We start from the raw sequence: 267,311 nt of genomic DNA, 5'->3' as shown, positions 1-267,311 counted from the left end.
CCTTGGTTCCTGTCTTTATTCCAGTTTTGGTTCTCTAACATCCTATTGATTCTATGAGTCTCCAAAACCCTTCTAATAAATTACTTAAGGACAATCAAGATTGGGTTCTGTTATTTAACCCAACTGACTAATATAGGAGTTGGCTAGACAGGGGGCAGAAGGTAGATGGAAGACTTACCACAAATGCAAAGGCAGGTGTACTAGTTTCCTACGGCTGCTGTAACAAATTGCCACAGACTCAGTGGATTAAAAAATATAAATTAATTTTCTTACTGTTGTAGACATCGGAAGTCCAGAATGGGTCTTTTGGGGCTAAAATCAAGATATCAAAAGAGCTGTGTTATTTCTGGAGGTTCTAGGGGAGAATCTGATCCTGCCTTTTCCAGCTTCTAGAGGTTACCCCCATTCTTGGTCTCATGGTCCCATCACTCCGACCTTGGCTTCCATCATCACATCTTCTTCTCTGACTCTGACCCTCCTGCCTCCCTTTTAAAAGGACCCTTATGACTACCTGGGTCCCACCTTGTTAATCTTCCCATCTCAAGATCTTTAATTTAATCACATTGACAAAGTCCCTTTTTCCGTATAAGGTAACATATTCACAACTTCCAGGAATAAAGATGTGAACATCTTTGGGGAGTCATAATTCTGCCTACAACAACAGGGAAGCTAGAAAGAGTGAAGCACATTGGGAAATTACATATAGTCCTCTCTAGAAGGAGAGTTAGACATACTCAAATACATATATGGCAGGAAAAAAGTAAATGCTATTGTGGCCACAAGCCAAGGAAAGCCTCCAGCTACCAGAATCTGGAAGAGGCAAGGAATGGATTCTGCCCCAGAGCCTCTGGAGAGAATGTAGCCTTGCCTTCTCCTTGGTTTCAGACTTCTTATCTCCAGAACTGTGAGTGAAAGCACTCCTGTTTTAAGCCACACAGTTTGTGGTAATTTGTTACAGCAGCCACAGGAGATCAATACAATAATCCTCTCTGGGGGGTGGGGTGGGGGAGTATATGCTTTGTATTTTGGGTGTGCAAAGGAAGTGTGATCACTTCCACCTGGATTTATCAACAAAGATGCCATGGAAGAAGTGGAATTAGGATGATAATTGAAGAAGAGGAGGAAAAAAGGTAGGTATTCTAGTCAGGAAGAAAAAGATATACTGACTTTTAAAGATCCATGTGTATTTAGGAATCTGGTAGTAAAATAGTTCAACTTGGCTGAAGCCTGGAGGAGGAGTAAAGGAGCTCAGAAGATTGGTGGGAACTAAATTCTAATAACCTTGAATGCTGGGACCTAGAATTTGAGCTTTACTTGGTAGGTTACAAGGAAATATAGAAGGTTTGTGAGCAAGAGTGTCACCATGCAAGTGATGCTTTAAGAAGCTAAAGCTGTTGGCCAGGGAGAATGGCCAGTTAGGAGGTCTCAGGAGTAATTTAGGATGAGTTGATGAAGTCCTGAATTAGGCTGATGGCAGTAGGAATGGAAAGGACCAATATGCAAAAACATAAATAAGGATTTATTTATAGACTGCTAATTCCTCTGTTTAAAAAAAAAAACACTAATTTTAAACAAATTCACACAATCACTGGGTTTATAATGGCCTATATTTTTATATTTACATACATACAGGCTGTAACATACCACATATGCTGACTGTAATGCTCTTCAGCTAACAGAGCGGTGAATTCATTCCATACATTATGCAAAACAAATGGAATAAAGAGAGCCAAGCAAAAATGCTCTACATCATCCTATGAAAGTGCTTTTGTGTGTGTGTGTGTGTATGTGTGTGTGTGTGTACTGGGAATGCAGTGTGCAGCAAACAGCTTAGACTATAGATGGAATTCTCAAATTCCTCTAAAGAATCAGATTGTTTCCTATAACAGCTCTTATTGCAGCTGGAATTGGTGATGAATACAGGGGACTGTTGCTGAAGTAGGTGAGAATTCACTGGGTTTATCTACAGAGAAAGTCCTGATAGTTCCAAGGACACTGACATTTAAGAGGCTCCTTAACAAAAAGGATTAGCTAAGGCAATCCTGTAACAGCCTGAGATTCAATTTACAAATCTCCTGTCATCATCTGATCAAGTTCTACTGATTCTACCTCCTGTCTTTGAAATCTACACCCTATTTTAGTTTAACCCCTCAATGATGCCTGAAAACTCAGCTCACAACCACCTTCCTAATCATTGCATCCCTAGTCAGAGTCAGGTCCTTTGTCTTCCCAGAAAGGGAGTATGTCTGTCAATCTGCCTGCTTTCAAGATGCCCCCTTCTCAGTTCTCCTGTTCCCATCGCCTTGATGAGCAGGCAGAAGGTTTTGTGATACCCACATCCTCATTTGGACATGACCCAAGATTGACCTCACAGATTCTCATTCTTAGGAATTTGAAACTGGGACCCAGCAGTTAATTAGCTGTAGCTGTTTGATCTGATGATCATGTAGACTCCAGAGTTTCATGTCATTTGGGGACAGCCAAAGTGAGCCATGTGTGATCAGAGCAATGGGATCGGTCTGCAGAGAGAGAAGGATAGATGTGCCAGGGGAAGTGAAGACAAGAGAGCAATGACCCCAGAAAGAGTGGTAGGAAAGACATGGAGAGGGAGAGAGAAACAGACATGGTGAGGCTAGCTACCCTTGTTGCTAACGTATTTCAGTTCCCAGTTTCTGGATCTTGTGAGGCCAAGATATACTTCCTGCCTTGGTTTCCATGACATTTCCCTACATCCTTATAATAATCCCTCCTTGATTCCAGCCAATTTGAAGTAATTCTTAGTCTTTGCACCAAACATACCTTAATTAACCATCCTACAGCTCCTATTCTGTGCTCTGTCCTAGCACTTCCCATATTACACTGTAGCTGTTGGTTTGCTGCCTACTTTCCCTGGGGGCTTTGAACTCCCTCGAGAGCCAGACCCTTGCTCTGTTCAACTTTCGTCTCCTCAGCACTTGGAAGAGTGACTGGCATATAGTAGATATTCAGTAAATGCTTAGAAGTGCTTTTAGAGTTAGGGTCAACCCTTTGTATTGATTCTGCCTTAGCGTAACTATATTTTTTCATTGGGTTTTGACAATATAGACGTTAGGCAAAAGCAGTTGCTTCTGAGATTCTCTGTGAGCTTCAGGGTGCTATACTTGGAAACAGTTTCTTCCAAGCCGTGGTGCTGGTGAATGCAAGACTCTTCAGCTAGAAGGGACCTTGAGAGGTCATTGTTCTATGAAAACCCAAGATAGTTCCCAGCTGTAAGATTTGGCCACTTGCTTTTATTTAAAAACATTACTCAACTTCACACACCAGAAATGCTGTAGCAATACTAATGGAAAGCAAATTTTGAAAAAATTCATCCACAATGTCATCACTGCAATAAAATATCCTGTCTCTGTATGTTCATATCCCCTGTTAGTCCTTGTCTTACACATATACATAATTTTTACAGTTGTAGTCATCATGTAGGAAATTGTTTTTCTCTTTTTTCATTTAGCAATTCATCACAATTATTTCTCCATGTTGCTACATAGACTTACTAAGTTTTAATGGCCCATAATTGATTGGATATGCATTAATTTAATTCTGCTATGGTCATTCACATTTTTCCTTTTCCTTCTTTCCTTCCTTTTTTGCTGCTATAAATAAGTTTGCATTGGACATCTTTGTGTAAATGCTTCTCTTCTTTTAGTGTGATTCTTTTAGAACAAGTCCACCCAAAGCCCAGAAATTGGTATAAGGCTCTGGATGCTTTCATTCAACATTGAGTAAGCACCTACTGCTTTAGGTGTTACATTTTGGAGACACAATGATGAAAATGATGTCCTGGCCCCCAAGAAGTTCTCTGCCTGATGATGGAGAGAGATATATTGACAGATAAATTAGAATATACCATGGTAAGGTGCTATAACATAGAAAAGAACAAATTGCTGTGGAAGCCCAGACTAACTTTGTCTGGGGATGCTTGATTTGCCACATTCCTTTTCAAAGGATGAATATGTTCCCTGCCCCCAGCAACATATTTCTTGCCATCATTGGGACTTTGTTGCAATCTCTCCAGCCCCAATGTCATTACTAAAGACATTTAGAGAGAGAAGTTTGCAGCTCACCTAAAACTAATAACTCTCCTTTATTGAATTCTTATCATGTGCCAGCACTGTGCTAAGTGGTTTGTGCATCTAATTTAGTTTATTCCTATCAACAATGAAATGAGGTAGTTGTTATTGTCCCATTTTACAGAACAGGAAACAGAGTCCCAAAGATGTAAAGTAGCTTGCCTAGGGCCACACAGTTTGAAAGTCACAGAGCCAGGCTATGAATTCAACTAGTTCAGAATCAGGACCATGAACATAACTACTATACTCTCCTGCCTCTGCTGTAATATGGCATCATGATTAGGAGAAATGTTTACAAACTAAAATCTCCTTCTCATTGAGAATGGGGCACAGCTGAACTCTATTCTCTGTGAGTGCAATGCCTTCTTTCCAGCAAGGGGCTTACTGGAAAGCATTTCTTATTCTTGAAACTTTGAGGACCCTGGTTTCAGGTCGATTCAAATGTATTCTCCCTTTCCTCTTCAAACCATACTATCAGTTCCTCTTCCCAGCACCCCCCATCTTTATAGGTTAAAACAGTATTAGTTGAAAGTCAGTATTTTGATCATCATTTGGAAGCCATTCTGATAAGACTCTGCTTGAGTGGATGCTGGGGCAGGAAAGAGCACATTCTTCAGCTTCTTCTTATGTAATCTTAGTAGAAGGTAATATTTGTCCTTGCTTGTCATGGCCCAAGAGGGTTTTTGCAGCCGAAGGACTAAAGAAAGCACCAGACACGTCCTGAAACATAAGCTTTTATTTTGGGGCTTACCTACAGGGTGGGAAGTTAGTCACATTGCCCTGAATTCAGGGACTGCTCTGAATGGCGGTGGGTTCAGAGCTCAATGTGAAGATACTCTGCAAAGGCAGGGGGTGCTGGGGAGTGGTTAGGGTTAGGACAAAGACATCCCAGTGGGTATGACCTCAGGGAGTTTCAGGGAAGAGGGAGTTTCGGGAGGGAGGTAGCTATAGATTACATTTAGCACTGGAGGCCTGAGTTCACAAGGAGAGGAAGTCAAACTTTAACTGACCTCGGTCACACAAGCTGCTGGGTGCATAGACTTCAAGGCACATGGGGAAGGCCCTGGGCCCTGGGCTCCCACACTGCTGCTTTGACATTTCTATTCCTAGTTGCTATAGCAATTGCATATGTAACTGTATAAGCATATGTGAATGTACATATATACAAAGATATAAACATTCCCATAAATATTTTCTAGGTAAGGGTAAGGAATTATCAGCAAGAAACCGGCATCTAAACAGGAAAAGGAAGTTGTTTGGTTGGGCTTCCTAAAAACAGCCCCTGATGCAGAAAGCAAGTGATTCGTTAAGGATATACTCCTGGGAGAAACTGGTTAGGGAGTCGGGGAATGAGGACAGAGAAGTGTGAAAGCCCCACCAATTGCAGCAAAAAAGAGCCCCACGGTGTTCATGTCACAACCAGCTCTGTCTCTCTGCCAAAAAGGATGGGGGCTGATTGACTGGAAACAAGGATCCTCCTTCCCCTCCCAGTATTAGAAGCTTTAATTAATCCACCAAGGCTGCCCTTGCTGTTATTTTTAGTCAGGTTTCATCCATGAAAACTTACTAGTGGAGAAGGACAAAGGATCGCACAGTGACTTGCTTCTGTCGCATACTGCATGGGGGACCCCAAATTTAGAATCATAGGCTTGGACAGCTAGAAGATAATCTAGGGTCCACAACATTAATTTTACAGCTGAGGTCCAGAGAATTTTGCTGGCCCAAGATGACATATCCAGTTAACGGCACAAGAACACCCTTTGACTAACTCAGTTCCCCGACAGGAGGTTGTTGTGTGGCGTTTGGTTGAATTGCTGTGACTTGATTCCCACAGGGACCTACTTCTCATCCAGTACTTGAAGGCAAGTCCTGCCTACGTATAATGCAAAATGGCATTGTACCTTGCGAGGTTGTACTTGTGGAGTCTTGAATTTAAGTTTAGGTGCTTCAGGTCTCACAGACTCTCAGTTAGGGGGAAAGCAGACTGAACCAGTGGAAAGGGTTATAGAATGCTTTGAAACAAGGTCAGTTCTGTTATTTTCAAATTACTGTATCTATAGCACAAAAACTACCTACTAACGAAAAGGCAGCTAAGTAGACATCGAGCCAGAACCCCTTAGGGAAGGGATCAAGTTAGCCTGCCTCTTTAAAGCTCAGATCTCTGCTAATTTGATAGGGGTTGCCTGCAGGGTGATTTGATGGCTACTTGCTGGAGAGAGAACTTGAGGAGGACGGGGTAAGATTGCCTGATGGTAGTGTTGGATAGATACTTTTCAATTAGTGCATTTCAAGGGGCAAAAGTTGAGGGACATAATTAAGTATGCATATGCAGTGCTGAGCTGCTTATAAAATTTTGACAGACTTGGGTAGTGGTGGCAGTGGAGACTGCAGGGCCTGTTCTCAGGGACTTGTTCTTCAGAAATGAGCAGCTCAGGGTTTATTATTAACTTTGTTCTAAGAAACAAGGTAAGCTTGAAATCTAGGTTGGATCACACCCTGTGCTGACCCACCCTGCCCACCATTATCTTATTCCACAGACCACCAGGGCTCAAAGTGGGGGCAGCACCGAAAGAGAAAACGGGGAGGAAGAGATACAGAAAAGGGAACAAATAGCCTGAGAGTAGGGATGTCGGAAAAGGGAACAAATAGCCTGAGAGTAGGGATGTCGGTGAGATTGGAGACAAAGTACAGCTTTGTTAGCCAGGAGGTGGCTCCAGCTTTTTGAGGGGGAGGATAGAAGTGCTTTCCAACTAAGTGCCTACCAACTCAGTGCCTACTATGTGTGTCAAAAACTGTGCTAAGATAGCTAGGGCTACTAAGGTAAACAAAGCAGAGTCGTCATCTTCATAAGATCCACAATCTGCACTGATTCTGTGCATCTGAGGCTCATTTTCCTTTAACTAAAGAATTTGTAGGTTTACAGAAAAGTCATGCAGAAAATACAAAGGTCTTATATCCTACTCTATTATTAACACCTTGCATTAGTGTGATACATTTGTTACAATTCATGAAAGAACATTGTTTACAATAGGGTTCTTATTTGTGTTGTACAGTCCTATTTTTTTTTCAAGTTTTTATTCTAGTAACATATATACAACCTAAAATTTCACATTTTAACAATACTCCTATATATAATTCAATGCTGTTAATTACATTCACAATGTTGCACTACCATCACCACCATCCATTACCAAAACTTTACAGGCAACTCAAATAGAAGCTCTACATTTTAGGCTTTAACACCCCATTCCTCGAGATAACCCAAGATGGCGGCTAGGTAAGACAGGGCAAAAAAACACTTCCATGAAAAATACTAGATAAAAGCCAGAAAGTGACCCAGAACACCAGTTCCAGCGATGCACCAGTCAGACAAGTTCTGCTAAATCCACAGGGACCGTGCATTTGGTGAAACCGGGAGTCTGTATTCTGAAATGAGTGAGTAAGCTGGCTGAAAGTCCAGCAGCCACGCTGTGGTGTGGGGAAACCATGGGTTGGCGTTTGGAGACAGACTAGTTCTTTTTTAAAAAAAAAACCTGGGACCGACTGTGGATACAATGGTTAGAACCGCACAGTGAAGCATGGCAGGAGTGGGCTGTCCCAACCGCTTGGTGTCTGGCATGGAGGATAGCCCTTCCCACATCCGCTGCTGATTGTCTCAGGGCCAGAGGGGCAGAGGGGAGCCAAAAGGAGAAAGAAACCGCGCCCCTTGCTGTGGAGACACAGAAAGTTCCCTGGCTAGATAACTCATACAGGGAGGCCGCTCCCAAGCTCCAGATGCCTGAAGGCAGGCACCAAGCTGGGAAAAGGCCAAAAGCATTGCGTGCCTGAAGGGAGGCAGCGATTTAGATAAGGGCTCCTTGCCAGGCTCCTTCTGTGCTCCTGTCTACTGCTCCTGCTGTTCCCTGTCTAGCCCCAAAGACATTGTCCCTTGAGATTAAAGACATGTAAACACACCTTATGGCTTTAGAAAAAACGTACCCTCCCTAAAATACCTGAAAACAGTCACGTAGAAGACTACCTTGTATGCTATAAAAACCTGTAGAAATGAGTAGAATAAAACTTTCTTTTGCAGGAACACAGAGATGGAGTAGGCTCCTTTCTTTCGCACCTTTTAACCATCTCCCCGGTGGGCTTGGGACGCTGCCGCCTGGGGCTGGACCCATAGCCCAGAGCTGCGCCAAGGGTCCCAGTGTGATGGGGAGTGGTTCCTGCAGCACCATGCACACGCCACAATATCGACCATGGACAGTGGCCTTTAGGGCACCCACAGCTAATTCTCCTGGAGCTGGGAAGGCAGAGCTGTGTGAAAAGGGGGACATTAACATGCCCCATTCAACTATATTTACAGCAGCCTGGGAACGCCCCTGCACGGCCCGGTGGCCTAGGGCTTTCCTGGAGGGCTGGTGCACACTTGTGACATGGCACAGCCTTCCCTCTGCAGGGGTCCTGGAAGAGCACGGATGAGAAGGGGGACCCACTCGGAAAACCCAGGGACCCTATGCCAGCGCCAGGGACTTGTGGGTCAGCAGCAGAGATGATCTGTGGCAGGACTGAGGTAAAAGCTTGGACTCTTGCAACAGCCTTAAATCTCTGGGAACACCTAGGAGGTTTGATTATTAAAGCTGCCCTGCTTCCCTAACTGCTCAGTCACACACCCCACATTCAGGGCAGACACCAACAACACACCCAATTGAACCCCATAAGAATCAGACCCCCACACACCACAAAGACAAAGTTGGTGAGAACTGACTTGAGGGGAATAGGTGACTCACAGACGCCATCTGCTGGTTAGTTAGAGAAAGTGTATGCCACCAAGCTGTAGACCTGACAAATTAGCAATTGGTATTTTATAGACCCTGAAAGAACCCTATCTAGTAAAGCAAATGCCAAGAGGCCAAAAACAACAGAAAATCTTAAAGCTTATGATAAAACCAGACGATATGGAGAACCCAAACCCAAATACCCAAATCTAAAGATCAGAAGAGACACAGTACTTGGCACAATTAATCAAAGAACTAAAATCAAACAAGGAGATCATGGCACAGGATATAAAGGACATAAAGAAGACCCTAGAAGAGCATAAAGAAGAAATTGCAAGAGTAAATAAAAAAGTAGAAGATCTTATGGAAAGAAAAGAAACTGTTGGCCAAATTAAAAAGGCACTGGATATTCATAATACAAGATTAGAGGAAGTTGATTAATGACTCAGTGTCCTTGAGGACCACAGAACAGAAAATGAAAGAACAAAAGAAAGAATGGGGGAATAAATCAAAAAAATTGAAATGGATCTCAGGGATACAATAGATAAAATAAAACATCCAAATTTAAGACTCATTGGTGTCCCAGAAGGGGAAGAGAAGGGTAAAGGTCTAGAAAGAGTATTCAAAGAAATTGTCGCGGAAAACTTCCCAAACCTTCTACACAATATAAATACACAAATCATAAATGCCCAGCGAACTCCAAATAGAATAAATCCAAATAAACCCACTCCAAGACATATTCTAATCAGACTGTCAAATACTGAAGAGAAGGAGCAAGTTCTGAAAGCAGCAAGAGAAAAGCAATTCACCACATACAAAGGAAACAACGTAAGACTAAGTAGTGATTACTCAGAGGCCACCATGGAGGTGAGAAGGCAGTGGCATGACATATTTAAAATTCTGAGAGAGAAAAATTTCCAGCCAAGAATACTTTATCCAGCAAAACTCTCCTTCAAATTTGAGGGAGAGCTTAAATTTTTCACAGACAAACAAATGCTGAGAGATTTTGCCAATAAAAGACCTGCCCTACTTCTGATACTAATGGGAGCCCTACTGACAGAGAAACAAAGAAAGGAGAGAGAGACAGAGATTTAACAGACATATATAGAACATTACATCCCAAATCACCAGGACACACATTCTTCTCTGGTTATCACAGATCTTTCTCCAGAATAGACCATATGCTGGGACATAAAAGAAGCCTCAATAAATTAAAAAAAAAATTGAATATATTCAAAGCACATTCTCTGACCACAATGGAATACAAACAGAAGTCAATAACCATCAGAGACAGAAAATTCACAAACAACTGGAGGGTAAAAATGAGGGGGAGATGAAAACATTCCTGGATAATCAAAAGCTGAGGGACTTCATCACCAGTAGATCAGTCCTATAAGAAATGCTAAAGGGAATTGAGCAGGCTGAAAGGAAGGGACACTAAACAACTGACTGAAACCACATGAAGAAATAAATATTTCCAGTAAAGATCACATGGTAAATATAAATACCAATTCTACTCTATTTTTGATTTGTAACTCCACTATTTACTTTCTACAGGATCTAAAATACATAAACTATAATGGTAAAAACAAAAACAAAAACAAAAACACCCCATTCTCTATTCCCACCCCGACCCTGGTAACCTATATTCTAGATTCTGATTCTGAGTTTTCTTATTTTATTGATTTCATATTAGCAAGATCATAACAATATTTGTCCATTTAACTCAACATGATGTCTTCAAGGTTCATCCATGTTGTCCCATGTTTCAGAACTTCATTCCTTTTAAGGGATGAATAATATACCATTGTATGTATATACCACATTTTATTTATCCATTAACTGGTTGGTGTATTCTTGGTTCCTTTCATCTTTTGGCAAATGTGAATAATGCTCCCTATGAACATCGGTGTGTATAGATCTATTTCAATTCTTTGGGGTATATATCCAGAAGTGGGATTTCTAGGTATATGGTAATTCTTTGTTTAATTTTTTGAGGATTCCCAAACTGTTTTGCACAGTGGTTACACCATTTTACATTCCCACCAACAATGAATATATGTTTCTATTTCTCCACATTCTTTTCAACATTTGGAATTTTCCATTTTATTTTTAGCACTGTGGTGGATTGAATCATGTCCCCCACAAAGACATGTTCACATCTTAATCTACTTTCCTGTGGGTGTGAACCCATTTGCAAACAGGACCTTTGAAGATGCTATTATTAGTTAAGTTGTGGCCAAAATGAATACAGTCTTGTATTAATCCAATATGACTAAAGTCATTATAAGCAAAGGAAATTGGAAATGAAGGTGGAAACCAGAAGTCAGAAGTCCGTGGAAATCACAGGAGCAGACACAGGGAAGGAGAGATCACCATGTGATGGAGGATTGCTGGAAAGCTACCGATGCCGGGGGTGCAGGGGGATGCCCTGCCAATACCTGATGTTGGACTTCTAGCCTCCAAAACCATGAGACAAGAAGTTCCTGTTGTTTAAGCCAACCTGTTGTGTGCTGTTTGTCATAGCAACCCTGGGAAGTAAAACAAGCACCCATTGACTTCTACTCATCCCACTTCAGTCTTCAGCAGCCTGGGGCATGCCACCGTCCCAAAATGTGGGGCTGGCACAAAAGCTATAAATTACTCTACTCTGTTAAAAGGTCCTATTTATTTCATAGGTTTACTTAATTTTACTTGCAGTAGTTTATTTTTGCATAAAACTTTAAAGATCTAGAATCCATGTTTGTATTAACACCACCTTAAATTCCACTTTGTTTAAAATTATTCTTTAACATATTATCATTTACTATATACAAAGCATTATTCATGTCTGTATTAGAGCACTTGTCACATTGAAATGATCAGTTTATGAATTCAACACCTCAACTAGATGGTAGTTCCCTTAAAGCATCATCCCAGTCTTATCCCCGTTTGTGTCCCCCGCACCTGGCCCAGGCCATTCCCATAGTAGGCTATTTGAGGAATTGTATGTTGAAATGTGCATACAACTTTAATATAAGGCTGTTTACATAAGAGTTACAAGACATGAGTGGGGATTGGGAGATGAATTGGGGGTGAATTTAGATGAAGAGAACAATGGCATTGGGAAATAAGGCTGGGAATTGTGATGGTACCAGATTTCAGGGAGCTTTAAAGGTCATGCCAAAGAACTGGAATATCATTTTGTAGCCATCAGGAAGAATGAAGGGTTTGGGGACAATGAAAGATCATTTTCATATTAGTTTTTAGAAAGGAAATTCTTGTAAAACCCATATGCATATCAGTTGGGGGACTTTCCATTGCAAGTAACAGAAAACCTGACTCCAACAAGCTTAAACAAGGAAGGGAATTTCTGGCTTGTAAAACTGAAAAGTTCAGATGTAGGGTGCACTTCAGGCACAATTTAACTAAGACCCTGGCTTCATTTTTCTGTAATTATCTCAGCTTTTGTCCATGTGTTGGCATTATCCTCAGACTGGCATCTCTCAAGGCTGCAAGTTGGCTGCCAGCAACAACCATGGCTATTTGCTTATTTCCAGAGCCATTAATGACAAGTTACGTTTCACTCTGATTAGACAAATTTAGGTGTCATTATCCCCATGAGTAAATCAATGTGGCCAGAGAAAAAGGACTAAACTCATTGGCTTAGGCAATCAAGGTCATCTCTATAGCCAAAGTGGATCCATCCACCCCAACTGCCTGGCAGCTACACAGAAGAAGGGTAGATGGAAAGCTGAGAAGGCATTCGACAACATTCACTATATAGTAGAATAAATATCTAAGGATAGGGAAGGAATTTTGAGAACAGCAAGGGGGAATTTGCCATATTGGATATTTAAACTTTATTATAATTATCGAAACAGACTGGTATTGGCACAGAGAACCCAGAAATAGATCCAAGTTTATATTAAAATTAACACATGACAAAGGTGGCAATTTGATGGTAAAGAAGTGGCTTACTTAGTAAAAAGTGCTGATATACTATCAATCAAACTGGAAGGAAATCAAGCTAGGTCCTGTTCTAGTTTGCTAATGCTGCCTTTTCGCAAAACACCAGAAATGAATCAGCTTTTATAAAGGGGATTTATTTGGTTAAACAGTTACAGTCTTATTGCCATAAAGTGTCCAAGGTAATGCATCAACAATTGGGCACCTTCACTGAAGGATGGCCAATGGCATCTGGAAAACCTCTGTTAGCTGGGAAGGTACATGGCTGGTGTCTGCTCCAAGTTCTGGTTTCAAAATGGCTTTCCCCCATGACGTTCCTCTCTAGGCTGCAGTTCCTCAAAAATGTCACTCTTAGTTGCTCTTGGGGCATTTTTCCTCTCTTAGCTTCTCCAGAGCAAAAGTCTATTTTCAATGGCCATCTTCAAGCTGTCTCTCACCTGCAGCTCCTCTTTCAGCTCCTGTGCATTCTTCAAAGCGTCCCTCTTGGCTGCAGCAAGCTTGCTCCTTCTGTCTGAGCTTATATAGTGCTCTAGTAAACTAATCAAGGTCCATGCTGAATGGGCAGGGCCACATGTCCATGGAAATTATCCAATGAAAGATCTTGCCCACAGTTGAGTGATTACATCTCCACAGAAATATCCAATTAAAAGTCTCCAACAAAATCAACACCAATACGTTTCCTGCCCACACAAGACTGCATCAAAGATAATGGCATTTTGAGGGACATAATACATCCAAACCAGCACAGATCCTTACCTCACAATGTAAATAAAATGAAATTCCAAGTATATCAGATAATTAAAAGTTAAAAAACACAATAAAAATAGTAAAAGAAAGTTTAGACTAGTATCTATATAACCTTAGGTTAAAAGAGACATTTCCAGTAAGACAAGAAACCCAGAAGCCATTTGAAAAAAAGAAACATGTGAACAACAAAAAATTTTTAATATTCTTATGTCAAAAACACCAAAAGCAAGTCAAAAGACAATTGATGAATGAAATAAAAATTGTTAGCTATAACAAAGGATGACTATTCTTAGTGTATGAAAAGCTCCTAAAAAGTATCCAGTAGAAAAAAATAGTAGTCAAGGAAATGAAAAGAAAGGATCAGATCAGCAAATTTTTAAAATATATAAACAATTTTGACATTCAGTCTTGGTAGGATTTAGAGAAATCAATATTCTCATATATTGCTGGCTATGCTGGTTTTGATAAATGTCTTTAACAGTTTAGCAAATACTTGGATTGTGAGTTCAGCTAGTATGGCCTGTAACTCAAATAAAAACAAATAAAATGGGTGTCTTTTGATTTGTTTCTTCCAGGGCAAATGGTTCTTTCTCAGGTAGCCTCTTTCCTGTTGTGGTTTTCCTCAGGTCTGGTCCTCACTTGTCCACAGTGCCTGAGCAGGATGGGCAGGTACTGCTGTGTGTGCAATGTGTTAGTCCCCATGGGCTCAGCTCTTGGGAGGAAGCCTGGCCTTGGGGATGTCAGGGAACTGGGCTTTCTGCTGGAGAGCAGTGGACAAGCCAGCCAGCAGGCCGGGGTCCCCTTCAGTGCCAGATGGGAGCGTTCATTCCAGATGCCAAAACCTGTACCTGCCACAGCCCTGCTTCTCCCTGCAGCCATGTCTGCTAGAGTGCAAAGCCTTGGCCTGCTCTGCACAGGGGAGAGGGAGGCCGATGTGCCCCTTCTTGGTTCGGCTTGCCACACCTGCAGACGCCAGAGTGTAGAGACTGGTCGAGCTCCCCACTGCAGGGCAGTCTGTTGTATGCGTATCCTGAGCCCTCACTCTTCTTTGTGCTTCCAGCAGACTCCCAAGGCATGTGTGTGTTGAAACTGTCCTTGCCTGGTGACAACTACTGCCTTCCTCAGTTGTGGGTATGCACGAGTCCAAATTCCATAGGGCAGGCAGCAGACTGGCAACTCCAATGATGATGTTCAATGAACTCCTCAGGCAGCAAACTGGCAACTCCGATGAACATGTTCAATGAACTCCTCAGGCAACGAACTGACAACTTTGATGAACTCCTCAGGAAATGCTTTGCTGGTCAGCCAAAGATGAAGTGAAAGTCCTCTATCTCTCTCACTTAAAAGTCTTCAACTGACTGGATTAAATCCAGCTGATTGCATTCTCTCATTGTGGAAGACACACCCTTTGTTGATGTGAGCAGTCACAGCTGCAGCCAGTTAACTGATGATTTAATAAACCAGCCTGTTGGTTTATTAACCAGCCACAGACGTCCTCACAGCAATGGTTAGGCCAGTGCTTGCTTACCAGACACCTGGGTACCATTCCCTGGCCAAGTTGACACATGAACCTAACCATCACAGTCCACCCCTTGTCAAGTTGGCAGTTATACACATCAGCTTAAACCACACTTTATCTCTAAGTAGAGAACAATAACAGGCATATAGTTCACCTAACAATGTTCCGCTGTCCTGTGTACAACCAGAAATGCACTAAATCTCTCCAGAATAGGGTGCAAGTCCTTGGGTGACATTAACTCTTAAATTGATTTCCTTTAACTTAAATACTGCAAAATGAACGATACAGCTTATGTCATAGATAAGGGGATAAGACAGAGAAGAAAGCAAAGATATTTGCTTTACAGACAAATACAAATATATTCATAACAAAACAAGGAGGAAATATTCATGCCATCATAGTCCTCGATTCTGTAACTTGTCATGTGGTCATAGTTCATATTTATCACTACCTTCTTCCACTACTCATTCCATGTTCCCTTTACCCTCAGCAAGCACTTCAGCTGGCTGTGGTTCTTTGCCTGGTGGGGTGACCTAAACCTTCATTCCTGAAGTTTCTTGGCCATTGGTAGTCCAACTCCTGGGTTGTTGCAGTTTTCCATTGACTTTAATCACAGGGCATGGTAGTACTAAGAGACACCCTAGGGGATCTCCTGTATTCCAGGAAAACTCTTCTTTACTTCCATTGTGTAGTTGCAGTGCTATTTCCCATTGATGGTCAGGATCAGTCACCTCAGCCAGTACAGTATTCCCCTTCCTTGCCTGTTGATTCAGAGGCATAAGAAGCCCAAAGTGGCCAGCTGGCAGTCTTAATTTCCAGTTCAATGGGATTATTGTGTGTCTCCTGGTGGAAGCACTCCTCCTTTTGGAACAACAACTTGTAGTCCAGCAGAGCTTAAGCTTACAGAGACAGGAAGCAAAAATTTTCCTAGTGGATCACTGGGGGTGATAGTGAGTGGTGCCACTCCTGTTTCTACCCCTTGATTCCTGGACCCATGAATCCTGGCTATGGGAGAAACCCAAATATTTATCAATAGGACAATAATTAAATAAATTGTAATACATCCAAGTTTTGTACTATTTAAAGCTGCTAAAAAATGAGTTATTCCAACTTATTCTATGATGCCAGTATTACTTCAAAAGCAAAGACATCACAAGAAATCTTCCATGAATATAGATGCATAAATCCTCAACAAAAATACTAACAAATCCAGAAATAAAAGAAACAGGTTGTTTACCATGAACAAGTGGGATTTATCCTAGGCACGCATTGTTGATTTAACACCTAAAAAATCAATTAAAATAATATACTATATCAATAGAATAAGGAATAAAATCCACATAATCTTCTCAATAGAGAAAAAAACATTTGTCAAAATCCAACACCCTTTCAAGATAAAAACAGTCAACAACCCAAGAATAAAAGGGAACTTCCTCAACCTAATAAAGGACATACAAAAACTCACAACTAACATCATATTTAATGGTGAAAGACTGATTGCTTTCCTTTTAATATCAGGAACAAGACAAAGATGTCTGCTCTTGGCACTTCTATTTAACTTGGTACTGGAGGTTCTAGCTGGGGCAAATAAGTAAGAAAAAGAAGTAAAAGCCATTCAGATTGGACAGGAAAAAGTGAAATTGTCTCCATTTACATTTGACATGATCTTACATACAGTAAACCTAAAGAATCCACGCACACAAAAAAACCTAGAGCTAATAAACGAGTTCAGCAAAGCTGCAGGATACAAGATCAATGTACAAAAATCATCTGTATTTCTATACACCAACAAAGAACAATCCAAAAATGAAATTAAGAAAATGATTCATTTATAGCATGAAAAATAATAAAATACTTACGAATGAAATTAACCAAGGATGCGTAGGACTTGTACATTGAAAACTATAAAACATTGTTAAAATAAATCAGAGAAGTCCTAACTAAATTGAAAGACATTCCATTTTCATTTATCAGAAGACTAAATATTGTTAAGATGGCAGTACTCCTCAAATCATCTACAGAGTCAGTGTAATCTCTATCAAAATTCCACCTGACTTCTTTGCAGAAATTGACAAGCTGATCTTAAAATTCATATGGAAATTCAAGGGTCACAGAAGAGTCAAAATAACCTTGAAAAAGAACAAAGTTGGAGGACTGATGCTTCCCGATTTCAAAATTTAATACAAAGATATAGTAATCAAGATAGCATGGTACTGACACAAAGGTACACATAGAGATCAATAGAATAGAATGGAGAGTCCAGAAATAAATCCTCATGTATATGGACAATTGATTTTTGACAAGGTTACCAAGGCAATGAAATGGAGTTAAAAAAATGTCTTCTCAGAAATGGGGCTGAGACAACTGAGTATCCAAATGCAAAAGAATAAAGTAGGACTCCTACCTAATTCCCTACACAAAAATTAACTGTATATGGTAGGAACATGTCAGAAGCAATGCAGTTATTCTAGATTATTTGTTTTTTCTTATTCTTTTGTTTGGATATGGTTTATTAATTGTCTTGGGGTATGGTAGCAACATGTTGGAAGCAAAGTAGTTATTTTAGGTTATTTGTTTTTCTTAATCCTTTGTTTTGTTTTGTTTGAAATGTGTTTTTTTGTTTAATTTTTTGATAAAATTAAAAAAATAAATTAAAAAATTAACCGCAAGTGGATGAAAGAGCTAAATGCAAGTGTTAAAACTATACAACTCTTAGAAAAAACCAAAGAAGGATAAGAGCAAATCTTCAAGATCTTGAATTAGGCAATGGTTTCTTAAGCATAACACCAAAAGCACAAGCTACAGAAGAAAAAACAGATGAACTGGACTTCATAAAAATAAAAAAAACTTTTGTTCTTCAACAAATATCATCAAGAAAGAGAAAAGACAACTCACATAATGGAAGAAAGCATTTGCAAATCATATATCTGATAAGGGACTGGTATCTAGAATATATATATTCAAAAAAAAAAAATAGTGAGCAATAAAAAGACAAATAACCCAATTTAAAAATGGGCAAAAAAATCTTAACAGACATTTTTCCAAAGATATACAAATAATCAATAAGCACATGAAAAGATACTCAACACTGTTCACCACAGAGAAATGCAAATCAAAACCACAAGAAAACACTCTGCACCCACTAGAATGGCTACATTCAAAAAGACAGATATTAATGATCAGAAAGGATGTGGGGAAATTGGAATACTCATACACTGGTGGGAATGTAAAATAATATAGCTGCTTTAGAAAATAGGTAGTTTTTCAAAAAGTAAAACATAGAGTTACTACAAGACTTTGTAATTCCACTCCTAGGCACATACATAAGGGAAATGAAAACTTACGTTCATACAAAAACTTGTACATTAATGTTCATAGAAGCATTATTTGTAATAGTCAAAAAGTGGAAAAAATCCAAATGTCTACCAACTGATGAATGGATAAATAAAATGAGGCATATCCATACCATGGGATGTTATTTGGCAATAAAAATGATGTACTGATGCATGCTAAAACATGGACGAACCTTGAAAACATTACACTAAGTGAAAGAAGCCAGACACAAAGGCCACATATTATATGATTCTATTTCTATGAAAAATTAAAACAAACAAACAATTCATGGAGACAGAAAGTAGATTAGTGGTTGCCAAGAGCTAGGGTAGTGGGGACGGGGCGGAGGGGTGAAGGGTGTGAGGGGAAATGGGGAATAATTGCTACAGGGTACAGTTTCTCTTTTGGGGGATGAAAATGTTCTCAAATTAACAGTGGTGATGGTTGCACGACTCTGTGAAAATACTAAAAGTCATTGAATTGTATACTTTAAAAGGTTGAATTTTATGGTATGTGAATTATATCTCATTAAAGCTGTTATATTTTTAAAAATCAGATAGGTCTGTATCTCTTGACCTGGAGGGATATCTATGATATGCTGTTAAGTGAGAAAAGGGAGTTCTGAAGTAATATATACACTGTGATCCCATTTTTATGTAAAAAACCATATTATGTGAATATATGTTTGTATGAGCATGAAAAAGAAATTTAAAAAAGGCTGTTACCATTGGGAAGAATGAAGGAAGGGACTGGAGACAGTGGGAGATTATTAACTTCTTCTTTATACATATTTGGAATTTTTTTCAGTTTTTAATTGAGCATGTAGTACCATGTATCTAAATAAAAAGTGAAGTAACAAAAGAAAATAAAATAATTTAAGGAGAGACTGGCAAGTGGGGACATGACAGTGAGAAAGAGATATTGGAGTGGGGGAAGAATGGAGGCAGAGAAGGAAGTAAGGCAACTGGGCCTGCTAAATAAAGGTAATAAGGGCTTGTCTTAAACCCATAGAAGTGAAAAGGAGACAGTTTTCAAGACCTTGTAAAAGTCCGATCAGGAACTAGGACTTAGTTACTGAGTGAAGATGAGATCACTTGAAATACAGTTGTTGCCAACTCCAAGATTTCAGGCTGACCTACAAATAATGAGACATTCCTAGAGTTTGGTTTTGAGTTGGAGGTACTGGCTGGTTCATCTGATAGAGACTCAAGACGGATGAGAGGTTTGGGGAGTCATCTCACACACGCACACACACAGAACAGAGAGAGAGAGGGGGAGAGAGAGAGAAAGAGAAAGGAGAGAAAGAGGCACTATTTACTACTTACTTTACTGTTAGAAAAGAGAGGTATAAAGGCAAGATATTGAGGATGTTGAGGAGATTGCAACATCCCAGAGACTAAAAGACCAGTGAGTTTGAAGAAGGGCTGGGAGGTGGAACAGGAGTCTGCTGGCTTGAATCTATTAATTACCTTAGAAAAGGCCATGGTCATTTAATCCTATCTTGTGGGGGCAGACCTATTGTGGGTGGGAACTTTTGATTAGGTTGTTTCCATGGAGATGTGACCCCACCCATTCACGGTGGGTCTTAATCCCCTTGCTGGAGTCCTCTATGACAGGATAAAGAGACAGTTTGTAGAAAGCTTAGAGAAGCTAAGAGAGAAAGAAAACTCCCTGGGAGAAGCAAGAAGGAGAATATGAAACAGGCCCCAGAGACATTTTGGAGAAAACCACTGAAACCAGAAGCTAAACCCGGGAGAGAAGGGTCAGCAGAGACAGCCATGTGCCTTCCCATGTGACAGAGGAACCCTGGATGCCATTGGCCTTTCTTCAGAGAAGGTAGCATCCTGTTGATGATTTAATTTGGACATTTTCATGGCCTTGGAACTGTACATTTGTGAACTAATAAACCCCCATTGTAAAAGCCAATCCATTTCTGGTATATTACATTCTGGCAGCTTTAGCAAACCGAAACAGACCATGCAGCAGTCAGTGGAACTTGGAGTCTGGAAGGTCATTTACTGTAGACATACAAGGGAGCATTTTTGAGAGAGTAGGTATGGAATCCAAGTTGCTGGGAACTGAGGGTAAACCAAAGACGAGGAAAGGAAGGGATTAGATACCCATAAAAGAGTGTGCTGGGAGAAGAAATAAATTGGAGATCTTCATCCTCTGAAAGAGGAGAGAGAGTGAGCAAGAAATAGCCAGAGAAAGAGCATTACAGAAGATAAAAAAATTTTTTTTGATGAAGATAAGCTGAGAAAGTTGTCAAAGAGCCTTCATTTGGGGGTGACATTTGAAATATTTAACAACTAGTGGAGAATGGACACCAGCTTATCTGTCAGACACTGCCCCGCCCCGTGCGCTGAATCAGAGTCCCAGGGAGGCCCCTGCACTGCTCACTGTTGACTCTTTAGTTGCTGGATCATGGTGAGGTCTCAAGATAGTGGGAGGGAGCAGAAGAGGGCAACAAACCTAGAGGGCCAAAGCAACAGCTCTTAGCTATCACTTTAAAAAGCCGAATAAGAATTATCTAAATTCCTCAAAAACAGTCATTTGTGACAAAAAGAATATCATAATAGAGAATGATGACTCTTCATCTCTCTGATATAGAAAGTATTTTTTTCGATCAAATAAATAAATTATGATGCCTTCCATAAACTTAGCGCGTGTTGGCAAAAGGGCCAAAACGGGGATTGATTGAAATCAAAACTGTTTGCACTCTTTTAGCTTATCCTCTTGCAGCAAACGACTGTCTCGTAGTTCGAATAAGGAAAGTGGGGTTACAGAGAATTTCAGAGCATGGTATCTGGTTTTTCATTTGAGGTTCTCCTTCTGAGCACCAGTCACAGATCTCTCTGAACTTAGCTCTTGCACTGGAGAAGAGTGAGAGTGGTAATACTGAGCACTCCAGAGAATACATGGAAGTGCCTGGGGATTCCCAGATCACAACTGCCAAGTACATGAATATGGGAACTGTCACCAAGGTGATCATACCAGCCTCAGCCACGTCTGTCTCCAAAGGAAGGCACCACTGTACTTGTCAGGACCATATTTTGAAACCTCTCTCCTTTATCATACTAGAGTACCACAGTACTCTAGCATCAGATATACCGGTCTAAGGGCTGCTTGCAATTAAGCTTTGACCTATGACATGCTGCATGTGGCCAGAACCTTTCAAAACAGTGTTTTTTAATTGAAAGAGACCTAGGTGATCATCAAATCCCGGCTTTTTAGAGATGGGGAAGTCTAGGCCCAGCTATTTAATTGGAGACTAGACCAACATTTAGCTCTTCAGTTCTTTTAATTCAGTATTCTTACTTATTTCTTTTTGGAAAGGTTAAGTTACGTAATTTATATGCACACAAAGGGGATTTCTTGATACATCTCACTTATTTGTGATTCAGGCAAGACACCAGAATGAGACATCCTCAGAGGCCTTAAGATATATTATGGAATACATTATATTTGAATGTATAGCTGATATATTGACCCATGGGACGCATGGGTGTAATTAGAAAACAGCTTTATTCTCTTTACTAGCTGCCTGTTCAAACCTGCAATGTGGGGCTACTTGTTTTCCAGTCCCTTGGATGAATTAAAGTGAACTATGGTGTTTTAGTTCACTTTCAAATAATAAAATGGTGTCTGATTACTTTTAGCCAAAAATACAGTCTTAAATCAGTAATCAATACGTCTGTTAGTGTATAATAATAACAAACTTCAAACTTCATTTGGAAGGAGGGTAATGGTAGGCTTCCTCTGTATTTCTTCCAGAATCACACTTCTTCCTTCCTCCTACCTCACTGGGCTGCCTCCAGAGTGCTAAGGAGGCAGAAAGGCCTTGCCTGGCTCTGGCTGGTGTGGTTTCCTCTGGCCATGGCTAATGTTTCCAGCTGACACTTTCTCTCACGGGTGCTTTATGGGTTTGTCAGAACCACCCTCACCACCACCACCCTTAGGGGAAACTCTCACTATCCATCCCCTTGGCTCCAGCGAGTCCATTTTGCCTCTGATGCTGTAGATTCTTCCCCCTGGGCCCTGGGCACCTGCAGGCAAACTTCTGGCTCTTCTGCTGAGGACTCTTCACCTGTCTAAGCAGTGCTCTGGAGTAGGCTCAGAATGAATCCTACACTGCCTCTCTCTCTTTCCTGATCCACAGGAAGCATGTTCCTTTGGCCTGTCTTCCCTGGGAGTAAATTACTTTCCAAACCACAGCCCCTATCTTCAGGACACTTTTGCCATTCTGGCCCTTGAGCTTTCCTCGGCATGAGCCAGACACCAGTCCATGGTGTTCCCCAGACTGCAGGAGACACATATCAAGCTCTTTGAGAGATCCACTTGAAGCCCCCTCACCAGACTCAAGGTGAGAGGAAAGTCCCCTGCATTCTCCATTGGTTGGGTGCAGAGGAAGGACTTGTCTACAGAAACTCTCCTCCAATCCACAGCAATCTGTCCATCTCAACTTCAACCCTTAATATGCATTTGAGTTAAGTGAAAAGGCTAAGGGTCACAAAGTATTCTTTCACTACCTCCTGTGCAAGTTCTACATGGAAATAAAATAGTGGCTCCCATTTAAAATCTTGCTATCAAATATATTATCATTCTCCTTCCAGTTGCCCCTACAAAGTTTTCTCTAATAGGTAGATGTTGGCAAAGATCAACTGCAATTTCAACAGACTTTGTATAATTTTTTTGTTTATCAAAGAGTGCTTGAATTACTGGTTGTTGGATAAGCATTGGCAATAATTTTGCTATATAGAGATTTTTATTATAATGGTATTTATTGCAATTTGACCAGCAGCAGTTTTAGAATCCCTGGGAATGTTATTTATGAGCTGGGCTTCTCAAATCTGCTCTTGCAACTGAATAAGGGAAGTGATTTGAATCATTAACAGCCACAACAACAAATTGGCCTCCCAAGAGAACGGAAATGAGCAGGAATAAAGAGTTTCTTTGTAATTCTGAATGTTCTGTAGTGGTTTCCATTAAACAACAAATTCACTTATATCAGAAATGACCTTCACACCTACTCAGATGGGTGGACTCCCCGGCCATTCACCAAGTAGGTCAGCAGACTGGGTATAGCAACATGGGTCAAAATCAGGATGGTTCACCATGGTCCTGAAGGGTGACAATGGCTCTGAGTATTGATCTCCATCATATCACAAAGTTGGTGACTGGCATCCATCTCCAGGCCTTAATCCCCGTTTGTCCTGCACTCAGTCTCTGACTCTGTGCTGGACCTCTTCCTCAAAACCTGAAGCATTTTGGAACCCTGTCAACAGATCATTTATGGATACAGGATGGATCTTCATACACATTTTTTTTTAAAACAAGCAGTTACGGGAGAATGTTTTGATCTTACACCTACGTATGATTTAAAATATCTAAAGTCATATTGAGTACATGGTGAACAAATTTAAATGTGTAGGATACCAAGACAAATAAAACAAAGACAAAAGCATAGATAAGTTTATTTGTGTTCAGTTCTCTTGAAGTTTCATAGAACTCTCCTGACACTAATGGAATATGCTTATAGCCACCAACTCTCCTTCATGGCCAGCATTTTAACATAATATTTCATTTGTCAATATCACTGTCAGGAATGTAATATATTTCACTCTTTGCATTTATTTGGATGGACATTTTGGAGATGAAGGTGGCAGTGATGTAGTGCCACTGACAAATGGCACTGAGCCTGCTATCCTCACAGAACTCAAGTTGGTTTCTAAAGCAAAAGTGGGTCTGGCTCTAAGTGAAAATGAAAATCTTCAAATAACTTAAACATGATGCAAGGGTTCTCAACCTTTCCATTAGAGAAAAAGAAAAGGGTGCTTTAGAACAATCTGGAGACCCCATTCCCAAGAAAGGCAGTGCCTCAGTCATAGGCATGTCAAAATCACCTGTGGCTTTTGTATTATTACCCATTTCCTGGCTCCACCCCTCCACTCTCACCCCTGCCCTCTGACTTAGTGGATCTGTGGTGGACCTAGGTATTTGTGTTTTTTAAAGCCATCACTGTGATTCTGATGCACGAAAAGAGTTGAGAGGGACCATTAATTCTTGGAATGGATCTAGAATTTTTATATGAATGGATTGGAAGGAGGTCTAGCTAAAGGGCTCCGTCAGTCATAGCAGAGAGAAATGAATGGCAAAAGGGAGAGGGAGTTGGGGGTTACATCAGGTCTGGGGTCCACAGATGGGCCTCAAGCAATTCTTGACTTTGAGGGTGCCAAAGACCATTTTGAGATCTGATTATATAAGAAACATGCACATAGGCTAACCCCCACAAAATCTGGCATATAATTTCTGGGGATTTTAGACTAGAATTAAATTTTTGTTTTTGCTCTTTTAACTGGATGGATAACAGTCTCATTCATTAAGGTAGGGAAAACAGGAGAAGGCCACGTTCCTGGCCTCAAGAAGCTTCCAAGAGAAAATAGTAAGAAGAAATCAATACACACGTATATAGATGAAAGTAATAATCATGAGTTGTTGGGAAAGGGAGAGTTCTGGAAGCTTATGTTGAATTGGAGAAGTTGAATAGGCTTAATTGCAACGGTTTAAAGGAGGAGACAGGTGTTGCATGGAAGCTTAAAAAGAAGGGGGAGGAGGAGGAGGAGAAAAAGGAGAAGGAGAAGGAGGATAGATGGATGGAAGTCAGACTGACACAAACAGGTGGAGTCAAGAAAGACCTACTTTGTGAGTCCAGTAAGGTTATGTTTGGAAAAAATCAATGAGGAGCGTGTGATAAAAATGGCATTTATGCACAGCTGCTGCCAGAGGTCATTGATATGGTGCCACTGGTAGGTTGGAGTCTCGAGTGGGGGAAGCTATTAAAACGCTTATGAATACAGTTTTACAAACGGACTCATAAAAGACACTGAAAGGGAGGGAGCAAGCTGGCGCTGGGAGGCAAAAGGTTCGCTCTTCATTGCCAGGGTCAGAAGTTGGCCCTGTGTTTGTTCAATACCATGAAAGAAAACAGCGGGAGAGCGCTGAGTGGCGGAGAACTACATTCAGCCAGTAGGCATGAAAATGAATTTTAGCTGCTATGTGCAAAAAGCTAGGTGTGTGGACAGAAGGGAGCCAGCCAGAAGGTTACAACAGGTCAGGAATAAATAACCACCAGGAGGAGGATCCTAGATTCTGTCCTTCCTTTTGTTGGGCGAGGAACGCCAGGCTAACGCGTCCACAGAGGCTCTGGAAGGAAGCGGTTCGAACGTCCACACCCGGCTCCACCCCAGGTAACTATCAGGAGTCCCGGGGGGTGCTATAAGCCCGAGACCCAGAGCCTGCGCTCTACCTGCGAGGCCTCGCAGTCGGGACCCCAGAATAAGTCGGGGGCGGGCCGCGGCGAGGCGTGATGGGGCCGAGCGGGCGGGCGAGCAGATCCCACCCCTTTCTGAAGGAAGCGCCCTCCCCGCCACGACGACTGCTGCCGCCGCCGCCGCCGCCGCCGCAGGTCCGGGCCCCGCGAGGCGACCGCGGCCCCGCCGCACCCGAGCAGGTAGGCGCGGCACTCCCGGCGCCCCTCCCCCGCCTGGCCCCGGCCCCGGCCCCGGCCCGGCCCGCGAGACCGCCGGGCAGCCAGGGGGCGTCCGGCCCCGGCTCTGTGCCCAGTCCGAAGGCGGAGACCCGGGTGGCGGGCGCTGCAGCGGGGCTCCGGCGGCGGGGTCCGCCCGGCCTCGGGGCCCTGCTTGGCTCCGGGATCCTCCCCAGGGCGCCCCGAGTGCAGGGCTGCCCGCGCGAGTTCCCCTCGGGCGCACAGCTGGAGTGAGGCGCGGGTGCCCGGCGGCGTCCTGGAGTCGGTGTCTGCTGTTCCCCTGCGGGTCCGGAGTGCCCCCAGCCCGCGCGCCTCGGTCCCCGCCGCCGCCGCAGTGCTGTGCACGGATCGATCCCCTGCGCCGCCCGCCAGCTGCGGTCCCAGCCCGGGTCCTTTGACAGGTGTCCGCATCTTCGCCCCATCTGGATACCTGGTCCTTTTGTTATCGGGTGGACTCCGGTCGGAAGCGACCTCTAAGTTTGGCCTCCCAGTCCCTCTGCCATTCGCCGTTCACTTTACCGTTAGCCAAGACAGGCTGGCTCGGCAAGCAGGGGATCCCGGAACGAGACGCTAACTTGCCTTGCCCTGTGCACCGCCCTCCGCTCTAAATGCACACAGTCTCGCTTTCCTTTCCTGGTGTGCACACTTGGGAAGAAATGTGATTTTCGATTTCTCGGGCGAGACGGCAGTGGTGGGTTACCGAACCCGTTTGGTCATTCGTTGCAATAAAAAAAAAAAAAAAAATTAGCCTTGGGTTATGAGAGATTCCTTGTTTAGTGTTTTGCATTCTTAAATGAATCAAATAGAGAATGAGAGTTTTCCTATTTTTAAATTCATATTTCTTTTCCTTCTACTCATCCCTCTCCTCTTTCCACCCCTCCCCCCATTGCGTTTTATCATATCCCAAACACTCCACTCATTTTTTGGCCAGGTTTATTCTGGCCAGACCGCTTTTCAGGGGTGAGCCAGGATTGGGACTGCGAATGTGACGGAACATGGACCGGTTGAAATGGAAACACATCTCCTTGAGGGAGCCCGTTCTGATGTCCTACTTGCGTGGTCCTCTTAGGGAACCAAATATATTAATGATATGTTTATTTTTGTTTTAAAGAAAAAAAAACAGTTTTTGGATCTATTATAATAACAAAGCCCAAAGGGTAATACAGTTTTTACTTCATTTCTCCGCTTGAATCAAAGGCAGATTTTAATAATGCAGGGCTCTAACTCCATTATGGGCTGAAGTTCATCAAAAGGAAAGGCGAATGTGGATGTATACACTCCATGGTAGCAGTTAATAAGTTGACCTACTTGAAGTTTTCTACTTCAAGGAAAAATTGTTAGACTCATGTATGTGTTATTTGCAGATCAAAGAATTTTAGTCTTATCTTTCATTCATTAAATTCCAAACTTTTTCTTGTGTGTATGTTAGAGACACAGTGATTCCAGAATTAACTAGGGCTGTCACTTGTTAATGAAATAGAAATTTGAGTTTAATCAACAAGGCATAGCATAGGAATTTTAATGGCATGTTCTTTATTTATAAATTATTTAGTAAACGTTTTGCAAGCTCCCTAAGTTGGAATCTCAAAAACTGGGCATGATAAATAAAAGGACAAAGAACTTTTACCACCAATAATGACTAGGTGATAGATGTTATGACATTAAACAAACATATTAAAGTGTTTGGAGACTACATGTTATTATAATAATCCTGCCATTAGCTGAAGGCAGTCTGGATTTTTAAAATCAACATTAAAAAGTCTTTATAGCTCTGGGGGGAGATGGTTCACTCTATAGAATAATTAAAAATTTTTGCATGTACATAATAGTGCCTTATATTTAGGCTTTGTTATAGAACTACCACAATTATATTCACAACAACCTTGCCTTAAAAAAAAAAAAAAAGGACTCACTTCACCTGCTTTGTGGTTGTCAAGAGGGGAGGCACTTTATGTTGTTTTTCAAACCACAAAGATGGATTTACATTCTTGTCTGTGCTTATGCTTTCTTTTCCCTGTGACCCAGGCACACCTCTACAGTAAGTACAGTGGCCAGATTAGTGGTGCAGCCTGGAGTCATGAAAGAGAAAAAACTAGCTGGCCCATGCAGACTTAGCTGTTTGGTTTCACTATAGTCTGGCCACTTGGGAAAAGATTAATAACCTATTAAGAAAGACAGACACTGACAAGATAATGCATTACTTCTCAGTCTGCCCTTTCCTGAGAAGAATCTGTAGCATTCAGAATCAGTGCAACAGTGGTGATTAGTGTAAGGCTAAAATGAGATACGTGTTAAAGTTCCCAATACGTGACACAAACTGTTCGTGAATCAGGGTCGAAGTTGATGGAAAGGCTAGGACCAGTCCCAGGAGTGTAATAAATTATTTTCTTTACCTAACAGGAATGTGAAATGTATTCCTATTTATTTTAAGTATAAACTTTTATTCCTGGAGCTGATGAGGATATGTATCTTTATGTTTTTCATAAGTTACCATAAGCACTTTCAAACTAGCTCATAAGTTATTGTAATTTTCATAATTTATTGTTGCTGCCAAATATCATTTCCTGGCATGTTTGGATTTTGAAAGATAATTTGTGGCAATGGAAAGTCTTAATGCGAAGAGATTGTAGACAGGCCAGTTTGGATGATATTTCAAGATAATAATGGGATCATTGCTGGTGGCTTTCAAATTAAACCCCACAGAAATCTGAGTCAAGCCAACTCTGCTAGGGAGAGCTTGGAACTCTTACAGCTTTCTTCCTTTTTTTTAAAAAAAAGTTTGTATTAGAGAAGTTGTGGGTTTACATGCATAATGTACAAGATACTCATATACCACCCCACCACTAACATGTTGCATTTGTCTGGGACATTTGTTACAATTGATGATAGCACATTTTTATAATTGTACTATTTTTTAAACAGTGGTACCCAGCATTGTTTGAGAGATTCTATGTTCTAGGCATTGTGTGAAGCAATTTACATGGATTACCTCAGTTAAAACACACAATACCCAGACCTGTAAAATATTTCCTATTATTCTTATCATTATTATTATTAATTAGAGAAATTGTAGGTTTACAGAAAAATCATGTAAAAAAATACAGCATTCCCATATACCCCCAATATTATTGACACTTTATATTAGTATGGCACCTTAGTTACAACTGACAAAAGAGTATTAAAATAGCACTGTTAACTATAGTCCATAGTTTACATTCAGTGTATTTCCCCCATATACCACCCTATTATTAACACCTTGTATTAGTGCCATGTTTGTTATAATTCATGAAAAAAAATTCTTAAATTATTAACCCCAGTCCATCGTCCACAAAAGTTTCACTGTGTTATACAGTCCCATGTTTTATCTTCCAACTTTCATTCTGGTAACGTATATGACCCAAAACTTCCCCCTTCAACCACATTCAACTATATCACATTCACATACATAATTCAGCGCTGTTAATTATACTCACAATGATGTGCTACTGTCACCACCATTCATTTTGAAACCTTATAATCAACCTAAATAGAAATTCTGTACAAATTAAATATCAATTCCCCATTCAGTACCCCAGTCTGTCCCCTGGTAGCCTATATTCTAGATTCAAACTCTCTGAGTTTGCTTATTACAATTCATATTAGTGAGATCATACAATATTTGTTCTTTTGTCAATGGCTTATTTCACTTCAGCATAACGTCCTCTAGGTTCATCCTTGTTGTCAAATGCATCAGGACCTCATTCCTTTTTACATCTGAATAGTGCACCATTGTATGTGTATACCACATTTTGGTTATCCATTCTTCAGTTGATGGACACTTGGGTTGCTTACATCTTTTGGCAATTGTCAATAATGCCACTATGAACATTGGTGTGCAAATACCTGTTTGAACACCTGCTTTTAACTCTTTGTGGTATATACCTAGAAGTGGAATTGCAGGGTGAAAAGGTAATTCTATTCTTAACTGCCAAACTGACTTTCACAGTGGCTGTACCAATTTACATTGCCACCAGCAATGAATGAGTGTTTCTATTTCTCCATGTCTCTCCAACACTTGTAATTTTCTGGTATTTTAATAGTAGCTATTCTAGTGGGTGTGAAATGATATCTCATTGGGTTTTGATTTTCATTTCCCTAATAGCTAGTGATGTTGAACATCTTTTCATGTGCTTTTTAGACATTTGTATATCCTCTTTGGAGAAATGTCTTTTCAAGTCTTTTACTCATTTGTAATTGGGTTGTCTTTTTGTTGTTCAGTTGTAGGATTTCTTTATATATTCTAGATATTAATCCCTTATGGGATCTGTGGTTTCCAAATATATTCCCCCATTAAGGAGGTTATCTTTTCACTTTCATGGCAAATTCCTTTGATGCAAAAAAGTTTAATTTTGATGAGGTCCCATTTATCTATTTTTTCTTTTGTCACTCGTACTTTGGGTGTAAAGTCTAAGAAACCATTGCCTAACACAACATCCTGAAGATGCTTTCCCACATGTTCTTCTAGGAGTTTTATGGTCCTGGCTCTTATGTTTAGGTCTTTGATACATTAGTATTTGATAATAATTAGAGTTAGTTTTTGCATATAGTATGAGGTAAGGTTCCTTGTGCCATTTGAAACTGTTATGGACCCCAGAAGAGCCATGATCTTTTAACCCAATCCCGTTGGGTGGCCCTTTTGATTGAGTGTTTCCATGGAAATGTGACTCATCCAACTGTGAATGAAACCTTTGGTTCAGTCATTTTCGTGGAGGTGTGGACCCTGCCCATTCTGGGTGGGTCTTGATTAGTTCACTGGAATATTTAAGAGAGCTAAGAGTTGACAGAGACACTGATGCTTAGAGATGGTTGGAGATGTGGACAGAAGGATGTTTGGAGATGCTAAGCTAAGAGATGGAACCCAGATTTTGCCCCAGAGAAGCTAAGAGAGGACCACCAGATGCTTAGAGAGAAAAGTCCTGGGAGAAAGAAGCAAGGACCCACAGGAGCTGAGACAGAGGAGTGAAGACAGAAGCCCAGAGACATTTTGGAGAAAGTCATTTTGAAACAAGCCAGGAGCAAAGGACGAGCAAGTGCCAGCCACATGCCTTCCCAGCTGACAGAGGTGTTCTGGGTGCCATTGGCCTTACTTTGGTGAAGGTATCCTCTTGTTGCTGCCTTAGTCTGGACACTTTTATGGCCTTAGAACTATAAATTTGTAACCAAATAAACCCCCTTTATAAAAGCCAATCTATTTCTGGTATTTGCATAATGGAAGCATTATGAAACAGTCCTCTTTCATTCTTTTGCATATGTGTATCCAATTCTCCTAGCATCATCTGTTGAAGAGACTATTCTTTTCCAATTGAGTGGACTTGGCAGCCTTGTACCAAATCAGTTGGCCATAAATGTGAAGGTCTAATTCTGTGCTTTCAATTCAATTCCATTGGTTGATACATCTGTCCTTGTGCCAGTATCATGCTGTTTTGACACTGCAGCTTTGTAATATGCTTTAAAGTGTGAGTTCTCCAACTTCATTCTTCTTTTTCAAGCTGTTTTTGGCTATTTGGGGCCCCTTACCCTTCCAAAAAAATTTGCCAATTGGTTTTTCCATTTCTGCAAAGTAGGCTGTTGGAATTTTGATTGGGATTGCATTGAATCTGTAAATCATTTTGGGTAGAGTTGACATCTTAACAATATTTTGTCTTCTAATCCATGGACACAGACTGTCTTTCCATTTTTAGGTCTTCTTTGATTTAGCAATGTTTTGTAGTTTTCTGTGTACAAGTCCTTGGTTAAATTTATTCTTAGATATTTGATTCTTTTAGTTGCTATTGTAAATAGGGTTTTTTTTTCTTGGTTTTCACCTCAGGTTGCTCATTACTGGCATATATAAAAACTACTGATTTTTGTGTGTTGATCTTGTACCCCACCACTTTGCTGAATTTATTTGTTACCTCTAGTAGCTTTGTTGTTTATCTTTTGGTACTTTCTGTATATAGGGTCGTGTCATCTGAAAATAGTCAAAGTTTTACTTCTTTTCCAATTTGGATGCCTCTTATTTCTTTTATTTGTCTAACTACTCTAGCTAGAACTTCCAGTACAGTGTTGAATAACTGGTGACAGTGGGCATCCTTGCCTTGTTTCAGATCTTAGAGGGAAAGCTTTCAGTCTTTTACTCTTGAGTATGATATTAGCTGTAGATTTTTCATACATGCTCTGTATCACGTTGAGGAAGATTTCCTCTTTTCCTATTATTCTAAGTGTTTTTATTGAGAAAGGATGCTTAATTATGTCAAATGCCTTTTCTGCATCAATTCAGATAATCATGTGTTTTTTTCCATAGGTTTTGTTAACATGGTATAGTACGTTAATTGATTTTCTTACGTTGAACCACCTTGCATACCTGGGATAAAACCCACTTGATTATGGTGTATAATTTTTTTGATGTACTGTTGGATTTGATTTGCAAGTATTTCGTTGAAGATTTTTGCATCTATGTTCATAAGAGAAGTTGGTCTGTAATTTTTTTTTCTTGTAGTATCTTTATCTGGCTTTGATATTAGAATGATGTTGGCCTCATAGAATGAGGTAGGTAGTGTTTTCTCCTCTTCAATTTTTTGGAAGAGTTTGAGCAGGTTTGTATTAATTCTTGTTGGAATCCTTGGTAGAATTGCCTTGTGAAGCCATCTGGTCCTGGGTTTTCCTTGGTTGAGAAGTTTGTGATTTCTGTTTACTGATAATTGGTTTGTTGAGGTTTTCTATTTCTTCTAATCAGTGTAGGTTGTTTTTGTGTTTTTAAGGATTTGTCCATTTCATCTTGATTGTCTAATTTCTTGGCATACAAATGTTCATAGCACCTCCAATGGTCGTTTTTATTTCTAGTAGCAATGTCCCCCCTCTTATTTCTGATTTTATTTATTTGCATCTTCTCTCTGTTTTAATTTGTCAGTATAGCTAAGGGTTTGTCAATTTTATTGGTCTTTTCAAAGAACCAACTTTTGGTTTTATTAATGATCTCTATTGTTTTTTTATTCTCAATTTCATTTATTTCTGCTCTGATCTTTGTTGTTTCTTTCCTTCTGTTTGCCTTGGGGTTAATTTGCTAGTTTCTCTAGGTATGCAGTTAGGTCTTTTATTTTTTCTCTTTCTTCTTTTTTAATGTAAACATTTAGGGCTATACATTTCCCTCTCTGCTCTGCATTCACTGCATCCCATAAGTATTGATGTGTTCTTGTTTTCATTCATCTCGAGATAATTACTGATTTGTCTTTCAGTTTCTTCTTTGACCCGCTGATTGTTTACGTGAGTGTTATTTAACTTCCATATATTTGTGGATTTTCCAGTTCTTTGCCTGTTATTTATTTCCAGCTTCATTCCATTATGGTCAGAGAAGGTGCTGTGTATAATTTCAATCTTTCTGAATTTATTGAGACTTGTTTTGTGACCCAACATGTGGTCTATCCTGCAGAATGATTCACGTGCACTTGAGAAGAATGTATATCCTGTTATTTGGGGGCAAAATGTTCTGTTATGTTTGTTAGGTCTATTCATTTATCATATTATTCAAGTTCTCTGTTTTCCTATTGATGTTCTGTCTAGATGTTCTTTCTGTTGATGAGAATGGTATATTGAAGTCTCCAACTGTTATTGTAGAGGTGTCTGTTTCTCCCTTCAGTTTTGCCAGTGGTTGCCTAATGTATTTTGGCACACCATGCTTAGGTGCATAAATATTTATGCTTGTCATTTCTTCTTGATGGATTACCCCTTTTATTAATAAATAGTGTCCTTTTTGTCTCTTTTAACAGCATTTGGCTTAAAGTCTATTTTGTCTGACATTAGTATGGCTACCCCACTCTTTTTTGGTTACTATTTGCATGGAATATGTTTTTCCATCCTTTCACTTCCAACCTATTGTGTCTTTTTGAGTCTAAGGTGAGTCTTCTATAAACAGCAAATGATTGGATCATGTTTTTTCATCCATCCTCCAATCTGTGTCTTTTGGTTGGGGAGTTTAATCTATTAGCATTCATTGTTATTGCTGTAAAGGCAGTACTTACTTCAGTCATTTTGCCTTTGGTTTTTATATTGCATGTCTTTTTTGTCTCTCTGTTCCTTTATTGCAACCTCCTTTTCTGTATAGTTGATCTTTTGTGATGTATCTGACTGATCCCTTTCTCATTTCTGTATATTTTTAAAATACTTTCTTTATGATTATCTGGGGTTTGTAGTACATAACCTACATCTGTAACCTACTGTTCCAGTTTGCTAAAGCTTCTGTTATGCAAAATACCAGAAATGGATTGGCTTTTATAAAGGGGACTTATTAGGTTACAACTTTGTGGTTCAAAGGCCATAAAAGTGTCCAAACTAAAGCATTAATAATAGGGTACTTTCACTGAAGAATGGCTGATGGCATTGGAACACCTCTGTCAGCTGGGAAGGCACTTGGCTGGCATCTCTCGGGCTCTGGTTTCAAAATCGCTTTCTCCAAAACTTCTCTGGGTTTCTGTCTCTCTTAGTGTCTCTCTCTCAGCTCCTGTGCATCCTTGCTTGTTCTCTCAGGGTGTTTCTCTCTAAGCATTTGGGGGTCCTCTCTTACCTACTCTGGGGCAAACTCTGGATTTCTTAGCTTAGCATCTCCAAACATCTTTCTGCATCTCCAAGCATCTGGGTCTATGTCAGCCCCTAAACTAATTAAGACCTGCCTCAAACAGGTGGGTCACACCTCCATGGAAATAATCTAATCAAAGGTCCTACCCTCAATTGGGTGGGTCACATCTACATGGAAACAGCCCAGTCAAAAGGTCCCACCCACAATAAATCTATACCCACAAGATTGGGTTAAAAAAAACAGTCTTTTCTTGGGTACATAATAGATTCAAACTGGAATACCTACTAATCTGAGAAGATACCAACTTAGCTTCAATAGCATATACATCTTCTGCTTCCATATCCCTCTGTTTCTTCTCTTTATGTTGGTTTTTGTCCCACATTACCTCTTTATAATTTGCATGTCCATTATCTGGAAATATGCCTTTCTCTTGTTCAATTGTATCCTGACTCTTATAGGAATTAAAGAGTAGAGTTGTATATTAAGGATACAGTACTATTGGGTTTTGCATTTACCCTTTTAGTTACCCTTACTGACATTCTTCATTTCTTCACACTACTCCAAGCCACTCTCTCCTGTCTTTTCTGTTCAACCTGCAGAACTCTCTTTAGTAATTCTTGTAAGGTAGGACTTTATTCACTAACTCTTAGTTTCTGTTTATTTGTGAATATTTTAAACTCTCCCTCATTTTTTAAAAAGTTTTAATTCACTTTTATTGAGATGATATACTCACATACCATACAATCATCCTCTCCCTCATTTTTGAAGGCCAGCTTTCCAGATAAAGAATTTTTGACCAGCAGTTTTTCTCTTTTAGTACCTTAAATATATCGTACTGCTGCCCCCATGGTTTCTGAAGAGAAAACCCCTCCATGGTTTCTGAAGGAAATTGGAAATTATTCTCATTAAGGATCCCTTGTATGTAATGAATCACGCTTCTCTTGCTGCCTTCAGAATTCTCTCTTTATCTTGGCATTTGACATGCTGATTAGTATGTGTCTCAGAGTAGGCCTATTCAGATTTATTTTGTTTGGAGTACATTGCGCTTCTTGGGCATGTTTATTTAGGTCTTTCTTAAGAGTTGGGAAATTTTAAGCCATTATTTCCTCAAATATTCTTTCTGCCTCTTTTCCCTTCTCTTCTCCTTCTGGGACACCCATGATGCATATGTTTGTGTGCTTTGTGTTGTCACTCGAATCCCTGAGTCACTGCTCAATTTTTCTATTCTTTTCACTGGCTGTTCTTTTGACTGTAAAATTTTAATTTGTCCTGTCTTCTAGTTCACTAATTCTTCCTTCTACCTGTTCAAATCTGCTGTTGTATGACTCTAGTGTATTTTTAATCTCTACTATTGTGCCTTTCATCCCCATAATTTCTATGTTTCTTTTTATACTTTCAAATTCTTATTTATGCTCACACACTGTCTTCTTAATATCCTTTAGCTCTTTATGCATATTTTCACTAAATCTCTGGAGAGGCATTTTCAGGGGATTGTCTTACACTGCAATACTGATGATGTCACTCTCCTTAACAACTTTCTTCTTAGCATCTGTTAATGGCCTTTCTTTATATCAGTGCTGTCCAATACAGCTTCCTGCAGAGATGGAAGTATTCTATAATCTGTGCTGTCCAATACAGTGGCCACTAGCCTCATGTGGGTATTGGGCATCTGAAATATGGCTAGTGCAACAGAGGAACTGAATTTTAAATTTTATTTAATTTTAGTTAATTTCAATTTAAATAGTCAAATTTGGGTAGTTGCTACCATATTAGATAGTGCAGCTCTAAATTCTCTTCATCCACTTCCTACTGAGATAACACCTGATAATTAGAAGAAAGTAGAAATTGGTGTTGATAGAACTGGGAATTAAGATTTGAGTCCATAAACCTCTTGCTATGAAAAAGTATGTGCATTTTCTCTGAAGAAAGTGGTTTGTGCCAAAGTTCAGCTCTACCCTAAAAATAAAAGCCACCCTTTCTGATTTCCATATGTCTGCTAGATACAAAAATAAGCATCACCCAGCGTTGTTTAGATGCTTGGCCCTGTGTGTTTGCGTTCTTGAATTTGAGCATTTTTTTGTTCTTTTGCACGTTATAGTATAATTTATTCTTAAGAGTAATAGTATAATTATTCTTAAGAGTCAGTTTGTGCATTTTTCAAGGGGAAGGGAAGAGGGATCAAGGTATGAAGGAGGTGCTGATGCACAACTGTTCCCTTCTCTCTTTCCTCCAATCACAGAGACTCTCTAAAAGGTCTGACAAATGGGTACCCCCTGCATCAAGGAGTGGCTGAGGCCTTTGCCTCTACTGTGCTCTTATTGTTTGGTTTCTTTCACCTGCGCCTCAAACCCAGATCCTCCCTCTCACCCTAACCCTATGGATTAACAAATGCACTTAAAAAAATAACCCATTGTTATATTTAGTGAGACCATTAAAGTGGCATCTGCCATTTTATTTCTATTTTTAAACAAATTTGCATTGATTAAAGCCATTATTTCAAGCATTGAGAGGGCCACATCTGTTCTGTTTCATCTGTTCTCTCTTATCTTTCTTGGGTGAATGACCCTCCCAACCCCCACATGATCCCACTCTAGCCTAGGATATCACCCCCATCCTGGGAATTCCCCTCTTCTGGGAGGGATTCTCCCTCAATTAGTTGCTTAGAAATTCAGTAAATGTGTGTTTATGCATAATAACTAAAGTATAGATTTATGCATAATAACTAAAGTATAGATTAAATAACCCCCAAAATTGTCTCTGCCCTTAAGGTGTTAACACCCTCGGGTGACATTTCCAAAATTAGGGTCCATCCCACAATGTGGTAGGGATGCTCAAATAAATTTTGGAAATGCTTCATATGATTCCTTTTTTTTTTTTTTTTTTGAGATTTACAATGCACAATATAGTTGAGATAAATATACTTATTTGACTTTTCTGTTATTAGTGGTCTCTCAAAAATTTTTCACAGACTTACCTTAATATTTTTCAAACTGTTGTTAACCACCCAAAGTGGGCGCATTGCCTGATGCACACTGAAGTCAATGCCATGACACCAGGATTTTGAGAAAAGTAAGTTTATTGCGAGCAGCTCAGCAAGGAGACAGTCAGATCTTTCTCCCTGAGCAGAAGGGGTCTAGGGGTTTTGCTTGTGGGGAAGGTGGACTTGAGGGACTGGCTAAGGAGAGGATGAGATGACATAGATTAGGGGTGGGCTAAAGTGGAGCATGCGCATTTCCAAGTCACGCTACTTCATGCGTCACATGCTCAAAAATGGTGGCTTGGCATCATCAATGGGTGTGATTTTTACTAATATAATTAGGCACAAGTGACTTTAGGTCAGGGCTTTTCCCAGCTGCACTTGCTCCAGTGGCTAGAACAGGCTAGAACCGGCTAGAACCAGCATTGGCAGATGCTACAAAGAGAGAATAACAGTAACTTTTTTTGGTGAAATGAGGGTCTTCTGAATAAACATGAGGAGGTGGGAGCTTAAAGGAGATGGAAACTTCTGCAAACCAGTAAGGGAGGAACTATTTCAGTGGAAAAGTGTGTGAGTAGGTGGGGGTTTCACTGAGTCCTGGGCCATGAAATCAATTGAACAGGTTGGGATCAGTGTTTTATTTTCATGAAATAGAATATAGAATAGAATAAAAATTATCACTGTGCCTCCCTCTTAGTGAGGGTTAGTAGTGTTTGATGAAACTTTTGGTTCCTCCATGTGCAACAAGCAGAAGGCAATGAGGCAGGGTCGAGGGGTGGTTCCGAGCAGTACAGAAGTAGGACCCCTCTGCTCATACACGGCCTCTACACTGCCCAGTCCCTGGTAATTGTAAGTATGGCTGTTACTTGTATTTTTACTATATAAGAGTGTGTGTATATACTGGACCATGACATGCAATGCTTCCTGTGAAAGTAGGCTTGGGAGCCACAGTCAAGGACATTTACATAATAGCAAATAATAATGAATAATTTATTGAGTGCCTACCAAGAGCTGGGCTCCATGTTGAATGCTTTACATACATTATTGTGTTTTGTTTTTCACAGCAGTCCTTTGATGTGTGGGTACAATCATTTTCCCAAAGTGCCTACATTGCAGTAGGTAGTGGAGCCAGGATCTGAACCAGGGCAGCCTGGTGGCAGAGCCCCCGTGTGCAAATGTTCAGCCACCTCACTGCCTTCCCCTAGTGCAATGCTGATAGCAGTACATAGACATTGCACACCTGTGAGACCCAGACACCGTGCAGCACTGCACAAGTGCAGAAACAAGCTGGCAACAGTTATTTTTGTTTGTAAGACAAGGTCTGGCAGGGCTAGAGGGGAGTCATTGCACATTTAGGCTTGAAGAGATCTCACTGCTGCCAGCCTGTGGTTTCTTGGTGATAATGCTCTCAGAAAGGCAGCCTGGTGCCCGAAGAAGCGGGAATGTCCTAGAAATTAACCCAAATTGCATCTGTGGAGCTCAGTCTTCCTTCCCTCCTAAGCACTTTCTAACTTCTGCATACTGGTTTGTAGCAAATAGTGAAAAATGGTCTAAATAGAAATGTCTATCCCATAAATTCCTTGCTTTTTACTATATCCTAATGTATTTGTGTTTTCAAAAATCATGTCCCGTCTAAGACTGCCTCATGACGTATTTTAAGACTTTCATTTAAAAAGAAATGTCTCAAAATTGAGGCTGAAAATTGCTCATCCCCACCCCCAACCCCATCCCCATGCAATCTAGAAAGTAAAACAAATTTCATTATAGAAGTAAATTTCAGCTTTCCTTAAAGGAAGTAAATAAATATAATGATGCACACTGAAGTCAATGCCATGACACCAGGATTTTGAGAAAAGTAAGTTTAGACTTCGTAAGGTGGAGGTAACAGCTTGCCATCATGGTTACTTTTCTTCTTTAAAAAGTACAGAAGTTGTGTCTAACATACTAAAAATTAAGACATTCAAATTCGTTGAAGGCTGCAGAATTGTCCATCTCCAAGGACAGTGAGGCAGACTATCTTTGGAATACAAAGGGGAGAGACGAATTGTCTTTGAAAAAGCACTGAAAGTCATGTAATACTTTTTGGCAAGTGTAGACAAAGCTTAAGAAGAAGTAATTATGCTTAAATATAGCAGTAGAGGAAATTAGCCTATAGCTTAAATGGCGTTATTTAACTCTGAGGCAATTATAATGAATTAAAATGTTTTTAACTGAATGTAAACATAAATGTCCCCCAAAATAGCACAGCCTTACTATTCATCAAAGATTTCATTTATTTGTGAAATAAATTACACTTATGATGACTTAGCCACCAAAGAAATATTTTAAATGCTAATAAGTTTTAAAGCAGAAATTACTACTGACTATACATAGCTAAAATGGATGTTGTAAATTTTTAACTGGGTTAGTTAATAAAATAGTTTTCAAATTATTTTTCATTCTATTGTTTCATGAATGAAAGGGCGTTTATTAAGAAATTTTGATGCCACTGTAAAACAATTCAAATCGAACTATTTATTTTATACTGAAGTTGGAGAGTTTGTAAATTATAATTAGAAGAATTCTGTAATGTAATTATCCTGGAGTTTCTAATGGAAATATATGTCCCGGAGTTTCTAAATCCTACTTTTCACTAAGACATGAAGTGTATTATATCAAAACACTGATAACTAAAATATACCTACATGCAGGGCCAGGAATATTGACTTTTGGGTAACAGGGTTTCGTCCTTTGTGGTATCATGTTCCCACATACCCTAAGATTCAAAATTATGGCATTTTGAAAAATTTGCCAATCTCATTAGTGACGGCACAGTGTTCACAAGAACCATATTTATCTCCCTGTAATTTTAGCAGCTTTTAGAATTGTTCTTGGGAAAGCTGATTTTCTTTTCTATGACATTTTCATTGGTATTTTCCCACTTTAATTTCAGCTTCTGGGTGGCATAAGATTGATTTTTATGAAAAGGAGTGGGTTGTTATTTGTAATACCAAAATTTTGGCTGGATGTGTATTCTTGTAAAAATAAAGACAAAAATTTTCCATTAACTGATTTGGGGAAGGGATACGGTTATGATCAGATAATGGCACATAGTGATCTTTTAAGATCAGACCACTTAACCAAGTGAATGTCCGTTTACAGAGACATAAACACAGATAGTCAGAGACACTGTTCTTTATTAGTTATGGGACAAATATATTTGAAGTCTGTAGCATGGTCCTTGGCTCAGAGTAACATTTCTTTTTTGGCGGTTACTTCCTTCTTATTTATTTCTGTCTTGGCATGACCACAGCCATCACAGAAAGAAGAGACACCATTCTACTTTTAGGCTCTGATTATTTTGTATTAATTCTCAACATACTATTTGCTCAGGCAGACTTAACATGACTCTGATGTTGTACCTTCAGGTTCACTTTAGTTTCACATATGTCTTGGTTTACTTGCTTGGTTGCATATTTCCCTTGTCTTTCCAATTAAATCATTACCTCTTTGTATAGAAATTATATTGGGTAATATTTTTTTAGTGCTCCACTTGGTTGTCTTAAGGCAGGAGTAGACAAACTATGGTCTGTAGCCAGATTTGGCCCTGTTTTTGTAAATAAAGCTTTATTTAAACACAGCCATGCCCATTGTGTATCACCTGTGACTGCCTCCACACTACCTCTGCAGAGTTGAGTGGTCCGAACAGAAACTGCCTGGCTCATGACTCCAAAAATATCTACCATCTGGCCCTTTATAGAAAAGGTTTGTCAACTCCTGTTCATATGATTCTCTTGGGGTCTTTGAAAAAGATGTCCTATTACAAATTATATACAGCTAATTGCTTTCTGTAGGAACAGAATTCACATCTGAATGACTAAATGATTGACCAGTATCTTCTCTCTTCCTGTTGCGTTGTCCATTGGCCATGAAAGAAGGTGCACCAGTGTAGGCTTAGGTGTCAGGTAGACCTGGGTCACTAGCTGTGTAACTCTGAATAAGTTAACCCCTTTTAAACCACTGCTTCCTTATGTACAACATGAGGGTAAGTGTAGTGCCTGCTCTTGGTAGACAGTTGTCCGTGGGTCCCTTGCATTTCAGCACATGTTAAAAAGAGAGGCACTGATTGCCCTTTTGTTCTGAACTGTCTTTTCAAATATGCTTATATAGTCTTGGAAAATAGAGATAATGTCTCCTTCTAGAGCAGAGGCCAAGTTTGCTTACAGCTCTGGAAGATAGAGATAGTGTGTCTCCCTCAAAAGTAAAGCGCAGGCAGGCATGCTTACTATCCAGTATAATAGATTTGAGTATCCTTCCCCTCCCCCAGGGTTCCTCTCCACTGTTACGTGTGCAGGTGCCACATGGCCCTCTTCGTGATACTTTATGGGGATTGGAGCTTGGGGAATCAGCACAAGAAAATGCTGATATTCTGACTACTGCTGTTTCCGTGAGTAATAAAATCCTTTGTCTCTGTCCTGGAGTCTTGTGCCTTCTTCCAGCATCCAAGAAATTAGCTTGCAAATATGGTAAAATCTCAGACCTTTTGCAGTTCTTGACATCTCCTCTATGAGGTTGTGTAAAGATTCAATGAAAAAATGAATATAAAACACAGTACTTGGCATACAGGAAGTGCCCAATAAAAGTTAGCTATTAATTATTATCTAGTTGACTGTTAACCTAAAGAGTGTAATTCCCTGCAGTGGAAAGTTTGATACCAGCTTTGTTGTAGACAACTTATATCTTAAGGCAATGGTTTTTTTTAAAAAAATTGTAGTTTACACGGGCTGTAAAACCAGTTAAGTAGGCTTAATGTTATTAATGAAGTAAAAAAATATATAATATAGTATAGAAAATACATGCAAAACATGTTATCAGCTTAAGTATTGATTTGTAAAATTTTTAGTTTCTATTATATACGTGTGTGTGTGTGTGTGTGTGTGTGTGTGTGTGTGTGTGTGTGTACTGGTTGCATATAAAGTGTAGTTTTTACTACTGGACATATTCCAAAAAGGCAGTCATTGCTGCCCTGAAATATCTATGGAGCTGTTCAGAAAAACTTTTGTTCATAAAAGTACAGCACTCCTTTCTCAGTTCTCATTCCCTAAAAGAGGATATAAAGGGCCTCCCTCCCCCACCTGCATATGACTGCTGAGAAAAAAATGATTTGGCCCTGAGATTGTTTGTTCACCCTTGGCATACCATGTGGCTCATTTACCCATTATTTGCAGAAAATGAAAATAACCACCCCAGGTTATTTTCTGAAGAGATTCTTTTTTATATTAGCACTGTCCAATAAAACTTTTTGTGATGATGAAAATAATCTATTTCTGTGCTGCCCCATACAATAGCCACTAGCTATTGAGCACTTGAATATGCAACCGAGGAACTGAATTTTTAATTAAAAATTTAAATTTTTGATTAATTTAAATTTAAATAGACAGGTGTGGCTATCGGACAGTGAGGTTTTTAGATTGAACACAAGATGTGGTTTCTTCCAGTCCAGTTAACTTTTGTGGTTTGGCTTCTGGTGTCCTTAAGGTGCAACACTCTTCCACTGCATTGTTCAAACAGACCACTGACCCTTGCTCACGGCAGGCTTGTGCAGACCCTGGGGTAAAGACGTTCTTGACAAGTTGCAACCTTGGATGGTAACACAAGCAGGAGAGGATGGCAAGAGAGCCAGGAGGCAGAGGTCCTTAGCCCTAGCTGCACATTGGAATCATCTGAAGAACTGCAAAATTCCAGGCTGTACAACCAATTAGATCAGTCTCTCTGGGGGCAGAGCCCAGGCATACTTTAAAAGTGCTGCAGGTGATTCCATTGTACTCTATTGGCTGAGCAACATCACAGGAGGGGAAGGCAGCCCATCTATTTTGATGCTGGTCATGGCATCACAAGCATACCTGCGGTGGGGGAATGGGCCCTTGAAGATCAGTGGACTCCTATAGCATCTTACGCAGCAAGACTCCAGCTTATCTTTAGTATTAGAGGCTGAGCCTGGCTAACAACAGTTGGCCCTTTGGGGAACCACATGTCCTTCAGAGGGGCTGAAGCACAGGATGTTCAGAAATGAGGCTGGAAAAGTAGGTGGAAGTATGCCCTGAGGCTCTTCTTTCCACTGTACCTTGCTGCCCCCTTGCAAGAACAATATAATGATTTTAAAATATTTTACATTTTATTAAAAATAAATTAGATGTTATTGAAAATAAATAAGATGTTAAAATTATCGAGAAAACACTACATTTCAATCTTAGTGATACTAGTGACTCTGGCCCCTGTTCTTGGTCAGGTGGGTCATACCTGATCTCCCGGTATGTTGGGCTCGTAAAGCATTGTTTTAGTTTCCAGGGCTGCTCAAGCAAGTACCATGAAATGGTTTGGCTTAAGCAATGGAAATTTATTTGCTCACAGTTTTGAGGCCAGAAAATTGTCCAAATCAAGGCATCATCAAGGCGATGCTTTGTTCCTGAAGACTGGCTGCCAGTGATCCTTGGCTCCTCTGTCACATGGCAAGGCACATGGTGGCAGCTGCTGGTCTCTCTCCCTTCTGGAATTTCATTTCAGCTTCTTGCTCCGGTGGCTTTCCATCTCTCACTTCTGAAATCATTCTGCTCATAAAGGACTCCAATAATAGAATTAAGACCTATACTGATTGGGCCAGGCCTCACATACCTTAACTGAAGTAGCCTCATCAAAAGATCCTACTTACAGAGGATGCCCTGAGGCTCTTCATTCCACTAAACCTTGCTGCCCCCTTGCCCACAGGAATGGGTGAGATTTAAGAACATGTTTTTCTGGGGTACACACAGCTTCAAACCACCACATGCACGTTCAATAAACACCTGTTAACCTCCTTAAAAACCGTCATAGTGCCCTGCGATCGACCATCACTTCCTTATATTCAGCCATGTTGACAAGCTGAGACAGGAATTACATGAGGTTAAGGGAGACCTTAATTACCGCCCTCCAAGTCACATGGTGGTGACTAGCTACTCACACTAAATGAATGATTGATCCCAATCAGGACCTTTTTGAGGAAATAAAAAAGAAGCAAAAACAGCTGCTACTGACCTAGGTACAGGTCACTTCATGGGTGAAAGCTTAACTAATGAATCTTGCTGTACTTGATGTTCCAGCTATACCTGGAGTCTGACATGCAGGTAACATCTTAATGTGATTAATAGAGGTTCGTGCTGAAAAGCTGTAATGGGCAGTTCAAATTTGGCAAGACAGTCTCTCAGACTGGTATAGATGGTAGTAGGGGACAGTTCTCTAACATATTACAGGAGGATCTGCAGGCCTCCTTTGGGGGGCACTAAAAGGGAAGAAGGAAAAATGAGAAAGTAGTGCTAATTACTGTAGGGAAGAATTGTTTAGAGCCGTCATCAGCTTTTCAGCCCTCAAGGGTTTCTCTTGGTTTTCCTTGAGACAAGTGGCCCAGTGTGAGTGATTCACCCAGTTATTCACCTGAAATAACTTTAGTAGAAATATTTGTTGATGACAGGACATTTAATGTTTGAAATACTGCCCTTTTCAGCTGTTGAACCAATATGTGGTTGATTGGCATAGGTAGCTTGCACTGTTTGCATGAAAGCCACAACCTCTTAATTTTATCTTCTTACCAAGATCAGGCTCTTTTTGTAGACATTTGGCCGGACTAGATAGTCCTGTTTTTGTTATTGTTGCATGTCTTCCTTTTGTCCAGTAGTCCAGAAAAGGAAGTAAAAGCATGACATGAAATAAACATTTGGCTCGGAGATGTAATACTGGCATTTAAATCTTAACTTAACCACCCTACATACTGGCTGTGTGCTTGAATAATTTATGTAAGCTGAGTTACTGGGTTTTTTCCAGCAGTAAAATGTGGATCTACTTGTCTGTCTTGTTTACTATACTATAAGCTTCTTGAGAGAAGGGAATGTAGTTCACCCACCATGAGAAACTCAATCCGTAGTATGGGATGTGGCAGATAAGAACCCTGAATATTTGTTTAACCAATAATGTTCCTCTCTCCTACTTCATGGGTTGTTTTGAAGGGTCTGCCAGTTTGGATGTATTATGACCCTCGAAATGCCATGTTCTTTGATGCAGTCTTGTGGGGGCAGATGTATTAGGGTTGATTAGGTTGGAATCCTTTGATTGAGTGTTTCCATGGAGATGTGACTCAATCAACTGTGAGTGAAACATTTGATTGGATTATTTCCAGGGAGATGCGGGCCCCGTCCATTCATCATGGGTATTCGATTTAATCACTGGAGTCCTATATAAGAACTCAGACAGAAGAAGCTGAGTGCTGCAGCTTAAAGAGACATTTTGAAGACAGCCATTGGAAGCTGATGCTGACATTTTAGAATGCCATTTTGAAATGCAACCAGGAGCAAGCAGATACCAACCACTTACCTTCCCAACTAACAGAGGTTTTCCAGATGCCATCGGTGTTCTTCAATGAAGGCACCCTACTGCTGATGCCTTTGTTTGGACTTTTGTATGGCCATAAGATTGTAACTTCGTAGCCAAATAAACCCCCTTTATAAAAGCCAATCTGTTTCTGGTATTTTGCATAATGGCAGCATCAGCAAACCCAAACAAAGGGTGAGTAAGATGAGCAGCAGTGGAGTGTAGTATTAAGAGCACAGATGCTGGAGTTAACCTCTGGATCCCAATCCCAGCTCCAACCTTCCCAGCAGCATGGCATTGGGCAGGTTACTCTGCATCTGTAAAAGTGAATAATAGTCCCTACTTCCTAGGCTTGTGAGCATTAAATGTACCAATATGCATAAAGCTCTTGCAGCAGCCCTGGCACATAGCAAGTGGTACATAAACACCAGTCATTAAGACAACATGTGAAAAGGCTTTCCAAAGGTCTGCTCACAGAGAGGTAATGTTTATCCGATGAGGTCTTGTTGTATATTGGACACACTGTGCAGTACTTTCATTACTGCGTCTTTCCCATCTTAACTAGTGGTAATTTCTTTCTTTCATATTTTCTATACTCACCTAGGGTGTCTTTCACCTGGATACTCTTACTGATACCCATATCACCTTGATGCAAAAGTATAAAGGTTCAAAGAAGGCCGGACCTTGGGCTGACCTGGCCTGGAACTGCTGTCTGCTCTTCCTTTCCATACCCTGCACCATTTGCTATTCAGAAATGACTGGCCAATTCCAACACATTACAGATTTTTAAGATCATGTTAAATAATGATTTAACATCTGGAATCACTGCAGTAGTTTCCATACTGGTTTCCTCTTGGCCACTTTAGTCTGTCATGGGTAGTGTCACCCCCCTTATCTTCCCAGCATCTCACTTTCATCAGCTCTCTCCCCTTCCCCGGAACTCTCCAGAGCACCTTATTTATAGGACCACGTTCAAGGCGATGCATAATATGATCCCATTTTATCTATCCGTGTTTTTCTTCTCATTCCTTTCTAACCTTTTATTGCCCACTCACCTGGACCCAGTCTTGGCTTCCTACTTTCCTTTTTGTGGTTCCCACACTGGAATGCCCTCACTGGCTCATTCTTTTTATTTTCATTTGCCCACACTTTTAATGCCTATGTTTTTCTTAAACCCTACCACTTCTGGAACATTGATTGACTTCTTCCTCTAGTTTTGCATTTGATTCTATATAATTTGGAGCTTTGTTAGATGCCATTTTAAAATTAGTATCTTTTCATTAAAGACTCAGACAGTTAATTTGATAAGATTAAAATTATTGTAAGCTTCCCACTTAGGCGTTGAGGAAAATTGTACTTGTTTTATAGGTAGGAGTAAAAAAATATTTGAAGTTTTCTGTTGGCAACTGTAATTCTACCCCACTGCACGTAATATAAAGCCCTGGATTCCAGGCCATAGGTGGTAAAATAAAATAATACTGTAGAGCAAGGCTGGGCCACTATTGCTATTAAAGGGACCATAAATCTGTATTTCTTGATTTTTAGAATACATGAACTTTGGCTATTTCAGTTTACCAACATTTCTTCAATATTAAACCATTGATAGACTATAGAGTTAAGAGCCAGAACCCTGATATCATTTAGTACATCGTGGGAATTCAATAAATGTGGATACATTGATTTGTGGTTTGTTTTTGGCTCCTCACTGATTTAGTCTTGTTTGTCCATGTCAGTTTACCCTGTACTAATTTAGTATATCTTTTAAAATAACTAAAATTTTATTAAACTTAGATATAAGGTAATAAAATTTTAGTGCTAGAGTACAGACATATTAAATGTGTTTTTATAATCAACATCATCTTTCTTCCTTTCCTTTCTCCTTCCCACTTTTCTTTTTCTTTTCTTTCACGATGATGGGCATCTAAAATGAGGAAAGCTTTGGACTAGAAGCTGAGTGGATGTGTAGATGAAAAAAACATTGCCTCTTCTCTCACAGCCTAGCATAGGAAATCACAGCCTAGCAAAGGAGACACACATGTAAACAACTATGATCTAACCAGCTATTTTACACATGTAAACATTTTACACATGGAAACAACTATGATCTAACCAACTATGATCTAACAGCCTAGCATAGGAAATCATAGCCTAGCATAGGAGAGACACATGTAAACAACTATGATCTAACCATAAAGCAAAATTGAATTAAATGAGGGTTAAATAGTTACAAAAGCAAATGTTTGGGGAAAGAAAGAAAAAATAGAAGCTTGGAAAGTATATAATTTCTAATAAATCATACTTACTAAGTTTCTAGTATGTGCCAAGCTCTGTGCTAGATAATAGTGATGTGACTATCCTTACAACAAATATTTGAGGTGAGTATATTAATCTTTTTCTCAGAAACAAATACATTGGAATGCACTGCCTAAGGCCACATAACTAGTATAGTGACAGAGCTTGGATTCAAACCCAAACTCTTTTATTACACTAACCTGTATTTTTTTGCCAGTATAAAAATATAGCTCAATATGTAAATAAAAAGTTTTCAGTGGTACTTCATTTAAATAACTACAAAGCTTTGCAGGGGTTCACATGCCCCTAGAGAAAATTAGCTGGGGTAAAAAGGAATAGAGTGAAAAATAAATAAGGCTCAGGGGAAAAAGTACTTTTTTGAGAAAACAACCTTTAGTTTTGAAGTTTTCCAAGTAATACAATGTCCATCTTCTTTATTAATTTTGTAGATAAAAGACCAGGTGGAGACTATTGAATAACTTATTTTGTGAATCTGCAAATAAAATTAACTTCCTGCAAGACTACTAGGTAGAGTTTAAAAAGGGACTTAGACACACATTGTGATACATAGGTTTATAGGTGTGTGTTTCAACAATTATTCCAGATGAACTTTAGAAACATTGTCAGATTCCAAATAAATCCCCTTGAGTTCTTTATTGAATTCTCTGTTATCTCTAAATTAATTTGGCAAGAGTGGTTTACTTCACCATATTCTACTTTACCTCCAAGAATATTTATTAAAGTTTTTGTGTTTCTCCGTAGAGTTTTGTGGTTTTTTCAGGTACATTTCTTACTACAGACAATCCTAAATATTTTATGGTTACTGATGTTATTGTAAAGCTGTTATGTTTCCATTTTTTTCCATATAATTAAAAACTGAGTTTTCATCTTTTATCCATCTCTTTATCTGCACACTCATTAATTCTAATATTTTATTCAATTCTCTGATCTTGTTACAGATAATGATGATTCTATTTCTGTACTTCTTATAACTATACCACTTATTTCTGTTTATCTTGTTGAATTGGTAAAAACTGCCATACAATGTTAATAATCATGGTAATAATATTCCTTAATCCTAATTTTGTTTAATAGGAAAACTCTCTTTTCACACCAAAGAATGATAGTGGCTGATGGTTTGAGAGATTCATTATAGAATTTTTTATTTGTAGTTTTCCTAGATATTTTATAAGGGATGAGCACTGAATCTTATCAAATGTCTTTTCAGCATCCACTGAGATGATCTTTAAGCTTTCTCTCATTTGACTTGTTTTTGTATTGCTTAATATTATGCATAATAATTATTATATGTTTCCTGGGGTAAATGCTCCTTGGTCATGGTTTATTTTTCTTTTAGTATTCTATTGAATATTAGATGTTATTTTCTGTTTGAGGTTTTTCTTAATCCATGTTATTTATCAGGATAATTAGTATGCATATTAAATATAGTTGCATTTGGGATCACAGTGTACATACACTTCCATATTCTGAATTTTCCACTTACATATCATAAGCACTTTTCTATAGCATGAAAAAAATGTTCAAAACATATTTTAATGACTGCATAATATAATATGAGCACATTATCCCTTCTATTTTTCATTGCTTTAAGTTTTTCTTAATTTTTTGTGATTAGAAATGATGTAGAGATGAACATCTTTACATGTAAATCTTTGTTCACATCTCTGATCATTTCTTTAGTATAAATTTCTGTGCGTGGAGATACAAAGTCAAAATATAGGAGCAATTCCAAGCCTCTTAATATGTGTTACCAAATTGCTTTCCCCAAAGTTCATTTACTATCAGTGGTGTATAAAGTAACCATGCATTAAGTATTATTATTTTTAACAAATCTTTGCCTATTGGGTACGTTGAAAGTTGGAACTCATTATTTTCAGAGTTTCATTTCTTTAACTGCTGTTGAAATTGAACAAAATTCTGTGTACTTACAAACATTTGTATTTCTTCTACTGTGGAATCTTAGTTCATAATTTTTGCCCATTTTTCTTTTGAAGTATTAGACTTTTTCTTATTGATACTGCCATTTTATATTAAGTATATTAGCCCTTTGCTAGTTGCTTGTAAATACTTTTCTAGTTTGTCATTTGCCTTTTAATTTTACTGCCTTTTGTGGTCAAAGCTGTCAATATTTGTCTTGTGATTTATTTTTAAACTTCAGAAACACTTCTCTATCCAGACATTAGCTAAATATTTACCTAAGTTTACTAGCTATTTTATAGTTTCAAGTTTTACATTTTACTCTTTATTTCACGTAGAATTTATTTGTATGTATGGGATAAGGATCTAAATAGATGTGGGTTTCTCCCCCCAACTTTAACATCTTAAATAATTCCTCTACTCTTCTTTGATTGTTTCTTTTAAAGCAGTAGTTCTCAACTGGAGCCATTATGATTTTGCTGCACACGTGTGCACAAACACACACACACACACACCTGTGATATTAGGCAATGCCTGGAGACATTTTTGATTGTCACAACTGGGGAGTGCTAGAGGCCAGGGATGCTGCCATCTCCCCACTCCCCCAACAAAGAATTATCCAGCCCCAAATGTCAGTAGTGTCTGTCACTGTTGAGAAACCTTGTTGTGAAGTTTATCGTAGACTGGCTGACCTTGCCCATGGTGGACTATATAAGTCCCTGCTACCTACTCCCTCCAGACCCTACTATACAGAGTTGCCCGTGGGAGAAACAGCTCAGTCCCAGGTCAGTGACTACATTTCCTTGGATCTTCCTTTTTATATTCAGTTTGGAAGCCCTTTTGAAACCACCGTTTTCTGTGTCTTATTACATCTCTTTGCACATGGGGCGCATCTCCTCACCAGCAACGCATGGTCCTCTCCTTGTCCTGGTTTCTACAGCATCTCTGAGGTGTGCTGCAGCCTTCCTAGGTTAATTGCATCTATGCCATATAGCATCAGGTCATTCCAAACATTTCCTCCAAACTAAACAAAAAAGGATTCTGTGGTTTTCTGGATGCTGACACATAACCCATTTTAATTCTGTAATGATGTAGGAGTTTCTTCAGGTGCTATGTATTCTGTTCATTTGATTTTTTTGTTGGTTTTGTTTTTATTGCTGAAGTCTATGGTATACACTATGTATATACTTTATGTTAAGTTTATGATAATACTTTAACACGTTAGGGCAGCCCCCTCCAATTACTCTTATTTTATAAATTTTCTTGGCTCTCATTCCAGATGAAGTTGGAATCCTATTGAATTTTATGAAACCTTCATAAAGCAGGGATTGCCATACTTTGAAATGTGTTAGAATCACTTGGGGAGCTTATTAAGAAGACAGGTTTCTTGAAAGCCCACCCTCACTCCTCCCGTCTGATTCTAAGTCTGGGTTTGAGCCCAGGAAACTGCATTTTGATAAGAAATGAGGTCATTTTGAGGCAGTAATTCCTGGACCTTGTTCACAGATACACTGCTGTGAAGTGATTTGCACAGAATTGGCAACTTTGTATATCTCTCCATTTATTTGGATCTTCTTTTTCTCTTTTAGACAATTTTCCCTCCATGTGTTACGTCTTGCACACATTATGAATGGCCTCTTTTTTCTATTATATCTTGTAATAGTTACTGTTGGTACACAGGAAAGCTATTGATTTTTAGATGTTTATTTTGTATCTAGCTACTCTGCTCAGTTCTCTTGTTAAATCTAATAGTTTTTCAGTTAAACCTTTTGCAGGAGCAAGGTGCTTGGCAAACAAGCCCATCATCTGGGAACAAATGATTTTGGCTTCATTTTTTACAATATTATTCCTATTATTTCTAGTTTATGTGACACTGCATTGACCAGAAAATTGTTAAATAAAACACTGGTATGCTGCTAATTTTAAAAGGAATGTCTCTATTATGGGCTTCCTGATTAAGAAGTGTGCTGGCTATTGACCTTTTAAAAAATTATGTTTACAAAGTAGCCTTCTATTCCAAGTCTTTTTAAAGCTGTTTTTTTTTTCAAATAAGGAATGGGTATAGTCTTATTAAATGCCTTTTCTGTATCTATTTAAGTGATAATATTGTTTTCTTTATTTAAAAAAATTATGCCTTAATAAAATTCCTAATTTTAAAACATCCTCATCCTTCTGAAATAACTCATACTTAATTGTAGTGGCTTATTCTTTTCATGTACTCTGAATTATATTCCCTGGGATAGCCAGTTTTCACCAATTGTGAGAGTTTTAGTTCTAAAAAGTAACTTGCCTGGCCAAACTACAGGTGTCAAAACCAAGGTTTTAAAGGAGATTAAGGGTAAAAAAACTGTTGGGGATTGAATCATGCCTCCTACAAAAGACATATTCAAGCCCTTTTCCCCTGTCCTGTGAGTGGGAACCCATTTGTAAATAGGACCTTCGAAGAGGCTATTATTAGTAAAGTTGTGGACCCATTGTGAATAGGATCTTTGAAGATCCTATTTAGATGAGCCAAATTGAATCTGGGTGGGCCTTTATCCATATGGCTGGAGTACTTACAAGCAAAAGAAATTGGCAAAGAGGTAGAAGCCAGAAGTCAGTGGAAACCAGAGAGAAGACACGAGGAGAGAGAAAGATCAGATCATCATGTAATGGAGGATGGCCAGAATGCTACAGATGCCAGGAGAAAGCAAGCCCTGCCTATACCTGGATGTTGGACTTATCCTCCAAAACTGTAAGACAATAAATTTCTGTTGTTTAATTCAGCCAGTGTGTGGTGTTTGTCATAGCTCTGGTAAATCAAGACAGTTTTTGGTACCAGAAAGTGGGGTGCTGCTATTACAAATACCTACAAACTTGGAAGTGGTTGTCGAATGGTGAAATGGGTAGAGGCTGGAGGAATTTAGAGGTGCTTGATAGAAAAGGCCTAGATTGCTTTGGAAAGACTGTCAGTGTTGATACGGATATTGAGGGTGATTCTGTGAGGGCTCAGAAATAAGTGAGATAAGTGAGAGCTGTAGAGAAAGTTTCTGTCATATATTGTCATGAACAGAATGTTGGTAGAAATGTGGACATTAAAGGTACTTCTGGTGAGGACTTAGAAGGAAATGATGGATTTGTTATTGGAAACTGGAGAAAAGGTGATCCTTGTTATAAGGTGGCAGAGAACTTGGCTGAATCATGTCCTAGTATTGGATTGAAAGTAGAACTTGTGAGCGATAAACTTGGAAATTTAGCCGAGGAGATTTCCAAGCAAAGTGTGGAAGGCACAGCCTGGTTTCTCCTTGCTGCTTATAGTGAAATGAGGAAAGAAAGAGATACATTGGGACTGAACTGTTAAGCATAAAGGGACCAGCAATTGATGATTTGGAAAATTCTCAGCCTACCTAGAAGCATGCTCTGAGATTAGGGCCAGAAATGGCTCTCTGGAACCCTCCCTGAGTTCCCAGAGAACAGGGCTCTGCACAAGTTCATGGCTGAACCATCCTTTGCTAAGGAGATTATGCATGACTCAGGGATCCAGCCAGTCATCTCCGAGGATGTCAGGACTGGAGATGCAGTTATCCAGAAAGGATCTGTAGAAGATCCTTTTGTCTGGTGGCTTGGACCCCCTTGAATTGCATTGAAAGCTGACATATTTTTTAGAACTTTTATGAGCAAAAACACTGCCATCCTGGACTAAAAGAGTCAGAGATGGGACAAAATGAAAGAAAAATGACTTCAAGGGCAGAACCATGGAAATAGAGGTCTAGACCAAAGAGATCCCCTTGGGCCAATAAAGAGGGCCTTCTGCCTTGGTACTTGGAGGGGTGGGCCTTCTACCCAGATGTGAGGAGAGTGGGGCTGTCACACGCACACTCCAGCGCTCAAAGAGGGTAAGTTCTATGTCTCAGCTTTCTAGGAGAGTCTGGCCAACACCACAGTTCTTAGAGGATGGAGCCTATGCTCTTGTGTTTGGGGAGATCAGTCCCAGAGGACAGAGCATTGATCCACAGATAACTTTCAAACCTTGGACGCTAATGGAGTTTGCCCTGCTGGGTTTCAGGCTTCCTTGGGACCTGTGATCCATGTTTTCCTTCCAGTTTTTTCCTTCTGGAATGGGGAAGTCTATCCTATGCCTGTTCCACAATTGTATTTTGGAAGTGTGAAACTTGTTGTCTAGGTTTTGCAGGTCCACAGATAAAGAGGAATTAAAGAGGAATTTTGCCCCAGGATGGACTACACCCATAACTGACTTTGATGAGATTTGGGATTTAGAGTTGCTACTGAAATGGCTTAAGGCTTTTGGGATATTGTGATGGGGTGAATTTATTTTGTGTGTAGGTAGAACAATTCTTTTTTGGGATCCAGTGGGCAGACTGTTGGGGATTGAATCATGTTTCCCGAAAAAGACATGTTCAAGTCCGAATCCCTGGTCCTGTGGATATGAACCCATTTGTGAATAGAATATTTGGAAATACTCTTTGGATGAACCAGATTGAATCCGGGTGGGCCTTAATTCATATGGCTGGGGTTATTACAAGCAAAAGAAATTGGCAAGGAGGTAGAAGCCAGAAGTCAGCAGAAACCAGAGGAGTAGACACAAGGAGAGAGAAAGATCGGATCGTCGTGTGATGGAGGATGGCCAGAATGCAACAGACTCTGGGAGCAAGCAAGCCCTGCCCATACCTGGATGTTGGATTTTATCCTCCAAAACACGAGACGATAAATTTCTGTTGTTTAATCCAGCCAGTGTGTGGTATTTGTCATAGCGGACCTGGCAAACTAAGACAAACACTGACTATGGTTTTGAGTATATATAGTCCATTTCATTGAGATTTTAAAATGTATTAGCATCCAATTGCTCATAACAGTCTCATGAGTCTTAAAAACCTATTTTCTAGAACTTTCTTTTCAAATTATTTTTGAATAGGCAATACATTCTCTGATTATATAGTGAAAAATATGTCTCCTTGAAAAATATCTCCTTGTCCTCCATCTGCCCAATTCCTACTGCTATTTGTTATATATACATGTATATACCCATCAGCATAAATATATATTATAGATATTTTCTAACACTATTTTTACATATTTTTATTTTTAAGACATTCGATTTGCCAGATTTTTTTTTTTTTTTTTTTTTTTTGTGGTGAAGGTGGTAGTGGTTTAAGAACTGGTTCATGGTTATCTTTATATTTGTGTTAATTTATGTTAATGTATATTTATGTTCTTTGTATTCTTTTTTATGTTCGTTTCTTTAAAATTCACTTATTGTTGCTTTTCATTTTATTTCCTCCCCCATAAGTTTCTTATATTTGTTTTATTGTTTTTTGTTTCTAATTTCATGAAGATAATCCTTAAGTCTTCCTTCCTCCCTCCCGCCCTCCCTCCCTTTTTCCTTCCTTTCCTCCTTCCTTCCTTCTTTCCTTCCCTCCCTCCTTCTTTCCCTTTTTTTAATTATAATGACAATATTTAAGACCATTAATTTATCCCTAATTATAGCTTGGGCTGCATCTTCCTACACATTTGACAAATCCAGAAAGATGATACCAGTATGTATTCTCATCAGCACTGATTATTGTCATTTTTATAAATGTTATAAAATATTATCTCAATTATGTTATTTATGTTATCCATTGTTTTATTCACACCCTTTTATACGATCTGGACTGACTTCTTACTATCCATCTGTACAAATAAATGTGCTCAAGTTTGCTTTAGATCCCCTCCCCTCCCCAAAAATCTTTCTTTGATCCTAGCTTCTTCAAACTGTTGCTGCATCTGTCTGTTTATAACCAAAGATCCAGTTTGCTAAATCTTCACTGAAGAAAGGCAGATGGCATCTGGAATATCTCTGTCAACTGGGAAGACACGTGGCTGGTGTCTGCTGGTCCTTTGCTCTCGGGGTCTGGTTTCAAAATGGCTTTCTCCAAAATGTCTCTGGGCTTCTGTCTCTCTTAGCTTTTCTCTCTCAGCTCTTGTGTATCCTTGCTTGTTCTCCCAGGACATTTCTCTCTAAACATCTGGGGGTCCTCTTTTAGCTTCTCTGGGACAAACTCTAGGCTTCCTCTCTTAGCTTAGCATCTCCAAATGTCTGAGTCTGTGTTGGCCACTGAGCTCTCTTAAGGACTTCAGTAAACTAATCAAGACCCACCTTGAATGGCCAGTGTCACACCTCCATGGAAATTATCTAATTAAAAGGTCTCACCCATAATAAGTCTGCATCCACAAGATTGAATTAAAAGATGGATTGTATGAGTGACATAATAGATTCAAACCAGCACAAAGGGTATCTTCCAGTCCTTTCTCAACCCATTGTAATCTGGCTTTTGACCCAGTGCTTTCATCCTTTCTCTCATCCTTCCTAGTCTACCTGGGTTATTGCAGTGACTGTCTTGGCTTGAATTAGCATATCTGTCTTACATAGCTGACTCCCAGTCCTCAGTCCTTAACCACTCCTCTCTTTGGAACTACAAGCTTATATTTCTATCTGTGTACTTCTCTGCTGAATGTCCCAAAAGCAGCTCAGATGCAGCTTGTCCAAACTATCAAACTTGTTTGTTTCCTTGGGCATCTTGTTCTTCTTCCTGCTCTTCATATCTTAGTTAATAGAGCCTTAATAAAGGTTGCTAAATCTGTCTTTGCTTCTTTATGCTCAGCTGCATGTGCCCTCCCTTGGATCCATCCATCCACCTTTTATGCAACCAAGCCTTGGATATGGATGGTTTTGGAGCCCAGGGAGCAACAGCTGGGGCCACAGCCACCTGCCCTTTCACCAGGTGGTGGCTATGTGTGCATTGCCAAGGTCACCTGACCCCCTTTTAGGACCCAGCAGGGAAGAGTAAGATGACATTAAAGTGCTTGTGTGGCCTCCCTTTAGCATAGTTTAGAGATGTATGTAATGTGGACACTACAGCCTTGAGTGTCATTTGGAACCATAATTGACACTGTTAAGCCTTTTTCTGCCTGAGAGAAGGGACTGGGTATCTCTTTATCTTTGTTAAACAATGGGAATTAAAAAATTGAAAATTATCCTTTAAATAAATACTGAGTCTAACCACTTTCTTTATCCTGATTATTTTGTTTTTATAAATCCTTGTCTCCTGCAAATCTTTATTCTGCGCCTCCACCCTCATCTTTAATTAGGTTTTCTGGATTGTGGCCACCTAACTGGTGCAAAATCACCGAACTAGCATTTGTAAACATTACAGTCTCTTTGGGTTTTATTATCCAATTTCAGTATTGATTGGATCCCCAGAATGTATTTCCATTAACCTGCCTTTCTTTTAAAACAATATCTATGTATCCTATCAGTGTAATAGTTTATTTCTCTTTTATCAAGTTACCTTAAATCCAAACTGACTTTACTCCAAACACATAAATTCCCTCAGTGGAAAAAATTAAAGGATATCTACTCATCGAAAGATGTGTATTTGTAGGCCCTATCTTGGCTATGTTTTCAGAATGACATGCCTTGAATTCATCCATTTCCTGATGTCTCGACAGCTACTGCTTTGATTCAGAATCTCTACCTTTCTTTCCAGGAACATTGCAGTAGCTTCCTGCTACCACCATACCATAGCCATACTGAAATCCTGTTCATTGTTAAAACGGGTTCATAATCAAATCATATTTCCATGACTTTGTTTGTGTTATTCCTCTCCCCAGAATGCCCTTTTAGCTCTGTCTGCTCTGAGAATTCCTTCAAGATCCATCTTAAATGTCACCTCCTCTTTGATCTCTTCCTAGCTTCCTCAGGTGGAATTATACATGCCTTACTTTGGGCTTTGTAGAGATTGTTTATATTATGAAATTATTACATTTGCATTTGTAATTATTTAATTGTGTCTGCCTCCTCCTCTAGACACTTTGAGGGCAGAATTCTTGCCTTATTTGTACTTGTGTCTTCCCTACTACCCAACATAATACCTAACCCATGGTAAATATTTGGTAAATGCAAGTTAAACAAATGTTTGTTGACTGAAAATACAACCTCCTTTTTAGGTGAACATATAGATAAGAAGGAAGCATGTATAATAAAGAAGGAAATCACTTAGAAATTTTTCTGAAGAAACTAGAGGAAACTGCAAGCAACTTGTTTTGTGATTTAAAAGAAATGGGCCAGTGATCACAGCTAGAGATTGAAATGCAGGGTTCCCAAGGCTTTCACACTTCTCTTAGAAATGTATAGCATCTGCCTAATTGTACAATGAATGCCTTTGGAAAAAGCAAAACCTAGTTGTTGTTTTTTTTTTTTTTTTTTTTTTTTTGGCTACATTAGAATCAAAGAATAAAATGATACTTCTGAGATAATCTTAGGTACTGTAACCTGATTTTGAATTATGGTCATGTTTTTAGTTGTTGTGTTTTAATAAAGCAGGTTTTTTTGACCTTGCCCTTTCTTTCCTTTTATTCTTTTATCATTACATAGAATGCTCAAGGACCATACAGTTTGTTACCTGATACCTCCCAAGACAGAATACATTTTGATTTTATGTGTTAAGATGCCAAACTCTCTTCATGTCCCCAAACAAATGTAGAAGCACCAGTTTATCTTTGTAAATCTTTGTAAAAAGTTAAATCTGTTTATCTTTGTAAATTCAACAGGAAATGAAATTGTGGATGCTACTGTCCCCCTAACTGATTTCCAGAAAATGCTCTGTGATGTTCACCTATTGGAGCTCACTCCCATCGTGACAAAAGCCATTTCAAGAATATCCAACATCATTTCACCTTGGCCAATTATAGATCTCGGTGAGATTGAAAAGGACAGGGTGCAGCCGCGTGACTCCCTATTCCCAACCAGAGAAGTCCAAGGGTGGATAAATGTGATTAGAATACGGGCTTCTTCCTGTAGCCTCCTGACCTATTTATCTCCCTGCCATGTCATCGTGTTTCCAGAGGATACTGTAAACAGATAGCAGGTTTAATCCTCCGCAGTCACCGTTTTCACTTTATAACTAATAAAGGAAACTTCAGTGCTCCCCCATTATCCAAGAACAGAGTTTCCTTCCTGAGCCATCCAAATGCCCCTCCAGCTCCGCCTCCTGTCTCAACCTCCTGGACAAAATACCCTTTGCCTTTTTACCCCACTGCATTACTTAATGTTTTCCATTAAAATTTGGTATTTCCTTTTCTGGTTTCTAGCAGTCTCTACTGCTTGATAGACTTTCTTTCCCTTTCAGTATCTTGCAATTCTATTTATTATCCAAGGCCCACCTCAAATGCTACCCACTCATGGACCTGGTCCTTATCCCTGTGGTCAGAATTGGCCCCTCTTATTATAGCAGGGACATGGGTCTTTGCTTTCAGCTTATGTATAGCAATGCTCATGTTACTCCTTATACTGTAGTTGTTTGTGCTCACATTTATGATCCCTTGAGCCAAGGCTTCTGGGATTGTTTGGTTTGGTTTGGTTTGGTTTGGTCTTTTATTTCTCCCCTTTCCCACTTCTTAGCCTAGTGCCTTTCATTCTTTCTTTACCACCTATTTATTGAGCACCCTGTATGCTAGGTCTCATTCTAGACTCTGTGGATAAAGCAGAAACAAATGATTAAAAATCCCTACTCTCATGGAGCTTATATTTAGTGAAAGAAGAAAGTCTGTTAAAATAAATTGATAAAATATAGTAAAAGGTGCAATTATGGATTGGATTGGGTCCCTCCCCACCCCCCAAAAAGGCATGTTCAAGTCCTAACCCTCAGTCCTGTGACTGGGAAGGTATTTGTAAATAAGATCTTTGAAGATGTTATTAGTTAGGATGAGGCTGAACTGGATTAGGGTGGGCCTTAATCCAATATGAGTGGTGTCCTTAGAAGGAGAGGAAATGTCAACACGGAACCTTACAGACTTCAGAGGGAGCACGGCCTGCTGGCACCCTGATTTTGGACTTGTAGCTTCCAGAACTGTGACATAATAAATTTCTGTTATTTTAAGCCACCTAGTTGGTGGTACTTTGTTACAGCAGCCCTGGCAAACTAAGATAGTGGCTATGGAGAAAAATATAGTAAGGAGGGCTGGGAATTCTGGAGGTGAGGGTGATTATAAATAGGATTGAGGGAAGGCCTCCCCAAGAAGGTACCCTTGTGGTGAAGATTTGCCGGGATGCAGGAGCAGCTGTGCGCTTACATGGGGGAAGAAATGCTAAGGGCAGACAGCAGCTCACCTGCATAGCCCTTCTGGGAACCAAGGAGTAGGAGCGGCTGGAACCAGGGAGAGCAGTGGGTGCTCTGAGGAAGGGGCTTGGGCTTTTACTCTTATCTGGGTTTTGAGCTAATGAATAGCAAGGTCTGATCTGTGTTTTAAAGGAATCTCTCTGGCTGCTGTGGTGAGAAGTGGTTAGGTTCCAGGTGTGTTTTGGCTGAGGAGTTCCTGAAAAATCAAATATGGGATGTGCAAGAAAGAGAGGAGTCTGAGATGACCGAGAAACTGGAAGGATGGAGTCTCCTCTAAATAGAGAAGTGGAGACTGCAAGCAGGGTGGGCTTGGAGGAGTAAGATTGAGAGGACGTCTGTGTGTTCTGACATAGAAAGGTGCCCACAATATATTTTTAAGCAAAAAATTTTACCTATATATATGGGGAAAAGTGCTGGGACAATATATATTTAACCATTAGCAGTTAATTGTTTAGGGGGTGGCATTACTTGCGACTTTCCACATTCTGATTTTTAATTCTCTCTATATACAATGAGAATTAAAAATCAGAATGATTTTTAAATCAGGTGATATGAGGGGAACAGAATATACAAGACTTGGTCCCTGACCTCCATGTGTGTAAGAAGGGAAAGAGCAGAGCCGGTTTAACCAGGGCAGTTGCACCCAGTGAGTCTACAAGGTGCAAGGTCTAGCCCTCGGCTTTGCAGGTGTATTTCATCATTCACGGGAAGGTGCTCACACGCTGTAGACCCACTCATGATAACAGATCCCTGAGACAGATTTCTAAACCAGAGTAGAAATGTATTAATTCCTAATGGGGGATTAAAAAAAAAAAAGCATTAGTGATTCGCTTAGGAAAATCCTTTCTTGTTAAGTCCCTTTGGAAAACTGTATTAAAGGCCAAAAGGTGTCTTGGAAAATATAGATTTAGAACAGAAGTGAGGATATTTCTATCAAGCAAGACTAGTTTGGTGATTTGCTGTTCTTTACTGTAGGGGCGATTTTTTCTAGAAAACTAGCATTCATCCTAGAATCAAAGCAACTTTTCTCCTGTATAGTATAGCACTGTCCAGATACACTAAGAATTCTAATGGTTCAACTTCCTCAGTCAGTGAATCTGCTCTTAATTCACACCAGGCAAGGAGAAGTTCAAGATATTAGGGGAAGGATCACTGATTTGAGAATCCAAATAAGGTGCGATAAATTGGTTGTCTGCAGAGAACAGGTTATATATTTAATGATGAACTATTTCTAAAGGAAATATATTATCTCTTTAAAAGGGGACCGTGTGCTGTAGAGCTGTTTTAAAGGTGAACTGTGTAGATACCATAGCCGGAAGGGGGAAGTGGTACAGGCAGGTGACAAGTCCTGAAAGGTAAAATGGTGCAACCTAGAAACCAGGCAACCAGACCACAGAGGGAAGAGACTGCAGTCTGAGTATCGTAAAGAGAACAAAATGGGGGAACTTGGGAGAGACCACATATGTGTCAAAGAAGGGATGATTCTAGATGATTCTACCCCACCTGTACCATGCCCCACTCCTAGGAGAGGAAGAGCATCAGTGTGTAATCCACCTTCACAGGGAAATAGAGGCAAGTAAGGGAACTGGAAAGGGACAGTTGGGAGAGCACTGTCCAAGCAAGGTAAACTGGGATGAAACCAAGCCCACCCTTGGTCTGGTGAAAGTCCATTCCAATGTCTGGAGAGCCCCTGAGGGGCACAGCCTGGGGGAGGGGAGACAGCTGAGCTGAGTAGTTTAGAGTTCCAGGTTCATGCCAGTTACTCCTCTCTGAGAATATTTTCTCGTCTCTTCAAGGATGGTTGGGAAACATGCCAGTCTTCTTAGCACATTTGTAAATCATTCTTTGGATGTGTTACAGATGCTCCTGCTTAATTTCATTGATTATGGATTTTTACTGGAGCCACTTTGGTGATTTTTCTAATTTTGCTCTTAATTCTGCAAATACACCCTAATTTATGTTATGTAGCCTTCTAAATGCTTAAAATTAATAGGACGTGAAACCTTCCAAGGAAAGGTAGGGAGGGCATTGAGGAAGATGGAGAAGGCTGATAATTTATGAAGGCTGTTCCAGGTTGTTTTTGTACAACGTTCTGTATGAAATGAGAAACTACGTTGCGTCCCTTTCACAAGATGCGTGGGGCGCTGACTGGCTTTGGAAGAACGAGAATCAGGCAGCTTGCTACATTTCGCTACATTTTACAGGTCCCTGGTTTCATTGCTTTTCATTCTGGTGATGCTGTACTTTTGAGCATTCAGGGAGCCTGGGTTCTGAGTTGTTGATTAGTTCTTCTGGCCCTGGGAAGGGTGCAGGATGATGTACAGCCTTCTTCAGCATCAGTCTTGTTCCGCTTTACAAAGTAACCTCTGGTCTGTTTTATTTCATATGTGGCTTTTTTTCTGCCCTTCCAAAGATGTCATCAGTTTAAAGTAATTTCTAAGGGACCATTTGAAGGATCTTTGAACAAGGTCATACATACCCTACTTCACCAAGAGAACACTGAAAGCATATCCTACATTCTCTTTCAGGTATCCTCACTGAATTCCTAAGCACGCACCATTTAGCTGGAATAAATCTGCACTTCTACTTTCTTTTCCTGGACCACAAATGGGGTTGGCATCATTGATATTAAGACAACCTTTTATAATAATAATAGCTTTCAATGACTGAATGTTTGCCATGTGCTTACTTTTAAAGTGCCTTCTACATGTTAATTCCATTAATCCTCACGGCAGCCCTGAGAGACAGGAGCTATGTGTCCCTATTTTATAGCTGAGAAAATTGAGGCTTAGAGAGTAAAAAGTAATTTGCACAAAGTCACCCAACTAGGAAGTGGCAGAGCTTGGATTTGAAACCAGACAGTTGAATCCAGGACACGTGCTCACAGTTCCTGCCCTATTCTGCCTTCCCCCTATAATGGTAAGTGGAAGAATTGTCACTTTGACCATTACCTTGGTATAACACCTCCACTGGGCAATTGTCATTCTGTTTGTTAAGGAGATCAAAGTTCAGCATTTGGGGTTTGATGGGCATGTGCATTAGCCTAGCCAGCATTTCTCAGTCTTAGCGTTTTGACCTCAGATCCCCAGCTCTTGAGCTTACTTGACATATCTGTCATCAGGCGATTTGGAGGGAACATATTTCTTATTTTGCTCTGGTTTGTTTCATGTTTGTTTTTCCTCTTCACTGAACCAGGCCTGAGGTAATGGGTGTCGGAGCCCAGCAAGAGGGAGATCAACATTGTTTGTTTTGGCATTAGAGCCGTGACTGTGGGCCAGAAAGTCTTGTTGTGATGCTGTTTCATAGCTGTGGACCAGGGGCTAATGGGAGCAAGGATTTCATTTCCAGTTAGCTTGTGGCTGGACTGCTCTTTAGGTTTCTGTTTGCATTTTACCTTAGGGATACGATGGCACATGGAATAATTGAATATGGCAAAGGGTATAGAAAAGACTCTCTAGAACTGCTGAATTAGGCATGGCAGGAGTAAGCACCTAATTGTCGTCTATAAAATAAAATTAGTAATACTACCGAGACTTTTCATGCCTCCCAGGGGATATTGCTAAGCAAGGAAGCCCTTCCCTGGCTTTTATTCTGCCATGTACTTGGGGAAACTACCTCGTCACTTGAAACTCTTGGATATCAACTGATTCATCAGGACAGGATTCTTTTAAATTAGTGTCACCTAAGAATCAATGTACCTCTCAAGTAGCTTATAGATACTCAGTCTTAATAAGGAATGGTGTGGGGTATCAGATAATACGTTTGAGCCTGCAATTAACAGAATATCTGAATGTATCAGTTAGAATAAAAGGTTCAGCTGCTGTAACAAGAAACCCAATGATAATGTGGCTTAAAAAATGAAGTGTTTTTTTGTTTGTTTGTTTGTTTTGTTGGTTTTTTGTCATGTCACAGTCCCAGGTGGATGCTTCATTTGAGTGGGGGAGGGGAGGTTGATGACAGCCAAGCCATTTTCAACATTGCTTCTGTCTTCTGATCATCGCCATCTCAGCCTATAGGAAATGGATGTTTGAGAGGTGTATGTGCCAGACCAGGAGGTGGCACAGGTCCCCTGTGCTCACATTCCATTGGCAAGAATTTAATCACATGGCTATTCACAGTACAGGGGAAATTGGGAAGTAAATAGTGTAGCCGAGCAGCCATATGCCTAGTTATTATTCCAACACAACAGAATAGAGGGAATGGATTTTCTTAGACAGCTAGCAGTCTTTGCCACAGCCAGCACTTCTGGCCACTGAATATCAGTGAATGCCATATTTTCTACACATAGAACACACTTGGTTCATCCCAAGGGAGATAAACTAAAGCCCCATGGAGTAAATGTACTACTTCAAAGTCCACAGCCTCATGGGTATGCACAGTCTTTTCCTTCAGGTCTGGATGTAGTTCCTTGTGGTCTGGCAACCTATGAACTAAAAGATGCATTATTTCCCCTTCTACACTTGTTCGCACAGTCAGTATTCACTACTGGAACAGAGGGTTGAAACACCATGATTAAAACTCCCATTCAGAAAGGGGAGAAGGAAGTGCACACGGCAACCACTGGTCTGCAGGAAGGCTGGAGTTCCAGGACAGGCAATGGGAAGGCCCCTTGCACCGGCAGAGGAGGAATTTCCCTCATTTAACCCTGGTTCTTCTCTTCAGGAAGAACAACCTTGTCCACCATTTTTTGTGTCCTCTAACCTTGCCCTCAGGAGACTTGTCCTTTTCAACTGTCTTCCTTGCCAACTCTGAAGTGGATGTCAGGGATATGCCCTCCTTGGTGGATGTGCAGCTTTTGAAGCCCACACCCTGCTGGTACAAATTCAGGGGTCTGAGGGTACAGCACTCAAAAGGTTTTGTTGTCCTGGCTGCAGTTCCTTTGCTGATGCAATTCCCTCCCTTAGCTGACTATTCTAGTTTACTAATGCTGCCGGAATGCAAAGCACCAGAAATGGATCGGCTTTTATAAAAGGGGATTTATTTGGTTACACAGTTACAGTCTTAAGGCCATAAAATGTCCAAGGTAACACATCAGCAGTTGGGTACCTTCACTGGAGGATGGCCAATGGTGTCTGGAAAACCTCTGTTAGCTGGGAAGGCACGTGGCTGGCGTCTGGTTCTAGTTTCAAAATGTCTTTCTCCCAGGACGTTCCTCTCTGGGCTGCAGTTCCTCAAAAATGTCACTCTTAGTTGCACTTGGGGTATTTGTCCTCCCTTAGCTTCTCCAGAGCAAGAGTCTGCTTTCAACGGCCATCTTCAAACTGTCTCTTATCTGCAGCTACTCTCTCAGCTCTTGTGTGTTCTTCAAAGTGTCCCTCTTGGCTGTAGCAGCTTGCTCCTTCTGTCTGATCTTATATAGTGCTCCAGTAGTTTAATTCAGACCCACCCAATGGGCGGGCCAACACCTCCATGGAAATTATCCAATCAGAGTCATCACCCACAGTTGGGTGGGGCACATCTCCATGGAGTCACTCAAAGAATAACAATCTAATTAACACTGATAGGTCTACCCACACAAGATTACATCATAGATAATGGGATTTGGGGGGACACAATACATTCAAACTGGCACACTGACTTTTGATCTGTTAACTTTCAGCCAGGTTATATACCAATAATCACACCCAAAATTCTTTCCAGGCTTAGATCTTAAGCCTGCATTATTTCTTTGCTTTTTGCCCCCCTCCCCCCATGCTCCCCTCTCTCATTTCAATGTCATTGGTTGCACAATACCCCAAGTACAACTAAGAGGCCTCTGAAATGACAGACTTGGGAGGGAAGGCAACATCCTTATTTTCATTGCTCATCTCTTGGCTATTCAAGGTACAGAGGCCATTGCTTTTGTAACCCTGAAACACCCTAAATTTCTAAACTCTTCCTCTTTCTTTGCATTTCTGTTTGCATATCAGTCTGTTCTGCCCTTGGATAGTCTGTCTCTTTTAATACCTTGGCAAAAACATCAAGGAGCAGACAATGCATGTTAATATCCAGGCACTTTTCAATCATTTTTTCCTAAAGTAATAAGCTTAATTACGTCAGGTGATGGTTTTAACAAAAGCTTGGGCACAGCAGAGTCTTCAGCTTTCCAGCCTGGTTTACCTGTTTTCTAGCTGTGTACTGTCTAAGTGTTAGACCAATACAATGTGTTTTAGATTTTTTGTTTAGTTTGGTTTTGCTTTTACTTTTTGTTATTAAAAATTTCAAAAATACAAGAAAGCAGAAATAAGAATGTAATGAACACCCATATGCCCTTCACCAGATTTAACAATTAAAATATTGCCATATTTACTTCATCTTTTTTTTAATTTTTTTAAAGAAAATTTTAAGCATTGTGGCAATTGATCCCTTAATATTTCAGTAGACATCTGTAGAAAATAGAGACCTTTTTCCATATAACACAAATCCATTATCTTATGACCCTCCACTTACTTGCCCCCTTGCCACAGTTACTTGCAAGGGAGGCTGGTAAATATAGTGAAACTGAGCAGCCATTTTCCCAGTTATGCTGGAAGAAGGGAGAATGGATTTTGGTGCCATGCCAACCTACAGTAATAAAGCAATAGAATCTTTTGTTTTACATTACCAGAAGTGTGTTAGTTTTAGGGGTTTGGTGCAGTGACTCAGTAATGTTATCAAGGACTCGGTTCTTTCCCTCTTTTACTCTGCCATCCCCAGTCTATTGGCTTTGACTTTGGGCTCTTGTGTTTGTTTTCCATTAGCAGGGAAGCAAGCCCTTCCCATCTGCTACACAGTAGACTTCCCTGTGCATCAACTTGGTCAGATGCAAGGGAGTCTGGAAAGGTACTTGTCACAGGAAAACTGGATCGCTGTGATTGGCTTAGACCAATCGTGATGCATACTCTTGGGCTGAACAATTGCTGTCCTGATAAAATTAGAGTTCGATTAGCTAAGCAATAGGGGAGAACTGTCGAGTTGGCAATTATATCTGCCACATGTGGGCAACATTTTTTTTTATTATTAAAGATATAAATGTACTCAATGGAGGATCTTGTCACAGAATCTCTAAGAAGATATTGTTGAAGTACTGGTAGAAGGAGTTTCTTTTTGGGATTATTTTGTGAGTGGTGTGGAGACAGCGTGTTCCCTCTATTTCTGAGAAAAAAGATCCTTTGGGCCACTAGCATGAAAGATCCCTCTAGTCATCTGTCAATTGAACAAAGGTAAATCGCTTTTAGAAATCAAGAGAGCGTTGGAGAAAAACCAGTCACCACTGGTTCTATTTAGAAATCATCATATTATTTTGGGGGTTGGTAATATTTTACAGAAATCCTTTACTAATTAATATACTATTTCTTTGAAAATTGGAAAATTTCAAATTTTCTTGAAATTTATTTTTTTGAGGAAATTGATCTTAAAGATTAAATAATATTATTTCTATCTGTCTGATTAGGGAAAGTCATATATTCCAAAGGTGACAGCAGGTCACCCAGAGTATTTTGCTTTCCCAAACTTAAGATTCAGTGAAAACAAAATTTTAACTGTCTGCATAAAGAGTATTACTTATTTGTTGGTTTTATTGCACATCTCCCCATGCTGATTTATATCTGAGAGCCGTAAATGTTTTAGGAAAACAAAACAAACAAACAAACGAAACCCCAAATAGATCTTGTCATTACCTCTTAAAATTGCAGATAAATTGCAACATAATTCAAGCTCTTCACATTTGACACACATGGAAAATAACTTAAATTTCCAGAAGGTTAAAAAAATCAAAGATATTCTTGCTTCACAGACACTGTGACAGTCCTGGTCATTAGTGGGGTGACTTGTTAATCTTTCCTGCTCCCTTCCAGCTGGCCCTGAGAACAGAATGAAAAATTACTTTGGCAAGGAGTTCATCTCCTGATAAATCACGAAACTAACAGATGATAACTGAAGACCCCAAATAGCACTTGCAAAGGAATATAGTTAATATCTATTGAAGATTTGCTATGTGCATAGCAGCTGAGTGCTTTAAACGTATTTCCAGTCCTCATAAAAACCCTGTGAGGTGAGGCACAGAGAGGACTTACCCATGGTCACACAACTAATAAGTGGCAGAGCTGGAATTCTCAGGCTGGTTGTCTGGTTCCAGAAACCATGAACTAGAACTGCCTCTCTCCATTACTTCAGGTAGTACAAAATCCTTCTAATTCATAACAAGTAAATCCCTCTTGCCCCAGAGAGCATTATCAAACTTTTGTGGCACTTCACAATCATTTTTATTAGTAATTTCTCACTAATAAAATTCTAAAAGCTATAAACAAAGATGTTCCAATGGACTCCAGTTTCCATTTATAGATTGGAGGAGTTTGACCATTGCTTGATAAAATAGAAAGTTTGTCTTCAGGGATGATCATTGGTAACAGTAGGCTATATTGTTTGATTTTTGTAGTTCTGTTAGCTTGTACTGTTAAGAGCCATCAGTTTGGGATTTGATGATAAAAGGATGAATAATCATACCACCACAGCTTTATGAAGATCCCTTTTTAGAACCAATTAAAGTAGTTGGAGTCTTAGGAGCCAAGCTAATATGGACTTAAACTAACACTTTGATTCCATGAGACTCTAAATTTCAAAAGACTAGATATCTTCTTGGGCATTTGCAAGACTTCCAGCGTCACAAAAATGTCAACAGTGGGAATCACTGCAAAGTTTTTGATATAGTTCCTTTTCTCTCAGAAGAAAAATGAGAGCTTCAGGGATGCCAAATCTCAGCGTGAGCAAGTAGAAGATCGAGATATCACCATCTGCCTGAAAATGTTGACGAATACACACTAGGCAGACTCACTCATGCCACAGATTGGGAAAAGAGAGTAAAGATCACTCAAACATTGGGAATGATATTTGTTGGAAGAAGAGAACATGAGATAGAAATGTACAGAGAGTTAGCAATATTGGCTCTCTAGGAAGATTTGACCATCTGGATAACAGCTTTGCAAATCATTTTGATAAATGATACCAACAGCTTTGCAAATCATTTTGATAAATGATACCATTTGGAGGAGAATCTTCCAAACCAAATCTAAATGCCAGAACCCTTTCAAGAAGGTATATGCAGTTCTGACTCGTTTCCTCCTTTTGTCAGAAACTCGTTAGGTGACATTGTTCCAGATAATAGTTTTTCATTTGGATATGTGAACCATGAATTATCTTACAGTTTTTACTGTGAGATATTATTTGAAGATTAACTAATATCCATAGAGTAAATATTATACTGAATAAAAAAGCATAATTCAGAATGCAAATATAAAACTATCTCAGGAGTGTGAAATATTCCTCTCCTCCTCTTTCCTTAAAGAGGCAAGGAAAAAAAAGTACTCTCCTAGCTGGTAGGTATCTTGTTGATTTAGTTCAGGGGAACCTTCTTGATCCAGAGAGTGGAACTTGCCCTTGCTAGGACATAGAAGTAAAGTTTGGATGAAACTTCCCGATGCTCCTGGAAGCAATGGGCTGGTTTATTTTAATGGTATCCAGAAGGATGGAAGAAAGCGAACCACCTCCCAATTTTAACTTGTAATTCTCAGACAACAATGAAGCAAAGTAAAGAGAGTTAATATAATAGATATTCATTTATTCTTCGCAAAGATGCTTCTGGTCAAGTATCTGAACTTGTCAAGCCAGAGCAGCTCAGAGTGAGTCCTGTGTAACCAAACTAAACCAAACCTTCATCTCCTGTCACCTCCAGGAATCCTCCTCCAGCACAGAAAGCAGAGAGCACAGCAGTGATGATTCTCTACTGCAGGTTCTTGGGTCACATTGTAGGCTGATTATGGTTTATTGAAGGACAAATAGATTCTTTGGGGGCAAGAAAGCAGAGTTCCCTTCTTTAGTTAGCACAGTTCTGCAAAGAGGGCAGAAAGAAGAAAAGGCACAAGATGTGTCAGATAAGGCATTGGTGGGTTAACAAAACCAGAAACTGGTCCTGAAAGAAATTTTTACTTTGATCTTCTGGCCTCCATGATTAACTCAAAAGTGAAGAGGGAGATGGAGTAGATAAGGGTGCTTTCCCCCATGTATACCCACACACCTGAAGGAGGAACCAGTGTGAATATTTCTCCTTTTGTTAGTTGTATTTCTCACTATACATTCATAAGTTGGCATTCTTATTTATTCACCAATCTAGTTTAGAAGTGGTTAACAGGTATGGGTTCCTCTGGGCCTAAAACTGGGTACCTTGAGCATTCTGTTACTGTAACACTCAACCAAGATACTGGATTTGGGTGATATCTCCTCCCCACCCCACTTCCAAGGTACTATCACCCTGTGAGGTCTCAGTCTTTGACATCCTTCTACTTCTCTTTGAATTTGACAGTCTTTAGGTAGCAACATGGGGAAAATGGTGTTACAGATTTGAGTAACTGTCCCAGGCCCATAGAGTTAGTTATTGGCAAAGTTAAGGCGGGAAACAAGGTCTCCTAATATTTTCCAGGGTAGCTATCTCATTCTATTGGAACAACTTAATCCAATGAAAATAATTAGTTTGACATGCTAAATCATATTTTCTGTACTCCCCCTACATCTTAGCTACTTACAGAATTATTTTGTTAGCATAATTTATAGCTTTTACTAGGAGCCCATAATTTTCCAAACTTAAATACTGTAAATGAATTGACACTGACTGGCCATGTTGGGTATGCTTAAAATGTTCATCATTCTTCCACATTTTATAAACAGGATAGCCATGCACCACTGCTTTGTACAATAGCTTTTATATATTGCATAGATTAGTACATATAGTTGTATTCATTAGCTCTCACCTTAGTATTTCCACCGCCATAGTACCTGGCACAGGCAGGATGTCAATAATTGTGAATTAGATTGGATTGGATTATATTAATTGAAAGTGGCTCTAATGTCTTTCCACTCTAAGATTTTGTAATTTATTTAACATCCTTACCCAGATAGGTGTTTACACTAACATACAACTGTTCAAAGACAAACTGTTAGGCCCAGCTGTCTCCTGGTCTGAAAGAGGTACTTAATCAGGTAGATCAGTTCCGAGAACTAAAACCTTCCTGTGACTTTGCAGAAGAGATTGACCCATCACCCTAAAGGGACTGTCATGCTTTCTCTCTGGTCTCAACTTTTGGACCATCCAGAGAGTTCCAGCAGTGAAAGCAGATGTCATACTCATAAATGAAGGTACTCATAAATGTAGCAGTGCTGGTTCAAACTGTGTAAGCAAACTCGTTGCAGTAAGTGCTAAAACCCAAAATAATGAGCAGTAACATCTCCCTAAGGTGCCATTTAATAACATTTTCCTTCTGTTTGACAGGTCACCAGTGGAGGCCACTAGGGCACTTTATTTTTCTCAGAATAGGTGTTTTGTTTTGTTTTGTTTTGTTTTGTTTTCCTGAATGATAATTTTGGCATCCAGTGTCTCAAATAGATTTTGTTTGATGGTTTGTGGCAAAGATAAGAAGTAAAGCAATGATCAGTTATTTCTTTCTGTTCAATACCGATAATTTTTCAAAGACATTTCTGATGCTTTTGGTTTTCACTTCATTTTTGTGACGAGTTTTTTATTCATGTATTTTTGCTTTAAAATATAATATCCCTGTATAGTTATTTCGTATAAGTGAAATCACACAATGTTCGTCCTTTTTGTGTTTGGCTAGTTTCACTTTGCATGATCTCTTCAAAGCTCATCCTTGTTACAGCATGTGTCAGAACTTCGTTCCTTTTTATGGCTGAATAGTATTACATTGTGTATATACACTGTATTGTGTTTTTGCATTCTTCTCTTGATGGACACCTGGGTTGCTTCCATTTTTTTTACTGTTGTGTGTGGTCTGCTGTGAACATCAGTGTGTACATGTGTATTCATTTCCCTGCTTTCAATTTTTTGGACATATACCTAAAATTAGGATCACTGGGTGATATGGTAATTCTATACTTAATGTAGCAAGGAACTTCTAGGCTGATTTCTGTGGTGCCTGTGCTGCTTTACATTCCCACCAACAGAGTAAGAAGGGTACTGTTTCTCACATCCTTGCCAGCACTTGTTTTCCAGTTTTGTGTGTGTGTGTGTGTGTGTGCGTGTGTGTGTGTGTTTAATAATAGCCATTTGGCATGTGTCAGGTGGTATATCACTGTGGTTTTGATTTGTACTTCCCTAGTGGCCGGTGATGTTGACCATCTATTCATGTGGTTGTTGAACATTCGTGTATCTTCTTTGGAGAAATGTCATTTAAGTATTTTGTCCATTTTTAAATTGGATTGTTTACCTTTTTGTTGTTGAGTTGTATGAATTTTTATGTATTCTGGATATTAAAACCTTGTCAGGGAGGATCCAAGATGGCGGCATAGAGAGGAGTGGAAGCTAAGTAGTCCCCCTGGAACAACTAAAAAAAAATGAGAAACAACTAGTAAATAATCCAGAATAACTGCAGGGGGACAAACCTGACTGTCCACTCATCATACACTAACCTGAATTGGGAGGATTGCCTGAGATCACAGCATAAAATCTGTAAGTAAGAACTGCGGATCCAAATCGGGAGACCCCCTCCCCCATAGCCCAAGCTACAAAGCCTCATGGTGCCAGAGAGAAGCTTTCTCCCAGCAAGAGAATATAGCTCAGCTGAGCTCCAACTGGGGTTTTAATTAGGGAGTGTGAACTGCTCACTACGAGGTACGAATCCCCAACAAGTAGACAGAGGCTTTGGGTGACAACTGACTTGGAGAGCCAGAGGGTCACCTCGGTCTAGCTCTGTTCCTTTTTCGACTCAGTGGAGAAAGCCTTGGCCATTTTCAGTTCCCAGTTCTGTGACCCAGACAGGGCTGTGGCACAGGCAGAGAGAGACCATTGAAATGCTAATGACCTCCCCCTAAGGCGTCTATCTTCTCTAAGAGGAAAGGGGTGGGGCCCAGCTCTCCTACCTGCCTTTCATTCAGAACTTACACCAGTCAAGAATTATAGGCTAATCTTTGCATCAGGCAGAGAGCGCCCCTGCACGGCCCGGCAGCCCTGGGCTTCCCTTGAGGGACGATGCACACTAGTGATGTAGCACAACCTTCCCTCAGCAGAGGTCCTGGAAGATCACAGCTGAGAAGGGGGGCCTGCTCGGAAAACCCAGGGATGCTACATCAATGCCGATGGTTTGTTGGTCAGCGACAGAGAAAATCTGGGGCAAAACTGACACTCTTGCAACAGCCTTGAAAATCCAGGAACACCTGGGAGGTTTGAATATTAAAGCTGCCCTGCCTCCCTGACCACCCAGACACACACACCACATTGAGGGCGGACAGCTCCAACAACAAACCCAAACTGAGTTCACCAACTGAACCCCACAAAAATCATTTCCCCACACACCACAGAGACAGAGTTGGGGACAACTGACTTGAGGGGTATAGGTGACTCGCAGACGCCATCTGCTGGTTAGAGAAAGTGTATGCCACCAACTTGTATTTCTGAAAAATTAGATTGGTATTTTTTTTTTTACAACTTGAAAGAACCCTATCAAGCAAAGCAAATGCCAAGAGGCCAAAAACAACAGAAAATCTTAATGCATATGATAAACCAGATGATATGGAGAACCTGATCCCAAACACCCAAATCAAAATATCAGAAGAGACACAGTACTTGGCACAATTAATCAAACAATTACAATCGAGGAACGAAAACATGGCACAGGATATAAAAGACATGATGAAGACCATGGAGCAGGATAAAAGCTACATAAAAAAGACCCTAGAAGAGCATAAAGAAGACATTGCAAGAGTAAATAAAAAATAGAAGATCTTATAGAAATAGAAGAAATAATTGTTGGCCAAATTAAAAAGACTCTGGATACTCATAATACAAGATTAGAGGAAACTGAACAACGACTCAGTGTCCTAGAGGTCCACAGAACAGAAAGTGAAAGAACAAAAGAAAGAATGGAGAAAAAAATAAAAAAAAATCGAAAAGGATCTCAGGGATACGATAGATAAAATAAAACATCCAAATTTAAGACTCATTGGTGTCCCAGAAGGGGAAGAGAAGGGTAAAGATTTAGAAAGAGTATTCAAAGAAATTGTTGGGGAAAACTTCCCAAACCTTCTACACAATATAAATACACAAAGCATAAATGCCCAGCGAGCTCCAAATAGAATAAATCCAAATAAACCCACTCCAAGACATAGTCTGATCAGACTGTCAAATCCTGAAGAGAAGGAGCAAGTTCTGAAAGCAGCAAGAGAAAAGCAGTTCACCACATAGAAAGGAAACAACATAAGACTAAGTTGTGACTACTCAGTGACCACCATGGAGGCAAGAAGGCAGTGGCATGACTTATTTAAAACTCTGAGAGAGAAAAATTTCCAACCAAGATTGCTTTATCCAGCAAAACTTGCCTTCAAATTTGAGGGAGAGCTTAAATTTTTCACAGACAAACAAATGCTGAGAGACTTTGCCAATAAAAGACCTGCCCTACTTCAGATACTAAAGGGAGCCCTACCGACAGAGAAACAAAGAAAGGAGAAAGAGATATAGAGAATTTTAACAGACATATATAGAACCTTACATCCCAAATCACCAGTACACTCATTTTTCTCTAGTGATCACGGATCTTTTTCCAGAATGGACCATATGCTGGGACATAAAACAAGCCTCAATAAATTATAAAAAAAAAAAATTGAACATTTTCAAAGCACATTCTCTGACCACAATGGAATACAAATAGAAGTCAATAATTTTTGAATTGTAACTCCACTGTTTACTTTCTACATGATATAAAATACACAAACTCTAATGACAAATCAGTGGTTTTGAACTCAATGTAAAATATATGTTTTTGACAAGAACTATATAAAGGTGGGGGAATGGAGGAGTATAGGTACATAGTTTATGTGTCCTATTGAAATTAAGTTGGTATCAAAGAAAAACAAGATTGTTATGGATTTAAGAGTTTAATTTTAAGCCCCAAAGTAAACACAAAGAAATTATCAGAGAATATGACCGTAGAGATGAAAAGTAGAGTATGGGTTAAGAGAAATGGGGGAAGGGGCAATGGGGAGTTAAGAAATGAGTGTAGGGTTGCTGTTTGAGGTGAAGGGAAATTTCTAGTAATGGATAGTGGGAAGGTGACAGCATTACAACATTCTAAATGTGATTAATCCCACTAATGGAATGCTAGGGAGGGGGTGGAATGAGAAGATTTAGGCTGTAGACAGTCTAAATAGATGACAATTGAATGCCAAGGATGACCCTGGATGGGATCTGAGGATGGAGGACAGGAGGTTTAAAGGGACACAGTTGAGACATAAGGAAAAGGAAATATAGAATGTAAGCTTTGTATCATTGTTGAATCTCTTGTACTTCTTAGCTGCACTTAATGGGATTGCATAAAAGAATGCTCTTGTTCATGGGAATTGTGTATGTGAATTATAGTGTTTGTTCAAGGATGTGTGCAGCTAGCTCTCATATGTTCAGAAGACAGAGCAATAGATGATGAATGATAGGTAGGGAGAGAGGGAGGGAAAGAAATAGCGGTGTGACAACATGTTAAAGTTAGTAGATCGGGGTATCGATGGGGGTCAGGGAATGCTGCAGTTCTGTGTATGGGGTTTGTATTGTTTTTGCAACTATTCCTATAACTTTGAATTTATTTCAAAATAAAATGTAAAAAAAAAAAAAAAACAGAAAAAGAAAAAACCTTGTCAGATACCTGTTTTCCAAAATAAATAAATAAATAACATCCCAAATACCCAAAATCAGTATTTTTTTCCGGTGTTTTGTTGGAGCTAATTTAAAGTTCTACGCAGTATATTGGTTCTCAAAGCATTCCTCTTTAGAGTCTTATGAGATAGTTGCTGTTCTAGCTTGTGAATGCTGCTGGAATGCAAAACGCCAGAGACGGATTGACTTTTATAAAACGGGGTTTATTTGGTTACACAACTGCAGTCTTAAGGCCATAAAGTGTCCAAGGTAGCACAGCAGCAATCAGGTACCTTCACTGGAGGATGGCCAATGGTGTCCGGAAAACCTCTGTTAGCTGGGAAGTCATGAGGCTGGCATCTGATCCAAAGTTCTGGTTTCAAAATGGCTTTCTCCTAGGACGTTCCTCTCTAGGCTGCAGTTCCTCAAAAATGTCACTCTTAGTTGCACTTGGTATTTGTCCTTTTTTAGCTTCTCCGGAGCAAGAGTCTGCTTTCAATGGCCATCTTCAAAATGTCTCTCATCTGCAGCTCCTGTGCTTTCTTCAAAGTGTCCCTCTTGGCTGTAGCTCCTCTTAAAAACGTCACTCACAGCTGCACTGAGTTCCCTCTGCCCGTCAGCTCATTTATATGGCTCCACTGATCAAGGCCCACCCTGAATGGGTGGGGCCACGCCTCCGTGGAAATATCTCATCAGAGTTATCACCTACAGTTGGGTGGGGCGCATTTCCATGCAAACAACCTAATCCAAACATTCCAACTTAATCCCCACTAATATGTCTGCCCCACAAGATTGCATCAAAGAATATGGCTTTTTCTGGGGGACATAATACATTCAAACCAGCACAGTTGCTCAATAACATATCACAAGAAAATTTCCAATTTCCAAAGCATTTGTCATTTCCTCCTGCATTGGCCAATACAATCTATTTAGTAACCATTTGTTTCTAACACTCTTGTCTGCCAGACTATGGACATATGCATATGCCAGATCCAAAAATCCATAGTGTTTTAGTTTGCTAAAGCTGATGAAATGTAATATACCAGAAATGGGTTGGCTTTTACAATGGGGATTTATTAACCTGTACAAGCATGCAGTTCTTAGGCCATAAAAACATCCAAATCAAGGCATCAATAGGCAATGCTTTCTCCCCAAAGAAAAGATACCGGAGATCCTCAGCTCCTCCGTTATGTGGCCAGGCACATGGCGTCATCTGCTGGTGTCTCCCTTCTCATTCTGGTTTCTTTTCTTCCAGCTTGGGCTTTAGTGGCTTCCCTCTCTCGGCTTCTCTGGGGCTTTCTTCTGTGTCTTCTCTCTGTCTTTTATCCTCTTATAAAGGACTCCAGTAAGAGGATTAAGACCCACCTGGCGCAGGCCTCAACTGAAATAACCTAATCAAAAGGTTCCCACCCACAATAGGTCTACACCCACAGGAATGGATTAAAAAGCATGCTCTTTTCTGGGGTACACAGAGTTTCAAACCATCATACATAGATGTTAATAATAGCACTAAAAGTACATTGGAGTATGCATTGGTACCTAGCTAGCTCTTTGCCTGAAAGTTCCTAACCCAAATTCTTTTGTCCTTGCTCTATACTGACAATTTAGTACAAGCATAAATGTCTTTATGAGGAATTCTCCGTCAGTTCTCAACTAAAACTCTGGAATATTTAAGAAAACATCAGCCATGTTAACTGCTCAAGGGATTTTCCACATTTGAATCATGGTTTCATAAAATACCCTATTTTCAGTTAAATTAAACTTCCTTTCTGTCTTGAAAGAGTGAGGTAAATGTTTGCCTTAGTTATTAAAACCTATTCCTTTTATTTCAGTGTTCTAGGCATGGATGGGAAGAAATGCAGCATATGGATGTTTTTACCTCTTGTATTCACCTTGTTTACTTCGGCTGGATTGTGGATAGTGTAAGTATTCTCTTAATTATTTAAGGATTCAGGTGAAATGTAGATAAAAATGTAGTTTTCATAGGATATGGCACATCTGTATTTATGGATTGATAAATACTTTAATATATTTACTAATTCAACCTTACTCAAGTCCCCATTTGTCTTCCTTTCTTCTGTTACCCAAAATAAATAACAAGGGTGAGTGATAAATGATGCAAAGCATGTAGAGAACAATACTGTTTTTATTTTGTGTTTGGCTGTTCTTCCAGTAATGAACATTCTATAAACTGTTTATATGAACTCATTATTTGCAAGTATTTGCTAATTTGACACTAACATGCTATGGAGTCCATTCAAAGTTCAGTTCATGGTCCAGTTATTATTTTTTTTTGTCCCAAGTGTGGCCCCTCCAAGGCCCTCTCCTCCCTGTCCCTGCCTTGGTGGCCTCTTCTCACTTCTTCTCCCTCCATCCCCTTTGGTTCCCCAGGCTCCTGACCTGTACTGGATCCAGTACTACTCCCTTCCCTCTCCACAGTCCTCCCGCCCCTCCCTCTGCAGACTGCCCTTGATGTGCCTGGTTTGGCCCAGTTCCTGTGCCAAATTTGGTCCAGCTTCTCTGTCAGTGCCCACCTCCTTCCACCAGCCCACCCAGACCCTCCCATACACACCCTACACACCATACACACACATGTATTATCGTAGGTGATCCATGGGCAAAGGCTTGTGGTAAAAGAGCATTTCCTCAATTAGAAAAAAAATTAATGGGATTTTTTTGGGGGTTAAAACAAATTAGTCTTACATTTTAAAGATTTTCATTGTTTTAAAACTTTTATTTTCCTTTCTTGATAGATACTTTATAGCTGTGGAAGATGACAAAATTTTCCCATTAAATTCAGCTGAAAGGTAAAGTTTCTCTAAGTGATTCATTGTTCATCGGTAAACTTAGCAAAAACTTTGCCACTGGAGAGGTTAAACTGTTCATAAATCTTTAATCTGAGCTTCTGTGCTTTTTGTTATCCAGGAAACCTGTTGTGAAGCATGCACCATATATAAGGTAACTTGATAATTCTCTTCTGAGCTTACTGAAAGAGTCTTAATAAAAATTGGGAGGGTTATAGATTTTAATATAGTAACAATAAAATTTTTCATATTTTTCAAGTATTGCAGGTGATGAACCTCCTGCAAGCTGTGTGTTTAGTCAGGTTATGAACATGGCAGCATTCCTAGGTAAGAACAGCATGAAGAATGCTTTATGTACTTTGTTATATTTCTTATTTATTTTAGATTCTCTCAAACCCATATCAAAATCAAAACAAAGCTTTTTGTTTTGAGTCTTTTTTCTCATAAGCCTTTTCAATCACCCTATTTACCTTACATTTTCTTTTCCCTTTATCATCTTTTATCATTTCAATTTATTCTTGATGATTTTTCTTTTGCTGCATGAAATAATATATTTCATGTGCCACAAAATCCTGCATGAGACTGTAATATAATGAAATAATTTGCTTTGAAAAGGATGCCTGATTTATTTCTTCACTAGCAAAGATGAAAAATGCATACTCTGTGATAAATATTTATGTGCAAAGATATCATCCTTAAATCTAAAGGTCAGCATTGGCATTAGGTGACACTCTCCCCTATGCCTATATGAAAGTGGAGAGCTAGTTTTAAAAGAAGAAATCTTTGGTACTCATATTCAGCCCCAATTCCCTACTATTTCCTCAGGACCCAAGACCTTCATTTTAGCATCCTACCTCCATTGTCCTGTGAGTCATTTGGGGATCATGGGAACTGATCCTTTTTTGAAATATGCCTCGTATACCATCTCCTCAAGGCCAGGCTTTCTCACAGTGTCTTTTAAAGGTTCAGCTTGCTAACCTTATTGGTGTGCTGTTAGGAAAGGGCCAGTGACAACTAAATCTTTCAACAATGGTTTCCTGGAATTAGTTCATTTGAATGGTGAGACTTTTACTCAAAGTAAAGTATAAAGATGATATTATTACTTGGGAGTATTTAACCTTTGTGGCATCTGTCCCCCAAAGAAATGACCTGTTATTTCATCTTTGTATACACCCCCTCACCCTCAAAATTCCTACTCACTCTTACCATTTTCTTTTTTAATGTTTGCCATAGGCAAAGGAAAGACCTATAGAACCTACTGGAAAATCAAGGGAGATGGTTGATCAAGGATGCTCAACACAGGCAGAATCTTAGTTAGTTCAGAAGGCTCAAAGCATGAGAGACATGGAGAACTTTCCTGATCAGGCCAAAGAGGCCTGTCTTGAACCTGTAACATTCAAAAAGAAGCATATCAGGGACTTCTTGGCAGTTAACGGGATTTCTCCCTGGTTGGAGCTAGCCTTATTTTGGCCAAAGCCTTTCACTACCTAGGCTTCCCTAAAGCATATCCCATTCCCCTCAGTAGAAAGTCTTTAGAGAGCATAGCCTACTACACTCCCACTATGCAGAAAGTTAAATATACCTTGAGGCTGGGGTTGCTCGGTCTTTAAAGAAGCTCTTCTCTTCATGGCTTTAGCAGTCGGGATTTTCGTACTCCAAATAGTCACAAATGCTGAGAAAGCTAGTGCACATGTGGTCAGCAGGGCCTGTCCTAGTCCATCAGGTTTTGTCCTTCCACTTCAGAGCTGCTCGAGGCCTTTATACATGTTCTCTTTAGTCCACTCTTGACGCCACACTTCTGAGAAGATCCAATAAATGTATTCATACCAAGGCATACATGACTGCTAAGGAAATATTTTCATTCAATAGAGCACAGACCCCCGAGAGTGAATCTTGAATTGCAGGGTCAGGGACCTTTCTCAGCCTCTCTGCAATCATACCACACAGACCTGCATGTTGGCACCTACTCATATAATCATCACCATAGGGCACGATAATAACAATGATTAATAGCAATCATTTATATTCCAAGAACAATGCTAAGTGCTTTGCAAATACTACCTCATTTAATCACAACACACAGGAGCCTGCCCAAATAAAATAGTAGTCACAGGCTGTCTGTCCTCCATTGGGATTTAATGAAACCAATGAACATGTTGAAAGCCACATATTATTTCTTTCATATTCTTAAGACAAATTGCTATTTCCCAGTAGTCTTTAGTGTATGATCCAAAAAAAATACCAATCTTCACAGCTCACCAATTTATACAGTTACAAAGCTCATAATTAATTAATTATAAAGGCTTTTCCAAAACAAAGAAATGAACACACATTCCCCTCTTCCAGATGACATTCACCATCATCTTATTCTCCTGTCCTTCCCTGCTACACCAAAAAGCAATTAAGCTTTTACTAGTCCTTGGTCTAAAGTATTGCAACATCCAGTATTTATTCTTTATTATCTTTCATAACTTTTAGTGCCATCTGATTGAAACAAAACTGATTAAGATTAGTGTTCAAGGGGAGCAAACCAACAAATATTTATTTATCAACTCTGGGAATAAAAAAGAGTCAGTTTATTAATTATTTTCTTGCTCTAAACTTTGGAGGCCTTTGTCTCCCCAGGCCTGTCCCTGTTGGACGTCAGACTATTTTTTAGACAGTTACAGAGTCTGACTTTAAGAAATAACTCAGAGGGACAACATGGTGGCATAGGGAGGTGCAGAATTTAGTTAGTCCTTTGGAACAAGTAGCATATACCCAAGAACAACTCATAAATAGTCTGGAACAACTGTTGGTGGACACCTGTGACCAGACAAACACTGTACACCAGTCTGGAATGGGTGGAATGGCTGAGATTGCAGCATTAGAACTGTAAGTAAAACTCCTTAAACTGCAGAGCTTGTGCCCCTCCCCCACTGGCATGGCAGGCTGAGCTGACACACTTCCCTGTGGGAAAAAAAAAGCAGTCTACTGTGAGGAAGGGAAGGTAGCTCCAACTGCAGTTTTAGTTAACAAATTTGGACTACTGAATACAACCTACAAGCACAGATAAACCTGGAACAAGCAGGAAAGTAATCCAGAGGTTTCTCCCAGCAGAGAGGAGGCGGGGCTGACAGAAAAAATATACATAAATAAAAACAGAAGTTTTTAGAGTTGGCTGAGCTCAGAATACCTGAAAAGGGCTGTGTGCCAAGAAAAGGGGCACATAGAACCAGGCACCAGCTCTGGTTCTTGCCTGGTAAACTGGAGGGCTGGGGACTGGCTCTGAAAACAGGACTTCATTTTTCCTTTTTTTTTCCTCTTCTTCTAAGTAGCTCATTAGAGAAAGCCTCAGGAATTTTCAATTGTCAGCATTGACCCAGGCAAGGGTGGAGTTAAGAAGACAAAGGAAGAAGTCAAGTGTAGGAGATAAATTCCTAAAGGGCTTGTCTTCCCTAAGAAAAGGGAGAGGCGGGGCCCAGCTCAAGTGGCTGCCTTCCCTTAGAGAACTCAGACCCTAGGGCCTGGGGTGGGGGGGGAGGTGGACGGAAACAGCTTAATTTTGGCTTCTGACACTCTCAGCCCCTGGCAGAGACAGGCAACACACCTCTTTATGCCAATGGAGAGCTGTGGGCTGACAAGCACCACCTGCTGGCAGGATAGGAAAAGCACAGATCTAGAGGCCTCACAGGAAAGTCTTGAGGTCTCATCCTCAAGGAAACTTGATACTGATTGCACCCTCTTCCTGGAACCTGGACCCATCTGGTCTGGGAGAATCTGATTGGGGTGATGAAGGAAACCAGATGCCTAGACAACAAAAAAATTACAAATCACACTTGGAAAAATGAAAATATGACCCAGTCAAAGGAACAAACTTACACTTCAAATGAGATACAAGAGTTGAAACAAACTAATTAAAGATCTTCAAACAAATATGCAAAATCAATTCAAAAATCAGATCAACAAGTTGAGGGAAGATGTGGCAAAAGAGATGAAGGACATGAAGAAGACATTGGGTGAACATAAGGAAGAACTTGAAAGTTTGAAAAAACAATTGGCAGAACTTAAGGGAATGAAAGGAACAATACAAGAGACAAAAAACACAATGGAGACATACAACAGCAGATTTGAAGAGGCAGCAGAACATCTGAAATCCTACACACAAAAGAACAGATAGGGAAAAGAATGGCAAAATTTAAGCAAGGTCTCAGAGAATTGAATGGGAACATGAAGTGCATGAATTTGCAAGTCATGGGTGTCCCAGAGGGGGAGGAGAGAGAAAGAGGAGCAGAAACAATGGTTGAGGAAATAATCACTGCAAGTTTCCCATCTCTTATGAGAGACATAAGATTTCATGTCCGGGAGTTGCAGCATACCCTGAGCACAACAGATCCGGGTGGACGTACTCCAAGACCCTTGATAATCAGATTGTCAAATGTTGGGGACGGGGCAGCAGGGGTGGATTCTGAAAGCAGTGGGAAGCTCGATGGGACTGTGTGCGGATTTCTCAGTGGAGGCTATGGAGGCAAGAGGGCAGTGGCATGATAGGTTTAAAATACTGAGGAAGAAAAACTGCCCACCAGGAATTCTATATCCAGCAGGGCTGTTGTGCTGGTTTGAATGTATTATGTCCCCCAGAAAAAGCCATATTCTTTGATGCAATCTTGTGGGGCAGACATATTAGTGGGGATTAAGTTGGAACATTTGGATTAGGTTGTTTCCATGGAAATGTGCCCCACCCAACTATGGGTGATAACTCTGATTGGATAATTTCCATTGAGGTGTGGTCCCGCCTATTCAGCACAGGCCTTGATTAGTTTACTGGAGCACTATATAAGCTCAGACAGAAGGAGCAAGCTTGCTACAGCCAAAAGGGACACTTTGAAGAATGCACAGAAGCTGAGAGAGGAGCTGCAGATGAGAGACAGTTGAAGATGGCTGTTGAAAGCAGACTCTTGCTCTGGAGAAGCTAAGAGAGGACAAATGCCCCAAGAGCAACTGAGAGTGACATTTTGAAGAGGAGCTGCAGCCTAGAGAGGAACATCCTGGGAGAAAGCCAGTTTGAAATCAGTACTTGAAGCAGATGCCAGACATGCCTTCCCAGCTAACAGAGGTTTTCTGGACGCCAGTGACCATCCTCCAGTGAAGGTACCTGATTGTTGACGACTTACCTTGGACACTTTATGGCCTTAAGACTGTAACTTTGTAACCAAATAAACCCCCTTTATAAAAGCCAATCCATTTCTGGTGTTTTGCATTCTAGCAGCATTAGCAAACTAGGACAGCTATCCTTCAAAAATGAGGGAGAGTTTAAAATATTTTTGGACAAATAGACACTGAGAGAGTTTGAACAGGAGACCTGCTCTATGGTAAATAGTAGAGGGAGCACTGCAGGCAGATAGAGGAAGGCAGAAGAGAGAGGTTTGGAGAGGAGAGTAGAGGTGAAGACTATTGGTGAGAGTAAAAAGAGAGACAGAGGGAAAATAAAGTAAAGTAAAGTAAAATAAAATAAAGGATATTATATACATTGCGTTGAGTGGGATTGTCCAGAAACAAAAGGACAGATACTCTATGGACTCACTAATATGAACTAACATTTAAGAGTGAAATTTGAGGGTTGGGGTTGGGATGGAGATGGAGGGAGGTTAGAGGTTGGGCATTTGATGCTGAAGGGTAAACAGGATTGGTTGTTTGGATCCAGAGGTGGATGGCATGGTACTGTGTGATGGTAGCAGAAAATTGTGGGCGCTCTGAACAGAGATGAGTGTGGGTATGGTTGGGGGTGGGTGGCTGGGGACATGTATGACACCAGAAGAAAGGATGGAGGATAAAGACTGGGATTGTGTAACTTAATGAAGCATGGAGTGGTCGATGATGGTGATTGAATGTACAAATATAACAATGTTTTTAAAAGAGGGAGAACAAACGAATGTCAGCATTGCAGGGTGTTGAAAATTGGCTGGTACAAGGGAAAAAATGCAATCAATGCAGGCTAGAGTCTGCAGTTAATGGTAACACTGTGAGATGCTTCCATTGATTGTGACGGGCAATATACCAAAGCTAGATGTCTTTAGGAGTAGGTTATGGGGGAGTGATGTGGGATTCTTGCTGGTAGTGTTGTTGTCTGACCTTTTCATTGTATTTTACTTTATTTTAATTTTTCTTCTATCTTTTATATTTTTATTCTTTTTTTTTTTTTTCCTCCTTTTCCTCTTTCTTTGGGGAGGAAATGGAAATGTCCTCATATAGGTTATGGAGGTAAATGCACAACTATGTGGCTATGCTAGGAATCATTGATTTTTTGCTTGGAATGGATTGTATAGTGTGTAAATAAAAATGTTTGAGGGATAAACAGAATGATGCAAGTGCTGGGGAAAGTGTGGAGAGAGGGATGTACCTATTCACTGTTGGTGGGGAAGTAGAATTGTGCAGCCCATCTGGAGAGCAGTGTGGTGGTTCCACAGGAAGCTAACTGTGGAGTTGTCCTATGGTCCTGCAACCCTGTTATTGGATATATACTTGGAAGAACTGAGAGCAGGGGCATGAATGGACTTTGCCCACTGGTGTTTATGGCAGCAGTATTCATGATTCGCAACAAATGGAGGTGACCTAAGGGTACATCGACCGAAAAACGGAATGGTGAACTGTGGTGTGTACATTCAATGGAATGTTGAGCAGCAGCAAGAAGAACTGAAGTTGTGAGGTATGTAAATAGGTGAATGGACATTGAGGACAGTATGTTGAGTGAAATAAGCCAGAATCGAAAAGATAAACATTACAATGCCTCACTAATATGGACTAACTATAAAGTGCAAACTCTGAGAACTGAATCTGAGAGCATAGGTTATCAGGGGAAGGCTTATGGTAAAGGTTCCTAGACTGTAAGCTCTTACATCAGTCACATCTATTCATGAGTTGTAATGGTTATTTCTACACTCTGAGATGCTGAGCTGTTTGTGTATAACCTGGTTAGTCCCTGGAACTTTGGGTATCTGTGTGACACCTGAGAATCAGAGTCAGAGTTCAGCATCTATGACTGTCAGCATTACCCCATACAGAAAATGGTAAAGAAGCTGAAAATGAGATCAGACTTCAATTAGAGATATGAATGAAACGGACTTGGTTAGGGCTAAGGTAAACCAGACTACAGGGAAAAGGATGATATTGACTGTGTTTTAGAACTTCAACTTCTACATGAGACCAAAAGAAGAGATGTTAATTTGGTGGAAAATCTATATTTTCTGTAGCATGCTATATAATTTAACTTGTATGGTCAGTTTATTCAAACACCTTAATTACATGGAACCTTGAATAGGGGGTGAGATCTTGTTGGCTTTACAGGTTGGCATGAAGCCCTGATACACCCCAGAGTAATTTGAGCAGAGAATAAAAGTATATTTGCAAAGCCCCCTTGAGGGACTGGGGAAAAATTGGACATATGAAACTTTCCCACATGGGAGTTCCTCATATTCTTGCAAACCTTGGGGACTATCATTGTAATAGGCTAAGCTCTTGATCTTGGGGCTTGCCCTTACGAAGCTTGTTACTGCAAAGGAGAAGCTAAGCCTACTTATAATTGTGCTAAGAGTCTCCCCCAGAGGACCTGTTTGTTGCTCAAATGTGCCCACCCCCCTCTCTAAGCCCACTCAGCAGGTAAACTTGCTGCCCTCCCCTCTACATGGGACATGACTCCCAGGGGTGTAAATCTCCCTGGGGATGAGTCTGATCTGGCATCATGGGATTGAGAAAGCCTTCTTGACCAAAAGGGGGAAACGAAATGAAACAAAATAAAGTTTCAGTGGCTGAGAGATTTCAAATGGAGTCGAGAAGTCATTCTGGAGGTTATTCTTATGCACTTTTTGGATATTCCTTTTTAGTTATTAGTGTATTTGAATAGCTAGAGGGAAATGCCTAGAACTGTTGAACTGTAATCCAGTGTCCTTGATTCTCGAAGACAGTTGTATAACTATGTGGCTTGTATGGTGTGACTGTGATTGTGAGAACATTGTGGCTTGCACTCCCTTTGTCCAGTGTATGGACAGATAAGTGGAGAAAAGGAGGACAAAAAGTAAATGAATAATAGGTGGGGGGAGGAGTGTGGGATGTTTCGGGGTGTTCTTTTGTACTTTTATTTTTATTCTTATTTTCATTTTTATTTCCTAGAGTAGTGAATGTGTTAAAAACTTGATTGTTGTGATGAATGCACAACCACGTGATGATGCTGTGAGCAGTTGATTGTGCACTTTGGATGATAGTGTGGTGTGAGAATGTGTCTCAATAAAATTGCATTAAAAAAAAAGAAAGAAAGAACTCAGGCTTCCCACAAGTTACTGTGTTTTAGCAGCTGTATAGAATACTATTTACAATCTACAAATGAGTTGGTGAAACATTTTTTTAAATTAGTTAGCAAAGATATTTTATTTTGTTGATAGACTAATTAAAGATTGAGTGCTCAATTTTTTTCCTTACAGAACCAGTTATGCTCTTAGTCCTGAATCCACACTTTTCTTTCCTTTGGGGGAAAAACAGACCTAAGACAAATTTCTTGAAAGCAGTGTTATTTCCTGCCCTGGGGAAGTCACTAGGAAAAAGCTAGTAGCTGAATGATTTCAGTCACCTAATAGCAGCAGCTTTCCCTCCTTCAGCCGAAACATATTGACAGTTGTGGCTTCCTGCAGTCATAAATAGGAATTACTGATGCATAAACAGTAAAACTAAACTAAACAAAAAGAATTCAGCCAGACACCAGTTTAGAACTACAATGAAAAGACTTTGTTTTGAGTTTTGAGCTTTAAAAACCCAATCAGCCGCAAAAGAAAAACCTTAATTTGAAAAATCAGCTATGAGCAATTGTTCTATTTGGGCTCTTTAAAATAGATACATTAAATAAATAACACTTACAAAGCAAAGGACTGTTCTGAATACCAAAAGCAGAAGGGTGGCTTCTAAAAATCTTTGCTAAAACTGACTGTCAAAAATCTAAGATTTTTCCCAAAACTAAAATTATTTCTATTAATCAGAATGTGAATGTGATAAAAAGCTGTTCGGCATATATAGAGGTGACTTTCAAATTGCCCTACTGCTCAGAAGTCTCTTTGAGGAAGGTATAATTAAGTTGCTACTTGACTGAAATTGAACTTCCTAACCAGATAATCTGGATATGCCTCCATTTAACGTAACCTAAGTGTTAATAAAATGGTTAAAGGGCCATGTGGCAGATTGAATTATGTATCCCAGAAAAAAACATGTTCTTAATCTGAATCCATTCCTATGAGTGTGAACCCACTGGAAATTAGACCTTTTGAAGACGATATTTTTAGTTAAGGTGTGGCCCTTAACTAAAGTGAGTTTTATATCCTACTACTGGAGGCTTTATGAAGAGAAAGCCACATGGAAGAGCAGAAGCTGAATGCCAACAGAACCAGATGAGAAAGGAGAGGACATTGGCATATGACAGGAAAGCCAAGGAACCCTGAGGAGTGCCAGCTAGCTGGCACCAGAACATCACAGTCCTTGGGGAGAAAGCAAGTCTTCTAGCCTCTAAAACTGAGAGCTAATAAATTGCTTTTGCTAAGTCAACTCATTTTATGGTACTTGGCCTAGCAGCCTAGAAATTAAGACAGTTTTCGGTACCAGAAGAGTGGGGTGCTGCTATTACAAATACTCAGAGGTGTGGAAAGGGCTTTGGAATTGGGTAATGAGTAGAGGCTAGAAGAATTGTGAAGTGCATAATAGAAAAGGCCTAGGTTGCTTTGAAGAGACTGTTGGTAGAAATATGGACATTTAAAGTACCTCTGATGAGGCCTTAGAAATGATGAATGTGTCATTGCAAACTGGAAGAAAGGTGACCCTTGTTTTAAAGTGTCAAAGAACTTGATGGAATTGTGTTCTAATGTCGGATAGAAGGCAGAACTTGTAAGAGATGAACCTGGATATTTAGCTGAGGACATTGCCAAGCTAGTTGTAGAAGGTGCAGCCTGGTTTTTCCTTGCAGCTTATAGTAAAATGTGAGAAGAAAAAGATAAGCTTAGAACTGAACTCTTAAGTACAAAGTAACCATAAATTGATCATTTTGAAATTTCTCAGCCTATGTAGGTAGTCTGCTCTGAGACTTGGACCAGAATCAGCTCTATCAGGTACCTCCCTGAGCTTCTGGAAAGTGAGTCCCCAGAGAATAGGTTCCATGTGAGGGTTTATCTGCACAACCCTTTGCTAAATAGGGTGTACCTGAACATTGACTCAATCAGCCATTTCAGTGGAAGTCAGGAGTGGAAATGCAGTTACCCAGGAAGGATGTGTAGAAAGTCCTTTAGTCTGATAGTTTGAACCCCCATGAACTGCACACAGAGCCAGTAAGGTTTTTGTGAAATTTCTGAGAGCAGAACCACTGCCAGCCTGGATTGAAAGGGACAGAGAAGGGATGAATTGAAGGAAGAATTACTTCAAGGGCAGAACCATGGAAGAAGAGGTCTGGACCAAAAAGATCTCCTTGGGCCAAGAAAATGGACCTACTCCTGTGTGGAAAGGGCATGACAGCCCAAGCTCTTGGAAGGTGCAGGCCACCTGCCCTGGCACTTGGAGGGGGCAGGCCTGCCACTCCAATGTTCAAGGCAAGTGCTGCCACCTTAGTGCTCAGAGATGGTGGGGCCTATGCCCCAGTGTTGGACATTCATGGAGAGCCTGGCTGCCATCCTGATGCCCAAAGAGGGTGGAGCCTTCACCCCAGTGTTCTGGGAGAGCATGGCTGCTGTGCAAGTGCTTAGAAGGGGTGGGGCTGCCACTGCAGCAGGCTCAGATGATGAAGCATCAGTCCACAGATGACTCTCAGACTTTGAGATCTAAGGGAGTTTCCCCTGCTGGGTTTTGAACTTGCTCTGGAATCATGACCCCTTATTTCCTTCCAATCTCTCCCATCTAGGATGGGAATGTTGCCTTATACCTGTCCTACCATTGTATTTTGGAAGCAAAATCTTGTTTGCCAGGTTTCACAGGTCCACAGACAGAGGGGAGTTTTGCCCCAGTACGGACCACACCCATAACTGATTTTGATGAGATTGTCTACTTAGTGTTGTTACTGAAATGACTTAAGACTTTGGGGGTATTGTGTTTGAATAAATGTACTTTGCATGTGGAAAGAATATGTGTTTTAGGAGGTCCAAAAGGCAGCCTAGACTGAGCAGGTTGGATTATGTATCTCAGGAAAAAACATGTGCTTAATCTGCATCCATTCCTATGGGTGTGAATCCATTGTAAATTTGGCCTTTTGAAGAAGATATTTTTAGTTAAGGTGTGGCCCAGCTGAATGTTGGGCTTTAATCCTATTGCTGGAGGCTTTTTGAAGAGAAAGCCATGTGGAAGAGCAGAAGTCAAGGGAACCTGAAGAGAAAGGAGAGGACATCACCATGTGACAGGAAAGCCAAGGAACCCCAAGGATTGCCTGCAAGCCAGCATCAGAAAGCCACATTCTTCAGGAAGAAAGTGAGCCTTCTAGCCTCAGAAACCATGAGCCAACACATTGTATGGTATTTGTCTTAGCAACTTAGAAACTAAGGTGGGCAAGAATCTTTATAATTTCTCCATCCTAAAAATTCAACTAGAATCTATTTTCAAAGGTAAGAATATCTAATCTGAGCTAATTAATAATGGAGTTAATAGGCAAAAAGGACAAAGTGCTGTGTTTGAAATGCAATTATGGAAGTTAGGAGTGTTGGATTGAATTCCAACCTTCAAATATGTTTATTTTTCCTGCTTAATTTCTTCATCTGTACATGATATAAAATGATTTGTCATCCATATTACAAATGGGAAGACTAGTAATGCTGGACCCAGGATTTATTAGTGAGAAATGGATAATGAAGACAATACCCTCTTCCCCTGGGCAGAGTGGAACAAACTATTTGAACTGGTGGGTCAACATGAAGAGCCATTTCGGTATCTGCTTCATCAATGGTTTATGGCTTAGGCCAAAGTTCCAGCATGATGCTATCCCTCTGTGCCAGTTTGGATGTATTCTGTTCCCCAAAACACTGTGTCCTTTGATGCAATCTTGTGGGGGCAGACGTATTTAGTGTTGATTAGGTTGGAACCCTTTGATTGAGTGTTTCCATGGAGGTGTGACTCAATCAACTGTGGGAAAGACCTTTGACTGGGTAATTTCCATGGAGGTGTTGCCCTACCCATTCAGGGTGGGTCTTAATTGAATCGCTGGAGTCCTATAAAAATGTTCATAGACAGAAGGAAGAGCTGCAGCTGAGAGACACATTTTGAAGACAGACATTGAAAGCAGACTTGCTGTCGCTTTGGAGTACTAGCCCAGAGTTTGCACCGGAGAAGCTAGGAGAGGACAAAATGCCCCAAGAGCAACATTTTGAAGAATGGACAGGAGCTGAGAGAAGAGCTGGAGCACAACCTGGGATCAAGAGAATGCCAGCCATGTGCCTTCCCAGCTAACAGAGGTTTTCCAGATGCTAATGGCCTTTCACTGGTGAAGGTATACTTGTGTTGAAGCCTTAATTTGGACATTTTCATGGCCTTCAGACTATAAATTTGTAACCAAATAAACCCCCTTTCTAAAAGTCAATCTGTTTTTGGTGTTTTGCAAATGGCAGCATTAGCAAACTGGAACACCCTCCAAACTAAATGACAGCCAGATAGCTCCCAGAGAAATAATTTTCATTAGTCATTTTAAAAAGATATTAAATATGCTGTCTTTGTGTTTTGTCATTATGCCCTGAGTAATACCCATACACAATTAATTAGCACATGTGTCCCATGGTACCTTATGTTGAGGTTTCTGGTCTTGATCTAACGGCTTCTTCATCTGATGATGACTTTGTGTCAGAGTGTTGTATGTTGAGTTACTCCTCTTTCCATTTCCTCCTATTCCCATCCTAAAAAGTAATAAGAAGTTGTGCTTTTTTTTATCCTCTACAATAGTTATTGTCATTATTAACAGACTTTTCATCTATTATGATTCCTAAATCCCTCAAACCATTAGGTTGAGAAACTAGTGTCAACTCAAGTATAATTTATTTTCTGATCAATAGTGGCTATTAGCTGAAAGGCCAAAACATTAGCTGAATAGTTTGAGATTGCATAAATTAGGCTTTAATTCCATTTTCTTTCAAAATCCAAATATTAACCAAGTTGTATGTCACTCTTTGATCAGAGGTACTTAGAACTGAAAGTCTACTCAGTGAGCTCAATGTCATAGCTTAAAGTCGTAGACCATGAAATTCAGAATTCTTGGGAAATGCAAATTTATGGATAGGTTTTCTTTATTAATGGCTACTAATGGTCTGTAATCAAGGTAATACATTTAGCAAATAATTACCTATTCAGTTGCTGTATAAATAAGGTAGTTGAATTTCTAATAGTCTTTCCTGCTGAAGCTTAATGTAAAAGCAAATTGTCTTAGGAAGTCATAAGTGCATTTCCATATACCTACATATAATTTATATTAATTGCAAGTACTTTTTCATCATTTTTGGACTAACTTTTCCCAGATTTTTGAGTAAATATGGAAATGTCTCTGTACTAAATAATTAATCAAGGATCCTCCCAAGTTACTATTAAATGTCAGGTTTGAAATCCAAGTAACTTCCCTCATTGTTCAAATTCTCAGATTACAATTTGGTTCAAACTGGTGTTTTGAAATGAGCAATTAACATCATTTAGAAGAATTAAGCTTTCTCAGTATAATAGCTATGATTTTTAGCAACCCCCCCAAATCTGCTGCATTAAAGTACAGATTTCATAAAAACTGCTTACGCTAACTGCTAGAATATGGATTAACTGTCCTTGTCCTTTGACACAAACATCCACCACAAGATTCAAAGAGAAGTGGCAGTAAAATCAGTCATAAAGGGATTTGTACACGTTGCTTTATCTTCCTTCCATCCCCCAGGAATGGTATCTGACATAGAGACCAGCGGCTTGTCTAGATGTGGTAACCTTGTCTCCTTCCCTGCAATTTCCTGCCCTTTCTGGTCTAACCCTGATCTAAACTAAAGGCTGATCGGATCAGTGAATTTCCGTGCCATGGTCTATCTTTATCCCTGTCTTATTCATAATGTGTGTTAAGTCTCTGCAGTGCTCTCCTAAGCCAGTCTGTCCTGTGCTGACTTTGTTTTTGAGAACTCGGATAGCAATGCTATTAACAGTTCTATCATCCTTGCATTACCCAAATAACATGTATCGCCACTGCTTCCACTCCTCTCTGCCTCCCTTAGGTTTGGTAAGATAAAACATCTCAACAACCATAAGCATGGCATGGACAGTTTCTTTAAAAAAAAAAAAAAAAAAAGTTACTTCAGAGACTTAAAATATCCTGTGGTGAAAAGTTTAATTTTGTACATTGCGGCTTTAGAACTCTGCCTCATAGTCTGGGTGTATGATTTAAATTTTACAAATTTTAACATTTTGTTTTATTCCTAGCTCTAGTGGTAGCTGTTCTGCGCTTCATACAACTGAAACCAAAGGTTTTAAACCCATGGTTGAATATTAGTGGATTGGTGGCACTGTGTCTGGCTTCCTTTGGAATGACTTTACTTGGTAATTTTCAGGTACTTTCCTTGGCCTTTTTTCACCTTCCTGTCTCACTGGTTAGCCTTCACTTGTATTATAGCCACTGTGGTTTCTCTTACTTGCATTAAAAAAAAAAAAAACAAACCTGGTTATAGACAAAACAAACTGATTAGTTTATACATGGCCCTTATAATTCTGAAATAGAATAAAAGGCAAATGATGGTTCTGCATATATGCAGAGTCTCCAGCAGCCATTCCTTATGGTTTTTCAGCCTGCTCTTCCTATGTGTGCTTTACACACATCAGGATGCAACTATGCATTTGAAATACAACATTGCTATTGGGAAAAGTAACTATGAAAATAGCCATATATATTCTACAAAGTATTTCAAAGTGCTTTACATATCTTTTTTCCTAACAAATTATACATAATGAACCTTCCTGGAAAACAAATGGGATCATTGCCTTTTTATAATTGAATACCAAACATCCTTATTGGATGGAAGCTTGCATTTCACATTGGCAAGCTCATGCAGGAGTCAAGTTTGAAAGCCCAGAATTTCTCTAGAACACTATGACTTGTATAAAGATAGTTCAGAAGCCCAAGGTTACAAACTTCAAGAATAATTTCCCTTGCCAATATTGTAACCCATCTCTTGACTGAATGTCTTCTTTTGTAAAATACAAAAGGAGACCCCTGCAGTTATGGTAGTTGCCTGATTTCCTTGCTTCCATTCTCTTCTGTCATCCTCCAACCTATGCTATATACTGCTACTAGTAATTTCCTCCTTGCAGTCGAATTCTGATTCTGTCACTCTCCCCATAATGTCTATTGAATGACATCCAGATGGCTTAGGCATTCAAGACCCTCAATATTTTAGTGAGCATTTAGTAACATTCTTACTGCAAATATGTTGGCGGGTTTTCTAAGGCTCTTTCTTATCCTGACCTTCAGTGTAAGCTGAAGGCATAAGATACAATTCAGTGAGTGTGGCTCCACAGGAGTCCTAGCCATTGTATTCCAAGAATGCAGCTTTCTGGTTGCCTAGTTTGACAACTAGGATGGAACCTGAAATACAGGAATTGGCAGACTGCCTGTTAAACGAATCATCAAGTAACAATATTTATTGAGTGGCAATTATGTGCCAGGAGATGTCTTAGGGAATGAGCCTTCCTGTTTCAATGAATTATCAGGACAATATCTGAGAGCTTATCCCTTTAGGCTCCAAAATGTTTGGGCATAGGGCATTTTTCACTGAGCTTTAGTGAGAGTCTTTCTCCTACTTGCATGCCTGTGCTGCAGGTGCAGGCAGATAGTAGAGTGCTCAGTAGCTATCATTTCTCTCGACCGACTAGGAATTTTTATACTCCAGATATCCTTGCACACATGTGAAATGGATCATCCCAGAATCTTAGACAACACAGAAAATAAATGGGTTTAAAAACAAAAACTCTCAGACCATATTTTCAGCATTGTCTGGAATAGCAAAAAATTAGAAATAACCAAAATGTCCATCAATAGGTTAAGTAAGTCAAGAAATGGAATACAGGGTAGCTTTCTTTAAAAAAACAAACAAACAAGCAAACAAAACAATGAGGACATTTCATATATGCTAATCTGGAAAATTCTCCAAGATATGTTGTAATGTGAAAAAAAGCAAGGTAGGAGAGTTCAGTTGTGTTGGTGTAAAAGGAGGTGGAAAAGAATACATGTCTATTTGTTTATGTGTAAATGGAAGGTCTACAGAGAATACACTTGAAACAACATTGATTGCTTGTGCTTATACCTTTTTATGTATTTTTTAAAAGTTTGGACCATTTGTCTATAGTATCTATTTTAAAAATTAAGCAGAAACTAATAAAAATAATAAATAGTCTGTGTACAGTATGGAAAACAAATTTACTACAAGTAAAATTTGATTTGAGGAATCCATTATTTAAAATAAGTTTTGAAAATACATCTTTTGAGCTTAAAGGAAAAAAAGTGGCTTCTTCCAAAGAAGAGGGAAAAAATTATATAGCCAAAAACAATAGGAAAAATATAAAGGAAAAGTAATATTGACTTGATGTTATAATTGTTCACAACAATATCAGACAACAAAGTATCTGAAGGCACTGGCAATTAAAAAAATAATAGTTTCACCATGTTTTAAAAGCCATCTCATCAACAGATTTTATTTTCCTATACATGCAATTTAAAAATATATACACAATTACAAAAAGTGTTTTAAATAACATTTATTTTTTAGTGCCAGTGAGTAACGATATGGGAAGTTTACATCTCTAACCCCGAAATGAAACAATCCTAAGGGTCCTATTTAACCCATTAACTATAAAAGCCTGGACCATGAAATTTCAAGCATTGTTGTCCTTTAATGAATCTTCAGATTCAGCAAAAGTTCATTGGTGGCAGTTTTTCTTATTACTATAGGAAAACAAACAGATAACTCTTAGTAACACTGATTTGGTCATATTACGTAGATGGGCCAGTTCTGTAAGAATAAAGAACAGCCTGCATGTTATTAGTTGTCTGTGCCAATAAAATCTTGGCTTGCCTAGAATTGGTCATGAAGTGTCAGTAAATACACAGCCAGATGCTGAGTCTCATTTTCTTAGCCTGAAAAACACAGGCTGTAGAGACTTTGACATTTCCCTTTTCTTGCGTAATTCTCCTAGTTTTTTCTTTTACTTTCCCACAAAGCTTTCCTGGAAAATAAATACAAGGAATAGATTACCACTGCCTGTATAGTTTTTCTAGACAAATCTTTTTGAGGTTTGGGGGTACTATTTATTTTTCTTCTTCCCCTCAGATTGCAAGCCAATTGAGAACAGACACAGGGAGCTATGTGGAGATGAAGGAATCTAATCTTTCTAATATTGATTATTTCATTATTGGGCTATCCCTTTTCCTGTCTTTTCTCCCTCCCTTACTCCATTGGCTTTTGTGTCTTCTTTCCTAATTGGACCTCCACATGTGATTATCTATTCCTCCCTCAGCTCACAAATGATGAAGAAATCCATAATGTCGGAACTTCCTTGACCTTTGGATTTGGCACATTGACTTGCTGGATTCAGGCTGCATTGACACTCAGAGTCAACATCAAGAATGAAGGACGGAAAATTGGAATTCCGAGAGTTATTCTATCAGCATCGATCACTCTCTGTGTGGTCCTCTGTATCCTTTCAATGTGAAAAGGTTCTTTTCCAGTGAGATTAAAACACAGAAAACTTACCTATGTGGAAACTGAGATGATGATATCCTAGTGGGTTAGGAAATACTGTCAGATTGTCTCAGAATCTTAGACAAAACAGAAAAGAAAATGGACTTAAAAACAAAAGCTCTTCTATATGATACCATGAGCCATTGACTTCATACTTTGGATGGATTATATGGTGTGTGAAGATATCTCAATAAAATTGCATTAAAGGAAAACACAAAAGCTCTTAAACATATTTTTTAATGCCAAAGATGAGATGGAGAACTAAAAAAAAAAAAAAGCAAGTTCTGTCATTTCAAGTTTGTTTTAGTTTCAATATGTAGAAATGGTATCATATGTTCTCCTTATCACAAATAACGAAAAAGTTCTCCTCTTAGAAAGACATATATTGCGTAACCAAAAGAGAACTGTAGCTTTTTTTCTCCATCTTATAATGTTTTTTCATTTGTAACTTTATTAATAGCCTTATTTCATTTGAATTATTAACTCCAAAATGAATTTCAAGGGACAAATATATTTATATTTAACAGGAGAATTACTAGGCTTTTCTGGAAAATAAATTCAGGAAATAGATAACCACTGCATGTATAGTTTTCTAGACAAGCATCTTTGAAGTATTGCGGTGCTATTTATTTCCCTTCTCAGAATTTGAACTAATTAAGAATAGATACAAGTTGCCAGATGGGGAAGAAGGAATCAGCCTTTATTCCTGGTAAACTTAAGAAGATGGCCACAGGCCCCTATTTCACACCCATCGGTTCGATTTACCCACCCAGTAATAAACAGAGAAACTGGGCAAAGGCAAAGGAGAACACGATTCTGCCTAACCCCCCACGGTTCTCAGAGAGACTAGTCTAGCATGGATCGCAGTGACCCCATTCATGACCAATGGAAACTGGTCAGTTCCGAACCCACCAATCAGATCAGTCATTCCTCTGTGGGGCGGAGTAATCAGCTGTGTTCACTCTAATAGGTTCCCCCTCTCGGAAACGGGAGGAGAAAGGGAACAATGGTTCCCTCACGGTAGACGATATAGTTACGACTATTTAACTTCAATTATAAATAATAATAGCTAACACTAATTGATCATTTACTGTGTGCCAGGCACTACCTTAATCACTGACATGCATCAACTCTTTTAATCCTCACTTAACAGGTGAGAATTACAAAATATAAAAAGTTAATTTGCCCAAAATCTCACAAAGAATGTATGGATCAGGATTTAAACTTGGGCTCAGCTCTTGTACTCTTAACCACTATGCGGTCAAGCCTTAGAGAAAGTTGGTTTTAAAATATGATGTTTACATTTAGTTTCTGGAGATGTTCTCTAATTAGTGGAGTAGTTTATATCTTTTATATCTTCTTCCCTCAGGAGCTGCCATTCAATCACTTCTCTGGTCCTCTGAAGTTCTAGCAGTCACATTCGATAGAGAACATTTAAGAACTTGAAATTCAAGCCGAAAAAACAAAACAAAACAAACAAACAAAAAAAACCACTTGCTAGCAACCTGATAAAACATGAGTAAAAAAGTTAAAACTCTGTCAATATGGGATTTGAGGAGTGTCCTTTCCCTATTAATTTAGTAATAAATTAACATTATGTTGGCTGTATTTTGAACCCTCAGTCAGAAGAGTATGGAATGGCTTTAAATTTTTCTGAATTTTGAGCTTATACCCAAATGGTTCTGGTCTGTGTTGTATCTAAACACCTGGAACTATTTCTTAGTTCTCAAGTGAATGTATCCAGGCATAGTCAGGAGAGCAAAGTTTGTCTGAAAGTGGTTTCACATGCTCTTTTTCCACCTGAAAATTTGTCAAGATTTTAAGTCTAGTTCTGAAAGTAGAACTAATTTTAAAAGAATATTTCTGATTTTTCTGAATAAATGTATTCAGTCCTTGGCCTTTCACAAAGCAAACTATGAATTTTCCTTCCCAGTTCCTACCCATATATATACTGGGTGAGGTTATAAATATTCAGGCATAGGAATCTCATCTGTTTATTTTTATTAATTGCATATTTTTATTTGAGCACAAGTTTGAATGTGATGACAGGAATGAAACTAGCCTGTACATTAATGCTTGGATTTTTCCTAAGCTATTGCAGTTTGTTTTTTTTTTTTTTTCCTGCTATTTATTGTCGGAAAGACAACAGTGAAAATTAGACAAGGGGAGATAGGGCTACTCAGATTATTAGTAACAGTGCAGAGACAAGCCCAGTTTATCTGGAGGCAGTGATCTGACATGTTCATAATAATTTCTGCAGATGTAATGATGACTGTGAATCGGCAGCCATTTGCAGTAATTTTACAAGTTAGTTTTATTTTTCTGGTCAATTTATTAGTTTGGTATTGTAATCCTCTTGCTAATCTCATAGTTTATTAGGAGGCTGTAGAGTATAGTGATTGAATACATGGATACTGGAGTTCATGTGTTCAAATCCCAGTTCCACTAATTAATACTTGTAAGACCTCAGGCAAGTTACTTTCTCTCTCGGCCTCCCTATTTGTAAATGAACTGATGGTAACAGAGTTCTTGTGAGGATTAAGTGAGATCATCCATTCAAACACTTAAAACCTTGTCTGGTTCGAGCCCACCCAGGGACACCAAAAACAAAAACAAAAACAAAAAAACCTTTCTGACACAAAATAAGACCTCAATAATGTTATTTGTTGTGATTCATGTAGATATTTGAATTCAGGAAGTTCTGTCAATCTAACAATTTTGCAAGGGAGGGGGAGAGCCAAACATTTTCCGTCACCTTTGTCTGCCCAGGAGCGCCCAGCTTTAATGTGGCTAATGGCATTACTTTCCTTGACCACTTCCCCCCAGATTTCATCCTCATGGCCCAAGGCATCCACATGTATGCAGCCAGGATCCAGTGGGGCCTGGTCATGTGCTTCCTGTCCTATTTTGGCACTTTTGCTGTGGAGTTCCGGCATTACCGCTATGAGATTGTTTGCTCTGAGTACCAGGAGAATTTCCTAAGCTTCTCAGAAAGCCTGTCAGAAGCTTCTGAATATCAAACCGACCAAGTGTAGCCCATCAGCTTTCCCTTGCTGGTGAGGTGGGTATGACAGTGGGGGAGGGGCCAGGAGGACACACTCACGGGACTTGACACGTGACCTCAAAACACATTTTTCACACAGACACACACATGTACTTGTTTGTGGCCACATTTGCCAAATGAGCTTTTCAGGGCAAGTTATTTCTTTAAGGAAAAATCACAGGCCCTTATGTGTCAAAATACACGCTGTTACATTGAAAATATATGCACGACGCAGCAAGAAGCTTGTGCACGATCACCTCCTTCCCCTCCCTCTCCCTTATACTCCCTGCTCTTCTCATTCTCTTCATATATTTCAGATATCATGTTCACCCTACCATAAAGAAGGGCAGGCCAAATGTAATGGGAATAATGCCAACTCCCAAAGTTGCCTTCAGATCCAAAGGGCTTGGAACCAGCTTGTAAGGAGGTTCTAAATCTGGCACCAATACTCCTGAATGGATAAGACAGTACCATTTAATTGAATGGAAAGCATACTGAGATGTAACCTTGCATAACCTGTGGAAAGGTGTGGGATCAAGGACAGCACATCTCCATGAAAACTCACTTCATCATCATTCAGCGGCAGGCCGTGTGAGTTCAGTCAAAGGAGTAGACTACAAACTAGAAGAGTGAAGCCCACTACCATGATGTGGACTTGATTCACTGTGACTGAGAAATATTTCCAAATGTGAATGTTTGTAGGGACATGATCTGCCAAGCATGGAACCAGATAAAGCAGTGAGGGTCTGGTTTAGTTTTGTTTCCATGTACAGTTTTTGTTTTCTTCCATGGATTACCTTTTTTTTTTTTTTCCTCTCAGTAAGTACTGTGGGTCTCTCTAGGTCTCACAGAAAAAAAAGAGATATAGTCCAAATGCAAGAGCTCAGCTTGCTTTGGGTTCAACCATGATAAAAGAAAAAAAAAATCATCTTCAGGCTTAATTTGCTGCTTTTATGTTGAAGCTAAGAAAATGTTCACAGGAAAGCACAAACAAGTATGAATGAGTAGAGGTAATAAAAAGAGCTCCTTCTGGACATTTATAAAAGATTGGAGTTAGAGCATTCTGTTGCAAGTCCAGGGGGACTTAATCAGGGGAGATTTTCTTAAAATGAATCTGTTGTTCAGATTTAGCATTTTTTTGTGGATTAAGGGCTTTTCAAACTTGGAACTTGTGGATGGCTATTGAAAGATTACCGTCCCCCAAAACAAACACAGGCAGCTGCTCCCTTCTGCCCAGCAAGTGTATCACACCTGCTAGAAGTTAGGACCCCTGCATTCAAACTGTAGGCCTTGGTTCCAAATTCTTAGGCTGCGCTTCCAAAAAAAGCAAAATTCCAAATTGAAAACATGGTGGAGTGGGCCAAGCTGACAGACCCTCCATGAGAATGCTTCATTTAAAAAAAATCCCCACATTTACTTCACAGGGGCCTGAGGATTCATGGAATATAATGTGAGCAATATTGTTTTTCAATTCAGCCCAAAGTCTGTGCTTCTTGAGTTGGGGCTCAATGTCTTTTCATCTCTGTATCTATCCCCCGCTCCCATCACAGTGCCTGGCACATAGTAGGTGCTCAACAAATGTCTGCTGAATAGAATTAGAGGTAATTTAAGAAGAGGAAAAAGGAGTATCAGACGAAGATTCCAAGATGAACAAGAAAATAGAAGATGACTGTTTCATGAAGACAGGAGTGAAGGACAAATCATGAATAAGGGTCAGATGGGGGAGGGAGACTACCTGTAAGGTATAGGTATAATGTGAGGAAAATAATTAAGCAGAGAGCATTCTCTGATTAAAAAGTCATCTAACTGTAAATAGTCCAAGGTGACATTTATTATTTTTAAATACAGCTTTTGTTGTTGTTTTTTTTCATTTTTATATTTTAAAAATTTTATCAAAGAACAAGGATGTATGAAGTTTTCTTTTACTGTACATAATCCAAATTAAACAGCTTTGGGTGATGCAGTGTACACTTTCTTGGAATATTTTAGCAGAATCTAGCAGTGACCAACATCACTGGGATCTGACCACTAAATAAAATTCTTTTATGCAGAATTTTTGCTTCCTTGTTTCTTACACTGTTTCTTCTGTAATAGTGAAATATGTTAAACTCAGTCAGAGATTATGTTGAAAATGTTCCATTAATAGCATATAAATCAAGATCAAGATTATACAGAATCTCCTAGGAATTAAGAACCACAGCATTCCAATAGGAACCCAAGACCAGGGAATGAGCTTTTGTAGCAAGCATCCCAGGAGGAGCTAATGCAGATGGCCCAGAGAACAAACTTTGAAATATACTAAACTAGCTTTGGGGTAGTTCATCTCAGTCTCTTGAATAAGAAAAGTTACTCTCCTGGTTAGGGTGAAATATTTTTCAAACAAAGTAAATATTTTAAAGGTTTGATAACATGATTTGATGGAGAATGAACGGGGAGGTAAAGTTTTACTATGTGTTATTTTTTGGTTTTCTGTTGCCCCTGGTATGGGAAGTAAAACTTTCATGTTCCAAAATTTGTAATAATCTGGTTATAAATGGAAATTGGAACACTACTGTTTATTTTATCTTAGTTGCTGGGCATTGCGTCAGGCAGAATGGACTGGTTTTGGGGTTTGTATTTTTGTTTTGTGTTGTTTTTCTTAAGAGTTGGAACTTTTATTATTTTTTAATAGAGAAGTTGTGGGTTTACAAGACAAATCATGAATAGAATACAGGATTCCCACATACCACCCCATTGTTAACACCTTGCATTGGTGTGGTGCATTTGCTGCAATTAATGAAAGCACATTTTTATAATTACACTATTAATTACAGTCTGTTTTTAACTTAGTATTCACTACTTGTGTTGTGCAAGTCCATGGATTTTTTTTTTAATTTTTATTCTAATACCATATATACAACCCAAATTTTCCCTTTTAACCACATTCAGATAAATAATTCCATGCCATTGATTACATTCACAATGTTGTACTATCACCAAAATCCATTAACAAAATTTTTCCTTTCCTTCATCCCAAATAGAAACTCTAAATTTAAGCCTTAATTTCCTATTCCCTGTCTCTACCGCATACCCTGGTAACCTATATTCTAGATTCTGACTCTTATGCGTTGGCTTATTCTAATTATTTCATATCAGTGAGATCATACAGCATTTATCCTTTTATGTCTGGCTTATTTTACTCAACATGATGTCTTCAAAGTTCATCCATGTCGTCACATGTAACAGGACTCCATTCCTTTTTATGACTGAATGATATTCTATTGCATGCATATACCACATTTTGTTTATCCATTCGTTGGTTGATAGACATGTGGGTTCCTTGCATCTTGGGACAATTGTGAATAATGCTACCATGAACATCAGTGTGCAAATATTTCTGTTTGGTTCCCTGTTTTCAATTCTTTGAGGCATATACCTTGAAGTGGGTCAAATGCTAATTATATACTTAACTTTCTGAGGCCACTCTGTCTTCTACAACAGCTGGATCATTTTACATTTCCACCAACATCCTTTCCAACACTTATAATTTCCAGTTTTTAATAGTAGCCATTCTAGTGGGTATGAAATGGTGTCTCGTGCTTTTGTTTGCAGTTCCCTGATGGCTAATGATGTTGAGCATATTTTCATGTGCTTTTTGGCCATTTGTACATTTTCTTTGGAGAAATGTCTATTTAAGGCTTTTGTCCATTTTTAAAATTGGGTTGTTAATCTTTTTGTTGTTGGATTGAAGGATTTCTCTATATTTTCTGGATATTAGACCCTTATCATATATATGGTTTCCAAAAATATTTTCTCCCATTGCATAGGTTGGTGTTTTACTTTCATGATAAAGTCCTTTGAGGCACAAAAGTTTTTCATTTTGCTGAGGTCTCATTAACCTGTTTTTTTCTTTTGTTGCTTATTTTGGGTGTAAAGCCTAAGAAACTATGGCTGACACAAGGTCCTCAAAATCCTTTCCTATGTTTTCTTCTATGACTTTGTAGTTCTGTCTCTCATATTGAGGTCTTTGGTACCATTTGAGTTGATTTTTTTATATGGTGTGAGGTAAGGGTCCACCATCATTCTTTTACAAAAGGAGATCCAGATTCCCCAGTACCATTTGTTGAAGAATTTATTTCTTTCCCAATTAAGTAGTTCTTGCCCCCTTGCCAAAAATCAGTTGGCCGTAAATGTGAGTGTTGATTTCTGAGCTCTCAAATTCTATTGGTCTATATGTCCTTCCTTGTGCCAGTACCATGCTGTTTTGATTGCTGTGGCTTTCTAATAAGTTTTAAGATCAGGAAGTGTGAGTACTCCAACTTCATTCTTCTTTGTATAGATGGTCTTGGCTGTTCAGGGCACTATATCCTTCCATATAAATTTGATGATCTGCTTTTCCATTTCTGCAAAGAAGGTTGTTGGAATTTTGATTGAGATTGTGTTGAATCTATAAATGGCTTTGGGTGGGATTAACATCTTAATGATAATTAGTCTTCCAATCCATGCACATAGAAAGTCCTTCCATTTATTTAGGTCTTCTTTGATTTCTTTTAGCAATGTTTTGTAGTTTTCTGTGTATAAGTCCTTTTCATCCTTGGTTAGATTTATTCCTAGATACTTGATTCTTTTAGTTGATTTTTTAAATGGACTCTTTTTCTTGATTTCTTCTGGTTGTTCATTGTTGGTGTATAAAAACACTACTTGTTTTGGGGTGTTGATTTTATACCCTGCCACTTTGCTGTTCTAGTAGGTTTACTGTGGATTTTTTTCAGGATTTTCTTTATATAGGATCATGTCATCTGCAAATAGGGCAAGTTTTACTTTTTCCTTTCCAATTTGGATGCCTTTTATTTCTTTTTCTTGCCTAAATGCTCTGGCAATAACTTCCAGTACAATGTTGAATAACAGTGGTGACAATGGGCATCCTTATCTTTTTCCTGATCTTAGAGGGAAAGCTTTCAGTCTTTCACCACTAAGTAGGAAGTTAGCTGTGGGTTTTTCACATATTCCCTTTATAATCTTGAGAAAGTTTCCTTCTATTCCTAGTGTTCTAAGTGTTCTTATCAAGAAAGGATGCTCAGTTTTGTCAAATTCCTTTTTTTCATCAATTGAGATGATCATGTGTTTTTTTTCCTTCATTCTGTTAATATGGTGCATTGAATTAATTGATTTCCTTATGTTGAACCACCCTCATATACTAGGGATAAATCCTACTTGATTGTGGTGTATAATTCTTTTAATGTGCTGTTGAATCCAGTTTGCTAGTATTTGGTCAAGGATTTTTGTATTTATATTTATAAAAGTTATTTGTAATTTTGTTTTCTTGTGGTATCTTTATCTGGCTTTGGTGTGAGGGTGATTTTGTCTCATTTACAGAGTGTTCCCTCCTGTTCAATTTTTTGGAAGAATTTGAGCAGAAGTAGAGTTAAGTCTTTGAAGCTATCTGGTCCTGGACTCTTCTTTTGGAGGAGATCTTTGATTACTGATTTAAGCTCTTTACTAGTAATTGGTTTGTTGAGATCTTCTATTTCTCTTTGAGTGACTGTAGGTGGTTTGTGTATTTCTCAGAATTTGTCCATTTCATCTAGGTTATCTAATTTATTGGTGTACAGTTGTTCACAGTATTCTCTTATAGTCCTTTTTATTTTAGCAAGGCTGGTGGTAATGTCCCCTTTTCATTATTTGCATCCTGTTTTTCTTTGTCAATCTGTTAAAGGTTTTTCAATGTTATTGAACTTTTCAAAGAATCAACTTTTGGTTTTGTTTCTCTCCATTGTTTTTGTTGTTGTTCTCTATTTCACTTATCTCCACTCTAATCTTTGTTACTTCCTTCTTTCTGCTTCTTTAGTTTTAGTCTGCTCTTATTTTTCTAGTTCTTCCAGGTTTGAAGTTTGGCTCTGACTTCAAATCTTTCTTCCTTTTTAATGTAAGCATTTAGAGCTATAAATTTGCCTCTCAGAACTGCCTTTGCAGCATCCCATAAATTTTGGTATGGTGTATTTTCATTTTCATTCACCACAAGATATTTCCTGATTTTCCTCTGATTTCCTCTTTCACTCATTGGTTGTTTAAGAGTATATTGCTTAATATCCATGTATTTGTTAATTTTCCATTTATCCCTCTGTTATTGATTTCTAACCTCAAACCATTGTGGTCATAGAAGATAAATTGTATGACTCAATATTTTTGAATTTTTTGAGACTTGTTTTGTGACCTAAGATATGCTCTATCCTGGAGAGTGATCCATGTGCACTCAAGAATGTGTTTTCTGTTGTTGGGTGTTCTATATCTGACTGTTAGGTCTAGCTGGTTTAGAGTTCATTCAAGTCTTGTATTACCTTATTGATCTTTTGTCTAGTTGTTCCAGCCATAATTGAAAGTGGCATATTAGTCTTCTACTATTAATGTAGAATTATCAATTATTCCCTTCAAATATCTCAGTATTTGCTTCGTATATTTGGGGGCTCTGTTGTTTGGTGTATATATATTTATAATTGTTACATCGTCTAGTTGAATTGACCACTTTATCAGGACATAATGACCATGTTTGTGTCTCATAACTGTTTTTTACTTAAAGCCTATTTTATCTGATATTAGTATAGCTACCCCAGCTCTCTTTTGGTTGCAGTTTGCATGATATTTTTTTCCCCATTCTTTTGCTTTCAACCTACTTGTATCCTTGAATTTAAGGTGAGTCTCTTGCAGACAGCTTATAGTTGGATCATGCTTTTTAATCTGTTTTTGCCTTTTGACTGGAGAATTTAATCCATTTACACTTAAAGTCTCTACTGATAATGCAGGACTTTCTTCAGCCATTTTGCTATTTAGCCTTTGTAAGTCTTATACCTTTTTTGTCCCTCAGTTCTGCCATTAATGTCTACTTTCATATTATTTGATTTTTTGCATTATACCATATTGAGTGCCTTCTCTTTTCTATTGATATATTTTCATAATTTTCATTTTCATTATTGTGGGATTAAAATTTAACATCTTAAATATATAACAATCGTATTTAGTTTGATACCAACTTCAATAGCATACATGTATGCTTTTTCTATACTCCTCCATCCCTCCACCTTTTTTGTACTTGTTAACATTTTTATCTTTGTACATTGTATGTCCAAATCACTTGACATTTATCATTACTTTTTATGCTTTTGCCTGTTAGCCCTACAGGAAGTAAGAAATGGAGTTACATACCAAACAATATAATATAATAATAATGGCATTTATAATTACCCAAATAGTTACCTTTACTGTAGGCCTTTTTTTCTTTATGCCACTGTTACGGTTTGCTAAAGCTGCCAAATGCAGAATAGCAGAAATGGATTGACTTTTATAAAAGGGGCTTATTAGGTTACAAATTTACAGTTCTAAGGCCATAAAAGTGTCCAAGTTAAGGCATCAAGGGGTAGATACTTTCTCTGAGGAGAAGGTTGATGGCATATGGAGCATCTCCGTCAGCTTGGAAGGCTTGTGGCTGGTGTCTGCTTGTCCTTTGCTCCTGGGTTGTGTTGCTTTCAGCTTCTGATTCCAGTGGCTTTCTCTTTAAGCATCTGTAGGTTCTCACTTAGCCTCTCTGGGGCAAACTCTGAGCTTCATCTCTTAGCTTAGCATCTCCAAACGTTTTTGTCTACATCTCCAAGCTTCTGGGTCTGTGTCAGCTCTGAGCTTTCTCTCTCCCTGAGCTCTCTTAAGGACTCCAGTAAACTAATTAAGACCCACCTTGAATGCGTGTGGTCACACCTCCATGGAAACAATCTAATCAAAAGGTCCCACCCACAATATGTCTGGCCCCACAAGACTGCATTAAAAAACATGACTTTTTATGGGGTACATAACAGATTCAAACCAGCACAGCCACTTGGAACCACTGTCCAGTGTCCTTTCCCTTTAGTCTGTAGAACTCACTTCAGCATTGTGTGTGGGGTACACCTAATGGTGATGAACTCCCTCAGCTTTTGTTTAACTGAGAATGTCTTAATCTTCCCCTCATTTTAGAAAGAAAGGCTCACCGGATATAAACTCTTAGTTGGCAGTTGTTTTCTTTCAGCACTTTAAGTATTCCAACTCACTGCCTTTTGGCCTCCATAGTTTAAGATGAGAAATTGGCACTCAATCTAATTGGGACTCCCTTGCACATAATGTGCTGTTTTTTTTGGCAGCTTTCAGAACTCTCTCCTTGTCCTTTGCATTCAATTATTTGATCACTATGTGACAGGGTGTGTTGTTTTGCTTTTTGGTTTTTTGTTTGTTTGTTTGTTTTCATATTTATCTTGTTTGCTTTTCTCTGGGCTTCTTGGATGTGCATATTCATGTCTTTTGCTAAATTTTGGAAGTTTTCTGTCATTATTTCTTTGGATATTCCTTCTGCCCCTTTCTTTTCTTTTCCTTCTGGGACTCCCATAATGCAAATACTGGTATGCTTAATGGTATCCCAGGGATCGCTTAGACTATTTTCACTTTTTATAATTCATTTTTCTTTCTGTCCTTCAGCCTAACTCATGTCAATTATTGCTGATTCCTTCTGTCAGCTCCCAATTTGCTGTTGAATCCTTTTTGGGAATTTTTCATTTCAGTTATTGTGGTCTTCAACTCCAGTAGCTCTATTTGGTTCCTTTTTAAACTTTCTATCTATTTACTAAGATTCTCATATTGTTCATTCATTGTTTTCTTGATAACCTTTAGTTCTTTCTCTGTGTTTTCCTTCATCTCCTTGAGCATAGTGAAGATTTTTTTTAAAACTTTGTACAGTATGACCACATTCTGGTATTCTTCATTGGTGTTTTCTGGATTTTTACCCTCTTCATTTCATGGGTCTGTCATTTCCTGTTTCTTTGTTTGTCTTGGAATCTTATTGCACACTGTATATTTTAATATTTTAAAATGTTATCTCTAGGATTTATTCCCTGATATGTCTGTTTCTTGGTTTTGTAACCAGTCGGTGATAAGACAGAGGTTTTCTTGAGCTTCAGCCCTCCTGTTAGGAAGATCTGCCCAAGACAAATGTAGTGTGCAGGATCCTCCCTGTCTTTCCTGGGCTTGTGTCTTGACCTGGGCTGTGCTTGGTAGTTGCTTAGTGTTAGGCAGAACTCCCCACCTCCAACACACACACAACCCACCTCTAGCAAATATACCAAGAAATTCTCCACACCCACAACAAACGTGACTGTTTGCATGGAACCCATCCTTAGCTGACGTGACAGTTTGAGCAAGAACAAAAATTTTCCATAATGTAACAACCTCCCTGCTTAAACTCCAGACCTTGAGCAAGCTAATCCCCTAAAATTGACTCCTCACTTCTCTATCTTACCTGCCAACAATTATTCCCCCAACCCCCTCCCAAAAGCTAGAAAATTATTCTTCTGCCTTTGTTGAGAGTTGTTGCCTTTTTTTGGCTTCAGCCCGCCTGTGCATAAATAGAACTTTCTCTGATCGAGTTTTGGTCTCTTCTCTTCCCGATCAAAAAAAACTAACACTTAGGAGTTCTCCTGTTTACAGGAGTTTGAATGCCCCCTCTATTTCCCAGGAGACAGAACTTCTCCCTCTCCCAGATATTCCATGGCTGGATTTAAAGCAGATAGGCCTCTGCCCCAGGCCATCTGTCTCAATTGTTTCTTTTTTTTTTAATTTAATTTTATTGAGATTGTTCACATACCATACAATTATCCAAAGATCCAAAGTGCACTATCAATTGCCTGAGTTACCATCATACAGCTGTGCATCCATCATCACAATTATTCTTTTTTCAGTTTTTAGAATATTTTCATTACTCCAGAAAAGAAATAAAGACAAAATAAAAAAACTCAAATCCTCCCATACCCCTAACCACTCCCCCTCCATTACTGACTTATAGTATTGGTATAGTACATTTGTTACTATTGATGAAAGAATGTTAAAATACTACTAACTGTAGTACATAGTTTGCAATTAGGTATATATTTTTCCCTATATACCCCTCTATTATTAGCTTCTAGTTATAGTGTCACACATTTGTTCTAGTTCATGAGATTTCTAATATTTCTACCGTTAATCACAGAGATTGTCCACCACAAGATTTACTGTTTTATACATTCCCATCTTTTAACTTCCAACTTTCTTTCTGGTGACATATGTGACTCTAAGCTTACCCTTTCCACCACATTCACATACCAGTACTATTAGTTATTCTCACAATAACATGCTCCTGTCAACTCTGTCCATTTCCAAACACTTAAGTTCAACCTAGTTGAACATTCTGCTCATAATAAGCAACCACTCCCCATTCTTTAACCTCCTTCTATATCCTAGTAACTTATATTACATGTCTGCGGGTTTACATATTATAATTAGTTCGTATCATTGAGAACATGTAATATTTGTCCTTATGTGTCTGACTTATTTCAATGTAGTGCCCTCAAGGTTTCTTCATCAATCCATTTTTTTTTTTAAAGACAGTTTTGTTCATCCACCATACTTTCCATCCTAAGTAAACAATTGATGGTTCCCTGTATAGTCATATATTTATGTATTCACCACCATCACCACTATCTATATAAGGACATCTCCATTTCTTCCACAAGGAAGAAGACTCAAAGAAGGTAGAGAGACAAAAGAAAAAGAAAAAGAAAAAAACATGACAGCTAAAAAGCAACAAAAAAGAAAGAGTTAACCTAAAGTAGAATAAGAGAGTCAGATATCATCACCAATGCCATGAGACCCATATCCCTCCCTTATGTCCCTCTCTTAAAGGCATTTAACTTTGGTATATTGCTTTTATTACATTAAAGAAAGCCTAATACAATGTTTCTCTTAACTATGGTCTCTAGTTTGCATTAGATTATATGTTTCCCCAATACCACCCTATTTTTAACACCTTGCAAGGTTGACATTCATTTGTTCTCCCTCATGTAAAAAAATTATTTCTACATTTTACCACAGTTGTTGAATACTGTAGGTTTCACTGAGTTATACAGCCCCCATCTTTATCTTTCCTCTTTCCTTCTGGTGTCCCACATGCTCCTAACCTTCATCTTTCAACATACTCACAGTCATCTTTGTTCAGTGTACTTACATTGCTATGCTACCATCACCCAAAATTGTGTTCCAAACCTCTCACTCCTGTCTTTTCCTATCTGTAGTGCTCCCTTTAGTATTTTCTGTATAGCAGGTATCTTGTTCACAAACTCTTTCACTGTCTATTTGTCAGGGAATATTTTGAGCTCTCCCTCATATTTGAAGGACACTTTTGCCGGATATAGGATTCTTGATTGGTGGTTTTTCTCTTTCAGTATCTTAAATATATCACCCCACTTCCTTCTTGCCTCCATGGTTTCTGTTGAGAGATCTGCACATAGTCTTATTAAGCTTCCTTTGTATGTGATGGATTGCTTTTCTCTTGCTGCTTTCAGGATTCTCTCTTTGTCTTTGACATTTGATAATTTGATTATTAAGTGTCTTGGCATAGGTCTGTGCACACCTATTCTGTTTGGGGTATGTTGCGATTCTTGGATCTGTAATTTTGTGTCTTTCATAAGAGATGGGAAATTTTCATTAATTATTTCCTCTATTATTACTTCTGCCCCTTTTTCCTTCTCTTCTCCTTCTGGGACACCCATGACATACACATTCATGTGACTCATGTTGTCATTCAATTCCCTGAGATGTTGCTCATATTTTTCCATTCTTTTACCCATCTGTTCTCTTGCGTGTAGGATTTCAGGTGTTTTGTTCTCCAATTCTTGAGTGTTTTCTTCTGCCTCTTGAGATCTGCTTTTGTATGTCTGCATTGTTTTTTCTTCTTGTGTTGTGCCTTTCATTTCTGTAGATTCTGCCAGTTGTTTTTTCAAACTTTCAATTTCTACCTTATGTCCACCCAGTGTTTTCTTTATAGCCTTTATCTCTTTTGTTATATCTTCCCTGAACTCATTGGTTTGGTTTTTGATTTGATTTAGCATATTTCTTTGAAAATCTTTAATAGATTGTTTCATTAAAATGAAACAATATCTTAATTGTATGTTGATTGAGGTGTACCTTTGTTCCTTTCACTGGGCCATATCTTTGTTTTTCCTAGTGTACATTAGTTTTCTGTTGTTTAGGCATCTGGTTTTCTTGGTTACCCCAGTCAGATTTTCCCAGACCAGAAGGGGTTCGGGTCTCAGAATGGGGTTATATTCAGGGTGTATCTTAGAAGAATGATGGACTTTCCTGTGAGGTCTCCATTCACTGTGCTTTTCCTAACCTGCCCAGCAGGTGGCAGCTGTCTGCCTGTCGCACCCAACAGGCTGGTGTAAGAAGATGCAGCCCATTCAGTTTCTGTTTTGGCTGTTTTCCCCCAGGCTCTAGGGTCTGGTTCTGAAAGGAAAGCTGGGCCCCATCTCCTTACTCTTTGGGAAGATTCACCCCCTAGGGATTTATCATCTGCATTTAAGTAGTCTCTCTGACTCTGTTATCTCCACCCTGGTCTGGGTTAGAGCACTGCAAATTGAAAATGGTGCAGCTCTCTCTTCTGAGTCCCTTAAGTTGAGAGAGAGAAAAAGGGACAGAAAGCCCTCTTTTGGAGCCAGTACATGGCCCCCTAGTTTCACTCACCAGACAGAGGTAATACCTGGTCTTCTGGGCTCCCCCTCCCAGGACAGATGAGTCCTCTGGCTCTTTAAGATCAGTTGTCACTAAAAGCCTCTGTCTGCTTTGTCTGTAGCTTGTATTCAGCAGTCTACATTTGTTGGAGCTCAACTGAGCTATATTCTCTCACGCAGAGAGTGCTGCTAGTTTCTACCACAGTGAGGTTGTGATGGTTGGGTTTCATGTGTCAACTTGGCCAGGTTATGGTACCCAGCTGTCTGGTCAAACAAGCACTGGCCTAACCATTGTTGCAAGGACATTTGTGGCTGGTTAATAAACCAACAGGCTGGTTTATTAAGTCTTCAGTCAATTGTCTGCAGCTGTGACTGATGACATCAACAAAGGGCATATCTTCCACAATGAGAGAATGCAATTGGCTGGATTTCATCCAATCAATCAGTTGAAGACTGTTAAGCAAGACAGATAGAGGACCTTCACTTCTTCTTTGGCTGACCAGTGAAGCATTTCCTGAGGAGTTCGTCAAAGTTGCCAGTTTGTTTCCTGAAGAGTTTGTCAAACACGTTTGTCAAAGTTGCCAGTTTGCTTCCTGAGGAGTTCATTGAAGTTGCCAGTTCATTTCCTGAGGAGTTCATCAAACATCTTCATTGGAGTTGCCAGTTCACTGCCTGCCCTGTGGAATTTGGACTTGTGCATAACCACAGTTGTGTGAGACACTTTTATAAATCTTATATTCATAGATATCTCTCATTGATTCTGTTTCCCTAGAGAACCCTAACTAATACAGAGGTTTTGCAGCAAAGCCTGCCACGGGAGGAGGGGCTCCTGGCACAGTTCTGCAGTTTTTACTTACAGACTTTATGCTGCAATCTCAGGCATTCCTCCCAATCCAGGTTGGTGTACAATGTATGGACAATCATGGCTGTCCCCCAGTTATTCCAAATTATTTACTAGTTGTTCCTGGTTGTTCATTAGTTGTTCCAGGGAACTAAATTTCACCCCTCACTATGCTGCCATCTTGTCCCCTCCTCATGCCTCAATTGTTTCTTACACGGTTTTCTTTCTCAAGCTGCTGTTCCCTGGAGGGCAAATTCTGAGAGGGGGGCACACTAGAGAGGAGTTTTCCAAGTTGGTGTTTCCCAGCTGGGATAAGGCCAGGGACAAAGAGGGTGCAGACCAACTCCAAACTGCCCTGTGTAGGGGATGAAGGGGAAGTCAGGAAGGGAACCAGGGACCTTCCTCTATGGCTCCCCAAGGCTGTGCTTTCTTGATCTGCCCAGCAAATACAGCCCTTCAACCATCCCCTACTGCTCTGAGGAAGCTTAACATCTTTAAGTTCCACTGCTGCCTTTGTCCAGGATGGACTGGAACAATGGCCACCCTTAGAGCTGGATTCCCAGCAATCAGAAGTTGCTAATCAAAAGCCATGATCAGCAATCAGCCCATGCCCACCCTGGACTTGGGGAAGTTGATTTTTATGTTTCCTTCTGGCATCAGCAAGCCACACCAGGGGCCAGACTCCACTGTAGCCTGCTGTGAAAGTGGGGGATGGGCATCAGTAGCCACCATGCCAAGAGAGCAATTTACTGGTATTTACTGCAATTTACCATGTTCTTCTTCCTGATCTTCCCTGGATGTTGTACAGTGTACATCCACTCTCCGGAGTTTTGAAATAGTTGATTCAGACAGTTCCTGCTTATTTAACAGTTGTTTTGGTTGAGGGACTGATGCCTGGTGCTTCCCACTCAATCCTCAATCCTTCCCACCATCCTCCCCAATTCTCTTTTGATCCCATTCCAATCACATCTTTTCTCCCACTGCTTTATGGAAACTGCTCTACTCAAGCTCTCCAAAGACCTCATGATATTATATACAGTGGTCAGCTCTTAGTCTATCTTACTTCAATCCATAAGCAACACTTGACAATTTGATCACACTCTCCCCACCTTCCTGCCTAAAATATTTTCTTCTTTTGGCTCCCAGAAGGTCCTCCTGGGACCTCTGACTTCCAAACATTGGAGTGCCCTGGGTGTCAGTCCTTGGAACCCTTCTTTCCTATCTATACTCACTCTCTTGGTTATCTCATCCAGTCTCCTGGTTTTAAATATTGCCATATGCTGACATCTCCCAAGGCCCTACCCTAAATGCCAGACCTATATTTTTCAACGACTTTCTTGACAACTCCACTTGGATGTTGTTTTAATTTCCTAGGCTGGTGAAAGCAAATACCATTAAACATGTTGGCTTAACAATGGGAATTTATTAGCTTAAGTTTTGAGGCTGAGAAATATGTCCAAATCAAGGCATCATCAAGGCAATGCTTTCTTCCTGAAGACCATCTGCTGGCCATCCTTGACTTCTTGGCCACATGGCAAGGCACATGGCAATGTCTGCTGGTCTCTTCCTTCTCTTCTCTGTTTTGTTGCTTTCAGCTTCTTGCTTCCATGGCTTTTTTCTCTCTCTCTCTGTATTCTTGCTGTTTATAAAGGACTCCAGTAAGAGTATTAAGGCCCATCCTGAATAAGGTGGGTCACACCTTAACTGAAGTAGCCTTATCAAAAGGTCCTACTTAAAATGGGTCCACACCCTACAGGAATGGACTAAATTTAAGAACATGATTTTCTGTAGTACATACAGCTTCAAACCACCACACTCCACCATCTGAACCCCAAAAAGACATGTTCTCTCCATATGCAAAATACATTCATTCCATCATTATATCCCAAAAGCCTTAAATCATTTCAGTAACAAAATTAAATATAAAGTCTCATCAAAATTGGTTTATAGGTGTGGTCTGTCCTTGGGCATAATTCCCCTCCACCTGTGAACCTGTGAAACTTAGAAAACAACTTGTCTGCTTCCAACATACAAAGAAGGGACAGGCCTAAGATAAACATTTCCATTCCAGAAGGGAGGAATTGGAAGGAAAACAGAGGTCACGGGTCACAAACAATTCCAAAATCCTGCAGGGCATACTCCATTAGATTTCAGGATCTGAGAGTCATCTAGGGAATGATGTTTTGCCCTCCAGGGATGATGGAGCAGCAGCCACACCCTTTCCAAGTTCTTGTTCAGCAGCTCTGTTCTCTCCCTGAACACTGGGATGCTGCAATCACCAAATACTGGAGTGAAGATTCCACCCTTGTCAAGCATTGAGGTGGCAGCCAAACTTTCCACAATCCCCCAGGCATCTGAGAAAATGGGGGTAGTAACACTCTTCCTGAACAATGGGGCCAAGTACTGGGCCATACTCACCCTTTTCACATACATGGGTGGGCTTGCTCTCTTGGCCTGAGAAGATGTCCTTGGTCCAGACCCAAGCACCCATGTTTCTGCTTTTGAAATCATTTTTTGGGAGAACCTAAGATGGCGGCTAGGTGAGACAGGGCAAAAAAACACCTCCGTGAAAAATACTAGATAAAAACCAGAAGGTGACCCAGAATACCACTTTCAGCAATGCACCAGCTGGACAAGGTCTGCTAGAACCATAGGGGCCGTACACTTGGTGAAACTGGGAGTCTGCATTCTGAAACGAGTGAGTAAGCTGGCTGAATGATCCATGGTCACGCTGTGATGTGGGGAAGCTGGGGGTTGGTGTTTGGAGACGGACTGGTTCTTTAAAAAAAAAAATGGGAAAAACCCAGGAGTGGCTGCAGTTGCGATGGTGGGAACCACGCAGTGAAGCACGGCAGGAGCGGGCTGAGCTGGCCTCTCAGTGTCTGGCATGGAGGATAGCCCACTGCAGATTCCCTCAGGGCTAGGGAAGCGGAGGGGAGAGCCGGAAGGAGAAAGAAACCCTGCAGCTTGCAGCTGGCTCCCTGGTGGGCTGGAGACACTCCTGCCCGGGGCCATGCCCACAGCCCAGAGCCGCGCCAGTTCTGGAGCTGGGAAGGAGAAATGTGCGAGGAGGGGGGGGTTGAGATGCCCCATTCAGCCATCTTTACATCAGGCTGAGAGCGCCCCTGCACAGCTCGGAGGCCCAGGGCTTCCCTTGAGGGGTGGCACGCACTTGTGACATAGCACAGCCCTCCCTCAGCAGAGGTCCTGGAAGATCACAGCTGAGAAGGGGGACCTGTTCAGAAAACTCAGGGACGCTACATCAATGCTGGTGGTTTGTGGGTCAGTGACAGAGAGGGTCTGGGGCAGAACTGAAATGAAGGCTTAGACTCTTGCAGCAGCCTTGAATCTCTGGGAACACCTGGGGGGTTTGAATATTAAAGCTGACCTTCCTCCCTGGCCACCCAGACACACGCCCCACATTCAAGGTGGATGGCTCCAGCAACACACCCAAACTGAGTTCACCAACTGAACCCCACAAGAATCATTTCCCCACACACCACAAGGACAAAGTTGAGGAGAACTGACTTGAGGGGTATAGGTGACTCGCAGACGCCATCTGCTGGTTGGTTAGAGAAAGTATACGCCACCAACTTGTATTTCTGAAAAATTAGATTGGTATTTTCTTTTTACAACTTGAAAGAACCCTATCAAGCAAAGCAAATGCTAAGAGGCCAAAAACAACAGAAAATATTAATGCATATGATAAAACCAGATGATATGGAGAACCCAATCCCAAACACCGAAATCAAAATATCAGAAGAGACGCAGTACTTGGCACAATTAATCAAAGAACTACAATTTAGGAACAAAAATATGGCAAAGGATATAAAGGATATGAAGAAGACCATGACAGGATATAAGGGACATAAAGAAGACCCTAGAAGAGCATAAAGAAGACATTGCAAGAGTAAATAAAAAAATAGAAGATCTTATGGAAATAAAAGAAACTGTTGGCCAAATTTAAAAGACTCTGGATACTCATAATACAAGATTGGAGGAAGTTGAACAACGACTCAGTGTCCTAGAAGTCCACAGAACAGAAAATGAAAGAACAAAAGAAAGAATGGAGAAAAAAATCAAAATGGATCTCAGGGATACAATAGATAAAATGAAACAACCAAACTTAAGACTCATTGGTGTCCCAGAAGGGGAAGAGAAGGGTAAAGGTCTAGAAAGAGTATTCAAAGAAATTGTTGGGGAAAACTTCCCCAACCTTCTACACAATATAAATACACAAAGCATAAATGCCCAGCGAACCCCAAATAGAATAAATCCAAATAAACCCACTCTGAGATATATTCTGATCAGACTCTCAAATACTGAAGAGATGCAGCAAGTTCTGAAAGCAGCAAGAGAAAAGCAATTCACCACATACAAAGGAAACAGCATAAGACTAAGTAGTGACTACTCAGCGGCCACCATGGAGGCGAGAAGGCAGTGGCATGACATATTTAAAATTCTGAGAGAGAAAAATTTCCAACCAAAAATACTTTATCCAGCAAAACTCTCCTTCAAATTTGAGGGAGAGCTTAAATTTTTCACAGACAAACAAATGCTGAGAGAGTTTGCCAATAAAAGACCTGCCCTACTTCAGATACTAAAGGGAGCCCTACTGACAGAAAAACGAAGAAAAGAGAAAGACATATAGAGAATTTTAACAGACATATATAGAACCTTACATCCCAAATCACCAGGACACTCATTTTTTTCTAGTGATCACAGATCTTTCTCCAGAATGGACCATAAGCTGGGACATAAGCCTCAATAAATTTAAAAAAAAAACTTGAATGTATTCAAAGCACATTCTTCACCCACAATGGAATACAAATAGAAGTCAATAATTTTTGAATTGTAACTGCACTATTTACTTCCTACATGATATAAAATATACAAACTCTAATGACAAATCAGTGGTTTTGAACTCAATGTAAAATATATAATTTTTACAAGAGCTATATAAAGGTGGGGGAATGGAGGAGTATAGGAACATAGTTTACGTGTCCTATTGAAATGAAGGTGGTATCAAAGAAAAACAAGATTGTTATGGATTTAAGAGTTTAATTTTAAGCCCCACAGTAAACACAAAGAAATTATCAGAGAATATGACCATAGAGATGAAAAGTAGAATTTGGGTTAAGAGAAATGGGGGAAGGGGCAATGGGGAGTTAAGAAATGAGTATAGGGTTGCTGTTTGAGGTGAAGGGAAATTTCTACTAATGGATAGTGGGAAAGAGATAGCATTACAACATTCTAATTGTGATTAATCCCACTAATGGAATGCTAGGGAGGGGGTGGAATGGGAAGATTTAGGCTGTATATATGTTTCCACAATTGAGGAAATAAAAAAGTCTAAATAGATGACAATTGAATGCCAAGGATGACCCTGGTGGGATCTGAGGATGGAGGACAGGAGGCTCAAAGGGACACAGTTGAGACATAAGGGGGAAAAAAAAAAGGAAATATACAATGTAAGCTCTGTATCAATGTTGAATCCCTTGTATTTCTTAGCTGCATTTAATGGGATTGCATAAAAGAATGTTCTTGTTCATGGGAATTGTATATGTGAATTATAGTTTTTGTTCAAGGATGTGTGTGCAGCTTGCTGTCATATGTTCAGAAGACAGAGCAATAGATGATGGATGATAGGGAGGGAGGGAAAGAAATAGTGGTGTGACAGCATGTTAAAGTTGGTGGATTGGGGTATCGGGAGGGGGGTCAGGGTATGCTGGAGTTCTGTGTATGGGGTTTGTATTGTTTTTGCAACTGTTCCTATAACTTTGAATTTATTTCAAAATAAAATAAAAAAAAAAGAAATCATTTTTCCTTCAAGCTGTCCCATTTCTGTGCCTTGTAATCTAGGCTGGCAGTTGTTCCATTCATAAAAATCTTGCATATAGTACCCAGGAGTCACATGTAGTACCCAGGGATTTTGCAGACAGTACCCAGGGGTCCAAACCATCAGACAAAAGAACTGTCCAGAAATCCTTTCTAGGTAACTGCATTCCAATCCTGACTTGCGCTAAAATGACTGACTGGTTCCATGTTCAGTTAAACCCTCAAATGGGGCATTATTCTCTGGTTATTTGCTTTCCAGAAATTCAGAATTTTCTACACCATGAATTTTAGTTTCTTTGTGTCCTGGGGTTCAGTTCTCAGCTTGTATCTCTCCTCTCACATTTTACTACAAGCTGCAAGATACCAGGCTGCACTTTCCACATTTAGTTTGGACATCTCCCTAGCTAAATATCCAAGCTCATCACTTTCAAATTCTGCCTTCCATCTGACATCAGTACTCAATTTTGCCAAGTTCTCTGGTGCTTTAAAACAAGGGTTGCTTTTCTTTCAGTTTGGAATAACATATTCATCATTTCAGTCTAAGGCCTCATCAGAAGTACTTTTAATGCCCATATTTCTACCAGTAGTCTCTTTGAGGCAATCTAGGCCTTTTTTATTGAGCACCCCACAATTCTTCCAGCCTCTACCCATTAACCAATTCCAAAGCTGTTTCTACATTTTTGGTATTTGCGATAGCAGCACCCCACTCTTCTGGTACAAAAATCTATTTTCGTTTCCTAGGCTGCTGAAAGCAGAGACCATAAAATAGGTTGACTTTAACAATGGGAATTTATTAGCTTAGAGTTTTGAGGCTGAGAAAAATGTCCAAATGAAGGCATCATCAAGCCGATGCTTTCTTCCTGAAGACTGCTGCTACAGATACGTGGCTCCTCTGTCACATGATAAAGCACATGACAGTGTCTGCTGGTCTCTCTTCTCTTCCTGGTTTTGTTGCTTTCAGCTTCTTCCTTCCATGGCTTTCTCTCTCTTGGTTGGTGTCTCTCTCTCTCTCTGTCTCTTTGTATTCTGTTTATAAAAGACTCCAGTAAGAGGATTAAGACCATCCTGAATGAGATGGGTCACACCTTAACTGAAGTAGCCTTGTCAAAAGGTCCTACTTAAAATGGGTCCACACCCTACAGGAATGGGTTAAATTTAATAACATGATTTTCTGAGATACATGCAGCTTTAAGCCATCACAGATGTCTAATAGGCACTCAAGTTTAGCACATCCCAAAACTCCTCAGTTTATCCTTTTAAACCCATTCCTCCTACAGTCATCCTCATCTAAATTAAAGACAACTAATCTTTCCAATTGCTCAGATGAAAAAAACCTTGGAGGAATCCTTATCTCTTCTCTCTCCCTCACACCCAACAACTGCCAGTAAATCCTGTCTGCTCTAATTTTAAAATATACTATAATTAATCCAATGCTACCATCTGGTCTAAGCCACTACCATCTCTTCTGGATTTTTGTATTAGCCCCCGAATCTGATCTCCCTGCTTTCACCATTTGCTCCCTTTCAGCTTGTCCTTAACACAGTGACCAAAACAGTCCTGTGAAAGGTAAATCAAATGATCATCACTCCTCTGCTCAAACCTTGAATGACTTCCCTTATACTCAGACAAATCCCAATTATTAAAATGCCCTATGAGATCTGCCTCTTCCCCTTTCATTCTCTCTGTTCTAATCCTTCTGCCTCCTTGTGTTCCTCCACAGCCAGGCATGCTGTGGCCTCAGGGCCTTTGTGTTTGCTGAGACCTCTGCTGGAGACTTTCTGGCCCCAGATATTTAAGTCTCTCTTCTTCACTTACTCAAGTATTACCTTCTCACCTAGGCCTCCCTGGCCTCTCTAAACTTCAACACTCCATGCCCACCCCAGCATGACCTATCCCTCTTGCCAGCTTTATTTGCTCTACAGCATTTTTATATTGACCTGTGATTAGTTAAAATTCTGACATGCATACATGGTTTAACACATTTCACTTTACCTATTCTGTTACCATTTTATTTTCTCTACCCCTAGAAAGTAAGCTCCATGAGGACAAGATTTTTGTCTTCCCTATGCCTATCACCCAGAACAGCACCTGATGCATAGTTAGGTGCTTAATAAATATTCTTAAAATAAATGAGTGACTGGTAGTTGTCCCTTTAAAAACAAACAAAAGATTTAGTTTCTAGATATGATCTGCTTAGTGTTCAAGGCATTTAAGGAAAATGGTAATAATATTTTATTATTATTATGGTCAGGTTTCAGAGGATGCGATTGTCCTGCTTCTCCCAGAAACAGTGTCTTAAGGAGAATGTTTTAGATTGTGAAAAGAGTTATTTCTTATGATCTCCTCAGCAACTAGTACATGTCAAATACCCAAGTTCTAAATAGGACCCAATATCCTTATGCAAATCCTGTGTCAGCACCTGATAACCTCTCATATAGCTTCAAAACTAAGATATTGAGGAAATTTAAATGTATTTCATGTTTCTCTTTAACAGAAGACACTGAGCTGACTATAGAAGGTTGTACTCAAATGTTTAAATTTAATTAATTACAAACTACCCTCACAAATGCTGTTTGAGTCAGGATAAAGAAAGATGTAAGTAGTTCAATGAATACTTCTATAAAAAGCTGAACCAAGGGATTTATTTACCAGTTGATACTAGAATGACATCTAATATCTTTAGATTTTGTAAACCAAATTTAGATCTGTAGCAAGGTATAGTTAAGAGAAATCACAGGAAAAGGCGTTGACTAAACAAAGGACCAAAGTCAATTCAGGGACTAGAAATATTCCATAGAGAATACCCAGGGATTTGCTTTTCTCGTTGCCCTAAGGGAAGCAGCTTTCTCAAAATACACTGGGTGTCTGTATCATATCTATAAACATAATTGTTATAGTTGCCCTTGGAAGGTTTAAACAGTACCCTCTTCTAGTATAAAACCTAAAAGCACTATGCTTACTACTGGTCTTTTTCTATTCCACTGCCTTTTATTTTGTAGATGTAATACAAATACTGGAGCCTCAAGCACAGGCTGTTAGGAATGGGAACAGAAAAGTGAAATTAAGAGGCATTATAAAAAAAAAGTTGTGTGAATTGCTGCCAAAGTAAGGAGGGTGGAGGGGAAGAGAGTCATGACATTCTGAGGTTCAAGCTTGGATGATTGAGAAGATGGCGATGCTTACAAAATCTAGGAAGACTCAAGAGACACAGCAGTTTGGAGGGAGGGAGAAGAATGATAGATAATCTTGATGTTCCTGACTGTAAGCTCCAGCACGGGCCCTTTCATGGCCTGCTATGTTGAAAGGGCTGAAAAAGCCTGCCTGCTGCTTGGTAACATTTGATTCACTTGGTCACTGTTCCAGTTACAGTGGCTGTGTAACACATTACCACAAAATGTAGTGGCATAAAACAACCAATTATTATGTTTCTGGATTCTGTGGGCCAGGAATTCGGACAGGGCATAGCATGGACAGCTTATTGGTGCCCCATGTTTGGAGCCTCAGCTGGAAGACTTGAAGACGGGCAGCTGGAATCACCTGAAGGCTAGTTCACTCACTGGTCTGGCAGTTGAGGCTGGCTATGGCTGGAGACCTATTTCCCTTCATGTGGGTCTATCCAGCCAGTCCCTCCACATGGGCTGGTCTGAGCTCCCTCACAGCTGCTTTGCCAGAGCGAATGGTCCCTATGCTGGTTTGAATCTGTTATATACCCCATAGAAGACTATGTTTTTTTAATTCACTCTTGTGGGAGCAGACCTATTGTGGGTGAGATCTTTTGATTAGGTTGTTTTCATGGAGATGTGACCCACCTGATTGTGGGTGGGACATTTTTTATTAGATTATTTCCCTGGAGTTGTGACCCCACCTATTCAAGGAGGGTCTTAATTAGTTTACTGGAGTTCTTAAGAGAGCTCAGGAAGAGAGAGAGAGCTCAGAGCCAACACAGACCAAGATGCTTGGAGATGCAGAAAGACATTTGGAGATGCTAAGCTAAGAGATGAAGCCTAGAGTTTGCCACCAGGAGAAGCTAAGAGAGAAGTGCAGAGATGCTTGGACAGGAACCCCCCTAGGAGAAGCAAGCAAGGATCCACAGGAGCTGAGATAGAAGCCCAGAGACATTTTGGAGAAAGCCACTGAACTAGAAGCTAAACCTGACAGAGAAGGTTCAGCAGAGCCAGCCATGTGCCTTCCCATGTGACAGAGGAACCCCAGATGCCATTGGCCTTTCCTCTGAAAAGGTATCTACCTCTTGATGCCTCAGTTTGGACATTCTCATGGCCTTAGAACTGTACATTTTCAACCTAATAAATTCCTACTGAAAAAGCCAATACATTTCTGGTGTATTGCATTTTGGCAGCTTTAGCAAACCAGAACAGCCCCCAACCTCCAAATAAGAGAGCCAGGCAGAAGCTGTATCCTATTCATAACCTAGCCTGGAAAATCACAAAGCATCACCTCTGTTGTCCTCTTTTGGTTGGAACAGTCATAAGCCCCCATCCAGATTCAAAGGGAGGAGACAGACCTCACCTCTTGATGGGAGGCGTGTCAAAGTCACATTGTAAAAAGAGCCTGTGGGTTAACATCAGTAAACATGGTAGCATAAGGAACTCTTAAAGTCTGTCCTTCCATAAAAGCAATTAATAATTGACAAAAACTATCAGAATCAGCTTTTTCAGAACTCTGGAATCTAATCAAAAGTTGCAGCAACTAGAATCAAGAAAAACTGACTTAAGAAAAACTGGCTGTCAGTAAGAACAGAGAGCTTTGTGGAATTTTCAGTCTCCCTCATCCCCCCCTGCTCCCCAGTTAGGGCAGTGGCTTTGAAGATAACAGCCCACATTCCCAGCACAGGTTCAGTATGGGAAGAGGTAAAACAATGGGCCTCATTTGCAAAGATTGGTGGTTATTTGTTTTTACCTGTCTGATGTTTCCCTAGAGGACTTGCTCAAAGGGCTTGCTTTTACCTCACCTAATTAGGAACTCCCAGTGCTGAAGCAGCCACCCAGGGTTATTTGTCGGAAATATTTAAAGGCAAATATATTGGCCCAGCTACAAGGGGTGTTCTAGTTTGCTAATGCTGCCAGAATGCAAAACACCAGAGATGGATTGGCTTTTATAAAAGGATGTTTATTTGGTTACACAGCTGCAGTCTTAAGGCCATAAAGTGTCCAAGGTAACACATGAGCAATCAGGTACCTTCACTGGAGGATAGCCAGTGGTGTCCGGAAAACCTCTGTTAGCTGGGAAGGCACATGGTTGGCATCTGCTCCAAAGTTCTGGTTTCAAAATGGCTTTCTCCCAGGATGTTCTTCTCTAGGCTGCAGTTCCTCAAAAATGTCACTCTTAGTTGCACTTGGGATATTTGTCCTCTCTTAGCTTCTCTGGAGCAAGAGTCTGCTTTCAACGGCCGTCTTCAAACTCTCTCATCTGCAGCTCCTGTGCTTTCTTCAAAGCATCCCTCTTGGCTGTAGCTTCTCTTCAAAAGGTCACTCTCAGCTGCACTGAGTTCCTTCTGTTTGTCAGCCCTTTTATATGGCTCCACTGATCAAGGCCCACCCTGAATGGGTGAGGCCACACCTCCATGGAAACTATCCCATCAGAATTATCACCTACAGTTGGGTGGGGCACATTCCATGGAAACACTCAAAGAATTACAATCTAATTAACACTGATAGGTCTGCCTACACAAGATTACATCAAAGATAATGGCGTTTGAGGGGACATAATACATTCAAACTGGCACATTCCACCCCCTGGACCCCAAAATGACATTATCTTTCCATATACAAAATGCACTCATCCCACAACAATATCACAGAAACTTAAATCATTTCAGTAACAATAGTTAACTACAAGATCTCATCAAAATCAATTATAGGCATGGTCAATCCTAAGGCATAATTTTCCTTTAGCTGTGGATTTGTGAACTTAGAACAAGTTATGTGCTTCCAATATACAAAGGAGGGACATTCATAGGATAAACATTCCCATTGCCATAAGGAGAAAGAGTAAGGAAAACAGGGTTAAAAGGACCAAAACAGTTCCTAAAACCTGCAGGACAAACTCCATTAGATTTCAAAGTCTGAGAGTCATTTACAGAATGATGTTGCATCCTTGGGGCTTGAGAGAGTGGGAGTCTAACCGGTCCTAAGAGCCTTTTCAGCAGCCCTTTCCTTTCCAAACGCTTGGGTGAGTTCTCCAAAATATCCACACACTGGGGAGACAACCTTTTCGGCCCCACCCTCCTCAAACATCGGGGCAGCTCCCAGATTCCCTTCCATCTCTGGGGCACAAGCTCAACCCCTTCAGAACAGTGGTGGCGGCCAGGCTCTCCCCAATTCCCTGGGAAAGTGCTCCACCCTCTTTGTGGCTTGGGGTGGCAGAACATTTCCTGAGCATTGAGGCGGAAGGCCCACCCTCAACCTCCAGGGCAAACTCACCCTTGCCATGCGTATGGGCCACTCTGTTCTCCCAGCCCAAGACCTCTTGACTCAAGACCTCAACCTCCATGGCTCTGTCTTTGGAGAAATTTTTCCTTCGATTTGTTCCTTGTCTGTCTCCTCCAGTCCAGACCGGCAGCATCTCTGTCTATAAAGATCTTGCAAAAATTCTGTTGGCTTCGCATGAAGCACACAGGGGTCAAAGCCATCAGACAATAGGACTTTCCACAAATCCTTTCTGCTTAACTCCTTTTCCAATCTTGGCTTGTACTGAAATTGTGGCTGGGTTCCATGTTTGTTTACGTCCTTATGTTGGGCTGTAGCTTCTGGGATTCCACCCCCTGGAAGCCTGTAATTTTCCAAGCCATCAGCTTCTGGTTTCTTTGAACCAAGAGTTCAGTTCTAAGTTTATCTCTCTCCGCTCGCATTTTACTATAAGCTGCAAGGAGAAGTCAGGGTACTTCTATATTTTGCTTGGAGATCTTATCAACTAAATATTCAAGGTTGTCACTTTCAAATTCTTCCTTCCATCCAACACCAGGACTCAAATTTGCCAAATTCTCTGCAACTTTAAAACAAGGATCACCTTTCTTCCAGTTCACAACAACACATTTATCATTTCTCCTCAAGGCCTCATCAGAAGTATCTTTAGAGTCCACATTTCCACAAACAGTCTCTTCAAAGCAGTTTAGGCCTTTTCTATCAAGCTACTCATAGTTCTTCCAGAATCTCCCCCTTATCCATTTAGAAAGCTGTTACAACATGTTTGGTATTTGCAAGCTCAGCAGCAAAAGCACCCCACTTCCAGTACCAAAATCTATTCTAGTTTGCTAATGCTGCCAGAATGCAAAACACCAGAGATGGATTGGCTTTTATAAAAGGATGTTTATTTGGTTACACAGCTGCAGTCTTAAGGCCATAAAGTGTCCAAGGTAACACATGAGCAATCAGGTACCTTCACTGGCGTATGGCCAGTGGCATCTGGAAAACCTCTGTTAGCTGGGAAGGCACGAGGCTGGCATCTGCTCCCAAGTTCTGGTTCCAAAATGGCTTTCTCCCAGAACGTTCCTCTCTAGGCTGCAGTTCCTCAAAAAATGTCACTCTTAGTTGCACTTGGGGTACTTGTCCTCTCTTAGCTTCTCTGGAGCAAAAGTCTGCTTCCAATGGCCATCTTCAAAATGTCTCTCATCTGCAGCTCCTGTGCTTTCTTCAAAGTGTCCCTCTTGGCTGTAGCTCCTCTTCAAAATGTCACTCACAGATGCACTGAGTTCCTTCTGTTTGTCAGCCCATTTATATGGCTCCACTGATCAAGGCCCACCCTGAATGGGTGGGGCCACACATCCATGGAAACTATCCCATCAAAGTTATCACCCACAGTTGGGTGGGGCACATTCCATGGAAACATTCAAAGAATTACAATCTAATTAACACTGATAGGTCTGCCCACACAAGATTACATCAAAGATAATGGTGTTTGAGGGGACATAATACATTCAAACTGGCACAAGGGGTAATGGATAAGAGTTGAGGCAAAATATAGATGAAGCAAAAAACTTGGGAGGAAAAGATGGGGAATGAAATGCTTTGGAGAATAAGGGCTTTGAAAAGCTCTGATGTATTCCTGGGACTTGGGAGGCCATGCACATGACAAGAGCTATGAGCAAACCCTGTAAAGATCCAAGAAGCGCCTAAGCTCTCATGCCCAGGTGACCTTCATGCTCTTCTCAAGCAGACAGTGAAGGCTAAGGCAGAGTTGTAAACCGCCTGGCTGAATGTTGAAGGTATGCCCCAACACATAAACAGAGTGCACCTACAAAGACATGTAATTTTTTTTTTTTTTTTTTTTTTTTGGTTCCAGGAGTATAAGAAAATCTCTGTCCAATCACTGGCTGACCTATATACAAATGGAAGAGATGCTTCAGTGGCCACATGACAAAGAATACAGACTTTACAAAATTAGTTCAGAAAAGTTGCTAAACAAACTATTACTACAAGCAAGCAGCATAAACAAACCTGTGGAGGAAAGAATCTGATTTCCAGAGTTGCCACATTATGACATTCAAAATGCCCAATTTTCAAGGAAAAATATTATGAAGCATACAAAGAAATGAGATTATGGTCCATACAAAGGGAAAAACGCAATTAATAGAAAGTCTCTCGGAGTAATCCCAGACATTGGACTTGCTTACTAGACAAAGACTTCAAATAACTAGTTTAAATATGTTTGAAGAGGTAAAGGAAACTACAGTTAAAAAGCATAACAGAAATGAAAAATTCACTAGAGGACCACAGCAGCAGGTTTGAGCAGGCAGAGGAAATAATCAGCAAGATTAATTGAGATTATCCAGTCTGACAAACAGAAAGAAAAAGAATGAAGGAAAATGAACAGACCTGTAGTAAACCACCAAGTGTACAAACATAATGGGAGTCCCAGAAGGGGGGAAAGAAAGAATGGGACAACAAGAATATTTAAAGAATGGCCAAAAACTTCCCAAATTTCATGAAAAGTGATCTACACATCTGTTCTGGTTTCCTAAAGCTGCCGTTAAGCAAAATACTAGGAATGGATGGCTTTTATAAAAGGGATTTATTAAGTTACAAATTTACAGTTTTAAGGCCATAAAAATATCCAAACTAAGGAATCAACAAGACAATACCTTCACTGAAGGAACTGCTGATGGTGTCCAGAACAGCTCTGTCAGCTGGGAAGGCACGTGGCTGGAGTCTGGATTCTGGTTTCAAAATGGCTTTCTTCAAAATGTCTCTGGGCCTCTGTCTCTCTTAGCTTCTCTCTCTCAGGTCCTGTGCATCCTTGCTTGTTCTCCCAGGGCATTTCTCTCTATGCATCTAGGGGTCCTTTCTTAGCTTCTCTGGGGCAAACTCTGGGGTTCACCTCTTAGCTTAGCATCTCCAAACATCTTTTTGTCTGCATCTCCAAGCATCTCTCTGAATCTCTCTTCAAAATGCCTCTGCCTTTTATCTTCTCATAGAGGACAACAGTAAACCAATTAAGACCACCTTGAATGGGTGGGAGTCACACCTCCATGGAAATAATCTAATCAAAAGTTCTAACCCACAGTTGAGTGGGTCATATCTCCATGGAAACAACCTAATCAAAATATCCCACCCATAATATTTCTGCCCCTACAAGATTGCATTAAAGAACATAGTCTTTCCTGGGGTACATAACAGTTTCAAACTGGCACAACATACAAGAAGCTCAATGAATGCCAAGTGAGATAAACTCAAGAGATCCACACCAAGACACATTACAATTAAGTAACTGAAAGATAGACTCTTGAATGCAGTAAGAGAGAAACAACAGGTCACGTACAGGGATCCTCAATAAGAGCTAAATTTCTCATCAGAAACCATGAAGGACAGAAGGCTGCAGTATGACAAATTGAAAGTGCTGAAAGAAATAAACTGTCAACCAATAATTCTATATCAAACAAAACGACCCTTCAAAAATGAAGAAGAAATTAAGATAGTCCCAGATAAACAAACACTGAGAAAGTTTGTTTCTAATAGACCTGCTCTGTTAGAAATGTTAAAGGAGGTTCTTCAGGCTGACAAAACTTGAATCCACATGAAGAAATAAAGACCACTGGTAAAGGTAACTACATAAGCAAATATAAAAGACTGTATAAATGTATTTTTGTTTGTAACTTTTTTTTATTCCTATCTGATTTTTAAAACAACTGCATAAATCAATAATTAGAAATCTATGCTGATAAGCACATAGTATATAAACATGTAGTTTGTGACCGTAACAACATGGGGGAAGGAGATAGAGCTACATAGGAGCAAAGTTTTTGTATGCTACTGAAACTAAGGTGGTATTAACCATATCTATATCGTTATAAATTAAGATGTCAATTGGCATCTCCAGGGCAACCACTAAGAAAATACCTAAAAAATATATAGTAAAAGAAACAGCAAGGGAATTAAAAATGGTACACCAAGAAAGAACTAACACAAAAGAAAGCGAGGATGGAAGAATTGAGGAACCAGAAAGACATATAACATATAGAAACATACAGCAAAATGGCAAATGTAAATCCTACCGTATCAGTAATTACATTAAATTTAGGTGGATTAAACTCTGCAGTTAAAAGGTAGGAATTGGCACAATGGATAAAATAAAATGATTCAACTACATGCTTTCTACAAGAAACACACTCTAGTTTCAAAGACACAAATAGTTTGAGAGTAAAAAGATAGAAAAAGACATTCCATGCAAACAGTAACCAAAAAGACACCTGGAATGGCTTGCAGCCAAAAAATATTATGACAGACATTAATATTATGAAGGACATTATATGCATAATAATAAAAAGATCAATCTGTTAAGGAGATACTAATTATAAACATATATTCACCTAACAACAGAGCCCCAAAATACATGAAGCAGAAACCAACAGAACTGAAAGGAGAAATACAGTTCAACAATAATAGATGGGTTGTTCCAGGCTTGCCAAGGCTTGGGCGGTTTGTAACTGTTGGAGATGTGCAGGTCAGTTTCTGGTAGAGGCGTGGGTTGGCGGCCACAGCCTCTGGCAGGGATGAACGGTGCTCTGCTGGAGGCAGGGGAGCCGAGCCAGAGCCATGGCCGGTACAATGGTAGCAGTTGGACTGACCGTTGCAGCTGCAGGAGTTGCAGGCCTCAGCGGTGGCTATTACAGAGGTGGGTTTGAGCCCACAATGACAAAACAGGCAACAGCATTAATACTAGGTGTAAGCCCAACAGTCAATAAAGGAAAAATGAGATGCTCTTAGATGAATTATGCTCTTAAAGCACCCAGACAAGGGAGGATCTCCTTATTTAGAGCCGAAATCAATGAAGCTAAAGATTTACTAGAAGCTCACACTAAAAAATGAAGTAAATGTCTGATGAAAATTTTAAGTTCATGTTAGCTTATATATATGATTACCAACTTTTTATAATAAAATGCTTCAATGCTGTAATTTTAAGAAGAGAAGGCTTAGCATAAAGCCTTCTGATATTAAATTTGAAAATTTTAAATTAGATTACAGGCTATTTTAGGCTATTTGGAAGTTAATTATTAATTATGGATAAATGTACTTACACCATTTGAATAGAAGTATTATTCATCATTCATTTAGCTAATAATGTGGTACCTACAGGTACCAGGCATTCCTCAAGGCAAGGTGAACATGACAGCCCCAGCACTCAAGGAGCTCCATGTCGAATGGGAGGCTGATAAACAGGTAATTAAAATACAATGATGTTATGATGGAATTAGCACAAACTGTCATATAAGAGGGACTCCTATCTCATTGGGAGAAGTGGTTGTTCAAGGTACAGAGAACCACATTGTGAAAAGCAAAGGCCCAACTACTCAGAACCTTGCGGCTAAAAGTAAATTCACTACAACCTTGGAGTAAGAAATCGACCCATGTACATATATATAACATAACCGAAAGAACTCAGATTTCATACTTTAAAAATTACAATAGTATTATATAAAAAAATTTGAGAGTACAAGTCCTGTTTTTAATCAGGAAAGTATTTGCATTGTGTTCAACTAGCCCCTTGACCATTTATAAATTGTTCCTTTAATTGGTTATTTTTTGACAAAGTTTGCAGCTGTTGTGACCAAGCTTAGATACTACTAGAGAAACTGAAAATACCCTCAGTATCAAAATGTTATTCAGCTTGGACTCTGAAGAATTTATACACTAATGAATTTAAATGACATTGGAAGGCAAATGTGTCACAATTGTTCTAACATTAAAATATAGAGAGTATCAAAAGGATCTTAACCAGAAATGTATAAAGTACCTAAGGTATATTACAGTCTGTGGTCACCAAAAGGAGTATTTTATATTGTGCATTTCTAAGATGAGTATATTTTACCACCTAGCATCTAAACTTCCTTAAATCATCTTACACTTCTTAATTATTTATGGAGTACACAAGAAATTTCAAGTTAAAAATAGCAGAGATAATCATTTGATATTAGGAAGTGTTTAGGGCATTTTGAAGTATGGATATATATATATTGTTTTGGTTTATTTTTCATCCTGTTCTCATTTAAAATCTTTCTGATCAAGTCTGTTCATTGTGATTTAGAGTATGATATAGCATCAGCCTAAGACAAACAAAAACAACAAACAAAAGAAAAAACAATAGACAGAGATTTCAATACCCTACATTCAATAAAAGATAGAATAACTAGGCAGAAGATCAAGGAAACAGACAACACTATAAACCAACTAGATGTAATAGACATCTATAAACTACTCCACCCCACAAGCATAGAATAAAATTTCTTCTCAAGTGCACATGGAACCTTCTCCAGGATAGACTACATGGTAGTCCACAAAACAAGTCTCAATAAACTTAAAAAGATAGAAATCATAAAAAGTATGTTTTATGACTACAATAGAATGAAATTAGAAATCATTAACAGAAGGAAATTTGGAAAATTCACAATTATTTGGAAATTAAACAACACACCCAAACAACCAATTGATCAAAGAAAAAATCACAAGGGAATTTAGAAAACACTTTAAGATTAATAAAAATGAAAACAGTTATCCCTTCCACATTGCGACTTTCCCCACCATGGTTTCGATACATTGCGGGTCAGCATAAGAAATTAAATGGGAATTTGGGGGGAGTTTTGTGGAAGCCACAGACAACACACAAAAGCTAGAAATGTGCAGGATTGTTAAATGCCTTTTAAAAGGCATTCCGGTAGGCTCTGGCATCATACAAGAAAGGCTGAGTCCTTATATGATCCCGTGAAGGAAAATAAAAGCAAAAGTTCTACCCTTATGGATTTTCAGGCCAGCAAAAGCTAGTTTTAAAATTAAAAAAAAAAGGTTTAGCCCACACAATGATAAAGTAATGGGAGAGGCAGTGTCTGCCCATCAAGAGGCAGCTAGGGAGTTTCCTGAAAAAAACTTTCTTTAAACGCAGATTTCCCAGATTGCAGTGGCTCCGTGCCACTAACCCCCGCGATGTGAAAGGGACAACTGTACAACATACAGCTTATGGGATGCACGGAAAGCAGGGCTCAGGGGGATATTTATAGCTGCAAATGCTGACATTTAAAAAAAGGAGCTCACACGCGTAACCTAACTTTCCATCTTAACAAACTAGGAAAAGAACAAATTAAATCCAAAACAAGCTCAAGGAAGGATAATGAAGATTACAGGAGAAATAAATGAAGTAGAGACTAGAAACACAATAGAATTAAAAAAAATCAAAAGTCGGTTCTTTGAAATGATCAGCAAAATTGATAAAACTTTAGCTAGACTGACAAAAAAAAAAGAGAAAAATCTAATAATTAAAATCACAAATAAAGTGGGGGCATTATTACTACCCTTCCAGGAAGACAAAGGATTATAAAAGAATACTACAGACAATTGTATGCCAACAAATTATATAACCCTGATGAAATGGGCAAATTCCTAGAAAGATAAAAACTACTGAAACTCTTCAAGAAATAGAAAAATCTTAATAGGCCTATAAACAAGAGATTGAATTAATAATAAAAACTTTCCAAATCCACAATAAAAAGAAAAAAAGTTGGATTAATGAGTCAATAGGAGGGATAGGTGTATGACAAAGCAGGTATAGTGAAATGTTAATGGTAGAATCAGGTAGTGGGCATATGGGTGTTCACTGCAAAATTCTTTCAACTTGGCTGTACATTGGCAAGTTTTCATAATAAAATGTTGGGAGGGGGGACATTTTCAACGAAGAAAAGCCCAGGCCCTGATGATCTGCCTCACTTCTCCGAAGGCATCCAGCCATGGGCCTTCTCTCTGGCGCAGGCCTAGCTGTCCTAAGTCTTTGCCATGCTCTTCTCCATCTGCATAGAACACTCTTCTTCCTGGTTCCTTATATGCCTCGTCTTTCACGTTGTCTAGATTAGATGTCATCTTCTCAGATGATCCTATATAAGTCACTCTATTCCATCATCTGTTCTCTGCATAGCACTTTCTGGCATCTGACTTTTGTTGTTGTCATTCACCTTTTATTGACTTCCTCCGGTGCTGTGAGGGTAAGGAAGGACTTGTTCACTTTATTCCCCTATAGCAGACATCAGGCACATTGTAGATACTTAATAACTTTTGCTGAATGAATAAGTTTGGGTTAAATCTACAAGGAGGGTGAGTGTTACTTCTGTTCTGATGGTTATTCCAAGTATGTTAACAAAAACTATAAATTATTCTTAAATACAGTATTAAGCCGAGGACAATACCATTTGGTCATTTGGTCTTAGGTGTAGGATAAAAAATTGCTTTGACACATACCACATTCAATTTTGCTGATGGGAATGGAAAAAAATCTGAAAATAAACCCTTTTTAGCACTGTACCTGGAAAAACTATCCAAATATCACTTTTTTTTTTTAATGTGAGTTAGGGGAGAAGGGGGGGAACAGGAATATTAATGAATGGATTACATTCGAGATTATTGCCATTTTTTTCCAAAGTACTCTGACTCTTGCAATATCATCCTATTGGTTTTTAAGGATAAATGAACTATACTCATTTTCTCTCTTAATCCTTCCCTCGTAGCGCCCTCTGGTAAAGCCACGCACGTGAAAAGATCTCTGGAGAAACAGCGCCATCTGCTGGGCAATGGTTGCTGTAAGTCTGTCGTGGCAGTGAGCCAGTGGCCCTTCCTTGTTTGACTAAATTGATCAGTAAGGCTTAGCAATTCTAAGGCCAGCCTTCCAGAAAGCCAAACTGGAAGCCAAGCTACTGGAGAATTGCTGATGATAAACGAGAACCGTTTTTATCTGAGGTGCCTCGTCTGAATATAAAAACAAAAAACAACCAGGTTTTGACCCAAGTTTAGAAATCATCGGCACTATGGGAAGGACCACGACTGAGGCAGAAAATCTGGATAACAAACAGGAATAAAAAAGGCCATAACTTCCTAAGAGACCTTTGTCCTCCTAACCCACTATGAACGGGATGCTGAGAAACTTCATTGCTGCTGTTCCCTTTTTGGAAGTTCCAGCGGTGAGTTTTTCCTTCTTCTCTTTTAAGGACCATGAATTTATGTGGATTCACCTTCTAGCTCACTACCCACTTGCTTACACAGGCATTTTGCCTCCCTAGTGACCAGTCTACGTTGTCTCTCAAGTTCTTCCTAAAATCCTTTTCCATCACATTCCACTGTGAATGTTTTTCCTAGAATCTAAGATATATTCTACTGATGTTTTCCCTTTCCTTTCATATCCTACTTTGACAAGGTGAATCCAATATTTCAATTTTCTCTTAATTTCCTAATCTACTTTCAGTCCTCATATCTCAATGTGAACTATACAGTTTTTCTGGTACCCTTTTCATCATGAACGGTAAATGCCTTTCTACTTCAATTCTCTGCTGGCTACATACTGGGCACTGGCCTCTAATTCCTTAAATTCCTTTCTCATCTAATCCTGATGCATAATTTCTCTCATTGCCTCCTTACTTTTCTAATTCCTCCTTTACTGCCATTAAGAGACTCCTTTTTCCTGCTGTCTTCTTGTGAGCTTTTCCAGGAATTGTATGAAATTCATTAACATTTATGGTTTTACCATTATTCATAAATTGCTTCCATTTCTAAGATTTACTTAAATTCATTTACCTTTTTCTAATACTGAATATTTTCATAATCCTCAGGTCTCTTAACTATTATAAGATAAAAATTATCAACATAAAAGTTTTATTTCCCCTGCCTTCTCTTATTTGCAAGGTTACTTCCTTTTCCTTATTCAAAGCATTCCCAAAATTATTCCTCCAGGATTCATTACAATTTTTCTTGATTTATTAGGAGAAAAACTGCCTCCTTCAAGCATTATCTTATATACTTCATATATAAGATTCTCAAATATCTAAGAAACCCAACTCACATCCTGAATGCTTACTTTCCAAATGAAATAGTAACCAATTAGGCTAGCTATATATGCACATGTGAATAATAATCATTTTCCACTGGCATTCCATTAAAACACACATATATACATATACACATTACATACACACACCCCTCACATGATTAAGGCAAAAATCAAAATTCTTATTTTTCATTCTCTCTTCAGTCTAAGTTTTTCTTTTGCTTACGGCAGTTTGTGATATAGTTTAGGGACCTACATAAAACTGAGTGAAGAAGAAAATGTTTTTATTAATCACAACATGAAACTGACATGACATCCTATTAGAATAGAACAAGGATAAATAATGCTGCTAAGAATTTATATTTCTCTTATCCTTTTCAGAGGAAAAGATTACATGTTACAACTCTTACTGACCTTAAGGACTGATTTCAGTAAAACCATTTTGGTCTTTTTAAAAAAGTAAACAGCAATTAACATGTATCTTCAAACTGTACTAAGTAGTTAGAAAGACAACTATAAAATCTCTAATGATAACAACTGGCAGGATTAGGGCTGTTTTGTTAAACATTAACAAATGTTAATCTCTTTTAGCTGTTATATCAATGCACCTTTTTCACTGGTAAGGCAATTGCTTGCTGTGGGTGTCGATAAGTTTCTCTTAAGTAACAGATAATTGATCAAGATTAAAGTGAGTTTTGTTTCCAATTTTGCTGTCTTTTGGAGCAGAAACAAATAACTTTGTCTTGTGAACACAGAGAGGCAAATATTGTGAAATACAGCTGTTGTAATCTTCTAACAGCTAAACTAACAATTAAATGGAACAACGAATCATTTTTATGAATAATTCTTTGAAATAATTCTTTGAAAATTATGAATAATTTTTATGAATAATTCTTTGATTTTTTAAAATAACGAGGCTTTTGAATAAATTCTCAAAATTAGCTTTCCATTTTGGTATATGACCTAATAAACCTAACACATTTGATCTATATTTTGATCTACAGTTTAGTAATTTCTTCTATCAACTACACTTTGCCCTTAATAAGGGTTAGAGTTGTGGTTTCAAACAATTTCTACATATAATACATTTTTAAATAAGCTTCCATTTCACTGAACTGAGGTTCTTTTTTTTTTTCACTTATGTGCCTAAGGTAATTTGAGCATACGCATACATACACTTGCATATATGTGTGTGCATATATATGTGTTTTTTTAGTTTTTAAGTTTCTTTTACCATTAGAATAAAACTAGACTATAAAGAGAACTCTGAGGAACAGCATGAGCAGTGAGAAATCCTTCTCTAGGTTTAAGAAGGCAGGTACAGTTCGTTGAAGGATGTGATGAGGCTGTAGTAAGTCTTTTCATCATCTGTTAATCCTGCGTTGCCAGGTCTCACCACTACAGCTACATGCACATCTGCTTCCTCGGCAGCACTGGCCTCTGTGAAAATCAAAATTTGTGTCAGAAACTTTAAAAAAATGATGTCTGACTATGTGCGGATTTCTTAGCAGCAACCATGGAGATAAAAAGGAAGTGGTGTGATATATTTAAGATACTGAAAGAGAAAAACTGCCAACCAAAATCCTACATCCAGCAAAACTGTCCTTCAAATATGAGGGAGAGTTCAAAATATTCTCTGACAAACAAACAATGAGAGAGTTTGTGAACAAGATACCTGTTCTACAGGCAACACTAAAGGGAGCACTATAGATAGATAGGAAAAGACAGGAATGAGAGGTTTGGAACACAATTCTGGGTGATGGTAGCACAGCAATGTAAGTACACTGAACAAAGAACTATGAATATGGTTCAAAGAGGAAGGTTAGGCACATGTGGGACACCAGAAGAAAAGAGGAAAGATAAAGACTGGGACTGTATAACTCAGTGAAACCTAGAGTGTTCAACAATTGTGATAAAATGTACAGATATGTTTTCTCATGAGGGAGAACAAATGAATGTCAACCCTGCAAGGTGTTAAAAATAGGGAAGTATTGGGGGAAAAATACAATCAACGTAACCTAGAAACCATAATTAACAGAATCATTGTATTTATGCTTCCTTTAATGTAACAAAGGCAGTATACCAAGGTAAATGCAGATAAGAGGGGGGCACAGGGGAGGGGTGTGAGACTCTTGACATTGGTGGTGTTGTCTGACCCTTCATTCTACTTTGATCTAAGGTTATCCTTCCTTTTGCTGCTTCCTAGCTGTCACATTGTTTGTTGGTTTTTCTTTCTCTTTCTTTTTTCTTTTTCTTTTTCCTCTCTACCTTCTTTGACTCTTCCTCCTGCTTTGTGGAAAAAATGTAGATGTCCTTATATAGCTAGTGGTGAGGGTGGTGAACACATAAATATGTGACTATACAGAGAACCACTGATTGTTTACTTAAGATGGAATATGTGGGGTGTGAACAAAACCATCTTAAAAAAAAAAAAACGGGTTGATGATGAAAACTTGAGGGCAATATACTGAGTGAAATAAGCCAGACACATAAGGGCAAATATTGCAGGGTCTCACTGATAGGAACTAATTATAATATGTAAACTCATAGAAAGTTGGAGATTAAAAGATGGGAATGGATAAAACAGTGAACCTCGTGGTGGGCAATGTCCAAGATTAACTGTACAAATATTAGAAATCTCTTCCATGAACCAGAACAAATGTAGGACACTACAACTAGAAGTTAATAATAGAGGGGCACATAGGGAAAAAATATATACCTATTGCAAACTATATACTACAGTTAGTAGTATTTCAACATTCTTTCATAAACAGTAACAAATATACTATACCAATACTACAAGTCAACAATGGAGTGGGGGTGGTTAGGGGTATGGGAGGATTTGAGTTTCCCTTTTTTGGTCTTTATTTCTTTTCTGGAGTAATGAAAATGTACTAAAAACTGAACAAAAATTAACTGTGGTGATGGATGCACAGCTGTATGATGTTACCAGTGGCAACTGATTGTACACTTTGGATCTCTGGTTAATTGTATGGTATGTGAACAATCTCAATAAAAAAACAAAACAATAAATGGGAGACCTTAAAGGCTTGGGAAAAAAAAAATGATGTCTGAGAATTGCTTCAAAGTAATCAAGGGGAAGAGTGAATGGATGAAATAAGTTTGGCCCTGATTTGATCATTGTTGAAGTTAGATGATGGGCACAATAGAAGTGGATGATATTATTTCCCCCTTTATATATGTTATAATTTTTCCATAAGAATGTTTTTTTTAATACACACCTGTACTTGACAGAATGGCAGTCTACACTAGACTTCTGGCTTTCATTAAGTACTTATGGATGTACATTGCCCACCACGAGGTTCACTGTTTTATCCATTCCCATCTTTTAATCTCCAACTTTCTATGAGTTTACATATTATAATTAGTTCCTATCAGTGAGACCCTGCAATATTTGCCCTTATGTGTCTGGCTTATTTCACTCAGTATATTGCCCTCAAGGTTTCATCATCAACCCGTTTTTTTTTTTTTTTAAGATGGTTTTGTTCACACCCCACATATTCCATCTTAAGTAAACAATCGGTGGTTCCCTGTATAGTCACATATTTATGTGTTCACCACCCTCACCACTAGCTATATAAGGACATCTACATTTTTTCCACAAAGCAGGAGGAAGAGTCAAAGAAGGTAGAGAGGAAAAAGAAAAAGAAAAAAGAAAGAGAAAGAAAAACCAACAAACAATGTGACAGCTAGGAAGCAGCAAAAGGAAGGATAACCTTAGATCAAAGTAGGCCATGTCCTGTCCCACCCCTTTCTTCCATTCCCTCCCATCAGTCCTTCAGGACAAGCTGTCAGTAAAAAATACCAATTAAGGAGATAGGGACAAAAAGAATCCTAAGATCTAATCAGGGCAAAATACCTCAAATAGAACTTGCTCCCGCCTCCAGACCCCACATGTGTGAGACACCCTGCCTAGAATGCCCAACTTTTTTGCCTCGCAAATTCCTACTCTTTGAGATTCAGCTGAAATGTCACGTCTTCCAGAGCGACTACCATCTGTCTTAGAGCATCCAACGTGCTTCTTTCATATCTTTCATTTACCTCTATTATGACCTTATAATTTGATATGTCATTACCTGTTGCCTCACTTGTTAAATTGTGCATGCCTTAAAATCAGTGACTGTGTGGTGGGATAGAAGTAAAAAAAAGGACTAGTCAAATGAAACTAGATAAGCTAGGTATTGCAGGAGATATCTCTAATATGCTTTTGTTTACATTCCTGTCTACTTGTTTCCAACTGAATGATAATAGCTAATACCTTATATTAATTTAGCACCTACTATGTGCCAGGTACCATTCTAGGACTAGGGATATAATACTGAGCAAAACAAAGCTTGCTTCACGGAGCGTCAATTCCCATCAACCTTCACAACAATCCTGAGGTAGGATAATAATACCCAGGCTACGGATGTAGAAACAGAGCTAGCAAGTGGTAGATCTAAAATTTGACACCTGTCAGTCGGATTCCATGGTCTGATTCTAGAGCAAGGGTTGGCAAACTACAGCAAAAGATGCCTGTTTATGTAAATAAAGTTTTATTAGAAGTCAGCCATCACCATTCATTTGTGTATTGTCTATGTCTTCCGTTCTGCCTTAACAATGGAGGTCTGGGCACATGGTACCAAAACACAGGATGAGAAGTCACAGAAAAAAGCAAGGCAGGGAGGGGGGGCAAGATGGCAGACTGGTGAGCTGTAAGTTTTAGTTACTCCTCCAGGAAAGTAGGTAAAAAGCCAGGAACTGCGTGGACTGGACACCACAGAGCAATCTGTCTTTGGGCATACTTCATACAACACTCATGAAAACGTGGAACTGCTGAGATCAGCGAAATCTGTAAGTTTTTGCGGCCAGGGGACCCGCGCCCCTCCCTGCCAGGCTCAGTCCCGGCGGAGGAGGGGCTGTCAGCTCCGGGAAGGAGAAGGGAGAACTGCAGTGGCTGCTCTTATCGGAAACTCATTCTACTGATTCAAACTCCAACCATAGATAGACTGAGACCAGACACCAGAGACTCTGAGAGCAGCCAGCCCAGCAGAGAGGAGACAGGCATAGAAAAAAAACAACACGAAAAACTCCAAAATAAAAGCAGAGGATTTTTGGAGTTCTGGTGAACACAGAAAGGGGAAGGGCGGAGCTCAGGCCTTGAGGCGCATATGCAAATCCCGAAGCAAAGCTGATCTCTCTGCCCTGTGGACCTTTCCTTAATGGCACTGGTTGCTTTGTCTATTAGCATTTCAATAACCCATTAGATCTCTGAGGAGGGCCGTTTTTTTTTTTTTTTTTTTTTTTAAATCCTTTTTTCTTTTTCTAAAACAATTACTCTAAGAAGCCCAATACAGAAAGCTTCAAAGAATTGCAATTTGGGCACGTCAAGTCAAGAGCAGAACTAAGAGAGCTCTGAGACAAAAGGCAATAATCCAGTGGCTGAGAAAATCCACTAAACAACACAACTTCCCAAGAAAAGGGGGGTGTCCGCTCACAGCCACCATCCTGGTGGACAGGAAACACTCCTGCCCATCGCCAGCCCCATAGCCCAGAGCTGCCCCAGACAACCCAGTGTGACGGAAGTGCTTCAAATAACAGGCACACACCACAAAACTGGGCGTGGACATTAGCCTTCCCTGCAACCTCAGCTGAATGTCCCAGAGCTGGGAAGATGGAGCAGTGTGAATTAACAAAGCCCCATTCAGCCATCATTTGAGCAGACTGGGAGCCTCCCTACACAGCCCAGCAGCCCAGAACTGCCCTGGGGGGACGGCACTCACCTGTGACATAGCACAGTCATCCCTCAACAGAGGACCCGGGGTGCACAGCCTGGAAGAGGGGCCCACTTGCAAGTCTCAGGAGCGATACGCCAATACCAAAGACTTGTGGGTCAGTGGCAGAGACAAACTGTGGCAGGACTGAACTGAAGGATTAGACTATTGCAGCAGCTTTAAAACTCTAGGATCATCAGGGAGATTTGATTGTTAGGGCCACCCCCCCTTCCCGACTGCCCAGAAACACGCCCCACATACAGGGCAGGCAACACCAACTATACACGCAAGCTTGGTACACCAATTGGGCCCCACAAGACTCACTCCCCCACTCACCAAAAAGGCTAAGCAGGGGAGAACTGGCTTGTGGAGAACAGGTGGCTCGTGGACGCCACCTGCTGGTTAGTTAGAGAAAGTGTACTCCACGAAGCTGTAGATCTGATAAATTAGAGATAAGGACTTCAATAGGTCTACAAACCCTAAAAGAACCCTATCAAGTTCAGCAAATGCCATGAGGCCAAAAACAACAGAAAATTATAAAGCATATGAAAAAACCAGACGATATGGATAACCCAAGCCCAAGCACCCAAATCAAAAGACCAGAAGAGACACAGCACCTAGAGCAGCTACTCAAAGAAGTAAAGATGAACAATGTGACCATAGTACGGGATATGAAGGAAATCAAGAAGACCCTAGAAGAGCATAAAGAAGACATTGCAAGACTAAATAAAAAAATGGATGATCTTATGGAAATTAAAGAAACTGTTGACCAAATTAAAAAGATTCTGGACACTCATAGTACAAGACTAGAGGAAGTTGAACAACGAATCAGTGACCTGGAAGATGACAGAATGGAAAATGAAAGCATAAAAGAAAGAATGGGGAAAAAAATTGAAAAACTCGAAATGGACCTCAGGGATATGATAGATAATATGAAACGTCCGAATATAAGACTCATTGGTGTCCCAGAAGGGGAAGAAAAGGGTAAAGGTCTAGGAAGAGTATTCAAAGAAATTGTTGGGGAAAACTTCCCAAATCTTCTAAACAACATAAATACACAAATCATAAATGCTCAGCGAACTCCAAATAGAATAAATCCAAAAAAACCCACTCCGAGACATATACTGATCACACTGTCAAACATAGAAGAGAAGGAGCAAGTTCTGAAAGCAGCAAGAGAAAAGCAATTCACCACATACAAAGGAAACAGCATAAGACTAAGTAGTGACTACTCAGCAGCCACCATGGAGGTGAGAAGGCAGTGGCACGATATATTTAAAATTCTGAGTGAGAGGAATTTCCAGCCAAGAATACTTTATCCAGCAAAGCTCTCCTTCAAATTTGAGGGAGAGCTTAAATTTTTCACAGACAAACAAATGCTGAGAGAATTTGCTAACAAGAGACCTGCCCTACTGGAGATACTAAAGGGAGCCCTACAGACAGAGAAACAAAGACAGGACAGAGAGACTTGGAGAAAGGTTCAGTACTAAAGAGATTCGGTATGGGTACAATAAAGGATATTAATAGAGAGAGGGAAAAATATGGCAAACATAAACCAAAGGATAAGATGGCCGATTCAAGAAATGCCTTCACGGTTTTAACGTTGAATGTAAATGGATTAAACTCCCCAATTAAAAGATATAGATTCGCAGAATGGATCAAAAAAAATGAACCATCAATATGTTGCATACAAGAGACTCATCTTAGACACAGGGACACAAAGAAACTGAAAGTGAAAGGATGGAAAAAAATATTTCATGCAAGCTACAGCCAAAAGAAAGCAGGTGTAGCAATATTAATCTCAGATAAAATAGACTTCAAATGCAGGGATGTTTTGAGAGACAAAGAAGGCCACTACATACTAATAAAAGGGGCAATTCAGCAAGAAGAAATAACAATCGTAAATGTCTATGCACCCAATCAAGGTGCCACAAAATACATGAGAGAAACACTGGCAAAACTAAAGGAAGCAATTGATGTCTCCACAATAATTGTGGGAGACTTCAACACATCACTCTCTCCTATAGATAGATCAACCAGACAGAAGACCAATAAGGAAATTGAAAACCTAAACAATCTGATAAATGAATTAGATTTAACAGACATCTACAGGACATTACATCCCAAATCACCAGGATACACATACTTTTCTAGTGCTCACGGAACTTTCTCCAGAATAGATCATATGCTGGGACATAAAACAAGCCTCAATAAATTTAAAAAGATTGAAATTATTCAAAGCACATTCTCTGACCACAATGGAATACAATTAGAAGTCAATAACCATCAGAGACTTAGAAAATTCACAAATACCTGGAGGTTAAACAACACACTCCTAAACAATCAGTGGGTTAAAGAAGAAATAGCAAGAGAAATTGCTAAATATATAGAGATGAATGAAAATGAGAACACAACATACCAAAACCTATGGGATGCAGCAAAAGCAGTGCTAAGGGGGAAATTTATAGCACTAAACGCATATATTAAAAAGGAAGAAAGAGCCAAAATCAAAGAACTAATGGATCAACTGAAGAAGCTAGAAAATGAACAGCAAACCAATCCTAAACCAAGTACAAGAAAAGAAATAACAAGGATTAAAGCAGAAATAAATGACATACAGAACAAAAAAACAATAGAGAGGATAAATATCACCAAAAGTTGGTTCTTTGAGAAGATCAACAAGATTGACAAGCCCCTAGCTAGACTGACAAAATCAAAAAGAGAGAAGACCCATATAAACAAAATAATGAATGAAAAAGGTGACATAACTGCAGATCCTGAAGAAATTAAAAAAATTATAAGAGGATATTATGAACAACTGTATGGCAACAAACTGGATAATGTAGAAGAAATGGACAATTTCCTGGAAACATATGAACAACCTAGACTGACCAGAGAAGAAATAGAAGACCTCAACCAACCCATCACAAGCAAAGAGATCCAATCAGTCATCAAAAATCTTCCCACAAATAAAAGCCCAGGGCCAGATGGCTTCACAGGGGAATTCTACCAAACTTTCCAGAAAGAACTGACACCAATCTTACTCAAACTCTTTCAAAACATTGAAAAAAATGGAACACTACCTAACTCATTTTATGAAGCTAACATCAATCTAATACCAAAACCAGGCAAAGATGCTACAAAAAAGGAAAACTACCGGCCAATCTCCCTAATGAATATAGATGCAAAAATCCTCAACAAAATACTTGCAAATCGAATCCAAAGACACATTAAAAAAATCATACACCATGACCAAGTGGGGTTCATTCCAGGCATGCAAGGATGGTTCAACATAAGAAAACCAATCAATGTATTACAACACATTAAAAACTCGAAAGGGAAAAATCAATTGATCATCTCAATAGATGCTGAAAAAGCATTTGACAAAATCCAACATCCCTTTTTGATAAAAACACTTCAAAAGGTAGGAATTGAAGGAAACTTCCTCAACATGATAAAGAGCATATATGAAAAACCCACAGCCAGCATAGTACTCAATGGTGAGAGACTGAAAGCCTTCCCTCTAAGATCAGGAACAAGACAAGGATGCCCGCTGTCACCACTGTTATTCAACATTGTGCTGGAAGTGCTAGCCAGGGCAATCCGGCAAGACAAAGAAATAAAAGGCATCCAAATTGGAAAAGAAGAAGTAAAACTGTCATTGTTTGCAGATGATATGATCTTATATCTAGAAAACCCTGAGAAATCAACGATATACCTACTAGAGCTAATAAACAAATTTAGCAAAGTAGCAGGATACAAGATTAATGCACATAAGTCAGTAATGTTTCTATATGCTAGAAATGAACAAACTGAAGAGACACTCAAGAAAAAGATACCATTTTCAATAGCAACTAAAAAAATCAAGTACCTAGGAATAAACTTAACCAAAGATGTAAAAGACCTATACAAAGAAAACTACATAACTCTACTAAAAGAAATAGAAGGGGACCTTAAAAGATGGAAAAAAATTCCATGTTCATGGATAGGAAGGCTAAATGTCATTAAGATGTCAATTCTACCCAAACTCATCTACAGATTCAATGCAATCCCAATCAAAATTCCAACAACCTACTTTGCAGACTTGGAAAAGCTAGTTATCAAATTTATTTGGAAAGGGAAGATGCCTCGAATTGCTAAAGACACTCTAAAAAAGAAAAACAAAGCGGGAGGACTTACACTCCCTGACTTTGAAGCTTATTATAAAGCCACAGTTGCCAAAACAGCATGGTACTGGCACAAAGATAGACATATAGATCAATGGAATCGAATTGAGAATTCAGAGATAGACCCTCAGATCTATGGCCGACTGATCTTTGATAAGGCCCCCAAAGTCACCGAACTGAGCCATAATGGTCTTTTCAACAAATGGGGCTGGGAGAGTTGGATATCCATATCCAAAAGAATGAAAGAGGACCCCTACCTCACCCCCTACAAAAAAATTAACTCAAAATGGACCAAAGATCTCAATATAAAAGAAAGTACCATAAAACTCCTAGAAGATAATGTAGGAAAACATCTTCAAGACCTTCTATTAGGAGGCCACTTCCTAGACTTTACACCCAAAGCACAAGCAACAAAAGAGAAAATAGATAAATGGGAACTCCTCAAGCTTAGAAGTTTCTGCACCTCAAAGGAATTTCTCAAAAAGGTAAAGAGGCAGCCAACTCAATGGGAAAAAATTTTTGGAAACCATGTATCTGACAAAAGACTGTTATCTTGCATATACAAAGAAATCCTACAACTCAATGACAATAGTACAGACAGCCCAATTATAAAATGGGCAAAAGATATGAAAAGACAGTTCTCTGAAGAGGAAATACAAATGGCCAAGAAACACATGAAAAAATGTTCAGCTTCACTAGCTATTAGAGAGATGCAAATTAAGACCACAATGAGATACCATCTAACCCCGGTTAGAATGGCTGCCATTAAACAAACAGGAAACTACAAATGCTGGAGGGGATGTGGAGAAATTGGAACTCTTATTCATTGTTGGTGGGACTGTATAATGGTTCAGCCACTCTGGAAGTCAGTCTGGCAGTTCCTTAGAAAACTAGATATAGAGCTACCATTCGATCCAGCGATTGCACTTCTCGGTATATACCCGGAAGATCGGAAAGCAGTGACACGAACAGATATCTGCACGCCAGTGTTCATAGCAGCATTATTCACAATTGCCAAGAGATGGAAACAACCCAAATGTCCTTCAACAGATGAGTGGATAAATAAAATGTGGTATATACACACGATGGAATACTACGCGGCAGTAAGAAGGAACGATCTGGTGAAACATATGACAACATGGATGAACCTTGAAGACATAATGCTGAGCGAAATAAGCCAGGCACAAAAAGAGAAATATTATATGCTACCACTAATGTGAACTTTGAAAAATGTAAAACAAATGGTTTATAATGTAGAATGTAGGGGAACTAGCAGTAGAGAGCAATTAAGGAAGGGGGAACAATAATCCAAGAAGAACAGATAAGCTATTTAACGTTCTGGGGATGCCCAGGAATGACTATGGTCTGTTAATTTCTGATGGATATAGTAGGAACAAGTTCACAGAAATGTTGCTATATTATGTAACTTTCTTGGGGTAAAGTAGGAACATGTTGGAAGTTAAGCAGTTATCTTAGGTTAGTTGTCTTTTTCTTACTCCCTTGTTATGGTCTCTTTGAAATGTTCTTTTATTGTATGTTTGTTTTCTTTTTAACTTTTTTTTTTTCATACAGTTGATTTAAAAAATAAGGGAAAGTTAAAAAAAAAAAAAAGAAAAAAGACAAACAAGGAAAAAAAAAAAAAAAAGATGTAGTGCCCCCTTGAGGAGCCTGTGGAGAATGCAGGGGTATTCGCCTACCCCACCTCCATGGTTGCTAACATGACCACAGACATAGGGGACTGGTGGTTTGATGGGTTGAGCCCTCTACCATAAGTTTTACCCTTGGGAAGACGGTTGCTGCAAAGGAGAGGCTAGGCCTCCCTGTATTTGTGCCTAAGAGTCTCCTCCTGAATGCCTCTTTGTTGCTCAGATGTGGCCCTCTCTCTCTGGCTAAGCCAACTTGAAAGGTGAAATCACTGCCCTCCCCCCTACGTGGGATCAGACACCCAGGGAAGTGAATCTCCCTGGCAACGTGGAATATGACTCCCGGGGAGGAATGTAGACCCGGCATCGTGGGATGGAGAACATCTTCTTGACCAAAAGGGGGATGTGAAAGGAAATGAAATAAGCTTCAGTGGCAGAGAGATTCCAAAACGAGCCGAGAGATCACTCTGGTGGGCACTCTTACGCACACTTTAGACAACCTTTTTTAGGTTCTAAAGAATTGGGGTAGCTGGTGGTGGATACCTGAGACTATTAAACTACAACCCAGAACCCATGAATCTCGAAGACAGTGGTATAAAAATGTAGCTTATGAGGGGTGACAGTGGGATTGGGAATGCCATAAGGACCAAACTCCACTTTGTCTAGATTATGGATGGATGTGTAGAAAAGTAGGGGAAGGAAACAAACAGACAAAGGTACCCAGTGTTCTTTTTTACTTCAATTGCTCTTTTTCACTCTAATTATTATTCTTGTTATTTTTGTGTGTGTGCTAATGAAGGTGTCAGGGATTGATTTAGGTGATGAATGTACAACTATGTAATGGTACTGTAAACAATTGAAAGTACAATTTGTTTTGTATGACTGCATGGTATGTGAATATATCTCAATAAAATGATGATTAAAAAAAAAAAAAAAAAAAAAAAAAAAGCAAGGCAGGCAGCCGGCTGCCTGGCCCCATACCAGCTGCAGATGATTCCAGTTCTGGCCCTCCTGCCTAACCAGGTGTGAGGCTAGCAGAAGATGAGGAGCAGGAATAAAATTCCTCCTGAAAGACTCAGAGGGAGCCAATTTTGTTTTAAGGCCAACTTGAGGACTTGAACCTCTATTCAAGTTACCAATAATTTCTGGGACTACAACCCAAGGAGAGTGAAAAGAAAAAGACCTGAAATTATATGTTTACTATGATGGCAACTACAAAATAAATGTGGCTAAAGAAGGGACTATGAGGAAACTGTAAGGGGTTTTAGGGCAGAGGTTGCAATTATTACTAGTAATCACAAGGCTGGGGATAGAGTGAGGGTCTGGGGATCACAGGCTGAACAAAGCACTCCAGCCACAAAGCAGATCCCTAAAATTCTAAGCCTGCAGAGATTTATCATCCAAAGTGTTAGGGAAATTAAACATGGGGGCAAAGCCCAGATTTTCATCTCCAACAGCCCTCCTTATGTGAAATGATTCAAGAAAAGAAACTCACTGATTAAACAGGCTAAAGTCATCAGAGCAAGACTTATCTCCTTTCCATAAGGAGCATTTCAAAATTGAAGGTCTTCTAATTATCATTCTTCACAGAAAATGCCAGCACATCCCTACCTACCTAGATATAAAGCAATCTCTCCACCTCACTGCTCCCCGTCCCTAAAAGCCATTCAAGGAGGGTATAATCATACCTTTGAATCAGTAAAAGGTTTCTGGACAGAAAAATGAGAAGCAAGCATCTACAGTACATTTACAGTTCAAAGTAGAGGCCAGGTGAAGTGGTTAAGGCTAACGTTCCTTGATGAAACATCTCATGCAGCCTGGCTACCTAGTCACATAGTCAGCCTGGAAGCAGTGAGTCCATGCATCTGTCTCTCTCCTTCAGAGCAGTCAGATATGTAAATATAAAGCTTTCCAGGAAGTAGAAACAATGAGCTGAAAATATGTAGAAACCCTTGAACTTTGAAGCTCAACCAAGCCAAGACATGTAGGACAGGAGTTAATTCCTACTAAATCTGCTGAGTTTTCAAAACTCAAGGTAACAAATGGCTGTGAGTCACTACCATCTATCTAGATAAAAGATTCCAGTGTAGATTCACCAAGGACTGAAATTTAACAAAGATATTAATATTTACTGAATGTCTTCAGTATGTCAAGTAAAATTAAGCCTATTCTACCTCCCTTTCTCTGGAAAAAAATTATAACTTCTGATGGCATTGGATGATTTACGCTGGTTAAAACTTTTTAACAATTTAGAAAATTAGTACCTGCTTATTGACCTATTAATTCTTGCCTAACACAATAGACCAAAAGATCAAGAGTCAGCAGCAGAGAAAATACATAACTCATAAACACTACCTCAGAAAAGACATATTTCCTAGCCCTCTGTGTTTTTCTTGGGACCCTATTTCAGGAAGTCCTAATAAGCGAGAGTGACAACAAACAGGAAAGTCTGGAGAGAGGTATCTTGCCACCCAGACTGGTGACGCTGCCTCCAAGGGACTCAGGAGTCAAATGGAGCAGAGTGCCCCCCTTCCCTCCATCTGCCCTTCTCCAGACTGTCATCACAGACACAATCGAGAGCAGCCACACAGCATGAAAAGACCCTTTTCTAGGGGTAAATGGAAGGTGTGATCTCAGCCCCAGAAAAATCACAATCCACAGGGGAATGGAAGAAACACTATGTAGAACTGCCTTCAAATACAAGTGAAATTATAAGCACACCAAAAGCAGGCTCACTGGAAAATGCACCAAACAAGGAGAATGACCATGCAAATGCAGATGGCAGGAGCCAGGAGGGGTCCTTTGGGAAAGACTCACCAACCAGAGGGTTTCAGGTAAAAACAGCAGAGCTCCACCCGCCTTCCCCCCAGCACCCTCCGCCTCTCTGCCTGCTGCTCCTTGATTACTTATGCGCTACCTTTTCCTTTTCTAATTCTCTAGAGGACTCACATTCTTACAGAAATGTTGGGGGTACATTTAGTCAAAACTACTCTAAGAAATCACTTAACTCGCCAGTAAAGTTCACTATACATTGTTTTGTGTGTTCAACCCTTTTAAAGCAATAAAGAATATATGAATGTATAGTTTGTAATAGAGGGCCATAGTGGGTAAAAAATACGTAAATCTTTAAATGGTTGAGTCGTCTGCAGCGAGGCCTGAGGTTTATACCGAGAGGGGTGCCTGGGGAACTGAGACCACCTGAGGGAACGGCAGAGATGAGGCTCCTACTCACCATTGGGAAGATGCTCATCTACTGGAATGACAGGCAAAACTGCCCCAACTTTACCTTTACATAGCTCTCTGTTTTTTTCACTCTTTTTTTTTTTTGCTGAATGTGTATACCTGATCTCACTATTGTTAAATACATTTGATGCAGGTCTACTATAACTTTATTGTCCTTAATTAAATGCATCTACCCACATACTCTTGCCTGCACACCATTCCCATAGTGATCCCAAGACTTAAAGCCTTACTTTGTTATGTTACCATTTTATAAAAGTGTGTGTATAGAGTGCAGGATGGGAAACCATGGATAAGCAGTTAAAATGAGAAGAATTAAAATTAAAACTATCAAGTCTTTCCAACGCAGTTCTCCACACACAACCTCCAAGGACTGGCACATGGAGAGGGAGGCAGGTCTGGAGGGTCATGATTTTTTTTTTACAAAACTGTTTCATTTTTTGAGGATCCCCACAGAATCCTTCTTTAAAGAGGCAGTGTGTTTGTAGTGCCAATTTCAGCCCCTATCCTGGAATATGCAATGTAAGAAGTCAGATTACTCACCTAGAGTAACGTCTGTCAGAAACAGGATGTTGTTGGTTGAGCATCCAATGCTGTCTGCGATCTTTCGGTAACTCTCACTCTCCACTTTGTGTCCGATCTTGGTATCAAAGTGACCATCGACAAGCTGAACAAACAGAGGGATTGTAGAAAGGCTGATGATGCAAATATGCTGGTAATCCTGACCCCTTTGTCTCCTATCCCTTATCACTGAAATACATGATGGTCAGTGACTTCATTCAGGCAATAAATATTTACTGAAACTTTACTTAATGGAGAACTTTATGGAGCCTACAAAAAGTAAATTAAAACTACGATTTTATAGTAATAACCATTTGGAAGAAGAAAATTATTGGCTTAATGTATATAAGATCATTTTATAATCTCTTAGTTTTCAATTGCATTAATTTTATATCCAAAGTCTTTTAAAATATGCACGCCCCACTTTCTATCCTTAATAAACACTATTTGCACTCAAAATACTTACTGACTTGGATTTCAGTCCTGGTGAAAGGTTCTGAACATTGTCCTTTTGATTTCAGAATGAACAGATTTCTTCTAACCTGCCTTACTAATAAGCTATTACTTTACTTTCAAGAAATTTTATTTCTCAATAATACATACATATTGAAATTCTACCCAAGAGCCAGTATATACCCTTGCCTCTTAAAATTAACTGGGGTCAAATGTATACTTTGCTAATTTAACCCTCAGAAATTAATATAAGCCCATATTTAGGATCAATATTATAACACAATCTTTTGAATGTTTTCAAAACTTTTCACAAGCTAAAAGCAAATTAAGGTAATAGTAACATTATGACTTTTTTGAACTTTTAAAATGTTAAAATCAGTTTTGCATATCTTCTATCTTTTTCAAGTTTGCCTTACTTGGTAAATGAAGAATAAAGTTTTTACTATCAGACTCAGTAGGTAACTGAATGCATTGTGTCCTGTCTACTGTCACCTTATTGTCTTTTTCATCAGAGATGGCAGAAAAGAAGTAGTTTGGCATTCAGAGGAGAACAGTCACCAATGATTAAAGGGTTTCATTAGTGGTTCAATATTTGATTTAGAAATAAGATGAAAAGCAGGAAAGTACTAAAAATAGAATGTGACAGGTGACAGTGAATGTTGGCTTTGGGGGAGAAGGTGAGGGACATTCCCAGGAAGTTTCAGGAGAGCAGACTCTTCTCCATCCCACTACCTGACAATCACAAACATGTCAGACAAAAGTGAATTAAAGGCTGAGTTGGAGCATAAGAAGCAGTGGTTGGCCCAAATCAGAGAGGAAAAGAAAAGAAGAAAGGAAAAAAAAGGAAACTGATCAGAAGAAGGAAGCAGTTGCTCCTGTGCAAGAAGAATCAGATCTTGAAAAAAAGAGAAGAGAAGATGAAGCATTGCTTCAAAGCATGGGGCTAACTCCAGAATCCTCCTTTGTCCCCCCTCCTGTCTCCATCCTCCAAATCTGTGAGCACACCAAGTGAAGCTGGAAGTCAGGACTCTCAAGATGGTGCCATGGGATCCAGACAAGGACCAATTAAGTTTGGAATGGCTAAAATTACACAAGTTGACTTTCCTCCTCGAGAAATTGTCACATATACAAAGGAAACTCAGACTCCAGTTATGGCTCAACCCAAAGAAGAAGAGGAAGAAGACGATATAGTAACTGCTAAACCACCTGTTGAACCCGAAGAAGAGAAAATTTAAAAGAAAGATGAAGAAAATGATAGTAAAGCTCCCCCTCATGAGTTCACTGAAGAAGAAAAGCAACAAATCTTGCACTCGGAAGAATTTTTAAGGTTCTTTGACCATTCTACAAGAATTGTAGAAAGAGCTCTTTCTGAGCAGATTAACATCTTCTCTGACTACAGTGGAAGAGATTTGGAAGACAAAGAAGGAGAAATTCAAGCAGGAGTGAAACTGTCATTAAATTGACAATTTTTTGATGAACGTCGGTCAAAGCATCATGTTGTTAGTTGTTTAGATTGGTCATCTCAGTACCCAGAGTTACTTGTGGCTTCCTATAATAACAATGAAGATGCACCTCATGAGCCTGATGGTGTGGCCCTTGTATGGAATATGAAATACAAAAAGACTATCCCAGAGTATGCGTTTCACTGCCAGTCAGCTGTGATGTCTGCTACATTTGCAAAATTCCATCCAAATTTGGTTGTTGGTGGCACATATTCTGGCCACATTGTACTTTGGGATACAGTAGCAATAAAAGAATTCCAGTGCAAAGAACTCCACTGTCAGCTGCTGCACACATACACCCTATATATTGTGTAAATGTAGTTGGAACCGAAAATGCTCACAATCTGATTAGCATCTCTACTGATGGAAAAATTTGTTCATGGAGTCTGGACATGCTTTCTCATCCACAGGATAGCATGGAGTTGGTTCATGAACAGTCAAAAGCAGTAGCTGTGACATCTATGTCCTTCCCTGTTGGAGATGTCAACAACTTTGTTGTTGGGAGTGAAGAAGGCTCTGTGGTACACAGCATGCTGCCATGGCAGCAAAGTTGGAATCAGTGAGATGTTTGAAGGGCATCAAGGACCAATCACTGGCATCCATTGTCACGCAGCTGTTGGGGCAGACTTCTCACATCTTTTTGTCACTTTGTCATTTGACTGGACAGTAAAACTGTGGACAACTAAGAATAACAAGCCTCTGTACTCATTTGAAGATAATTCAGACTATGTTTATGATGTTATGTGTTCACCCACCCATCCAACCCTATTTGCCTGTGTGGATGGCATGCGGAGACTGGATTTGTGGAATCTCAATAATGACATGGAGGTACCAACTGCCAGCATTTCTGTGGAGGGTAATCCTGCTCTTAATCGTGTAAGATGGACCCATTCTGGAAGAGAGATTGCCGTGGGTGATTCTGAAGGACAGATTGTTACATATGATGTGGGAGAGCAGATTGCTGTTCCCTGCAATGATGAATGGGCATGGCTTGGCCAAACACTTGCAGAAATTAATGCCAACCGAGCTGATGCAGAGGAGGAAGCAGCTACCTGAATACCTGCTTAGTTCCTGAAATAGGATGTGTAACCTTAATGGATTTGGGGAAGACTCTAAGTAGATCCTAAGACTATTTGCATGCTTCAGTCTAAATGATACGTAAAAGGCAATTTCATGGATCAAACTGTGGATTTAATGAAACAAGCAAGTCTTACAATGCCCCTTTTTATATAACATACATCTTATTTGGATTTGTGCCATTTTTAATACAGCTGACTAAACTTTACAGAATGTAGCCTTTTCTGAATTCTTACACACAGGTGTATAGTTAGAATTAGTTCTTCTTTTGAATTACTTTCAACTTACAATACTATATACAGTTATTTCTAAAGCACAGATTGTATAAGTTCTACATATTTTTAAGTAATTAAGAATTCCTTGTAATACTGATAATGTTCTTATCTACCATAATATGTAGGAACCTCATTTATTCTTAGACCTAGCATGCACACATCTATCCAAATTCCATTCTAATATCTTTTTTCTTTTTTATAATTCATGTGGTAGCTATCTATAAATAAAAACAAATATGCATTTAACTAAAAAAAAAAGAATATAATAACCTCCAAAGCCAAAGTGTTCTCTACACACAGTAAGGACTCATTATTTATTTTTTTAAAATTAGTTGGCTGAAATACCTATTGTGTGTCACAAAGTTCAGCCTATATTCACTAGGCATTTTATTTTGAAAGTCCTAAGTTTGTTCCCTTCTTCCACTGGCCTCCTTACCACCATCCAGAGGGCACAGGGATGGTGGGAGGGCTATAGAAATTCCCTCATGTTCAAGAAATATAATAGGTGGCCTTAACCTATCACTGTTTTAATAATGTACCCAGTTCTCAGTATAATAATGCTGCTTCTGCTGAAATAAAATCTGTTTCTCTCCAAAGGGCCAGAAACAAATGAACCCACCTTGTTCTCTGCTGCCCTCAGGGAGTCTGCATGTACACCTTAGGACTGATGCATGGGCACCATCTTACCTGATTTTAAACTAAAAGAAATACTCAGTTTTCTTTGGGTTGATGATTTTCTAATACTGGCAAGAGAGCAGATTCACATGTTCGCTCATGTTTTTTTTCGCTGTATTTTACATATATATAAAAAATAGGTGGTTGTAGTCCTACCCTCAGATCAGAATCACTTAGGGTTGATGTTTAAATGCAGACTCCCAGACCTGCTGAATCAGATTCTTCTAGGTAGCGGGAGCCCAGGGGTCTACATTTTTAACAATTCCCTCAGGTGATCCTCATGCATGACAAAGTTTGAGACCATCTAATCCAAAGACTGGAACTCCGGAAAACACTTCACACTTCCCTATAATGTATTCCCCAGTTTTTCCACTTCTCTTTACAATTTACTTGGCATATATACATACCATTATATGAATGTGCATTTAGCTTATAACTGTAGTGCATTCTTTTAACATTTCATGCCGTTGATAGTCAAAAAACAAAGTAATCAAGTCACCTACTTCAAGAATATCTCCCTCTGTAGAGTGCCCAAATAGTAGTTTCTGTGCCTCTACACTCCCTGAAGAATAGATATAGACCTTCATTCCAGCCTCTCTCCATTTCTTGACTGCTGGAACTACATCTTCAAAGAACCTAAAGGAAAGACCATCAAGTTACAAATGCAGGAACACGTCATCTAGCCAGATGAAAACTGTTAAAATAGATACCGAAAGTTCCTCTATTCGTGCCCACAAATGGTCTTCGTGAGAAGCAACTCTCAGGAGATTGCAAACTCCTACAGTTCTAATAAGTTTATGACTAGAGTTGCAGGTAATAGAAACAACAAAGTGTAGAGAAGAATAGTTTTGATAGACAGTCACTAATAACAATAAAAAGTGACATACATATGGGATGAAATAAAGGGATTTTAAAAAATTCCTGAAGAATTCAAAAAAGCAAACAATAATAATATTGAACTATTAAATTATCTTTGATGTAATTTATGACCACAAAAGGTTAAATTATGCCCAGTGTGCTTTCAGAAAGCATTTGGGGACTCAAAGCTGTAAACCTTTGATTATCCAGAAAACTTAGCTACATTTAAGAATTAAGAAAACCTACAGTTTTATTATACAAAAAAAAAATCATGTAACAAGACAGGAAATTATACCATCTCACATGAGCTAATCAACAAACACTGGTTGTACAGGTTTCTGGCACCTGGTCTTTACTGGTGTCTTCTATACTCAGTAGTGGAAATAACATCATAGGAGATGAGTGACAAGAGAAGTACAAGGAACCAGGGATGTGGAAATGGTCATCTTTAAAAGACTAACTGGAAAATATGTTTAATAATAGAACTCTGAGGTAGTCTATTAATTAAGAAGTTTAGAGAGTCAAAGCATTAGTATCAGAATCTGGTGACTCAAGTTTCTAAATAAAGTACCTTTCTATACATGCTTGAGATCTTCCTATCTATTTTAATTTCCAAATAAAAGAAATCAAACATGCTATTTTTTAAAAGGCAACAATATCAAAAAAAAAAAAAAAGAAAATTATCAATATTATATGGTCAACAAAATAAGGACTGAGAGTACACATATGTGTGGGAAAGTGTACATGAAATCACATTAAGTAAAAAAAGCAGAGTGGAATTTACAATGTAGTCACTGACTTCAGAAACTTTTTTATATTTTATGTTCATAAATGTAATAGCTACAAATAGAAGAATTCATATAAACCACTGATGTTTTAAGGAAAAAGAGTTGTCTTTTTAAGTTTTATTATTTTGGAGATAAGAAATGTAGAAAACATTCTGAACAACAGAACTAATTTTGGGCAGCAATCTTCCACCCTTCTCTACACTCCACAAGGGTATGGGCTTCTGAGCAGTAGAAGGTAATCGTGCTACTGATGGCAGTGGTCTTCTTCCTTGGTAGACTGGGCAGGAAATAAAGAGTGAGAATTGCTGTTGTAGAATGTTCTTGCATTCTGACTAAATGTTCCAGGAGTTATTATGTGGTGTATGGCAGCACCCAATATAACGCTTCTCTTCTTACCACCCTCAGAGTGCTAATTTCCAATTCCAGTGACAATGCAGTTCACTCTCCTTTACTAAAACTACCAAATGTAGAAATGGTTATGACACAGAATTCTAGGCTGAGAGCATAATTAAAGAAATTTACATACAAATATCAGCCTCAGTAGTAAATCAGACCCTAAGCAGTTGTCAATCAGCATTATATATAAGTAACACTCAGTTCTCCCTTTGAAGATTTCCTACTCTGGTCATGCATTTGGTAAATTATAGAAAGCAAATATACCTAATAATTATATCCTGATAGCTGAGATCACTTTGATCCACATTAATGGGATGTATCTACCCAAATGCAGGCACTGAGATCGTGGTTGTTTTCTACAAAGATATGCTTCTTTTATTCTTTTTTGTAAAATGAAATTAACTTTCATCTGGGTGAACTTCAGCTGTGTGACCTTAGGACAGTTACTTAACCTTACTTTGCCCCAGTTTTACAAAAGGGGATGGTTACAGTACCTCATAGGGTCATTAAGAACACTAAGTGAGTTAATATATGGAAAGCACTTAAAACGGTGCCTAGCATAAAGTAAGCACTACATAAATGTTAGATGCTGTCCTTTTTTTTTTTTTGTATTTAATAAAACAATCCTGCTTGAGGACCTTCTGTAAAGTAATATGCTTTATTTATAGAAAGTAATTCTTAATTCTACAATATTTTCTGGATTGTTCTGAACATGTATTTATTTGCATACATACACACTATTAAAACTGCTAATAAATGATACAATGATCTTTATAACTGCTGCCAAAGTTAAAACATAAGAAACCAAGAAACTCCGACTTCTTATACTTTTAGGAGAGTCCGCTACAGATTTGCACCCCTACTGATAAAGTACTCCAACATAAAATCCCAAGCTTCAGGTCTTACTTTGAACTTTATTGCTTATACAACTGAACTAGTTCCTTGGGGTCCCTGCTCTCAACTGAATTTAATCAACTTCACTCTCATTGAATTAATAGACCTTCTGAATAGAAATAAAACAACATATATAGCCCTCTTTGAAATAACTGAAGGAAAGATCAACAAATTCAAAACTAGTACATGTAATTTAAATTGTGTTACTTTGCACTTACGGAGATAGGACTGCTCCACAATTAACTTGCACAATTATTAATCAAAGTGGGCTTAGAAGTCTGAGATAATTTATTCTAAGCCTCTGGTTTTATAGATAAGGAACCAAGACCAAGAGAAGTAAAGGTTAACTAACTACTGGGAGTAGTCTCCAGGCTCTACTTTTTGAGTGTTTTACAAAGTGAACTAGCTGAGATTCCCAGATTATTGGCCTATCCTAAAATTCCAATGCATTCTTTAAAAGGTAGAAGCTCCTTGTAAAGTTTATAAAGGAATAACATCTCATTTGACAGAAAGACAAATGAAATATAGGCAGCTAAAAATAACCTTGGATTTTTGGGTGTACATCAGGCCTAAAATCTGAAGTGACAGTGTCTTATTAAGAACTGCTCAGCAATACAAGATTCACGAGTCACCTTAGGCAGGTGTTCTATCAGGAACTCCACAACCCAAAATCAGAGGGTCTGTGGAAGTTGCTCAAAAAAGCTCAGGATAGAGTAGCACTGCTGACCCTCTGAGTAACCCAAAGTGACAGAGTGCATAATTTCATAGCATTCCTACTTCTCTAAAAGTCCTGTGAAGCAGTCTGATCGTGCTGTGATCCACGTGTTAAGGTTCAAACATCACTTCGTTCAAGGAATTCATCATTTTCCACAAAGCTGTTTTAAATGAGAATTAAAAGCCCTTCAATCACTCCATAAACCTAACATGTGGGTCTGGGGAATTTAGTTGGGTGGAATGCCTTTGAAAACACAAAACAAAACTCTCATTTTTTTAAATAAAAAGAATGTTGATTCCAACTAGCTTACAAATCATGTGGCTTACAGTGGAGAGAGAGGACTAGTGAAAAATATATTTGGATTTGCGGCTGGTGAAATGTTTAAAAGTCACTTGAGCATCTACATACTCTGCTTTCATGCGCCCTGCTGTGAATGCCGCCTTCCACATGTGGCCCTGCAGTTGCTTCAATGCCGTGGTCTTTCGGTCCAGAGACATCTGCCAGCACACATTATCTACCACAGCTTGGATCATCTGTTGCAGGTCATCCACCCCATTTCCAGATACTGCAGGGATTGGAACAGCCCCATCCAGATGGATATCCTCTTCAGCCTTTAAGTCATAAACAGCATGAAGTTTACTTTATGCTTATTAAAAAAAAAAGATCATTTAATATCAGAAATGAGAGCCAGGCATACCAATTTTCTTCAACTCTTATTAGCCCTAGCACTTATTGTAAATTAAAATATCATATACCTTGAAATGCTAGGAATAATTCCTAAAAGAAACTGAATTATAATAAATTTACATTATCATTCCTAAGCTAAGCATAGAATTGCCATAAGATCCAGCAATCCTGCTACTAAGTTTATACTTAGAAGAACTGAAAGCAAGAATGTGAACAGACATTTGCACACCAATGTTCATAGCAGCATTATTCACAATTGCCAAAAGATGAAAACAACCCAAGTGTCCATTAACTGATGAATAAGGAATAAACAAAATGTGGTATATACATACAATGGAATATTAAGCAGTAAGAAGGAATGAAGTCCTGATGCATGCAACAACATGGATGAACCCTGAAGACATTTTGTTGAGTGAAATAAGCCAGACACAAAAGGACAAATATTGTCTCACGAATATGAACTAATCATAATGAGCAAACTCATGGAGTTAAATTCTCGAGTATAGGTTACCAGGAGTTAGAATGAGGGTAGGGAATGGGAAGCTGATGCTTAATTTGTGCAGAATTTTTAATAAGGTTGATTGTAAATGTTTGGAAATGGATACTGGTGATGGTAGCACATTACTGTGAATGTAATTAATAGGGCCAAATTATGGGTGTGATTGTGGTTTAAAGGGGAACTTAAGCATCATATATGTCACTAGAAGGAAAGCTAGAGGATAAAACATGGGACTGAATAACATAGCGAACCCTGTTGTGGATGATGACTATGGTTAATAGCAGAAATATAAGTATGTTCTTCCATGAACTAGAACAAATGTATGTCACTATTACAAGGTGTTAATAATAGAGTAGTCAAAACATTTTTTCCTAATATTAAATTTCCTGGGTCATTTCGATTAGAATTTGCATAGCAGGGCAATTTAAAAAGTGGGGTTTCATTTCCATCTTGTACCAGAATCCTATGACTCAGGTCTATGGGAAAAACAAAGTTTGACCCTTTTTTTTTTTTTTTTTTTACTTTTTTCATTTTTTAAAATTTTATTTATTTATTTTTTTGGACCTACTTTTAACATGCTGTATGTGTTTTAAAGGAGTGTACCAATCTTTGCTGTGAAGCCATGACCTGCAAACTGAAACCTGGAACTGATTGTGAGGAAGAAAGTAGGAACCATATCACAAAGTGAATCAAAACATCTGTTCATTGAGATGCTACCTTTTCAGGATAAGAATTAGAAAATCTAAACTTGCCAGAAGTCTTGTGTATTTCCAACTTTGTACTTATATATATTATAATTTTCACTTATCATTCTGCTTCCTGTATTTTACCAGTCCAATCATCAGGTAAACCAATGCCCTCAAAGAAGTTGCCTGTTCTTTTTTGGCCTGGCATTCAATATACTTACAAAGAACATGAAGCCATTACTTAACTCTGATATTTAGAGAACAAAAGGAATTAGCCTTTGCCCAAAAGGCTTCAAAATGTACTGCCAAATTATTCAGAGTCAACCCAGAATTGTAAAATTACAAGCAATTTGTATTTCAACCCCACTTTCATTTTACTGGTACAGCCTATGAAAAAATAAAATCACTTGATAAATGAGGTCTTTGTGGAAGAAAGGAGAACAGAGTTCATATGTGTTGTGTTACTCCTTAGTGCACTTGCCTTATGCTTATAAGTATAGTAATTTTAGTGATTTTCTATATTGCATCAGGATTCATTAAATTTGAACACTTCATTTAATCATGTACAACCTTTTATGCATGTTTTTCACCATCACATGTAAAATTTACTTTTGAAAAGTCTACATGCTTACATTTTAATTCAGCCATCAAATAATTCTTTATTCATCTACTGATTTACTAAACCATAGTGTACAATGAATAAAAACACTTAAATTCTCAAAAAAATAAAAAAATAATATAGTAGTATATGGGGAAAAAATACACCTAATGCAACTATGGACTATAGTTAAGAGTAATATTGTAATATTATTTCACCAGGATTATAACAAAGGGACCATACCAATGGCTAAGTGTCAGTAATAGGGGGGTATTCGGGGTATGGGATTTTTCTTTTTAGAGTAATGGAAATGTTCTCAAATTGACTGTGGTGATGAAAACACAACTCCGTGATTATACGAAGAGCCACTGGTTGTAAACTTTGAATGAAATGTACAGTGTGTGAATAAGACTGTTGGGAAAAAAATTTATATTACCATTCCTAGATTGCTAAAGCTGAAAATTAAACCTAGAGGTGTGGTGTATGTGAGAGGAAAGAGAGCATATAAAGATATAATGACAGAGTAAGATCTCATTTGCTGATTTACTTACTTACTATGATCAACAAACCAGGACTTCAATTAAATCTGATCATTTTCTCTGCACTATAACAGAGGAGCAAACAAAGTACAGCTCAATAAAATCAGTTTATGCCTGGAATTCTAAGAAAAGAAGAAGCTAGTGAAGTAATATCTAGGATTGGTTCATATTCAGTCTCCTACTGTCTCCCACATCTTGCAACTATCCTAAAAGCTACACAGAATGATGACTCTGGCACTGCAAAAGTCCAATCTCTAAAGACATTCTGGGAGAATATGTGTATATATTACAACAAGGGTTGAAACAACAAAAGGTAACGTAGGGGAGTGTTTCAGATTAACCTTATGTTATCTAGAAAATTCAACAAACCCAAATACCCTATGCCCAAAGGATGTAACTGGATTTCCAAATCTAACTCCTAATAGTAAGAAAAATTTACAGAGCATTCCACAGTAACCAATGTGGAAACTGAACTAGACTTAGCTTTGAATACCAAGTAAGACCTTTGCCCCTGAATCAATTTTCATAAGAAAAAAACAGAACAGGAGCTCCACAGCACCCAACATGGAAGGAGAAAACAAACTGAAAACAGGAGGCAGAAGAGCAGCAGAACAGAGCACCTGGGACCAAGATGGGTATGAAGGCTGGGCCAGGGGTGAGCTGGAGTGAGAAGTCTGTAGATTAGTATGGGTGTGTGGACCTAGGAGCACTGGATACAGGAGGAGACATAGGGGCTTACACTGTGAGGCATGAGGGGGTAGAGAATGATGGTGTGCTAAGATGCTGTCACTTAGAGACATTAATGAAAAATCAGATGAAACTGTACATAACTTTTGGCATTCCACCCAGAAAGGGCTTAGTTTTATAGAAACAAGATATTCTTATGCAATCTAAATAGCCTCCTGAAAGAAGCAATTCTAGAGATAACTAACTGCTATAATCAGGCCATTAAATTATATACTGTGAATTCCTAAGCAGCCAAGTTGCTGCAACATCCATCCCCTGTGAATCCAGGGCACTTACTTTAGAACATGCTCAGAGCATCAGAGGCCTAAGTCTCTAGCCACCCTTAGTTCTAAGACACTTGGGAATGTGGAAGCAATGGAACAAAAATGTTCCAACCTGTTTCCTCAAAAGACTGACGTCCTGCTGGCACTCCTCTTCTTCCCAATGTGTCTGCAGATACTCTTTAACATTTTCTTTGATGTATGGAAATAAAATGTCCTGGATAAAAGAGTGAAAGAAAAAATAAGAGTTAACTTTAGTCATTTGCATGACATCAAGTTCTTTTACAATCTCACTTCAGATGGTTATAGTGAACAAATCAGTGGTACTCTTGATGAAAATTGCTGTTGAGATAGACGGAAAAATGAATGAACTAGACCAGGAGTTGGCAAATTATAAACTGTGGGCCAAATCAGGTCCACTGCCTGTTTTGGTAAATTAAGTTTTATTGGACACAGCCACTCCCATTTGTCTACCTAGTGTCTGTGGTTACTTTGGAGCCACAAAGGCAGAGTTGAGTAGTTGGGACAGAGGTCGGCAAAGCCTAAAATATTTACTGCCCGGCCTTTTACAGATTGCACTCCTGAACTAGATTGCTAGGCCACAGGTCCTTGAGAGCAGGGATCGAGTATGTCATGCTCATGGCTGAAACCCCAGTATACACCACAATACTTAGCACATGTACATAACTCAACTGTCTGCTGAAAGAATGATGTCCATGTATGACAAATGTTTAAAAAAATAAAACCAAAATGGATAACCATGATTCTTTCTTGGTAATCAAACTACCTATAGAGTATCCTATAGAAAGAATGACCCCCTTCTCCATACTGTTGACACCCGCTTTCAACATGAACAAGTTAGGATGGTCACTGCCTAGACACTCCTGAAGATGGAGAAAGAGATTAAGTAAGAGGAAGGGGTAGCAACAAACAAGAAAAGATTTAACAAATGTCTATGAATATATATATATATTTAATGCTGGGGTGTTGAAATAGCTGGAAGGAGGTAAATGACACGTGGAACTATAACTTATAACATCCTTTGAAATTTGCTCTATAGCTACTCATTGAATTGTGCTTTGAAAGCCTTCACCTTTCGGTATATAGCCTAAATTTCATAAGGAAAGAACTGAAACTGAACTATAACCCATAATAATTTTTGAAATTATCTATATAACTGCTTGTTGAGCTGTACATTGAAAGTTAATACCTTTCTGTATGTATGTTATATTTTACAATAATGGAAATAGCTGAAGTTGTGGAACTGTGACCCATGACATTCTTTGAAACTTGCTCTCTAACTACTTGTTAAATCGTACTTTGAAAGTTATCACTGTTATATATATGTATATGTTAAAGTTCATAATAAAAAATGCATTAAAAAATGATAATGCAAAGCAATTCAATAATAATCTGTAAGTAATCCATGCATTGGAAATATGATTTATCTTAGGTCCAAATTTTTACATTTACTTGCAAGTGTAGCATATGCATTTTTTCAAATCACGTATGTGGTGTACTGGACAATTTTTTTCTAGCACCTACTATATGCCAAAATATGCTATATCCTGAGTGGGGCATGGCAAAGAGGACTGAAAAAGATAAGCAAGGCACAGACCCTATTATCAATAAGCCTAAAAATCTAGTTGGGAAGACTGGCAAGTAACCAGAGTTATGATGCAGTGCAATCATGAGACAAACAGAGTATGAGCTGAATACTGTGCAAATCCAGGGCGTAACAGCTCTACAGCAGTTTTAGGAATAATCAGAGTCTAAAAAAAACAAAAAAAAGAATATATGCTGTGAGGGTAGACCCCAAGTACACAATTAATAAGAGAAGGCTTTACAGTTTTAGAGAAACTATAATCGAGTTGAATTCAAGAAGAGCACTCATTTCAATTCATTCATTCATTTGTTCATTCAAATATTACTGAATAGTAAATATATATATAGTATAGAGCAGTAATGCTAAGAGCTAGAGACAGAACTGTGAGCAATTTGTGAGATGGTCCCTAAACTCAAGAAGCTTGATGGTGGACAAACTTAAAAAGATCAATAAATGCTACAAATAATAGGTACATAGCACTACTGGGGCATGTTGGGGATTGAATCATGCCTCCCACAAAAGGCATATTCAGGTTCCAAGCCCTGGTCCTGTGGATGTGAACCCATTTGTAAACAGGACCTTTAAAGATGTTATCAGTTAAGGTGTACCCAAACTAAATGAGGGTGGGCACTAATCCAATGTGGCTGAACTTCTCACAAGCAAAGGAAATTGGACACAGAAGAGAAGCCACAGGAGAGCAGCCAGAAACCAGATGTCAATGGAACCCAGAGGAAAATGGAGAAGACATCGCCATGTGCACTGCCATGGGATGGAAAAGCCAAAGTACTCAAGAGAATGCCAGCCAGCCAGAAGACACTGACCTTGGGAGGAAGTAAGCGTTCTAGCCTCTGAAACTGTGAGCCAATAAAGTCCTGTTATCAACCCAACCCACTGTATGCTATTTGTTTTAGCAGCCTGGGAAACTAAAACAGGCATAAAGCAGAAAAATTTGACCTAGTGAGTTAGGTCAGGGAAGGCTTCGCTGGAGAAGTGACAACAGAATTGAGATCTAAGGGATGGTTCTCAAAAGTGTGATGCAGGATCCCTGGGGGGTTCCTGAGACCCTTTCAGGGGACCCATGAGGTCAAACCTATTTTCATAAGAATACTAAGATGTCATTTGTCTTTTGCACTTTCATTCTTTCAGGAGTATACAATGGAGTTATCTAGAGGCTACATGATGTACATATTGACATATCACAACAGACAGAATGCACATAGGAGAATCCATCTGCATCACACTAAAAAGGCTTATAAAAATGTAAAACAATGCCACACTTCTAACCATATATTCCAAAACAATATATATATATATTTACTTTTCATAGTTATAATATTTATTTATTTTGTTTAAAATGAATTTTAAAATATTTTTAAATTTCTCAGTTTTAATTTCTAATATGGTAAATATTGATAGAAATAACCCACATAAACAAAAGTTCTTTGAGTTCTTAACAATTTAGAGTATGAAGGGATCTTGAGGGAAAAAATACTCCAAATACCACCAAAGGAAAATAGGATTAACTCAAAGAAGACTAGAGGAGAGAATGTTCCACACAGAGGGAACAGCAATGTGCAAAGGCTCTAGGGTAGGGTCACTTGATTGTGGCTCACATAAGTCAGAGGTTTTCAAATGTCTCCATACCACAGAAGGCTCTGAAGAGAAGCAATCCTATTCCCTGCAAAGTGAGCTCACTGGAGGTAAGAATAAGAATGGGCTCCAGTTAATGATGCACCAGTATGTGCTATCACCAACCAGTCATTTGTGCCAAACAAAACACAGGCCTCTTCTGATTAGTGCCAACCAGAACCAGCCTGCAGCCCAGCTTTGTAAAGAGTTCAGATAACAACACTTTGAAAATCTGTGCTCTGTGTCTTTCTTCTCTTTCCTCCTCCTCCTAGATGCAAGCTTCTGGCAGAAAATTTTTATTTCCTGCTAACATCCCTGAGGAATGATATGGTCAGGAGGTAATTAATAGATTAATATGAACAAAACTGTGTTTTTCTAGTGTGCATAGTGCTTCCTATGACCAGAATGAACAGAGGTTTAGCTACATTATCTGAATTTTTTCACATTCTGGAAGACCCAAGTCTCAGTTCAACTTAAATTGCACTCCCAAATGAAAATATATAATACAAGAAAATTATTATGGCTTTAAAAAAAAAAATGGTAAGTGCCTCATTTTTAAATGAGCCTGAAAGGACCTGCAACCTATGCAAGTTTCCCCAATATGCATATAGAAAATGCAAGTGTGTTTTGCTCACTTTGTGTATAACAGATGCCCTAATGTTGTGCTGTATCCAATGCTTTTTCTGTGGGACCATTCCATTCAGGAACAAAGAACACTGTGATTCCAATCTGTATGCATTTACTAATCCTTCCCTGAGGTTTGTGTATGTTGGATAATATGGTGTTTTAGATCACTGAGTGTACAGAAGAGAGAATTCAAACAAAATATTGCTGTTTTCAGTTTTGTTTCTGGAACCTGAAATTACTCAAATTGAAAATAAATTACTGGACTGTGGATATAACACATAGAATGGCAGTTTTAATTAAATACCCCCCAAACTTAAGCCAAAAGAGCCATAGTTTCATATTGGATACTGAAGCAGTAGCAGGGAAGGCAGAAAAAAGGACTGAGGATTGGGACACAGGGGAATATTGTGCATTATATCATGTGCATCCTGTAGTTAATAAGTAGTCTAAAGAACAGTCACTATGTTTCAGTGACTGTAGCAGTTTAGGTTTTCATCTAAGCATTTCATTTAAATAAACAGATCATGGATGTTAAATTATATTAACATGAAGTAAAAGTACTATTTTTTTTTAAATGGTAGGGCCAAAGTGCTTACCTCCCTTCACAATACATTATTCAAACTTCACCTGCCCAAGCAAAATAAAGAAGTCATTCATTTGCTTGTTCTCATGTGGTAACCTAGTAAGTAATGGATCATTCAGCAGATTCAGAAGCACACAGTGTGATAAGGCAAAATTTTCAGCATACTTGGCAAAAGAAATTCTTGTTTACACTCAATAAAAACTCATTCTTGGTCTAAAAGAAGGAAAATGCACTAAGATTGACAGCCTTCTTTTTCTGCAAGAGATTCTCTTTATCGCTATACATCTGATTCTCTTTAAATACTTAAGTTTTCCCATCCTGCCCATATCATGTCCCATCTTATTCTTTCCTTTCTCCTACTTATTAACATCTCTTCCCTACTCTCAAGCACTGTGGTGAGACTACAAACTAGTCCCCTACTTGAGAATGCCTTCTGAAAAGATGGAGTATACCTGAAGGTACGCATCCACAGCCATTCCTCTCCTAGGCACACACCACAGGGCAACTCTAAGGCCTGTGCACAAAAAGGCAAGTAAAAGGATTTTATTGCAGTACTGTGTAGAACAGTAAAAAACACTAGAAACAATCTAAATATTCATCAGCTGGAGAATAAATATTGAGGTACATTCATTCAACTAAACATTACATATGGATGCACTCAATGCAGTTAAAAATGAATGCACTATAGCTATATTTTTATCAACATGACTAAAACGCTAACACAAAATGGGATGTACTCAGGCCTCAATTATATACTTAATGTTTCATTTCTTTAAAATGAGATCTGATGGTTGCTGATGTGCTCACAGACATTGGGGACTGGCAGTTTGATGGACCGAGCCCTCTATCACAGGACTTGCCCTTGGGAAGTCTGTTACTGCAAAGGAGAGGCTAGGCCTGCTTATAATTATGCGTAAGTGTCTCCTCCTGAGCGCCTCTTTGTTGTTCAGATGTGGCCCTCTCTCTCTAGCTAAGCCAGCTTGGCAGGTGAAATCACTGCCCTCCCCTCTACGTGGGATCTGACACCCAGGGATGTAAATCCCTCTGGCAAGGTGGAATATGACTCCCGGGGAGGAATCTAGACCCGGCATCATGGGATGGAGAACATCTTCTTGACCAAAAGGGGGATGTGAAATGAAATGAAATAAGTTTCAGTGGCTGAGAGGATCCAAAAGGAGCCAAGAGGTCACTCTGGTGGGCACTCTTACTCACAATATGGATAACCCTTTTTAGGTTCTAATGAATTGGAATAGCTAGCAGTAAATACCTGAAACAATCAAACTACAACCCAGAACCCTTGAATCTTGAAGACAATTGTATAACAATGTAGCTTATGAGGGGTTACAAATTGATTGGGAAAGCCATGTGGATCACAGTCCCCTTTGTCCAGTGTATGGATGGATGAGTAGAAACACGGAGGCAAAAAAAAAAACTAAAGAAAGAATGGGGGGGGGACAATGTGGGTGTTCTGTTTTTCCTCTTGTTTTTTTAATTCTTGCTTTCACTTTTTCTGATACAAGGAAAATGTTTAAAAAAATTCATTGGGGTGATGAATGAACAACTATATGATGGTAATGTAATCAACAGATTATATACTTTGGATGGTTGTATGGTATGTGAATAAATCTTAATAAAAAAAAACATCTGAAACAAACATAATATCAAAATCTGATTTGCCCTGTGCTGGGTACATGGATATCATTACATTAGTATTTATTTCTGTCTATTTATAATATTTCACAATTAAAACACAAACAAGCCAACCTGGATCCCTTATCCTACATCTGCTTCTTTCTCACGTGGTTGTCCTTCAGTGTTCTGCCTCCATTATACCCCAACTCCAATACAACTGGAAGCATTCCTGGGAGAACACTGGAATTAAGGGCCTCCCAGTAACTGAAGAACTGAAGTACTCAAAGGTTATATAACATGCATCCAGGGCTGTACTTCAATGTGCTCCACAAAGTCCATTTCCTACATTCAGCTTTACTGGTACCAAAAACAATTCACAAAGAGCCTATCAATCCAGAACCCAAGTCCATAACCTCCGTGGGAGGAAACAAAGAGTACAGACTCAGCACAGCATGCCAGGCCCAGGGCCTAGCTCTGCCTTTTTCTAGCTGTTTGCAAGTAACTTCTCTTTGAGCCTCAGCTTTCTCACCTGCTATATGGGAATGAAAATACCAGGCAAAGTTGTTGCAGTTATTGGAGATAATGTATGGAAAGCAACTGGCACCAACCACTCATTATAATCTCCATCACAAACAAATGTTTAAACTGGGCAAGGATCACCTTTGGCTCAAATGTAGTGATACATAATAGCACAAAAGTTCTAAGAAGATAAATCACAAGCATAACCAACTCTTTCATTGAATATTTACCAAGGATCTACGAAGTGCCAGCCACTTCTGATAACAGAGTTATGAACCACAGCCTCTGCTGTCAGAGAACTCACAGAAATAAAATGTGCAAGGTCTCAAACAATTAACTCTGAACATTGGGGAAAGCTTTAAAAGTTGGAGATTACTTTAGAATTCCTGATCATCCAATCTGCCCTCTCATCATATACACAGCCCCACCCTGTACTGAGTAAACACACACAGCTAGGCAATGGAGCTAGACCTTAGTATAACACCTGGAATATCAATATTACCTGTGAACAGCATGTTAATAGAGCATAAAGTACATGATGCAAATTACTAAATTTTGAAGCTTTTATCCATTCTTTCAAACACTTATTGAGCATCTACTATATAATATAAATAAAATGCCTTCAAGTTGATTATAATCTAGTAGGGGAGATGAACAAAAAGTCAGTAACTATAGCATACTCTGATATGAGCTTTGACACCATATAAGAATGCTCTAAAATAGGCTTCTCAAAACTAGTACTTACTACCCAATTCTGCCCATTGAAAAACCCTGCCCATTTCAAGCTTAAAAAGTAGTTCCACAAAGACAGGATTTTGCAAATGATTGTGACTGCTGAAACATTATATGGATGTTTCTTTTTAGTCTCTGATGTATTAGAACAGCTAGAAGGAAATAACTGAAATTGTGAAACTGTAACCCATACCACAACATGAAATTTGCTCTATAACAACTTGTTAACCTGTACTTTGAAAGTTACCACTTTTCTGCATATATGTTATATTTCACAATAAAAAATGTTAAAAAAAAAAAAAAGTAGTTCCAAAATTTTGGTAGTGGATGGTGGTGACAGTAGTACATCTGAGTGTAATCAATACCACTGAATTGTATACCTAAAAGAGGTCATAAATGGGAAATTTTAGGTTGTATATATGTGTTTTAGTTTCCTAGGCTACGCAAGCAAATATTGGGCAATGGATTGGCTTAAACAACAGGAATTTACTTGCTCACGGTTTTGAGGGCAGGAAAATGTCTAAATCAAGGCACCATCAGGCTGCTGCTTGCTCCCAAAGACTGTGGTGTTCTGGGGCTGGCTGCCAGTGATCCTTGGTTCCCCTGTCACATGGCAAGGCACATGGTGGCATCTCCTAGTCTTTTCCTCTCTTCCAGGTTCCATTTCAAGCTTCTTACTTCCCGTGGCTTTTTCTCTGTCTGAATTTCACTCCACTTTATAAAGACTCCAGTAATGGGATTAAGACCCATCCTGATTGAGTGGGTTATCTCTTAACTGAAGTAACCTCATCAAAGGGTCCTTCACATCCACAGGAATGGATTAAATTTAAGAACACGTTTTTCTGGGGGTACATATAGCTTCAAATCACCACAATATGTTAACAGAACAATAACTGTTGAAAAATCCCACAGAACTGTCAACACAAAGAATGAACCCTAATGTAAACTAGGGACTACAATTAAAAATATAATAATATTGGTTTATCAGTTTTAACAAAAGTACCACACTAATACAAAATGTTAATAATAGGAAAAGACAGGGTGGGGGCGGGGGGTAGAGAAGTGGGGGGTGGACTATGGAGGGTATATATGTTCTGAATGATGTTTCCGTAAATACACAGCTGCTCTAATGAAAAATAAAACCAAGATTCTACAAATGTGAATATTTTTAGTCCAAGTTTTTAGGCAATGTATCACAGGCGGTTACAGTTTAGCAGTACACATAACAAAAGGCTGTAGAACTAAAGAGTACTTTCTGTCAGGGGATTATAATTAAATTCCACTAAATGTTGGAGGGGATTCTATGCCAGCAGCAATTTATATTACTCTCTACAACTTAATGGTGACTTTCTGAAAGAGCGCCATTAAGGGCCACAAGATTTCTGAAGAGCTAATTAAAGAAGTTGTCTCATAAATTTTAGAAGACCAAATGTGGATTTGCTTATATAGCTAAGTGGTAAATTTAATGAAAAGATCATAATCAATAAAAATAAAATTGTTGCTATAATATTTACTAAAGTCTCCTTTGAAGAAAATGGCTAATAAAAGGTACCTCCTAAGAATAATACTTAGAGTGCAGCTATTTAAAGAAACCATTTTCAAAACCTTCAAAGGGAACGCACAGTGCAAATGATTTATAGAATCTGAGGCCTTAAAATCTTTTCAGCCAGAAAACTAAACAACACAAAGAGAATATTGGTAGGTTACTAGTCCTCTATTAATCTCAGAGGATATAAAACAAAGGAAAATTAAGCGGTTTAATGGTTCTTAAAAATAAATCGTAGCATCTAAATAAGAAATAAAACAGGTTACAAACAGTGTGTTGGGCACAATCCTATTTTTGGTAATATCTAATGCATAGGACAAAATCAGGGAGAACATGGATCTAAATGTACAGAAAGGTTTTCTCTTGGTCATGAGATTACAGGGAGAAAGGTATATATTTTTTCTGCACATGTTTTCTACAATGAAAATGGATAATCTTAATAGAGCAAAGTTTGACAAAATTTAATTTTAGTTAAAAAAAATTTGCTGATAGTGTTTTAAGTAAAACTACCCCCTTTGTTATAAACAAATTAGAGGTTGTTGATCTTGAGAATACATTTATGGACAAGAGCAGTCAAATATCTGTGGTAGCATGGCTGAAGAGTTTAGTCAAACCCAAATTACAATCAGAATGACCAGACTGTAGCCTCAAGAGAACAGAGCTATATCAACACAGGTAGGTAGGTAATCAATTGTGCCAGTTCCTCAACGATAAACCTAAGGAAGGCCTATAAAGTGCTGAGTCAGCATGGTGGCTAGAGAACGGGAGCAAGTAAAAAAGAATGTGGCACTGTTTCTCCAGTGTCAAAGTGACTTTCTCTGATGATCTATCTACCATCATTCTGATAAGGTCAGTCTTCCCAACTACTACTCCCTATGCAGTTTTCCCACCGGATTTTAGTGTCTGATCTCTGTGGCAATATGTATCATAAGAAATTAATAAAGGAGGTTTTTATTACATATATCGATCGTTCATGAATTGTTTAATGTTAAAACAGTCCTACGGAGCCCACCCAACCCTTTCTTCCCTAAAGCCCTGGCCTGGGAACCTCCCTAGAAGGGCAGCAGGGTAGCCCATCTCAACCCTGTTCTGACTGCACCAAGTCACACCTGTACAGTGGGCAGTCTGTGTACCTGGACTCACTGAAACTATTAAAGGATGAGCCACTTTTAAATAAGGATAGACGCTTCCTTTGCAGCAGTAAAAAACAAGCAAGCAAACAAAAACAAAACAAAACAAACACACACACACAATACTTTCTTCTTTAGGACCAGTTTGTTTCAAAATCAAGAAGCTGAGAAATTCTTTTTAAAAAGTAGGAAACCTTATCTGTTTTATTATTTCAAATCTATTGATCAACAGAAAGGGAAAGGGGAAGATAAGTTAGTAACAAAACCTACTATTTTAAATGATCTTGCTAAAAGAGCATACTAAATCTTTCTCAATAAAAAAGTTTCGTATTAAAGTATTAATTGGGGACAGTTCTCAACTTAGAAAGTAGAGCTGTGCATCTGAGTCAAACACAATTAAAATGTTCTGAATGAGAAGCTATCTTAATAAAGCATGGTAAGCCATGCTTTCACTCAATGGTGAAAGACCAAAAGTGTTCCCTCTTAGGATCACGATGACAAGAATGCCCACTGTCACCACTGTTATTCCACATTGTATGGGAAGTTCTAGACAGAGAAATTAGGCAAGAAACAGAAATAAAAGTCATCTGAATTGGAAAAGGAGGAATTAAAACTTTCCCTATTTGCACATGACATGACTCTATATATAGAAAACCCTGAAAACTCCACAACAAAGCTACTAGAGCTAATAAACATATTCAGTGAAGTGTCAGGGAACAAGATCAACACACAAAAATCAGGGTTGTCTCTAAAAGTTACTAATGAAGAATCTGAAGAGGAAAACAAGAAAAAATTCCATTTATAACAGCAACTAAAAGAATCAAATATCTAGGAATAAATTTAACTACAGATGGAGAAGACTGGCACACAGAAAACTACAAAACGCTGCTGAAAGAAATCAAAGTTAAGACCCAAATAGATGCAAGGACATTCTGTGTTCATGGATTTGAAGAAATATTAAGATGCTGATTCTACCCAAGGCAATTTATGGATTCAGTGCACTCTCAATCAAAATTCCAACAGTCTTCTTTGCAGAAATGGAAAAGCCAATCATCAAAACCATGTGGAAGGTTAAGGGCCTCCAAATAGCCAAAAACATCTTGGAAAAAAAAAAAAAGTTGGAGAACCCACTTCCCATTTTAAAACTTATTACAAAGCTACAGCAAACAAAACAACATGGCCTTGGTACAAGGAGAGATATACACCAATGAAGTCAAATAGAGAGTTCAGAAATCAACCTTCACATCTATGGCCAGCCAAATGATTGTTGACAAGAGTGACAAATCCACTCAACGGGGAAAGAAAGTCTCAACAAATGGTATTGGAAAAATTGTATATCCATATGCAAAAGAATGAAGGTAGACCCCTTATCATATATAAAAATAAATTCAAAATGGATCAAAGACCTAAATATAAGAACCAATGTTATAAAACTCCTAGAAGAAAACATAGGGAAGCATCATCAGGACATGTGTTAGACAATGGTTTCTTAGTTTTATAGTTTTGGCTCTTATATTTAGGTCTTTGGGGGTTATATGGAAATTCTACTTTCTGCATGATTTTTCTGTAAACCTAGAACTGCTCGAATAATAAAACAAGATCACAGCAAAAAAAAAAAACCATGGTAAGAATATTTATATATGATAACCATATACATAAAACTATACATATTTTAAAGAAAGTTGTCCCCTCCCAAAGAACAAAAAAACCACTTCATTTTTTTCAAATTGTGAATTATAATTCTTGCCTCACCTTCTTTCAGATACAGTAATTTAATTCAAGCTAGTCTCTGAGTCTCAGTTGAATTGCTCATAATATCCACCTTGCACTGAAGTTACAAGGATTAGATAATTGACTTCATTGTAAACATCTTTGGTTCCTTCAGATCTCTTGATTTGACCACTGCCTCTGAATATGTGGCCACCACCTGCTGAAAAACAAAAACCTGGTCTACTCAGCACAGAGAGGAGCAGGTCTCTCGCTCCGTGATGCCAGGCACTCCATCTCTGCTAATGGAGCCCAGCACAGGGTACACTCAAAGGCTAGCTAATTCTTCTATTGTTATTATTGTTTACTTCTGTTGTTTCTATTCAAGCATCTTTAAATGCCCAAGCTTCGCCTGGACACTGCGAAACTGGAAACTGCTCCTTAAATATCCTTCCTGAAGATCATTCTAGGAACTACTGAGAGAAGAGTCAGTGCTCTGCCTACTACACGAGGCCACAGGGGCTCAGAATTTATGACTCTGCTGTCTCCTATGTTCATGGTTTATGCAGGGCAGGCCCCATACACTGTATGTCCCCTCTGAAAGTTGAAGCCTTTGGGAATGAACATTAGATTTCATCATTTCTATTCAAAATGAATTAATGAATGTGCTGCTGAAAAGACCAAGGTGTCTTCTAAAACTCAATAAGGAAATTAAAGTGTAATTAAAGCAAGAGAGCATGTAATCTAATTAATTACAATTAATCACACTGCAAAAGGGAATATTGTCATTACAATATAATGACAATTATAATTATAATTATAATTAGGATAAAGTTTTCTTAAAAAAAAGAAGCCCCAAATATCAGTGCCTCCAAGGAGCTCCAGAGAGGGAATCTGATTCGCCCAGAGTCTTAGCCCCTAACAGTGAAGGGAAAGAGTAAGGAATTCACATTTATCTCCTTAAATTGACCTAATGTCCCTGCAAGATAGGCCTGATTTTACCCCTTTTACAGATGATGAAGTTGGGGTTCAAAGAGGTTCCTGTTGGTATGAAGTAAAGCTAAGACTCAAACCTAGGCTTTCGAATACCAAAGACTGGGCCCGTCCAGCTCTCGGTGGATGACTTTCGGCAACATAACTCACTAGGATCAACAATTCCCTGTTCTCAAAACCGTATTTCCTATGGAAACTTCCAATGCAGCTTTAATTTCTGAAAGAGATTCTATATTAAGAAAATGAGAGATTTTAGTTCACCTGGAAGTTCTATAACATTTCCAATCAAGTAACAGAAATAATAAGAGTTGTTGCAGTAACAGTGGAAGTAACTATCAATACTTACTAAGCGTGCTGGTTGGAATGTATTATGTACCCCCAAAAGGCCATTACCTTTGATATAATCTTGTGCGGGCAGACGCTATCAGTGTTGATTAGATTGTAATTCTTTGAGTGTTTCCCTCAAGATGTGCCCCACCCAACTGTGGGTGATAACTCTGATTGGATCATTTCCATGGAGGAGCTACCCCACCCATTCAGAGTGGGTCTAAATTAAATCACTGGAGCCATATAAATGAGCTGACAAACAGAAGGAACTCAGTGCAGCTGAGAGCAACATTTTGAAGAGCAGCTACAGCCAAGAGGGACACTTTGAAGAATGCACAGAAGCTGAGAGTAGCTGCAGATGGGAGATGTTTGAAGACGGCCATTGAAAGCAGACTCTTGCTCCAGAGAAGCTAAGAGAGGACAAATGCCCCAAGAGCAACTAAGAGTGACACTTTTGAGGAACTGCAGCCTAGAGAGGAACGTCCTGGGAGAAAGCCATTTTGAAACCAGAACTTTGGAGCAGATGCCAGCCACATGCCTTCCCAGCTAACAGAGGTTTTCAGGACACCATTGGCCATCCTCCAGTGAAGGTACCCTTTGTTGATGGACACTTTATGGCCTTAAGACTGTAACTTTGTAACCAAATAAACCCCCTTTTATTAAAGCCAATCTATTTCTGGTGTTTTGCATTCCGGCAGCATTAACAAACTAGAACACTAAGTCTTTACTATTCAGTGTACTTCTCTTCTTCATCTACACTCACTCCTTAAACCTGCGACTCTAAATCTTTATGCTGATGACCCCTAATTTCATAGCTCTAGCCTGGACCTCTTCCCTGAACTCCAAACAGATTTTTCCTACTGTCTACTCCACATCTCCACTTTCATGTTGAACAGACATCTCAAACTAAGTATGTCTGAAACCAAATTTTTTATTTTACTCCTTAATCCTACTCCTTTTATCTCACTAAATGACAACAACATTCTTCCAGACGCTCAGGCTAAATAGCCTTAATTATCTCTGATTCCTCTTTTTTTAAATCATACTCCATGTCCAATCAATCCATCAGCAAATCCTATCAGCTCTACTTTCAAAATATCTGGAGCTAATCACTTCCAACCACTGCCACTGCTATCCAGCACTCAAAATTTACTCTATCCATTGATTAATGAATGGCCTGAATGATCTAATTTCAATCCTCATAATAACCCCTTGAAGCAGGTACTGTTATTTCCTCAATTTTACACTGGCACATAAAGGTTAAGTATACATTAATAATCTGGGAAAATTATTTATCATCAGGTCCTTTTTTTTTTTTTTTTTCCAATAGTGTAATTTATTCATTTATAGCATGTTGGGATAAATTAAAAAAACATTTGTCTGAAAATGCTGCCAGGAGCCTATTGGGTAAATGTGGGAATTTTACTGTACAATAACCTTGAAACTGTAAATCAACACATGCTTGGTTGAATTGTGTCAGGTTTAGTTTTTCTTTTAATTTTCATTGTTTGAAAACTACTTTAGCAATAATTAATTCCATGATTAATTACAACATTCTGCCATTTTAAGGGGTGTGTTAGTACCGTAATACTGCAGAAACCTTAATTGAGTAGGAACTTTTGGGTTAGGCAGCTTCTTCTTTGTTTCTTTTCTTTTTTTTTTTTTTTTAATCTTCATTTTATTGAGATATATTCACATACCACGCAGTCATACAAAACAAATCATACTTTCGATTGTTTACAGTACCATTACATAGTGGTACATTCATCACCCAAATCAATCCCTGACACCTTCATTAGCACACACACAAAAATAACAAGAATAATAATTAGAGTGAAAAAGAGCAATTGAAGTAAAAAAGAACACTGGGTACCTTTGTCTGTTTGTTTCCTTCCCCTATTTTTCTACTCATCCATCCATAAACTAGACAAAGTGGAGTGTGGTCCTGATGGCTTTCCCAATCCCATTGTCACCCCTCATAAGCTACATTTTTATACAACTGTCTTCGAGATTCATGGGTTCTGGGTTGTAGTTTGATAGTTTCAGGTATCCACCTCAGGTCCTTTTTTGAGTTTGAAGAGTCAGATCCCCAGATCCTGATCACTTGGGGTGAAGGCATCTAATGAGCTTAATGAATATGCAAAGACTAGACCCACGCAAGGCCCAGCCTGGAGAGTCAGCCAGCCTGTTGGGGCATACCAGCTTAACTGCCAAACAATGGTCCACCAAGGGTCCAGCTCTGGGATTATCACTAGTTTTCAAATTGCTTGCCTTAGTCTCTCTTTACTCAGCTCCACACTTTTTAGAGTTAAGAAGAGGAATGGTTATAAAACCACATAATACATCACTGAAAACATTATCAAATTAAGAAATGAACTCCTCATGTACATATCCAGAAGACAAAGAACCCCTTTCTGACTTACTGACATTTTGTCTTTGAAAAGAAACCTGTGCTTCTGAAATGGAGTCCCCTGGGAAGGGTCCAAAGAGGCTCCAGGAGGGCTTCTGAGGACAGAGCTATTAGACTCTCCAAACAATTCTCTAATAAGGTGATAGAGAAGGAAGTGCAATAGGATTAGGGTGGCTTGGGTTCCATACCTCTTCTGATCCCTACCCTCCACCCAGTTTTGAAAATTAAACAAGTTGATCAATGTGAAATTCAAAAGTTTTATAGAAAAATAAATTTTTATTGTAACAAAACACCTATTTTTCTTTAGTGAAGAGGTGACATAGGGTGAACTGTTAAGGATGGAAAATTTTAAGAACCATCAGACAAGGAAGGAATAAGACTTTTCAGGGCTAAACACAGAATGTCCTTTAACAAGTTTATCTGATCAAGAGAAAGGCCTGTGTATACATATTTTTAAAAACGGGTTATATATATTAAAATTGGTGCCCTTTTTGGGGTTGATTTGACTACATTTCTTTCAAGGATCTAAATGTCTTTGCTGTATACATCAAAAAAAGCAGAAGGAACAGTCATCAAACTCTTAATGGTCATCTCTAGGTGGGAGGAGTACATTGGGGCTTTCAATCAATACATTATACTATTCCGTAATGTTTGCAATATTTTTAACAAGCATTAATTTAATTTCTAAGGAAAATACTTGAAAAAAGGGTTTTCCTCGATCCCCACAGTAACAGACACAAGTTCCCACACAATAATGTATTACTCACTCTTTACCCAAATTTTAAATAAAATTTGCTGTCTTTTATGGTTTTTAATTGCCATTGCAAGTCAGTATCTTCCTCTAAACTTCAAAGTTTTACAAATGTTGGGTCAATGAAAATCCTAATGCCACTCTGGCAACACTTCAAGTTAAGTCACACGATATGCAAATGAGAGAAATGTCACCCTTAGGAAATTTGAAATAGCAAGGATAGCAGAGGCTTGGAGAAACTTAATCCCAGCCCTTCCCAGACCCATTGTGGAATTCATCATATCAACAAGAATTTGCTGTAAGCCTTAGGTGCAAGTAGTGCCCAAGGCATTGCCTTTGAGGAGCTCTCCACATGAGGACACAAACACACCACCACAAGGCAGCATCTGCTACACAGGCAAATACATGGCACTGATGAGTGCAGAGGAGGGAGAGACAGAACTTTGAAATTCCTACTTAAACAAAAGTCCTTTGAGAGGAAAATAAGGCCTTATCTTTGTATTCCCATAGCCTAGCACACAGGAACTCGATAAATATTTTTCAAGTTAATGAGTGCATGGGACCTCCACTTAAGAGAGAAAAAGGTATGACATTCCAAGCTGGAAGAATGGCAGCAGCACAAAAGTGCATGACCTGAATGGGCATGTTCAGTTCCATGAAGTGTAAAGAAACAGAGGGACAGAAAATTGGGAAACCCAATTCATTAAAGTTCAGGAGCTGAAACTTTATCTCAAAGCCAACATGAAACCACAATAGACTCCTTGAGACCAGCAGCTGGGTCTGAAGGATTTTAAATCCCTAGCAGAGTCTGGCACACAGTAGGTATTCAAACAAATATGAACTGAAGGAAGGACTGATTAGGCTGTAAAGATTATACTAGTGTCATGACATGTAAGGTTCTGGAAGAATAAGGGACCAGAAATTAAGGCTAGAAGTGTCTACCTACCTCTCAATCTACTCAGATCCAGTAATTCTCCAAAAGCTCCTGCCATTGTTTCAAGCTGAATCAACTAAAATCCCCTGACATACCACCACAGGTATGTGTTTCCCCTTTGGGAAACACTACCCTAAGAGGTGGGGAAGGCAGGGCATAGGAGTCTGCTAACTCATCAACAAGCACTTTACAAGTCAGTCCTGACATTCCGGTGCTTCCACAAATTCTTAAGAGATTAGCAAAGTTCTGGGTCTCATTCTTAACACATTTTTGGCTAGGGCAGCAAGGAACAGTCATGGAGGTAGCCATGGTGGAAAATACTGGGAGTACGCTGACTTGCAGTAAATGTTAGTTCCTGCTTTTCCTTCTTGACCTATCACAAGCACTTTTTATCTCTACCAGTTTGATACTTCCTGAATTGTAATCAATATTTCTATAGGCTTTATAATTTTCAAAGGCTTCTATACAACATTTCATTTGATCTTCATCACCACCTTATAAGCAAGGCAGATCCTATCACCCCATCCTTGCAGATGAAAAAGCCTAAATTCATACACTGAATGGAGGAAGAGAAGGTGGCTCAATTACAGTGACAGGTGTGAATAATAAATAGCACAGGTGAATGAAAGCTTTGGGTTCACTGTCCCTTGTGGACAGTCTTCTAGTTGCTTAGGAAAGAGTGAGCATCACATACTTGTCAGTGCTGAGAACATTAAAAGTGATAATATGCATCATATGGATATTTAACCAAAGTTGGGGGATTCTATCAGATAACACAAGCTCTCTTCGTAGACAGATCATAAAGTTAATATAGCAGTTTTCATGAGAAAATGCCAACATCAACATTTCTCAATTATTATCTTCTAAAATACATTATTGGAATAGAAAAGAACATTGAGTAAATTACAAGCATTGTAAACCAAATAAAATGGATTAGTTAAGTCGAAAAGTGCTTTAACATAAAATACATTCTAAAGAAACGTATTAATCAAACACCACGAAAAGCACACAAGCAGAATCCTGCTTTTAAAAGATTTTAAAAATTTTGTCATTTCAATTTTCAATTAAATGGGAAACTGCTACTTCAAACAAATATTATTTATTGGATGAAAGATCTGTCTGCTTAATTCATATTTGCTAGCATAGAGTTGTTTAAGGTCTCTCATTTCCCCTTAGTCTTGTTCAAAACATTACCAAATATCTTATTCTCCAAGCTAAAATTCTAGCCCTTAAACACCGTCTTCACAAATTTCAACACCACAATCCTTAAATACCAACACGATCTTTAAAAAACCTGTTAAATCTTAAAAAAAAATTACAGATTATATCTGACAATGTAAATGATAAATTTCAAAACCAAAATATCCAAACCCTGAACATTCAAAAGAAAGGTTTGGCCCCTGACTGGCTCCTGGGAGATAAACTCGAAGCCCTTGGAATATCCTGACTAATAATGTGTTTGTATACCTGAGGCCTTGGATTTTATCAGATAGTCTATGCTACAAAGTGTGATTTATCATGGGCTCTGCAGTATCACTTGATCTCTAGATGAGCTGGAGACTGAGTAACTAAGGCCAGCCATGTGGACACTCAGCTATGTCTACGTGAGTGAACCTCAATAAAAACCTGGACATGAAGGCTTAGGTGAGCTTCCCTGGTTGGCAACATTTCACGTGTTGTCATATATCGTTGCTGGGAAAATTAAGCACTGTCCATAAGACTCCACTGGGAGAGCACAACTGGAAGTTCACGCCTAGTCACCTGGACTCTGTCTTTTACCTTTGCTAATTCTAACCTTTATCCTTTCACTGTAATAAATATTAACCATGAGTATAAAAGCTTTTCTGAGTTTTGTGAAGGGCAAAGGAGGCTTGCAGGCATGACTAAATTAAGGATCTTGAGCTAGGAAAGGTTATTCCAGATTATCTGAGTGACCCTGGTATAACCACAAGGTTCTTTAAAAATGAAAAAAGGAAGCAGGAGGGTCAGAGTCAGAGTCAGACAGAAATGTGAACATGCTGCTCACTTTGAAGATGGAAGATGAGGCCAAGAGACAAGGGATGCAGGCAGCCTCTAGAAACTGAAAAAGGCAAGAAAATGAATTCTCTCCTGGAGACTCTAGGAAGGCAGCCTCTAACAGCCTGCCAACACATTGATTTTAGCCCAGTGAGACCATTTCAGACTTCTGACCTCTAAGAACTGTAATAAATTTGTATCGTTTTAAGCCACTAATTTGTGGTCATTTGTTACAGCAGCCACAGGAAACTAACACACCAGATTTGTTTAGTTGCCCACCTGCCAGGATCTCCAAAAGCTCATTTCACAGGTCCCTATTGTATAGACCTTCACTTAAATGTTTAATGCTTACAAATTATCTGAAAATCAACACGAAGTGGCAGGGAGGGGGGTGGAATCCATCAGGGAATTATGAAAATCTTTCAGGAATTTTCAAGGCTGTCATCCTGCTTTCCTGCATGTATGCATAACTTCTTTATTACTGAAATATTCTACTTGCCCTTTAAGAAAGGTATTTTGCTTTACAGTTCAGTTCCTGAAAATGATTTGCAAGGGTTGTGGAAGTGGCCATTCACTTAACACTTTGGTGTCTAAACAAGGCTGATTTCATTATCTTGCTCTCTTTTGTATGGAGCTTCGCTGATCCAAAATGAACTTACTTGACCTTTGAGAGGTTTTGATTCTGTTAATGATGACAAACCACCTCTAACTCATCCATACTTCTTGGTCCATCTGCTTTATGACCCCAAATGAGCAATTAAGAGAAGAATAGAGCTAAAAAGCCCAGGCATGGGTAGAATTTATTATGTCGTTAAAGCCTTACTACTAAGAAGTGTGATCAGTGGAGCAGTAGCATCAGCATCACCTGGCAGTCTACTAGAAATTCAGTATCTCAGCTTCCAATCCCAAATCTTCTGAATCACAAACTATATTATAACAAGATCCCCAGATGATTCATATACATACTAAAGTTTAATAACACAGATTTAAAGAGCGATTGTGTGCTTATTTACAATCTTGCAAGGATACCCACCATGCCCCACTTATATTTTAGGGACAAATATCCTAAGCAGGGTCACCCATTCCATTAATGAAGCTTCTTTATTACAAAGATTTTATTTTCAAGAACAAAAAGTATTTTAAGCCATAAATGACCCCTTCCCCTTTCCCCACTCCCTGACAAGACTGATGGGAGGTGGGTCCCAGCTGTTTGGGCAGCAGGAGGAGGGAGTGGCAACAACCAGCAGCCCAGCTTCATGAAAGCTTTCGGTACAGTAGCACCTGGCATGCACCTGCCCCACTGCCAAGATGCCAGGAGGAAGGTCAGCTGGGCCATAGGGATGGTGAAAAAGAAGCCCAAGAGGGCTCCTGCAAAAGTAGAAAGGAAACCAAAAAAGGCAGCAGGAAAGGATAAATCTTCAGAGAAACAAGCGCAACTAAAGGGAAAAGGAACCAAAGGGAAAACAGTCCAAAGTGACTAACCAAGAAACTAAAGATTTATCTGTAGAAAATGGAGAAACTAAACCAAAAAGAATCTAGCCTCTGATAAAGCAGGAGAGAAAGAAGCCAAGTCTGATCGTAAAATATCATTTACTGGGTCTTATCAGTGATCCCTATATCTCCCTTCTTGTACAATCCAGAGGAATATTTTTATCAACTATTTTGTAAATGCAGGTTTTTTTTAGCTCTAGAAGAAACATTTTTTAAAAGGAGATTGGAATCCCACCTTTTCCATTTATTAAGTGTAAATAATTGTACACTTTGTTAAAAGGTTTATTTTTTCAAACAACCAGAAAATAGTGTGATATTGAATTATGATAGGTTCTGACTTGGATGTCAACATTCCATAGTGAAGGGAGGGGCAGTTTTTATATCCTGTAATACAATGCATACTAAACGGCAACTTGGAGTCATAAGTATGCATTTATTGTCTTAAACACTCTGAATTACTTCTATTCCCATGTTGTTTTTTAGAATTGTTTCTTAAAGAAAATTGCTTCCTGATCTTGACTCTTCCTTTCAGAACTGAGTGTTTTCTGTAACATTATCTTTAGTCAGGGTAGTACAGTTTTCCTAATAACTTTGTCATATGCTTTGAAAGATTGGAAAGTTGAGTATGTAGTGTGTGTGATATTAAATTGTGAATTAGGGGAACTTACAATGTAACAGCTTATCAACTTTAGGAGATATTGGTACCTGATATCCTCTGAAGGAAAATTTGTCTCCAAAGTTTAAGCTAGAAATTCAGTGGAATAACTTTAGAAAGGAAATACAACTACATGGCTTTTTAAAAGTTTTTGGTACATACCTTAAGAATTGTGTACAAATTTTTCATGTCTGTGTGCTCATCCTCAGAACAACCAATAACATCTCAGTTATGAAAGAAAAAATTGTGATTTATTAATTTATTTTAAAAAAATTTTGAGTGCTGAACATTCCTTAAATGTTTACAGTAGCCTCATGAGGTTGACATCCCCAGTGTACAGATAGGGAAATGGAGCCTCAGAGGGATTAACTAATTTGCCAGAAATCACACAACTCATATGGGGAGTATAGCAGAGTGCAAATCCTGATCCAATTCATATCCATATTTAAGCCCATCCTCTTAAATACTACCCTGCACATGAAACAACAGGAAATCCAAATTATTGAGTTATTTTCAGGAATAAGAGATAATCTTCCCCCAACTCAGAAACAATAGTTGAACAGGGTAACTGCAAGGACCAGTGATGGTATTACTTCATAGGCTTACTGACTAAAAACACTAGAATAATACAATGAACAAAGTTAGAAAATGAGTATCACTTCATGAAGGACAAAGATCAAGTGCACTCCGTGGGATGCATGTCCCAGGGAGTATGCAAGATGATTCAACGGAATAACAGAAGAGACTATACAACATATTTAAATTCCTATTTTGCTTCATAACTTAATAATACAGTATTTATGTATACATAATTTATAAGCTGTATTGACAGTATCTACTCCAATTCTGCTGATGGAGTACTTGCCCAAAAAATGATGGTAAATCACCAGTATAGAAGATCAAAGTCAGTAACTGGAAAAAAAAAAAAAAAATTAGTAAAAAAAAAGAAAAAAATCTTCCAGAGGTGTGTGTCCTGCTAGTAAGGGGCAAGGCTGGTGGCTGTGAGGACTCAGATGTACTGGGCTCAGGAGGATGGGGTTCCACTGCTGCACTCCTCCCCACTAAGCTGCAGGGATTCTCACACAGGCCACCTTTCAAGGCATCAGTTTAATCATATGAGAAATTAGCAGGTTGCAACATTCATTACATGATCCCAGCTAGGAGCCCTTCCTGCTTAGAAATTTTATAATTCTATGACTCAGAAAAAATAAGATGTAATGGCTGGTAAATAAAACCTTTGTTTTTTGTTGCCTGGAGCCTGAGAGCTGAAGGCATGCAGTGAGAGAGCAACAGGTTGTCCTGAGAACACTGCTTCCCAGACTGGGAAGTCTAAGGAATCCTGTAAGATATCTTGGACTGTTGGTGTTACATAGTTAAGTTGCATCATATAGACATTCAGATGTAAGTGCTCAGTGAAAAAAGAGAAAGGGAAAAAATACCATAAACAGTGCTGGCAATCTATCTGCCATTTTGCTCAATGAAGGAGTTCTATTTCCTGAGTTGGTCTCAGTTTCCCAATGCAGACATTGTGAGACATCAGTGTGAGGCTAATGTTTGACAGCACGTATTCTTCATGTACATCACCTAATCCCAAGCCAACTATTTCATCCACTAGTTGCTCAAGTGAAGAAACAGTTATGTTTCAACCATAAAGGAAAAACTGACTGCACTTGATTTACTACAAGACAGAAAGTCTCCAAATGGGACTGACTTCCTAAGGGTTTTTCAAGGGCATTTCTGGCAATCCTCGGTTTTCACCGTATACACCATTTTAGAACCAATGTCCCAAATAAGGTAAGATTCAACTATAGTTATTCTTATCCAAGGGTTCACTCTTAAATTTATCAACAAGAGATAGTGTAAGCTGAAGTTTGTTACCACATACTTTTATGGTACTTTATATTGTTTAAAATGCTCTCATATCAACTATGTCATTTAATATACACAAAAGCCAAGCAAAGATGATAGGACAAGCACTGTGGTCCTTGTTTCAGAGGGCAAGTGCAATAATGAAAAGAACAGAGGTTTTCAAGTCAGACTTGGTTTCAAATCCAAGGCACATTGTTTAACTTTTCAGAGCCTTAGTTTCCCTTTCTGTAAAATACAGACAGTGCATATACCACAGCTTTTGTGAAGATGTATACAGTAATCCTCAGTTTTTGTGAGGATGTAGACTGCTATACACAGTACTCAACAATTTCTTCTATCATTTCACAGGAAGCAGGTTATCTAATGTGACTAACAAAGCCAAAAGTAGAACATCTCTCAACTCCCAGCAATATGCTCAGGGGTTCAAAAAGAATGTAATCAGACTCTCTTAAAATGTGTACAAAAGATGAGTCCTTGTGATAGTCTGCCTAACAAGTTTTTTGTTCAAATAAGTTTGCAAAATGGCCACTCTCAAAGATTCACAAAGTATATGTGTGTTTGTGTAAGTGTATATATATATGTATATACACATAAATGTTTGATGCAAAGGCTCTGAGAAGTCATGCAATAAAGGAACCTAACTGAACATATTTAGCTTAGTATCTCTCAAAATGTATTTAATGATGGAATCCTTTCTGCATAATTACTATAAACATCCCACAGATCTAATGTTCTTCTCAACATACTTCTAGAAACACCGGCCTTGAAAATTCGTGTGTTGACTAAATAAATAATAACCTATAATACCCATTAAGGATTATAACATTGTCGTATGCAATTTGAATGTATTCTCATTTAATCCTCACAATGCAATGACGTAAGTACCATTAGGCCCATTTTACAGATAAGGAAATGAAGCACAAAATCATATACTAAGTAGTTGAGTTGGGATTCTATCCAAGGCAATCTCTTCTAGAAACACATTCTCCACCACTACTCTCTACTTCCATTTAGGGAATTTTAGAAATGTGTTTCCTGAACCTTTTTCTAATTGTGTATGTCATTCTGGGACAAGAATGATCTCCTATAAAGACTTCTGGTGGAGTGTTTTCCAAACCTATCTGATCATCAGAATCACCTGGAGTGCTCAGTCCAGGCTTAATCTGAATCCCCAGGGATAAGGCCCAAGAAACTTTACTTTAACCAAGATCCTAGAATCTTTCTTTTGCAGCCTGCCTTGAACTTGCTTATAGATTAATGTATTAAAACTTAAAAAAAAATATTTATGCCCCCAAGGCATTTTTACTCTCAGGAATATCCCGGAAGAAATTTGCCATAGACCAAGATTCCAAGAAGTGGCACATAATGTCATCTAGAAGACTACATAAGGGGAGGAGGAACGGAGAGAATTACTGCTTTGTTACAAAACTGGTGTGAATGAGGTACTTTATTCCCCGTATCAACTTTCCAAGAATGGTATTCATCTTAGGCCACATTACTAGCTCTCCAATCACTACCCCTGGTCTCCTGATGATAGTGGAAGGAGGGAGAGAGGCAGAATGGAGCAACTGAGCTGTAAACTATAAGTCACAAAAATGGGAATCCTTTTTCTTCTGAAAACTCCATAAAGTATTTATGTTGTCACAATCAACAAGAAAAACAAAGTCAATCGATTATCAGCATATAGACAATCCTGAAAATTTTTGCAGAGGTCTCTAGCATAACTAAAAACTGGGGGAAAAAATGCCAAACTAGATTTCTTAAGAATCCTTGCCAAGTTGTCAAAGTACCGGGATACTTCTAAAAATCCATAAGGGGTTATTATATTGGAGATCTAATGTTCTTCTAAACATACTTCTAGAAATATCGATTTTATCGTACAATCTACATCAAGAAAATCATTCTTCACAGGTAAATTTTTCTGTAAATTAAAACTAAAATAGAAAAATTTAAAACTCCGATGTCTCAGTCTGTTGGAAGATGGATTTTTCTTACCTTGTAAACCATACCTTCTATTATTGTATGCAAGCACCTCTAGTTTATTTTTTTACCTTCAAAGAGTTCTGCAATTTCTGGGAGCCAAATAAAAAGACTAGGCCTGAGGAATTCGTTCAAACATAATAACATTTGATTTTTTTTCTGACAGGTGAACACAACATACATAAGAAGGAGCTTGATTCCTTTTATAATGCAAAGTTGTAAGCATATGAATTAGGTATAGACAAATGTTGGTTAACAATGATACACTAGGAGAAATGCTTTTGATGGCTCCATTAAGTAGATTACGTGCTTCAGGCTTCCATGGTTTTCTGAAGAAAGTGAACGAGATCTAGATGTGTTCTATATGGCTAAATAAATCAGCGCTGTGAACCATAGAGCCAAGTCCAGTAAAATAACACTAGGTATAGCTCGGCCATTAATAGCACAAATGGGAAGGCGCAAGGAGCAACCATTATTGACGAGAACACCAGGGCTACTTGAAGTCATCTTGACACTTCAGTCTTTCCGTTTTGCCGGGATGGAAGCCGCGGCCGCCGTGGCGCCAGGCCCCAGCAGCAGAGGCGGTGCTCACCTGCGGGGCGCGCACCTCTACTCACCCCACCCCAGCTGACCCAGTCTCCTCGACCTTTTCTCACCAGCACCTCCACCCCTTCCAACCCAACTGCATCTAACCAAAGAACAGGGAAGAGAGAAGGTGAAGATAATGCTGTGAGAAAAGCATCCCCCGCAACATGCCTTTCTACTTCCTCCCGATTCCACACCCGATGCAAAGCCACACACCGCCTCTCCCAAGCCTTGTGTCTCTAGCGCAAGGTCCGCAAGCCTTAAAAATTAAAAGAAATTAAAAATAAAAAAATAAAACTGTTTCCAAGCACAAGTAACTTCTCCACTCCCTTCCGCCCCTCACCTTCACGAAAGCAATCGGGGTTGTGGTACCTTCGATATCTAACAGGATCGCAGTGACTTCGGCGGGCACCGAAAGCACGACCATTTCCCTGCCGGATGCTACTACCGAATCAGCCTACTGGTAGGGAGGGCGGAGGGTGGCGGCGGCGGCGGCGGCGGTTGCTCGCCCAGAACCGACCTGAGCGTCCGACAGCCCAGCGAGGACCTCGGAGCCGACAACTGCGTGTGGAGAAGAGGCCACCTCCGTGCACCTGGAAGTAGAGAAAGAGGCTGCACAGGATCTCCGAACCCAGGGGCTATTCAAGGCAGGAGGCCGAGACCACGTGGGTAGGGACGGAGGGTGGCAGTCGCGGGTTTCCGAAGGGGCGGGGGGAGGGAAAGGCGCCAACGCCGATTGGCCGCCAGAGGGCCTCGAACCGGATCCGTCAAAATGGGCCTGGCGTGGGCGGGAACAAAGAAGAGAACGCGGGAGCCCGGTGCGCGGGTACGCGCTCTCGGCAGACTGGTTGAGCGAGCGGGAGAGACCCGGGGCACGTGCCGACGGGAGCCCCGCGAGTGGCGCGCCGGGGATGTGAGTGCCCCTTGCCTTCTACTGCACCTAGCCCCCTCCCCGCCCACCGACTCCGATTTTGCATATTTACAGTAATCTGACCAGGCCCCCGCCCCTCCTCCTTTCCTCAGCCAGCAAAAGAGGCGGTGCTGCGTGCTGGTTTTCCTGACTACCTTGGCCTCGGTTCCGGCCGATTGGGTAGGGAGGCCCGCGGCGCCCCCTCGGTCGGCGCGCCAGCGGCGGTAGCGGAAGAGGCGCCAGCGCTGCTGCCCGGAGGGACTGCGGGGCGCGCGTTTCCTGTTTGGCCGGTTCCAGCCAGCTCGAGGACAAAATACGCTTGCGCGCGGCAGACGGGCGCGCTCGCCGTCTGAGCCGTGAGCGCCGGGCGCAGTCCGCCTTTTTCCGGAGCAGCCCGGGCACAGTGCTAATCGGTAGCAGCAGCCGCCGCATCGGCTCCGCACTGGGGGACCAAGGGAGGAAAAAGGCGGGGTTGACGGCTCTTTGCTAAGAGTGGGCAGGACCGGACGCCAGAGACAAAGGCTCTCAAGGCAAGAGGGACTGTGGCCCTGCGACGGCGCAGCTCGGGATTTTTGACCCAAGGACTTTTAATCCCTTCGTTTTCCTTTTCTGATTCTTCTCTTATCCCTAGCCCGCGTTTCCCCCCCACCCCCATCCGCGACCTCGCTCCTCACTGGGAGGGCCGCCATGGAGGTCCCGCCCCGGCTTTCCCATGTGCCGCCGCCATTGTTCCCCTCCGCTCCCGCTACTTTAGCCTCCCGCAGCCTCTCCCATTGGCGGCCGAGGGCGCCGCGGCAGCTCGCCCCGCTCCTCCCTTCGCTCGCTCCCAGTTCCGCCCGGCAGGGGGCGCGCAGGGCCCAGCGCCACGTCACCGCCCAGCAGCCCTCCCGATTGGCGGGCGGAGCGGCTATAAAGGGAGGGCGCAGGCGGCGCCCGGATCTCTTCCGCCGCCATTTTAAATCCAGCTCCATACAACGCTCCGCTGCCGCCGCTACTGGTACTCGGTCTGCGCGCCAGCACCCCCCTACCGACAGTTCCGCCACCATGGAGGACATGAACGAGTACAGCAACATAGAGGAATTCGCAGAGGGATCCAAGATTAACGCGAGCAAGAATCAGCAGGATGACGGGTACCGCACGCTTTCCCCCCTCTCTCCCCCACTCCTGGCCCCCGCACGCGCCCTTCTTCCCTCGGGAGCCGCGCGCTTCCCCCATTCTTGTCCCGAGTGGGTTCTTCGCGTGCCCTCTGGGCCCCATTGACTCTGAGGGATGAGCAAAGTAGGAGACTGGGGGGGTCACTCGAGAGGCTCGCGGGGGGGGGGAAGGGCGGAGGGGTTGGAGGAGGAAGGCGGTGGCGGCGTCTGTGTCCCGAGTGCGCAAGCGCCGTGTGGGGCCTGAGGGGGAGGGGCTGGTCTCGCTGCGCCGCATGCTGCAGCTGCCGCCGCCTGTTCATTGTGTCTCCATTACTGTTCCGCGCGGTTTTCCGGGGGAAGGGTTAAGGAACTCTTACAAGACTGGTTCTGAGGTCTCCAGAAAGCATTGTGTTGAGTATCTCTGGGTGGAAAGTTGTCTTGACGGAGAAGGAAGAGAGTGTTCCTAAGTTGGGAGGAATCAGTTTAAGAAGTCGTGGTGTCTGAGCTAAAAAGAATCTGAGCGAGAACCTTTGTCGTATTTTGCCGGCTTCGTTTAAACTTTACGTTATGCAGTGCGGATAACAAGCTGTCACTGTTTTGAGTAAGTGACCTCAAAGGAATTTTTGACTTTGGCAGACTGTTTTTGTGCTTAAGAGACAAATTTCTCTTAAGTATTTCGCAGTTAAGTCTAAATAATCCCAGAACTGAGGTAGTGATTTGAGTTGCTACTTTTGTTTTTTTTAAGAAAACAAAATTTTTATTTTTAGTAAAATGTTTATTGGAGGCTTGAGCTGGGATACAAGCAAGAAAGATCTGACTGAATATTTGTCTCGATTTGGAGAGGTTGTAGACTGCACAATTAAAACAGATCCGGTCACTGGAAGATCAAGAGGATTTGGATTTGTGCTTTTCAAAGATGCTGCTAGTGTTGATAAGGTAAGAATTTGCTTTGCATTGTTCGTGTGTTTATTACAGATTGTTTTGGGGTTTGATTGTAGCTTTCAAAATACCTGTCTTCTAGGTTTTGGAACTGAAAGAACACAAACTGGATGGCAAATTGATAGACCCCAAAAGGGCGAAGGCTTTAAAAGGGAAAGAACCCCCTAAAAAAGTTTTTGTGGGTGGATTGAGCCCAGATACTTCTGAAGAGCAAATAAAAGAATATTTTGGAGCATTTGGAGAGGTGCGCTGTGTTATGATAAATACACATCTTAAATGTTTGATAGGTATATACGGTGTTCGTTCTTGGTTCACTTACTGAGTAAATTCCTGTTAGGTGATGATACTGCTAAGGTTTCTTCTGGTGACCATACTTTATTTGCTGCTTCCTGTGCTGTAATGGGAACATCTAATTTGGCAGCTAATCAGAATGTTAGTAAAAGAATTTCTCTCATGGCTTCACACATAAACAGATCACTCTAGATTGAAGTTGATAATAAAGCAGTGAATTTTGTAGAGTCATTTGGTTAGAATAACATTAAAGCTTGAAAAGGACCTGTGGCATTCTAAAACCCTTTGGTGGCTTTTTAACATTACTGTATGTATGGTCTTGTGCGTTTTGGTTTCAGATCGAAAATATTGAACTTCCCATGGATACAAAAACAAATGAAAGAAGAGGATTTTGTTTTATCACATATACAGATGAAGAGCCAGTAAAGAAATTATTAGAAAGCAGATACCATCAAATTGGTTCTGGAAAGGTAAAGCTATTGAGGTTTTCAGTGAAATAGTCTTAATCTTTTCTTAATTTGAAAAGAATAAAATGGTTTAATGTTGGTACTTAAATGAAAATTATGTGTATTTTTGTTTTGTTTTGTTTTAGTGTGAAATCAAAGTTGCACAACCCAAAGAGGTATATAGGCAGCAACAGCAACAACAGAAAGGAGGAAGAGGAGCTGCAGCTGCTGGACGAGGTGGTACAAGGGGTCGAGGACGAGGTGAGAGCTTAATTCTTGGGGAATAACTTAATGGTTAAATATGAGTAAGTCTCTAAAGTAAAGCTAAATTTCAACTTGAAAGCTCTTCCAATATGGCAAATGTTTATGTTAGGTGAGTGGGCTTTTTGGTTTTTTTTTCCTTCTTCTTTTTAATGAACTTGCTTGTATCACCCGTTCAAAAAATGGCCACACTAACAGTGTCATCCTTGGTAGGAAAATATATCATTAAATATGGCTATGATTACTGGATATATACCATGACCTGATAGGTTTTTTTAGGGCAGGAGTTCATTTAGGTAGAACAACTCACCCTTTGTCAGCTTTGTCCTGATTTTGCATTCAGTTTAGGAAGTTTGATGCTGGCACAGTTGGACTTTCTCTGCCCCTTTTTATGATGGGGGAGAGGAATACTGCATTTTCAAGCAGATAGTATAGGTAGCCATCTTGCCTTTTTTAAGATTTGTGGAGTGAGGAACAGGGATGTATCCTTTTTTGTTGTAGAATTAGGGGTCAGAGTTGTTTCCTAACAATCATTGTGCATTGTTTCAGGTCAGGGCCAAAACTGGAACCAAGGATTTAACAACTATTACGATCAAGGATACGGAAATTACAATAGTGCCTATGGTGGTGATCAGAACTATAGTGGCTATGGCGGATATGATTATACTGGGTATAACTATGGGAACTATGGATATGGACAGGGATATACAGACTACAGTGGTAAGAATATTTAACTTAATTTCATAAACCAATGGTTTTAAAATTCAGTGTTAATGTATAATCCCATTCTGAAATTTGACTGTTTAAAAATCAATATTTTAATTAATGTTTGGCATGTAGTTTTAACCATTTAATAATGTGTTAATATGTTTATAAGAACCTATTTCATAGAAAGCTTACCTTAATGTAATCTTGTCTTCTTAAAATAGGCCAACAGAGCACATATGGCAAGGCATCTCGAGGGGGTGGCAATCACCAAAACAATTACCAGCCATACTAAAAGAGGACCTTGGAGAAAAGAGGTGTGTATAAGAATACAGGAAACCAATGGAAATGTCTGTAATTTAATTTAAAGATCAATAGACAAATGAAAAATGAGTAAAAACAATATTATGTAGCCTGTTTTTACTGAATTGTTAATTTGCTTTATGAGCCTGTTTTGCCTAAAGTGTCTATAGATCTTTAACCTTAAAGTCTGATCTCGCCTTCTTTAGTACTACAGAAAAACTTTAAAGAGTTTTTCTGTTTGCTTTGTGTACCAGGTGGTCTAGAGGAATAATTAAACTTTTTTAGAACTATTAACAGGTAAAGTACTGAAATGGGTACAACTTAAGCAAAACAAGAATGTTGTCTTCTAACTCTGACATTATACCTTGTTTGTACCCGCCAGCGGGAACTTCATTGCAGGCCGTGTGTCACCCTGACCACGTCTATCTCTGGGGGTCGCACGTTGCGGGCAGAGCGCAAGGCATACACCAGAAAACGCTGTCCTGTGGTATGGTCTCTTCCAACTTCATGTACCAGCGTAAAGATTAAAGTGGAAAACTTCAGACTTTGGCTTCTTTTTTAATCTTTTTGAAGATTAAGTGTCTAAACTTAACTTAAATGGTTTTTTACAGGAGTTAAAGTACATAAATGCCTTTTTACAGCTTAATCATTTTGGTCTTCTGTTTAGTGTTGTATTTCAATTGTGGAGCCTCATTTTAAGTGTTCATTCTTTAAGATTTAATGCTTGCTTTTTCTTTTTATAGCTAATAGTGAAATCTACAAACCAAAACAACTTTTAAATCTGGGATATAAATTAAAGATCATATGCACAAAGCAATTCGTTTCCTTGTAACATAATGAATCTATTAGAAATTCATGTTTATAATAACATTTTACTTGGCTTACTAGATGATTCTAGTAGACCTTAATCTAGCACAACTCTATCTGTGAATATGGGAAGATTGCATTCCATTTCCAGATTCTCTTCTGAGTAGATTTAAATTAGAGTCATTTGGGAACTCCAGGGTGAATTTAGCTACAAACTGCATTTTGTCAGTGAATATGCATATGATCTTTAATTATTGAAGAAAAGAATAAAGTGAGGACTTAAAGCAATTCATGAAAGTGGACCTTTGAAAGCTTGTCAGAGTTGCACAAATCTAATTGTTATTTTGTTTTTGTTTTTAGGAGGAAATACTAAAGTAACCCATCTTGCAGGACGATGTGGAAGATTGGTCTTCTGTTGATCTAAGATGATTATTTTGTAAAAGACTTTCTAGTGTACAAGACACAACTGTCCAACTGTATATAGCTGCCAATTAGTTTTCTTTGTTTTTACTTTGTCCTTTGCTATCTGTGTTATGCCTCGGTGTGGATTTGTTTATACAAATTTTATTTGTATGATTTCATGTTAAACCTCAAATAAATGCTTCCTTATGTGATTGTTTTTCTGTGTCAGGTACTAAATAGCTCTGTAAAAATGTAATTTTAAATAAGCAATAATGAAGGCATGGTTTATTTTGTAGGGAATGTTGGTCCATAGGGAGAAACAGTGGTCCTTTATGAATAGCCAGTCAGTATCATCCTGTTCCCATTTTTGTAGATGTGTTCTATGCTCTAGGCTTCCTCTACCTGTTATCCTAGGCTTCTACCACATTGTTGAATAATATCTCCATCCGTATCTGGAGACATGGTCACGGTATTGAGACTTGCTGGTAGACCATGAGTCTTCCTGAATTGCATTTTCAAGAAACAATAGCTTTTTAATGAGACAAAACATGGCAGTGGCTCCTTATGAATAGAAAAGATTTTGTGTTCCTATTTGGAAAGTTGTTTATTACGACTCATTCTTTGATTTCCGAGTCAGTGGTCTCCTAGAAAGAGCTTTAGATAATAACAATATTACAATTTTAACTTTGTTTTACAATATCTCCAGATATATACACAGGGAGAGAACACTGTGAAACTTGCAGGAGCTATATGTAACTGAATTTAAGAGTTTCAAAAGTAGTTAGCAAATTTAAAGGATTTTGGCATAGGAATAAATATACCCATTAAAATTGGACCAAAAATTGGTTAATCTTGGTAAGATATTTGAAGTAGTGGCAAAGTAAAATGGTGTTAGGCCACAGCCACCACTGAACTGAACAAAGTTTTTTCCATTAGGCATTCTTAGGGAGCTGTAATGGAGTTAACTGCTCCTGTGGTGTAAATTATTAGGAAAAAAGTTGTTTTAGTAAATCCCATCATTTTAAGTGCAATTGCATGAGTCTGAGTAGTTAAGCATTTCCATATTCAGACATAGGAAGGAGTAGTGGAAAAGAAATAACTTTAAGTCTTTTGTATATTAGTACAAATATTTTTTAAGTGTTGACAGTTTTTTATCATTACAGCAGATCTCCCTGGTCTTGGAGGATTTTTTGGGTAAATAGATCCAAACTTTGAATTTTGTGTTCAGTATAGTTAATTGGGTTTATGGAAGTTTGTTTCCATGGTTGCACATTAGCCTGCTGGGATCATTAAGAAAAATAATTAACTTACTCAGATGCACACATGCAAACCAGTTGATTTCACAAACTACTTTTTATGTTGAACCCGCTGTTAAAAGTTTGGTGCCTGCAACGTTTCTATGATGTTTGTATTTGCTGGGCTATTAAGTTTCAATGCTCTTAGCCTTGTTTGTTTCTTTGTTGCTGTTCGACCTTATAACCTAGGCCAAGTACCAATGTTGGCTATCACAAGGGATTCTCTGTTCTTTAAACGCAACCTTAGGGAACTGAAGGGAGATTGTTTCATTTTAAGTTGTATTGTCAAAGTCAGTAGGTGCAGTGTCTTTAGGGTAGTAAATCCTGTAAATTCAAATTTATGATTAGGTGACAAGCTGACATTGAGATTGTCCTTTCCCTGATCAAAAGTAAATAAAGGCTTTTTTAAAAAAATCCAAACTCAGTCAAGTCTTGATATATTTGACTTTGAAAAAAATAATACATCTAGGGATTATTGTCTGAGATGATTTTCAAAGAACTGAAGTGTGAGAATGCACTTAGCTCTTCCCAGATTTTTCTCAAATGTTCGCCAACTGAGGTGATAAAATTGAAATTAAAATGCCAAAGATAAGTGCTCTAGGCACTTGGATGAACTGGAAAATTCTATCAAGGTCCCATTCCTGAGTGTTCAGAGCTGAGTTGAGTAACAAGTCAGCAGCATGGGGAGGTAAGTCACATTTTCAAGTACCTATGATGTTCAAGCATCTTAAAGTCTATCTTGTGCTTCCTGAATTGTTTGGATAAAATTCTGTGTGGTGGTACTCATCGCAACAGGAAACCTGTTTGGTAATTTTATTGGTTAAAATGGGACTAAATATTCCATAGTCTCAGCCATATTTATAAGGTTAAAAACTGGAAAAGTCTTATAATGCTAACAGGCAGAACCTCTTTCTGCCACTCTGGTGCTTCTTATTTTCATAATTGTGACAAAGGTCCTTTGGTAATCATAGAATTTAATACAAGGGCATCTGAACAATTAATTCATCACCCATGATTACCTAGAATCAAAATTTCAACCACAGGATAAGTTTCACCTGTTCCAGTGTTAATGAGGACACTAGGAATATAAAGTACAATTAATTTTTAGTTATAGGTGATTGTGTGTGTGTATAGATTAACCATGTGAATTAGTCCTACATTAAGAAAAACCAGGAAATGCCATCCTGTAAAATTCTTACCTCAAACCAAACTAATACGCTTTGGCCTCAATGTTTTGAGCAAAAGCAATGCAACTTCTATTCTTCTCAGAGTCATTTGAAAAATGTATTGCCGTAAAACAGGCTCTTTTACTTTTAGGGGGTTCTATATTTTTCTTTGTCTTGAAAAAGTCAAATTGGACATGGAATTTCAAGATTTGGTGAGATGAGAAATAAAAAATCTTTGACTTCTCAACCACTGCTTAAGATCTGGATTTATCAAAAAACAGCACAAACTAGAAAAATAAGAGACACACTCTCCTGTTCCAACATCTCCTTTTTGAGAATGTGATCAAGAATAATTCTAAGACAAAAAAAAAAGTCTATACATAAAAATTTTTAATACAGGGAAATTACAGACTTCTGTGAAAGCATTGGTGTTCTTTGTTGATATGAGTGGTAGCAAATTGAATAAAGTTTATCAAATTTGCTGTCTTTGATGAGGTTATACTAACAGACATTTCTTCTGATGATCTGTTCTTGAGTATTTGTGTTGGCCAGTGAACATTGATACAGGTGGTTTTATCGATGAGACTCAGGGATGGTCAACCCACAAAAGGCCCTATTCAAAGCCTAATCCCTTAATTCAGGTTTGGGGGAGTTAGCTAATTGCAAACACCAAGCGGTGTTTACATTTTGGAAGATCTTAAACTGTCAGGCATATCTGAAGCATAGATTTTGAACAAACACTCATTTTGGAGGAGTGACCTTTAAGCATTAAGAATGGTCACCAGTCTTAATACAGTCGATTTATGAGATCTTTTGTAGGAAAAATAGGATTGTATTACAGTTGGTCCATTCTTGATACTCTGGTGAAGCTGGAGACTGGATAATCTGGAGCAACTACCCATTCCCAGGAAAGATCTATCCTATGGAGTTAATAGTGGTTATTCAGGTCACTTTTGAACCATGAGACATTTGGGGAATGTACATTTTAATAGATCCTACAGGCAGAGGGGTGAAAGGAGAGTGTAACAGTGGGGGTTTAGTGATATTTTAGTGTAGTTCCAAAAATTTTCATCACCAACAGACACTAAATATTTTCATGTACTCTGTTTTGAATGACTTTGCTTGTCAAATAGATTGCTCTCATTTTGTAATGACAGTTGTATTAATGAAAGATGTGTAACTGCCGATCAGTGTGTGATAATCAGCAACATACCACCAAGTTAATGTGCCAGATAAAATCAAAGAAACTTTTTGTTAGCCTGTGCAGATACATTTAATGATATATGATTTCCATCAGACTTTTTAAATACTGAAAATAATTCCAAGAAGATTCATTACTACTTTAGGACCTTTAGAACTCCACTTACCACATAGTTGGGGATACTCAGGAAAAATAAAAAGCATTTTGCAGTATGCATCACTTTCATAATTGTAAAAAATGTGATTTTAAAATACTTTGGAACTGGATGCAATTATAGTTTTTTAAAATCATGTATTTGAATGGCATCAATGGAAATAAAGACCCCCAAATCACACCTTTGATCCTATTTAATCACATGTATTTGTTTTTTATATATTTATGCATTAATTGTAAGCCATGTATGCATAGGTCTTAGAGCCTATAAAAACTGAGAATAACTCCACTCTGGCCTAGCCTTCACTTACACTGATTTTTTCAGTTGCTATTAGCCTGATGTTTCAAAAAGCCAAGATATAGTTATCAGCAAAAGAGTTTTTATTTTCCCTCTGTTCCCTATACAAGACAATAACAATATGCAGACATTGTATTCTGCTTCAAATCAGCTGGAAATGGGATTTTTATTTTATTTTATTTTATTTTTTTATTTATTTTTTTCATTTCATTTTATTTTTTATTTTATTTTTTATTTTATTTTATATTTTATTTTATTTATATTAATTTTATTATTTTATTTTATTTCTTCACCCTCAGAGGGAAAGGTCTGCCTGGTGTTGGGGGCAGATACATAGATTTGCCAATGACTCACAGCAAAGATCCACAGTATTACTGGGATAGTGTTTGGTACTGGTTAAAGCTGTTACATACCCCAGAAAAGGCTATTTTCTTTTATTGTGTTTTTTTGCTTTTTTTTAATGAAATTTTATTAAGATACAGTCACATAACATACATTCAAAGTGTACAATCAGTTGTTCACAGTATCGTCATATAGTTGTGCTTTCATCACCACAAACTTTGAACATTTTCATTACTCCAAAAAATAAAATGAAAGTTAAAAAATACCTAAAACATCCCATTCCCCTCTTCCTCCATTTTTCATTTACTTTTTTTAATACAGTTTGCAATATATTCACACACCCTGCAGTCATCCACAGTGTACAGTTGTTCAGAGCACCATCATACAGTTGCGCGTTCATCACCAGAATCAATTTTTGAAACTTTTCTTACTCCAAATTAAAAGCAAAAGAGAATACCTAAATCTTTCCATCCCCTCCATCCCACCCTATTCTTCATCTAATTTTTGTCCCTATTTTTTCACTCATCTGTCCATATACTAAATAAAGGGAGTGCAAGCCACAAGGCTTTCACAGTCACACTATGCAATCTATATAATTATACAATCATCTTCAAGAATCAAGGTCACTGGGTTGCAGTTTGACAGCATCAGGTATTTCCCTCTAGCCATTCTAACACACTAAAGACTAAAAGGTGATGTCTACACAGTACATAGGAATACCCTCCAGAGTGACCTCTCAACTCCATTTGAAATCTCTCGGCCACTGGAACCCTACTTTGCTTCATTTCTCCTCCCCTTTTTGGTCAAGAAGATCCTCTCAATCACACAGTGCTGGGTCCAGGCTCATTTCCAGGAGTCATGTCCCACGTTGCCAGGGGGATTCACACCACTGGGTCACGTCCCACATAGAGGGGGAGAGCAGTGAGTTCACCTGCCAAGTGGGCTTAGGAGAGAGGGAAGGCCATATTCTTTTAATCCATTGCTGTAGGTGCAGACCAGTTGTGGGTAAGACCTCTTGGTTAGGTTGTCTTAACTGAGATGTGACCCACCCAATTCAAGGTGGGTCTTAATCCTTTACTGGAGTCATTTATGAGGGGCTAAAAGGCAGAAAAATCTGAGAGAGCTTAGAGAAAAAAGGCCCCCTTAGGAGTTGAGAGCCACGGAAGCCAGAAGGTGAAAGCAATTAAACCCGGGTACAAAGGACCAGCCGACACCAGCCACGTGCCTTGCTATCTGACAGAGGAACCCCGAATGCCAGCAGTCTTTCTTCAGAGAAGGTATGTCCTGTTGATGCCTTAACTGGAACATTTTCATGGCCTTAGAACTGTAAATTTGTAAACTAATAAAACCCCATTGTAAAAGCCAACACATTTCTGGTACATTGTATTCCAGCAGCTTTAGCAAACCAAAACATGTTTGAAAAAAAGATCTGAATCTTTTTTTTACTTCTCATGGGCATAAATGGTTGCCTCTTGATGATATGAAATTATTCTTCTACTTCAATGAGGATACCGAGAGGCAAGTATTTTTCTCTGTTGTTTAATAACAGTAGAAGAACAATTGAGCAGTGACTCTTAACCAGGAAGTATACAGACATCACTATTCTCTTGACAATTTTCCTTCTAGGAAAGGGATGCAGATGTTTAGTCTAATTTGATTAAGAACTATGGTCATAGCTTATTGATTCCATTTGTTATCAGTAGAAAGGAAAAAACATTACCAGAGGATGCCAGAGGATCTCAGAAATATTCCAGAAACCTCTCCTAAGATCGTATCATCCTGTTCTTTATATGGTTAACATCTTACTTTGCCAGAGCTGCTGTGACAGATATCACACGCTGGCTGGCTTAAACAACAGGGCTTTATTGGCTCACAGTTTGGAGGCTTGAAGTCCAAAATCAACATATCAGAAGGCCATGCCTTCTCTGCAGTCTGTAGTATCCTGATGGTGACTTGCTAACAATCTCTGCCTCTGTCACATGGTGATTGATCTGTCTCTTTCTCCTCCTACGGCTTCTACTTCTGTGTCCAATTTTCCTTTGCTTGTAATAACTACAGTTATACTAGATTAAGGTCCTCCTTGATTTGATTTGGCCTTATCTTCATAGGATCTTCAAAGATGTGTTTTACAAATTAGTTCAAACCCAAGGACTGGGGGTTAGGACTTGTACATGCCTTTATGGTGGACATTACTAATCTATCACAGTTAGTATTACATATTCACATTTCCATGCATTAGCACAGACCAACACATAGTGTGAGAACATATACTCAGTTGTATATAAACCAAATAAAAGGAAAGGGTACATAATTCTTTTTAAAGATAAATACTTTTTTCCACTTCCAGTAACTGTGGCCTGGGTCATTCGAACCAAACCTCCTGCTGAAAATAATTTTAAAAGAGGAGGAAATATTTTAAATAATAATAATAATAATAAATGCTTAAAAGCACCAAAGAGCTAACAAGAAAAAAAGATAGTAACCTGGCCAAAATCGAGGAGATGTTCAAAACCCAGAGAAGCCTAGGACCCAAAGCTGGTTTTGATGGTGTTCCGGTTTGCTAAAGCTGCTGGAATGCAAAATACCAGAAATGGATTGCCTTTTATAAAGGGGATTTATTAGGTTACAAATTTATAGTTCTAAGGCCATGAAAATGTACAAATTTATGCATCAAGAGTAGAAGACACCTTCTCTGAGGAAAGGCCTATGGTATCCAGGGTTCCTCTAACACACAGAAAGGCACATGGTTGGTTCTGCCAAACATTCTTTCCCAGGTTTAGCTTCTGGTTTCAGTGGCTTTCTCCACAATGTTTCTGGACTTCTGTCTCAGCTCCTATAGGTCCTTGCTTGCTTCTTCCTGGTGCAAACTCTGGATTGCATATCTTAGCTTCTCTCTCAGCTTCTCTGCTTGTTTCTCCTAGGATGTTTCTGTCTAAGCATCTCTCTTTAATTGTCTGTGGGCATGTGTTGGCTCTGAGCTCTTTCTGTCTCCCCCCGATCTCTCTTAAGGACTCCAGTAAAGTAACTAAGACCCACCTTGAACAGGCTGGGTCACATCTCCATGGAAAAAATCGAATCACAAGATCCCACCCACAATAGGTCTGCCCCCACAAGAGTGTATTAAAAGAACATAGTCTTTTATGGGGTAAATAACAGATTCAAACCAGCACAGATGGTCTCCTAGGACAAAGGGCACAGAAGTCAAAATCCTAGGTCTCACTCCAGGTGGGGAGTGTGATGCCCCCATCACCTTATTAAACTGGGTCTCCAAAAGGCTATAATTTCAAGATAAGGGACAACCCAGTTTCCTCATCTGGGTGGATAACAGAACCTCAAGCTACAAACTTGGATTAAGATATTTCCAGAAAAATAAGTTCCTCCAGTTTCCTTACCAGAAGCAATTGAAAATCCTTTCTGGAGGAAAATATCTTCATCCTGGGTTTCTGATTATTTCTACAAATACATATTTTTTCAAAAATAATGGCAAGCACATAGTAAACCAACTAAAACTAAAACACCACTAGCTAGAATCAACACACTTAACAAATACAGGAGTTATCAGGCCCAAACCATGAAACAACCATGCTTGTTATGTTGAAAGAAATAAAAGCTTGAAAATATCTTCAGGGAAGAGGAAACTATAAAAGCAACATAGCATATTTGAGAAAGAATCTAATAGAACTTACAAAAAAATACAAGTGAAATTAAGAATGAAAGATGGATGGCTCTGACAATAGATTAGACACAACTGAAGAGAGAATTGCTGAAATGACAAATATATCCAACAAAAATATTCAGCATGTAGTATAGAAAGACAAAGTGATAAAAAAAATGCCTGAGAGAACCAGAGACACAGAGGATTTAATAGGTAGGAATACTATGTTTAATTGGACTTTCAGAAGAAGATGAGAAAGAGGCAATATTTGAATAATGGCAGGGAATCTTCCAGAAGTGATGAAAGACAACTATCTACAGATTGAACATACCCAATTAATCCCACAGGAAAAATAAAGAGATCTACACAAGATACATTATGGAGAAATTTTTAAAATCATCAAAGAGCACGTCTTAAAAGCAGCCAAATCTTCCCCTAACTACCAGTAAGCAGAAAATACAAGAGAGAGAGGCACATGTTAAACATCACCATGAGAATGCTACCATGCAAATCTAGAATGTGGAAAATTCTATAGAATGAGTGTCCCAGTTACTTCAAAAAAGTGGAAAGAGAGTGCTTCAAAGATTAAAAATAACTTATAGTAAGCAATATTTAGTTAGCATATAAGGTGGGAATCATTATCCTTTTATTATAATATTGGAGACCAATCTACGGAAAATAAAGAATTCATTTCTATGGGAATTTCCCATATTATTGTGAGAAGCAGAGAGTACCACTCAATACAGAAATTTACATATCATTTTCCCAGTCTCCTTTACAACCAGCAGCATCCAGCACTTAGCATCACGTCATTGTTGAAAGCTGCAGCATCTGTGCAAAGCAGAAGCAGCAACAGCAGAAAAAACAGGGTTGTTTTCATGGAACCAGTTCTGTGGTATGATTTTGGAAATAGTTCTGGCATGGAAGTTCCCACATGTGGTTTTCCAAACCTCCTGGAGAGTTTGAAGTACCAAAATATGCATTCTTAAGCCCCTTTTCTAGATATATAAAAATAAAAACAAGGGAAGGAGGAATGTAGATTTAATACACATATCAATCAGAAGCATTTTGAGAATAATGGAGTAAGGACATGCAAAATTCTGCTTCTCCATAAAAATAATGAGAACAGTGGCAAACCAAAGTCTTGCGACATTCCAAGGAGCATTTATTCAAGAAAAAAATGCCTGAATCTCAGTAAGAGCAGTGAATTTTGTGGCATTTTAACTTGTTCTGTTCTCTGATTCTCTCCCCAGCCCCACAATAATCTTCAATGCCAGTGACTTCACAACAACAGTACGTACAAAAACCAGCAGCCTAGTAGCCGTTGGAGGTAGCAGAATGGGTTTGGCACTCCCCCCCAAAGCCCCATGCCCAGAGAATTGTTAACTATTTGACCTAACTGGCAATTCACTGAAAATCTCCATTCTCAAGGTTTGTCTTTATTTCACCTGATCCAGGACTCACTCTATTCAAACAGTTGTATCCCTGCACATTTCTCTAAAACATTCAATGTAAATTGTTCAACATCACACCTGTCTGAAGTGGAAATATGAGTTAGGGCTAACTAGAAGCTGACAATGGAAGGGAGGGAGGGAGGGAGGAAGCAAGGAAGAAAAAAAATGGGAGATAAATGTCCATACAGGACTTTAAAAACTTTCAATATATTCCTCAAATCTACAAGACAATGCACATATACAGAACTGTGCATACCCATAAAATGCCTGAGAAGGCTCTAATCTCTCATCTCTGGCTGACCATGAGTCTCTGCACAAACAAGAAGAGGAAACTAAGCTGAGTTATAAGCTGCCTGCCAGAACATTGAGCACATGCCCCAACACAGAGAGCCTTCAAGCAAAGGCTGGGAAACTTATCACTTCAAGACATTTAAAGAGATCTCTGTCTAACCACTAGTTGACTACTAAGCTAACAAAGCAGAAACTTAAGTGACCATAAATGACAAAGCATACAGACTTTATAAAAGTAGTTAAGGGAAGACATTAAACAAAAAAAACTGAGCCACAACAACAACAAACCCTGGGGAAGAGGGTAATCTGCCTTCCAGTTGCCAATTATAATATTTTAAATGTCCACTGTTGAACAAAAAATTCTAAGGCATGCAAGGAAATAGAAAAGTATGTTCTACAAAGGAAAAAAGAACGATCAATCAAAACTATCCCTGAGGAAACCGAGATGTTGGACTTACTAGACAAAAAGACTTTAAATCAGCCAGGATTCATGGGTTCAGGAATCAAGGGATGGAAATGGGAGTGGCACCATTCCTACTGCTCCACTAGAAAAAAAATTGCTTTCTGTCCCTGCAACCTTAAGCTCTGCCAGTCTATATGTCTTAGTTCAAAAAGAAGGAGTGTTTCTACCAGGAGACACAGTGATTCCTTTGAACCAGAAGTTAAAAGTGCCTTGTGGCCATTTTGGACTCCTCATCATGCCTCTGAATCATGAAAGAAGGGAATTACTGTACTGGCTAGGGCAATTCATTTTGACAATCAAGGTGAAAAAGGACTGCTACTACACAGTAGAGGTAAATAAGAGTTTGCTTGGATTACAGGAGATCCCATTGGGCATCCTTAGTACTACCATTCTCTGTGATTAAAGTCAATGGAAAACTGCAACAACCCAATCCAGGCAGGACTAATGGCCCAGAAACTTCAGGAATGAAGATTTGGGTCACCCCACCAGGCAAAGAACCATGGCCAGCTGAGGTGCTTTCTGAGGGTAAAGGGAATGTGGAATGGATACTGGAAGAAGGTAGTTATAAACACAAGCTATAACTATGACCAGTTACAGAAACAAGGAATGTATTGGTTATGAATATCTCTTGTTTTTTTATGAGTATGCATATGTGTATACACACACACACACACACACACACACACACACACACAGAGCAAATATCTTTGTTTTCCTCCCTATCTTATACCCTTATATGACATAAGTCATATTAAATACAGGACATCAGGTTTAAGAGTGACTGTTACCCAAGGATTTGCACTCTCTTCTGAGGAAAGTTAGTGCATTTCAACTAACAATGCAATTGAGTATTATTACCCCCAAAAAAAGAAAAAAGAAAAAGACATTAAATTATATATATGCATCTAAAGGAAAGCACATCTAAATTATTAAAGTAAGGTATGAGAATGATGTTTCACTTAATAGAGAATATAAATAAAAAGATAGAAATTATTCAAAAGCACAAAATAGAAATTCTAGATATGAAAAGTACAAAGTTAAATTTTAAAAAAAAAATTGTTTCTAACTGCTAGAGGTGCTAATAGCAGATTTGAACTGGCAGAAGAAAGAACTACTGAACTTAAAGATAAGTCAATCGATATTTCTAAGTTTGATGAACAAAGAGAAAATAGAATGAAGGAAAGCAAGCAGAGACTAAGAGACCTATGGAACAACATGAAGTGTACCAATAGACACATAATGGGAATCCCAGGTGCAGAGGAGCAAGAGAAAATAGCAAAAAGAATATTTGAATAAATAATGGAGGAAAACTTCCTTAATCTGATGTAAAACATTAATCTGCAAACTCATGAAGCTCAGTGAATTCCAAGTAGGATAAATTCAAATGAACTCACACCTACAGACATCATGTTTATACTGTCAAAGGACAAAGAAAAAGAATCTTGAAAGCAGCAAGAGAAAAACAATTCATTTACAAGGGATCCTCAATAAGAATAACAGATGACTTCTCAACAGAAAATATGGAGGCCAGGTGACTGTGGGATGACACATTTAAAGCACCAAAAAATGGGAAAAAATGAAAAACTAGAATTCTATATCCAGGAAAACTGTCCTTCAAATATGAAAGCAATGATTCCATTCATACAATAATCTGGAATAGGGAAATCTAAAGAGGCAGAAAGTAGATTAGTTGTTGCTTAGGGCTGGGGGATGGGGTTAGGGACAAGGGGATAGAAGAGTGATTGTTAAAGGTACAGACCTTCTCTTTAAGGTGATGAAAATGCTTTTAAATTGACGGTAGTGATGGTTGTACACATCTGTGCATATACCAATGAATTATACACTTTAAATGAGTGAACTATGTTTCAATAAAACTCTTTTAAAAACTGGAGGAGAGATTAAGACATCCTCAGATAAAACCTGAGAGAATTAGTGTGCCGGTTTGAAATTTATGTACCCCAGGAAAGGCCATGTTCTTTTAATCCAGTCTTGTGGTTGCAGACTTATAGTGGGTGGAATCTTTTGATTAGGTTCTTTCCATGGAGAGGTGACTCATCCAACCTGGGTGAGACATTTTGATTAGGTTATTTCCATGGAGATGTGGACCCACCCACTAAGGGTCAGTCTTAATTAGATCACTGGAGTCCTTAAGAGAAGCTGTGATGGTTAGGTTCATGTGTCAACTTGGCCAGGTGATAGTACTCAGCTGTCTGGTCAAGCAAGCACTGGCCTAACAATTGCTGTGAGGATGTTTGTGACTGGTTAATAAACCAACAGGCTGGTTTATTAAATCATCAGTCAATTGACTGCAGCTGTGACTAATGACTCACCAAAGGGTGTGTCTTCCACAATGAGAGAATGCAATTGGCTGGATTTAATCCAATTAATCAGTTGAAGACTTATAAGTGAGACAGATAGAGGACCTTCACTTCTTTTACGGCTGCCCAGTGAAGCATTTCCTGAGGAGTTTGTCAAAGTTGCTGGTTCGTTTCCTGAGGAGTTCATCGAACATGTTCATCAAAGATCCCAGTACATTTCCTGAGGAGTTCGTCGAAGTTGCTGGTTCATTTCCTGAGGAGTTCATTGGACATCTTCCTTGGAGTTGACAGTTTGCTAACTGCTCTACAGAATTTGGATTCATGCATACCCACAGTTGTGTGAGTCACTTTTATAAATTTTATTGTCATAGGCACCTCTCATTGATTCTGTTTCCCTAGAGAACCCTAACAAATACAACTTGGTACTGGGAGTGGTTCTTGAGAAACAGAATCTTAAAATGGGCTTTTACAATTGTTTTCTACTCTGATTAGATTTAAAGGCACTAATGACTCTATTTCCAATAACCAAGAGGGCACTGACAGTCCATGGCATGAGTTGGCAAACGAGATATGCACCGTTTGATTCTCCTAATCATACTCTAGTATGAAGCAAGACTATGAGTGACAGTGTTTTTGACACCTTCACAGAGTTTTGCAGAATTAAGAGGTATAATGATGTTGGTTGGCTGCTCTTAGATACTTTGGATAAAGTTGTAAGAGAAAGGGATGAGCTAAAGCCTTCAAATTCAAAACTTAAACACCGTGTGACAGATGTAAAGGTTTCTATGTGTGCCCTGAAAGAAAATCTTATTTCCTGTGCCCTCAGACTTGAGGTTTCTGAAAACCAGATGCAGGCTCTCATTGTGTGAGTAGCAGATTTACAATGTAAACTAAAATCTCAACCTCTCAGGGTGTCTGCTGTTAAAGTAAAGGCATTGATTGGAAAAGAATGGGATCCGGAAACTTGGGATGGGGACATATGGACTGATAATATTGGCAGTGAGGACATTGGAACCCTGGATTCTGCTAAGTCATTATTAGATTTACCTGTAGAGGGCTGTCCTGAGGAGACAGCTTCCCCACCTCCATTCTGCCCTAAGGAGCCTGCCATCCAACCCCCACCTAAAGAGATTAACCCTTCAGTGCCTGCTAATCCTGTAATCACCTCCCATGAGGAAGCAGCCCTCAATCCTCTGGAGAGATTAATCCTGTTTTAAGAGATGAAAATGCAACAGAATGTCCTGAGGTAAATGGCTTGAGGGATAATTCTAACTCTCTTCATGACCTACCCCCACCACCAGTTTTTGCTTCAAGACCTATAACTAAAGTCCCAATAGGCCCCAAAGTGTGACCCATGAAGAAGTATGCTATAGTCCAAAAGAACTGTTTGAGTTTTCCAACTTATACAGACAGGAACCAGGGGAATATGTGTGGGAATGGATATTAAGGGTGTGGGATAATGATGGAAGGAATATAAGGTTGGATCAGGCTGAATTGACCAATATGGGCCCACTAAGCATAGATTCTGCATTCAATGTTGTAGCTCAAGGGGTTAGCAAGGATGTTAAGAGTTTGTTTGGGTGGTTGGCTGAAACATGGATCAAAAGGTGGCTGGCATTACCAGGGGTTGAAATGCCAGAACTGCCCTGGTACAATGTGGAGGAGGGGATTCAAAGGCTTAGAGAGATTGGAATGTTAGAGTGGATTTATCATGGAAGACCTGCTCACACACCCCTGGAATGTCCAGAGGACACACCTTTTACCAGGACTGTGAGGAATAAATTTCTGAGTCTAGCTCCATCATCCCTGAAGAGCTCTGTAATCACCCTTCTCTGTAGGTCAGATATTACTGTAGGAACTGCTGTCACTGAGCTGGAATCCTTAAGCACAATAGGGATAATCAGGTCCTGAGTTGGTAGAAGCCAAATGGCTGCAGTTAATCACCACAGACAAGGTGGGCGTGGCTACCATAATGGAGAACAGGCTCAAAGCAGCAATTGAAATAATATGACTCGCAGAGACTTATGGCGTTGGCTAGTGGATCATGGAGTACCAAGTAGTAAAATAGATGGGCAATCGACTGAATTCTTGTTTGAACTATATAGGCAGAAGAATTCTAGGTCACATGAACAACAGTCTCCCTTAAATTCTAAAAACAGAGAGTCATGCCCCTTAATCAATTCCCAGACTTGAGACAGTTTACAGATCCAGAGGCGCTTGAATGAAGGGAAGACTGGGTACCCTTGGGGAGGGACCCTGTTACACTGCCAAAAACTTATACTGTTAATCTTCCTCCCAGCCTTCCCCAGGGTGACCTACAACCTTTTACCAGGGTAACTGTGCACTGGGGAAAAGGAAATGATCAGATACTTCGTGGATTATTAGACACTGATTCAGAAGTGACATTAATTCCCGGAGACCCAAAACGTCACTCTGGTCCACCAGTCAGAGTTGGGGCTTATGGATGTCAGGTGATTGATGGAGTTTTAGCTCAGGTCCTTCTCACAGTGGGTCCAGTGGGTCCCTGGACCCATTCTGTGGTTATTTCCCCATTGCCAGAATGCATAATTGGAATAGACATACTCAGCAACTGGCAGAATCCTCACATTGGTTCCCTGACTCATGGAGTGAGGGCTATTATGGTGGGAAAGGCCAAGTGGAAGCCACTAGAACTGCCCCTGCCTAGCAAAATAGTAAACCAGAAGCAATACCAGATTCCTGGAGTGATTGCAGAGATTAATGCCACTCTTACGGACTTGAAGGATGCAGAGGTGGTGATTCCCACCACATCCCCATTCAACTCTCCTATTTGGCCTGTGCAGAAAACAGATGGGTTTTGGAGGATGACAGTGGATTATTGTAAGCTTAACCAGGTGGTGACTCCAATTGCAGCTGCTGTTCCAGATGTGGTATCATTGCTTGAGCAAATCAACACATCGCCTGGTACCTGATATGCAGCTATTGATCTGGCAAATGCATTTTTCTCAATTGCTGTTGGTGAGGACCACCAGAAACAGTTTGCATTCAGCTGGCAAGGCCAGCAGTTTACATTCACTGTGCTACCTCAGGGTTATATCAACTCTCCAGCCCTATGTCATAATATTGTCTGCAGGGATCTTGATCATTTCTCCCTCCCACAAGACATCACACTGGTCCATTATATTGATGATATCATATTGATTGGACCTAGTGAGCAAGAAGTAGCAACTACACTAGATTTGTTGGTAAGGTATTTGCATGGCAGAGGATGGGAGATAAATCCAACAAAAATAGAGGGGCCTTTCACCTCAGTAAAATTTCTAGGTGTCCAGTGGTGTGGGGCCTGTTGAGATATTCCTTCTAAGGTGAAGGATAAGCTGTTGCATCTGGCCCCTCCTACAACCAAAAAGAGGGCCAACTAAGTGTTTGGATTTTGGCAACAACATATTCCTCATTTAGGTGTGCTACTCCGGCCCATTTACTGAGTGACCAGAAAAGCTTCTAGTTTCGAGTGGGACCGGAACAAGATGAGGCTCTGCAACAGGTCCAGGCTTCTGTGCAAGCTGCTCTGCCACTTGGACCATATGATCCAGCTGACACAATGGTGCTGGAAGTGTCAGTGGCAAATAGAGATGCTGTTTGGAGCCTTTGGCAGGCCCCTATAGGAGAATCACAACACAGGCCCTTAGGATTTTGGAGTAAAGCTTTACCATCCTCTGCAGATAACTACTCTCCATTTGAGAAACAGCTGTTGGCCTGCTACTGGGCCTTAGTAGAGACAGAATGCTTAACCATGGGCCACCAAGTTACCATGAGACCTGAGTTACCTATCATGAGCTGGGTGTTGTCTGACCCACCAAGCCATAAAGTTGGGCGTGCACAGCAGCACTCCATCATAAAATGGAAATGGTATATACGAGATAGAGCTTGAGCAGGTCCTGAAGGAACAAGTAAGTCACATGAGGAAGTGGGCCAAATGCCCATGGTCCCCACTCCTTCCACCTTACCTTCTCTTTCCCAGCCCACAGCCATGGCATCATGGGGAGCTCCTTACAATCAGTTGACTGAGGAAGAGAAAACTCAGGCCTGGTTTACAGATGGTTCTGCACGATATGCAGGCACCACCCGAAAGTGGACAGCTGCAGCACTGCAGCCCCTTTCTGGGATGTCCCTGAAGGACAGTGGTGAGGGGAAATCCTCCCAGTGGGCAGAACTGTGAGCAGTGAACCTGGTTGTTCACTTTGCTTGGAAGGAGAACTGGCCAGAGGTGCATCTGTGTACTGATGCATGAGCTGTTGTTAATGGTTTGGCTGGATGGTCAGGGGCTTGGAAGGAACATGATTGAAAGATCGGTGACAAGTCTGGGGAAGGGGTATGTGGATAGACCTTTCTGAGTAGGCAAACATGAAGATATTTGTGTCCCATGTGAATGCTCACCAGAGGGTGACTTCAGCAGAAGAAGATTTTAATAACCAAGTGGATAAAATGACCTGTTTGGTGGATACCAATCAGCCTCTTTATCCAGCAACTCCTGTCATTGCCCAATGGGCTCATGAACAAAGTGGTCATCGTGGTAGGGATAGAGGTTATGCATGGGCTCAGCAACATGGACTTCCACTCACCAAGGCTGACCTGGCCACAGCCACTGCTGAGTGTCCAATCTGCCAGCAGCAGAGTCCCACACTCAGTCCCCAATATGGTACCTTTCCCTGAGGTGATCAGCCTGCTACCTGGTGGCAGGTTGATTACATTGGACCACTTCCATCATGGAAGGGGCAGCAATTTGTTCTTACTGGAATAGACACATACTCTGGATATGGGTTTGCCTTCCCTGCATGAACTGCTTCTGCCAAAACTACCATCCGTGGACTAACAGAATGCCTTATCCACCATCATGGTATTCCACACAGCATTGCTTCAAACCAAGGAAACCACTTCACAGCAAATGAAGTGAGGGAATGGACACATGCTCATGGAATTCTCTGGTCTTACCATGTTCCCCATCATCCAGAGGCAGCTAGGTTGATAGAATTGTGGAATGGCCTGTTGAAGACTCAATTATGGTGCCAACTAGGTGGCAATACTTGCAGGGTTGGGGCAGTGTTCTCCAGGAGGCTGTGTATGCTCTGAATCAGCGTACACTCTATGGTGCTGTTTCTCCCAGGATTCATGGGTCCAGGAATCAAGGGGTGGAAACAGGAGTGGCACCACTCACTATCACTCCTAGTGATCCACTAGGTAAATTTTTGCTTCCTGTCCCTGTAAGCTTAAGCTCTGCTGGTCTACAGGTCTTGGTTCCAAAAGGAGGAGTGCTTCCACCAGGAAACACAACAATAATCCCATTGAACTGGAAGTTAAGACTGTAACCTGGCCCCTTTGGTCTTCTTATTCCTCTGAATCAACAGGCAGGGAAAGGGATTACTGTACTGGCTGGGGTGATTGATCCTGATTATTAAGGGGAAATAGCACTGCAACTACACAATGGAAGTAAAGAAGAGTTTTCCTGGAATACAGGAGATCCCCTAGGGCATCTCTTAGTACTACCATGCCCTGTGATTAAAGTCAATGGAAAACTGCAACAACCCAATCCAGGCAGGACTACCAATGGCCAAGAAACTTCAGGAATGGAGGCTTGGGTCACCCCACCTGCAAAGAACCACGGCCAGCTGAAGTGCTTGCTGAGGGTAAAGGGAACATGGAATGGGTAGTGGAAGAAGGTAGTGATAAATATGAACTACGGCCATGTGACCAGTTACAGAAATGAGGACTATGATGGCATGAATATTTCCTCCTTGTTTTGTTATGATTATGTTTGTATTTGTCTGTAAAGCAAATATCTTTGCTTTCTTCTCTATCTTATCCCTTTATCATATGGCATAAGCTGTATTGTTCATTTTTCTGTATTTAAGCTAAAGGAAATCAATTTTAAGAGTTAATGTCACCCAATGACTTGCACCCTATTCTGGAGAGATTTAGTGCGTTTCCAGTTGTATGCTTCACAGTGGAGTATTGTTAGGCAAAATATATGTCTGTTATTGTTATCTACTTAGAGATGAAGTATGGTTTTAGGTGATGTGTATAACTGCCAAGTTGACAAGGGGTGGACTGTGATGGTTAGGTTCATGGTCAACTTGGCCAGGTGATAGTACCCAGCTGTCTGGTCAAGCAAGCACTGGCCTAACAATTGCTGCAAGGACGTTTGTGGCTGGTTAATAAACCAACAGGCTGGTTTATTAAATCATTGGTCAATTGACTGCAGCTGTGACTGATGACTCACCGAAGGGCGTGTCTTCCACAATGAGAGAATGCAATTGGCTAGATTTAATCCAATTAATCAATTGAAGACTTATAAGTGAGACAGATAGAGGACCTTCACTTCTTAAGCTGCCCAGTGAAGCGTTTCCTGAGGAGTTCGTCGAAGTTGCTAGTTTGTTTCCTGAGGAGTTCATCGGACATCTTCCTTGGAGTTGACAGTTTGCTGACTGCTCTACAGAATTTGGAGTCATGCATACCCACAGTTGCATGAGTCACTTTTATAAATTTTATAGTCATAGACACCTCTCATAGATTCTGTTTACCTAGAGAACCCTAACTAATACAGAAGCTAAGAGAGATATTTTTGAGAGAAGCTAAGATATGTAATCCAGAGTTTGCTGGGTGAAGCTAAGAGCTGACACAGATGCTTGGCGATGCTGGGAGATGCAGACAGAAGGATGTTTGGAGATGCTAAGCTAAGAGATGAAGCCCAGAGTTTGCCCCAGAGAAGCTAAGAGAAGACTTCCAGATGCATAGAGAGAAATGTCCCAGGAGAACCAAGCAGAGAGCTGAGAGAAAATAAGAGACAGAATTCCAGAGACATTTTGGAGAAAGCCATTTTGAAACCAGAACCAAGGAGCAAAGAACCAACAGTGCCAGTCATATTCCTTCCCAGCTGACAAAGGTGTTCTGGACACTACTGACCCTTCTTTAGTGAAGTCATCCTCTTGTTGATGCCTTAGTTTGGACACTTTTATGGGCTTATTTGTAACCTAATAAATCCCCTTTATAAAAGCCAATCCATTTCTGGTATTTTGCAAATCGGTCGCTTTAGCAAACTGGAACAATTAGTCTCCAGAAGACCAGCTTACAAAATTACTAAACTCCTTCAGGATGAAATGAAAGGACCCCACAGAGTAACTTAGGTCCACATGAAGAAATAAAGAGCATCAATAAAGGGAACTGTATAGGTAAATGTAAATGATGACAGCTAGATAGATAGATAGATAGATAGACAGAATACTTTTCTTCTCCTACATGATTTAAAAGGCAACTTCATAAAGCAATAATTATAAGATTCTATTGATGGACTTCTAATGTATGAGGATGTAAATTTGTAGTCTGTATGACAATATCACCAAAGATTTTGTACACTATTGAAATTAAGTTATTAATCTGAATGAGATTGTTTTAAGTTAAGATGTTAATTGCAACCCTTAGGTCAACCACTAAGAAATTAACTTAAAATATAGAGTAAAAGAAGCAATGGAATTCAAATACCACTAGAAAAATATCTATTTAACAAAGAAAAAGAAGGCAGCAATGGAGGAAAAGAAAAACAAAACAATAAGACATATAGAAGACAAATAGTAAAATGGAATATGTAAATTGTACCTTATCAATACCAACATTAAATTTAGATGGATTCAACTTTTCAATTAAATGGCAGACACTAACAGATGGTTTAAAGAAAAAAAAACATGATCCAACTAAATGCTATCTACAAAAGACTTTAGATTCAAAAACACAAATAGGTTGACAGTAAAAGAATGAGAAAACATATTCCATGCAGACAGTGGCCAAAAAAAAGTTGGAGTGGCTATACTATTATCAGATGAACTAGACTTTAAGAAAAAAATTGTTTTGAGAGACAAAGAAGGAAATTATATAATAAAAGGGTCAATCAATCAATAATATATAGCAATTATAAACATATGTATACTTAACAACAACAAAGCCCCAAAGTATAAGAAGTAAACATTGATAAATTCAACAATAATAGTTGTAGATGTCAATACCCACATTCTATATTGGATAGAGAAACTAGGCAGAAGATCAGCAAAGAAATAGAAGACTCAAACAATGCTATCAACAAAGTAGACCTAATTGACATCTATAAAACAATCCTACCAACAACAGTGTAATACATATTCTTATCTGGTGAACATGGAACATTCTCCAGCATAAACCATATGCTAGGAAATAGGACAAACCTCAACAAATTCAGATGCAATTTTATGTCTTACTAATGCAATTGAATGAAATTAGGGCTTAATTACAAAAGGACGTGGAAAATTCACAACTATGTGGAAACTAAACAGCAATGGAAGAATCCTGGAGGATCAAAAAGGAATTGTTCATAAATGATGGACTATAGTTAATTATACAATCTTAATATTCTTTAATCAGTTGTAACAAAGGTACCACTCTAATACAAAGTGTCAATAATAGAAGGTATATGGCAATGTTGTAATTTTTACATGATTTTTCTGTAAATCTACAACTTCTATAATTGAAAATAAATAAATTTAGGAAAAGGAATTATTCACAATTTTCTCATGGATTAGCTAAGAAAGAAATACAAAGTATCAGTCATTTGTTGAATTCAAAATAAATATGATTTCACCTAAAACTATACATGGTAAAATTTGTGACACACTATCTTATTTAAAAATCACGTCTCTTTATGGAAACTTTAAATACTGATGCAGGAAATTTTAGAAATAATGAACTCAAAACCAAAACATTCAATTCCTAAAATAAAAAATTTTATTAACTAAAAGTTGAAGAAGGCCAAAATCTTTTTCACAAAATTTAGATATGCAAAACTTGAGCTGGAAAAATTGGATTTGGTAGAAATAATGGTTGCAAAAGGAAATTACAGTGGTAAAATCTTCCATGTCAAAATTAGATATGGGCAAAAATGTAACTGAATCTTCAAAACATTATCTGGAAAATAATTGATTATGATTAAAGAATTTCAGTGAAATAAAAAGAACATGGGATATAAGGGAGGGATATGGGATTCTTGGTAGTGGTGGTGTTTTCTCTCCTTACTAATGTATTGTATGACACTTTATTTTTCTTTTGATTATTATCTTTTTTATTATTCACCAAAAAACACACACTTTTTCATAATAATATGTTCAAGTGCTGGCTGTGGTGATAAATGTACAACTATATGATGATAACAATGAAAAAAATCAATACACATTTTTCAGGGAATCATAAAAAAAAGAACATAGAAAAACTGGGAATGATTTTACTGTTCTCTATGTAAAACTAGGCAAAGATTAAAATTTGCTTTATAGCTAGCTCAAGGAAATAATTGATAATTCATCAGATTATAAAAATTATATTAAAGATTAAGCATAGAAAGTATTGTATGCTTAATTTCATGTGTGTGGATGTGTGTGTATGTGTATGGTACAGAGAATAGCATCTTATTTGTTAATTTCTTCCTTTTGCCTTTCTTTCATGACAGTTTGTAAAGTAAGACTACACATTTAATTCATACCACATTCAAGTATACAGGAAGAGAAACTTTTTTTTCTTCTTTCAAACTTGACCTTTTATTGAACATACATGTGGCCCTTGAATCCATCCTGATATTCTGGGATTCTGTGATCCAAACAAAATTTTATTCATGGATACATACTAAATCATCAAAATGTTATAAAGCTGTACCATAACGCATTTGTTGCCCCAGGGTTGTATATTTAAATTTGGCCAACTTCCCACCAATAAATAACACCATTGGGTACAACATAAGGTTTTTGTTTCTTTATTTTTTAATGTAGAAAGTCAAATGCCTACTTTACAGACTCAAAGAATATCAGAAGCTTTCTAAGTAAGCAACTTCATACGAGAATGCATTTAGGCATTGGAAAGAAGAGAGATAAATTTAAAATCAGTCATTCTCCATGGAGTCTGGGGGAGTGTATTGAAGGAGGAAATGTAACAGCATTTGAACTACTCTCCCTAAAATAATTTCTCTCTCTCTTTCTCTTTTTCAGACTTGATTCATATAATACCTGAAGGTGGAAAAAGATATATACGACTGTTCTAGTTTGCTAACGCTGCCAGAATGCAAAACAACAGAGTTGGATTGGCTTTTATAAAAGGGGGTTTATTTGGTTATACTGTTACAGTCTTAAGGCCATAAAGTGTCCAAGGTAACACATCAGCAATCAGGTACCTTCACAGGAATATAGCCAGTGGCATCCGGAAAACCTCTGTTAGCTGGGAAGGCATGTGGCTGGCGTCTGCTCCAAAGTTCTGGTTTCAAAATGGCTTTCTCCCAGGATACTCCTCTCTAGGCAGCAGTTTCTCAAAAATGTCACTCTTAGTTGCACTTGGGGTATTTGTCCTCTTTTAGCTTCTCCGGAGCAAGAGTCTGCTATCAACGGCCATCTCCAAACTGTCTCTCATCCACAGCTCCTCTCTCAGCTCCTGGGCATTTTTCAGAGTGTCCCTCTTGGCTGTGGCTCCTCTTCAAAATGTCACTCACAGCTGCACTGAGTTCCCTCTGTCTCAGCTCATTTATATGGCTCCAGTGACTCAATTTAGTCCCACCCTGAATGGGTAGAACAAAACCTCCATGGAAATTATCCAATCAGAGTCATCACCCACAGCTGGGTGGGGCACATTCCAAAGAAACGCTCAAAGGATTACAATCTAATCAACACTGATAACATCTGCCCACACAAGATTACATCAAAGATAATGGCATTTGGGGGGGGACATAATACATTTAAACTGGCACAACGGAACAAGTTTGATAGTATTGTGTGTGTGTATGCGCATGTGAGTGTGTGTGTGTATGTGTGCATCCAGAGCTGCCTTGGGAAGGGAGTTCATGTTTCCAGAACCCTGACACCTTGCACACTTCTGTTATGGGCCCACCATATAAGCACTGCAATGGCAGAGAAAGGCTGATAATTTCCTTTGATGTACAAGAGTTTTAAAATTTGATGAAGTCCATTTTCTCTTTTTTTTTTTTTCTTTTGTTGCTCATGCTTTTGATGTCATACTAAGAAATCACTTCCAAATCAAGTGTTTTTCCCCTATGTTTTCTTCCAAGAGTTTCACAGTTTTAGCTCTTACATTTAGGTCCTTGATTCATTTTTTTTTTCTTTTAACCTAAAACTATTCTGACCTTTCTGCTGATCTAGTAGAAGGGAAAACTATTAAATATCCAATCCAGTTTAAGCTTTGTTTACTCTAATAATCTAAACAATCCATTTAGGAAATAGTTCCTCATTTAAATTAAAATGTTAAGTTTTTGTTTCCTCCTCTTTCTCCAGTTTCTCTGAGAGGACTTTTGTGTTCTTGTATGGTTGGAAAGCGTTGGCCTCCTCAGGCCCTGTGTCCTCTCCCTCTTCTGACCTTCAGAGCAATTCCTCTGTCATAGGTTGGCTTTCCCAGAGAAATTCTGGGATTTGTGTGCAGGAAGGTGACTGGAGAATACTCTTGGGAACAACATCGTGTAAGGAGGATTGGGTAGAGTAAGAAGTTGGACTGTGATGAAGTTTCAACTGAAACCTCCACCAGTCCCTAAGAGTACTTGGCAGTTGCCCTTCAGGGTTGTCCTAAATGAGGAGCAAGTAATCCAGACCCATCAATGAGTCATTGAATGTGGACCGTCTCCTGCAAAGGGGAGTGTAACCTGTAGTGAGGTGGCTCCCTGGAGGAGCCAGTTTCTGGGGAAGGACTCAGCTCTAAGCTATCAGCTTCAAATACTCCTGGCATCTGGGGATATCAGCACTGTGGTCTTGGAGGTGATTCAGGGAGTACCCCATGTATCCACTACAGTCCCTCATCCTGTTGGGCATTTCTTGCTTTGCAAGCATTCCCAACAGCAGTCTGATCCTGAAATCATTAATTTGGTCTCTTTCTCTGGGAGTGCTCCCTGGATATGGCTTCCTACCCTCAGCTGCAGCTGGTTGCAGAGTTATGAATGATGGCCACACTCTCTTCCTAGACAGTTAGCATAAAGTCAACTTCCAGCTGCTGCTGCAGGGACTACCTTACTCTGCTGCCATCCACCCTTGGCAGGCCCACTGGCTCTCAACTCAGTTTGAATCACTCTGGAACTATGAGCAACTTCGAGGAATTAAACCCAAAGACTTCCCTTTGTCTGGCTAAGCTTTATAGCCAAGAAGCTGGGGTTAAATCCTAGGCTGATGCGGTCATGAGCAGCTCAAGAGGTGAACTTACGCCAGAGTACTTAGAGGGGTGGCATCCTCAGTGCTACCTGGATGCTGTCAAAGCCAAGAGAAGAAAATCAGAAGACACATGTCTGTCAGTGATCTTCTCCCATTCTCCTTCTTCTTTCTGCCATTCCTCAGCTGGAAAATGAGTCAGACTGTACATTTATTTTTTCTTCATCAAATCCTATTTTTCTTCCTGATTCCTAGGCCTGACAATTCCATGATCACAGTCTTCCAAACTCAGCCTTCCAGCTTATTATGTTATTCGCACAATCTGTTTTAGTATGTCAGTAATATTTCTCTTTCCCCTGGCAGACAGATCCTTAAGGCAGACTGGAGAAGGTTTTAGTACTTGGTAAGGAAAAAGAGCAAAGCGTATTTAAAAATATAAAACACCTAAAAATGGTATTCTTGCAGTTAATCTTCAGTCATGGTTGTGAATAGAATAGTGAAAAGGATAGAAGGAGGAAGGTATTGGGAAGTGATGGTCAAATGTGTAAATTCTGGTGGAAAGAGAGAAGTGGGACTGAGACATATCTTTGGCTCTGAACGCCCCACTATGTGCTCTGTGGCCAACATGATGTCAGAGGTCCCATCTTGTTTTTCTAAATGATGCTTCTAGAATCATCTGACTGAAGGAGAGTATGACTTTAAAAAAAGTGGCTATGAAATAAAACCAAGAGAATGGGAAAACAGGTGACAATATATAGTCTTTATAATAGTTAATATCTCCAATATAAAGAACTGACTCAAGATAGAAATAAAATACTGAAATTTCTTTGATAAGTGTTCAAAAGAAAGGAAGGACACAATTGCATTTATGTAGTTAATTATTAAATAGTCTTGGTGAAAAGAAATGGAAATCATGATTTGCTGCCTAGTTGCAGGAAGTGTGACCAGAGGACAACCTCTAGCTGTCAACTCCAACAGCAACTGCCTCAGTCACAGGGAGCTGCCTCACTCAGTCTGCCTCTGGTGACTGAGCAAAGAATGAGTGTAAGGGCTGGCCATCTTGGCCCAACACAGGATAACTCGAATAGGTAGTATTTGTCTCAAAGCTCCCCACAGCTTGGCTGAAGCTTTGTCAGACCTGCATCACAGTGCAACTACTTCCTCTGCCCAGTGCGGTCTTTGCTTTCTTCCTTTCACTGATGTTGATTCCTATAAACAACTTGCACACCAAACTTTGTCTCAGTGTCTGTTTCTGTAGAACCCAACCTGTGACAAGAATTAAGATAACTTTTTGCCTCTTCATATAGATAAAATTTAGCATGTTATTAAAAGTAAAATTTGACCCTATAATTTGGTTGACTTTCTAGAGAGCTATCTAGCAGGATCTCCCGATGTCCAGCTGCCTAGGTTGGCTTAGGTATCGTAAATGCCCAGTGGGCTCTAATTTATATATTGTATAAGGAGGAATTTGAGGAATCTAGAATAATTTTATAGGTCCAGGCCCTTTATGGGAACAGAGTTTTTCCAGATTACTCAGGGTCTCGGTTTCCCCAAAGAAAATAAGAATTGGTCTCTGTTTCTTGCTTTCTTAGGTAACACATGCTCACTCTAAACAAATGTTCAAACAAGACAACTGGGGATACAGTAAAAGGCCTTCTCCCTCCCACCCCTATCTACCAGGTTCCCCATCCTCCTCTCTAGAGGTAACTACTGTCACCAGCTTTCATGCATCGTGCAAGACACATTCTGTGTGTACAAGGGTAGCCTACTACACATAGTGCTATACCCTTTGTTTTTTTCACTTAACAAATAAATCTTGAAAATTGTTAATGGACTAATTAAAATGATACTTATTTTACCACCCCTCAAAAGAGCTCAATTCAATTGAATCAAGATGGCCAACTAAGTATCAGTTCTAGCCTCCTTCCCCAAATAATGCAAATTATCAACATGAAAGGTGGAAGCAGGGAAAGAAGTACAAGTGAGCAAGGCTCTTAACTTCTTCAAGAGAGAGGATATAGATATTTTAATGCAATTTTATTGAGATATACTCATGCACCATATAATCCATCCAAAGTACACAAGCAATGGCTCACAGTATCATCGTATAGTTGTGCATCCATTGCCACAATCAATTTTCATTACTCCAAAATAAAGAAAAAATATGTAAAAAAATTAAAAAGAGCACCCAAATCATCCCAAACCCCTTCTCCCCCTCTATTATTTATATATTTTTGTCATTATTTGATTACTCATCTGCCCATATACTGGTTAAAGGGAGGGTCAGTCACCAGCTTTTCACTATTACACAGTCACACAATAAAAGTTATATACTGATACAATTATCAAGAATCAATTCTACTGGACTACTGTTCAACAGATTCAGGTGTTTCCTTCTAGCTATTCTAAGACACTAGAAACTTAAAAAGAATATCTATATAATGCATAAGAATAACCTCCAGATTGGCCTCTCAACACTTATTTGAGATCTCTCAGCCACTGAAGCTTTTTTGTTTCATTTCTTTTTCCCCTTTTGGTCAAGAAGGCATTCTCAATCCCATGTTGCCAGGGCCAGGTTCATCCGTGGGAGTCCTGTCCCTCGTTGCCAGGGAGACTTACACCCCTGGGAGTCAGTCCCATGTAGCAGGGAGGGTAGTGAGTTTATTTGCAGGGTTGGCTGAGACACAGAGCCCACATCTGAGCAACAAAAGAGGTTCCCTGTGGGTGACTCTTAGGCATAATTATTAGTAGGTTTAGTTTCTCTTTTGCAGAAATAAGTTTCATAAGAGCAAGCCCCAAGATTGGAGGCGTGACTTATTAAATTGGGATTCCCTAAGGCTTGCAGGAATATCAGGAATTCCCCAGGTGAGGAAGTTTAATATTTGCACATTTTTCCCCAGTCCCTCAAAGGGACTTTGCAAATACTTTATTATTTTCTACCCAAAGTACCTAGGGTGCACTGTCATATATAAACCTGTACAGAGTAACAAGATCTCATTCCTCATTCTAGGTTCCATGCAACCATTGTGCTTAAAGAGACTGACCATACTGGTTATATTAGAAGGTGTGCTACAGATAATATAAATTCTGTACCAAATAAACAGCTCTTAAATAACATTCAAAACTCAGGAATAAATGTGACTGCCATAGGAGCTTGCAACCTATGAACCTTTCCAACAAGCCTCGGGGAATAGTCCGCATGCCTGCATCATTGATTGCCTGATCTCTGTCCACATTCTATCCCCTGGTACCTATGCTTTCTAATTCAATTCTCAGCATTTGCTCATTATAGTAATTTTATATGAGTTAGGTCTTACAATATTTGTCCTTTCGTTTCTGGCTTCTTTCACTCAACATAATGTTCTCAAGGCTTATTCACATAGTTACATGTCTCACAACTTCATTCCTTCTTGAAGCCGTTCAATGTCCTGTTGTTTGTATATACCACAGTTCTCTCTTCCATTCACCCATCGATGTACCCTTAGGAGAGGGGATATAGATACTGATTGATACTTAACATAGAAAAACTGTATAAAATGTGTTAAATATTAAAAGAAGAAAAATTATTTAACTTCAGTGGGTTGAATTGTGTCCCCCAAAGGGTTTGTACAAGTCATAATCCCTTGTATTTGTGCATGGGATCTTATTTGGAAATAGGGTCTTTGCAGATGTAATCAAGTTAAGAAGAGGTCATACAGGATTAGGGTGGGCCCTAAATCCAATGACTGGTGTCTTTATAGGAAAAAGGAGAGGACGATTTGGATTCAGAGACACAGAGAGACACAGGAAAGAAGGCCATGAGATGATGAAGGCAGAATTGGAGTGTTGCAGCTACAAGCCAAGAAGGCCAACAAGTGCTGAAGCACCAAAATGTAGGGAGAGACAAGGAAGGATTCTTCCCTAAAGCCTTTAGAGGGAGTGTGTCCCTGTCTCTACCAACACCTTTGACTTCAGACTTCTTCTGAACTGAGACGATAAATTTTTCCTGTTTTAAGCCAACAAGTTGGTGGTAATTTATTAACAGCAGCCTAGGAAACTAATACAATAATTAACTTCTAAATGTTTAGAAGAAAAAAGGGAACAAAGAAATCAATGATTCCAACAAAGGGTAAGTTATGGGATGAATTGCATCCACCTAAAAGAAAAGCTAATCTAAAAATCCTAATCCCCAGTACCTCAGAATGTGATGTTATTTGGAAATAGGGCTCTGGCAGATATAATTAGTTAAGTAAAAATGAGGTCACACTGGATTATGGTGAGCCCTTCACCCACTATGACTGGTGTCCTTATAAGAAGAGGAGAAGACAGAGACATGGGATGGAGCAGGCCATGTGAAAATGGAAGCAGAGATTGGAGTGACGCAGCTACAAGCCATGGAATGCCAAAGATTGCTGGCCACCACCAGAGGCTAGGAAGAAGCAAGGAAGGATTCTGGAGACAGCATGGCCATTGATTTCAACTTCTAGCCTGCAGAACTGTGAGAGAATAAAATGCTGTTGCGTTAAGCCAGCCAGACTGTAGTATTTTGTTATAGTAGCCTTAGTAATCTAATACAAGATGGGATGGTTAATTTCATTGTCATTTGGATAGATTATTGTGTCCAGTTGTTTGGTCAAGAAAGCATTGGCCTGATTGTTACTGGGAGGGTATTTCATGTTTTTTAAATCATTAGTCAGTTGATTGCATCTATGGCCAGTTACATACACAACCGACAAAGGAGATTGCCTTCAGCAATGAGAGAAGTCTCTTCATCCAGTCAGTCAAAGGTCAAAAAGGGAGAACTGATAATCTCAGCAGTCAGAAAGACTGGCTATCCCTACTGCAGACAGCCAGCTTCTCCTGGAGGGTTCACTGTCATCTTCATCAGGGTTCCCAACTTCCAGCTTCTCCTGGGAAATTCAACATCACCTATATTGAGTTTCTCTATGAACTCTGGACTTGCCAATCCCCACAGTCATGTGAACCGATTCCTATAATAAATCTCTGAATATGTACACACACATGCACACGCGCGTATATATCTTACTGGTTCTACTTCTCTAGGGAACCCTGACTAACATGCAGGCTATACTAGTTTTCTATTGCTGCATAACAAATTACCACAAACTTAGTGGCTTAAAACAATACACATTTACTATCTGATTGTTCCTGTTGGTCAGTAGTCTAGGCATGGCTTAGCTGGGTCCTCTGCAATCAAGTTGTCAGACAGGGCTGCATTCTCATCTGGAAGCTTGACTAGGAAAAAATCTGCTTCCAAGTTCACTCAGGTTGTTGAAAGAATTATTTTCTTTGCAGCTGTAGGACTAAGGGTCCTGGTTTCTTGGTGGTTGTTGGCTGGAGGCTGCCCTTAGCGCCTGGAAGATATCCACAACTCTGAGGACACCTGCTGCTTCTTGCCCCAAAGCCTTCCTTAAGCCAGCCAGGAGAGGCTCTAGAGTGAGTCTGCCAGCAGGTAAAAGGCAATAAAAGAGATAATGTGGAATATTTCATATTGATCCAGGAAGATATAATGGTCTTGAAACTTAATGAAACCAATAACAAACATAACCATGGGAGGGATATCTCATCACTTTTTGCCATATTCTATTGGTTAAAACAAGTAACAAGCCCTGCCCACACTCAAGGAGAGGATTATACAAAGGCATAAACACCAGGTGAAAATATAGGGGTGGGGCCACTTCAAGAAGAAACCATGATAAATTAAAGTACAAAATAAGATGGCTGTAATAAGTTCCAACAGTACAGTAATCAATGAATTAATTTCAGCTGATAAAAGTAGCGTGGGTAAAATAAAGACAAAAGTCAAGGGGGGAGGGGTGTGGCAGAAAGAGGGAGTTATTGCTTAATGGGTGCAGACTTTTTGTTTGAGGTGATGAAAAAGTTGGGGTAATGGATATAGGTGATGGTAGCACAGTACCTTTAATGTAATTAATACTACTGAATTGTGCACCTGAAAGTGGTTAAAACGGGAAATTTTGACATGTATATTTGTTACTACTATAAAAAGTTAAAAAAAAAAAAGGTATATTTCTCAATCTAGGAAATCCGATTACCTGGGTATTAGATGATATTAAGAATTTAAGATATTGGCAGTATGGTTATCTTGAAATAAAGTCCTAAAACAAAACAAGCAAAAAAGATGCCAGTGGCTCAGAAGAATCGCAACTTAAGTGTGAGTTTCCAACATCCAAGGTCAAAATGGAAATGTGATAAATTGCATAACTCACTGCCTTTAAAAAGAAATACACAGTTTTATAAGGAAAGAGTTTTTATCCTCTGGAATAAGGCATTTATAATATGGGTATACATAAGGGGCTTTACCATTCAATGAACAGCACCTTTATAAGTAGTTTCATAAACACTGTACACAACATAAATTTATCTGAATAAACCAAGTTTCTTTGAATCTGGTTGATGTCACTATCACAGCATAGCAGCTAAATTTTATTGTGTGCTTACTGTGTGACTGACATTGGCTAAATGCCATACTAGCAAAATCATTTAACTGCCTCCAGAGGCGGCCACTATGATCACATCCCCATTTTACAGATAAGGAAGCTGAGCCTCATTTCAGTAAATTTGTGAAGGGTCATGCATAATAGGAGTAAAGCTAAGAGTTTGCAATATGAATGCTCATTGTAAGTATAGCAGAGGTTTAAATGACATAGAATCCATAAACCTGGTAACATCTCTGAAGCTATTTCAAGTTGACTGATTGTGCAGCCTGGACTTTAGCATTAGACTGGAGGTGACCACATGCCAAGGCTATAACCTTGGATGGGTCACATAACCATCAAGCTCTGATTTGTTCCCTTGTAAAAGAGGAATACTGATACATACTATATAGGACTAGGAAATATGCAATGTAGTAAATAAAAGTTTTCGAGGGCTCATTGCAGTGCCTGACACATAATGGACCCCTAAATATGGAATGTATTACTATCCACAGTTTTACATAAGAAAAAAAAGAGAGAGAGGGAGACAGAAGTCAGATATGCCATTTATAAGAGATATACCTCAAATAAAATAGTATAAGAAGGTTGACCATAAAGGCATAGTAAAAGATACAGCATTACAATATTAACAGTTTTGGTAATAGGCAAAATTGAGTCCAAGGCAAAAGGCAATAAAGGAGATAATATGGAATATTTCATATTGACCCAGGAAGATATAATGGTCTTGAAACTTAATGAAACCAATAAAATAACTTCAAAATATATAAAGCAAACATTTTAGAAATCAAGGAAAATTTGACACATTTGACTCTTAATGGGAGATTTTAACAACCTTTCTCATAAAATTCAATAAATCAAATAAACAAAAATAAGGCTATTAAAGATATTACTATTAAAGTAATATAATGAGCAAGTTTGATTTAATGAAATAGTTATAAAAATGATTATGCTTTAAGCCACAAAGAAAACTGCAACACATTTAAAAAGATAGAAGTCAGGCCATATCCACTGGTCACAATGAAATAAAAACAGAAGTTAAAAGGAAAATAACCATTAAAAAGATCCATCCATGAGGAAATTAAGAACTGCCTTATTAAATATACATAGAGAATTTTAAGCTGTACCCTAATGTCAGAAATGTAAAATATGGGAAAAATCATTTTAGGAAAGGGGATATATATATATACCATCTGCCTCTGGTTCTCAGAGATTACTCTTCAGCCCCCATTCTCCTTATGCAGGCTGCAATCATTTCTTCCTTCATTTGCCAGGACACTGAACATCAGTGACTCCAGGGTCCCTCTTCCAGACTTTTCTTTACATTTCAAGGCTCTAGGGAGTATATTTTGGAGGATAGGAACAGTTACTTAATATGTTCACCTGTTAACATAGTTAATTCTCAAAACAATCTTAACAACAGAAATTCAGTTTAGAGAGTTTGGAGTAACTTGCTCAATGAACATCTGTTGATGAAAACTGAGACTTAACAAAGACAAATAATTTTTCCAATGCCTCATCCTGTTAAGAGCCAAGATTCAGACCTGCCTGACTGGAAAGCCTGTGACCTTCTGTGCACCCACACAGTCTGTTTTGTGTTCTGATGCATTTTCTCCAGCGTGGTTCCCCATGGAAAAGTTTACCAAGACCATCTGTATACCACTCCATGCCTCTTAACTATATTAAATCAGTAAGAATTGATCTATAACATCTCATTGCTAATTCTTTCTATCCTGAATGGTGTTAAAAAGAGCACCATTTCAGGACAAGAGCAACACATCCCCAGCTGCCCCTTCTTTGCCAGGGTCAAAGGTGACCACAGAATGCACATGTCCCACCTGTTTGCCACAAACATCCCCAACAAATCTCTGGAACGGACCTCACTCTGCTGACCACCACCATGCTGCCACCCTCCAGCTGGGAGGAGCCCTGTCTGCTCAAGCAGCTGCACAGTGGCCACACGGGAATCTCGTTCGTGTCCAAGGAGACAGAGGAGCACCTGTTGCACATGGAGAAGAGTGGCCAGCATGTGGTCAAGAGCCCCATCCCAGTGGTGATCAGCCGGTTGCAGATCAGGGACACCAGCTGCCTGCGGGTTTCAGTCCAAGGCCTCCATGAAGGCCACACCTTCGAGCCTGCTGAGTTTATCACTGACACCTGGGATACAGGATACAGTGGGCTCAGCCTGTCCATTGAGGGCCCCAGCAAAGTGGCTATGAACACAGATGTCCTGGGAGATGGTACATGCAGGGTCACCTACTGCCCCGTGGAGCCAGCAACTACATCATCAACATCAAGTTCACTGACCAGCATGTGCCTGGTACCCACTTCTCCATGAAGGTGACGTGGAGGGCCGGATGAATGAGAGCCTCATATGGAGGTGATGGCCCCCTCAGTGGCCAGCATCAGCAGCAACTGTGACCTGAGCTTGCATATCCCTGAATTAGCATCCAGGGGAGGAGGGCTCAGGTGACCTGCCCTTCAGAGTCAAGTACAAGGGCCAGAATCTGCCTGGAAGGCCTTTGCAGTTCTCCATGAGGCCCCTGGGAGGAAGGCAGATGCTACAAGGCCCACAGTGGGGTCCCCAGCTTAGAGAGGGCTGAAGCTGGAGTGCCAGCTGTGTTCAGCATTTGGGCCAGGGAGGCCGGTGCCAGGGGCCTGGGTATTAGTGTGGAAGGCCCCAGCAAGGCTTAGATCTCCTCTGAGGACCACAAGGACTGCTCCTGCAGCATGGCCTATGTGGTTAAGGGACCAGGTGACTAAGAAGTCTTGGTCAAATTCAAGGACCAGCTCATCCCTGACAGCCCCTTTGTGGTGCTTGTGGCCTCTCCATTGGGTGATGCTTCACTGTTTCTAGTCTTCAGGAGTCAGAGCCAAAGGTCAAACTGCCATCCTCTTTTGCTTCAGCCTGAATAAGGCCCAAGGGGGTGATCGATGCCAAAATGAATAGCCCTTCCGGAAAATGGCATCTAACCGATTGATGTCAAGTTCAAAGGCACCCACATCCCCAGAAGCCCTCGCAAGATCCGAGTTGTGGAGCCTATGCATGGAGGAGACCCAGTCCTGGTGTCCACCTCCGGAGCAGGCCTGGAAGGCCGCATCACAGAAAACACAACCGAGTTTGTGGTGAACAGAAATGCAGAAGCTTACCCCTACGAGTGGCCATCCACAGCCACCCTCCCCCTCCCCACAAGGTGAGGATGGATGGCCAGGAGCGCCCTCAGGGCTACTGTGGACCCTAACACATCTGTGTGCCCCACCCCCACCCCGACAGCTACTTCATCTCCATCAAGTATGGCGGCCCCTACTTTAAGGAGGCAGTCCCTTCAAGGCCAAATTCACAGCCCAGCCCCCATCTGGTTAGCAACCACAGCCTCCACTAGACCTCGTCGGTGTTTTGTGGACTTCCTGACCAAGGCTGCCAGCGACCCCAATGGGCCCTAGGACCTAGGGCTTGCGGATACCAGCAAGGTGATGGCCAAGGGCCTAGGACTGAGCAGGGCCTACTCAGGCCAGAAGGGTCGCTTCAGAGCTGACTGCAGCAACACAGGCAACAACATGCTGCTCATGGGGGTGCACGCCAGGCGGGGCGATCCTACTGAAACACGTGGGCAGCCGACTCGACCGCGTCTTCTAACTGTTCAAGAACAAGGCGGAGTACACGCTGGCAGTCAGTTGGGGCGACAGGCACATACTGGTGCCCTGAGCCCTGCTCCGGGAACAGCAAGAGCTCACAAGAAGAGAAATGCTTGCCCCACCCCGTGCCCGCCCCACCCACCACCCCAGCCCTGAACTCCGTCTCTACGTCTCTACCTGGTCGTTCTGTCACTGCCTCGCCTCTACATATACTGCGCGCTCTGGGTGGCCTCGCCCGACTTGAGGCCTCAAAGCTCTCCCTTGGAAAAGGGAGAGGCGAGAAAAGGGAACCTATTGGTGTCGGTAACGCCTGCCTTCTTGGTTGCAAAAGGGATGAGGGGTTGGCGGGCCTTTGCACCACCAACGGGTAGTTCTCTTGCCCAACCAAGAGAAGTAGTTTTGCTTCCGTTAAAAAGGAAAAAAAAAGAAAAAAGAAAAAAGAAAAAAAAAGCACCCCCTCACCATGTCTGCAGTATTTTAAATTTGAGAAAGTAGAAATTAGTTGGAACTGAGAAAGTAAAAATGTTGGGAGGAGACACAAAGTCAGCTGTAAAGTTAGCTAATGTGAAGAATGCTGCCACGAACATTGATGTTCATAAATATGTTTGAGTCCCTGCTTTCAGTTCTTTTGAGGAACCATAAAACGGTTTCCCACAGTGGCTTCACCATTTTCCATTCGTGCTACTGGAGTTCCTATTTCTCTGCCTCCTTCCCTGCACTTGTTATTTTTGTTTTTAAAAATACTAGCCATCCTTTCTCTCTCTAGTTAAGCCAACTCAGCAGGTGATCTCACTGCCCTCCCCCCTACATGGGACCTGACTCCCAGGGGTGTAAATCTCCCTGACAACACAGGATATGACCCCCGGGGGATGAATCTGGACCCGGCATCATGGGATTGAGAACATCTTCTTGACCAAAAGGGGGATGTGAAATGGAACAAAATAAAACTTCAGTGGCTGAGAGATTTCAAATGGAGTCCAGAGGTCACTCTGGCGGACATTCTTATGCACTATATAGATAATCCTTTTTAGGTTTTAATGTATTGGAATAGCTAGAAGTAAATGCCTGAAACTATCAAACTCCAATCCAGTAGCCTTGACTCTTGAAGACGATTGTATAACAATGTAGATTACAAACGGTGACAGTGTGTTTGTGAAAACCTTGTGGATCACACTCCCTTTATCCAGTGTATGGATGGATGGGTAGAAAAATGGGGACAAAAACTAAATGAAAAATAAGGAGGGATGGAGGGATGATTGGGTGTTCTTTTTTACTTTTATTTTTTATTCTTATTCTTTCTGGTGTAAGGAAAATGTTCAAAAATAGATTGGGGTGATGAATGCACAACTATATGATGGCACTATGAACAGTTGATTGTACACCATAGATGATTGTATGGTATGTGACTATATCTCAATAAAACTGAATTTAATTAAAAAAATACTAGCCATTCCAATGGATGTGAGATGTTTCTCACTGTGGTTTTGACTTGCATTTCCCTAATTGCTAATGACATTGACCATCTTTTCACGTAATTATAAGCCATTTTAATATCTTCTTTGGAGAAGTGTCTATTCAAGTCTTTTGTCTATTTTGCTAAAAATTTTTATTATATACTCTGCCCATTTTTAAACTGAGTTGTCTGTCTTTTTGTTGTTGAGTTTATTTCTTTATGTATTCTAGGTATTAAACCCCTATCAGATACGTAGTTTCCAAATACTTTCTCCATTCTGTAGGTTGTCTTTTCACTTTCTTGATAATGTCCTTTGATACACAAAAGTTTTTAATTTGATGAAGTTCAATTTATCTATTTTTTGTTGTTGCTTGTGCTTTTGGTGGGAAGTCTAAGAATCCATTGCCTAGTACAAGGTCTTGAAGGTATCTCTCTACATTTTCTTCTTCGAGTTTTATAGTTTTAGCTCTTATGTTTAGGTCAGTGGTCCATTTTGAATAATTTTTTTATATGAGTGAGGCAGGGATCCACTTTCTTCTTTTGCATGTGGATATCCAGTTTTCCCAACATCATTTGTAGGCTTGGCGCTCTTGTCAAAACTCAATTGGCTATAGATGAATGGGGTTTATTTCTGAACCCTCAATTCTGTTGCATTGGTATATATGTCCATATTTGCACAGTATCACAGTGTTTTAATTACTGTAGCTTTGTGTTAAGTTTTTAAATCAGGAAGTATGAGTCCTCTAACTTTGTTCTTCCCCTTCAAGATGGCTTAGCTGTTCAGGGCCCCTTGCCCTTCCATATGAATTCAATGGTTATCTTTTCTACTTCTGCAAAGAAGTCTGCTGGAAACTTGATTGGGATTGCATTGAATCTGTAAATTGTTTTGATAGTATTGGCATCTTAACAATATTAAGCCTTCCAATACATGAGCATGGGATATCTTTCCATTTATTTGTGTCTTCTTTAATTTCTTTCAGAGATGTTTTGTAGTTTTGCATGTACAAGTCCTTACATCCTTGGTTAAATTTACTCCTAGATAGTTGATTCTTACAGTTGCTGTTGTAAATGGGATTGTTTTCCTGATTTCCTTTTCAGATTGTTAATTGCTGGTGTATAGAAACACCACTAAATCTTGCTTGTTGATCTTATACCCCGACACTTTGCTGAATTCATTTTCTAGATCTATGAACTTTATTGTAGATTGGCTAGACTTTTCTACATAGGATCATGTCACTTGTGAATAGGGATAATTTCACTTCTTCCTTTACAATATGGATGCCTTTGTATTTATTTTTCTTGCCTAATTGTTCTGGCCAGAATTCCAGTACAACGTTAGATATCAGTGGTGAAAGCAGGTATCCTTGTCTTATTTCTGATCTTAGAGGGAAAGTTTCAACCTTTCACCATTGATTCTGATGTTAGCTATTGGTTTCTTATATATACCTTTTATCATGTTGAAGAGCTTCCCTTTGATTTCAAGTTTTTGGAGTGTTTTTATTAAGGAAGAGTGCTGGATTTTGTCAAAATGCCTTTTCTGCATCAATTAAGATGCTCATGTGGTTTTTCCTTCATTCTATTAATGTGGTGTATTACATTGAACCACCCTTGCATTCCTAGGATGAATTCCACTTTGTCATAGTGTATAATCCTTTTCAAGTGCTATTGAATTTGATTTGCTGGCATTTGTCGAGGATTTTTGCATCTGTATTCATAAGGGATACTGGTTAGTAATTTTATTCTCTTGTGTTATCTTTATCTGTTTTGGATATTAGAGTGACAGTGACCTCATAGAATGCATTAGGAAGTTTCCCTCCTCTTCAATCTTTTGGAAGATTTTTGGAATGATTGGTATTAATTCTTCTTTGAATGTTTGGTCAGATTTCACCAGTGTGGAAATTTCAGTTCCTGGAATTTTCTTTATTGGCAGGTTTTTGATATTAATTCAATTCTGTTACTTGGTATTTGCCTATTGATATCTTCTCTTTCTTCTTTGGTCAGTTTAACTAATTTGTGCGTTTCTAGGAATTTGTCCATTTAATCTAAGTTATCTAATTTGTTGGTGTACAATTGTTCATAGTACCCTCTTATAATCCTTTACATTTCCTTAAGATCAGTAGTAATATCTCCCTTTTCATTTCTGATTTTCATTATTTACATCCTCTTTTGTTTTTGTCAGTCTCACTAAAGGTTTGCCAATAGTACTGATCTTTTTAAAGAAACAACTTTTGGTTTTATTGATACTCTATTGCTTTTCCATTCTCTTTTTCATTTGTCTCTGCTTTAATTTTTATTATTTCTTTCTTTCTGCTTACTTTAAGTTTAGTTTGCTCTTAGTTTTCTTGTTCCTCCGGGTATGAGATTATGTCCCTTACTTGAGATTTTCTTAGCTAACATAAGCATTTACATCTATGAATTTCCCTCTAGGCACTGAATTTGTCTCATCCCATAAGTTCTAGTATGTTGTTTTTTCATTTTCATTAATCTCAAGATATTTTCTAATTTCCCTTGTGATTTCACCTTTGACCCATTGGTTGTTTAAGAGTGTTATGTTTAATTTCCCTCTGTTCTTTATTACTAGCTTCATTTCATTGTGGTTGGAGAAGACAGTTTGTATGATTTCAATCTTTTAAAATTTATTGAGACTTATCCTATAGAATGGTCCATGTGCACTTGAGAAGAACATGTATCTGCTATTGTTGGGTGATGTATATATATATTCTGCATGTGTCTGCCAACTCTAGTTGATTTATAGTATTGTTCAAATCCTCTATTTCCTTACTGATCTTTTGTTTAGATGTTATTTCTGTTATTGAAGGTGGTGTATTGAAGCCTTCTGTTAAAAATCCCATCTTGTTCTCTCTTTAAATCTGTCAATGTTTGCTTTACATATTTTGGGAGTCTGCTATTAGGTGCATGTATGTTTGTGATTGTAATATAGTCTTGATGAATTAATCCTTTTATCAATACGTAGTGTCCTTTTTTTGCCCCTTTTAGCAGTTTTTGACTTAAAGTCTATGTTGTCTGATATAAGTATAACCATCCCCAGTCTCTTTTGGTTACTATTTGCATGGAATATTTTTGCCACCCTTTTATTTTCAACTTACTTGTGTCTTTGAATTTAAGGTGAATTTCTTGGAAACAGCATATAGTTGGGTTATTCTTTTTTATCCAGTCTACCAACCTCTGCCTTTTGACTGGAGAGTTTAACCCATTCATATTTAATGTAACTACTGATAATGTATTTTCTTCTGCCATTTTGCTTTTTGGGTTTTGTAAGTCTTATATCTCTTTTGTCCCTCAATTCTTCCATTACTGCCTTCTTTTATTTAGTTGGTCTTTTGTAATGAACCCTTTAGAATCCCTTCTCATTTCCTTCTGTTTATATCTTTTAAATTTTTTTTTGTGGTTACCATGGGGATTAAATTTAACAATCTAAATCTATAACAATTTCATTTGATTTTATACCAACTTAATTTTAATATTATACACAAATTATGTTCCTAACCTCCTCCATCCCCCACTTTTATGTTGTTCTTGTCACAAGTTATAGCTTTATAACTTGTGTACACCAAACCATTAATTACCATTTTCATTTGCATGGAGTTGTAAACCAAAAACATAATAGCATTGGCATTTACAATTACCCATGTATTTACCTCTACCAGAGATGTTTCTTTATGTGGCTTCAGTCAATTGTCTAGTGTCTTTTCCTTTCAACTTGAAGAACCCCTTTTAGGATTTCTTGTAGGGCCAATCTAGTGATAATGAACTACCTCACTTTTTATTTTTCCTGGGAATGTCTTAATATCTCCTTTATTTTTGAAAGACAGTTTTGCTGGATATAGAATTCCTGGTTGGCAATTTTTTTTTCTTTCAGCCCTTTAAATATGTTATCCCACAGACTTCTTGACTCCATGGTTTCCAATGAGGAATTTGTCATGTGATCTTATTGTGGCTCCCTTGAACATGATGTGTAGGTTCTCTCTTGTGACTCTCAAGATTCTCTCTTGGTCTTTGGCAATCTATGGTGTGGGTCTGTTGGAGATTACCTTGTTTAGAGTTTGTTGAGCTTCTTGGATGTGTATATTAACATCTTTTGTTAGGTTTTAGAAGTTTTCAACCATCATTTTTTTAATATTCTTTCTGCCCTTTCTTTCTTTTTTCTCCTTCTGGGACTGCTACAATGTGTATATTGGTACACTCGATGGTTGCCACAGGTATCTTAGGCTCTGTTCACTTTTTTCATTCCTTTTTTTTTTCTGATCCTCAGACTGAATAATTTCAATTGTGTTATCTTCAAATTCACTGATTATTTTTCTGCCTGCTGCAGTCTGCTGTTGAACCCCTCAAGGGACTTTAAGTTTCAGTTCCTGTGGTCTTCAGCTCCAATATTTCTGTTTAGTTCCCTTTTATGATTTGTCTCTCTTTAATGAAATTCTTATTTTGTTCATCATGGTTTCATGATTTCCTTTAGTTCTTTGTCTGTGTTTTCCTTTAGTTCTTTGGACATATATAAGATAGTTCTTTAAAAAGTCTTTGTCAGGTATGTCTAAAATTGGATCTTCCTTGATGATTTCTATTGCTTTTTCTTGCTCCTTTGCATGGGCCATCATTTCCTGTTTCTTTGCCAGCCTTGTAATCTTTTGTTGCACTCTGGACATTTTAACATTTCAAGGTGTTATATCTGGAATTTAGTCACTGTGGTTTCTGTTCTTTAACTATATCAGCTAGTTTTATAAGTGAGATTTTCTTGAATGCCAGGAGCTAACAAGAAAAGAAAACACCTTTCTCAGTCTTTGCAGATTTGCCTGTGCAAGTTTTCTCCTTCAGAGCATAGCCATCCTAAAAATAGGTCTAAATAACAGCACAAGATGAAAGCATAGGGTCCTCGCATTCTTTTCTAAGCATGCATCTTGTCCTGGAAGTGTGGCATGGTCTTAGGAATTCCTCTGTTTACACCGATCTGAATGTCCCCCTTTCCCCTAAGAAAGAGTCTTTTCTACTGGTCTCAGGTGCATTTGGTATGTCTTGAAGTCAGTAATTCTTTGCCCCAGGAAGCTGTGATTTGATTACTTTCTTAGAGCATATTAGTTGCCCTGCTGGCTGCTTCCATGAGCTGAGCAAGTTTTGGGATGGAGAGCCTGTGACTAATGTCCTGGTTCAGTCCTTCATTCTGCTACCAGACATATTGGTGGAGATATACATGCACCCTAGTATGTTCATAAGTGTTACTCTGCTCCATCTGGAACCTTGACCAGGGACCTGCAGTGGGAACACAGGCTGGCCCCATATCAGAGAGGGGAATGGGTTGGGGAAGGACTAGCATGGTGCAAAGATGTTTTCCTCCTGTTTTTAAGTTCTCTTTCCCTTTTTATTTTTAACTTTTATGATGGTAACATGTATTCAACATAAAATTTCCCATTTTAACCACTTTCAAGTATACAATTCAGTGCTGTTAATTACATTCACAATTTTGCGCTACCATCACCACTGTCCTTTTTCCACCACCCCAAACAAGAACCTCTGTACCCAGTGAGCATTTACTTCCCATTATACACCCCAACCCACCCCTGCTTAAGTTGCCTTTTTCTTGATTTGGCACTTGCCTAGTTAATGCTTTCTGGAGCTCTGAGAAAGACGATTCTGCCTGTTTTTGCATGTTTAAAATTTCTGTGCAGTGAGAGAACTCTGGAGCATCCCACTCTCCCATCTTTTGATACCAGTGTTGATATTTTTGTTTTGACCAACTATCAGCCAACTTCTTTTGGGTTTGCCCAGTAATAAACTTGCAGTACTTCCAGGTATAACTTCACAGAGGACAATTTGGAATTGTAGCAGCTACTTTTGAGAACTTTGAAATGAATATGATTGTTTATTCATTTGAGAGATGACTTAGAATGAAAAGGTTAAAAATAACAGAGATTAGTTAGGTTAATGAGGAACAATCCTGTCTCTGTAAGGCTGCTGTGACAAATACTACACAATAGGTTGACTTAAACAATGGGAATTTATTGACTCACAGTTTTGAGGCTAGGAGAAGTACAAAGTTCAGGCATCAGCAAGGTGATGCTTTCTCTCCAAGGTCTGTAACATTCTGGTGCTGGCTGCTGGCAATCCTTAGGGTTTCTTGGCTGTGTCCCTGCCTCTTTTCACATGCCTGTCCTCTCTGTTCTTGGGTTCCATTGACTTTTGGCTTCTGGATCCCTGTGGTTTGCTTTCTACAAGACCTCCAGTAATAAGTTTAAGATCCATCCTGAGTCAGTTGGTGTGCTGGTTTGGATGTATTATGTCCCCCAAAACTCCATGCTCTTCAGTGCAATCTTGTGGGGGCAGATGTATTACTGTTGATTAGGTTGGACTCTTTGGATTAGTTTGCTCCCATGGGGATGTGACCCAACCACCTGTGGGTAATACCTTTGATTAGATTATTTCCATGGAGTGTGGCCCTGCCCATTCAGTCTGGGTCTTGATTAGTTTACCAGAACCCTATAAAAGCTCAGACAGAAGGAGCTCAGTGCTGCTGCAGCTTAGAGAGATATTTTGGAGACAGCAATTGAAAGCAGACTTTTGCTGACACTTTGGGGATGGTAGCCCAGAGTGTGCCTGGGAGAAACTAAGAGAAGGCCCTCAGATGCCTAGAGAGGAACATCCTGGGAGAAAGCCATTTCGAAAGCAGAACCCCAGAGCAGATGCCAGCACATGTCTGTGCCTTCCCAGATGATAGAGGTTTTCTGGACACCATCAGTGCTCTTCATTGAAGTCACCCTATTGTTGATGCCTTAATTTGGACATTTTCATGGCCTTCAGATGCTAAATTTGTAACAAAATAAACCCAATTTATAAAAGCCAATCCATTTCTGGTATTTTTCATGACAGCAGCATTAGCAAACTGGAATAGATTTTGGTACCAGAGAAGTGGGGTGCAGCTGTTGTTGAGTTTGCAAATACCAGACATGTTGGAATGGCTTTTTGAATGGATAAGGGGAAGAGTCTAGAAGAATTGTGAGGAGCTTAAGAGAAAAGGCCTAAATTGCTTTGGAGACTGTTGGTAGAACTATGGACTCTAAAAATACTTCTGATGAGGACTTGAACAGAAATATTGAATGTGTCATTGCAAACTGGAAGAAAGGTGATCCTTGTTTTAAAGTGGCAGAGAATTTGGCAAGGTTGATTCCTGGTGTCACATGGAAGGCAGAATTTGAAAGCAATGAGCTGGGATACTTAGCTGAGGAGGTCTGCAGACTACGTGTAGAAGATGCAGCCTGGCTTCTCCTTGTGGGTTGTAGTAAAATGTGACAGGACTGAGATAGCTGAGAAATGAACTCTTGGGTACAAAGAAACCAGAAATGGATAGTTTGGAAAATTCCAGGCTTCTAGAAAGTGATACCCTAAAAGCTACAGCCCACATGAGGATTTAACCAAACATGGAACACGACCGCCATTTCAGTACAAGCCAGGATTGGAGATGGAGTTATCCAGAAAGGATCTGTGGAAAGTCCTATTGTCTGATGGTTTTGACCCATGTAAACTGCATGTCAAGCTTACAGAATTTTTTTTTTAATCTTCATTTTATTGAGATATATTCACATACCACGCAGTCATACAAAACAAATCGTACTTTTGATTGTTCACAGTACCATTACATAGTTGTACATTCATCACCTAAATCAATCCCTGACACCTTCATTAGCATACACACAAAAATAACAAGAATAATAATTAGAGTGAAAAAGAGCAACTGAAGTAAAAAAGAACACTGGGTACCTTTGTCTGTTTGTTTCCTTCCCCTATTTTTCTACTCATCCATCCATAAACTAGACAAAGTGGAGTGTGGTCCTTATGGCTTTCCCAATCCCATTGTCACCCCTCATAAGCTACATTTTTATACAACTGTCTTCAAGATTCATGGGTTCTGGGTTGTAGTTTGATAGTTTCAGGTATCCACCACCAGCTACCCCAATTCTTTAGAACCTAAAAAGGGTTGTCTAAAGTGTGCGTAAGAGTGCCCACCAGAGTGACCTCTCAGCTCCTTTTGGAATCTCTCTGCTACTGAAGCTTATTTCATTTCCTTTCACATCCCCCTTTTGGTCAAGAAGATGTTCTCCGTCCCATGATGCCAGGTCTACATTCCTCCCTGGGAGTCATATTCCATGTTGCCAGGGAGATTCACTCCCCTGGGGCTTACAGAATTTTTGTGAGGTCTGTATAGATGGACCCACTGCTGGTCTGGATTGGAGGGGATGGAGAAGTGACTAATTGAAGGAAATATTTCTTCAAAGACAGAACCATGGAAATTGAAGCCTGGAGTCAAGAAATCTTGGGCAAGGAGAGCAGAGCAACCCATGCATGTGGAAAGGGTGAGTTTGCCCCAGAGGTGGAGTGCAGGCATTCTGCCTCGATGCTCAGGAAGAGTGTGCCACCCCAGGCCTCAGAGAGGGTGGGGCATATTCCCTGGGGATTGGGGAGAGCTGGGCTGCCACCCCACTGTCAGAGAAGGGAGGGCCTTTGCCTCAAATAAGCAGAGTACAGGTAGCATCCCAAAGCTTAAGGAGGGTAAGGCCAAGAAAAAGGTGGTCTCACCAATGCATGGATATGTTGGAGCACACACCCCAGCATTTAGAGAGAAAAGGGCTGTCACAAAGTCCCTTGGTAAGAGTTGAACTCCTGCTCTCTCAAGCCCCAAGGATAAAACATCATTCTATAAATGACTCTCAGACTTTGAAATCTAGTGGAGCTTGCCCTGCAGGTTTTAGGAATTATTTTGGTCCTGTGAACGCTGTTTTCCTTTCAATTTCTCCCTATGGCATTGGTAATGTTTATCCTATGACTGTCCCTCCTTTGTATATTGGAAGCAGATAACTTGTTCTAAGTTTCACAGGTCCACAGCCAGAAGGGAATTTTGCTTTAGGACAAGACCATACATGTAACTGATTTTGATGGGATCTTGTACTTACTTATTGTTACTGAAAGGATTTAAGCTTTTGTGATATTGTGATGGGATGAACATATTTTGTATACGGGAAGATCATGTCCTTTTGGGGTCCAGGGAGTGGAATGTGCCAGGTTGGATGTATTGTGTCCCCCCAAATGCCATGTTCTTTAATGCAATCTTGTGAGGACAGATGTATTAGTGTTGATTATATTGGACTCTTTTGATTGAGTGTTTCCATAGAGATGTGACTCAATCATCTGTGGGAGAAGTGTTTGATTAAATTATTTCTATGACTATATGGACCACACCCATTCAGTGTGGCTCTTGATTTAATCACTGGAGTCCTGTAAAAGAGTTCATAGATAGAAGGAGCTCAGAGCAGCTGAAACAGCCATTGAATGCAGACTTTTGCTGATGCTTTGGAGATGCTAGCCCAGAGTTTGCTCTGTAGAAGCTAAGAGAGGACAAAATGCCCCAAGAGCAACATTTTGAAGAATGCACAAGAGCTGAACGAGGAGCTGGAACACAACCCAGGATCAGCAGATGCCAGCCACATGCCTTCCCAGCTAATAGAGGTTTTCCAGATGCCACTGGCCTTCCTTCAGTAAAGGTATACATGTGCTGATGACTTAATTTGGACATTTTCATGGCCTTCAGACTGTAAATTTGTAACTGAATAAACCCCCTTTATAAAAGCCAATCCATTTCTGGTATTTTGCATAATGGCAGGATTAGCAAACTGGATGAGTTGACCACACATTAACTAAGTAACATCTTCAAAAGATCCTTTATACAATGGGTTCACATCCACAAGAATGGGATTAAAATGATGGACATGTTTTTTTTTTTCCTTAGATACGTAAATAATTCAATCCACCATAACCAACCCCCCACCCCCAAACACAAACCTTCTTTATTTCTCATTGTAGAAGAAAGACTATTAGTCTTTTTCCAATGATAATTTTATATGTTTTCAAAGTCAGATCTCTCACTTTTTTTTTTTCAGTTTCCTCCCTCTTCCCCTCACTTGAGAAATTTTAAAGATGAATTGATCAGATAAAAGTCAATTCTAGGAATATCTAATCCAAATAAACTGTCAAAAATATCTAAAAGAGTGAAAAAGTTAATAAATTGGGTCTATTTTGCTTTAAAATTGTGGCCAAATGTATTTATTTATTTATTTTTATTTTTTATTTTTTGGAGGAGAAAAGAATTTATTCACGATCTTGCAGGAATGGATGCACAGCCAGACACATGGCAGGCGTGTTAGAAAAATAACATGGTGATAGTTTTATCCTACCCCTAATATGCAAGTTCCTCCCCCGTTTCCCCATTAGCTGGGTACTCCAGAAGTTACAGCCTATACAAGAGAGCTAACAATTCTGCCTTTGAGATTTTGAATTGTACAGCCTATCAGAGTTAACTAGTTTAAATTTCCCACCGAGAGTTCCCGCCTTTGATTATACCCCATATCCCTTTACATTCCAGTAACCCTGGCTATTTTTCCCATATGAGGAGCTGGCGCTGATTCTAGGCTTATATCATGGCTTTCTATCTCTCCTTCCCTTTACCATGGAGCCTGTTTAAGCCACTTCTGCTGCCATTTTTCCTATCCCATGTTGCCTTTATGTGAAAGCTAAACTTAACCCTTTCTTACAGATTCCCTTCTCTTTCTTTTTAAACTCTCTTTTAGTTTTTACATTCTAGTTTTTCAAATCTGCTAGGAGGTTTTTTTCACATTCCTCATTATAGGGTTCTTTCTCTTTAAGGGGGATATAGATTATTCTGCTGATATTCTTGATTAGGGCATTTTCGATGAGTCTTTGAACTAACCCCTGGGCACACAGGATAATGTAACACCCAACCGCTGTGAACACCCCCGCTGAAATGACAAGGGAAGTTAAAACAGATGTTGCAATTTCTTTCCGTTTCCCAAACCGATTTTCCAACCACCTTGTGAGTGGGTTGTTAATACCAGAATTTTTTGTTAGTTCGTGAGATAAGGCTGTTAAGTCTCATAAAGCTTTGGTGATAGTTTCATCGGGTGCCATATTATTGGGGATGAACATGCAACAAGTTTCCGCAATCATAACACAGAAATCTCCCTTTTCAGCTAGCATTATGTTTAGGGCCATTCTATGTTCCCATGCCATTCAGCTAGTGGCATCTAACTGTTCTGCTATTCTCTTAATGACAGCTCTGGTATAGTTGATAAATTTTTGCTGATTATAATAGCCAATCCACATTTTTATTGATGGTGACCTACCAGAATAAGAATGATTCAAATCCTGCAGCTGCTTGACTTTTAGCTTTAAACTCATTTGGAACTTCCTGGGGAACGCCTATGCTCTCTAAATAAATTCTTTCATCAAAGGAACCAGGTACATTTCATACATTTCTCTTATCTCCTTTGCCTTGGGTTGGTGCTTTTTCTTTACTTTTAAATGCCAGGGTGAATGGGATAGCCAATTGAACTAGAGCACAAGTTCCTCCCCACTTTTCAGGTAATGTAATGCCCCTCCCACAATATCACCAGAGATCTGCTCAGGGTATAGCTAAGCTGAAGAAGTTGCCAGTACTGTCCTTACTCATGCTCCACACTCATGTACACAAGGCCATGGTTTCAAGATCCTGGAGCACTTCTTCCCATGTGGAGAGATAGGCAGAGTGGTTTCTGGGACCCAGGTGAGAAGCTGGTACAGCCTTGACACTTCCCTTCTGGACTGGAGGGAAAAGGGAGGACAATGTACTACAACTTTCACCAGGAGTAGCATCTTGAAAGAAGAGTATTATACACTTAAACTCCTTTTCATGTTTTCCCATACCCAAGGGGAAGGGCACAATTTGAGCAGTGGGTCAGCCTGTTGCATAAGCATAACAATTGCTTTTGTTTAGACTCTGGACAGTATATTTGACCCATTCCAGCCAAGCATTTGTATCTCTGCAACCTTTCTCTATTTCCATGATCTGCTTTAATTTTCTGGCCTCAAGTACTCTAATGACCTTGGGATTATTTTAAACTGGAGAGTTGGACTCCAGTCAAGTTTTCTTAATGGTTTTCCCTCTGATGTGGGTGAGCCCCATCCCTTATACTGTGTTGTCCACCAAACAGCGTTCCAAGAGTCACAAGGGTTAGGTGACTCATAAGTTATACTCTCAAAGATTCACCACCCCCCCCAACAGTCTTGCTGTCTGGACAGTTTGCCCACATAAATACTTATGTTCCTCCCTCAGTTGTCACTGATATTCTAGATTTCCACAGTTAATTACTTGACAAACATCAAACTGTACAGTTTGGGACTCTAAGCCTCTGACCATGCTTATAACCGATTTAGTGGAACCTGTTACACCTAGAATATGGAACATTATGATCAGTACAAGCAATTTCATGATTAAGCTATACACAGAGCACAATGCAAACACAGGATTCAATTCAGCCCCTCCTCCCTTCCTTGTATGCTTTCCTAATTAATGAATCCAGCCTCTTTCTGCTGTTTGAACTGCCATTTTGGTCATCAGCAAGACTTTATAGGGTCCTTTCCAGATTGGTTGAAGTTTGGATTCTCTCCATAACTTGATTAGGACCCAGCTGCTGGGTTGGAGTTAATGGACAGCAAATTCGAGAGGCAGGTTCTGGGCCAGCAAACCACGATACCTTGGTCTATGCATAGAGTTACCTGGTTGCTGTTGAGGCACATTTTTCCTTTCCCTTTTCTTGTCCACAATCAGCAGACCTAAGCATCTGATCATGGGTCTCACCAGCAGTCAGAGGAGGGTCCCAGGCAACGGAGTCCAAGACTGCTCAAATGGCGGGGTGCACCTCCCCTTCTTTCATCCTGGGGGTCCCCCTCAATGCTTCAGGTCCCAGATGAGCCCCCAAGCTGTTAGAAACAAGCATTATGCTTTAAAAATGCTCACCCAGTTGTGGAGGAGAAAAGAATTTATTCACGATCTTGCAAGAACAGACGCATAGCCAGACACATGGCAGGCATCCCAAATGTATTTAAATAATAGCTTTTGTTACTGAGTTATGAGATAAAAAGAAAGGAATTTTGTTCCAGGATAAAAGAGAGTTTTTTTTTTTAATTCAGTTTTATTGAGATACATTCACATGCCATACCATCATCCGTTGTGTACAATCAACTGTTCACAGTACCATCCCACAGCTGTGCATTCATCACCCCAATCCACTTCCAAACACTTTCCTTACACCAGAAAGAATCAGAATCAGAATAAAAAATAAAAAGAAAGGAACACCCAAATCATCCCACCCATCCCACCCCATTCTTCATCCAGGCTCTGCCCCCACCCTTCCACTTACCCATCCACACACTGGACAAAGGGAGCATGATCCACAGGGTTCTCACAATCACACTGTTACCCCCTGTAAGCTACACTGTCATACAATTGTCTTCAAGAGTCAAGGCTACCAGGTAGAGTTTGTTAATTTCAGGTATTTACTTCTAGCTATTCCAATATATTAAAACCTAAAAAGGGTTATCTATACAGTATGTAAGAATGTCCACCTGAATGACCTCTGGGCTCCATTTGAAATCTCTCAGCCACTGAAGCTTTATTTTGTTTCATTTTGCATCTCCCTTTTGGTCAAGAAGGTGTTCTCAATCCCGCAACACCAGGTCCAGATTCATCCCTGGGAGCCACATCCTGTGGCACCAGGGAGATTTATACCCCTGGGAGTCAGGTCCCACATGGGGGGGAGGGCCACGAGATCACCCACCAAGGTGGCTTGGTTAGAGAGAGAGGGCCACATCTGAACAACAAAGAGGCACTTGGAGGAGATTCCTAGGCACAATTATAAGTAGGTTTAGTCTCTCCTTGCAGCAACAAGCTTCATAAGGGTCAGCCTCAAGACAGAGGGCTCAGCACATCAAGCCATCAGCCCCCAATGTTTGTGAGAACATCAGCTACAATCCAGGTGAGGAAGTCCAACCCCCCTGCATTCTCCCCAAGCTCTTCAGGGGGACCCTGAATATATATTTTAATTCTCCACCCAAATTACTTTAGGATGTGTTGCTGTTTCATTCTAATCTATACCAACCTACCATAGCTCACTTCCTAGTCAAAGTTCCATGTAATTGTAGTGTTTGAACAAAATGACTGTAGAAGTTATATTGTTTAGAAAATATAGATCCTACATCAAATAAACATCTCTTCCCTTGGTTTCACATGGAAGTTGAAGCTTGAGCACAGTCAGTTTCAACCTTTACCTTTTGGCCTGATTTGCTCTAGTCTTAATCAGATCTGCTTTATTCATATCTCTAATTGAAGTCTGGGTTCTAGTTCAGCCTTTTTTTTTTTTTTTTTTTTAACAGTTGCTGTATGTATTAATACTGATATTCATATCTGCCAAGCTCTAGCTCTGAGTTTCAGATGTAACACAGATACCCAGTGTTCCAGAGACCAATCCAAGTTATACATTAAGGGATCAACATAAAAGAGGGTTTTTAAAGTATGATTTTAAGATTCTTTAAAATTTGATTCATGAAATGAAGCTTATAAATTGTATTTTTAAGAAGTTCATACATTTCTGCTCAATAAATAGGTCTTTGGACAAAGTATTATTATTGATTTAAAGACAATGCTATGTCTCTTTCCTGGCTTTATTATATAAAATTAATGCTTACATTATATTCTAACTTATGTAAGACTGAAATTAAACTTCTTATGCTTGGGAGTGATGTCATCAACATAGAGATGTAAACAGCTACTGAAAACTCCTCTCCAGAGGTTCAATGAAAAAAAAGGACAATTCTGAATTGTCTGCAACTCTAGAGGAGGATACAGACTAGAGAAGGACCCCGCAGATGGCAAATTGAAGAAAGAGAAGAAATATCAGGTAGGAAAATTCTGTCTCAGACCAGCTGGTCATCTCCCCTCCCCCTCACTTGGGCTCAGTGCAGAAAAGGCACAGAATCAGCAGACAGGAACCCTCCCACCAGGGACACAGATTTTAAAATCTCTCACAGCAGTGAGACATATCCCCACTGTTTGAAGACCCAGGGGACAGGGGAGGACATTTCAAGGCCCAGGTCAGTGGGGGACAAAGGGACTGAGAAAATGGGGACAGAGACAATAGAATATCGAGCTGCTATAAGAAGGAATGAAATTGTAAGGTATGCAAATAGATGAATGGACATTGAAGACAGTATATTGAGTGAAATAAACCAGAAATGAAAAGACAAACATTATAAAGCCCCACTAATATGGACCAACTATAATGTGCAACCTCTGAGAATTGAATCTGAGAGAATAGGTTATCAGGGGAAGACTTATTGTAAATGTTCCTAGACTGTAAGCTCTTACAGCAGTTACATCTATTCCTGAGCTGTAATGGCTATTCCTAAATTCTGAGATGCTGAGCTCTTTGTGTATAACCTGGTCAGTCCCTGGAACTTTGGATATCTATGTGACACCTGAGACTCAGAGTCAGAGTTTAGCAACTATGAATGTCAGCACTGTCCCATACAGCAAATGTTAAAGAGTCTGAAAAAGAGATCAGATTTCAATTAGAGGTATGAATGAAATGGACATGATTAAGACTAAGGTAAATCAGACCACAGGGTAAAGGACGATATTGACAGGGTTTTAAAACTTCAACTTCTATGTGAGACCAAAGGAAGAGAGGTTTATTAGATGCAAATTCTATATTTTTTGTAGCACACTATATAATTTAACTTGTATGGTCAATTTATTCAAACACCATAATTACATGGAACTTTGAATATGGAGTGAAATTTGGTTGGTTTGTACAGGTTAGTGTGAAGCTCTGATGCGTCCCAGAATTACTTGGGCAGAGAATAAAAATGTATTTGCAAAACCTCCTTGAGGGACTGGGGGAGAATGTGGAAATATTAAACTTCCCCACCTGGGGAATTCCTGATATTCTCACAAGCATTGGGGGCTGCTCATTTAGAAGGCCAACCCCTCGATCTTGGGGTTTGCCCTCATAAACGAAATAGAGGCTAAGCCTACTTAAAATTGTGCCTAAGTCACCCCCAGAGAACCTCTTTTGTTGCTCAGATGTGGCTTCTCTCTTTAAGTCAGCTCTGCAGGTAAACTCACTGCCCTCCTCCCTACACGGGATATGACTCCCAGGGGTGTAATTCTCCCTGGCAATGTGAGATATGACTCCCCAGGATGAGCCTGGCCCTGGCATCATGGGATTGAGAAAGCCTTCCTGACCAAAAGGGGGAAGAGAAATGAAACAAAATAAAGTTTCAGTGGCTGAGAGATTTCGATTGGAGTCGAGAGGTCATTTTGGAGGCTATTTTTATGCATTACATAGCTACCCCTTTTTAGTTTTTAGTGCATTGGAATAGCTAGAAGGAAATAACTGAAACTGTCAAACCACAACCCAGCAGCCTTGTTTCTTGAAGATGACTGTATAACTATATAGCTTACACTGTGACCATGTGATGGTGAAAACCTTGTGGCTCACACTCCCTTTATCCAGTTTATGGACAGATGAGTAGAAAAATAAGAACAAAAATTAAATGTATAATAGGGAGGGTTGGGGGGTATGGGATGTTTTGGGTATTCTTTTTACTTTAATTTTTATTCTCTTTTATTGTGGTAACTGAAGTGTTCAAAATTGATTGTGGTGATGAATGCACAGCTATATAATGGTACTGTGAACCGTTGATTATACACTGTGGATGATTGTATGGTTTGTGAATATAGCTCAATAAAATTGTATTTACAAAAAAAACTTATGCTTTAAACTTTCTAAAGTTTTTATATTGACCTTATGAGTAAAATAAGTAATCATTACTTCCAAATTTAAGATTACAAACATAAAATAATTTTTAAAGAAATTAAATTGTTTGTTATCAGATGTCTTTCAAAAGTTTTAATCATGTAAAATTCTTATAATATAAATCATGAGGCTTAAACTGTGAATTAAAATTGCAATTTCTAGTTTCTTAGTTAAATTTTTAAGATCTTAGAAAATGTTAAATTCACTAATATCTACTCTTTGGTTATGTGGACAATTTTTAAGTAAGACATGATTATACAAATTTGGCCACTAAATAAAGTTTTAATTTGCCCTTGTTCTTATATATCACAAAATAACTATATATTAACAGAATGGGCAAATACTTTGAATAATGTCATATATGGGCTTATTTTGCCAGCTTAAAATTTACAAAGATAATCTGAAACTTGTACTGAAAAAACTAGTTAGACATTTCTTGGATTGTTGTCTGCTAGACCTGTCTGCATATGTAAAAAACAAGATCTGTTTACTTTGGTTAAAGTTGTGCTTAATAAAAATAATAAAGATTATACTCATGATTACAGAGAAACATGAATATGTATACAAGATAATATATATGGCTTGTCTTTATCTTATAGAAATTATCAGTTTATTAAAATGGTAATTTAAAGTAATATATACATTATTTTATCAGATTAATTATATATTAAAATTAAAATTTTAGTGTTATTGTATATTTATGTAGTCATTTACTTATGTATGTCTAAACACACATATAAATGTATATTGATTAATTAAAATCTCAAGAAATGATAAAAACAAATTTAAGGTATACTCAATTTTAATAGATTTATTCATAAAAAGGGTTTATAAATTCTTTACTGCAGATTGTTATGTGGGTGATAGTCTGAAAATGCGGTCAAGTTAGCATTTCAGTTTTACTTCTGGAAAATGATCAAGTTATTCTGTGTCTAGATAATAAAGTCCCTTTTAAAATTTTTATTGAGATAACATATGTTACATAAAATATTCCATTTTACATATTTTATGTGTACGATTTAGGGTCATTAATTACATCCAAAATGTACAACTATCACCAGCATCCATAACCAAAACCTTTTCATCACCCCAGAGAAAGCCATACCCATTAAACAATAACTCTCCATTCTCCCCTACCCCCAGCCCCTGGCAACCTCCAATCTATCTTGGGTCTCTATGAATTTGGCCATTAGCAGAGATTTTTTCAACTGTGAAAATATTCTATTAATTCTCTGGACTTCTGGCATATTTTTTATTTATTTTAACCCAAAATTTCTCATTGTTAAGTTCCTAATAATAAAATATTGTCCATAATTACTATAACTTGGGTTTAGAAAATTATGGCTTATGTTCATGTCTCATTTCCTCTAATAATTATTCTTGACTTTGTCTTTACCATATAGGCCCTAAATTCAAAATAATAAAAATGCTGAGATGTCCTTTATTCCCAAGATGTCTTTGGACTTCCTGGAACAGCCACCAAGTAACAGGCACTTGTTCCTTCACTTTACAAAAAGGAAGATTAATTGAAATAATTAAGGTTTTTTGGCAGTCTCCAAATTTTATTTAACTCAAAATACTGTTAGAATTATTATTATTTATCAAATAGCATTAAAAATGACAACATGAAAAATCAAGAGAAATTTACTCTCCTAGGTTAATTACATTTAAGTAAAATATATTGATATAAATACATTTCAATGATTTTGGACTTCCCAAGTTAAAGAAGTACATCTTCAAGACTTACAGGAAGATGGTAGAATAGGTGAAGCAGAACAAACATCTCTTCTATGAAAGAAACTAGAGAAGAGGCAGAGAACGTCCAGGACAGCAATTTCAGGGTGCAGGAGGCCAGAGAGGGACTTCTACAATACATAGCGGGGAAAAAGCAGAGAAGCTGTGTCTCAAAGGGCAGGGTGAGTATATTCAGATGGAACCACTCCCTGGGTCTGGCAGCAGCAAGATGGCTGCTGAGCAGGGGCGTGAGCAGCTCTCCACTCCTGTGCACCCACCTCAGCAATTAGCTGAGGAGATAATTCTCCTCAGCCCATGTCCAGGAGCTCCCGTGCAGGAACACGGGAAACAGCAGACCTGGGTTGACCGCATTTACTTTCCCTCCACAGAAGCCTGTGGTGTGCATGGGTAAAAGGTAGGGATAGGAGAGGGTATCACATGGAAGCACCAGGAGCTCCTCCCACACCCCAGAGGCTCATGGGTGCATGATGGGCAGGGACAGGCTCGTTTGATCTGGAGGGTGAGATGCACAGCCCCATAGCCTGAGAGTGATCTACTTGGAGGCCCGGGAATCACCAGACCCACAGTGCCCTTGAGAGGACTTCCTGCCGAACTGCGCAGAGCCCACAGTGCACTCCCAGGTCTGGCAGTCCCCGGTGCACACAGAGAACTGGTGCGCTGATTGGATTTCCACCTGGTTTAGATCCCTTCGCATAGACGAAGTTGGGGGGAAGCTGGTTTGAGGGTGAGAGGTATCTCAAGAGAGCCATCTGCTGGGAAGACAGGGGAAAGTGCACTCCAGCAAGCTGTGACTCTGTCAAAAAATACATATCAATATTCAAATAACCCCGCATTTCCAAAAGTAACCTTATCAAGATAAGCAAATGCCCCAAAGCCAACAGAAAATCATAAAGCACACGAAGACCCAAGAAGACATGAACAAGCCAAACAACCAAATTAAAAAGCTGGAGGAGACACAGAACTCTATAAAAGTTTCACTCTCTAAGTTTACTTTTCAGATACTTAAATCTTGCAGAGTGTTCCTATGCCAGATAAGTCCCCAAACCCAGAGGCCAACAGCCTCTCCAAGAACATCAACCAGATGCATCCCCCTTCAGTATAATGTTGACACCCCTTTTCAATATGAACAAGTGAGGGTGGTCACTGCCTATCCCTGAAGATTGAGAAAGTGATCAAACGAGAGAGGGGGTAGCAACTGACAAGATAGGATTTAACAAACAATTAAGAATATTGAAATCTTTATATATATATATATATATATATATACATATATATATATACATATATATATGTATATATATATATATATTTTAGTTTCTAGGGTACTAGAATAGCTAGAAGGAAATAACTGACATGGTTGAAGTGTAACCCATAACATTCTTTAAAATTTGTTCTCCATTTCATACTTCTTTGTATCCTCAGTGCCCGGCCCAAAGTAGGCTTTACATGTTATTTCATTCATTGAATAAACATTAATTATTATTATTGACCTAATAATAATAATATCAATTATAGGGATAAGCGTTCTCATTTGCTAAGAACCTACTGCAAGAAGTAGTAAAGAGGTTAACAGCATGGATTCTGGAGCTAGACTATCTAGGTTCAAATCCCAAGTCTACCACTTACTGGTGATATGATCTTGTGCAAATTATTTTAACCTCTCTGAGCCTTAGTTGCTTCATATGTAGAATGGGTAAAATAACAGTACCCATCTCACAGGATTATTTGACTTAATATATAGTTTTTAATGCTTACAATAATGCTTGGGTACGTAAGTGCTATAAAATTAGCTATTTTTATCCATGGGTTATTTTAAAGACTTTACAGATGTTACGTCTACTCCATCTTCACAACTACCATGTAAGGCATCTATCAGTGAGAAGACTAAAGGTCAGCAAGGTACAGTGATTTATTAAAGACCAAAGCTAGTATCATAGACAGTGCTTGAGCCCAGGAAGGCTGATCCAAGTCCTGGTGTTTCCACTTTGCAGCACCACCTTTATGCCAAGGACTATTCAAAGAATGAGTGTTCCAAAACTGTATAGAACACTTACATGATCAGTGATGTTACAATGCTAACTAGAGATTTGTTTGATGAAGGGGAGAAGGAATATTGAGTGCATACCCTGTGCCAGCTAGCTATCATAGCGAGGATTTTTTTCATGTTTCTCATTTAATGGCCATAAACATCTCATTTTACAAGTTAGGAAACCAAAGCTCAGAGACGTTAAGTAACTTGGCCCAAGTTACAAAGTGGAGTAAGTAGTCAAACCAAGGTCTGTCTGACTCTTTAATTAAAAAGTATGTTTTTGAGATTTTCCTAATCCTGCTTTACTCTTTCCATAGACTTACTATCCATCTTATCTTCAGTCCCATATTTTGTAATAAAGTTTCTTAAGTCAAAAAAAAAAATTTGTTCTCTACTTGTTAAAAGTCATACTTCGATGCCTCTTTGTTGCTCAGATGTGGCCCTCTCTCTCTAGCTAAGCCAACTTGTAAGGTGAAATCACTGCCCTCCCCCCTACGTGGGATCAGACACCCAGGGAAGTGAATCTCCCTGGCAACGTGGAATATGACTCCCGGGGAGGAATGTAGACCCGGCATCGTGGGACGGAGAACATCTTCTTGACCAAAAGGGGGATGTGAAAGGAAATGAAATAAGCTTCAGTGGCAGAGAGATTCCAAAAGGAGCCGAGAGGTCACTCTGGTGGGCACTCTTATGCACACTTTAGACAACCCTTTTTAGGTTCTAAAGAATTGGGGTAGCTGGTGGTGGATACCTGAAAGTATCAAACTACAACCCAGAACCCATGAATCTCGAAGACAGTTGTATAAAAATGTAGCTTATGAGGGGTGACAATGGGATTGGGAAAGCCATAAAGACCACACTCCACTTTGTCTAGTTTATGGATGGATGAGTAGAAAAATAGGGGAAGGAAACAAACAGACAAAGGTACCCAGTGTTCTTTTTTACTTCAATTGCTCTTTTTCACTCTAATTATTATTCTTGTTATTTTTGTGTGTGTGCTAATGAAGGTGTCAAGGATTGATTTGGGTGATGAATGTACCACTATGTAATGGTACTGTAAACAATCGAAAGTACGATTTGTTTTGTATGACTGCGTGGTATGTGAATATATCTCAATAAAATGAAGATTTAAAAAAAAAAAAAGTCATACTTCGAAAGTTAACACTTTTCTGTACATGTTATATTTCACAATTAAAAAAAAATAAACCATGAGAAAATAAATACCTTGGTTTAAGCCAAAAAAAAAGGGAAAATCTTCAAGCTCAAATACCAGTAAAGGCACAATATGAAGAGATTTTGTTTCTAGGTTTCAATACACTTGTCAATTAGGAACAATCATAGTATACATTATGATATAAATTTTAAAATTTTGAAGGTTTCTCCATGTCCTCACTCTTCATAATATGCTCGAAAGGTAATCTTTGCCTCGTTTCTTCTAGTGTTAATTAAATGCCTTAGCCAAAGCTAAGAGCTATATAGACTATCATCTCAAATTTTCATAGGTAAGAAAAATATAAAGGTATAACCAAGGATATTTTTAGTGCATATCATATCTACCTACCATATAATCCTTTCAAAAGTGTAAAGATGGGACAGAAACAAGCCAAAGCCTCAAGGCCCTTTTAAACACCTCTGAAAGAATTTGATCCAATTACTTGTAAAAATAAGATATAAACATGTTCCATCCTTTGATCTGTGTTTTTCCAGATGAAAAGGCCACACAAATAAGTAATAGGAGGAAATTGCTTTACTTTGCGGTTCCTACATGGAAGATGACAAATTATCTCTCTGTTGGTGGGTTCCCTTATTTCCCTTAAACTATTAGTAAGGAGCTTTGTAAGGCATTTTACTCAAAATTCTCCATTGCTATGCCGCACTCAGTCTTCAGGTAAGATAGAAAGTACAAACAGAATTTTCAAACTAAGTTAGCCAATCTTTCAGAAATTTAAAATTTCCTTGGCCTGAAATTTTAAACGTTTTTGGCCTTGTCCACAAATGGGTGGCAAAAAGCAGGCTTCAGCCTACAGTTTTAGTTTGTCCAATAAATTTTTTTTTTTTTTTTTTTTTGCAAGGACTGAGGGTGCAGGAGGGTGCTGCTGTTTAAATTTTTTTAATTTGAGTATCTTTAAGTGGGGCTTGCTACTCTCTGGTTATGCCTTGGTCCCCACTATTTCTTATTATTTTATAGTTACCTTTATTCTTTGATGTTAGTTGCCTGGCTCCTGAAGATTTGAGTTTACTGACCCCTATGTTAGAGGGATGCCAGTTTCTCTTTTCTTTCCTCTTCATGTGACTTTCTCTGCTGGTAGTCTGATATGCAATCAAAAGCCTCTGGAGTAGGATTGCAAGTGTAACAAAGTTTCTCCCCCACTTTCCACTCCCTACAAACCCATCTCTCACCCACCACATGGCCTGAAGGTCCTCTGGGTGACGTTCCTGCTGCATCAAAGGGCCTTTTGTAAACTGCAGCTGTCTTTGGGAGTGGGGTCAGATTAAGATGTCAGTACATAAGAATTGCCTAAAATTTTTTTGAGATTCCTCTAGTCAATGTATGAGCAATGGACAAGAACAGACAATTCATAAAAGAAAAAAGAAAAATGGCTAATAAACATTGGAAAATATGTTCAACCTTACTAGTAATTAAATAACTGCAAACAAAAACAGCTATAGGATACTGTTTTTGTTTGGAAATAGTCAATTTTGTGTGTTTTGTTTGCTTTTGTTCTTAAAAAGAATACCCAATTCTGGCAACTTTATTGTAAAATGTTACTTTTTTTTTTCACAATTGGTAGGAGATTCACTGGTTAAATTTAAGGGAAACACTTTGGCAAACTGAATCAAGAATGTTGAAAGTGTTCATAACCTTGTCTCAGAAATTCTGGATATATATTCTGAGAAAATGATGTAAGTAAATAAAGAAGCAAATTTATATACTAATTATTTTTTTAATATACTGAAAAACTATAATAACTTAGAGGTCCCATACTAGCATAATGGTTAAATAAGCTATAGTGTTTATTAAAATGGAAATTTAAATAAAAATGAATCTGTGCTGTTAGAAGTCATATATTGCTTGCTCTTGGGAAAGATGGGGGTAACAATTAAAAGGTGACATGAGAGGGGTTTCTGGGGTACTGGTTATATTCTGTTTTTTGATATGGGTGCTGGTTTTTTTTTTTTAATTTCCTTTTTTTCTTTTAATTAAAGAAATTGTAGATTTACAGAAGAAACATTCATAAAATACAGGATTCCCATATACCACCTTATTATTAACACCTTGCATTGGTATGGTACATTTGTTTCAATTGATGAAAGCACATTTTTATAATTATACTATTAGCTATAGTCCATGGTTTAACTTAGGGTTCACTGTTTGTGTAGTGCTGTTTCATAGGATGTTTTTAAATTTTTATTCCATTACCTGTATACCTAACATTTCACCTTTTAACCACATTCAGATATATATTTAAATATGCTTACAGAAATACACTCATAGTGGTTAATACAATGCATGGGTGCTGGTTTAATGTGTATATTCAGTGAATGAAGATTTATCAAGCTATACACTTATGATATGTTACTCTTCTGCATGCAGGTTATACTTCAATATAAATTTTTAAAAACATAAATTAACAAATATTTATTATGTTTTTACCCATAAGGATAAGTGAAAAAAGCGAGATGACAATTGTATATCTGGTATGATCACAGCCATTGAAAAATAACTTAAGGAAATATATTCAAATGTCTCTGTGGTATAACTGTGACACCACCCCACCCCCCCAAATTGTTCATACTGGAGAACCTAAGATGGTGGCTAGGTGAGACAGGGCAAAAAAACACCTCCTTGAAAAATACTAGATAAAAGCCAGAACATGACCCAGAACACCAATTCCAGTGATGCACCAGCTGGACAAGGTCTGCTAAATCCACAGGGACTGTGCACTTGGTGAAACTGGGAGTCTGCATTCTGAAACGAGTGAGTAAGCTGCTAAATATCTGGCAGCCATGCTGCGGTGTGGGGAAACTGAGGGTTGGTGTTTGGAGGCAGTCTAGTTCTTTTTTTTAAAAAAAAAAAAGCAGCTGTAGATATGGCAGCAAGAACTGCACAGTGAAGCGTGGCAGGAATGGGCTGTGCGAACGCCTCAGTATCTGGCATGGAAGAGAGCCTTTCACACACCCACTGCTAATTGTCTTGGAGCAAGTAAGGCAGAGGTTAGCCAAAAGGGGAAAAAACCATGCTTCTTGCAGCCATTTTCCTGGCGGGCTGGAAATGCTCCTGTCTGGCACTGAAGCCATAGCCCAGAGCTGCGCCAAAAAAACCCAGTGTGACAGGAAGTGTTTCCAGCAACACATGTACACGCCACAATATCGGGCATGGACAATAGCCTTTCGTGCACCCGCAGCTAATTGTCCTGGAGCTGGGAAGGCAGAGGTGTGCAAAAAGGGGGAAATTAACACACCCCATTCAGCCATCCTTTCAGCAGGCTGGGAACACCCCTACATGGCCAGTGGCCCAGAACTTCCCTTGAGGGATGGTGCGCACTTGTGACATAGCACAACCTTCCCTCAGCAGAGGACCTAGAAGGGCATGGCTTGGAAGAGGGATCCACTTGGAAATCCCAAGGACCATACACCAATACCAAAGACTTGTGGGTCAGCAGCAGAGACAATGTGTGGTGAGACTGAAATGAAGGTTTAGACTCCTGCAACAGCCTTAAATCTCCAGGAACACCTGGGAGGTACGATTGTTAAAGTTGCCCTCCCTCCCTAACCACTCAGACACACGCCCCACATTCAGGGCGGACAGCACCAACAACGCACCCAAACTTGGTGCACCAATTGGACCCCACAAGAATCAGACCCTCACAAACCACAAAGGCAAAGTTGGGGAGAACTGACTTGGTGGGAATAAGTGACTCATGGACGCCATCTGCTGGTTAGTTAGAGAAAGTGTATGCCACTAAGCTGTAGATCTGACAAATTAGAGATTCGTCTTTGACTAATCCTACATATCCTAAAAGAACCCTATCAAGTAAAGCAAATGCCAAGAGGCCAAAAGCAACAGAAAATCTTGAAACATATGAAAAAAAAACAGACAATATGGATAACCCAAACCCAAACACCCAAATTAAAAGATCAGAGGAGACACAGTACTTGAAGCAATTAATCAAAGAACTACAGACAAACAATGAAAGCATGGCACAGGATATAAAGGACATGAAGAAGAGCATGGCACAGGATATAAAGGACATGAAGAAGACCCTAGAAGAGCATAAAGAAGAAATTGCAAGAGTAAACAAAAAATAGAAGATCTTAGGGAAATAAAAGAAACTGTTAACCAAAGTTAAAAAATTCTGGATACTCATACTACAAGACTAGCGGAAGCTGAACAACGATTCAGCAACCTTGAGGACCACAGAATGGAAAATGAAAGAACAAAAGAAAGAATGGGGAAAAAAAATAGAAAAAAACAAAATGGACCTCAGGGATATGATAGATAAAATAAAACGTCCAACTATAAGACTCATTGGTGTCCCAGAAGGGGAAGAGAAGGGTAAAGGTCTAGAAAGAGCATTCAAAGAAATTGTTGGGGAAAACTTCCCAAACCTTCTACGCAATATAAATACACAAAGCATAAATGCCCAGCGAACTCCAAATAAACCCACTCCAAGACATATTCTGATCAGACTGTCAAATACTGAAGAGAAGCAGCAAGTTCTGAAAGCAGCAAGAGAAAAGCAATTCACCACATGCAAAGGAAACAACATAAGACTAAGTAGTGACTACTAAGTGGCCACCATGGAGGCAAGAAGGCAGTGGCATGACATATTGAAAATTCTAAGAGAGAAAAATTTCCAACCAAGAATACTTTATCCAGCAAAGCTCTCCTTCAAATTTGAGGGAGAGCTTAAATTTTTCACAGACAAACAAATGCTGAGAGATTTTGCTAATAAAAGTCCTGCCCTACTTCAGATACTAAAGGGAGCCTTACCAACAGAGAAACAAAGAAAGGGGAGAGAAATATGGAGAAAGGTTCAGTACTAAAGAGATTCAATATTGGTTCATTAAAGGACATTAAGAGAGAGAAGGAAAATATATATCTGACAAACATAACTAAAGGATAGGATGGCTGATTCAAGAAATACCTTCACAGTAATAACATTGAATGTAAATGGATTAAACTCCCCAATTAAAAGATATAGATTGGCAGAATGGATCAAAAAATATGAATCATCAATATATTGCATACAAGAGACTCATCTTAGACACAGGGACACAAAGAAATTGAAAGTGAAAGGATGGAAAAAATATTTCATGCAAGCTATAGCCAAAAGAAAGCAGGAGTAGCAATATAAATCTCAGATAAAATAGACTTTAAATGCAGGAATGTTATGATAGACAAAGAAGGCCACTACGTACTAATAAAAGGGGCAATTCAACAAGAAGAAATAACAGTCATAAACATTTATGCATCCAATCAAGGTGCCACAAAATACATGAGACAAACACTGGCGAAAATAAGGAAGCAATTGATGTTTCCACAATAATTGTGGCAGACTTTGACACATCACTCTCTCCTATAGAAAGATCAACCACACAGAAGACCAATAAGGAAACTGAAAACCTAAACAATCTGATAAATGAATTGGATTTAACAGACATATATAGAACATTACATCCCAAATCACCAGGATACACATTCTTCTCTAGTGGTCACAGAACTTTCTCCAGAATAGATCATACACTGGGACATAAAACAAGCCTCAATAAATTAAAAAAATTTGAAATTATTCAAAATACATTCTCTGACCATAATGGAATACAATTAGAAGTCAATAACCATCAGAGACTTAGAAAATTCACAAATACCTGGAGGTTAAACAACACACTCCTAAAATAAATAGTTTATAATGTAGAATGTAGGGGAACTAGTGACAGAGAGCAATTAATGAAGGGGGAATGATAACCCAATAAGAACAGATAAGCTATTGTGGGTAAATTTAATGTTCTGGGAATGCCCAGGAATGACTATAGTTTGTTAGTTTCTGTAGAGTATGGTAGGAACAAGTTCATAGAAATGTTGCTATATTAGGTTATTTTCTTGGGGTAGAGTAGGAACATGTTGGAAGTAAAGTAGTTATTTTAGGTTAGTTGTCTTTTTCTTACTCCCTTGTTATGGTTTGTTTGAAATGTTTTTTTATTGCATATCTTTAAAAAAATTTTTTTTGATATAGTTAATTTAAAAAAAGAGTTAATTAAGAGTCAATGACAATCAATGCAATATATGATACTGGAGTGGATCTAAGAATGGAGGAGAAATCTCAAAGGGGGCATAAGGAAAAATTGGAATATAGAATTTAAGCTTTATATCCATATTAATTTTCTTGAATTAACTGCAGTTAAGTTAATGACATAAGTGAATATCCTTGTTTGTAGGAAATGTACATGGAAGTGTTATGAGTTCAAGGAGTATGATATATGCAACCTGCTCTCAAATGTTCAGAATATGATAAATGGGTAGATAGATAATTGATATAAAGATAATAGATATAGTTGAAAGAGAGAGGGGGGAGGGAGGGTGGGAGGGAGAGAGGCAGGAAGGTAGGAAGGAAGGAAGGAAGGAAGGAAAGAGAAAGAAAGGTACTGCAAAGGTAGCAAAATGTAAAATTGGTAGATATGGATATCTGGGGGTGGGGAGGTGTTGGAGTTCTCTGTATGGGGTTTGTATTGTACTTGCAACTGTCCTATATATTTGAAATTATTTCAAAATAAAAATTTTAAAAAATGTTCATTCTTAAAAAAAGGAAAAGGAAAATTTTATACTTTATCATTTTTCTATAATGCATATAAATTATTTTTAAGATGAATACTTTTTAAATAGGTATGACTTTTTCAATTATAAAGTTAAACTTTAAAATTCAAGAGTATCAGTCTCTGAGGCTCTCTTAGCCAACAGCTGGGAGATATGCACTAAGAACATGGAAGGCAGTTTGTAGGAATAATTTTTGGAGTGTGGAGGAATGGCTGGGGCAAGGAGGGGTTGAGGGAATCTGGAGTCATAAAGAAAACTCTGGATTATGGAAGGTGGGGGAGGGGGTGTTAGGATGAACAAAAGATGGGGAATTTAATTTTTCACAGGTAAATGTATCAGAAAAAAAAACATGCTCTGGATACAGCATAGCCCCAATGAACAGTATAGTATTTCTGGGAAAAAAGGAAAGAAAAGACTGTTCAGAAGTTGGTACATGGAGCAACTTACCTAGTAGTTGTGCTCAGTGTATTTGAGTGAAGTGAAGAATTCCCTGAGAATTCTGGGCTGGAAATGTTAGCAGGTAATTTTACCTACTAAAGACTTAAATTTCCACTCTCTCTTTTGAGTCTAGAAGAGAGATCTGCTAGAGATGATTGAAAGTCTCTGCAGACTTCCTTTTTTTAATGCAATTTTATTGAGATATATACACATATCATATAATCCATCCAAAGTATACAGTAAATGGCTTACAGTATCATCATATAGTGTGCATTCATTGCCACAATCAATTTTAGAACATTTTCATTAATCAAAAATAAGGAAAATAAAAATAAAAAATAACACCTAAACTAACCCATACTTCTATACTTATCACCTGCCCCCCATTATATATATATTTTTTTTTGGGGGGGTGTCATTATTTTATTACTCATCTGCCCATACACTGGGTAAAGGGAGTGTCAGTCAAAGATTTTCACAATCACATGGTCACACAATAAAAGCTATATAGTTATACAGTTATCATCAAGCATCAATTCTACTGGATTTCAGTTCAACAGAGTCAGATATTTCCTTCTAGGTATTCTAATATCCTAGAAACTAAAAAGGGATATCTATATAATGCATAAGAATAACCTCCAGAATGACCTCTCTACTCTATTTGAAATCTCTCAGTCACTGAAACTTTATTTTATTTCATTTCTTTTCCCCCTTTTGGTCAAGAAACCATTCTCAATCCTCCGGGGACTACTTAATGTACAGTGTTTTATTCTAAAAGAGGACCTTTGATATTGGATAATGGACAGAGAAAAATAGTAGACTGAGAAAAAGGGATGGAGATATGCATAAAAATGATTAGCATAAATATATGCAATTTTCTCCTCCTGCACAGATGTAACTTCTGTCAATTAGCAGTTGTAACCCACATCTTTTTATTAAAAAAAATTCAATAACTGAAAATATAAATTTCTTCAATGAAAATTATATAATAAATTGAAGATCTGTATAGTCTTCAGCCAGTAAGTAAATACCTTAACTAACTATATTCCCCTTTTGAATTTTATTCTCCTTTTCATGAATATTTTTTGAATTTATATTCCTAAAGGCAAAACAAAAGATGCCTATAAACATACTATAATAAGCAACTGCTTCTATTCATTTTTAGTAACAACTTTATTGAGATCTAATTCACGTACCATAAAACTCACTCATTTAAAGTGTACAACCTAATGTTTGTTAGTATATTCACAAATATATGGATATATATATGTGCAACCATCACCACAATCGATTTTAGAACATTTTCATCATCTCAAAAGGAAACCCCATGCTCATTAGCAGTCTCTCCCCATTTTCCTCCATCCTCCCCTAGGCAACAACTACTCTCCTTTGTGTCTTTATAGATTTGCCTATTTAGGGCATTTCATAGACACGGAATTATGCAATATATATAACTGTACATGCACAATTATACAATTATAATTATAATTTCACTTAACAATGTTTTCACAGTTCATTTGAATAATATTCTATTTGTGGTATGTGGAAAAGAGTAAACCAGCAAGTGTGAGGCTACTATCCTTAGAAAGACCTGCTTGCAAGGTTGACCTTTGGCTGGTGTCTGGAAACTTGGATTTGGGGACCTTCCCACAATTCCCTTACTGAGAAGAATGGTTTCCTGCACCTTAATTGTTTGTACAATGTGGTTTGTGCTGATCCCCTGCCTTCCTTCGGGGAGGCTGGCACCAAGTATGTGTCAGGCAGAGGGTGCCTACTGCGACCAGCCCTCGAAGAAACCTTGGGCACTGAGTCTCTAATGAGCTTCCCTGGTAGACAATGTTTCACCTTCATAGTTCTAATTCTGTGCTGGAGGATTTAAGCATGTCCTGCGTAACTCCTCTGAGAGAGGACCCTTGGAAGTTTGTACATGGTTTCCTCTGGACTTTCCCAATGCCTTCCTCTTTGTTGATTTTGCTTTATATCCCTTTGCTGTAATACATCTTAGCTGTGAATATGACTATATTCTGAGTCCTGTGAGTACTCCTAGTGAATCATCAAAAATGGGGGTGATCCTGGGAACCCCAACACATATGCATGTACCACGTTATATTTATATTTATTATATATCACATTAAATTAATCTGTTCATTAATTTATGTACATTGGGCTCTTTCCACTTTTTGGCTATTATAATTAATGCTGCTAAGAACATTCATGTACCAGTTTTTGTGTGGACATATGTTTTAATTTTTCTGTGGTATATGGCTATACCTAAGAGTGAAATTGCCAGGTCATATGATTTCTATTCATTTATATGTGTTTTTCCATAAATATTTCCTCAAAATATTTTTATAAAATAAATCAAATTGAATGTTACTTTTTTGGTAGTTATTCCAAATGTTTTTTTTTCTTCAGAGACCCCAGAAATAAACTAGTCTAACTGTTACTTTTTCAGATGAGGGAAACAAGGCCCAGAAAGTATAAATCTATAAAAGCAAAGCTGTGATTTTGATTGGCAGTTCAGAACTGTTCCCACTGCATTTTGTTACAATTCTTTGATCAACATTAACACTTAAATATATTTAATCAGAAATATAAATATTTTTTAAAAATTTGGCCAGCTATCCCAATTCCTTTATTTGATAGATGACAGAAACAAGGTATAAGAGGAATAAAGTGATGATTTCACAATGGCAAACCCAAGACTAGATTTACAAGTTTGTGAAAAGGCATATTAATATACCTAAAAAACAATACAAAGAGAGAGTTGTTTAAAGTATTGTGGGGGAGGTGCGGGGGGAGGCGGGCTGGCCATGGACACTTGAAATTTGTGATTACAGAGTAGATTTGTCAAAGATTTCTTTCTTTGTTCTTTACCGTTTAGAACCCCAAAACAGTCATTTAGTACCTTCACCATGTACATGGCTACCAATTGTGAAACCCAACATAATAAGCCTCTGTTCTTTGCCTAACTCATAGTAAAATATTTCTGTCATCAGTTTTCAGAAGTGTTGTCTATGACCAAAATGGTGATTGCTTAAGTCTTTGGGCATAAATAAGATAAGCACAATTCATGATCACCAAACGAGTGAAGATGCAGAATGTTCTAGGAAAATCACTGTACTAGATATCAGGAGCTGTACTGTTTTCCTATGTGGTGACTTTGAACAAGGCGTTTAGCCTCACTAGACTCATTTCCTTCATCTGTAAAAGAGGCAATCAAGCCAGACGATCTCTAATATTTCTTCCATGCTAACTTTTTTTTTTTTTTGCTTCTTATGTTGCATGAAGTTATAATACCTCTAGCACATATGTGCATTTAAAACTTTTCTATGGTTTTACATTTCAGCTTCAAATATCTCTTTGCTCTTGTACCCTATTTCTTCCTCCTGGGATCAATTTTCTTCCTCATAAGTAGAGTTAGCTACATTAATATCTGAAAAAAGTAGCCTTTAAGGGATAAAAAGGAACAGTACATAGCAATAAAAATGTGGTGGCGTCTACTCAACACAGAGTGCTGCATAAGTTGGACATCCATAAGCAAAAAATAAAGGAAAAGAACCTTGACCTAGACCTCACAACTTTTACAAAAATTCACTCAAAATGGATCATGGACTTAAAGGTAAAATGTAAAGCTTTTAGGAAAAAAAAAAAGTTAAAAACCTTCAGGATCTAAGACTAGGCAAAGAGTTTGTAGATTTAAAATAACAAAAGCATGATCCATAAGGGGAAAAAATTGATAAATTGGACCTTATCAAAATTTAAAACTTATGCTCTGTGAAAGTCTATGTAAAGAAGATGAAAAGACAAGGTACAGATTGGGAGAAAATATTTGCAAACCACACATAAGACAAAGAATTAGTATCTAGAATATATATGGAAGTGTTAAAACACAATTGTAGAATTAAAAAAATTCCATTTACAATAGCAACTCTGCCAGTTTGAATATATTGTGTGCCCCAAACGCCATTATCTTTGCTGTAATCTTGTGAGGGCAGACCTTATCAGTGTTGATTAGATTGTAATTCTTTGAGTGTTTCTTTGGAATGCACCCCACCCAGCTGTGGGTGATGACTCTGATTGGATAATTTCCATGGAGGTGTTGCTCCGCCCATTCGGGGTGGGTCTAAGTTGATCAGTGGAGCCATATAAATGAGTTGACATAACAGAAGGAGCTCAGTGCAGCTGAGAGTGACCTTTTGAAGAGGAGCTACAGCCAAGAGGGACACTTTGAAGAAAGCACAGGAGCTGCAGATGAGAGACAGTTTGAAGACGGCCATTGAAAACAGACTCTTGCTATGGAGAAGCTGAGAGAGGACAAATACTCCAAGGGCAACTAACAGTGACATTTTTGAGGAACTGCAGCCTAGAGAGGAACGTCCTTGGAGAAAGCCATTTTGAAACAAGAACTTTGGAGCAGATGCCAGTCGCATGCCTTCCCAGCTAACAGAGGTTTTCCGGACACCATTGGCCATCCTCCAGTGAAGGTACCCGATTGCTGATGTGTTACCTTGGATACTTTCTGGCCTTAAGACTGTAACTGTGTAACCAAATAACCCCCCTTTTATAAAAGCCAATCCATTTCTGGTGTTTTGCACTCTGGCAGTATTAGCAAACTAGAACAGATACATGTAATTGGCTAAATGACCACACCCAAAGGAGATAAATCAGTGACATCTTGCAGGAAGTTTCTGGAGAGTGGCTCTCAGATCTTAGAAATAGGTCTCCAGGCATATTCAGCAAGGCTTTATGTGGGCTCTGTCATGATTGACATTTTTATTAAAGTCTTTCATTTTCAGGGCCTAGGGAATTTGTTCTTCCACTTTCCCTAATATCTTTAAATCTCCTCTATCATCTCCCCTGCCCACACTCTCAACTAATGACAGACTTCTTAACTGAGAAAAATATAAGGAATCAGAAATAATTGTCTGTTTATCACTAAACCTACTGACCAACCTACATCTGTCCCCATATAATCTTCCCTCCCTCCTAAGCAACAGATGAACCATTTCCTCTCAAAGCCTCTCACCTACTCTAGAACTTGCATCTGCACACACCCCCCCCCACCATACGACACCAATTTTTCTTTTCTACTGGATCATTATCCTTATCATACAACCATGGTAAAATACTGAAGAAAAGTTTAGTCCCCACAATATAGAACTAAATGTTACATAGACTGCCAGTTAGTCATAAAGTTAAACTATCAGCAGACCAAAAAGATGCTTACATTTTAGTCCTCCTAAACAAATACCATGACCCCTTTGAAAAATACATATATATATTTTTTAATTCAGTTTTATTGAGATATATTCACATACCATACAATAATCCACAGTGTACAATCAATTGTTCACACTACCATCATCTAGTTTTGCATTCATCACCACAATCAATTTATGAATTTTCTTTGCTCAAAAAAAAAAAAAAAGTAAAAAGAGCACTTAAAACATTCCATCTCCCCCATCCCACCCTATTTTTCATTTCAGTTTTTCCCCATTTTTCTATTCATCTGTCCATACACTGGATAAAGGGAGTGTGAGCCCCAAGGTTTTCACAATCACATAGTCACATTGTGTAAGCTATATAGTTATGCAATTGTCTTCAAAGATCAAGGTACTGGGGTGCAGGTTGACAGTTTCAGGTATTTCCTTCTAGCTATTCCAATACACTAAAAACTAAAAAGGATATCTGTATAGTGCATAAGAATGCCCTCTGGAATGACCTCTTGACCCATCTCTCAGCCACTAAAACTTTATTTTTAGTTTCATTTTTCTTCTCCCTTTTGGTCCAGAAGATTGAAAAATATGTTTTAGCAATCTTTACAAACAGTTGTCCAGATTTGTTAAGCCATGGTCAATACCATGGAATATGGTACAAAGTACCAAGGCCCTGGGGCCTTCCAGGATTGGAGTCTGGTTGTAAGTCTAGAAGCAATGAAATGAGAGGTGATAGTTGTTGGTCTCAAGGAGGATCAGCATTCTGCAAAACAACTACTTCAGGAGAGGTCATTACAGGTTCTTCAGGCAAGGGGAGGCTAACCTCCTCAGATAGTAGGTGGATTAGATTTCTATTGCTGCTGTAACAAATTACTGCAAACTTAGTGGTCTAAAACAATGCAAATTCATTACCTTAATATCTAGGAGGTTTCACTGGGCTAAAGGTGTTAGCAGGGCTGTGTTCCTTCTGGAGACTCTAGCGTAGAATCCTTTCCTTTCCTCCCTTCTTCAAAGCCAGCTGTGTAGCATCTTCAAATCTCTTTCTGACTCTGACCCTCTTGCTTCCTCTTATGAAGGCCTTGTAATTATATTGGGTCCACCTGGAAAACTTCCTCATCTCAAGATTCAAAATCACATCTGCAAGTACCTTTTTCCATGAAAGGTAACATATTCATTTGGGGATTAGGGTGTGACATTTTTGGGAGGGCATGATTTTGCCTATCATAGTAGAGGAAATGCTGTGAAGGAAGGTTTGGCAGAATTTTGGAGTTAAAGGTCCACAGCTTTATTGAAATCTGTCTGTGCCGGTTTGAATGTATTATGTCCCCTAAAACGCCATTATCTTTGATGTCATCTTGTCTGGGCAGACATATCAGTGTTGATTAGATTGTAATTCTTTGAGTGCTTCCATGGAGATGTGCCCTACCAAACTGTGGGTGATGACTCTGATTGGATTATTTCCATGGAGGTGTTACCCCACCCATTCAGGGTGGGTCTAAATTAAATCACCGGAGCCATATAAATGAGCTGACAAACAGAAGGAACTCAGTGCAACTGAGAGTGACATTTTGAAGAGGAGCTACAGCCAAGAGGGACACTTTGAAGAATGCACAGAAGCTGAGAGAGTAGCTGCAGATGAGAGACAGTTTGGAGATGGCCATTGAAAGCAGATTCTTGCTCCAGAGAAGCGAAGAGAGGACAAATGCCCCAAGAGCAACTGAGAGTGACATTTTGGAGAGAAGCTGAAGCCTAGAGAGGAATGTCATGGGAGAAAGCCATCTTGAAACCAGAACTCTGGAGCAGACACCAGCCACGTGCCTTTCCAGCCAACAGAGGTTTTCTGGACACCATTGGCCATCCTCCAGCGAAGGTACCTAATTATTGATTTGTTACCTTGGACACTTGAAGGCCTTAAGACTGTAACTGTGTAACCAAATAAACCCCCTTTTATAAAAGCCAATCTATTTCTGGTGTTTTGCATTCCAGCAGCATTAGCAAACTAGAACACTGTCCAAGTGTCTCCATCTAATTTTCCAGTCTTTCCTGACCAATACATTAACTTTAACATAAGAAACCTTGCAAGTGAATTCAATTTGTGTTGTAATTCAGCCACCTGCAGGATCAGATTTTGTGTTTGTTTTTCAGAAACTTTGATTGTGGGCTGCATCAGATAAGGAATTTGGTGTGGGTGTGTGGGGGTGGTGTTGCAGGTAATAAAGTTTCTGCAAGTAGGTATTTAAGCTTTGAGCATATCAAGTTCCCCAGTGTAATCTGAAATAGCCAAACCAACCCCCAGTCCTTGTAGTCTTTTATTTCCACTACATTATCCTATTGCCCCAGCTTCTTGGTCATCCAAGGTGATAAATAATTAGCCATTTTGCTACTGCATACTAGAGATTTTTATCAATGTCATTGCCACAGGCAATGGGGTCATTATAGGTTGGAGAACCAATTCCCATCTTTAAGGTTCTGATCCTCTCCACCCATCCCAACCCCCTGAAGCCCCACCCCCTGAAATCACTTCTGGTACCGAAAACTGGGTATAGTCAGGAAAACAAAGTCACCTCAAGTATTCTGCAATAAAAGGATTTCATATAAGAACTGAGGGCTACATGAACGTAGGAGAAGCTGGAAGAATGAGCATCTAGGACTATAGCTGAAGGATTGGAGAAAGTCACTGTATTAGTTAGGGTTCTCTAGGGAAACAGAATCAATGAGAGATATCTATGAATATAAGATTTATAAAAGTCATTCATGCAACTGTGGGTATGTACGAGTCCAAATTCCGAAAGGGCAGTCAGCAAACTGGCAACTCCAATGAAGATGTTCCATGAACTCAGGAAACAAACTGGCAACTTCAACGAACTCCTCAGGAAATGAACTGGGATCTTTGCTGAATGTGTTCGACGAACTCCTCAGGAAATGAACTGGCAACTTCGACAATCTCCTCAGGAAATGCTTCGCTGGGCAGCCAAAGCAGCGAAGGTCCTCTATCTGTCTTGCTTA

General features: G+C 39.1%; 3 protein-coding genes and 3 pseudogenes across 13 annotated transcripts; 5 read left to right on the top strand and 1 right to left on the bottom strand.

Moving 5' to 3' along the window:
- The first annotated feature begins 25,873 nt into the window (after nt 1-25,873).
- TMEM150C (transmembrane protein 150C) lies at nt 25,874-127,660 on the top strand. Of its 4 annotated transcripts, none has more exons than XM_037830106.1 (9): nt 25,874-25,923; nt 77,762-77,851; nt 78,683-78,736; nt 78,855-78,887; nt 78,993-79,060; nt 93,152-93,279; nt 96,239-96,416; nt 99,289-99,523; nt 127,019-127,660. In XM_037830106.1, the coding sequence occupies exons 2-8, from the start codon at nt 77,772-77,774 to the stop codon at nt 99,495-99,497; spliced, it is 750 nt and encodes a 249-aa protein (XP_037686034.1). In that variant the 5' UTR covers nt 25,874-25,923; nt 77,762-77,771; the 3' UTR covers nt 99,498-99,523; nt 127,019-127,660. The 4 variants fall into 4 exon arrangements, with proteins under 4 accessions (XP_037686034.1, XP_037686032.1, XP_037686030.1 ...); XM_037830104.1 differs by lacking the exon at nt 127,019-127,660 and adding an exon at nt 99,823-101,558; XM_037830102.1 differs by lacking the exon at nt 127,019-127,660 and having other exon boundaries at nt 99,289-101,558.
- A 1,924-nt stretch (nt 127,661-129,584) lies between these two features.
- Nucleotides 129,585-130,041, top strand: LOC119528700 (annotated as a pseudogene).
- Nucleotides 130,042-135,295: 5,254 nt separating this feature from the next.
- ENOPH1 (enolase-phosphatase 1) lies at nt 135,296-189,315 on the bottom strand. Of its 6 annotated transcripts, none has more exons than XM_037830099.1 (7): nt 188,849-188,991; nt 188,127-188,376; nt 162,177-162,278; nt 158,454-158,656; nt 154,898-155,030; nt 150,395-150,518; nt 135,296-136,468 (listed from the first exon to the last, which is right to left on the bottom strand). In XM_037830099.1, exons 2-7 carry the CDS (start codon nt 188,208-188,210, stop codon nt 136,335-136,337), a joined length of 780 nt encoding a protein of 259 aa, XP_037686027.1. In that variant the 5' UTR covers nt 188,211-188,376; nt 188,849-188,991; the 3' UTR covers nt 135,296-136,334. The 6 variants fall into 6 exon arrangements, 4 of the variants coding, with proteins under 4 accessions (XP_037686027.1, XP_037686029.1, XP_037686026.1 ...); XM_037830101.1 differs by having other exon boundaries at nt 188,304-188,376; nt 188,849-188,985; XM_037830098.1 differs by lacking the exon at nt 188,849-188,991 and having other exon boundaries at nt 188,127-188,447.
- Nucleotides 151,613-153,601, top strand: LOC119529582 (annotated as a pseudogene).
- HNRNPDL (heterogeneous nuclear ribonucleoprotein D like) lies at nt 188,572-195,689 on the top strand. 3 transcript variants are annotated; one of them, XR_005215901.1, is made up of 10 exons: nt 188,572-188,696; nt 188,807-189,823; nt 190,594-190,762; nt 190,848-191,009; nt 191,395-191,526; nt 191,649-191,763; nt 192,313-192,483; nt 192,693-192,785; nt 193,154-193,258; nt 193,939-195,689. XR_005215901.1 is itself a non-coding variant. In XM_037830096.1 (9 exons), exons 2-8 carry the CDS (start codon nt 189,381-189,383, stop codon nt 192,761-192,763), a joined length of 1,263 nt encoding a protein of 420 aa, XP_037686024.1. In that variant the 5' UTR covers nt 188,572-188,696; nt 188,807-189,380; the 3' UTR covers nt 192,764-192,785; nt 193,939-195,689. The 3 variants fall into 3 exon arrangements, 2 of the variants coding, with proteins under 2 accessions (XP_037686024.1, XP_037686023.1); XM_037830096.1 differs by lacking the exon at nt 193,154-193,258; XM_037830095.1 differs by having other exon boundaries at nt 193,154-195,689.
- Nucleotides 195,690-224,934: 29,245 nt separating this feature from the next.
- LOC119530334 lies at nt 224,935-228,953 on the top strand (annotated as a pseudogene).
- Nucleotides 228,954-267,311: the final 38,358 nt, after the last annotated feature.

This window comes from Choloepus didactylus, chromosome 3 (assembly GCF_015220235.1).
Source record: "Choloepus didactylus isolate mChoDid1 chromosome 3, mChoDid1.pri, whole genome shotgun sequence".
Lineage (NCBI taxonomy): Eukaryota > Metazoa > Chordata > Mammalia > Pilosa > Megalonychidae > Choloepus > Choloepus didactylus.
Note: the sequence above shows the minus strand (reverse complement) of the source record. Positions and strands in the feature narration are given on the sequence as shown.

Excerpts from the sequence above, each read along its gene's own strand:
- TMEM150C (XM_037830106.1), top strand. The coding sequence starts at position 77,772 with ATGGATGGGAAGAAATGCAGCATATGGATGTTTTTACCTCTTGTATTC. Across the intron at positions 93,280-96,238 it reads CTTTACTTGGTAATTTTCAG|CTCACAAATGATGAAGAAAT; the intron begins GTACTTTCCTTG and ends TTCCTCCCTCAG. Across the intron at positions 96,417-99,288 it reads CACTCTCTGTGTGGTCCTCT|ATTTCATCCTCATGGCCCAA; the intron begins GTATCCTTTCAA and ends ACTTCCCCCCAG.
- ENOPH1 (XM_037830099.1), bottom strand. The coding sequence starts at position 188,210 with ATGGTCGTGCTTTCGGTGCCCGCCGAAGTCACTGCGATCCTGTTAGAT. Across the intron at positions 158,657-162,176 it reads TCAGTCTTTTGAGGAAACAG|GCTGAAGAGGATATCCATCT; the intron begins GTTGGAACATTT and ends TATGACTTAAAG. Across the intron at positions 136,469-150,394 it reads TCTGACAGACGTTACTCTAG|AGGCCAGTGCTGCCGAGGAA; the intron begins GTGAGTAATCTG and ends TGATTTTCACAG.
- HNRNPDL (XM_037830096.1), top strand. The coding sequence starts at position 189,381 with ATGGAGGTCCCGCCCCGGCTTTCCCATGTGCCGCCGCCATTGTTCCCC. Across the intron at positions 191,010-191,394 it reads ATTTTGGAGCATTTGGAGAG|ATCGAAAATATTGAACTTCC; the intron begins GTGCGCTGTGTT and ends TTTTGGTTTCAG. Across the intron at positions 191,764-192,312 it reads TACAAGGGGTCGAGGACGAG|GTCAGGGCCAAAACTGGAAC; the intron begins GTGAGAGCTTAA and ends GCATTGTTTCAG.